Below are 226,557 nucleotides of genomic sequence, written 5' to 3'. Positions count from 1 at the left end.
CTTTCTCCTGTTCATCCGACCCAGGGGTCTTCCTAAGGTCATTTAGCAGCAAGGCCTCTATGAGGCGGTGGGTGTTTGCAGTTCTCCCCGTCTTCAGCTTTCTAGAGGCACACAGGGCTTTCAGTTCTTGGAATGAAGGCACACTGTATCGAGAGGGCAGAGAGCCACTGGCATCTCCTTTAGAAAAAATACTAAGTGTGGTGTGAGGTTGCAACTCCCTAACCTAGTGGGAACTAATCTCTCTGAGGTTGGAGAAAGGGTGTCCTAGACCCTTGACTTACCCAACCCAAAGTTCAGTAGAATTTACTTATTCTAAGCTAGTATTATATGTACCTAGTACCTAGTGGTTTTCGCTTAATCGATACAAAGATTTATCTGGTAGAACGATGCAGGCTTGAATCCCAACCGCTGCACAACAATCTGAGAAGTTGACCTGGTTAGTGCTGTCCACTAATTAAAGTGGGCACCTTGCACCAGTCCAAACAACCCTTATGGTGATTTAAGAGGTCAAAGATAACCTTAGAAAGCCATCCAAGTGGTAGCTGTGGAGAGCAGCCTTCAGGCTTACTCTTGAAGGAATGTTAAGGAGCTTGTTTTACCAGAATGCAACCCTATTGTATTGGTTAAATGAAAGGAGAACCACGCCGTAGTTATAAGAATATATATTTATTATTATAACACCCTAAATCCCTCACAGTATCTGTACACACAGATAAACACAAAGCAAGCAACACTGCAGCACAGAAACAATTGTAAGTAGCACTAATACACAGTGGGCTCCAGGGGGAAACCAAACCATATACTAAAATAGTGGTATAAGATTCATGACTTGAGTCAAGACAGTGTCTAGAGGATGTAGAATCGCTGGGACCCCAAGTAACCACCCAAGGTGAGTAAGTAGGGACCCCACAGAGGACGGGTGCAGTATGAGAACACGACCGCCTACTACGTACAATTCAAAGGGAGAGTCGCGGTTGCAGTTTTAAAGTTTAAGGACCCTTCCCAGTGGATTACGAGGAAACCCTTTGAAACATAAAAGGTTGGAGAGCCACTCCACCCATGGATAATGAAGTACCAGAGTTACCTATTCCAGGGCAGCCGGGTGCATAGGTCTGAAGTGGAATCGTAACCCGCCGTCGTTCTCAATGGGAGTCTTCAAAGAAATACCACTGCTGGAAAGACGTGTCCGGTGGAATCCGCAGGTGCATTCTTGATGGAAGGAACCAGAAAGCAGAGGGGACAGAGTCTGAATCACTCAGGAGTGACCAGGGGCTTGGAAGACGAATGCCCACCGATGTCTGTCGCTTCAGGTGTGAAGAAGGAGACCTTGACTCTACAGCTGCAGGGACCAGGAAATGTCAAAGATGACCAGGAGCCGGATACGAGCTGACCCACGAAGGATGTCGAATGCTTAGAAGTCTGTGTCTGGCGGGACCAACAAGCCTTGGTAACAGCAACCCACGAAGAAGGTCAAGAAAGGTTACGGTCTGCCCAAGCAAGGACCAGAGGACTCACCACAGCAAGGGAAGTCAGGGTGGCAGGGCAGGCCTGGAGCAACCAGAGGAGCCTAAGAAAATCAGGATTGTCCCTCAAATGAACCCACAGGCCGAAGACACAGGAGTCGTGAGGGGACCTCTAGCAGTTTCACCAAACAACAGCTTGCAGGGCACAGAGTGTGAGGAGGCCAAAGTCCTAGGTACAAAATGTGCACAGAGGTTGGGGCTATCAACAGCTCAATGCACAAAGTTGGGGGAACACTAACAAGCATATGCACTTGCAAATGTACGCAGTGCACAGGGGTTCTGGTTACGCGGTCCCCATGAGGGATACTAGCCTCAAACTTGGTGAGAGGGCAGCTCAACCTCAAGGAACATAGGAACCCACCTCCTGTGTTGCTGGGGCCTCTGGAGTGTGCAGGAGCGCAGGACCAGCAGACCGGTCAGTTGCATTACGGTGCCTACGAATGCAGGGGAGTGACTCCTTCACCCCAAGGGAGATACTTCAGTTGTCCTCGATGCTCCACAGGTCCTGCATGGAGCCTGTATGGTGCACGGGCGCAGACGATGATTTGAACGGAGAGGGAGACAAAGTCGGGCCCAGTCGAGCACGGTCAAAGGTCAGCGGTTTCTTGTTCAGAATTTTGTCCACATAGAATCTAGGGTCCTACAGTCAGGTAAGCCATTTTGTACCCACAGGAGAGGGTTGGACAGATTCAGGGGACCCTCCCAGGGTAGGGTCAGGACAGAGGGTCAGGACAGAGGGGTGGTTACACCCATGTCCTTTGTCCAGTTTCACACCAGAGCCAGAGCCAATGGCTCCCAGAACTGATTTGAGCTGGACTATGCACAGGGACACCAAATGTTCCCCTCGTGTAGACTTTCAAGCACTTTGGAAGTGCACCCACCCAGCTCCAATACATTAAATCCTGTCTGGGAGGTGGTCACACCTCCCTGTGACAGGATGCCTATTGCACTGCCTTCCCCTGCTCGAGCTTGGCTCAGCAGCAGGAGGGCAGAAATGTGTCTCTGGTCGGCAGCGACCATTTTGTGCTGTCCGGGTCGAGAAGCCTGGGACTGGGAAGGCCAGGGACACACAAAGCTTGCTTCAGAAGGGTGGAATTATACCTCCCACACCGATTACCAGTGTGGAGGTATGATTCCAAGGTGTTTGATACCAAACACAACATGTTTTGTTTCAGCCGTTTTCGAGATAGCATTTATGGCGAGGTTATAATGCACCTCTACCTGTATGTCCAGGTATGTCACAGACAACTCGGGAGAATGGTCTGCGAAGGCTGCAGAGGGGCTCTGCTCATGCAGTGGCACCCTCTCACGTAAAACCCAGCAGCCTGCCTTCAGGATTGTTAAGGCCATCTATAGGGATGACTTATAGGTTTTAAGTGTAGTGACCTATAGATATAGTCAACCCATATCTAATGTAAGTGGTGGCACCAGCTTACACAGGCTGCAATGGCAGACCTGCAGTTCCATTTTGCATGGCCTCTTATGGGTGGCATAATACATGCTTCAGCCCATGGGAGGCCTCTGGGATACCTATGCCCTTGGTATATGTGTACCATATACTAGGGATTTATAAGGGTACCTAATTACATATGAATACATTTTAGGGAGAAAGCAGATAGACTGGGGGCCTTATTAGCAGGATCACAGTCAGGCTTTTCAAAAACAGTGTAACATCCAGCAAAAAGTGGGGGTAATCATAAGAAGCAGTTTGGTATACACAATTTTCTTCAAAACATGAACAGTTTTCATACAGTCCCATTAATGATCCTAATTGATCTTTATCAATATGTGCAGGCAAATTAAAATCGCCTACATTAAATCAGATTTGGGGCAAATGCTGTCATAGGAGATGAGATGAGATGATAGATTTAGGGGAGATGAGATTTAGGGGAGAGCATGTGGCCTAGCAGCTAGGGCGGTCGATCTCAAAGCTGAGGAACCAGGTTCGAGTCTCAGCAGGGACGCTCCACATCCTGTGATTCTGGGCATGTAAAGCGCTTGGATACCTTCGGGTCTAGTTTGCGCTACATAAATCTCTCCCAAAAAAAAGATGTCTGATATATTTGACCTTACTCAACGAAATCTGACACTTTTCTTTTTTTATGGTAATGCCATACCCTTCTAAAGTACTCAAAACGTTGTCAAGAGTGGATAGATGCTCTTCTGCATTGTCAATGTAAATTAAAATGGCATCATAGTATGCTAGAACACTATATATATTATCTAAAATCTGAAATATCAATTTCTGAAAGATTGAAACAGGAAAGGTCAAATTAAATATGTAGAAATTGAAATGCACCAAACCAGGCATTAAAAGCAACCAATGGACAGGAGGTTTTGCACAACTCAACCTTGTGATATGCTGGCCTCAAATCTAGTGTGGAAATCACTTTGGTGCCTCCGATATGAGGCAACATCTATTGAATTTTTGGTAGAGGAAGAAGTCAATTTGGAGTTTCCTGATTTAGAGACCTCGTGTCAACACAAAGTTTCAAATTCCAAGAGTTCTTCTTAGTCAGCACTATCAGAGAAATCCAAAATTAATAATCAACCAATCCTATAATCCCTTCTTTGACCAAATTATCCAAGTGATTCTTTTTAATTTAAATCTGATCCTCAAAGGTACATTGACCACCTTGGATACCACTTGGAATCGCTTCCAGTTTCAAAATTATCTTGTGTTCAAAATCTTTAATGGACCCAAGTGATTCTTGAACACAGACTCATGTTTGCACAGTAACTCACCTATGGAACAAATTTTGGGATCAACTAGATCAACAAGAGAAATGGGATGCACAGTGCGAGGTCTCAGTACCATCCCAGAACTTCCTTCATCTTTTCATACCAAGATATTGTCAGCTCTGGAAGAACTGGATGACACTGATTGGCAGGAAGCACTTGCATCACCCAGAGAGGTATCGATCACATCCAAGCTGCGATTAGTACAGCTCAAAATACTCCACAGAATATACTATACTGGAACCACGCTGAATAACATAGGAAGAGCTCCTACCCAGTGGGGCGATTGGTACCTTCTACCACACACTCTGAGTGTCCCACCATACAGTCATACTGGGAATCTGTCATGAACACTATTACCAGAGTTAGCGGAAAACCAGTCCCTCCTGAACCCAAACGCTGCATTTTAAATATTTGGGAAGCAAAAGATCTTAGCTCCATAGCGCAGGTGTGGGCAACACTGGGGATGATGCTGGCTAAGAGGAACATTGCCCAACATTGGGGGGGGCGGCGACAGCACCTACTCACATGGATTGGTGTAAAAATATGGACAGGGCCATGACTGCAGAAAAAACTGTATATGTGAGGAGGTGTTGTCCAAAAAAATGGCTTAAACTGTGGGGTGGATGGAACACTTACAGAGGGCGACTATGTGACTTGCCAATGCTGCCTCCTGAACCGGAACGGTCTTAATGTTAAGAATGCTAAAGTGTGTGCTGCCGAGCGTGCAAGTACAATGTGTGTCTGTAGATACGACTTGTATTATTTGTGATGATACGTACTATGATGAACCTGAATGATGTAATTGTGCCATATATGTTTAATAAACCAAGAAAAAATATATTGTCACCTCTGTGTGCAACGTCAATCTTGGTGTGAATTGGCCTATCCTTATACTTATATTCTTCCTCAAAATATCCCATCATGTCTATCTCATAACCTCCATAAAGCCACAGTATGTCTATGTCCAGAGGTAGTAATTTGGCATAGCTCCACCCTTTTGCATATTAGGTTTCAGAAATTGTGGAAATGAGAGAACCAGAATATGCAGTGACTTCAATGTCCACCTTCCCAGTGGTCGCATTGCAAACAGGGTCACCATTTATAGTGTGCACATTATATGAGTTCACAATTTTAATCGAAAGAATAACTATCTACAACAGCAATTTCATCAAATTTAGCTTGTTCAGATTGCTGTTCATTGACAATGGGCATTGATGAAAACCTTAGTGAAACATCCAAGTTTTCTGCATTTCATGCATGTTTTACCAACAGCAGGACATGTTTGAGAGCTGTCTGACTTTTGGCTTAACAATTGAATGAAGCAAGTTTCTTGAGCAAGGGGATTACTTTTATTAGGTGGGGCCTCGACAGCGCTTGCGCTGTCTGTAAGACCTGTTGTATCTCTTCTATGACTTTTGGCACACACACTGATTGCCATTGGTTTTTGTCTGTGTCATTTAGAAATGCTGGCTTGTTATTGGTGCATTTGTTTAAATGTCCCTCCCTTGTGTGCTTAGCTCCGTCCCTGGCGATTTCACTAAGAGAACAATTTGTTTGGCCATCACACTTGTAGCGTGTGATGGCCTCTTCTCCCTCCTCCCGCCTGGCTATCCTAGTTGTATTTTTAGTGTATATTGCCCAAATTTAAGATGGCGGCCGCAGGTCATGCGCGATGATGTCATTAGCTTCATGCCAAGACGTCTAGTTTCTTTCACCGGCGCTCATCTTAAGCTTGATGTTATCATGCCAGCAGTGACTCGGAGACCGCATCTATTAATCATCACTCCTCTTCCTTCCCTGGAATCAGCTGGTGGAAGAGCTGGAGTGCCACACTGATCGCAGCACTTTGAGAGGTTTAAGCAAACCCTGAGAGGGTGGAAGAGCTTCCTCTCAGCTAGCACGCGAATGTAGGATATGTGGCAGCGGTGCGGGCAAAGCTTCAATCTCCTGAGTTACAGGAGCCATGCGACGAGGGTGAACTCCATCACACCAATGCATATGTGCTGGGCTTTCTGACCATTGCGTCTTTGCTGCCCAACTGCAGTCGATGTAGGTGTATGTTTTGCCGCAAGTACGTTGTATGAAGTTAGGGTCAACAGCCACTGTACCTCGGGCTCGTGATTGAACCGCCCGTGTTGTAGCACTGACCGCGGTTGATGTGGCTTTTAGTGCAGATGTCCCCAGCACTCCTTTCAGCTGTGACTCCAAGTCCGAGGGGCGCTCTAGCTTAGAGTGTTGATGAATTTATGTTGCATTCATTGAAATTTTTAACTATGCCGCTATTGTCTTCCTCGGGAAACGGCCACTACAACGCTGCCGTTTCAACGCATAACAGTAACCACAGTGGCGGCTGGTGACATTTGAAAATGGTAGGGCGTAAAAGTTTTGTATTAGTGCCCGGAGGCGAGGGAGTGTAGCGAGCAAGTCCAGCCACCATATGGTGGGGTTCGGGGAGATACGGGGAAAAAAAGAGCAGACAAATGGTGCATTTAAGCAAATTTAAGGAAGCAAGAGAGTTGATAAAGCAATTGTGAAAGTGTAGTTATGAAATAAAGAGATTTCATATGATAATGGTGTAGGTAGCTTAAAAAAAAGCACGCACCTTTAATTCCAGCCACGTGCACATCATGTTTTTCCACTTAAACAAGCCTGTTTTACTTTCAAGATGCCCGTGCGTTCCCTTGTGTGCAAGGAATGGGTGCTTCTTTCTCTCACATAGAATATAGATGGCATCACTCTAGTAGAGAGTGGTGGGTGAGAGGAGAGAGAATGTAGATCCAGGAAAGGGGAGCTGGGTGGACAGAGACTTAGCACCAGTGTTTCTTCAGGTCTCAGAGAGATTGCACAGGGGAGGGGGCAATATGAGGGGGTGAATGTTATGTGATTTATGTGCCACGTAAATCCCCCCCTAGATTATTTCATAAAGCCCTCTTCTTCCTGCCTCCAGCTCTGCTCCGTCGGAGCGGCCCATTTCCCTTACCATAAACGTATGGAGAGCCACCGGCTTCAATCTTTTTGTCTGGGGGTGGGGGAGATCTGAAATAAAAATGTCTGAACTCCTCTGTTGTAAACAGTGGCGTAACAATAACCCACGCAGCCCCCCTCAAGTTTCGTTACGCCATAGGTTGTATAGGGTACAGTGCCGTGCCACATTCACAGTATAGTAGAATCACACACACACGCACAAACCACAATGCATCTGTGTTGAGGACGCTAAAGAAAATTCCATAATGGCGGATGCTTACTATGGAAAACCTCTGTGAAGCCCTAATCTCCTATCTGGATATTATAAAACATGTTACCATAGAGTAAATGAAAGTAGAGCGGCAACACGCCCTCCCTTCCCAAACATTGGTCACGTTCGCGCTTAGTTTGTATAAATACATTTAAAGCACAAAGCCCGCATATTCAGAAACCCCCTTGGTTTTATGAAAGAGAGTCCATTTGGTGCAGTGTTAATAAATTAGGACTTTTCTCCAATAACAATGCCAACAATGTATTCTTTGTGAGGCCGCATCTGAATGTGTACAATGCAACCGCTAAAGATGCTGGGGGGGGGGGGGATCTGAAGGGTCTTTCATTAGTGACAGCGATTAGCACAGCGGCGGCCGGCATGCTCGAGGGGGGGGGTGGGGGGGGGTCGCGGGGGGGGGGGGAATAAACTAACAAATTGAAATCTAACATTAAACCTACCTGAGTGAGTACCGCACAGCCTCCTCTCCAGGCCGGTCACTGGTGAGTCCTTGTGTTCCTGCTGCAGGAAGCAGGCAGCTTCCTGCTTCCCTATCCCTCCCCTACGCAACGCACTATGCACACGCACCAATCTGAGCGCTGGTAGGCGCAGCAAGCGAGCGACCCGGCCGGGACATTTTCTCTGCATAGAGAAACACAGAGAGTGGGCGGTCCTGCTCGAGGGCAGGGGGGAAGTGGCTTTCCCACTATTGTGGGTATTGACTGTTTAGTCGGCTCAGGGCCGATGGCCAAACAGTCAATACCCACAACAGTGGGTAAGCCACTCCCCCCCTGCCCTCGAGCAGGACCGCCCACCCTCCCGCCCCCAACCAAGCACAGAGGCACTACACTTCTGCTTTCTCGCAATGTGAGAAGGCAGAAACATAAATGGTCGTTTTTATTACCATTTATGTTTCTGCCTTCTCGCACCGCGAGAAAGCAGTGGGGCAACGCTCGAAACGCCCTAATGGGGGAGCCGCCACTGAGTAACCACGCATGCATTACAACGCATGCGTGGTTACCACGATTGCCTTTACCACGCATACCTTTACTACGAGATACGTAGTAAAGGCATGTGTGCTAAAGGTAATATTAAAAAAGGAGGGTTGGGGGGGTCTCCCCCCCTCAAAAAACCCAAACTTGATTCCATCGATGTGGAGGCAATCGGCGTAGTACCGTCGTTAAAGGAAACGGAAAGACACTTCCGCTTCCTCTTTTCGACGTGCGACGCAGATCGGAAGAGATTCCAAGAGAACGTAGCGAGGTAAGGGGAAATTTAGTTTAAGGAATTAATGAGGGGGTGTAGGAACTGGGGTCACCAGTCCACCTGGGGGCAGCTTGGCACGAGCAGGTAGGCACCCGAAAGCTTAAGTGTAAAGTGACCATACAGGACACACATCCACTGAGACAGGAAACGCACGCAATGACTGACACCACATCAGTGAGTGTGAGTAAAAATCTAACAGCTTTTATCTAGATCAGAGTCAGGTATTCATCATAGCATTTCATTAGACCATTTCATTAGAAATAAACCTGGCATTCCATTAGGGCATTTCATTAGAGCACTAAACATAGCATTTCATTAGAGCGCTAAGCATGACACTCAATTAGAGCATTAAGCATGGCATTCAATGAGAGCACTAAGCATGGCATTCAATTAGAGCATTAAGCATGGCATTCAATTAGAGCATTAAGCATGGCATTCAATGAGAGCACTAAGCATGGCATTCAATGAGAGCACTAAGCATGGCATTCAATGAGAGCACTAAGCATGGCATTCAATGAGAGCATTAAGCATGGCATTCAATGAGAGCACTAAGCATGGCATTCAATTAGAGCATTAAGCATGGTATTCAATGAGAGCACTAAGCATGGCATTCAATGAGAGCACTAAGCATGGCATTCAATTAGAGCATTAAGCATGGCATTCAATGAAAGCACTAAGCATGGCATTCAATTAGAGCATTAAGCATGGCATTCAATGAGAGCACTAAGCATGGCATTCAATGAGAGCACTAAGCATGGCATTCAATGAGAGCACTAAGCATGGCATTCAATGAGAGCACTAAGCATGGCATTCAATGAGAGCACTAAGCATGGCATTCAATGAGAGCACTAAGCATGGCATTCAATGAAAGCACTAAGCATGGCATTCAATTAGAGCATTAAGCATGGCATTCAATGAGAGCACTAAGCATGGCATTCAATTAGAGCATTAAGCATGGCATTCAATTAGAGCACTAAGCATGGCATTCAATGAGAGCACTAAGCATGGCATTCAATGAGAGCACTAAGCATGGCATTCAATGAGAGCACTAAGCATGGCATTCAATGAGAGCACTAAGCATGGCATTCAATGAAAGCACTAAGCATGGCATTCAATTAGAGCATTAAGCATGGCATTCAATGAGAGCACTAAGCATGGCATTCAATGAGAGCACTAAGCATGGCATTCAATTAGAGCATTAAGCATGGCATTCAATTAGAGCACTAAGCATGGCATTCAATGAGAGCACTAAGCATGGCATTCAATGAGAGCACTAAGCATGGCATTCAATTAGAGCACTAAGCATGGCATTCAATGAGAGCACTAAGCATGGCATTCAATTAGAGCATTAAGCATGGCATTCAATTAGATTATTCAACCTGGCATTACATTAGAGCATCAAACCTCAAGGGTAACCAGGTCATTTAAGGCAGCTGTGGAGCATTAGCAAACAATATCCCCTGTGGCAAGAATCAAACATCAGAGCATGTCATTAAGCAGGAGTAAGCTTGACCTTTACGGCAAGTAATCAACAGTTCCTTAGGCAAGAATGGAACATCCGAGCATTTCGTGAGGTGAACGATCAGCCCTTCATCTAGTAGAAGTCAAGAGGGCCTTGGGCTGATTAATCCCAGTTCCTGGGGCAAGTAGGGGCCAACAGGGCCCAACGATAGTTTCCCCCGGGGGAGGGGCGAACTCAGGGCCTCTTCCCTGCCTTCCGCCTTCCTCACCGCGGGTTACCTGAGTCTTGGGCCTCCTCGGGGCCCTTGCGGCGGTCTTCGGCCGGGCTGAGAGGGGGCTTGGCAACAGGCTCTGAGGGGCTGCACAGGGAGCGAAGTGTTGCGGGGCCTCCGGCGGGTCTCAGGGCCGGCCGGTGAGCCCCGCGCTGACAGAAGGCCTGTCCCGGGCCCTCCGAGGGCTCCTGGGGCCCGGGGACCGGCGGTGATGGCCGCAGTGGAGGCGCGCCCGCCAACAGCAGCGTGGCCTGCGGGGGCACGGCCTCCCACACCAATCGGCAGGCGGCGGGGGCGGCGTTCAGCAGTCCGCCCCCGTCACGTGATATGAGGCAACGGCCTTCAGGCCTAGCGAGGCCTACTCTGAATTCCGGCGGCCCTCTCCTTGCTGAAGGCCGTCGCGGGGGCAAACAGACTCAGGACCCACTCCGGGTGGGGGGGGGGCCCCGGTCGCGACGGCAATGGCGGAGCCCTGAAGATGACGGCAGTGCCAGGCTGCGGCACTGAGTCGGCTACAGCACCTCAGGTGAGCAGGGCAGGCCACACACGACGGTGGCAAAACAGTGCAGGGGGGGGCCCCGGGGTGGAGTCAGGGAGCGCAGGGGTGATACAGCGCTGGTACCTGGTCGATTCCCCAGCAGTTCTGTGCGAATTTGTAAGGTTTTCTTTGGCGCTCGCTGGTTCCTGTGCCCTTAGGAGTTAGTTTCTTGAGAGGGGGGGGGGGTAGTTTGAGTTGTTGGCTGTAGGCAGGGGAGCCAGTCTCCGTAAGTTGTCCGTGGGTTTCCAGATCAGTGGGCTAGTTCAGTGTTCCTCACGCAACTTAGAAGGCAGCACCTAAGCCCTGTCACTGCCAGTGGTATAGGTCCTTGACTAGGCCCTACTGCCTAAGTCTCCTGCATAGGTTCCCCCAGGTCAGCATCGCCCCAACTGACTAAAAAGTTTCCCTCCTTTCCTTATGTATGCCCAGGTCAGGTGACCACTCTCTAAGGCGGCAAAAGCAGACCCCGCCCTTATTCTAGAAGGTTCCAGGAGCTTCCCTAGTCTAACTATGGGGGAAAAAGGCGGGCTGGTGTGGCAACAATTTTTGGGGTCCCAGCCAGCTCCTGGCAACTAGGGTGCTACTAAAAAGACCACTCCGCAGTAGCAGGGGCCTGTGGCAGCCATGTTGGAAGAAGAGAGCACCTGCACCTTAGCATTGATTAGCAATGGGAAGGCGCTCGGAGACCTAAGGCCAACGAAAAAGAGGGTGGAAAAATGAGGCAAGGGCAAAAACACAGGGGAAGACCACCCTAGGGATGACAGGTCTAACAGGGGGGACATGTAGCGAAGGGGTAAATATAAGGGTTTGTGGGTGGGGGAATCGCACAGGGAAACATTTTTAATGTTGAGGGGAAGGGAATGTATTAGAAGAAAAAGGGGCGGGGGGGTCGCACAGGGGTATTATTAAAAAAAAAAAAATGGAACGTTTACCACGAAAATGCCTTTACCGATATGCGTGGTAAAAGCATTTTCGTGGTAAATGTTATTCGTGGTAACGGCATTCGCGTTGTAACGCATGCGTAGTAAAGGCATACAACCGTTTTCCTCTTGCTTGTGTGGCGTTAAGTGATTCCTAATAATGAACATTGCAAAAACAACAGTTGATGGACAGAATGCAGAACAATGTCATACATTCACCCCAGTACAGAGACCTGGGCCTAAATCCATCGTTTTTTTGCTCACCATGCCATTCAAGTTTGGACCCAGCCATATGCAAATCAGTCTTGACCCTGTGCCCAATGGGAACAGTCCATGCCGAACTGCCAGGCCAGGTCCTCCCTGGACTGGAAAAAAGCATCCTAGGACCGGTTTTGGGGTTTCACCCCTCTTCAGCCAGGATAGCTTGATTCCAGTGGCATGGAGAGCACGGGACTCACATCTGAGCATACCCGTCCCACTCGGGTGACAAATGCAAAAAGAACTATTGATGGACAGAATGCAGAACAATGTCATACATTCACCCCAGTACAGAGATCTAGGCCTAAATCCATCGTTTTTTTGCTCACCATGCCGTTCCAGTTTGAACCCAGCCATATGCAAATCAGTCTTCGCCCTAAGTGGGATGGGTATTCCCAGACGTGGGACCCGTGCTCACTACGCCACTGGAGTCAAGCTATCCTGGCTGATGACGGCTGATAGCCAGAAACCGGTCCTAGGATGCTTGATTCCGGTCCAGGGAAGACATGGCTTGGCAGTTCGGGCTGGACTGTTCCCACTGGCGTAGCTAGGGGGGGGCGGTGGGGGCGGTCCGCCCCAGGCGGCACTATTTTCGGGGCGGCGGCCGCGCGGCAATGCAGAGGCCTTTATAATTTATTTGGTGACACTTACTGACACTACTGTCAGTCATTACAGTAGTGTCAGAGTCCCAAAATAAATTATAAAGGCTGCCGCAAAGGGCCAGCAGCGCATGCTGCTCCGTTTGAAGCACAAGTGCCCCTGATTGCAACTGCTTCCTGCAGTGCACGCATCACCACCTAGCGTGGTGGTGTGGTGCGCGACCGAACCGAGGTCAGAGGGGAAAGACTCCAATCAGCCAATGAGCTGTCTCAGCTCAGAGATCCAGCCGACGAGCCCTCCCCTTCGTAGTGTGCAGGCAATCGAACGGAGGCCAGGGCTGGCAGATTGGGCTACTTGTCGCACGCACAATTGGGCGATATTTTGCCCGATTTTGCGAGGAAAAATTGTGTTGGGCGGGCTACTGAGATTTGGGCGGATTCAAAGCTTTGTGCGGCGCCCGTGGCGCTGCAGCATATGGATACCTTGCATCCCACACCTCTTTCCTAAATTAGGTGCGTCTGTGGCTCTATGCCCTGCGGCCCCTGCCCACAAGTAACACCGCCAGGGCAATAAATCTATGGGGGCGGGAAGTTTCTTTCCATTTAGGGTCCTGCAAGATCTGCAGTGACCTTTGACCTGCCCCCCGTAATGTTCCGACCGGCCTTGGAGTTGTTTGACCAAATCCAGGGTCAGATCAGTTCAATGATGGGCGTGTCAGGCTCATTACGGCCCGCTTCCATTCGCATGCAGCAGCAACAGGTATGGTGACGTCGGAGGTTCCAGCTGTAGGGCTTAGTGTAGTTGGGAAAGAGGGCAGAGGGGTGATGAACACACTGGCCAATAAGAGGGATGACTGGGGCGTCAGAGGAGCAAAGGGAGTGGAACACGGGGCAGGAAGGGGTGATGAAAATACATGGCAAGGAGAGCGGTGAGAACAGAGGGGTGCAGGGGGCAGCGAGGAGTGGCAGATGAGCGCAGAGTGGGAAACCGGGGACAGGAAGGGGTGATGAAAACACAGAGCAAGGAGAGAGATGAGAGCAGAGGGGTGCAGGGGGCAGCGAGGAGTGGCAGATGAGCGCAGAGTGGAAAACTGGGGACAGGAAGGGGTGATGAAAACACAGAGCAAGGAGAGAGATGAGAGCAGAGGGGTGCAGGGGGCAGCGAGGAGTGGCAGATGAGCGCAGAGTGGAAAACCGGGGACAGGAAGGGGGTGATGAAAACACAGGGCAAGGAGAGAGATGAGAGCAGAGGGGTGCAGGGGGCAGCGAGGAGTGGCAGATGAGCGCAGAGTGGAAAACCGGGGACAGGAAGGGGGTGATGAAAACACAGGGCAAGGAGAGAGATGAGAGCAGAGGGGTGCAGGGGGCAGCGAGGAGTGGCAGGTGAGCGCAGAGTGGAAACCCGGGACAGGAAGGGGTGATGAAAACACAGGGCAAGGAGAGAGATGAGAGCAGAGGGGTGCAGGGGGCAGCGAGGAGTGGCAGATGAGCGCAGAGTGGAAAACCGGGGACAGGAAGGGGGTGATGAAAACACAGGGCAAGGAGAGAGATGAGAGCAGAGGGGTGCAGGGGGCAGCGAGAAGTGGCAGATGAGCGCAGAGTGGAAAACCGGGACAGGAAGGGGTGATGAAAACACAGGGCAAGGAGGGGGTGAGAACAGAGGGGTGCAGGGGGCAGCGAGGAGTGGCAGATGAGCGCAGAGTGGAAAACCGGGGACAGGAAGGGGTGATGAAAACACAGAGCAAGGAGAGAGATGAGAGCAGAGGGGTGCAGGGGGCAGCGAGGAGTGGCAGATGAGCGCAGAGTGGAAAACCGGGGACAGGAAGGGGGTGATGAAAACACAGGGCAAGGAGAGAGATGAGAGCAGAGGGGTGCAGGGGGCAGCGAGGAGTGGCAGATGAGCGCAGAGTGGAAAACCGGGGACAGGAAGGGGGTGATGAAAACACAGGGCAAGGAGAGAGATGAGAGCAGAGGGGTGCAGGGGGCAGCGAGGAGTGGCAGGTGAGCGCAGAGTGGAAACCCGGGACAGGAAGGGGTGATGAAAACACAGGGCAAGGAGAGAGATGAGAGCAGAGGGGTGCAGGGGGCAGCGAGAAGTGGCAGATGAGCGCAGAGTGGAAAACCGGGACAGGAAGGGGTGATGAAAACACAGGGCAAGGAGGGGGTGAGAACAGAGGGGTGCAGGGGGCAGCGAGGAGTGGCAGATGAGCGCAGAGTGGAAAACAGGAGTCAGGAAGGGGTGATGAAAACACAGGGCAAGGAGAGAGATGAGAGCAGAGGGGTGCAGGGGGCAGCGAGGAGTGGCAGATGAGCGCAGAGTGGAAAACCGGGACAGGAAGGGGTGATGAAAACACAGGGCAAGGAGAGAGATGAGAGCAGAGGGGTGCAGGGGGCAGCGAGGAGTGGCAGATGAGCGCAGAGTGGAAAACCGTGACAGGAAGGGGTGATGAAAACACAGGGCAAGGAGAGCGGTGAGAACAGGGGGATGCAGAGGGCAGTGCGGAGTGGCAGATGAGCGCAGAGTGGAAAACAGGAGTCAGGAAGTGGCGATGAAAACACTGGACAAGGAGAGAGATGAGAGCAGAGGGGTGCAGGGGGCAGCGAGGAGTGGCAGATGAGCGCAGAGTAGAAAACCAGGGACAGGAAGGGGTGATGAAAACACAGGGCAAGGAGGGGGTGAGAACAGAGGGTGTCAGATGTGTGCACTGGGAAGTGGAGCACAGGGGGCAAAAAAGGGCGAGATAACACCAGGCAAGGAAAAGGATGAGAACAGATGGTAATAGGCGGGGCGAGGAGTGGCAGATGAGCACACAGTGGAACACTGGGGGCAGGAAAGGGTGATGAAAACACAGTGCAAAAAGAGGGATGACTAGAGGGGTGAGGGGGCAGATGAGCACACAGAGTGGAACACAGGACGTTGTGATTAAAATACAGGGCAAGGAGGGTATAAGTACAGAAGGATGCTGGGGTGACAGATGTGTGCACATCAGTCACACTCAACAATAACATTGATGATTATGAAAAGCAGACTTAGGCACCCCACACGGTATGAAATACTCGTTTATTGGCAGGGCAGGCTCCTTTTAATGCACTCATGCCTCAGCAGCCTGCCTGGTTCTGTCACTGGTCAGCACCAGACAGATCAGGTTTTTTTTTAACAAATCCTGCTGGGCCCCCACAAACACATTGCTGCTACGCTGTCAGGGTCAAGGCAAAATCATATGAAATACTCGACTAGCTTCCTGTCACGGTGTTCGTGCAATTTGTCTGTGGTTTCGCAAGCAGTAGTAGTGATCACAAGAGTAAAATCATGTACAATGTGAGTAGATTGTGGGCATACGATCATTTTACAGTAGGATCAGGTGCTCTGCAGCAGTTCTTTTTATAGTTTGGCCTTGCTCAAATCAGTGTAATTTCTTTTGTTTTATCTGTTTCCATGTACTTAATTTCTTGATTTTGCCTTGTCACTCTTAGTGTCATACCATTAGTAGTTGAATGTCATTCATAAGTCCTCTGAAACTTTGAAAATGGCTCACCTAAGCACTCTTAAAACGTGGCAACTATGCAGTTTATTTTCCATATCGGATAGTGTCCTTCCATTTCTGATGCTTTGAAATAGTTTTAAGATCTTCAAAGAGTTTCTTGTTGCTGGAATGGCTGTAATTTCTGATGTTTATGTTTCCCTCATCTTCTTTACTTGATTTTTGTTCCTTAGAAAGTGTCACTCGTAGTCGTTTAATGTCACTCATAATTACACAAAAAATTTGAAAATGTCACACTTAAGCAATCTGAAACCTTGGCAGCTATGAATCGCCTGCAGGCACCTTCGTACCATTTTTCTTTGCCTTCGTACCATTTTTCTTTGATCAGGCCACAATACTTCATGTTACCTCGCACACAGAACCGTGCTAGCTGTGTGAAACAAGCATTGGAATTCAATTGTTCTCACATTTGTTGGAGGTGGTGCTATTGGCAATGTGAATGTCCAAGTGTAATTCGTCCATACTTCATTGTTGGTGTCTTTGTAGCTCCTAGCTTATTTGGCAGGTTTGTAATGCACGCAGACCTTCATTTGAGGTTGATGTTTTGTATTAAGCTTGGCACACTTTAAAAATCGTGTTCCTTTCACATTGTGGTGAGTTTGTGGGTTAAAACACCCTTTCCTGTAAGCAGAAGGGTCATAAGGTAGGTAGGTTCTTGCAACCACTGTGGCCGTTGTGATGGGCGCACTAATGGAGGAAAGGCTTCTCACCCCTAATTGGAGGGAAGTAGGCCTCTCACACCCATGGACCCCGTTGGCACTGCACCTACTGCATTTGTGATAGTATACGTCTTTAAGGCAGTAAACATTTACCTTTCCACTGGCTGAACAAGGATCCACCATAGTGATACCTTGCAAAGAACAGGAGATGGAGATTCTTCTGAGTCTTCAGAATGCACTTGCACTTTATCGGGTATTAGCTCATGGGAACATCAAGCAGCAAGCTCTGCACCCCATGCCATGGACTGCTCTCTTCAGATGAGTACCAAAAAGTACGTAACATATGTAATTTGCGTATATAAAGAGATGTTCAGCATTGCTCTTGGAGCATTCAAACAAATGTGAAAAAACATGGAGCATTGGCCTATATTGCCATTACTCGGAGGGGCCTGACATGAGTATGCAAAAGGAACTTCATGCTGAAGAGCACCTTTCCCAAGAAGAAAGTTTCCGTAGTTGCAGTCCTCAAAATTGGACCAAGAACAATTTTGGGCAGCTTTCTCCACACCATGCGATATCAAGTGAGTGACAGTTTTCCTGACAGACCAACTTTGATTTTAGTGTACAAAATATAGGTAATCTGATTAATGTGGGTACTAAACATATCCTTGAAATAGAAGTATATTGTTTTAATGTTGTAGACAGGCTACACGTAAGTTAATGGAGTGGCAACATTGGGCTATTTTAGGCTACTTTTTTGTTGCTTTTGGGCTTGAAAGTTGTGAAAAAATCTGGCAACACTGATGTAGGCGTGCAAGGGTCTGTATTGTTACAGCAGGCTTTGAATTTTTCTCTGATTATTGCAGCCCCGACGTACCGTGTTTGTTGTGGTTGCTTGTGGGTACGTCCCAGGGGTCAGTGGAGGACCAGAGCCAACCCGAGAGGAACTTCTACAGTGCATCACAGGTATCTCCACAGTTGTTTCTTTGGAACGTCTGAAGACAGGAAAGAAAGGAGAGGAGCAGACAGGTACGTCCACCCGGCAAGCGTGTTGAAAATTATGCAAATGGAAGTTTTGCCCCTCAATACCACACGTGATGGTTGGCGCCTGAAAGGATACAAGCATCCATTAACATGGGTCCCAGTATGCTATTTTCTAGTTTTCTTTACCATTAAAGCATTTTCGAGATTTACCATGATATGGATCGGTAATCCCACAAACATCCTTTTATTTATAAGACATGTCACAGTCATGAGTGTAAAATCTGAAAATTTTGGGGAAGCAACAGTGTGGAGATTTTAGTAGCAAAGCATTTATTGTGGCATTGATAATGCATTGTTGGAGAAAGCTAATGATACCTGGAATCTGAAAGCACAGATAAGGCATTAGTGGAGGAAGATCATGCGTACCTCAACACTGATAAGGCCCTTCTGTGGTAAGGCCATACTGCTGAGGTCCTGTAGCAATGAGGCGGTGCTGGTAAGGCAAGTTGGCGGGGCCTCGGATTCCCAAGGAATGAGAACACATCAGTTAAGAAGCAGGCACTGTTGATAGGCATGGATGCTTTGGTGGATGGTGATGCTGTAACCCTGCAGGGTCGTACCTTGTTGTTGCTATAGTGGCTTGCTGCTGTGGTGGGCCACCAGTGCGACTCTCAATTAATGCAGGCTGGTGCTAGGTTGGTGACAAGATAGTGAGATCTTAAAAATCTCCCTTGACTTGAATTGAACTTAGCTGTTGCACACACTCCAACTTAGATTGGCACCAAATAGTAGGCACTAGGAGTTTGGCAGAAACTCTCTGGCTGCAATGGTGTGGGTCTGACTGTTGAGACTGGTGTAACTCTGTTCTAAGGCCAGGCTTTATGTGTACCACCTCTCCCCCCACCTCCCCTCAGTAGTTCATGCTGTTCTGAGTTCGTCATTGCATTATTGTACCTCAAGTCAGAGCACATCGCGTTTGTGCATGTCCCCACTGCTTTAATGGGGGAACCATAATGTTTGGGCATTTAATGTCAGCTGTAGATGATGGATCCCTGAACAGTGTCACATATGTGCATGTTTGCATTGTGCTGAGGGAATTACCAGGTAATCGTTCACACAGCTCTCTGATGGATGTCACATGCAGTTTTTCGGAGTCCCCAGAGAGATCATGCAGTCTGTGTGTTCTCCTTTGTACTGCTGGTCACCGGTATATTCAACTGTGTAGCCTTGGACCGTGTCATGTATGTGCATGTAACTTGCATGATCAAGGTAAGTATTAGCGGCGATACTACGTGTCTCTCGGACCTCTTTCAAGTGCTCGCCTGCATTTTTCCCCAGCACCCCTCCTCCCCCTAGGGGCGGCAACCTGAGGATAGCCCCGGGCGCCACAAGCTCTAGCTACGCCTCTGACTGTTCCCATGAGGCACAGGGTCAGACTGATTTGCATATGGCCATGTCTGAACTGGGGTGGCGTAGTGGGCAAAAGAACGATGGATTTAACCCAGATCTCTTGACTGGGGGAGAATGTTTGCATTGTCAGCATTCCGTCCATCAATTGTTTGTTGTAACTCCTAATAATGAACAAGCATGCTAATATTTTGCTGGGGCCGGTCCTTGAGCGTACAAAGTGTGACAAAAACACGTGGCTGGTCTAGAAGCAAAAGAATCCGCAAATAATAAATCTGCTCCACTTTTGGGCTCCAGGCGTCGCGGCTTAGAACGATACTTTTGTCAATATTCCATTAGACTAGACGAGTATGTAATTAATAACACCTTGCACTAAGTTATAAACTAATTAAATATAACGATTTAATTTTACATGGATTTGAAAATAATACGCATGGACAGGTTAAACTGTCATGTCATTATTTAAAAAAATACGCTATTTACGCAATCACAATCGATATTTCTCTGTAAATGTAAGCATATTACAAGCATTCCGAGATGACGTCATTGCTTCCCTATGTCTGGGACGGGCCTCGTTGCTCTGTCTCTTGAACCAGAGGTGTGCAATCCGACTTCCAGCTCATGAACTGCTTCATTTCTTACATGAAACAACCAACGCCTTGCTCTAGGTTGGTACAGAGGTAGGGGTACCTGGAGGTCCTAAGGTAACAAGTGTGTCCCATCGAGGTGGGGCCGAATCCGCGCCTGTTTTGGCGAGTGCAGGAAGCGAGCCCTGCTCCGTAACTGCAGTTAGGATTGGGTCCACATCCACAGCATACTTAAGTGAGAAAAAAGCCTTTGCTCGGTGGGTCGAATGCACTAACTGGGAGAGACACGCTGACAACCGAAGATTCACTTAATTAATTATTTATGATTACATGCCTATTAAGTTCAGTTTTGTCATTGTAGTAGTATTATATATTTTCTTTGTGGTGCGGTTATTTTGCACAGGTTATGTTTCTGGGACACAGAAACACTGTTAAGCGAGAACGCGAAAACGATCATTTTGCCTCCAGTACATATTGGAGGATTTAAAAAATTCATACAAAAAGGTGAACATCTTCACTGGTTGAAGGTTTACTCGGATACTTCGATGTCTGACTTTTTGAGGGCACCACCCCCTTGCTGCAGCTGTATTTCTCAGCACTGTTCATTCTTTGGTTCCTGATATGCTCTGAGAGCACATATCACCTGCAGATACTTCTACAAAGCCACAACATTCCCCTGCATGGCTCTCTCCCATAGCACAGCCCTCTCTTCAGAGGGAAACAGAACACCATTATTGGCTAACGAGTGCTGATCCAAGCAGATGTTGGCATTTAGATTCCAAGCGCTATAAACAAAACACCGTGATCCAGCACTCCACATGGTCAGTTCAAGATACAGTGATATACAATAAAATGTGTCAATCCATTCAGCAGGTCTGGTTTCAGGTTTTCTTCTTTGAATTCGTCTTATAAAAAAACAGCGTAGCTAGGCTGTTTAGCCATAACCATTGACACGTTCCACCCTGAAGACGCCACCTTTTTTTTTTGTGTTGAAATTTTTTATTAAAAGACGCCACCTTTTTAGTTGGTCTTTCTTGCACAGTCGACCCAGTTTTTTCACTCCTCAAAGTCACTACCGCACTGTGCAGCTTATACATGTTCCGCTGGGTCTTGTCCATCTGTACAGCCTTATCAACGAGTCCTTACGCCTTCCTGAACTCCTCCTTGACCACAATGGACATGTGCCCAGTCACAAGTTCTTCAGTGCCTAGTATGATTTAAAAAGAAAGCCCACTGTGACACAAGAGGCGCCCACATTACCAATTTAGTAAAACATTCCCTTGCCTGTGATGGTGTAAAGTGAACCAGAGTTCAATGAGCGGGACTATCTCCTACTGACACCAACATGTGGCTATGAATTGCCCTCTTGCTTGCTGCTGTGCAGCACGGCTCCTCACCAGGATTGTGTACATGGTTACCTAGAATGTTTACACCTTACTTGCATTATCCTTTGCCTTCACCACACCTACAATACTTTACATCATCGTCTTCCTCATCACCGCTTTGCACGACATTTCTCTCTGCATTGTTAGAGTTTCTCTTCCCTTGGATCATTACTTACTCAATTTACTGCAAATAATTTGCTTCCTAGCTAGTTTTGGGCTCTATAAATACCTATACATACATAGATACATACCCACATACATACATACAAACAAGATGTGTTGAATCCTACCTACAATATCTGCTGCCATTGTAGAATGAGGTTCTTGGACAATAATAATTAAGGCTCTTTTTAAATGTGGATAAAAATGGAAATTGGGTGCTTTGTGAGTGATTCTAAATACACTTTGCCATGTCTGCCAGGCCAATAACTGTGTGGACTGAGAGGAAAGGGGTTAAAAAAGAAAGGAATTTTAGTAGAGAGGCTTACACAGCAGCAGATATACACAAGGCTGATACTGAAATGTGCATATGATCATATAAGTGCATTGATTTATCTTCTGCGGGTGCTCATATCACTGAAACCTGGCAGGCATTCAATAATTACTGCATATTTATTGGTTAAATAAATGTGGAAATATACCAGCTTCAGCTTTATTTTTTTCACAAAACCCATAATAAATATGGATTAAAAACAGATAAAGTTGACAAAAAATAAATATGGATAAATACAGATGAAAATGTCAAAAAAATAAATACCATAAAACCGGGAGCCCTAACAATAATCCTTGCTCAGATTAGGGGTTCTACAATATAATTTTCCATCAACACTCTAGTAAGTTATACGCTGAATAGATTTAATATTGCTTGAGCACTTCACCCCTCTGTGGATTGGGAGGGTTGTCTATAATTGTGATCGCCGACTCCTATGCTTTATAAGTCTTACATTACTATTATCATCACTGGGTCTGTCCCCGATCAGAGCTTATATCTGAACATGCACTCTTTCTCTTTACTCATGACCACGCAGTTTAATCGGCCATGACAGCTTGGGGTCTGCCTACCTGGCACGTCCACATAGTGTCTGATATGTCGGGCATTCGTAGGGTCCAAGAGCATGGCGCTTTGCTGGAGTATTGACATGGGTGGTGCATGTTTGTGGTGTCTTGTACTATGTAGTCTAACTTCACAAACCATCCTTTTTGTCTGAGAGATCTTTCTATGGTAGTCCCACCACAGTTGTTCTTGTACATAGTACCCATAAATTGTTCATAGTTGGTGTCCCAGGGAGTAGCACTTCAGTCATGATCCCAGACCTCTGCGTTTTGTTTGAAGGATTCCAGCTCTTCCTCTTCAAACTCAAGGGCATTTCCTGGTGTCATTGACCATCTCTCTTGCAGTATTCATTTCTGCACAGCTGGTCACATGCAGTGTCGTTTGTTCGGTTTCTCTAATGTGAGAGTGCTCAGTAAGGATGCTTGAGTGATCAGTTCTCAGGGATTGACTGTTCTGTTAAGAAGCAGGTTAGGGCACTCTCTAAGGAAGAAGACATGAAAGAGCTGACTAGATCTAAAAGCAACATCGGATTCCTCATTACCTCCTACGAAGGTCGGCAATGGCAAGCATACCTTGACGCTGCACTAAATAAGTCCATCTTAAGGCAAATTCTAACAGCAAGGCTCATGGTATTGCCGATAAAAGACATCAACAGGCAATGGAAAACACTAGAGACGATTACCAACTGCAGACTATGTAACCAGCATGTTGAATCTATGGTACATTTGGTCTGTATATGCAATTGCCTAACACATGCACGTCGCACTTTCTTAAGACCATTGTTTTTGAAATATGGGACACGTAACTGCAAGGATGCTATGACTCTCTTGTTTAGTCTGGAGCTACCTATGGAACTAGCTAGGTTTGCTAAATTTGTGCATAAGGTAAAAGTCTGTCTAAATAACGCATCTCGCAACCTAGAATGTTAAGACTGCACCTCGGGCATGTCTAGACTTGATTTGTATGTTGCGACAAGACGCACTTAACACTTATTTTACTTCTTAAATAGGTCTTTGAATGCTCTATCCACATGAATTTCTCTGTATCGTCACGCTCTTGCTCAGGGGGACAGATGCCCTGGTGCTATCTTAACTTGATATACGAGTTATTCTATTAATTTTTTTTTAAATTGACGATTTTCTTTTTTTTCTTTTAGAATTTACTGACTAGATTTGTAGTATTTAACTGTGTCTATTGTAGTAACTAAGTTTTTGTATATTGTATTGGAGATATTTTTGTAACAATTTTTGTTAATTGATACAATAATTTTTTTTTTACTTTACTTTACTTACTGTTCTGTTAAGGAGCTCAGTTACTCTTCGGCCACTGATCAGGCATTGGCTAGAAGGAGGGTAAGTCTGGACATGTTTTCTGCAGGGTTTAATTCTACCGTTGTTTGTGTATTATTCGAACCTGTGTTCTAGAAATGTCATGCTTCACCTCTAGAGATGGGGCATCTTCTTTGCCTTGGGATGCTAAGAGATGGTTAGCAGGGCTTAAGGATCTATCACAATTGTGAAGGGCTTTGCACATCGCCGCTGGTAAAGTTCCCGGGCCACCCAACAGATACACTTTTTGTGAGCAGAAGAGGGAGAAACATTAGGGTGAATTATAAAACATGCAAAATAAACAGAATCTGGATAGCTCAGCTGTGCCTTAGGTGGAAAGAGAAGCCCAAAACAGTGGTTTTTAGGGGCACTGTGGGGGTCTGGGCAACGTATTTACTTATCATCAGTGCTTTAAATGGAGAACAAGAAGTGTGGGTGCTCGCACTCCTCTGCTTTGTGGACTAGCGGGGGAGCCAACAGCAGGGAAGGGCAGGGCGAGGAGACAAGCATTCAGCGAGGCTGCTCGCCAATCCTCGTCTTCTAATCGCTTTATAATTAGATACATTATTTCTCTCAACAGTCCTTAAGCTTTTCCTCTTATTCTCCCTTTTATCTCCTAGGTATATATTTTCCTTTCCCTTTATGGTATTTTACCCCTCTTTATATTTCTCACCACTCTTTTCTTCCACCTCTTAATTGGCCCTCAACTCTCTTACCCTTTTCTTTCCCCATCTTCCTTAACCACTGTTACTTTTCCAGACGTAACCTTTCTGTAGTCCTATTCTACACATGTCCCCTCTGTTTTTCTTTCTTACATGTTAGAATCCTTCTCCAGCTTCTCGTTTCCCTTTATTTTCTTTCTGTTAATAGTTTCTCCTTTTGTATTTCTCTCTATCCTTCTTTATAATGACCTGAAAAATGCTACCCCCTCTTGTTCTTCCCCTCTTTCCTTCTTTTCCTTCACACCTCCTGTTCTACCTGGACTCCCGTTAATCTCTCATAGGAGTGCTGGCCCACACATCTGACTCAGCTGCAGAGAGCAAATAAAACCAAGGTGCTTGTCTAAATTATGAGTTTTTAAATATATTTTGTGGCTTTATGGCCAGTTTATTAATTTAATTACCATAATTTTGATTATTTTTGAGTGTGCCACAAGCTCATTACGTACTCCAGGTTTTTTCCGGAAGGTAGTAGTTGATGATCACCAGACCGTTTACATTTCATTATTTTAGTTTTTGTGATGCATTGGGTAGTCTAATAATGTGCTGCATGGCTTAACACTTACAAGGAACCAAAGGCGAGACCTATTGGCTATGCCAATGCTTGTTCAACTTCTTATCAGAGACAGTGAATTGACAATAACTTTTTGTTTTACTCAATCAGCACTCTTTGATTCAAATGAATTTTTGAATATACCCAATTCTTTAGAAGCCGTGATAAATCTCTCAATGCCCCTAGCAATTTCCAGCGTTGCTTCTAATGTAGGGTTCCTGCAGCATAATAGACGTTCTTGTGTTCTGTTGTCAAAACAGTTCACTGCAAATTAAATCTCTTAGATAATTATCCAAAATGCCATCAAATTCACTGGTTGACACCAAAATCCTTAATTGGGCCAAAAATTGATCAATCGATTGGGTTGTTATTGTCGTCATGTAAAAAGCGTGCGTCTTTCTACAAAAATGCTTTAATCATCTTTATAATAAGTTTCAGGTCTTTTGACAGTCTCAATAAACTCATGCCATACAGATGGTATTGGTGGTGGTTAATTGTTCTCTGCCCCACAGAACCTAAACAATTAATTAAAAAAATAGCACTTTTCCGCAAAGGATCACATATTATCCCATCCACTTCAAAGAAGTAACTATCAAAGGATCTGTACCATTGCTTTCATATAACTCCGGGTGTACCAGCCTCAGGTAAAAATGCATATGGAAGATTTGCATTTTACAGGTTGGACAAATGGTGTAATATATAGGTACATGAAACACAAATTTACGAGCCCAGGAAGAGGCAAAATGAAAATCTGGAGGTAGCTTGGATCCTTGAAAGGCAAATGCTACTTACCAGTAGCCATCTGTTCTTGGCATGTAGAACTGCAGATCTACACACTGTGCATAGATCGCCATCTGGTGTTGGGCCCGGATGTTTGCAGTTGTTTTTCCTCTTGGAAAGTCTTTGGAAGTCACGAGGTATGTGACTCCTCCCTTGGATCGTATTGCGCCTGGGCTTCGGCTCCATCCTCAGATTGTTTTTCGCCAGCAGGGAAATGATGGAGCGTAGTAATAAACAGTGAAGATGCCCATGTGTGCTGTATCTAAATAAGATAAACTGGAACAGATACAGGTAGCCGGGGAGGCGGGTGGGCGTGTGTAGATCTGCAGCTCTACATGCCAAGAACAGATGCATACTGGTAAGTAGCACTTGCCGTTCGAGGCATATGAGCTGCAGATTACGCACTTGTGCATAGATTGTATAGCAGTACCCATCCTTAGCGGCGACCACCAGTATCTGTTGCAGTGGTTTGAAATAATGTTTTGAGTACAGCCTGGCCCACACTAGCTTATTGCTTAGTTTGCACATCTACACAATAGTGTTTAGTGAAAGTGTGCGGTGTTGACCATGTAGCTGCTTTGCAGATATCATCTAAGGGGATGTTCCCTAAGAATGCCATGGAAGCCCCTATCTTACGTGTAGAGTGGGCTTTAGGGGGAACAGATAGCGTTTATTTTGCCTTGTGGTAGCAAATCTGAATGCATTTGACAATCCACCTAGCTATCCCAGATTTGGAGATGGGGTTGCCTTTATGTGGTGGTGAGAAGGAAACAAACAGTTGTTTTGTCTTACGAAAGGGATGTGTTCTCTCGATGTAGTAGAGTAAGGCTCGTTTGACATCTAATGTGTGGAGAGCTCTTTCTGCAACGGTTTGTTGTCGCGAGAAGAATACGGGTAGTTCCACAGATTGGTTTAGTTGAAAAGGAGAAATGACTTTAGGGAGGAATTTCGGATTAGTACGGAGAACCACTTTGTTATGGTGCATTTGCAGAAAAGGTTCTTGAATGGTGAGTGCTTGTATCTCGCTGACCCTTCTGAGAGAAGTGATGGCTACAAGAAAAGCAGTTTTCCATGTTAGGAATTGAAGTTCACATTTGTGTAGAGGTTCAAAGGGAGGCCCCATTAGTCTGGTGAGAACGATGTTTAGGTTCCATACTGGTGAAGGTGGCACTCTTGGGGGAATTATTCTTTTGAGGCCTTCCATGAAAGCTTTTATGGCAGGTACTCTAAAGAGAGATAGATGTTGCCTGTTTTGTAGATAAGCTGCTATGGCTGCAAGGTGCAGTCTAATAGACGTGTAGGCTAGATTGCATCTTTGCAGGTGTAGTAAATAGCCTATGATGTGTTGAATGGACACATCTAGGGAATTGAAGTTATTGTTGTGACAATAGATCACAAAACGTTTCCACGTGGCTGCGTAGCAAGCTCTAGTGGATGGTCGTATAGCTTCTTGAATGACTTTCATACAATCAGGGAAAGATTTAGGTAACCGAATTCTAAGATTTCAGAAGCCAGATCGCAAAGTTGAGCTGAGCTGGGTCCGGGTGCCTGATCTCTCCATGGTTCTGGGTTAAGAGGCATGGAGAGAGGTGTAATTTTTGGTGCGGTACTACAGATAGTTCCAGCAGTGTGGTGTACCATGGTTGTCTGGCCCAAGTTGGAGCTACTAGGATGAGAGTGAGGGAGTGTTGCTGTAGTTTGCGCACCACTAGTGGAATGAGTGGGAGAGGCGGAAAGGCGTACGCAAATCTGCCTGACTAGTTCATCCATATCGCATTGCCTTTGGACAATGGGTGTGGATACCTGGCGGCGAAGTTTGGGCATTTGGCGTTTTCGTGGGTGGCGAAGAGGTCTCTCTGTGGTTGCCCCCACATTTGAAAGTAGGGGTGAAGAACTTGTGGATAGAGTTCCCACTCGTGGATCTGTTGTGTTTGTCTGCCCAGCAGATCGGCCATAGTGTTTTGGACTCCTGGGACATGTTGGGCTAGGAGAAAGATGTTTTGGGGTATGGCCATCTCCATATGCTCTGTGCTAGCTGAGAGAGCTGCGGAGAGTGTGTGCCGCCTTGTTTTTGTATATAGTACATGGCTGTCATGTTATCCATGCGGACTAGGACGGCCTTGCCTGAGACATGTGTTTGAAAGGCCTCTAGGGCTAAGAATATGGCTAGCAACTCCAGATGGTTGATGTGGAGTAACTTTTGTTGAGGTGTCCACCTGCCCTGCATGGTGTAATGTAGTAGGTGAGCTCCCCAGCCGGAGAGCGATGCGTCCGCTGTCAGTGCTATCTGAGGAATCGGGTCCAGGAACGGTCGTCCTTTGGAAAGGTTTTTGGTGGTCCACCACTGCAGAGAGCGATGAGCACGACCGTCTACCAACACCAGATCTGTCAATTGACCCTGGGCCTGGTTCCATTGGCATGCTAAGCACTCTTGCAGAGGACGCATCTGGAGTCTTGCGTGAGGTACTATGAGTATGCAAGAGGCCATCATTCCTATAAGTTGCATGAACACTCGAGCTGGAAGAGAGTGTTCTGGTTGAAATTTGGTGCGTAGAGCCTGAATGCTTGCTATCCTGGCAGGACTGGGATAGGCTAGCGATTTTGAGGTGTCTATGGTGGCACCGAGGTATTGTTTTACATGGGACGGTTGCAGATGGGTCTTTGCATGGTTTACTGTGAAACCAAGTTCGTGAAGTAGTTGGATAGTGGCGTGAGTGTGTTGTACGCACTGGTTGTATGAGCTGGCTTTTATGAGCCAGTCGTCTAGGTATGGGAAGGCGTGGATGTGTTGTCTTCGCAGGTGTGCTGCCACTACCGCTAGGCACTTGGTAAATACCCTTGGTGCTGTGGTGACTCCGAATGGGAGCACTTTGAACTGATAGTGTTGACCGTCCACTACAGATCTGAGAAACTTCCTGTGAACAAGAATGTGGAAATAGGCGTCTTTGAGGTCTAGGGTGGCAAGGAAGTCGTTTTGGGAGAGCAGGGGAAGTACCTGCTGGAGTGTGACCATGTGGAAATGGTCTGAGTGTATATAGTGATTTAGGGATCTGAGGTCCAGTATGGGCCTTAGAGTGTCGTCCCTTTTTGGTATGAGAAAATAGAGGGAGTAAACTCCCATATTTTGTTGGTGGGTAAGAACTAGTTCTATCGCACTCTTCTGCAGGAGGGAGATTACCTCCTGCTTTAGAAGTGACAAATGTTCCTGTGACATTGGGCGCTGTTTGGGTGGAATGTTTGGGGGGGTAGATGTTAGTTCTAGGCAGTAGCCTGACCAAATTATTGGCGTTACCCATTTGTCTGAGGTGATGGTAGTCCAGACAGGAAGGAAATTGTGAAGTCTGCCCCCGACCGGAGTGGGATGGTCTGGGGGGAGTGGAGGGAAGTCATTGGGTAGGAGTGGAGGCAGAGCAGGAGGTGTTTGTCTTGCTTCTGCCTTTGTTATTGTTGCCCCTGTAGCCACCTCTTTGGTAACCCCTTATGAAGGTGGATTGGGTAGGGGTTTTATAGGGAGTAGAAGCAGTGTCAGAGGAGTAGCCTCTGGAGGTGCTTCGAAAGGGAGAGTGGCGAAAGGAGCACCTGGGGGGTGCGATTGTAAGGCTCCCATAGACTTCGCCGTATCTGTCTTTCTTCATTTTTTCTAGGGCCTCATCAACTTTTGGGCCGAACAGATGTTCCTGGTCAAAGGAGTGGATGAGAATGGAAGCTTGCACCTCTGGCTTGAAACATGAAATTCATAGCCAAGCATGCCGACGGATGAGGACGCTGGTGTTAAGTGCCCTAGAGGCGGTATCAGCTGCATCTAGGGCACAGCGAATGGAGGTGTTGGTGATGGTTTTACCCTCCTGGATTAGCTCGTTGGCTCTATTCCTGTATTTGTCAGTGAGGTGTTGCATTATGGCTTCTAGTTCATAATAATGTGCCCTGTCGTATCTTGCCAAAAGCGCTTGTGTGTTTGCAATGCGCCATATGTTGGCAGCCTGGGATGCAGTGCGTTACCCGATGCGTCCAAGAGTTTGGACTCCTTATCAGGTGGTGGTGCTTCGCCTGATGCCTGGGAGTTTACACGCTTTCTTGCAGTGGACACTACTAGGGAGTCTAGTGGTGCTGGCCCTCTGATGTAGGTGGGGTCGGTAGGGGCAGCCTTATATTTCTTGTCGATGCGAGGGTTGATGACCCTGGCCCTGACCGGGTCTTTAAAGACCTCCGGCGCATGCTTGATAACGCCTTTGAGCATGGGCAGGATGGAAGTGGCTCTGTGTGTTGTGTCGAAGGTATCTAGTAGGAAGTCCCCCTCCACGGGGTCAGTATGGAGATCCACACCATGGTAGTGTGCAGCCCTCTGGAGTAGTTGATTAAACCCCATTGTGTCTTCCGGAGGGGATGGTCTCGAAGGGTAGAGATCATCCTGAGGGACATTAGGGATGTCTGGAATATTATAGTCATCACATGGGTCTGGGGAGCCTGTAGGAGTGGGGTGCCCTGTGGGTTGGTCATGGGGCTCGTCCCCTGTGTCATCATAGACATCATCCTCATCATCATCAGCATCCGGAGAGGGTGTGGGAGAATGTGGTGGTGGTGGAGGAGAAGGAGGAGGTGGAGGAGCTGGAGGAGGAGGTGGAGGAGAGGGTGAAGGTATCCTCAGAGGGGAGGTAGCAAAGTCTTTCCTCTTTGGAGGTGGAGCTGGAGCAGGCTTGTCCAGCGGTCTCTTTTTGATGCAGAGCATCAAATGTCCAGTCTTAGGGTCCTTGACCAGTGTTTTTTGTAATGGATCAGGCCTAAACAATTCTTCAGTGAGTGGCCGATCCTTCGGCGCCGAAAGCTTCGGGCCGTAGGTCTTTTAGTCTTGGAGCCTGCATCAGTTCGTTGTTTTGAACTGTGCGGCTTCGGAATGGCTGGTTGTTTACTCAGCTCCGAGATGACTTTCGGCTTCGAGGTGTGGGCGTCGATGGCTTTGTGTTTTTTGCTCGGCTTCGGGGACGGTGTCAGTACCGAGGAGCTTGTGCTTGTTTTCCGCGCCGAGTGCTTCGGTGTGGAGCTCGGTGCCGAGGAGGAGGCCATTTTCTTTTTCGCCGCCGATGCAGAGGAGTGTTTCTCGGCACCGACGGTAGGCTGGCTCGAGCCCGAGCCGCCGGAAGGCTTTATAGGCTTCTGCACCGGGCCCGAAGGCGAGGTGTGGAAGCGATGTCCTTGGTCGTGCCTAGGCCCGAGGGTGAAGGCGTGACCGAAGCCTTTTTGGATGCCGTGGAGGGTGTGGGGTGGGGGTGGATGTTGGTACTCACGACCCTCTGTGCCGGAGTGCTGTCCTTCTGGAGCGTCAACGCCTTCTCCGAAGATGTCGTCTGGGATCGCTGTCGACGAGTGTGCCATGGTTCTTCTCGCCCTTCGGTCTCGAATGGTTTTCTTGGACCGCAAGTATTTGCACGCCGGACAGTCTGGAGTCTCGTGTTCAGGGGAGAGGCAGAGGTTGCATACCTCATGGAGATCGGTGTGGGGAAATTTGGACCCACATCGAGGACACTTTTTGAATGGAGTCCTTTCCATCAGCCAGGACCGAAGCTTGGGTAGGCCCGAAGGCCCTCGTCGACGACCGGAATCGAAGACTTGGAACGATAAGAGTCTCGTCGGTGTGGAGATCGCGATCGAAAACAATACCGCGAAAGGGGGGGGAAGGATTGCGCACCGATAGAAGAACTGGAATTGTTCGGAACCGGAGCGCGAAGATCACATCCGAGCCCGATGGCAGAAAAATACAATCTGAGGATGGAGCCGAAGCCCATGCGCAATACGATCCAAGGGAGGAGTCACATACCTCGTGACTTCCAAAGACTTTCCAAGAGGAAAAACAACTGCAAACATCCGGGCCCAACACCAGATGGCGATCTATGCACAGTGTGTAATCTGCAGCTCATATGCCTCGAACATATGTATTATCTGCTTGACTGGTTTAAAATAAAGGTAGTTGTAACACCTATATATACAAGAAACTAACCAATAGGCAAAGTATGAGATTTACTAATCTGGACGTAGTGAGACAGGCCAATGAGAGGGCTTGAAACAAACACCAGTCAAACAGCGGACCAGGAGGAGCCACACCATCAAGAGAGTTCAATCCACGAAACGCTTCCGCTGTCAAATGCTAAGTTCCTGAAACTTGATGTGCCCCAAAGTGAATCCTGTGATTCTGGTTATTAGCAATTCGCTCGAGCCATGGCCCGAAAGCCGAATTGAATTCTGAGGCTCTGTTGTTATGTTGAACGCGAGGCTGAAGCTGCACTTGAACTGCTACTTGTTACGAGGAAGCTCTTGAGACAGATAAAGCATAAAACCTAAACACGGCTATAAATGTTGAAATCATTCAGGGTAACCCACCCAAGTAAGTTTCACAAGACAGTACTTTTGGGTTAGGTAGTCCAATACCTGTAATGAAGAGGATCCGAAGTGGTGCATTGCTGTCTCCAGCTCGTCACCTAAATATGTTGTGTTGAAGGAGAACAGATAAGATCTTGATAACTTGAAATCCAGCTTTATTTTAGTCTGCAACAGCAAAACAATACACAATGCAACTCCAGAGGACATTCTAGTACCTGATCAATCGATCAGATATTATCTCAAACTCACTTCAGGAGATGCAACTGCATGAGAACATTTGATCATTTAAAGATACATAAACAATATTGGTGATTAGAAACAGCCCACAACAGTGCACTTTTACAAGCATTCTCCACGTGCATGTGTTTCTCTGTGCTTTTCTATTTCAGAAAATCAACAAAATAGAAGCCTTGTTAATGTGCAAAATATATTTGGATTAATGTCCATTCCTCTTGAGGAAGCCATGCTCGGGATGTTCCAGTCTTTGAACATTCCTGGCCCTTTGCTTGATTCTTTTCTAGGGACCATCCATTAGCTGAACTGTCTATGTTAATTTTCAGTATAAATCTCATGCCATCTCCTTAATTTCCTAAGCACACCCCCTTATTAATGTGCAGCAAAGCAGGTGTTTACTAGCATGTATCTAAATAGATGGACCTGGTGCATTTGAAAAGTGAATGGTTTACATGGATTTATCGTAATCCACCCCTATATTTTTTATTTCTCGCCATGCTGAGTCTGGGGCTTCTTTGCCTAAAACCCTATAAAATAAGGAATATTGTAAAAGGTACATTGAAAGGAGTATACAGTAACCTGTGGGGCAGTTGTCTGTTCCTCTAGATACCTGCAGCTGTCATTCACACTGGGCTACATGCAACACGCTACATTCCATGGAGGCTCTTCCTGTAGGACACATGGTTCAGTCCCGATCCCACACATCTGAAGACGGTCCCATGTTAAGTTCTTTCTTCCGACACAATGCATGGCTAAAATCAAGCCCCCCCCTAGTGACATTCAAAGGAGCCCTGTTGCAGAAGAGCCATGTCCCATTCATCCATTCAATGAGCCTCTTCCTGCAGGACATATGGTTCACATGTACCTTACTAGCGATAGCCTAAGGCGCACTCAACGAGAAGTCACTGTATGGACCAACCTTCTATGTGCATGTTCCCTGCGAATATGGAAACTGCTGAAATATTCCAGTGAGGGCCCCTCCCTCACCTTGCTTCCAGCTGAAAAAATGTAAACTAAGTGCTAGCCATTAGACTTGAATTCAGCACTAGAGTGACAAAGATAATCGGTTTATTCACAAAGCTTCTAAACACCCACAGCTACAAAACCCCTCAAAAGTCAGTGATTAGAGGGTATTCTGGTCATTCCTGCACTCCAGCGAAAACAAGGGAGACATATATCACAAGCGTAGTAAGTGAGAGTAGACAGATTACTTCTCAGTCTTAATTCATCAATACTTTTGAGGTCCAGCGGTGTAGGCCGGGTGAGAAGTGTCCATTCACTGGCAGTATGGGGATCTCCAACTTATTTCAGCTCCTCAGATTGGCCTGAAACCTTCACTGCTGAACTTCTCATCACATGTAGGCATGACAAGCAAGTCACCATCAGGAAGGAATATCTGGTGATCTGAACTGGCCCCATAAAGAACACAATATTGTCCGAAGGAGTGCACACTTGAGGTTCGATTCAAAAAAACCGACTAATAATGGATGTCCCAATACCAAATAATTTGCCACCAATGCCTGGCAACACCACAGTTGCAACTGAACCAATTCCATCAAGAAGATCAGAGAACCAGGAGGACTTGTTTCCAGCATTCGCCAGCTCACGGTTCAAACCTTCGATCTGGGACTGCAGGGACCTGGCCTTCTGCTCGAAGCCTTCCATCAACAATTTCTCTTGTTCCTGAAAGGCAGTGGGTTAAACATGATAAACAAGTCTGCTTTCAGATTTTAAAGGTGACATAATGGGGAGACCCAGATCACCTGCACAAATCCAGAAGTAGCATCACACAACAAAGAGCACTCAACATGGAAAGAGCAGGGAGACAGATGTACGTGGAAAAAGGAGCTACACATATACTTTACACTAGAAAAGGAGATTTATTGAAAAGTACAAGGTTACTTGAAGGCCACCATTCAGTAAAAGTAAATTGCAAAAGCATTAGAAGGATGCATGTTGAGGCCTGAAGTTTAAAACATGGATTTCAAGCCATTAGCATTAGAAAGATTTAAGGTTAGATGTGGTATTAGATGGGTTGCTGTCAGCCTAGATATCAGATGGATTGATAGTGAGTTCTGGCAGTATACGAATGGCTAGGGAGCCCAGGGTAGGGTATTAGAAGGGTGGCTGGTGAGCCCTGGCAGTAGCAGGAGTTCCGACAATGGTGTGGGAAGGGTTTATGGAGGGTTGTAGCATAAGAGGGATAGCTGAAGAGCCCTAGCATTGAAAGGGTGTATGGCGGGTACAGGTATCATAAAGATGGCAATTAACCAATAGCATTTAAAGCAAGTATAGTGAGCCCTGTGCATCAGAAATGTGACTGGTGAAGCCTGGATGCATGGTGAGTTCCATCATTAGAGGGTGAGTGAGCCCAGGGCAATGATTGGTTAGAATAGGTGCTACCTAGATCTGGTGGTGCTTGCAGTCACCGTGCCTAACAGAGTGGACTGGCCCATACCTTGAGTTTACTGGTCACCACCCTCTCATTCTCCGCCACTAGCTTCTTTCGGTCTTCTTCCATCTTAACCATCAGCTGCTGCACATGCTCCTCGTAGCTGCGCTTCTGGTCCTCCAATTTCTGCTGCAGCTCGGCCTGCCTGTCCTCCATCACCTGTCGCTCACGCTCGGCTGCCTCTGCCCGAAGCCGCTCCGCTGAGGGCGAAAAGGAGAAAAGTCAACAAGAAGCTAAAGAAAGCAGTCACATTGTCTACTATAAAAGATCTAGCCTGTGAATAAAAGTAGGTCTCCTTTAATGTTTATCATCAGTAGAGATACTTAAGATAAACTTGAGATAAAGCAGAGAAACATAAGAAAAGCACGACTTAGAAGACTACATGGCGCACTGTGGGTGTGCTGTAATAGCATCTGTTAGACCTGCTGGAGCCCTTGCCTGTAGTCGGCAGCAGTCCCGATTATAAACAATTCTTGGTTCATAGGTCCCTGTGAATGGCATCTCCCATACCAATGAATAGTGAGTGTGCTTGCCTGGGGGCCATGTTTGGTTTTCTTTATAGCCTAAAGGAAATCTATCTTTTCCCAAATTCACACCTCCTTTTGGGATTGACAGCTCTGCCTGCAGCTACAGTGATTCTTCAGAGCAGACAGAAAATAAGTGGCCCAGAAAATACAGAATCTCAGGACCGTGATGATTAAAGTCCCTTATCCCTTCCTCCATACTGATGGAATATCAGATCCTAAAAGACCCCATCACCTGCTTAGTCACCGAGGCTTCCCTACTGTCCATGGTCAATATGCTCAACCTCCATAGAGGTGTGGCGCAGCGGCCATGGCGGCTGACTCCGGGACACCGGGGCTCACGGTTCGATCCCCGGCAGCAGGTTGGCCCAGCACCCTGGGACTCTGGGCAACAGCTTGCTTAACCTTCCTGACGGCCCCCAGCGCCTTGACACCCTTAGGGGTAATTATTTGCGCTTTTACAAATACCGGTATTTCATATTCCATTTCCATATGGAGCCCCTTTGGGATTTACTCTCCGATAACATCAAATTCACCAATATGCTGACAATATATAACTCACATAGACCTATAGTCTAACTTCAAGGTATTCAGCTGACTTGTACGATGATTAGTCTTATGTTATATAATCATACCAACATTAAAGCGGGGATAGCAGGATACGTCTATGGACAGGACGGCACTGCCCCACTGTGTTGTCCAGTGGGTTCTAGAGAGGTTACAGACGTGGGGTATTTTCAGCGGCATCGCACATTCAGTAGATCGTGTGCGGGCTGGATACACGACAGCTTTTGACTTTCCTGAGTGCTACTGATCCCTCCGTTGAGATCCCACGTGGGTAGATAGGGTGTACATTGGTTGCAGTATTTATAGTAACTCGCGCTAGGGATTTTACATGTTACGTCTCACACTGATGTGTTCCTCTGGCAGTCGTTTGTGACTGTTTGTACAGATACTTAGTGATGTTCTTGGTAATTCATCTGCATAGAGTTGGCGGATCACAAACAAAACAGTTGCGATACCCTACACTTAGAATTCGGTGGAGATGCAGATACCCCGTTCCCTGGTTACAGAATAACATGAAAGAAATATATGAATTAATATAATCCTCTAACACAAGCTGTGCTACAAACTGTTGATAACGAGAGATATGATAGAATGCATTTGATATCACTCTGGGATAAATAACCCGACACCAACACCGCGTCGTCTGCACTTTTCCATTGTATAGTTTGCACCTTCTATGAATACATCTCATATGAAGAGCAATATAATTTCTATCAAAGAAGTAAATTATTGGGCCTTGTATGTTTATATAATATTACACTAATTTTCATACTATTCAACTGAATTCCTTGAAGTTAGACCATAGATGCTCTTGGAATGAGTCACACAGAAAACTGTTTTTTTATTATATATGATTATAAATACCTTGACTTGAAACGCCACTCTGCTTCAAGCATTTAGTGTCTCAAACACTTCCTGCCCTCATTCAGACCTGGCTGTCCAGCACCAACCAGAAGCTCAACCCAACCAAGCTAGGATTCCATTCATTTTCCTGGAACAGGGAACAGCTAGTTCATTCAATAACGTGGTGAATTCAAAGCCTACATTTCATCCAACACCAAGGCACTTGGATTCACCCTCCACCCCAACCTCACCTTGCAAGAACACATGCCAAGAAAGCAAGAACAGCCTGGTAACAGTTCTCGTTACTAAAGAAAGTGAAATTGTTCCTTTCATAAAGTTACTTCAGACCCACTGTTCAAGCCTTTGTACTTGTGCATGTGGATGGTAACAACACTCTTGTGCATGACCTCCTAAACTCCACCCTGGCATCCTTAAGGGGATCCTACATGGTGTAACACACCTTGTGCAGGTCATGAAGAAAGAGGACTCCATCACTTGACGCAGCTCCACTGGCTCATCTTGCCGGTTCGCATAATCTTCACAAACCCCCACCTCTAATTCTTTTTTTACTTTATTTTTAAGTCATCGTTAAATTTGAGATAACAAACAAAGCAAACAAACAGTTGCCGTCAAAATCATACAAAACTGAGCAACAATTTGATCATTTCATACTTGCAGATAGCTGCTACATACAGGAAAACTGCAGAACACAATACATATTTAGCTCATATGAACTTGTTTTCACGTCAATAAAAGATCCAATACAAACAGGACAAAATGACCTTTAGCCCTGATGTAGGAGGGAGTGTTGAGGCATAGATATGCAGGGCGCCATTGTGCGTCATTACAAAAGAGTAATACTTTTATCCAGTCTTTCACTGGCAGTCCATGTCTCCAATATATGTCAACTCATCTCTACGCGAGGAGGAGCCTCAACAGGAGGCGCACTGACAGAGTCCCACCTTTTGACAGCAGCCCTCTGCAGGGTGTAACGAGGGTCCTGTGGACCCCCAGACATCCCCTTGCAGGCGAGTGCAGTCACTGACTGCACCCGCCTGCTAGGGGATCTCTATTCCCTTTTAAAAGTGCAGGCGAGTTTCCGCCTGCACTGTGAAACACGCAGCAGCTTCAAAACAGCTGTATTTCATGTGAATCAGCATGAGTTTGCGGCTGCCCAGGGGGCAGCACATTCACCATAATGTGGCGCATTTTCCTAATCGCGCTGAGCGCACCTCTTTAATTGCAATCAAGGAAAACACACCGCATGTGTAATGTGGCCCCTGGGCTTTCACTGTCACGTGTTGAACTAAGTTCAGGCATCCGTGGGTGGGAAAGCCAAACCGTGTAGAATTAGGGCAAAGCCCTAGTTTGCGCAACACAGATGACAGAGTCGTAAATATCAGTGCTAAGTCTGTGAAGGGGGGTGGGAGTTAGTGCTAGAAATGTGGAGTATCGAACTTGCAAAGATATTTTCAGTGTCCAAGAGAGACAGATGTCTAGTGGTGAGGTTCCTCCTCTGTGTTTAAATGAGTCTAGTGTTAAGAACCACTCCTCTGGGAACAAGTTCTCAAGTGTTTGAAGGCAGAGAGAGTTTCACTGTAGTTGCACTTTTGGCTTGAAAGAAATAGGGATTTTCGGGTTGGCTCAGGTTTGGAACCATGGGGAAAACCTCTCAACTATTTTCATCATACTCAGTATGGAGCACCAGACACGTGAGGGAAGCGAAAATGGTGGAGAGTGGAGTCTTTCCTACCATGTCCAGTTCGATCTCCTCTGATGGCAGCTTGTTTTAGCAGCATATCCAGTAGTATAGGAAGCCTTTTTTTTTCCAGAGTTTTATATAGCGCAAACTTAACCTGAAGGTATCTGGTATCAGAGCGCTTTACACAAGCACCAGTTGCGTTACATGAGGACACATTAATTTTTGTTAGACACTGGGAGAGTAAATGATTTGCCCAGAATCACAGGATGTTGCGCATCCTTGCTGAGACTCAAACCCGGTTCCCAATATTTGAGGTCAACCGCCCTAGCCGTAAGGCCAACTACTGCCCCCATGCTTGCAATGTAGTGGCATCAAAGGGAGACTGCACGTGCTCTTGTATGTTTCAGTCAGTGAGTGGCTGTGCCTTTCACATGTCTCTGTAAAAGTGTGTTTTTGGGGGTTAATGCGTCTCTGGGTGACTGCCCTTCCACATTTGGATTGTTATATTTCATATCGGTACCCTAATATAGGTCCAGGAAACATCGTACACTTTCCCTACATCTGCGCCCGTATTTCATATGAACGAGCCTTATAAGGACATAACTCCAAATAAGGACAGAATGCCTTTTACGGCCATAATGCCTTATATGGACTAAATCTTTCACCTAGATCCATGCTGAGGGTGGGTTTTTCCCCAATCGATATTGCTAAAGACGTCATCCTTAGCGCATATGAATAATTGATGAGTACACTGTCCAGGGGGTACACTTCTCCTCTCCCATCTAGGCACAAGGTTTAATCCCCAACTTCATCCTCATACTGAACAATGGGGAACATGCGCACATAGACTGTATAAATACAGTACTTCTTGCTATCAGAGAGCAGGAGGGTGAGGAAATATGAATTTTATGATCAGTTATGTCCCCTATCTTAGACCCCAACGGCTCCATGTACATGCTACAAGTACATGTATGTTCCCTCCAGTTCCAGCTATGAAGACGCAAATACATGTGCGTCCACCGTTAACATGTCCTCTTTCAGATCCACCATGAATGGGTCAGATATTCCATTCCTAAGTATGATTGGCCACCGACTTTATATGGCATACTTTTCACGTTTTACAGTTCAGGCGAGTAGGCCCTGAATCCTGTCATCAAGCCTTTTTCTGCCTTCTGCCTCTGAAAAGCTCCAGCCTGAGTTTGCATCTGTATCCATGAACTTTGTCCTACTCCCTGTGCGGCTAACGGTGCCTGACGCGGCCTGTTGCCTGCCAAAAACTGTATTTCACCTTCAAGTTATCTGCTCCGCTCCTCATCCAATGCATTCCTGTCTAGTAGTTTAGGTAAACATCCTTCCAGTTACCGAGCAAAGGGCCCGTTCTCTCTGTCTTCATGCAAGTAATTCATAGCCCCTGTCACCATGGAAGGCCCATGCCCCTCGCATCTCATGTAGACACTTAGACGCTTGTACACGCACTAACCGTCAGTATAGAATAGATTCTGTCCGAAAGACCTTTCCTTTTGGATAATACAGTTCCTTAAACATAAGATATTAGATATGATTTGGGATTAGGTTGACCTGACCCCCCAGACTTCTGTCTCCTCCCGTAGGGCTAAATGTCACGTTCCCTTCACCCCCTAGTTACACGTCAATCACACGTCATGCGGCTGCGCGCGCATCTCTGCCAAGTATTTCTGCTGACATTGCAGGATTCTCTTCTGGATCCACCCACCTGTGACATCATTTCAAATGACGTTTCTAGTATACGCCTATTATAACGCCTTTTTCATTACGTATGTGTATTCTTATCTGTATTATCAGCTGTTACGCCTCCTGCATCTGTCTTACTGTAATGCATTTCATATATATACCATTACTTGTCAATAATGTATTGCCTATCCCTTCCTGAACCTTCGTGGTGATGGAATTCGATTGCCTGGTTCGAACCATAATTCCTTTGTAAGGAATAAAATCCTCTTTTAGAACCTCTAATACCACGGATTCTGCCTCTTATTTTACTGAGTTATTCTTAATGTATTTTACCGCATAAAAAATAGTACAGGTAATTTAAATATTTACCACATAAATTGGCGCCCGAATAGGGACACTTTCCCCATCTCACGCGCCGGAGGTGCGTTGCAGGCCCGGTCTCCTGCCACAGCTGGACGGACAACTACGCGTACCCGCAGGATTTCCTGTATCTCCCTCCTGCTAAGCGGGGGTGACTGAGGCTGCGATCAACACCCAGACGAGGCGGTGAGAAGTGCGAAGGATCCCGACCAGAGCCTAGCTGAGAGAGCAAGATCCGAGGTATACAGAGGCCCACCAGGTTCCGAAGTTCCGAGTCGAATCGAGTCCAGTCCGGTCCAGTCCAGTTCAGTTCCGAGGCCTTCCGTTCTGTGCGTCCCGGTGAGTACCGTTGCTGGGAAGGCATTTAGACGTGCACATTAGTTTGTGCCGGTCAAGACGGGTTTGGGTACACAGATCCGGTCTGCACTGTTTCAGCAGTGTATCTGTACTGTTTAGCAGTATATATAGTATATCTTGTGTATAATCCAGTATTATCTAGTATTAGTATTATGTCAGTAGCTAGTTTTCTTCTAATCATCATTGTTCGTTAAATGTTAAATGTTTTAATATGTTTTAAAAACTGTGGTATGAATGAATGTTCATTATTGTGTTTATTGTATTAATTGTGTTCAAGTCCAGGTATTAAGAGTTTGAGTAAGAATCAAGTAGCAAGGTTTAAAAATGCCGTTCTTTTCAAAATTAAGACAGATCAAAACTAGAAAAGGGGTACTCGAAGAAGCTGTTCCCATTCCACCTAGGGACACTCCAGGGTACTTTATGTACCATAAGCATGGCTTAGATGCCGTATTATATCTTGATTTATGGGTGGACTACACTAAGGATTTAGCAGAAAGTCAGAGATGGCCCGCAGCTGGGACATGGGATGCAGATTGCATCATGAGAGTAGAAGAAGAATTATGGAAAAAGAAAGCCAGACAGTCACAGAAAGATGCCATTGAATTATGGCGTAAAGAATCGCATAGACGCACAGAGAAAGCGCTCAGAAAAGAAGAGAAAAGTAGGGAGAATTCAAATAAAGCCCGAGAAAATATATTAATTGAGGAAGGTATCCGAGTAAAGTCAGAACAAGTAGACAGACAACGAAACACTCTTATGAATGGTATGTATCCTCTTCTGGCCGAGGGTTTACCTAAGGCCACCCCGGAAATACCGAAAGATCTACCACCTCCATTACTCCCGATTAAAGCACATCCCAAGACCGCAAAAGATATTTTCCTTTCTTCCTATTTAGACGATGTAGCTCCCGAGTATGTTAATGTTCCGCCACACACACCACCTGTCGATGGTGCTCAACCCCAAGATCATCCGCCCCCAACTCCGCAACAACAAACTCCTCCTCACATTCCAACCGTTTCATCTGTTTCTACCGCTTTTCCTGCATCTACAGTCTCTACCTCACATTCAACAAATCCTTTCGTGCCTAGCACCTCAGAAGGTGCGACAGGAGGTGCGGCACCAATTTTTTCCACGCCACCGCCAGGAAATAAACTGACTTTTAGAGATTTAGCATACCAACGTACACCCCAAACAGCAACTTCCGATATATTTAAGGAATCTCTTGCAGATTGTAGATATGATCCAGTGCCCGGTAAAAAGGACAGAATGTTGCTATCATCACTACGTATACGACGAGCTTCGAACTTTTTAACGATGCTACCAGGAATGGTTGCTCATCTAGACAATATATATCGCTTTGTCCAAACGGGGCAAGGCCCTGAAAGTATTGACGAGGCCATGGAATACCAGAAAGTGGATATACAGGGATTCTTGTTACGCTTCTTCATAAACTGCTTGATCAGAAACAGAGATAGGCCTGAGGTAGATCAGGATGAAATGCAAGTACTTACCAGATGGGGTCAGAATATATCAGAGGGAAAACATGATAAACAGAAGTGTATAGTAGCTATGTGCCGAAAGATCCGCAAAGAAGTAGAACGAATACACAAAGCCAGATTAGAGGCAGACAAAACTGAATCAGAGGGAGAGGAGGAGGAAGAATCAGAAATGCCCACAGGTCAATCAGAACTACAAAACAGAGAAACGATAGCTTATGTAGGTAGGGGAAGATCTTTTAACAATACCAGATACTTTAATGATCCAATACGTCCGATACGTCCAGAATGTAACAGAAATTTTCAAGCCCCTATGTTAAATACAAGGTCCCCTGATCACCTATTCCAGGCTGCTGATAAATTACTCCGAGACCGAAGGGGGTATCATATGCTCGATTCTATGGATGAACAAGAATTAGCCAGGTCGGCAGTACAGTGGGCTGACAGTTCTGAAAAATACAGTGATGATGCGCTAGCACACACGTTTTTGAATCTTACCCCAGACGAACAGCGTTTAGCTGGTATATACATGATACAACACCTCCTTATATTATATAAAAGCCAACACTCCGATCCTGGTCCCCTACCTGATATCCTGATAGAATTACTCACGAATAAATGGAGAGGTTCAGGTACTGACTTAATTAAAGAAACTCTAGAATATCGTCACCAGTACATTGTCTTCGTATACCCAGAACATGTTTCAGTTCCCACCATGGAAAGAAAAACGTATCACATAGAAAGACAGAATCCCTTACGCGAAGTGCACCCAGTCAAAGGTGACGACAATACTTTTAAACGCGTGTTTGTGTACACACCCATAACTAAAATAGAACTATTGGAAATGAAGAAAGTAGTACCTAGCCATGACAAAGATCCAGCAGGTTTCCACCGTGAGATAAAAGACATGTTACTCATGGGAGATTATACCTACCCTGACATTATGAAAATATTAAAAGTATTATTGCCTGCCGGTATTTACGAGAAACTCAAAGAAAAGGAATGGGAGGTGGGAGACCAAAAGATTGATTGGACAGTATTAGAAAACGAAGAAAAGGCCCGAACTGCAGGTTCAGGGCTTGGGGAAAAGACTACAGCATTACCCGGATTATTAGTGCAGGTACTGCCACGTTTATTAACTACGAAAAAGGAAGACTCGGGTGCAATTTCAGCCTGTAAACAAAAACAAGACGAAGACACTAGTGATTTTTATTCCCGATTTGAAAAATGTTTTGGTATTAATAGTGGCATAAAAGCAAATAGTGAGTCGTATCCACATCTGTTTGTGACAAAACTAGTAGAAAATTCCCTGCCCCAAGTTAAGAATAGAGTATTGAAATTCGAGAGTACCTGGCAAGGTAATACCCCGTCACAGATGTTACAAATGTTACAATATCACCATAATAGAATTAGAGAAGAACAAGAACATGAACAAAGACGTATGAAAGACACGAAAATGAAAATGCTTGTTGCTCAGTCAGTTCCAGCTGACGGTCATAAAAAGGGTATGACACAGTCCAGTGATTCGGCGGTTCCTGTAAAAGGGACATGCAACTATTGTAAACAGCCAGGTCATTATATACACAATTGTGCAGTTCTAAAACATAATATCTCTACGGGTAAAACCAAGGAGAGACCACGTCCACCTAGGCAGGATCAGATCCAACAACAAGTACCTCAGCATGTGCAACCTATGCCAGTTCCACAACAGACCGTAGCAGTATCACAGCCGCAGCCTATTGCTGCAACACAAACCACGACACAACAGATGTACCAGTATGCACAAGCTGACTATCCCGATTATCAGCGATACACATGAAATAGCCTAGAGAAGGAAGTTGGCTTACCCCTTATTGAGGTTCCTGTAGACCAAGAGGGACCTTATGTACATAGTCAAGTATTAGGGAAAGACAGAAAATTTCTAGTTGACACAGGGGCAAGCAGAACAACTATAAGTCACAACGAAGTTCCAGGGGCACCCCTCTCAGGCTCACAGAATATTTCCCTTGGATTCTCAGGAAAGCCTATTATTAATGAAGTATCGCTACCTCTTCCACTTACGGTTGGTCCATTGACACGAACTACAGATTTATTACTTACTAAATCATGTCCAGAAAACTTGTTAGGTATAAAGACACTGAAAGCTCTAGGAGCTATAATATGTTGTTCTCCGGAAGGAGTACGATTATTTTTGTGTGACTTTAAAGGTCACTACGTGTCCAGAGACATGGATCACCGGTTACAGAATTTACCTGCACATTTATGGGCACAAGGCCCCACTGATGTTGGTTGCATGCACATTACACCATATCGAGTCACACTCAAAACAGGAGTGGTACTACCACGAATGCGACAATACAAGTTACCTCCAGATGCTGTAGTGGCTTTGCTGCAAATCATTGACGAGCTCATTGCACAAGGAGTGGTTGTGGAAACCGACTCAAATGTATGTAATTCCCCGATAATTCCGATTCTTATACGAACTGATCCAAAAGCACCGCCAGTATATCGATTAGTTATTGATCTGCGCGAATTGAATAAATGCATAGTACCACAATACCCCGTGGTCCCAGACATCTCTTCATTACTAACAGCTATTGATTCAGAAGCAACGTTCTTTACTGTAATTGATCTCAAGAACGCCTTTTTTAGCGTCCCAATCGATCCGGAAAGTCAATATTTGTTCGGATTCAGTTTAAATGGACGTAGTTTTAAATTCGCACGCGCACCTCAAGGATTCACAGAAAGCCCCAGCATCTATAGCCAAGCACTGAAAAGACAACTTGACAGTATCCACATGCCAGTTAACACTGCCTTGCTTCAGTATGTCGATGATCTGCTGATCACCGCCCGAAGCGAATATGAATGTGAAAAAGCATCACTGACGGTTTTACAATTCCTAGCCGACAAGGGGCACAAAGTGTCTCCTTCAAAGCTGCAATTCTGTGTTCAGCAAGTTGTGTACCTTGGGCACTTGCTGTCCAAGGGGGGAAGACAGCTTACACCTGACCGCATTCAGTTAATTGTTAATATGCCGCCACCCAAGACACAAAAGGAGGTGCGGGCACCTCAACAATAATACATGGAATATCAGATTCACACACGAGCATAGCAAGATGAGAATAACATTCCTTGACATAGAATTGTACGTAGGAAACAATCAGATTAATAGCAGATTGTATCGCAAAGACACAGCGTGCAATGCAATATTACATGCCACCAGCGCGCACCCTAGGCACCAGATCAATGCGATACCCTATGGAGAATTTGTCAGAGCCAGACGCAACTGTAGTCTGGACGCTGAATTTACAAAATGTACTGAAGAAATGACTGAACGTTTTAAATCCAGGGGCTATAACACCAACATTCTTAAAAAAGCAAAGTCTAGGATCGTGAAGATTAAAAGAGAAACGACCCTCAGGGATATTAACAAAAGAAAGACAGATGACAACAAAGTAAGATTTATTACAAACTACAACGACATCTCGGATGTGCTAGTTAAAAGTCTCAATAAACACTGGCATATCCTTAAAAAAGACGATACCATGACAGGGGTCATTGGCAACAAACCAGAAATCACCTATAAAAAAGGGAACTCCCTTAGAGGTCTCCTTAGCCCCAGCTATCCAATAGCCACTACTGGTAAAAACTGGTTGACTACACATATGGAGGGCTTCCATAGATGTGGACACTGCTCAGCGTGTAAATGGGCGTACAACAAGAAATTGGAATTCATGGGTCCTAACGAGAAATGTTACAAGATTAGGACGAATATCAATTGCAACACAAATTTTGTTGTATATATTATTGAGTGCAGGTGCAATAAAAAATATGTGGGCAGCACGATACGCCCCCTACGTGTCAGGATAGGGGAACACATGAGGGCAGTGAAACAAGGTGATCAAAGATACCCCATTGCGACACACATCCTAGAATGCCACTCGCAGGAAGTACACAGGGACTTTACATTCTATGGTATAGAGCAAACCATGAGAAACCCTAGAGGGGGTAACAGAGAACTCATGCTTCGTAGAAATGAAGCTTCCTGGATACTGAAATTGCGTACGACTGAGTTGGGGATCAATGTTGATGATGAAATGCATTACTTTCTTGGCAAATGAAGTCAGACACTATATACGGCCATAGTATTGTATCATCTCCTGAGATGAATGGACAGTGTTTAAATACATAGGTGTTGTTCTTCTGAAAACATGTGGTTGTTGTGCAAATACGGTTTTATTGAAGAGACTATGAGAATTCGGCGAAGTATATGTTTCATGATGTCACTCACCCATTCACCATAAATCACCATTTATTATATGTGGTAAGCCATTATTAATTCTATATACATCACGGTATGTACAGTCTTTGAGTCTTGGAAATTCCTTAGATACTTGACAAACAATTTATCAGAATACTTCCGGTGCGCTTTATCTTCTTTAATTTTAATAGTTTCAGATTTCTATTTGGTTAAACAGATATATGTACATGTGGCCCTATCCTTACGCTTTATAATATCCACTCAGTCACTGCCTATATAGAGCAGTCGTGATTTCTGTTCACTTTGGGCCCTTTATAAAGTTTTCTTTTCCTTCACTATCTTGGACATGTCCTGATCCAAGATGGCTGCCAAATTTGCAAATCAATATGTGCTTAAAATACGCTCATAATAGATATACAATTATAATTAGATACTCTAAGTTTGGTCCTTCCTTATACGACGCAAACGCACAATGAAATATATTTTACCGATTTAATAAATCGGTTACTAATGTGATAACGTTACGCACATTTATATCGGGATTTGAATGTTGAAAAACATGGTTTTACCGCGTCTTATTTATTAGTATAGTACTAACATAGAATATGGAGAGATATCTTCTCACTCCATACTACCTAGACATAACCTTCTCAAATATGGCGCCTGTGGTTTTCGGTCGTTTGTCTTTCGCACCTGACACACTTCCGGTCACGTGACCTCCGACTCGTGCATATACTTGCCGAGCAAACGTACACCAACAACTCTAATTTGGAGCCAGACGCGGTTGGGGGAAGATACACTTCGTATACCCAGAGGTAAGAGGAGGACGTATAACGGAGCACGCGTTGTCTTTTTACCATAACCTTTTACTCTTTACCGAGAGTAAATACGTTTAAAGATAATAAGCCAGATAGAGAGGACACTAGGATATTTATCTGTTTCTAACGGGGATTCCTTTTTACTGAACATAGATAATATTGGATTGAAGCGATTAAGTATTTTAGTTTTCCTGTGGTCCCTCCTTTAGAACAAATGATTACATGGGCAGACCGAGAATATACTCCTGCATGCTGAGACCATATTTTATATTTACGGTAATAGCAAGTGATATTATGGGCAGACCAGTAGTATACTGTCTACATGTTAAGATCATACTGTGCATCTCTCGGGTTTTTAAGACTAGATGTTTTATATTGAACATAGACGATACGTATACGGGTCACGCATATATATGCATAGCTCACCTCGTGATTGCCGCAGAAACGAAATTTCTGACAAGATATACCAGTTCTGTTGCCCGTTGGCAATACTGAGACAATCTATCTCTTTGTTTCAGACGGGGTGCTCAAATTCCGAGCACAGCTGAGATTGGAAAGCAATTTTACCCTGAAGAAATTCTATAACCTCCCCCTCCCACGTCGTATGATTGTATGACCTGGAATTATCGTCATACTGGACGTATGTATATGAATGTGGACAAGAATTCGTCCACTACTCCAGCATTTTACAAAGTGTCCTTTTATATAGTTACTAATAGCGACATTTTTTCTTATCTTGATTACATTTATTACAGATTTTGCATTCAAAACAGTGTTCAGGTCAGTTGTTTTATTTGCCTCACCTGCTCCTTCCATTTAGCACACGATCTATTTCTATTCATAGTTCTTTATTTACGATAATAAGCCGGCGTACATATTGTGTTTTCTGACTTAATGGACTGTTCATACCGCATGCGATACCTGATTAATTTAGACTAGAATTAAGTTCCTGCACATATATGACTGTCTCACATATGTCACTCACACGCAAGTTCTGTAGAAGATCTGACAATCACCAACTGATATGATAAGGCTAGTACTCACCTTACCTCACGGTGTTTGATAGTACACTATAGCCTTTTGATACCACCTATGGATAAATCTACCCATAGTACTTACACCTACCCTGGGAGCACATTTGTTTACGTTGTTTACAAATGTTTGCATCTTGTAATAACATATAAACTAATGTGAAATACCATATCAATTTGTACCTAGCCGTGAACAAGTCGCATGTAAAAATCTACTAAAGGCGACGAAACACGTGTTGGCTTGGGAACCACTTTGAAGACTGTGAAATACATTCTGAGAAAAAGAATATTAAATCGAAGAAACATAAAAGAAAGAGACGAAGATCCACTTGTGTTACTTGTTTATGTACATTCTAACTGTTATGACCTTGATTTTTACGTGTGCTTGGGTACCCTCATTTTGAAGACAGCTTACACCTGACCGCATTCAGTTAATTGTTAATATGCCGCCACCCAAGACACAAAAGGAGGTGCGGGCATTCATAGGCCTCACTTCGTACTGTAGGCAGTGGATCCCTCAATATGCATTTCTAGCAAAACCACTCATTCAGTTGACAACCCAGGAGGCAGCAACATCGACTGTCCTCCCTTGGACTCAGGAACATACACAAGCTTTTGAAAGCTTAAAGAAAGCTTTATGTCAAGCACCTGTTTTAGCAACACCATGTTACAGTAAACCTTTTACACTTTTTGTTACAGAACGCGAAGGTACTGCCTTGTCAGTACTCACTCAGGAACAAGCAGGATCACACAAACCATGTGCTTATTTTTCTAGTACGTTAGATCCCGTAGCTCAGGCTCTTCCTGCGTGCCTGAAATCAGTGGCAGCAACAGCTTTAACAATCAGACAAAGCGATGCCATAGTATTAGGACACCAATTGACAGTACAAGTACCACACGCAGTAGAGGTTTTCTTGAACCGGACACAAACACAACACTTGACTATAGCAAGACTGACGGGCTACGAACTAACATTGTTCCAGCCACACATAGAAATCAGACGTTGTAGTACATTAAATCCTGCCACACTTTTGCCATTAAGTGGAACAGATCCATTGGCACATGATTGTATTGAAGTCATTACTATTACGACGAAACCCAGACAAGACTTGACAGATATTCCATTACCAGATCCAGACCTGACATTGTATGTAGATGGTTCATGCATGAGAACAAGTACAGGAGAGTTAGTGGCTGCTTATGCAGTCACAACAGACACTGAAGTTATTGAAACAAATTGTATTGATACCTTGTCAGCTCAAGCAGCAGAGCTCATCGCTCTGACACAAGCCTGAATTCAAGCCAAAAATAAGAAAGTCAACATATACACAGATTCACGTTATGCATTCGGAGTCGTCCATGACTTCGGCGTTCTTTGGCGCGAAAGAGGTTATTTAACTTCTCACGGTGCCCACATCCAACACGGACCCCTCATTCAAGCTCTATTAGATGCAATTCATTTACCTACTGCAATATCGATTATGAAGTGCAAGGCCCATACGAAAGTGACTGACATTATTTCTCAGGGTAACGACCTAGCTGACCGAACAGCTAAACAGACTGCTCAGAATCAGACTCATACAACTGACATGACAAAGACAATAGTTCCGACACCAACACACTGCATGACAGTTAAGGATCCCGCCCTTGATGTAATTGACATACAGACACATGCTACACCAGAGGAAATAAAGAAATGGACTGAATTAGGAGGGATCCAAACGGATCAAGGATGGATGACGAAGGGAAAATCTATATGGTTTCTCCCCGACTCCATGGTTCAAGTTATCATTAATACAATACATAGTCCAGCGCACCTAGGAGAAAAAGCTATGCTAGATAGTATTCAACACATTTGGTTCAACAAACACTTGCGAGCAGCAGCCAAACAGAAAGTACGTACCTGCATGATATGTTGTCAGTTCAATCCCGGTAAAAGCATTCCTGTAGAGCAAGGTGGATTCCAACCTCCCGATCACCCTTTTGAAGTCCTCCAGATGGATTATATCCAGATGGAACGATGTCGAGGATTCAAATATGTCCTCGTAGTTGTATGTGCTCTTTCCCGTTGGACAGAGGCTTATCCCGTCTCAGATTACACTGCCCCGACTACTGCCAAACAGTTAGTTCGAGAATTCTTCCCACGGTATGGTTTGCCCCGTGTCGTGTACTCAGATAACGGCCAGCCGTTCTCATCCGAGCTAATGAAACACGTTTCACTTCTGTTAGGCTATCAATGGAAATTCCACTGTGTCCGACATCCCGAGGCAGCAGGTCTCGTGGAACGCCATAATCAAACCTTGAAAATTAGACTGTCCAAAATCTGTAGAGAAAAAGGGGTCGACTGGATAGTAGCCTTACCAGTTGCGCTCTTTTACATGAGAATGGTAGCACATTCTCGAACAGGGCTATCCCCGTATGAGGTGGTCTTCGGTAGGCCACCGAATATGTGGGGGACGCCTATACCTCGTAAAATCACTGATGTTGATTGTAATATGCTGACAGATTACCTGGCTTCCTTGATGTCTGCACTACAATCTTGTCGTTCACAGGTAGCTGCAGCTTTTCCCGATTACACTGAGGTGAAGTCCCATGAAGTGGTCCCAGGTGACCTAGTGCTTGTGAGAAACTTCGACAGGAGGAGCCCGCTGGAGCCTCGCTGGCAGTCGCCGAAGCTCGTTCTTCTCACCACAAGGACAGCCGTGAAGATTGAGGGTCGCAAGGGGTGGCTACACTCGAGCCATATCAAAAAATTTCATGGACTACCATCAGACTTGAACTTTCAGCCCTGCATTCCCTCACCGACTGATTCAAAACTCCCCCTGGTTGAAAAGTCAGAAAAAGAGAACTATAAACTGAAACTAAGGTCTAGCAAGTCAGACAATTTGATTGTTTAAGTCCTCTCCAAGGTGAATCGGTTGAATTTGTCTCTGACATGTATCCTCTAGACCGAAATAGAAAGAGAAATAGACAGAAACAGCTCAAGAAACATGCGTACTGTAAATCACTTCGTAGTCACTGTATAGTGACATTATTAATTATGTTTTTTCTAAGTCTTCTGATTATTTTCGCAAGTATACTGTTACATATGTATTATCCTATTTCCAAGCGTGCTTTCAATGCTACTGCCGAACATTCTTTTAGCGAATTACCTCCGCATGAGTTGTCCTATAGATTTGCGCTGCGTAACAATACATTCATTAGTATGTTACATCATTCCCATCAGACCAGCAATGCTACAAATTGTTGGATATGTGGCCGACTCCCTCTTTATCAGAAATACAAGGGAGTTCTGCCCCTCTTTCCGTATCCATTCACACACAATGGCTCCTGTGGAGCATGGTTTAGTTTGATTAATTCCCTAGATTCAAATTCTGTAGTTTACCAGGACAACTGGGTATGGGGAAACCTGAACCTAGTTTTACTCAAAGTCTGCTACCCTAACAAGGAGGGACTTCCCAAAAGAACAGGAACTGATCTAGAAAATGAAGTATATGGATTAGGTAACTTTACACTTAACCTCATGATTCTGAATGTTGAATCCGAAGCTGTACCAATCTTGCCCGCTATGTCAGTATTTCCAGTTAAAGGTGAATTATGTGTAAGAAAGAATGGTTCAATACACATGGGCCATAGTAAATGTACCACTGTAATCGAATTCAGTGATCAAGGCAAGTCTACATTTAGAGCTTCTCGTCATTCCTACTTCATATGTGGCCAGACCGCATACATACGTTTACCTCTAGATTGGGATGGTACCTGTTACATTGCATTCCTTCTGCCACCTGTTTTCCTAGCCCCGCCTGATTACCATAGGAATACCCATTTAGTACACAACAGACATCAGAGAGATCTCCCAATTGTTGACTATACTGAAACGGCATGGGAGCAATACACAGATTTCAATAAAGGTTTCTTTCCCTACATAGGTACAGTCACTAATAGTAAACTGATACGTAGATTAACTAGAACCCTTGAAGCAGTAGTGAATGAAACGACTTCCGCCCTAGGTAACTTAACAGAGGAGCAGTCTGCGATGCGGATTGTTGTCCTTCAAAATCGTCTTGTCTTTGACGTCATCCTGGCCGATAGGGGCGGAGCTTGTAGGGTCATCGGATCAAGTTGCTGTGTTTTCATCCCAGAAAACGCGCCGTCAGTATATAAAGCCATAACTCGCCTTCATAAGATTGTAAGCCAGATACACCAGAGTCCAGGCACCTGGACTTGGTCCGGTTGGTTCTGGAGCGTGTTGTCAGCCTGGGGATGGAGGATTCTATCATTCCTAGGTATTGGCTTTCTCATACTATTCAGTTGCTGCTTATGTCTACAATGTGGGCCAGCGATTTGTGGTCTGTGTGCCACATCGTGTATTCCACATTCAAGTTTTCATTCAAGACCTCGTAAAAGGAAAGAAGAACAGATGATGTTATATGAACAGATTGATGGATTGATGAAGATCGATGTTTCATGAAGGGTCCGTAGGGGACAAGGAGGGAATGAGGAAATATGAATTTTATAATCAGTTATGTCCCCTATCTTAGACCCCAACGGCTCCATGTACATGCTACAAGTACATGTATGTTCCCTCCAGTTCCAGCTATGAAGACGCAAATACATGTGCGTCCACCGTTAGCATGTCCTCTTTCAGATCCACCATGAATGGGTCAGATATTCCATTCCTAAGTATGATTGGCCACCGACTTTATATGGCATACTTTTCACGTTTAACAGTTCAGGCGAGTAGGCCCTGAATCCTGTCATCAAGCCTTTTTCTGCCTTCTGCCTCTGAAAAGCTCCAGCCTGAGTTTGCATCTGTATCCATGAACTTTGTCCTACTCCCTGTGCGGCTAACGGTGCCTGATGCGGCCTGTTGCCTGTCAAAAACTGTATTTCACCTTCAAGTTCCTTCCAGTTACCGAGCAAAGGGCCCGGCCTCTCTGTCTTCATGCAAGTAATTCATAGCCCCTGTCACCATGGAAGGCCCATGCCCCTCGCATCTCATGTAGACACTTAGACGCTTGTACACGCACTAACCGTCAGTATAGAATAGATTCTGTCCGAAAGACCTTTCCTTTTGGATAATACAGTTCCTTAAACATAAGATATTAGATATGATTTGGGATTAGGTTGACCTGACCCCCCAGACTTCTGTCTCCTCACGTAGGGCTAAATGTCACGTTCCCTTCACCCCCTAGTTACACGTCAATCACACGTCATGCGGCTGCGCGCGCATCTCTGCCAAGTATTTCTGCTGACATTGCAGGATTCTCTTCTGGATCCACCCACCTGTGACATCATTTCAAATGACGTTTCTAGTATACGCCTATTATAACGCCTTTTTCATTACGTATGTGTATTCTTATCTGTATTATCAGCTGTTACGCCTCCTGCATCTGTCTTACTGTAATGCATTTCATATATATACCATTACTTGTCAATAATGTATTGCCTATCCCTTCCTGAACCTTCATGGTGATGGAATTCGATTGCCTGGTTCGAACCATAATTCCTTTGTAAGGAATAAAATCCTCTTTTAGAACCTCTAATACCACGGATTCTGCCTCTTATTTTACTGAGTTATTCTTATTGTATTTTACCGCATAAAAAATAGTACAGGTAATTTAAATATTTACTACAAGGGAACCCAGGCTTCACGGCCGACACACTGACCAGAGACGCTGCAGCTCCGGCATGCCATCGCTCCAGCCGACAGTGGTCTGACGATCCCTTAGGGGCCTCCAGCTCAAGTCCAGGACGAAGTCCCACACTTTCACTATTCAGGTAATGGGGTTTGACTAAAAGCCTAGCAGAATTCTTGGCTCTTAGGCTTAGGCTATATAGCACCTACAGACATGCTAGGTACACTCAGGTTCATCTAGACAGGTTCTTAGGAGTAAGCACTTTATTCTTATTGTAAGCACATTCGACTGTTTCTTCTATGTATCTCTCTGAGAGCAAAAACAAGCATGCACGAGTGACTGGGTGAAAAGTAACATAATGTTTCAACGAGTCTGAGGTTATTGTGTTCTGAAGTTGCCAAAAACAAATCTCTCCAATAACAGGGGATTCTAGTAGGCCCTGCAAGCTAGCCAAAATGAACCATAGGCTGATATATGCGGCGTAGGTGTACAGAGTTATTCTGCCACCAGACCCACAGTATATGTTATCCGTAATCGTCGTAGGTCCTGTATGACAGGGTATTATTAGGAAAACACTATAAGGCATCCAACGTGGTATTAAAGGTGCACTTACTCAAACAGTAGAATCTGAGTAGCCTAGTTGTGCTTGTGCTTATTCTCAGGGACCCTACTTACAAAACCCAAAGAAGTCTGGAGTAAGTGGGAAAAACTCCACCACGGCTGAGTAGGCGAAATATCCAATGTATTGGCTGTTTGTTAATCAAGCTTGAAAGGAAAATTTCCCAAAATTGTGCATAAAACCTTTGCATAAAACCTTTTTATAAACTCCTTAGACAGTCAGACTGTGTTCTAAAACACAATGGCTGACGAAGAAGTTTTAAACCGAGGACCTAATCAGGCTGTTGCACATGTGGATCAAGACCATAAAGCCATGGCCAACTTTCAAAAGCAGTCATTTCAATACCATGTCTGTTGAATTCTTATGGTCCCACCCTGTAAAATTGTAATTTTTTATATGATGCATTTTTATACATTAAAGTGAAAATACTTTTGTACAAACTGATCTCTGCGTATTGCCAGTGAGACACTGATAAATATTCAACACAGTTGACCTGTATAAAACAAATTAAGGTATTACTTTGGAGTGCCGGGATATGTATTCATTATAATGACCTAATCAGTCTGGTGAGGAATATGTAGATGCAATACAAATTGCGCCAAAACTTAAACAAACTCTGACAGTAAAACTACTCAAACATGGGTTACCACGCAGAGGAGGTGTAGTAATATTCGTGATAGAGGCACACGAAGATTTCAAAACAAAGGTATTCTACTATTGGGTTATATTCCCAGCAGCAGATGCTGAAACAAAAACTTTTCATGATTACTTACATGATGACATTCATGCAGTCTACACTCCTTTTGAGGAGACTGAAATTCCACTTACTTTCCAGGAACATATTTTCTGGTTTAATGGCGCCCTACCCCACATAAGAACAAGAGCAAGGCTTGGTCCTTTAGGAATTCCAGGAGCAACATGGCCGATATTAGCGACCTATGCACCACATCCAGACATTGACACGACGCCACAGAATGAATTACTTTTTCAACACAAGGAGTTGATAAAACTCTACAGAAATATGACACACTTTGTCTTGAGGACACTTGCGGTCCAACCTACAGAAATTACACAGACAGCAGCTCCTACGCAGAGCTCAGGGACTAAAATTACTCCACAAACATTACACACGGTAATGGGCAAAGTGCCCACAAAACATGAACAAATTCCTTTCTGGGTAGCTCAGCAGATAACCCAGTTAGAAGCAGTATTCCCAAATACAACACAATTTGAAAAACATAGGATGTTAACAATCTGTTTGCCCATGGGGATAACACGACAGTTAGAGGACTGCACCTCTTGAGGTAAAGTCTTTGCTGCCATATATACCAGAACTCATGGTATTACTTCACTGGCAGTAGTGCCTGATGTATTCAGACCGATACAAAACGACTATGGAGCAGAACCTGCCCTAAACCTAGGGATGAAGTTATTAAATAACTACGATCAGGTATCAGCCATAATACTAGCTAACATTAAAGGGGAAGCAGCATCAGTGGCAATCAGCCAACGACTAAGGGAGTTCTCTCCTTTAGAACAGGAGAATGAAGTACCCAAAATAATTGACACTGCGTACGCAGAATTAGGCAGGGATAGTTTGGGGGGGAAAGCTTTAAAACCTCAACCACAGGGCAGTCCTGAAAAGGATACTTTCAAACAGACACCGACTTCTTCTAAAAAGAAGTGGGATGATAAAAAAGAATACTCTAAAGAGAAAAGATCTCAATCCCGAGGTAGATCTCCTCAACAGGAGCACTCTGAAAAGAGGTATAACCTTAGGAATAGGGATAATATTAAGAAACATGACTGGTATCAGGATACTGATACACATTCCTCTCGTTCCTTTCAGGGCTCGAAGAAAGGTTCCAAAAGAGAAGGACGGTCAGAACACAGAGAGGAGCGCACACAGTCCAGAGACAAGCAGCGCACTCAAGACTATGCTTCTAAAAAAGAAGATAAGCAAAATTCAAAACCTCAATTTAAGAAAAAGAAAGTTGCTGGTCTGAAAATCACACATGCCTAGAATTCTGAGCAAAAGATACACAATTGATGGACGGAATGCAGAACAAATCAAAACATTCATCCCCAGTCAAGAGATCTGGGTTAAATCCATCATTCATTTGCTCACCATGCCACCCCAGTTTAGACATGGCCATGTGCAAATCAGTCTTGACCCTGTGCCTCATGTGAAACAGTCCAGCCCGAACTGCCAAGCCAGGTCCTCCGTGGACCGGAAACAAGCATCCTAGGACCGGTTTCGGGGTTTCACCCCTCTTCAGCCAGTATAGCTTGATTCCAGTGGCAAAGTGAGCAAGGGACCCATGTCTGGGCATACCCTGCCAACTTATGGTGAACAAAGCATTCTGAGGACACAACTTCTGAACGGGGAATGGGCTCTGACAATGCTAGTATGGCACAGGATGGATGTGCATCTGCTTCGATGGAGTGTATGCAGATGGCAGCTGTCATCCGTGTTACTCACCCGGATAATGACCAATAACATGTCTTCTACCAGAGTACGGGTCATCCACTGGACAGAGTTCTTCATTTTCTTTTGCTCTTAATGTAGAGACGGTGGAGGCAATTATAGGACCCAGAGAGATCAGAGTTTGGTGAATTTCCTTCATCACATTCCTGTAAAGTTCCTTCTGCCAGTCGTGTAACAGCTTCAACTCCTCTCCAGAGAAACACGCAGAAGCACAGAATGTAACCTCATGAGGCTACTGCAGAGACATCCCTCCCCGGGCTGCGGCGGGCGCTTCCTCCTCCAACCCTAGAACAGTGCTATTAAAACGTTGGGGTGTCCACGGCCATGGGCGGTGTGGGGCAGAGAGTCCAGGCGAGTCCAAGCCTTGCACCAAAACAAAAAAACTACAAGCTGTCTCGTTCTCCCACACATTTACTACCACAATGAAATTTACAGAGGCCTGCCAAAGAGCCTGACTCCAAAGACTAAAAAACCAAGCAGCCAAGATGTCCCTCGATTTACAGAGAATTGAACAGACTAAACTGAGCTTAAAAGATGAGGATTACGTTTAGGGTACTGTGTATCATTTAGCCCATGGTCTACTGTAACAAAGGTCCATCATATTTGCAGAAATTGGCCCCACATTACAGCTCCTCTTGGAACTTAGTGACGGCCATGCACAGCTCTGACTCCTCTTCCAAATATGAAAAGTGATCTCTGGTTGTGATCCTAAACTCAGAGCAGAAGCGGACCATCTCATATTTAGAAAACTGCAGAATATTGAACTTTACAAGATAGCTAACACCTAAGTCCAGAGCTGCTATTGAAGAATGTCCGAAGAGAAGCACCTTCCCCGAGTGGATTCCTGCTACCCACAAATCATGAACTCAGCATTATGATCTATCCTCATTTGTTTATTCACTGTAGTGCCACAAGGTTACTGAAAATAAATAAATAAATGGCTCTAGAAGTAAGAGGAGTGTTGTATGCTAAGAGGCCGACTACCAGAAGCCTGCAATGAGTGGTGAAGGTGGATTTGTGGTACCCTAATAGTGAGTATTTCTAATATCTGTACAAGAAAGTGGAATGTTGTATGCCATGGCTCTGACTGAGACACCCGATGTCTGTAAAGGGTGGTGGAAGGGGATCCTGAAGGTCGTGAAGGTAAGAGAGGACACCATTGAGACATATTTCAATGAGATGGAAGAAGCAGTAGAGAAGATGGCGGAGGAGGCTCCTGAATGAGCCAACCCTACTGAGGACTAGAACTTTAACCACAATGGATTGGGGCAATGAACTGATGAGACGAGGAGGATTTTGTAAATGTTGCATTAGGTTGCGGGGTCAGAAATGGCGGTCACGGTAATGAAGATTGGGAGCCGCATCTTCCTGCAGACATGAAGGTTTACTGGGATATGTAAAATGACACAAGTGGTCCATTGGTACTTCCTTCCTGTTCTGTTAGTGAACCTAGAATGATCTGGAATGGAGGAATCATTCCAGGAATGATGGATTTCCACCTACTTGGACGATAATTCAGTCTGGAATACGCAGAGCTGAGACATATGGACCTCGTGTAAACAGCAGGCCTACTAGCAGGTCATTTTGGAGGCTCTGCCTGCCATTTTGTCCACTTCTGTGACCTCTCACCTTCTATTGCCTTGTCACTCTCCGTCAGGGCATTGTCAGCTTGTAGGATCGATGTAGCCATGGACTCCTGGCCCTTCAAGAAGCGCTTTAGCTCATCATCTGCCTACAAAACAAATCAATGACAGGAGAAATCATATCAGTGTAAAGCTGCAGCAAGTCATCGGCGAGCGATGTGGTAGAAGACGCCAAGGGAACCCAGAGCTCACCTGCACATCTACAACATTCCGAACACCAGTGCTACTCACATACATTAATCTTTGCTTCGCTGCTGGAGAGTTGTAGAGAACTGTCAAATGCTAGTCTAATATTTTATTGGCACACTACTGCAGGGTTATTTTTCCCATCACAGGCTGTTAAGGAGCCTGTTTCTTTGTACAGAGTAATGCACGATTGGGTTTTCATTTCAGTCAAGTCAAGTTTCTTCATTTGCATAGTTACTAAAAACCATTGCAGTGAGATACAGGAAGCCATTTAAAATCATGAATGTACATCAGTGAGCAACATTCCCTCAGACAGCTGTAGCAGCTAGACAAACAAACTAGATGGCCACATAAAACGTGTTTAAAAATGCAAGGCAAATCAGTCAAAGTTAGTTGGCTGAGTAACAGCATCTTGAGTAACAGCATCTAGTGTCAGCCACTCATTGCACAGTGAGTTGAAATGCAAAATGCGAAGTGTGTGGGAGCTAAGAGTACTAAAGTGCCAATGTGCAGCCTCCTTACACACGATCATACGGCAATGTAAATATATAAAGGAGGGACAGTACAAAGCCATCAATATTTGCTTTGGTAATCAGTTCAAGCTCAAATGTCCATCTTACTCTGGATTAGTAGGTGCACCAGCTCCCACAAAAAATTATGAGGTATTACGGAGAATGGTGTGCTAGATGCTGCAACTATTGCTAAAACTATGTGCTATTACTGCTGCATTTAACTTGCTGCTACAATTTTCTTAATCACTGTGTTTTAAATGTGTTAGAAGCTGAGAATTGTTAGATTGAAAACTTTATTAAGAGTCAGACAATTGGTTAAGGTGGTGTACTTCAGTCTGTTAGAGCGGGTCACCAACGGATGCCATTTTTGTAAGCGTTCTAGTCTGATGATTCAGGAGAAAACCCTCCCTATTTTAGGCCAACACAAGTGCCAAAGGCAAGCCAGTCTGCGCCCGTCCGCACACCGGCCATGCACAGCGCCAAGCATGGTGCTGGTTTGGCGCAAACCCATAGAACCCAGGTCCTCGGTAAGCCGGTTCCTAACACTATAACTATAACTTCATTAGGTGACACCAATATTTTGATTTCTAAAAGTAGGGAGGATGGTGTTACCAGTCTTAAGTGTGGATTACTTAATGTCAGATCACTGGTGAAACACTATGCTTAAATACATCTGCTATTACAATCGAATGATGGGATGCTGTGTTCCTAATGGAAACTTGGACCGCCCTTGACTCGGATGTCAAACTGGGAACTATAAGGTGTTTCATAAACCTCTGGCTTAGAAGAGGGGACGAGGGGGGAATGGGTCTGATTTTTAAAGAGAAATGGGACTTTGCTCCACTTAACATGGGCGAAATAGTGGTCCCTGAAAGTTTGGGCTTTTCTCTTGAAGACAGCAAAGGCCAACTATTCACAGGCATTTTATGCTATCGTCCTCCAGGCCTATCCAGCCCCTACTTAACAATCTCTGATTCATATCTTTAGCAATATGATCCTGGCTCATTCTAGATTTATAATTCTTGGTGATTTCAACCTATAATCTGTGGGAGAACAGGGACTGGCACAAAAAACACCTCCTTTGTTCATGTGAGAATTTAGGATTACAACAATTGGTGCCAGACCTGAGGCCACCAAGCTGGACGTATTTTAAATCTCATTTTTTCCACCCAGAATCTCACCTCCATAGAGAATATTATTCCTCTGTATTGGACAGATCACTTTTTGGTGAATTTCTTCCAACAAAACAAAGAATAATCGGTCCTGCAAAAAATACACCCTGATCCCAGACGCTGTGGCAGAGCACGGAACAAACTTCTTAAATTATCCAAGGAGAAACCTTTGTTTAATACTTCTTTCTCGATTGATGCAAATACGGCAGTGGAAGAAAACTACCTAGAATTTGAAAACAATATTAGAGCCACCCTAGATTAGGTTGTCACTATTACAGACCTCACAGAGACCCTCAGCTCCTTGGTACAGGGCAGAGTTTAAAGAGTTGAAAATGTTCTGTAAAATAGCAGAGAGGAAATGGTGGAAGCTTTATGAGGGAAAGGATAAATTAGCTATAAACGATGCCATACGAAAGTATGAGACATAGCACCAGAGTTTAAGCGAAATACTACTCCAGCGCTATTTTGGCCGCACCCAACAGCGTTAGAAATGTATTCAAAATAATGCAAGAACTGTCCAAACCGGAGTGTCTAAAAAATCATGTTCCTGCTGCTCATGATCTTTGTGATGATTTGGCAACATTTTTCGAGGAGAAAAATCACTAAAATAATAGATGGGCTTGTGACCAATTCACCAACCCAGACCTTCCGGGGTGGCCACGACATCCTACCCAAGCATCACACTCGTGATACTGCTCAGCTGGGGCAGATAAATGTATTAGAACATTTTGAGAACTTAACAGAGGACAACTTTTGAGATTTGGCCATGACCATATCATGAGGATCTCCTCAGGATCCTTCCCCTCGTCGGAACTGGAAGGAACTGGTGGGTGAACTCTTCCCACCGCTATGGCAAATTTGTTGCCAATCCTTGAACAGCGGGGTGGTTTCAGCACCTTGGAAAAGAGCAATAGTCACTCCGTTCTTGAAAAAGCCATCCCTAGATCCCATGTCTTTAAATAATTACAGGCCAATATCCCTTTTACCATATCCTGTGAAATTCCTGGAATGCTTTGTTAGTAAACACTCTCTCACTATCTAGAGGCCAACCAAATTTTGGAGGACGAGTAATATGGGCTCCAGTTCAGGACATGGAACTAAAACTGTGCTGCTCACAGTCATGGATTAACGTAGAATGCGAGCAGATAAGGGTCGTACAGTGGTACTGATCTTATTCTATCTGTCTGCCTCTTTTGATAAGGTCAACCATGGCATTCTCCTGAACAGGCTTTCCTTAATTGGAGTCGGGGGCACGGTGGCAAAGTGGCAAAGTGGCTGCATTCTGATCGGTCTGACAGACAGCAGGCTGCGTCTCGAGGTAATCTACCATTACTTCGCGGCCACTACTACGACTTACCATTACTACGCATTTTTTACTTAGCAGGATCTTTTACTTCTCATGCTTTAAGTGTGCATGCTTCTACTTCGCATATACTGTTACTTCCAAAAGTAAATTACTTTGCTGACTATTCACATTGTTGTTTGGAAAAGAAGGCACATCCGTTTCCAAACTACGACGTGTAGCTCTGACGACGCCTGAAGCAGGAAGAGAGAGGAAGCAAGGTGAAGCGAGGGACCATGAGGATAGAGAGGTAAGTGGGGCAGTGTCGGTTTTGGGGTCGTGCAGGGGGTTGTCTTTTAGGTTTTAGGGTTGTGTTTATGTAGTGTAGATTAGTGTATTTGGGTTTAGGGTAGTGTTGTGGTGTTTTTGTAGTGTAGGGTAGTGTTTTAGGGTTTAGGGAAGTGGCGGGGTGTGCAGGATAGTGTTTGAGTGTAGTGTGCGGCATGGGGAAAGGGGGAGCGTCGTGGAGAGGGTAGTCATTTGGGGTTTAGCATAGTGTTTGTTTAGTGTAGGGCAGTGTTTTAGGGTTTAGGGTAGTGGTGTGGTGTTTGCGTAGTGTAGCGTAGTGTTTAAGGGTTAAGGATAGTGTCTGGGGGTCATGCAGGGTAGTGTAAGATTGTAGGGACAGGACTGCGGGAAGGGGTAGGACGTGTAGGGGGTAATGTTTTAGAGTTTAGGGTAGTGTAGTGGTTTTGGGTAGTGTAGGGTAATGTAGTGTATGAGGGTAAGGGTAAAAGTCAAAAATGCGTAGAAGTTGTATACTTAGTAATATACTGCAAAGTAAATGCATATTTAGTACTTTTAAATGTATTTGCAAACTAAAAGCACGCACAGTTAAATTATGCATAGTAATGGTATTTGTGATGTAAAAACATCGTAGTAAAAACTTGCGAAGTAATGGTCTGCTAAGTAACATCATATATTCGTGTCTCGTCCCCTATTCTGTTCTGAGTACAGGGCCATTAAACATGGTGTCTCACAAGGGTCATCAATTAGTCCCACACTTTCAATATCTCATCTCGCTCATTAAACCATATTTGTTTAACGATGCTGATGGCACCTAATTTATCTCATTACTGGAAGGAGATCAATCTCTGCCACTAGATACCTTCCATGAGCGCATGCAGGGGATTACAGTTTAGCTTAAGTCTAATACATTGCAGTTCAACAGAGACAAGACAGAGATTTTATGCAGTACAGTGTCCTGACCCCCTTCCACCCAACCTCTAGCACGTGTGCTCAGACAAGAATCTGGTGCCCTCAGAGATGTTCCGAAACTTGGGTGTAACGTTAGATAGGAAGCTCAGTTTAGGAGCTCATGTCAACAAGATAGCGGTAAACTACTTTTCCATAATCAGAGTACTTCGTAAGACTCTCCCATGGCTTACTGTTTCATCTAGAGCACTGGTGGGACACAGTGCAATTTTGAGTAGATTGGATTATTGCAATGCGCTGCTGCTAGGAGCCCCAAAGTACCTAATGAAGCGACTTCAGAGAGTGCAAGTCGTGTCCGCCAAATTGGCCTTAAATAGGCTGAGAAATTCCTCTGCATCCCAGTCTTTGAAAGAGTTACATTGGCTGCCATCAATGCAAAGAGTTATGTTTGAATCTCTCTGCATTGTCTTTAAAGTCCTCCATGGAACTGGAGCAATTCCCCTGCAAAATGGCACATCCTCAACAGGAGCTTACGCTTGTCTTCAGCCAAGATGGCCAGTGTGACCAGATTTGGAAAAACCAGACGAGGGCGGTGAGCGTTCATGATCGAAGCAGCTCGACTATGGAATAAACTCCCAGCTGCCCAGAGACTTTCTGCTCATTTAATATACTTTTCAGAAAGGGCTTAAAATATGGCTTTTTTCCAGTGCGGTTCTAGACTTTAACCTAGTCCGATAATTGCAGAACACTGGCTCACTGTATGGCATTGCGCCCCCCGTCTCATCGACGAGTAACACAGCACCAGGATACCTGCTAGATGGCAGTGCGCTTTACAAGTAGTTTAAATAAATAAATTTAATCTAAAACAGGCTAAAACAATGGGTCACAGTTCTAAGGTGAATGAGCAATGCAGGCAGATCAAAAAGCTTGGCTAGAAGTTATGTTATGTTAATTAAATGTATAAAAGCGCACGATTACCCTAGGGTGTCCTGGCGCTGAGTTCAGTTTAAGCAATGGTCAGTGGGGATTCAACGACTAAAGAGCCAGGTTTTCAGACCTTTTCTAAAAGAGAGAAGGTCTCTGGCATTTCTCAGAAAAAATAGAAGCTCGTTCCAAGCTTTGGACGCGCAGGTAATAAAGCTCCTGCCTCCCCAGCTGGATTTCCTAACAATGGGGATCTGAGCATTTTTTGCTCCTTTAGACCTCAGGGTCCTGGTCGGGACACACCATTTAAATTTTTGCCTCAAATGGTCAGGGCCGGTACCGTTGAGAGCCTTAAATGCTACGCATAAGGCCTTAAAACTAACCCTTTGCTTCACCAGTGTAGCCGGGTTAACTCTTTCTTTCCCGAAACAAATTTCGGTATGCCTGTCTAAAGCCTGGCGGCTACATTCTGAGCTATCTGAAGCCTATTAAGATGTTGATTTTGGGCATTCAGATAAATGCCGTTACAGTTATCTAAGCGTGACATAACAAGGACTGTGACTACTGTCCTAAAATCCGTTTGGGAAAGAAAGGGTTTAATCTTCCTCAAAATTCACAGGATCAAAAAGCAGGAGGAAACTACTGAGCTTATGTGATCATTGAACGTCAGTCTATTGTCCACAATGACCCCTAAGCTTTTTGCTTTCAGATTTGGAATGGGCTGATTTCCCAACTCTGAGGGCCACCACTCCGGGGTCCAACTATGAGGGTTATTACCAAATACAATCACCTCAGTCTTGTTTGAGTTCAGCTTTAAACAATTTAGAGCCATCCAACCTACTATTGCTTGCATACAATCATGGAAGCGAGCTCCAGCCTCCTTTTCATGCCCATTTTTATGTTTAAAACGTTTTTATTGAAACAAAACAAACCATGGGGGAGGGGGATAGGAGGTTAGGGTACAAAATGATCTGTGTATCGTCTGCATATGAGGTTAACTGAAAACCAAAAGATCTAATCAGTGCAGCGAACGGTATCACATAAATATTAAAAAGGGTGGGGCTGAGCGAGGACCCTTGAGGGACCCGCACGGGAGGCTAAACGGCATCGATTTGTGATTATCCAGGTCAACAGGTTGAGTTCTATCGGCTAGGAAGGATTGAAGGAGTTTCCAAGCAACCCCACAAACCCCAACTCCAGACAACCGATCCATCAACACCCTATGATGGACCGTGTCGAAGGCTGCCGACAAATCCAAAATTATCAAAACAGCCTTCCCACCACAATCCAGAGCCTCCCTTATCTCTTCACATGATTTAATTAGAGCAAGTTCCGTACAGTGATTTGCCCTAAAGCCATATTGAGTCTTGTCAAAAACGTTGTTATTATAATAAGAGCTAAGTTGAATGTTCATGGCTTTCTCAATAATTTTAGCGGGCAACGGAAGCCGAGAAATAGGTCGATAGCTGGCAGGATCAAGCGGGTCGAAGGTGTTTTTTCTTTAGAAGAGGTAAAATAGATGCCTTTTTCCAATCGATCGGAAAGATCCCAGTAGAAAAAATGCTATTAATCAATGGGCTTAAAACGGAACAAATAATTTCTGGAAGCAATTTAAGTATTGAAACTGGGCAGGGGTCACTGGGGGAGCCTGATCGAGCAGAGCTAAGGAGTTTAACAGTATCTTCCAGCTTGAGAGGTAAAAACTGGTCGAAAACTAATCTGGAATCGGGTTCTTTTTGGATAGAATTCCCTGGAAGTAAACCTACTTCGTACGATTCCGGGGAAAAGGTGGAAAAGATACCTTCAACCTATTGAAGAAAAAAGGTGGCCAGAGTTTCAGACAATGATGTAAATATGACGCAGGAGGATGTTACAGAAATGCTTACAATCAACGTACGTGACATGTTCCAGACCGAAAGACTGTTCCAAAGTCACAGACTGTGTCTAGCTTCTGTGGTCATGCTGTGCGATGTAGTACTGGAGAGGCAGTCCAGCAACTACCCTAGGGGTTGGGGGAGACCGTGGAGTTTGAAACAGTGCAGGCCTGTGTTGGTATTTTCTTTTCCCCCTCTACCAGATACTTTAGAAGTCGACAGTTCAGCTGCAGATCCCCGGTTGCAAAGCAGGTCAGCAAGGCTTGTCTTTGTGTGCGGATTCCTCTTTGATTGAATGGAACTTTAATCAGCAGTCTCCTTTCCCCCTGCAGATCCCTGAAAGAGCATTATACATACAGTAGATCTTCCATTCTGTTGCCCCACAGATGGCAAGCGGTCATTGTAGGCTGCCACTGCCAAGGAGGTAGGTGCAATGCTGAAGGGAGCAGCCCCAAGTGGTGTTTCAGAAATGTCTCTTTGGTAGCTCTTGGACACCCCAAGTTGAAGTATTATGGGGGCGCGAGTGTTCTGTAATTATCTAGGGACATCCAGGCATGGGTCCTGCCTGCAAATATGGCCTTGTCTCCATTAGCGAGAGAAGCCTTGTCGATTTCCATGTCAGCTTTTTGAAAGCTGTGTGGCCAATGGGAGTCTCCCAGAGCGGAGTTAGCCCAGTTACTGCCAGAGATTCCTGGAGGTAGGCTCTGGTGGGCGAGGTGTACTGCAGCTCCTACCATAGGTAGTAATTCAAGGAGCTGGAGTCTGCCTTAGTGATTTTGTTCCAGCTGATTATCCCATGCCTGGCCAAGGGCTGTTTTTGCAGGCCTAACTGCAGCCTGATCTGTGCTGGTGATCGGTAGCTTGGAAGGTTGAAGATGATTTAATACGCTTTTGCCACTGTGCTGTCCAAAGGTTTGGCATCTTGCCTCTCAAATGTTCACTGCCATATTTTATAGTTGGTAGTAACTTGGCTTGCATTACCCGAAGGAGGGAGACAGTGTGGTTCCAGCCAGTTTCAACTTGAGATTTTTCAACATCACTGCCAGTGCTAGACCCTTCCTTTTAATGAACTCTTTCTGACACGCACTCAGGCCCTCCTTTTCAACGATTACACCTAGATATTTATACTCCGCTGCAGCCTCGATCAATGAGCTAGCCCAGTACCAGGCCAGTGTGCTTTTTTTGTTGTCGTCAATTGTTATTGTTCTAGTTTTGCTGAGGTAGATATTCAACCCATTCTCAGCAGAGTATTCTTGCATTATGGTGAGACGGCGTTGCAACCCCACCTGAATGTGGCTCACTAGTACCACATCATCAGCATACAAGAAGCCAGACAGTATAAATGTTACACCTCAAGCGGGATGTGCAGTCATATGGAGCAGATACACACAACTCACTCACCCATAATGCTCTATTAGGCTTGCTGCAACGCTAGGTAGAGGTAGCGCCTTCTGTGTGTAATGACCAGGCTCTCAGAGAACGGTAGCGGAAACTTGATTTTGCCGCCCTCGTTTTAGGAGAAGAGTATAAAAGGCAGGCTCAACCTAATACCAGTGCTTGGCTTACTGTTCCTGTATGGAGTTGGACGTTCCTTGTGCGATTGAGTTGTTTCCCTTTCCCGAATGACTTCGCAGTTGGATGTCAATTCACTGTTCGGTGTCTGAGCCAACGAACGCCTCAACACTTTCCCCCCTGTTCAGTGGGACATTTCGGAAACCCCACCACCAAAGTACAGAGTCGGCTGACTCACATCTCATTTCTCGTCGGACGCTCATGAAGGAAGAGCTGTCCGAGAGCCACAGTGTTTGTTTTACTTCTCCTTATGTTATAAAGCTCCGTAACCACGTTCCCACTATGAAGCAACTCACAGCTGTGACTGAGGGAAGTTGCACTTTGTAACCTAACTGGAGGGAAATCACGTATCAGGTCAGTGCACAGATGAAGACGTCTTTCTTTCCTCATTTTACTTTTATTTTTTATCAAATCTGGTAAACTTAATCTACAGAGAAAAAAATGGTTCTTTAATGCCTGATTTAACTCTGGAAACTTCCAGCTTCTAGGAGAAAGCTTGAATAGCGACTGTTTGGTAATACACAGAGAACGTGTAGGGGGAGGAAAGAAAATGAGAAATTAGATTCAAACTGCGCATAATATTGGTGACCTACTAAACGTTGTTTGTTTGTTCTTCTCCTTCTTTTATTATTTTCTGTTTGTACAGATTTCAGTTCCATGTAGTGTCCAGTCCTCGCCTTGAAGATAGTATTGCAGTCTCCTCTTCCTTCTGGTGGTCCTTAATATGTTCCCCTTCTCTCCTGGGAGGGAGTAGCCTATGTTTGAGTTTAATATATATACTCAGTGAGGCACTACCTTTTGGGGGATTGGGAGTCCAGCTTCGCTCCAATAGATTTGGGCTTCTCAGATTAGTGAAACTCTTAGTCGGACAATAAAGCCCTGTGAGAAAGTGGCTCTGTATATACTGTTCCTTAATAGGTACAGGGTGTACAGAGTCCACAGTCCCCAAGGGTTTGACAAAGGCTAAAGTTAGATATAACCTTACTCTCTAAAGTGGTAGCTTGGTCGAGCAGTAAGGCAGTTTCAGAGGACAGTGTAAAGCATTTGTTGTACCCACTCAGTCAGCAAATGGTCTCACACACTCAATAACTGAACTGTAGGCCAATGGTTTATATATAAAAAAATATATGCTTGTATTATTTTAGAACCAACAATTGGATTTAAAATATACTTTCTCAGAATGAGATGTTTTATACAAATACTTTTGCAATATGCAATTGACTTTTGTAAACAGTTACAAGTGGTTGCAATAGGCAACTCTATTTTAAACACAACAATGCATTGAGCTCAATGGCAATTTCAAGTTATTTGCAACAGATTATTTTTAGGTTACTTTTGGAATTTTAGGACTGGATCCTAGATTCAGTCCTGGGTCAGTACTTAGAATCAAGTGATGAAAGTCAACTTAATTACTGTAATGATTTTTAAACAATATTTAGCTATTTTAAAAGTTGACACTTAGAAAATATTTAAAAGAAAACAGTCAATGATTCCCTATGGAAGAATATTCAAGTTGCAGGTATAGTATGTTCTCGTTTCTTTTGTAATCCAGTACTGGGTGCCTGGACTCAGTACTGGGACCTTTATCCAAAACAGGTAAGTAATTACGTTTTCAGATATTATGCGATTTTTAAAGAATATATAAAGATTGCAGAAATGGACACGTAGAAGAAATTTCACAGAAAAACAGTCAATGATTTCCTACGGAAGAAAATTGGGTTACGGGTAAGTACAGTTGTAAGTATTTTTCAGAGTCAGTGCTGGGCACGAAGATCCAGCACTGGGAGCTCATCTAAGAGCAGGTGAGTAATTTCGTTTTCGTTATTCGGCTGATTTTTGGTGAATATTTTAAGATTTGAAAAGTCCACACTTAAAAGAAATTTCAGGAAAAAGCCAGTCAATGTTACCCTATGAGGAAAATAGAGTTATCGGTTTAAGGGTAAGTACTCGCCTGGCAGAGTTGAGGTTCTGGGCATAGACTCTGGGGTCCCCCAGGGTCAGGTAGGTACAGTTGGTTCCCCCTCAGCGACTCTAGGGCGGCCGGGTGCAGAGAGAGTTAGGCCCAATGTTATCCTATGAGGGATAGGGGGGCCTTGGTTGGTGGCTGCTGACTGGCAAGCCACGCGGCTGTGGGAGCTGGGCTCCTGGTCACTTACTCAGGGCAAGTGGGGAAGTAGGTAGGTGTGGAGGTTGCACTGCCAGGGCTACTCTGGCAGCTGGGTGCAGGGTGCTTTTGAGCCTTCGGGCGCTCAATGGATTTCAATGGGAAATCTCCGGTTTAGAAAAAGACTGCAGGCTCGGGGACGAGGATTCTTCAGGTGCCACCACCACTTCGAGAGGTAAGTTGGGTAGTTGGAGGATAGGTAGGTAACCCGGGACTGGGCACAGGGGGCCGCGGGGCGCCGCGTGCAGGGGTGCCTTTTGGTGTCGGGAAATCTTACCCTCTGTTGATCGCGGTAGGGGGGGCACCTTGTTCTGAGGCTGCAGGCTTCTTCAGGAGTGTCGAGGGAGGTCCTTGGGTGCAGGACTCGGGGTCACAGTCGTCCTCGTGGTCTTTGTTCACTCCGGCACTGGCCAGGCTTGGCGGGTGCAGAGTGTGCTGGGTTCGCGGTTCCGGGCTGCTGCCAGGGATTAGAGGTAGGTTTTGAGTAGAGCCTCTACTCATGGGAGTCCCAGGGGATTAGAGCCAAAAGGTAGCCAGGTCCTCCAGGGTTTGTGAGGTTGCTGGCCACAAGAGATGCCGGGTTGGAGCAGGAGCAGGTTCGAGGGTCGACAGGCCGGTAGGGCTGGGGCCAAAGCAGTTGGTGTCTTCCTCTTCTTAGCAGCTGCAGGGCAGGTCTTCTTTCTTCTTGCTCTTCTTTGAAATTTGGAATCTGGAATCTAGGGAAGGAAGGTTCAGGGTGCCCCTAAATTGAATATGCTACTTACCAGTATGCATCTGTTCTTGGCATGTAGGGCTGCTGACATTCATATCTGTGCATAGATCGCCGCCTAGTGTTGGGTCCGGATGTTTGCACGTTGTTGTCCTGGAAGACTCTTCGAAGTATCACGAGATAGGTGACTCCTCCCCTGGACCACAGTGCGCATGGGCATCCTCTCCATCCTTAGATTGTTTTTCGCCATTGTGGCAGTGATGGAGTAGATACAGTAAGTGATGACCATGCTATACAGTAATTCTGAGAGCTGCAGCTGCTACAGGCGCCGGGGAGAAGGGTGGGCGATATGAATGTCAGCAGCCCTACATGCCAAGAACAGATGCATACTGGTAAGTAGCATATTCAGTTCGAGGCATGTGGGCTGCTGAATTCATATCTGTGCATAGAATACATAGCAGTACCTCCGATTAGCGGCGGCTACCCGTGCCAGCTGCAGCGGTCTGAAAAAGAGTTTTGAGAACAGCCTGTCCTACAGCTGCCTGCTGTTTTGAGTGTACATCTACACAGTAGTGTTTGGTAAATGTATGTATAGTGGACCATGTGGCTGCTCTACATATTTCCTGTAAAGGAATGTTTCCCAGGAAAGCCATGGACGCCCCTAACTTTCGTGTTGAGTGGGCTCGTGGGGGAATCGTTAATGTGCGTTTAGCTTTTTGATAGCAAATTTGAATACATTTAACGATCCATCTGGCTATACCTGCTTTGGAAATGGCGTTGCCCTTGTGTTGTGGAGAAAAGGCAACGAAAAGTTGTTTTGTCTTCCTAAAGACCTTAGTTCTGTCTATATAGTACATGAGAGCTCTCTTTACATCTAGTGTATGGAGCATTCTCTCTGCGACATTCTGTGGATTTTGAAAGAAAACAGGCAGTTCAATAGTTTGATTCATGTGGAACTGCGATATCACTTTGGGCATGAATTTGGGGTTGGTACGTAGTACAACCCTGTTTGCGTGAACCTGTATGAATGGCTCTTGAATGGTTAGTGCCTGGAGTTCACTAACTCTTCTTAACGAAGTGATTGCCACTAGGAAAGCTACTTTCCAGGTGAGGAATTGAATCTCACATGAATGGAGAGGTTCGAAGGGTGGACCCATCAGTCTGGTGAGGACCAAATTGAGGTTCCACACCGGTGCTGGTGGATGTCTTGGAGGAATTACTCGTTTGAGTCCCTCCAAGAAGGCTTTGATGGCAGGCACTCTGAATAAAGAGAGGTGCTGCCTGTTTTGGAGATAGGCTGCTATTGCGGTTAAATGGATACGTAGTGAGGTGTATGCCAGATTGCATCGGTATAGGTGTAAGAGGTAACAGATGATGTTTTGAATGGATGCGTGCAGCGGGTTAATGTCATTGTTGTTACAATAAATGACAAACCTCTTCCATTTAGCCGCATAGCAAGCTCTGGTAGTGGGTCTCCTGGCCTCCTTGATTATATCCATACAGTCAGGTGGCAGGTTTAGGTAGCCAAACTCTAAGACTTCAGGAGCCAGATTGCCAGGTTCAGCTGTTGCGGATCTGGGTGCTGAATTTCGCCATGGTTCTGCGTTAAAAGTGCGGGTTTGATCCGCAGCCTCTGATGCGGTACCACGGAAAGTTCGAGAAAGGTGGTGTACCATGGTTGGCGCGCCCATGTGGGAGCAACTAGGATGAGTGTCAGCGAGTGTTGTCGCAGTTTGCGTGCCACTAGCGGTATTAATGGCGCTGGGGGAAAAGCGTACGCAAATCTGCCGGACCAGTTCATCCATATCGCATTGCCCTGTGACTGAGGATGTGGGAACCTGGCGGCAAAGCTTTGGCATTTTTGCGTTTTCGTTTGTGGCGAATAGGTCTATCTCCGGATGACCCCACTGTTGGAAGTACGGTTGGAGTATTGATGGGTGTAGCTCCCACTCGTGCATCTGGTGGCTGTGTCTGCTGAGCAGATCCGCCATCTGGTTGTCCTTGCCGGGGAGGTGTTCCGCCATGAGGAATATGTTCCTCTGAATGGCCCACTTCCACATGCTCTGAGCCAGATGAGACAACTGTGGAGAGTGTGTTCCTCCCTGCTTCTGTATGTAGTACATGGCAGTCATGTTGTCCGTCCGGATCAACACGACTTTGTTGCACAAGTGTACCTTGAATGCCTTCATGGCTAGGAAGATTGCCATCATTTCCAGAACGTTGATGTGCATCTTCTTTTGTTGGGTTGACCATAGTCCCTGCACTGTGAAAGAGAGTACATGAGCTCCCCAACCTTGTTGAGAGGCGTCCGCTGTTAGCATGATTTGTGGAACAGGCTCTTGGAACGGTCGGCCCTTGCAAAGGTTTTGTGGATTCCACCAATGCAGAGAGTTGTATGCCCGACCGCTCACCAACACTAGGTCTTTTAATTGCCCGTGAGCCTGATTCCATTGACGTGCCAAGCACTCTTGAAGTGGGCGCATATGTAGTCTCGCGTGCGGGACTATGAAAATGCAGGAGGCCATCATGCCTATCAACTGCATGAACACTCGCGCAGGAAGGGAGTGTTGAGGTTTGAACTTTGAGATCAGCAGTTGCATGCTGTTGATCCTCACTAAATTTGGCTGAGCTGTGGCTGCCAGAGTGTTTATGGTTGCGCCCAGGTACTGTCGTACGTGTGCGGGTTGGAGATGTGATTTCGGGTAATTTAGTGAGAATCCCAGACTGTGAAGAAGGTGAATGGTGAGGGATATGTGGCTGGCACATTGCTGGGCTGACTTTGCCTGAACAAGCCAGTCGTCCAGGTAAGGGTAGACGTGAATGTGTTGTCTCCGTGGATGTGCAGCCACCGTAGCTAGGCACTTGGTGAAAACCCTGGGTGCTGTTGTCACTCCGAAGGGGAGAACTTTGAATTGAGAGCGATGTTCCTGAATTGTGAACCTGAGATATTTCCTGTGTGATGGGTGTATGGGTATGTGGAAATACGCATCTTTGAGGTCTAGTGTGGCTAGGAAGTCTCCCTGGCTGAGCAGCGGGAGAACCTGCTGTAGGGTGAGCATATGGAAATGCTCTGAGAGAATGTATTGGTTGAGGGGTCTCAGGTCTAGTATAGGTCTGAGCGACCCATCCTTTTTTGGGATTAAGAAGTACAGAGAGTACACCCCTGTCCCCTGCTGGTCGGTGGGCACGACCTCTATTGCACCTTTTTGCAGCATACTTAGCACTTCCTGCTGCAATAATGCCAAGTGCTCTACGGACATAGGACGGTGCTTTGGCGGTATGTTGGGTGGAGTGGAGGTTAATTCGAGGCAGTAACCGTGCTGGATAATGTCCCTGACCCACCTGTCTGTGGTGATGGTTTTCCACGTGGACAGGAACCGCTGGAGTCTCCCCCTGACAGGTGTTATGTGGTCGGGGGGAAGGGAGAGGGCGTCACTGTTTGGTTTTGGGTGAGGACCTGGTGTTGCCGTAACCACGTCCTCTGCCCTTGGTGCTGGAGCCACGATATCCGCCTCTGTTGGTTTTATCGTAGGTACTCTGTGTGCCCCCTTTGGTGTATTGCTGCTGTGACCCCTGGCCTCTAGTTGCTCCTCTATTCTGGGGGCGACGAAAGGAGCCACTACGAAACTGCTACGTCTGCAGAGCCCCCATTGATTTCGCAGTGTCAGTGTCTTTCTTAATTTTCTCGAGGGCAGTGTCAACTTCAGGGCCGAATAAGTAATCAGGGTTGACTGGTTGATTTAAGATGTTGTTCTGAATCTCCGGCTTGAAGCCTGAGATTCTCAACCACGCGTGTCGTCTCAACATGACGCTTGTGTTGATTGCCCGTGCCGCTGTGTCGGCAGCATCCAGGGTGCACTTGATGGATGCATTGGTAAGGAGTTGTCCCTCTCTGATGAGGAGCTCCACTGCCTCTTTGTATTTATCTGGCAAATGTTGGAGTAGTGTTTCCAGTGTGTCGTAGTGGGAACGATCAGAACGGGCCAGGAGTGCCTGTGTGTTGGCAATGCGCCAGATGTTTGCTGCTTGCGCTGCAATCCTTTTGCCTGATGTCTCCAGCACTTTGGACTCCTTGTCTGGGGGAGGGGCATCACTTGTTGTCTGCGAATGGGCTCGTTTCCGAGCGTTAGCAACTACCATGGAGTCCAAAGGTAACTGACCCCTAATGTACATAGGGTCTCCGGGTGCAGGCTTGGATTTTTTTTAAATCCTGGGGTTTAGCACCCGTGCCCTGGTCGTTTAAATAAAAAATGTCTTTTGCAGGTTTGAGAACTCCTTTCAACATGGGCAGAGTTTTGACAGTTCTTTCAGGAGAAGCGAAAGTGTCCACCAAGAAGTCTTCTTCGACAGTGTCAGAATGGAGTTCTACTCCATGATTGGCAGCAGCCCGTTCTATGAGGGCATTGAAGGCAGCAGTGTCCTCTGTGGGAGATGTCTTTGTGCTGTAAAGCTGCGTGTCATGAGTATGTGGCGTGGTACCTTGGTCTGTAGGGTCATCCCATGCCTGATCTGGGTCTTGCAGGTGCTCATCAGGATCGACATCCCCAGGGTAGGTGGTATCATCTCCCATATAGTCCTCTACTGTGTCTGTCTCTGAAGGCGTAGGAGAAAAGGACTGGGGATGCTGATGGGAGGGTTGTAAGCGTTCATGAAGAACTGGTTCCGACCCCGCTGGCAATTTATGCTTGAGAGGGATTCTGTAGGAGTCCAATCCCCTCTCTGGCATGATTTTCCGCTTGCGGAGCATCAGTTTACCAGTGTTGGCGTCGATGAATTGTGGCTGTGAAGGCTCAGAATCTGTGTGTCCAGTAGACGGGGACTGTGTCTGGCGGACACGTGTTCGGATCTCAAACATCTTCGGCGCCGTGGACGGCGGCAAGCCAAAAGTGATGTTGGTCGGCGCCGAGGGTGCTTTCGGAGCCTTGTGCGTGTCGGGGACCGACGTAGATCGGAGGGCTGCCCGTTCCCTGATGCGTTGCAACGATGCCGCGACTTGTTGCGTGGAGAACGCAGAAGGCTCTTTGGGACCGGTCGGCACCTTGGAGGTAGGCGTCGACTGTTTTGGAGCCATGGGGTCATCGATCCGAAGAGAGGTATCGACGGTCGTTGGAGTCGACGACTTGGCGTGCGCCGCTGTTTTCGACGTCGACGCAGATGGGGCGGCCACTTTGACTGTGGTGGTCGGGGCCGACGGCTTTGGTGCCAGAGGCCGAGGCGCTTTGTGGGGACCGAGGGCCTTTTTCTTCAGCTCGGCACCGATATCCGCTGCAGTGAGTTCGGCGCCGAAATCCCTTTTACTGCGTTCGGGGCCGACGGCCTTTGCTGGCGTCGAAGGAGTGGTGGGCTTCGAGGCCTTCGAGCCGGATACAGCCAGTTTCACTTTTGATTTCGGTGGAACTGGTGCGACGATTGGTTTCGGTTTCGCTGAAGGGAATCCAGTCGTTTTCGTTAATAATGGCTCGTGCGGAATGTTCGAGGCCGGGCGTGAAGGCGGGGCCGAAGAACCTTGAGATTGATCTCGGGTAAGGCCCGGAGGCGATCCCTCGACCTGAGCCTTATGATGACACACTTTGTCGGCCTCCGTATCGACGGGTGGGCCTGGCTCCTCGCTAGAGCTATCTTCTTCGGCCCCAAAGGCCTCATCGTAGTCTCCTACCTCGTCGATGACTTCTTCCCTTTGAAAAAGCACCTCATCGTCGTCTTCCGAGCGGGAATCGTGTTCGGAAGCGGGGCTGGAGTCTACTTCTTCCACGCTCTCGGCGTCCTCGTCTTCGGTGCTGAAGATGTTAGCCGGGGCAGGCGCCGATTGCTGCGCTTCTAATCTCGCCGCCCGTCGATTCCGGAGAGTCTTCTTCGATCGGAATCGGGCACAGGCCATACATTTCGACTCATCGTGATCCGGTGAGAGACATTTGTTGCATACCGGGTGGACGTCGATGTGTGGGTATTTTGCGTGGCATAAAGGACACCGTTTGAATGGAGTCCTCGATTCCATTGTCAATGGAAGTTCGATGGTCGGACGAAACGGATCCGAAAATCTGGAAGAAGGTTCTAAAGTAGTAAAGAAACTATTCGATACCGAACGGGAACAGTACCGACGAAAACTAAAGGCCTTTTGGCCTTAAACTGAATTTTCCCATCTTGAGCTAAGATAAGCACATCCGAACCCAATGGCGGAAAAAAACAATCTAAGGATGGAGAGGATGCCCATGCGCACTGTGGTCCAGGGGAGGAGTCACCTATCTCGTGATACTTCGAAGACTCTTCCAGGACAACAACGTGCAAACATCCGGACCCAACACTAGGCGGCGATCTATGCACAGATATGAATTCAGCAGCCCACATGCCTCGAACACTAGATTTAGGGGCGTTACAGGTAGGTGAAGGGCATGGACCAATGGGTCCCTGTCCCGGGGTGGGTACACCCCCTATCCTGCCTCTCTCCTGTGGGAGGAGGGCAGTAGCCTAGTCCTGATAGGGTAGGGCTTCCCATCTTCAAGATGGCGAGAGCCCAGAGATGTGCTTCACCTCGCCTCCCCCACCAGAGGGGTGGGGTTGGCAGGCTGGCACATCCCCTGTCCTTATTTGGGGTTTCCGGCCACAGCTTCCCGCCAGAGTGGGGGGTTTGCAGTGGCCTGGGGAAGCTCACAGAGGCGGCATGCCCTTGAAGCTTCCCCCTGCCCATCCTGGGGGAGGAGATTTAGCACCTCGCCCAGGATGTGCATTGTTGCAGGCCCAGGAGAGCAGGAGCTCTCCCACCCAGGGGTCCAGCAACATGTCTGCTGTGTGGCAGCCTAGGCAGCCTCAGAGCAGACGTGGATTTTAGGTTAGGTTCAAGGGGGCATCTCTAAGATGCCCTCTGGGGTGCTTGGTACATTAAATCCCACACTTGCATGAGTGTGGGTTTAATGTGCTGAGAAGTTTGATACCAAACTTCTCAGTCTTCAGTGTTGCCATTATGGTGCTGTGGAGTTCGTGTTTGACGAGCTCTCAGCACCATGTACTAAATGGCAGCACTGCACTTACAGTGCTCAGGAATGGACCTGGGTACTGTAGGGGCACAGGGCTCCTGCTCGTGTGCCCACACCATTGGCACAAGGCACCCAGCTAGAGGGGTGGCTGATGTATGCCATGGCAGTGTAGGTGATGGGCATGGCACACAGGGATGTGTGTCATGTCGACCTTGTTTTTGTCTTGCACCCAAACACTCAGCCTGCAAAGGCAGTGTGTGTGTGTGTAAGGGTACAGGGCCTCTAAGGGTGGCACAGTGAGTGCTGCAGCCCTTAGAGGCCTTCCCTGGTCACAAGGCCCTGGGTGCCTAGGGTACCATTTACCAGGGGCTGACATGTGGCCAGGGGTTGCCAATTTGGGTTTTGTTTGTTTTAGGGAAGGAACATAGGCCCTGGGCACCTGATTGGCAGGAGTCCAGGGCACACTCAGTCAAATTACATTCAGCAATTCAGCAAAAAGTGGGGGCATACCTTGCAAGAAAGATGGCACTTTCTCACAAGCCCCCAAGCCTTGCAGCATGAGAGTTGCAGGTGTTAAACCTCTGCAGCAAGTCTGCCAGAAAGAGGTCGAATAGGGTGGGCGTGTGAACACGGCACTGCTTCAGCCCTTTGCTTGGTGGTATTCGGCTAGAGAGGTGTGTACCCTCGCTTCACCTGAACCCAAGTGTCGGTGTGAAGAAGTAAGAGCAAATCCAGCTGAGCCTCGGGGATGTTCCAAAGAGACCGCTTGTGCCACAGTTTGTCTCGATCCATATGATTCTCATTCCAGGGTTGGTACATGAGCGAATTTGACTTAAAGATTTAGGGACAGATGTTTGAAGATCCTGGTCACTAAAAAAGATCCCAAATTGCAACTATACTTTTTATGACCAATATCTCATTTTGAGAGCCGATCTACATAATAATAAGTCACTTTGCAAAATACCAATTGGAGGGGGTCACGGAGAACCTGCCTAATTATAGTCGGGTTAGCGACTTTTGCCATTTGGCACAGTGATAAGGGGTGGGAGCCCTTCAGGCACAGCAGACCACCATCCCCAAGACTGGGTTTCAAAAAATGTTATTCCATAAAAGAAATAGGCTTCTCCGAAAAAAAAACTTGTACATTTTGATACGCTTTAAAGAGAGTTGCCAATCATTGCCTGGACAATTTCTTAATCCCCCAGAAGCTGCCATCCCAGTCCCCTAAGGGGAAGGGGGTCCAAACTTGGCAGCTGGTAACTTAGCAATGGTTTGCAACCTGAATTAGCGTCACAAACCATTGACATAAGGTACTGAAGCACAATTTGGAAAGGGCGGTGGAAACACAGCCCTTCAAAACTGCAATTCAGTAACCATTTTCATTGCCAGTTTTGTAGTTGGTAAACTTCTACAAAATCCGAAAATAAAATGTTACATAAAACATGTAACATATATGCAGTTGCAAATGCTCTGATTTAGCAAATCGACTGCAAACATGTTGAGTATGCCTGGCCCTAGTTAGCATACAGTTTCCTTTTGTAGATTTGATTTTAAATTTGTAGATTTCCTGGATTAAATTTAATTATATACAAGCTGCCCCGTAGAGAATTGGTTAGGCTGGTGAGTCTTTGTGTTTGTTTTTTTCGGAAAAACTTGTGGCATTGTAGGGTTTGTCGTCATGTATTATTTGTCATACGGTTTTTTATTACAGCTGAGTTTTCATTACACACTGTGTTACCTGTATGCCTTTTCTCTGTGCCTGATTGTATCTCATCACTGCAGCCTGCTGGTCAGTCATGAACTGCTGGTACCCCCCCTTCTTGGAGTACTTCCCTGCTGATATTCCCGCCTCCACCGGTTGGAAGAACTCTTGGATCAATGCCTGGCACCGGGCGGATGACTCGCGCTCATTTCTCCGTAGAAATTGCTCTTTTTTCATTTCCAGGTCACTCTGTAATGGAAAATAACACATGGACAGAATTACCAGTGGGACTAAGTGCTAGGATACTGGCTAATGAAGAGAGAAAATAGAGGTGACCCCAATGCAGTGTCAAAAACAACAGGGGTGTCTACTTGTAGGTGCTCGGCAATCAGATGACTTGCGAGGAAACCACCCCATTCTAGACCAATGATGCTTCTGAAAGACCCTCACTATTGAGGAAGATGCAGGCCCTTGACAGACAGTGCCTGACTTATGACCAACTCTAGTTTCAAAAGGCCTTCCAGGTTCACCCTCCGCCCCCTCAGATCTGGAAACCTCTGTGTTAGCCTCCAGGGCTTTCCGGGCTTCGGCCAGGCCTCACCTAGATCACTCTAAGTGATGCACAGGAGATCCTTTCCAAGTCAAATTAAACAGTTAATTAAAAAGGTCAACTTATTGTTTTTATGTCTTTTCCAATGCTGTGCTTAACACGTAAAGCGATCTTGTTTTCAACTGTCTCGTCCATTTTCTACAATCCCAGCATGAAGTAAGCCCTGTGGTTCTTCTGATGTATGATTAAGGGATGTGCGTAAAAAAGGGACTGCTTACTTAAAGGGCACATATCATTAGTCAGAAGTCTTATCTCACAAGACCAATACTTTATAAGTTAATCACCAAGTTTAATGAGACACATAATAAATAAAATTATAAAGTAATTATGCAAGTTGACAAGAGAGTCATCACATATTCTTTCTGCTGTATTAGAACACCGGGATGTAGGGAGCCCCGTTGTAGGCACGTGGGCATCAGGGAGCTAACAACAGCTGGTGTGAACGTTCTGCTCCCCCATCCCAATGTTTGTCTTTTTGTTCATCTCCATTTCATTCATATCACTCCATTCTCAGTGGGTCAATAGTTCTAATAGCCTTATAGCCCTTCTGTCGTGTATGAATAGCCTCCTCATCTGCTGAAATATCTTCCTTTTTCTGTTATATAATGTACAGGTTAGGTGCTCTTTACATCATGCTGTAGTTCTGACCTCTACTTAGGTGCCCAATGCTGAGTGCACATGTGCTCGCATGCATGGATATTTAAAGGTGTTCTTGCTTTAGCAATACACACCAAGGGAGTGGCTGATTTATGGAGCTGCCCTGCACTGTCAGGTTTTAGGCACTTTATAGTTGATTCTACAGGCGCGGTTTGGGGTATCACAGAGACCTAACTCCAGCATCGCCATGATGGTGCATCCTGGAGAAATCGCTGAAAAGTCTGCCCTAAGATCAATATTAATGTTTTTTTTATTTCATAGTCTGAGAACCTTTTTTAAGAAGTATGACAACTCTGATTGATTGAACAGTTTAAAACAATTTTCACAGACTCAAAGCACTTTAAATATATAACGAACCCATGGAAGCCTACATGATGTATTTGGGGGAGGGGAGGGCACCTCCTCCAGCTCTGATGCACTTGTAGCATCATGGGCCAGATTTCGTTTCTACATACTAAGACTGCTGCACATGTTAAAATGCAGCTTTTTGGTGCTGTCCAGCTGATTCAAAACCATCCATCCTTCCACCCAAAGGGGCCCATCACCCTTCTGCAGCCTGACCACAAATCAAACTCACAAGAGAACCTGGCTCTGTCACGTCTAGACTATTGGACCACGGTAAACATCAGTGCTATGAAGATTCGAAGCATCAGGCAATTTGGAACCAAGCGGCAGGACTCCGACTTCAACTTCATCAGCAGGAATGCCTTAAATATGATAGACGGGCACTCTAATTCCAGTAGACCAAATGATGAATCCAACCGTTCTGTTTACAGTTTCAGTCTAATTAGGAAAAAGGACCGAAGTCCCTAGAATCTTGGCCCTCCACTCTATCCCCAGTCTAAACCTCAGATCCAATGATACCAGCCTGACCAGCCCACCCATGAGCGAGCCCTCAAGGAGCTCAGCTGTGGAATCCATTTGGTGTAATTTCCACTAGACCCCATGTACTCTGGACCACTACCCTCTTTTGCTGGGACCCCAATGTTTGTCTTCCCTCTGTTCCCACGTACTGATGACAAACAGGCGCTCTGAGCTACATCGCCTCTATGCCCAGCAGCAACCTCGCAGAATGAATATGAACCGATTTCCAAGTCTTTTTGTGATGCAAAGTGGCCTCTGCTGACATGCTAGTGACATAAATAAATACTACTAGATTTCACCACGTGCCTGTACTGTGCATTGGGTAGTACTGCAAAATCCCAAATGCAGTCTTCCATAGGGCTGATCCTATCATAGCATAGGGCGATATAGCATGATATTCATATTGCCTGGTTTGCTTTTGCTTTGCTCTGTAAGAATCTGAAAGAAATGTGTCCATGTTCAATGACTGTACCATAAGCTGGCCTTGGAACTCCCGATTGTCGTCTTTAAATGAGCGGTCCATGAATATCTGGATGGCGCCTTTCTCACAAACGGCGTGCACGTCCAGGAACTCCTTCAGCGTCTCAGTGGGAAACACTACCCGCTGGTTCATCTCCTTCTCGTAGTGTGCCACTGCTTCCATGACAGCCGCGGAGTTCTCAATCTGTGCCAAAGCCAGCACCGCATTCTCCATGCAGGGCACTGCACCACTCCGGATAGCATCGACATACGTCACCGCCAGATTCCCCAGAACTAAAATAGAAGGATAAATCTTATTTCAAATATTAACTTACACACTAGGTAAGCCAACTGGAATTAGGTGATTATGCAGCGCAAAATACACTTAATAATTAGACATTTACTGCATAATTCATGATCTGCTTAATGGAAGATGTAAAATATATTTCCACAAACAAAGTTTTAAAAAAAAATTTACAATGATTTTTTTTCTTTAATTTTCAGATGTAAGACACACAAGTATCATGTAATAATGACAGACGTGCAACATAAGTAACAATGTATCATCACATCTGGCCTGCAAAAGTGACGACACACCGTGAAGCATGAGTTTAATGACATTAACTTTGTGCTACTCTAGCTACAGGAACACACTTAGGGCCCAATTCCGATGTCGTTCGGAAGGCCTCTGAATCGGATTTGGCTTTCCCGGATCCGATTCGTAGCCTTTGTTTACGACCAAATCGTACACAGGTCCGAGCGACCAAGTACGATGCGAAGATCGCATACACGTCAACCCGAATCTGTCCGTACAACTCATTCGTAGCCTAATCGTGCTGCACTATTGTGAGAAGTTGGCCTGGTATATGCTATCCACTAGTTATAGTGGGCACCTTACACCAGTCCAAACAACCCCTTATTGATGACAGGTTAAAGACAACCTTTATTGAAAGCTATCCTAGTGGTAGCTATGGAGAGCAGTCTTCAGGTTAAGTCTTGAAGGAATGTAAAGCAGCTTGTTTTACCAGTCTATAATCTCTTGAGTGGTTAAATGAAAGGAGATCACACCAGGTATATATATAAATATATGTATTTATTCCTAAACACACCCTACTAGTCTCTTTATGAGGCTAGAGTTAAAAGCACATATGTTAACACTTCAAATATCACAGTAAATTAGCACAATATACGATAGGCCCTAGAGGCAAACCAAACCAAATATTAAGAAAGTGGTATAAGAACCACGTCTTAACTAGACACAAGGCCTAGAGCCTGTAGAATCTCTGGGACCCCAAGGAACCCAAGGTAGTGACACAGGGGATCCACGGGGGATGTGTGCAGTGTGAAAACACAGCCGTTAGCTTCTATGGGCAAAGTCACAGTTAGAATTTTAAAGTTTAAGGACACTTAGGAGTGGACTGGGAACAAACCCTTTTGGACTTAGATGGTTCTAGGGCCAACACCCACGGGAGTACCGGAGTACTCGTGTTACCTCACCCAGCCGGGTGCTTAATTGTCAAATGGTGTCGGGTCGCGTCGTCGTTTTCAATGGCAGGAGACTGAAAAGTGCTGATGCCGGGAAAAGGAGAAGTGCCCGAAGAGATCCAAGCCTGGATTGAAGATGTGAAGAACCTGAAAGCAGAGGGGACAGAGTCTGGGTCACTTGCCAGTGACCAGAGGCACGACAGACGAATGCCCACCGATGTCGGGTGCTTCAGGTTCGAACAGGGGAAGCCTGACTCTTCAGCCACGAGGACCAGGAGGCGTAGAGGATGACCAGGAGCTGGATTAGAGCTGTCCCACAAAGGGACTCTGGAAACCCACCTCCTGTGTTGCAAATTCTTCGGTGTCCGGCGGGATCTTCGGAGATGCAGACTAGACAGATGCGTCTTTGGTGCCTGCCAAGTAGGGTAGTAACTCCTTTACTCCAAGGGAGATTCTTCAGTCATCTACTCGTGTAGATCGTCAAAGTTCTGGGATTTCTGTAGCAAAGTTTTGTCCAGGTGTAATCTAAAATCCTGTAGCCAGGGGTTCCTTTCTTATACCCAAGGAAGGGGTTAGACATACTCTGGGGACCCACCAATGGAAGGATCAGGAAAGAGGGGTGGCAATACCCATTTCCTTTGTCCAGTTTCGAGCTAGAGCAGGGGCTGGGAGCCCCTGCAACCGGTTTGAGCTGGACTATGCACAGGGACACCAAATGTCCCCCAGGGCAGACTTCAAAGCACTCCTGGAGTGCTCCCACCCAGCCCTAATCCACTAAGGCCTGTCTGGGAGGTGGTAACACCTCCCTGTGACAGGAAAACTATTGTCCAGGCCTCCCCTGCCGGGGTTTCGGTCAGCAGCAGGAGGCCAGACCCGTGTCTGTGGCTGGCAGCATCCATTTTTTGATGCCAGCGCTCTGTTAGCTGATACCGGGTATACGGGTGCTGTCATGTCTCTCCCTCTAGAAGGGTGGTATCATACTCCCACACCAGTTACTGGTGTGGGGGTATGATTCCAAGGTGTTTGACACCAAATACGACATGTTTCCGTGCAGCCAGTCCGATGTTAGCATTTACCGTTTGGTTATAATGCACTTAAGAGTATACGGTCAGGCTGCATCACAGACAACCCCGGAGAAGAGATTCCGAAGGCTGCAGAGGGGCTCTGCTTATGCATGGGCACCCTTTCACACAAAACCAAGCACCCTGCCTTCAGGATTGATAAGGCCTGCTATAGGGGTGACTATGTGCAGTGATAGGGTGAGATATAGTGAACCTATATCTCAGTAAGGGGTGCATGCACCACCTTACCCAGGCTGCAGTAGCAGACCTGTGGTGTCATTTTGGAGGGATTCCCAGGGGTGGCATAATATATGCTGCAGCCCCTGGTAGGCCTCTGGGGTACCTATGCCCTGGGTACATAGTATACCATATACTAGGGACTTATAAGGGTACCCCAGAATCCAATCTGTGGTGTACCTAAGGTACAGGGAACCAATTTAGAGAGGAAGCAGCTATGCTGGGGTCCTGAATAGCAGGGCCCCAGCCAGACTTAAGTCGAAGAACAGTGAAACATCAGCCTCGATCGCAGCGAGACAAAAAGCCCGTCAGAATCGTACTTCGGGGGGCCGTAGCAGGCCCCCCTTCATCCAGGACCCTCTGAATCTGTCACGGGGTGTGCCCATGGGTCCCCCCGATCCAGGCATGCACAGTGTGGCGGGCACCTTGGGTGCCCGCCACAGAGTGTACGCTTTTCCCCACCTACCCCTTTTTGCTATGGGGGCCTCTGTACTAGTCTGTACACAGGCTCCCATAGTGTTCAATGGGAGTCCGAGCGAACCGAGTCCGTAAACATACGGCTGCATCGTACTCGCTCGTTCGGACTCCCGGAGCACGGTTTGCTTGGAAAGCCCTCTGAATCTGAGCCGTATGGAGGGCTTTCCTAGCGAGATCAGAAACGGGCCCTTAGATGTATCCTTTCAACAGAAGCCTGTCTAGAACAGGAATCCATTCTAAAATAAATGGTCGATGAGAAATTTAAGAACAGCTTCATGAAATGCCTGCCTTTAGCTTCATCAGACAAAACATGATGGGAGAAATGCTTGCAATTTGTCTAACCACTGCCAATCGCTCGGGGAAGCATTCCAGCCCATCGTTCTTTTGCCCACCATGCCATCTCAGTTTGGACCCACCCATATGGAAATCATTCTTTATCCTTCTCCAGTAGGAACAGTGTTATATCCTGCTTATTTAATTATATGTATCTCACCAGTTTACCGATCTCCCTGCTGCTCAGCCAGTGTGAGTGTTGAGAGTGGAGAGTGAAATGTTGTTGCGTCTGTGATGCTTGGAGTGTGTGGTGTCTGTGTGGATGAGTGGGGACAGTTGGAAGATGGGCTGAGCAGCAGGCAGGCTGCTCCTGGTGGGCTGTACTATAAGGATTACCAGGCTGAAGGGCAGATGTACATTAAAACCTACTTATTGTGCTGGAATGCCATCCTGCAACATGAACTTAATGAAGAAACACTTATAATACAACTCGGCTACGTCTGGCAAGACACAACATATTTTTGGCGATGACCTGGACCAAGAAACACGCATACTACTGGATTTAACGGACTGGTCTATGGTATGGACAAGGAGAAACTTAAGAAACCTATACCAACTAAGGAAGAAGCTTCAACACTGAAGCACACATTTGGTCTTACTTTACCTGGCTGTACTTGGCTTACTAAAGAAGATACAAACGTGAAGGAACACAAAGAAACTACAGAAAAGCAAACAGCGCCATATACATTTCTAAGACTAAAAGCTCACAGAATAGCTCAAGAGTCCACAAGAAACCAAGAAGCTGTTCAACCGTAAGCAAAGATGTTCAAGTGAAAAAGGATCAACATGCCTTGCAGTCCCACCAGTCTCCTCCACATCGGAGAGCCCCAGTCAAGGCGTGTTGCACTTACTTACATCTTCTGGACAAGGTACTTTCATGGCAGGCGACACTGCTGGTGAATGCTTACTACAATAAGATTTCAGCCACAAGATACCACAAGATTCAGCTTGCCAATTTTAGTGCTTTTCTCACGGCCTTGTGAAAGTGTCTACCACCACGATGCATCAGAGAATAAAGAAACGAGTGGCTGCACAGAAGCGGAATATGGATGCAATTTACATTGCCTTGAGGCAAGCTAGACTCAGAGCGAAGACATCAAAGGGGCCACACAGGACTAAAATGGGCGTGTTCAAGTAAACATGAATTATTACAGTTTTAAACATATTGCAGCATCCGTACAATGACCGTTAGGCACGACGGTCTGTGACATTTCAATGACTGTGGAGACACGAGGAGAATGCAAGCACTACGATGAAGTGTCCTTGGTTAGACGAGTTTGGTCCGTTGTTTTATTTTAAATTGAGACCGGTCTGGAGTGGGGGCCGTTTGGAGCACATGCAGTATATTCAAAAGGAGTTACGAGTCTGGTACAGCTCGCGCAATCTGAGCTGCACCTTTGGAGTCAAGCGGAGACACTTCTTCGATGTATTGTTTCCTAAGCAGTTCTGCGAGATGGTATGGGACGCTTTGATGCACGGAGGAGCCAAGACCCATCCAGCACAGCGTCAAGTATGTGCCGCCATCTTTGTCTGTAAAGGTTATTCTTCAATGGGTTGTTGTTCTTCGCGGGAAAAGTCTGCCGGCGTCTTCAAGGGTTTGCTGTCAGCGACGGTTCTTTCCATTACAAAGATGAGTTGGTACTTTTACAAACACTGGGGACAGTTGCTCCCCAACACACGGTGGCCAGTGGATGCTGCTGAGAGTCGGGTGGTGAGTTGGAGTTTCTTTGTTATACTGCCCTTTTGGCTGCCATCTGGAGTGCAGCATTGCAAATTTCTGAATCAAAATTGGCAGTTCAGCCGCATTCCCAGATGTGTTCAGTGAATTTAAAGAACCTGCTTCGCGTGTCTGCATGTTTTCGGTGACACGCACACCCTGTCATCCACAAGAGGGAAGTTTGTCTGCTGAGAAACTCTAGCGTGTGGCACAGGATAGCGGTGACAGGCACACCATAGATATTGAATGCCTCTGTTTTTTTAATGGGTTTTTCACTCACAAGGCTACTGGTTACTGGTCTGTGAATATTGAGCAGGATCTAAATTGGGGTTTTTGCATAATTTAACATAGGTTTCGGTGATATTCACACTACAACATGTTTTTCTTGCCTAATTTTAAAGACATGTACATTTTACATCATGTACATTTATGGACATTACACGTGGGCATGTGCCAAGTTCATGAGGGTTATTTACGGCATACTTTTGCATGCCTATTGTTGCGAAAAGATGCTGTGAATTGTTATCTCTACTGTGTCCAGTTGTGTTCACTTTAGTATAGTGTTAGTGTGTTTTTTGGTCACACATTTATGGCTTATGGTTGCCATTTACTTTGCATTCTTGGGTACCATTACATAAGGGAGGTCCTAGTCTTTTAGTGGGTGGTGGCCACACACCTCTCTTGGTTTGTTCTTAAACTCCCTTACATGAGGGATGGGTATGGAGTTTTCTTACATTTTTACACTACACACTCCCTTACATTGGGAGGTTCTTGTCTCTTGGTAGATGGTTTCCCACCTCTCTGTTTCTTAGTTACTACTTTAATTGTGGGTTTTGTTAACGGTGTGTAAGTCGCCATGCGCTACACGTCTTGTCGGTTCGATGTGTAAGTCACCATGCGCTACACATCGTGTCTGTTCGGTGTGTAAGTCGCCATGCGCTACACGTCTTGTCTATACGGTGTGTAAGTCACCAGGTGCTACACGTATACATTGGTTTCTCACCCTTACGCCAGGGGTATGTTATGGGTTTCTTTGTCCCATTTTCAGAGTGTACATCAGGTTAGGAATCCGGTTTACAATTTTGGTTCCCTTGTTGTTGGGATCGTAGTCTCGGCGTGCGGTCCACCCTTTGCTCCATGTTACATTTTGTTCTAAACTGTTTTATTGGGGATGTTGGGTTATATTGCTTGATAATCTATTTTAAAGCTTGTCAATTATTTTACCCTTCCTTTGAGGTTACTTAAGTGTTCAGAGTCTCTCGTGATGTACTTAGATTTGCATCCCTGAGTTTTGAACTACTTTCTGCTTTTGTACATTCCTGTGTATAGTCCCTCCCATGTTGTATTGTTCTTTTCATAAAAAAGGAGGGGATATGTTATATTCTGCTTATCTAATTATATGTATCCCACCAGTTTACCTATCTCCCTGCTGCTCAGCCAGTGTGTGTTGAGAGTGGAGAGTGGAATGTTGTGTCTGTGATGCTTAGAGTGTGTGGTGCCTGTGGGATGAGTGGTGACAGGTGGAAGATGGGCTGAGCAGCAGGCAGCCTGCTCCTGGTGGGGCTGTAGTATAAGGATTACCAGGCTGAAGGGCAGATGTTCGTGGAAACCTACTTATTGTGCTGGAATGCCATCCTGCAACATGAACTTAATGAAGAAACACTTATAATACAACTCGGCTACGTCTGGTAAGATACAACAAACAGTCCAGCTCAAACTGCTAGGCCAGTCCCCCATGAACCAGAACACCAACAACACTCGGCGTGGGTCCCTTGTCCCTATGCCACTGGCACCAAGCTGCACCTATCATTGCGCAGCCAGTCTTCGGTTGCTTTTGCTCTAGCTTGGAAAGGACCCCAGCTTAGCAGAATAGCCTTCAGAACCTGTTACAGTGAATCAATGGCAAAGAAGTTATATTGAATGGTCAATATTGGAAGAAATAAGATTGAGACAAATTCATCATGATGATTAATTGAATGCAGATTTGTAAATATGGATGTCATTTTTTTAAAGTGCTGCCACCCTGTTGGCCCACAACAGTGCAGGATACCGATTATTGCAATGATGTTTTATTCATGGTTATCAAAATGCAATAAAATACGATGTAAAAAAATAAAAAGGTTTTATGGAAAGACGTTGGCAAGTTTCTATGTGTGGGTGTGACAAACAAAGACCAGATGAAGACAGAACACTGGATCTACCCATGTATCTGAAGTCATGGTCACATCATCGATGCAGCGGGAAGTTCTAAATCGTCACCCTGATCCGACTATACCATGCAAAGTCAAATATAAAATCCAAAGAGGAGGAGTGAGCTCCTTATGAAAAGAGAAAAAAGCAGTTGAGCAATTTTGATAAGCAGGGTACATCAGTTCACTAGGGATAAAAAAGTAACAGATCATCTATAATGTATAACTTCCGGAACTATGCCCATATGCATATAAAGCAATAAAAGGGCTGTACTTTGCATCCTCCCTACAGACTACATTGCTTTGCAAATAGTATGATTCATTTTTATTATTATTGATTCCTTGTTCAGCATATAAGTCCAAACCCAAACAGCGTCCTTGCCCAACTCAATACAGCTCTAAACTATTCACAGAACAGGTCGACACAAGGAAAAGGTTGGAAAGTTTGGAAAGTATGAAACGTCCCTTGAAGGTTGTCGCAGGGGATGGAGGCCTACAATAGGCAGAAAGGCTGCACACCCCTACAGCATTTGTGAAACTAAACAAGAAGAGACTTCACTCCCCTGGATAATCTATACCTTTTAGCTCCAGAGCTCAAAATGTCCAAGTTTTACTACGTACAAACACTGGACGTTTTACCCCTCATTCTGTAAATAAATTATGATCTAAAGTCCACTAACTTGGCTTCCGATGAGTAGCTGTGTGCCAGCTCTTTGTGTAAAAGACATTTTTGGAACACAGCTGTGAGGCTGTGCTGACCCATTAATCTAGGACTGACTCAATGGCGCTCTATGTTTAGCTATCCCATCAGCTCTTGCAAATAGGACACGGAGAACGCTTTCAGTAGCGATGCCAGCAGGCTGCTTCGTAGTTGGTATTTACAGCTTCTTCTACCCTAACCATCAAGTTAGCTGTCTACCATCTCCTCACTGCACCGAAACCACCCATCACATCATCCAACTGTAATACTTCACTGTATTCAGCCCACTCCACTGAACCCCACACACAGCAAAACTGTGAGACCTGCCTCTTTGCTCATATTCAAGATCACCCTTATATTGCCCCTTATATGGCTCAAGAGTCAACTCTGCAGACCTAAAAAAAAAACAGTCCTAACTCTTTCTCACCACCTGTCTAGACTGTGCCTCACCTTAGCCCTCTCCACTGTAAACCTATCAATGGGGGGGAAGGGTATGAAACATCAGATGTATGGACTGCCTCTGTCATCGCCCTCGCTGTCCATCATCACTCGCCGCCACCTCTATTTCCGTTTACCCATACTGCCCATGACCTTGTACAGACTTCTCGTCCGAGCAGCTCCACTCTGTATTAATACAAAAGCTATCCTACCTTTGCACTCATTCACTGGGCATACTCACACTTTCCAGTGACCACATGGCCGCCCTTGATGGTCTTTACTTTGCAATTCTCGAAGATGTACCGACAGAATTTCTTTGCCTGGGCCACAAAGTCGGGCTCTAGTTCATGCTCCTGAAGCTCCTCGATATGATGAAGGCCGCTCTTGGAGGCCGGGCGGTCGAAGACAAAGCACTTACGAGCAGGAAAGAAAAGACGAATGCATTCCCTGGGGAGGTTATACAGAGACACCTTTGGGCTGCTACCTGAGAGGTAAGAAGGACAAAGAGAAGAGACTGTCACCAGTAGCTCACAGAGGGATACTTCCAAGACCAAACAAATACTAAACAAACCATTCACTGTACAAGAATGTACAGTGGGGGGGTGGGTAAGGGCACTCTCACTTTTATCCTTTGATCCTGTCCACATATCGCCTCCTTTTGGAGAGACCCAAAAGAACACTACGGGGAATGCCCAAATGACCCTCCCATACCTGGGCATAGAAACATCTAGAATATATAAACAACTGGTATAGAGGGATAAATCTCTCTTTCATTTTTGCACAAGAGTTTATTAATTACCTTGGCAACACACTAGTTCTTATGGCAAATTCGATAATTATTTTTTAAGCACAAATATCCATCGGTGAGCATCAAAATGAATGAAACACAAAAAACTGGGCACAATCATTACAAATATACAAAAAATAAATTACAAAACAATCCATATATACATAATCATATATACAACAACAACATCAAAAATATTTTCCCCTAAAATATTTCCGAAAAATGTACACTTCTCAATCCTAGTGGTACATTCGAAGATAGTCCTATTGGCAAAAAGGTAATAGCCCTCTATCTTAATTTGGTATGCCAAAAAACTAATGTTTTAAATCAAATAATAGGTGGACTCCTCCTTCGTCTATGTGTTGACGCGTTCGTGTTTCAGCCTCCACTTTCTTATCGGCTTCCTCAGGACGGGGGTACAATCTGTATATTAATCCAGACTAGTCATACTTCAGAGCAAGTGGGCTTCTACTTTGGCCCTCTTCATCGTTATCGTGATCCTGGCCTTTTGGAGAGAGGTGCAAGAGACAGTTAGGAAGGCAACTGGGTTCGATGTGGCAGCGTGCGCTGAGAGGATCTAATGTGGCTGCACTTCAGAGGCAGATTGCCCGTTATATACTAAGAAAGTCAGCATAATATGCCACTTGCAACAAAATTATGTATTTTATCTAGATGGGGGGATCAACAAATCTGCCTTCTAGGGAGGCCTGGTGACAGACATTATGGTGGATTTTTGAAAAGGAGGCAATAGCATATATTTCTCTCTTATCAATCCAGAGATCCCTTGAGGACTCCGCATAATATAATGTATGTACACCTTCTGCATACAGCTAATATACTTAGGGCATATGTTATATATTATCACCTAGATGGGAAAGATTTAATACATGGACTTTGCAAAGGAGACAATGCTGCTAGGCTGACCTAGTTACAACAGGGTGCAATAGTGTAGTGGGTGGGGGCAGGGAGGATAATGTTGGTGGATTCTTATTTAATCATTTATTTTAAGAAGGTAATGCCAACCTATTTTTTGTAAATGTAAATAACTATTTATTGAAACTTACAAATACAAATGAAGGTTGGAAAAATGTATGTTTCGATTTTGCGAACCAAACAAGTTTGTAAAGTTTTCAAAATGAGCTTTTCCAATTTTTGAGGTAAACTTTTCAAAATCAGTTTTTCTTTCAAATGGGAGCCTAAAGCTATTCTAACTTCAACCATGTGTCAATGAGCTGAATACTGCATGTTCAAAGAGCTACATACATGTGTGTATGCACACAAACCTTTCTTGAGCTGCAAGGCACTCTCCAGGTACTCGTCCTCTGTGACTATGTACCTAGTATCGAGGTGTTAGTTTCTGCATGTTCAAAGACCTACATACATATGTGAACATACACAAACCTTTCTTGAGCAGCATGGCATTCTCCAGGTACTCGTCCTCTGTGATTGGATGCCCATTTAACTTGAGCTCCAGGGTGAAGTCACGCACGGTCCAGATAAAGGTGGGGAAGTAGCTCATAAATTCACCCGTTTCATCAATGTCATCACGGCTGGCGGGAGCAGACTTCACCTTAATACGCTCGGTTAACTCAGTCACATAGCTGTGGGTTACGGCTTAGGAAAAATGTATAATTCAGAAGTCAACAATGACGAAAGAAGGAAATTAAAGGAAAATGATGAGGTAGTAGTCTTTTCTTCCCCAAAAACAATCCTTGGGGGAAAAAAATAGAAAGCGTACATCTCACATTTCCTTTCCAAGAAATATTGTTAAGTTATTAACCCAAGTCCAATAACTAACTTGACTTCAACAAAACTCATCTCATAAAAAAACAATATTTACTTCAAGAACAGGGTGTTAATCTCAATAGAAACAAGCATTGGCACAGCCAATAGGTCTCGCTTTTGGGACCTTATAAGTATTTAGTTATTCAACTGTTGCATGGCTAAACACTTATAAGGTCCCAAAGGCGAGACCTATTGGATATGCCAATGCTTGTCTGTATAAGCCCTGATGGTGGGTCGCCTGGGGTGCCCCTGCACAATCTCCATAGACCACAACCTTTTTTGAGAAAAAACACATTGGACGCAATTGCTGAAAAATGATACGTCTGTGAGACGGATTGCCTCGACAATGTAGTATTTCAACGCTGCCCATAAAAATGCTTAGTTTTTATTTTGCGCTGCTGTGCTATCTGTAAAAGAAGAAAAAAAATACAAACGCTAAATAGCTCTGCGTGAGCTATTTGAATTTGTTAATGTTTTTTGAAGCTGGGTTAAAGTAAATAAAAAAATTAGCTATGGAATGCCAGCGCTGGCTATCATAGCGCTTTTTGTTGTAAGGCAGGGGAAAGGGGGCAAAAAAAGGACGCGAGTGGGGGTGGGAGGGACAACAACAATGAAGAAGGAGGCGGGAAGGATAGGGAAAACAACAAGGATGGGAGAGGGGGTGGGAGGGATTAACAGAAGTAGCTGGAGCCTGCAAACACATACACCCTTACGGAGTGCCTGATTTAAAGAGAATAACAAGATGACGCAACATTACGCACAAAGCTGTCCACTTTGTAACTGGGGGACCAGGTTCTAGTCTCGGTGAAGGCGCTATATCCTGTGATTCTGGGTACATCACCTAATCTTCCTGTGCGTAAAAAAATAGGGGGAAAATGTATGTGACCTTGTGTAATGTAACCAGCGCTCAAGTAAAGCATTCCAATACATTAGGGTCGAGCTTATGCTATTAAAAAAAATGCAAAAGAGGCAGGCGAAAAGACCCCTTGGGCGATGACAGCCATACCTACATTCAATCTAAAATGAAAGTTACATAATCACTGGTTATCCCGAAAATCTGGAATGGATTCAGAAACTAAGAACCCTTGTGATTATATTCAGTGGTGTTCCTTTCGTGCTCTCTGTGCACTGCGAGGTTGGTGCGCGAGCTGGAAATTGAAAAGGACTCCTCTGGCTCGCCCTCAGCCGAGTCTGAATAAACAGTGTGGGTGGTGACCATTCTGTGAGGCCCTGTTAAGGATGCAATCACTTTCTTACCCAGTGCAGAGCAGTAAATCATGCGATGCACGCCTGATTGCTGCGCGCGGAGCCCATCTGTAATGGCGGCTCGCGCTGCGCCGAAGAAATCACTTTCTGGGCTTTCTCAAGCGAGAAGAGAAATCATCCATTTACCCTGCCCCTGAGTGTTTAATTAATGTAGCAAGTTCGGTGACTCCCGGGGCTCTTGTCAGATGATCTTGGGAAGGCCTGTGAAAAGTATGCGAGGAATGCAGGGATGTGGGAAGAAAAGACTCGAGTTCACGCCACAAAAAGCTTTCAGTGGGGCACAATCACCGACTGTCGCAGAAAGCGCCAGAAAAATCACAAGCGGGATATTGACTACCAGATAGCTTACAAAATGCGCATGGTTTGTAATTCAAACTGTTCATTTCTCATTGCTGCTGCCAGTAGAATGTAAACAGCCAAGCCAGCAGCACGCTTGGCAACATTATCCAGCCCAGCAGAAAAAAAAGGAAAGCATTTAGCCATTCCTCAAAAAGTAAAAAACCAAGCCCGGCGGAGCGTGGCACGCACGCTTGGCGGGGGACCGCATTCCAGGCGGGGGAGCGGACCCTTTGAAGTGCGCTGCCAAAGCGGATTGCATGGCGGCACGATGCGCGTGATTGTGCGCGTGCTAGCCATGCAATCCGCTTTTCGGAGCACTTTGAAATGCCCCTTTACAATAGTCTCGCTTTGCTATCGCTTACCCGATAGCAAGGCGAGACCTAAAAATGATGTAGCACCTTTACTCAATGTTAAGGCGGATTTCCTTGTGGAAAGGATGGTTAAAAATACCCCCACATCCGTGTCCTAAGTGCACACTAGAAGTGGGAAATGAGAGCTCAACGCTGCAACTTGCTTCCATGAGTGAAACACTCCCAGTGACTGTCAACGTTATGCTCAGTCCCAAAGGTGCTGAGAGAGGAATCAACATCTCTCTGTGAAATGTGGAAATTCTTTGACCTTCTTTTCAGCATGTGAAATAGAGAACAACATGTGAAAGGCCCAGAGCAAAAGGATTATGGAGCCGTCACTCAGAGGGGATAAGAGGAGAACATTTGCCCAGATCATCTCTGGAAACCTTCACCACTAGTTTTACAAAGTCAAACCAAGGTCACTCACAAAATCTTTCAGTGCCTCTGATTTTCAATCTAAATCCAGACTTACAAGTGCTCACATGGCGTTTCGATTGTGTCAGCCCAGCTGTGGAAATGTGCCTAAAAGTGGGCACACTGGTGCAGGGTCACCCTCTTGTCCACGGGTCCAGAGACCAACAAAATAGAGATCAGCACTGGAGTTGGAATAAATAAGTTTATTAATCACTCTTTAGCAGGACCATGTCCATACAGCACTCTCAAGTGTTGTAGGAGGTAGTACACTGAAGTCACAGAACACAGGTCTTTTATACAAGTTTTCTGCAATGTAAGCATGTGAACAGAAATAGGAAGAACACGTTTTAGGAATAGCTATCAGCAAACAAGGGCAGATGAATAATCATGTGGTCAGCAAAGTGGAAGGGGGAGCAGGAATGCTTATGACAGCAGTAAATGGTCGAAAGTTAACATCGGAGACCAGGTGCACTGACAACTATAAACCCTCAGCACGTACATTGCTTTAGCTGAGTCAGGAAGTCAACAAAAATAGATAACACAAGCAGAGTGAAAAGACGAAAGAATTACGAAGGAAACTTAAATGGACACCATAGCCAAAATGGCTGTTGCTTGTGCTAAGTAAAATATTACACGTTTTCCACACTGCAACTTGTGCACGTTGCCTTCTTCTGAGGAACATCTTGCTGTGGTGTGCTTTATGCGAAGTGTGGTGTAGAGGTCGGTTTAGATCTTGTAAAAACACCTGGTGACCAGAGAAACGAATACCACAGCATAAACGCGGAGGTTGCAACCAACATAGATTCCTGGGTATAGACAGACACAGGGTCAGATACACATGACGGAAGCTATGTGTGACCTTCACACTGCATCTGCAGTGGATTCCCAATCTCTTTGCAAACAACAGCAGGTCTGTTAATATAGTGCTGCTCTGGTGGTGGGTCTACGGGAAACACTAAGGATGAGCTCTAAATGAATGCCAAACAAAGCCTGTGCAATGGGGAGAAAAGTATGGTGTTGGCACGTGTTAATGAAGAAAAATTATCAATTTGAAGCACAAAAGGCAAACTGCCAAGTGAAAAGCGATAGCTCATTTAAAACGCTTTTTGAGGGGTGTTTGCCTACAACAGAAAATGATGGAGAAGTCTTGGGGTCATTGGAATATAATGGGTAGAATTCCATAAATACAAATGTTTGGGGTGTCGAACGTATTGTGGGGGTGGCGAAGACGTCCCATTGACCTTTATGAGATGGAGTTTGAAGCAACGTTTTGCAATAATTAGACAATGTCAACACTTTGCCACAGAATAGTTACTCTAGGCTTATTTACAAATAATGAATTTGGTAAAAGTGGTCACAATGTGTGCTCAGTTTCATTGTATGCATTGGTATTTTTTTTAAACCATACTATATACTAATAGGTAGGTTAGCAAATACTAAACCTTAGTAAGTCATAAGGCCGCCTTCCTCATGAATATCAATAAAGTAGGTCACATATTGCATTGCAGGGATGGTGTCCTACTGGGGTCAGCAGACCATTACGGTTAGTGATTGCCTTTAAATAAAGCAATATTTTTTTTTTCAAAATGCAGCATTCCTTAAAGGATGCATTTAAAAAATGGAAAGCTTCACACACCTTTTTTACTAATCAAGCAGTGGCCACAGTGACCACTGCAGATTTCTAAAAAATGGGAAGGAGAACCTTATGGACCTCTTCCCGTTTGTGAACACCATCTACTTCGAGGTAACCTATCAATGGTTTTCAACCACAATTGCAGTTGAAAACCATTGCTACATAAAGAGTCATAAATTGGAAGGGACGCCATAAATAAGCCCATTCGGAAACGTATTTTGGGATATGATAATGTGCTACCATATTCATAAATATCCAACAGGTTATGTGCAGTCACAAAGGCTCCAATTTTTCAAACCAGACCCTTTGCGACCTCAAAATAGACTTGTACATAAGGCTCTGGGCCTCAAATATCTAGAGATTTGTCATTTATAAAACAAGACTAACTCTGATACAGTCCAACAAAAACAGAGGGGAGAACAGCAAGGGGGACTCATAGAATAAAGGTGAAATACCTCCCATGGATGTCCCAGGAAAGAGACATGGAAGAGAGTAACCCATAGTTACAGATGCAAGTAGACCTATTTCTAATCTATTTCTTGATGTAGAAGAAATAAAAGGAAAGAGATATAAGATAGATGAAATCAAGCAGGCGATGAAGGTGCTGGCCACCTGTAAGGCTCCCGGATCGGACGGCCTTCCACTGGAGTTTTATCGCACCTTTGTGCCCCAACTGGTACCTCAATTGGTCACTCAGTTTCAAGCAGCCCTCGATGACGGCGCCCTGCTACAATCCATGTGCGAGTCAGTTATAGTGTCTCTCCTCAAGCCGGACAGGGATCCCCACCACCTGGGCTCATACCGGCCCATATCCCTATTACCCACGGACTATAAAATCTACGGGAAGATTCTGGAGGATAGATATGCCACGGTCCTCCCAAGATTGATTCACCCGGATCAGAATGGGTTCGTGCCCGGCAGGACCACCTCCTCTAATATACGGCGACTGTTCCATGTCCAGGATCAGATACGAGATGGCTTCCCTCAAGCAGCGTGCTTGGTCCTGGACCTGGAGAAAGCATTTGACACCCTCTCATGGCAGTATCTACTCCAGGTCCTGCGGTACATGGGAGTGGGACTTCGTCTCCAGGCATACACCAAGCTAATATACTCCATGCCCACATCTAGAGCGCGATTAGGGCTCCTCATATCAGCCCCATTCCCGGTACGTCGAGGTACTCGGCAGGGATGCCCACTCTCCCCCCTACTCTTCGCCATGGCGATGGAACCTATGGTGATCCACCTTTGCGCCGCCGGTGAGAGTTGGGGAATCCCAATTGCTGACTCCACTCATGTGGTATTGATGTACGCGGATGACGTGCTCATCTTTGTCCACAATATTGCGGCGGACCTCTCCCCTATATTACGAATACTGCAGGACACTGAGGAGGTAGCGGGACTCAAAGTAAATTGGTCCAAATCGACTATATATCCCCTGGTACAAGCCATGCCCCAAAGCCCACTGAGACTGGGTAACGTCGACATCTCCTGGAGCCCCCAGGCGGTCCGATACCTGGAAGTCCGGCTATATCACACACCTCAGGACATTTACGAGGGCAATTACCGCAGGGCGATGGCTGGCATCAGATCCTCCATACACTTCTGGAAAGATATCCGACTAGCTGTCACGAGGAAAATAGCAGTCGCTAAGATGATCCTCATTCCGCGGCTATTATATTACTTCTCTAATCTTCCGGTGGTCCCCCCACGTTCCTTTTTTAGCGAGCTTGACACCCTCCTCGGGACCCTCATATAGGGATCTGGACGCAAACGTACTGCCCTTGCCAAGCTGCAGCTGCCCCTCGATCAGGGTTGGCGAGCTGCCCCATCCTTAGAGGCTTACTTTCTAGCCACCCAACTGCAATGGGTGTTGCGTTGGACAGCAGGCCGGGCACAGGGGGACCTGGTCACAATAGCCGGACAAATCCAGATCCCAGGCATTAACCAACTGCTAATGCCAGGGGCGACGCCACCCCAGACCAAGCCACTCTAGGTGATGATAGCACACGCCTGTCTGCAACGCATCCACAGAATAGACCGCGCGTCACCCCCGTACTCCCCTCTCCTGCCGCTGGTGGGGTTCCCCAAGGGAAGGGCGTACTACACGGAGCGGCTACTCCACACGTGGACTGAACACTCATTGATAGACGCGGGCACACTATATCTCAACGGCCAACTACAGACCTTCGAAACACTCATGGAAAACTTCGACCTCCTTAGAGGACAATTCCTTTTATATAGACAGTTCTTAGAAGACTGTCGCAAAATATGGCGAACAATAGATACCGAACCTACCACACACCCGGTCATTCACGTGTTACTACGGATGGGCCCCGGGCGCCATTTAGTTACTTGAATATATAAAGCCATACGGACCCTTAAGCAACCCACCCTTGCACCCCTCCGGGATAAATGGGAAACGGACTTCCGCAGGCCACTTCATGATAAGGAATGGGCTCATGCTCTGGAATTTACAATAAAAGTGTCCTGTAACTATCGCTTTAAAAACATTCAGTTGCACATATTGCATCGGGTATACCATACTCCCGAAAAGCTACGGAGGTACTTTCCCAATAGCTCCTTCACCTGCCCCAGATGTCCAGAGCCCAATGCCTCATTTCAGCACATGCTATGGGATTGTCCAACGGCCGTAGCTACTGGGACACAGTTCACACCACTCTCAGGGCAGTCATGGGAATCCCAGACCTGTACATATGGGAGGCTAGTGCCCTTGGAATCTGCAAACACCGTGTAGTGGTCAAGTCCACTCAGTTGAGATGATCTAAGGAGGTTTATTAGAAGATGGTACAAGATCACAGGAAGATTAGAACAGGACCAGATCAGGACCAGATCAGGATCAGTTCAGGTCCAGTGGGAGACCCCACCAGGAGCAGCCAGCAGGCAGCTCAGCCCAGTCAACTGTCCCTTCTCTGACAGACTCCCCAACATTCTGACAGCATCATCACATTAACATTCCACTTGTGATAGAATAGCATTGGATTAACATTAGCAGGATATAACATATCCCCCTTTCTTATACGGGGAAACAAAAAGCTAGAAACAGAAGAGAAGAAACTAAGAAAGTGAAAGCAAAAAGAACAACAATGAAAGAACAACCATCAAGAGAAGATCAATGAGAGACCAACCAGGAAATCAAGAAAGAGAAGAAAGGAAATCACACATAGAAACCACCCTCCCTTCTATACACAACAGAAAAGAAGAAAAATCAACAGCGTCAGAGAGAGAAGAAAAAGAAACACAAAAGACTGCCCCAAAGCACACCCACTGGCCAGAATAGGAATGAATGGAAGATGAAAATGGAAAACTAACAGAACACAGGGACTACAGGCTGCAACGAACGTAGAGAAAAGAAAACATGACAGAAAAGCAAAGTAAAGCCCAGAATCCACACAAGACATCAGAGGAGAACATCACCAAGAAACAGAGAAGAAAGAAAACAAGGAAAATGAGGAAAAGTATAAGGGTAATCCTCACCTAAAAGAAACACCATCATCAATCCAAAATTTAAAATATAATGTAAAGACAACAGTGCATAATAATAATTCTTAACTATATGTGAGGTTCGGGAGGACTATAACCCGAAAACACGCCCTAGAGATATAAGGCAAAACAACAGTAACAGATGGGGCTAAGAGCCCTATGAACATAGTCCTTGTAAAGTTGACATGATGTCAAAAAAAAACAAATATGGGTAGGAACCCATATGGTAAAAACAGTAAGTGTTTGAGTAAGAACCCGCACTAATGCAATAGGACTGTAACCTTTGCATGGGTACACCCTGTAGACGGGTACATTTGAAACCGTAGCGGTAGAAACCCGCAAATTGACTAATGCAAAAGACTGTAACTGTCGCATAGACACACCCTGTAGACAGGTACATTAGAAAGCGTACGGGTAAGAACCCGCAAATTGATTAATGCGAAAGGACTGTAACCTTTGCATAGACGCTCCCTGTAGACAGGTACATTAGAAAGCGTACGGGTAAGAACCCGCAAATTGATTAATGCGAAAGGACTGTAACATTTGCATAGACGCACCCTGTAGACAGGTACATTAGAAAGCGTACGGGTAAGAACCTGCAAATTGATTACACCGCAAAAACATGAAGGTGGAAATGCGCTTTGCGTCCTTGGTGCTCCTACTAGCTAAGAGATGCATAACGATGCATTGGAAAGCACCAGGGACCCCCCCGCCCTTTAGCGGCATGGGTGGGAGCTGTCAAGAAGTGGTGCAGAGCAGAAGAGGTAGCGCTATGTACAGAGGAGGTTAAGGGAACTCGCAAGCATTCAGTTTCCATGCCATGGGCTATGATGCTCCATTCCTTTACGCAGGAAACTCTGGCGACGCCGGAGTCTCTAACTACCAGCTCTCCCAGGGCACACAGGATGCCTGCGGCAGCTCAAGGTACCTCTCAGAGTGGCCAGATGCCTGGCGGGTCACAACTGGCAGCCATGAGTGGGCCATAGCTGCACTCCGCACAAATGAACCCTGACATTCCCCCCCCCCCCCCTCACCTGTGCATGTTTACCTAGCCACCATATCATACTGCAACAATCAGGACACAGTGTATCCCAGTTCTGTCTCCCGGGTTTGTTTAAGTTCATGTTAATACTGGCACATAACAACCCTTACGATATAGTGCTAACAGAGAGAGCACGGCTCACATCCCAACACACAACATAGGCAGCCTTGCATGAATGCGGATACTGCCTCCCTACTTGCTCCTTAGAACTATCACCAATCTGAGACTGTACGAGAGGCTACAGACCACGCAGATATTTAGCCTCATGTCAAAGAGTAACATGTATGTGATATATCTTTTTATGGCAATGCCACCAAAACTGATGGGATGTACTAAATTACAGAAAATGCCAATAAAAATGTTTAAATTTTTTTTTTTTTTTTTTTTTAAGTGATCGAAGATAGAGAGAAAGATTGAGCAATAGTTGAGTAAGAAATAAAAAGGTCAATAGGTGAGAATACAATAGATAGGTAACGGGGAGGAAATTTAAAAGAAACACTGATAGACATGAGAGCTATTCAACAATGGATTTAAAATATAATTGTTTTAATAATGTTATTCTAATTTGATAAGGTTTCTTTATGTACTAAACTGCATTGCTTCACTAAGAATTTGTTTCCTGGTTATCTAGGAATGCTTTTATTAAATTTATTTGGGTTTTTGAAGTGTGAATGTAGAGCTGGTGAATGTACAGTATTTGATTTACATATTTTGTATGTGTAAAATTGATTTTTTGTATTATTTAATTTCTTTTGTTAGCCCCCCCCCCCTCACTACGCAAGAGAAACATTGCAGTCTTGTGTTCTTTATATTGGTTTGTGTCCTGATGAAGATGGAAGTTACAGTAGGGGGTTCCACTAAAAGGACGCCAATGTCTTTTTATGTAATCGCCTACAGCTGCTACCCACAAGAGGAGGAAAATATTCAGTCTACCTCCATGATGTTTAGACTCTGCGTCTCCAGCTGAGGCCATGTATCAATGAAGTACAAAACGTTTTTGGGTTGACTTCATTCTGTGGGATTGGGGGCGAACTAGAATTTGTTATATAATGCATTGCGAGTTTACTGTGGATTTTCATATAATTTTCAACTGATTTATCTATGAATGATTTTGTAACAAATACATTTTCATATTGATGAAGTAATGGATTTGATGGTGATTTGACTTGTTAGGGCTGGGAACAGTGTTTTTTGGGGGGGGGGGGTTATTGCTTAGTGGGTACTATTCTGCCCCTGAATTCCCACACCCAGCGCTGTTTGTAGTTTCCCGAAAGGATACTGCAGCTGCTCCAGGGCTCGCTGGTCGATGGTGCCCATGCTGTTGTAGACGAAGGCGCTGCTCAGCAACACGGACAGGGCAAAGATCCACGAGTCGTTCTTGGAATCACCCTTCAGAGTAAAAGAGAACATTCAATACCCTCCTTGGAAATCAACATAGCCCTTTTATTCTGAATAATTACTATCAAACAGACAAGTCTACCTACCTTAGAACAAGTGGAGAAAGGAGGGGTAAAAACTCTACTTCTGTGTAGTGTATGACAATATAGGTGGCAACACCATCCAGAGAGAGTGGATTGTGTAATACGCTCGAATGGAATTCCATGGTGTTAATTACTATAGCAACGCCTCTGCCCTGGCATAGCCCAGGCTCAGAAGGATTCGTTTTCCATCTTTATCCACTCACTTGGTAGACTGTTTTCCTCACTACTCATCTGTTTAATCTACACATAACTCTCAGACACATATGTTGCAATAATAAGTATTTCATTATGTCTCTAAATTCAATGCAGAGACAAACAAAATAAACACAGCTGAACTAGACAAATCAACACGTGCAACTCACGTGCAACTCATGGGGAGGCATAACAACACGTGCAACAATCAGACAATGTTTAATGTATTCTTTTTTTCTAAATACCATTTCATCACCATGATACTTTAACGGTGTATCATTGGAGGAGTGGCTCAGCTGCCTAAGATGATGGAATTGTCTTCCAACGCAAAGCAAGTCACGGACGATGGACTACACCACAAGGAAGTTTCATCAAGAAACGCCAGTGGGAGACGAAGTAGAGGAAGACGTTCAGGCATGAACATGTGGATGGAGGCGGATGGCCACTGAACACAGTGAGGTGAGCTGCTGTGACAGCCCTTCAAGGGAGGTGGATTGAGGCAGGAGCAGTGGAGGTAGAATGGGTGGGCGATGCCGCGTAGACATCTCACTGCGAGTAGAGAAGAAATGCGCAGCAGGAGGGTTACTGCAAGAAGGCCGATGATGTGGAGAAAACTGAAAGATTTAGATATCAACAATTACACCACAGGGCAATATATCAAAGAAACAGGCAAGTAGCCACCATGGACTTAACTAAGTTTGCAAAACTGGTTAAACCAACAGAGGACACTGACGAGGAAGTATCATACATTTATAAACTCTTAACAGACATTATACTCCTCTAATTGGAGATAAATATAACAGTAAGAAAGAGAATTGGTTTAGAATACAACAAAAGGTGAACAGACAGACTATTAGTGAGACACAAGATTCAATAAATTAATATTACATAGAGAAACCAGGAAGAAGAAAAAAATTGATACCGAACTTTTGCAACCTACTGGAAAATATTTTAGCTGCAGTCAAATAGATCGGGGTTCTTCAAAGTCTGGTCCTGGAGGGCCGGATCCATACCAGATTTTTATCATATCCCCATTTAGATAAATGTAGTTACCTTAAAAATCTGGCATGGATCTGGCCTTCCAGGACAGACTTTGGAGAACCCTGAACTAGATGATGTGTTTCCAGAATCCAGGAGACCCAAAATTATTGGATCTGGGTATGAAACCGACCATATGGGAAACAAATCACTAGAAAGGATTGGTCAATACTTTCTCAACTGTCTGTGTCTTCAAATATAGTGATTACATGTCTATGAAAGCAAACAACAGCCCCCACAATGGATTTATGGTTCCTTAAAATTTGGGATATGATGGTAATAAAGAGGTTAAGTTGACATTTGATTAAAGACGGACAACTTCGTATCATCATAGCATCGAGTACAAATTTATATAGATAAAGACCGCCAGGAGAGGACATGTTGTCCACTAATGAAACTTTAAATCTGTTTGACCAAAAGAAGCACTTGCCTTAGTGTGTACTCAACCAAAAGTGAAAAGGGACAAGAGCAGAATAAAGGGCAGGGTGGGGTGTGTGATAGGCAGCATAAGAGTTTAGAAACATATGAAAGAATGTCTAGTTATGATTCAAGTTAGTTACTGAATTACTGAGTTACCGTTAATAAAAAAAGTACGTGAACAAACAAGCTAACATTTAAAAGTCAGCTGTACAAGTTCCACAACTTTACCTGGGTTGTTAGTGTCCTTTTCCTTTGCTATGCAGCAACTTACTTTTAAAGAAATCGGTCACAAAACTTTAAATATCACAAAGAGCTAGACTCATTCACTAGTAGACTATTTTAAAGGACGTGAAGTTTATTGGTTATCAAGTAAATACAGCATTGATTGCAACAAAACGCTATTGATGAGTCTCCATATGGAACTAAATAAATTTTATTTTAGATTGAACCAATGTCCAATATCTTGGCTACAACCCCAGATCATTCAAAAACTCTCAATTTTCAGCAATATATGCCCATCTATATGTAATAATCTCTCTCTGTCGAACAGTGTCAGTCCACTCCCAAAAATATCAACTATAATTTCTTGAAAACTGTCAAATTAGTTCACACAAAACGAAGTAAAGAGACTTCTTTGTGTGAAGTTGTACTTTCATGACAAGTTTGGTGTAATTCTGTTTGGTCCTTTTTTCTGTATCGGAGAGAAAGAATCCTATGCGAGTTAAAAGAGGTGAATGTCACTTTTTTAGCCCCTCAACACCTATTTTGGCCCCCATTTGCAATACCAGATCCAAATCGGATAACATTTTCTTAATGTAAAGTGTTGTGCTCCACCCCTTCCCCCAACAACACTCACCTTTTCGACGTCACCGAGGCCTTCTGTGTCCAGAAGAACAAGAGTGTGTTTGGGTTTTAGAGGGTGTGGGACACACCACATCCAGATCCCTTTTGTCTCAGATTGGATGGTGGATCCCAGAGAGAATCCTGCAAAGAATGAACACGTCATGAGCTACAATGACAATCCCTCTGTCACAGGGAGAGAACAAGACAGCAACACTCTGTAGCCCTCCATGACTTTGAGGAGTGAGTTCTCCCAATGTATTCCAAGCATCCCTCAAAGGGAAATATCTGTTGGACAAATATTGCCAAAGGCAGAGTCACTGTAATAGCCAATCCCAAGGCATGCAGTGAAGAACTTTATCTCAGAAAGACAAACACTTTTATTATGCTGTATAAACAGAGAACAAACATCACACCATAAAACGTATCATGGCAGATTCAATTACCAAATCTAAAGCAAAGCATTGGGTGGTTTGAGTAAACTTTGGAGACCTACTATGACATGTTTAATATGTGTGTATGAATACAAAAATGCCAATTTAACTGACCTTTGGCTCTTCTTTAACAATCCTCCCCAAATGATCCTGCAGTTTGGGGGCTCAGTGATAACATAACTAGCCTGAGACCCACAGCTCAGATTAGTGAACTTCTATTCCTTTTTCAAGGCCATGTGTGAGCCAAAGAGGTGTGTGTGGGGGAGAAATGGGCTTTCAGCAGCCTTGCCCTTTCCAAGCGCTGACTTGCGAAATGACTGCCCAAGCCTGGCATACAATGCTGTCCACAGTAGTCTTGGAGGAGGAGAGGGGTTTCTTCTCATGCACCCCAAAACATGAAGAGAAGGTGTAGAAAAAACCAAAGGAGAGCAAATCTGTTTACGAGAGCTCAGCAGGAAGCCCTGATTAGTGTTTGGGGAACAAATCTGTTCGAAGCCCTAGGTCCAGGAAAGATATAATCAAATCTCATAGTACACTTGGATCTAAAAAAACAATCATCGAAACAAAATAATATAACTGTCCATTCTTTATCCTCCATTTCTGGGTTATTGTTGGAGCACGTTGGCCTCTGAATACTCATGATTGCAGTCCACTTCCTGCTCATTGGTAGATTATGTTGGACTCTGAATATTCTAGATTTCAGTCTTTCTGTAAGAAATGGTTTGTAAAAATTCATAATACCAGTCACTCCAAGTCTCTCTGGGGACTGCACCGCCTGTCCATGAATTTTATAGTAAAATTATATTTTGTGCCAAGATCAGAGAACACAAGATGTTTATCCATAGAATCAACATGAGAAGACAAAGGATAAAACAAACAGCTTCACAGAGGTCAGATGGAGTCTGAGCGAGCCACGGCAGCTTCTCACCTGCTGCCTAAACACTGCTACACTCCCCACCCACTGGCAAAGGAAGTGGTTTCTTAACAGATTACAATAAATATGAATACAATTATGGCACGGCAAGGTGATTAGATCTCTTGGAGAGACCAGGAGATAGGCAGCAATTCACACTGTTGTCTCAACAGGTGTCAGGTGCCCCGCAAACGCGCACACAGAAACACCGGGAGACTCACTTCCGGTTGGAGGGTGAGTCCCGGTCTAGTGGTTGCGGCGCACGAGAGGTCGGAGAAACACTTCCGGGGGAAACGCTTAAACTGCGCGTTTCCCGCCGGCTCCGTGCTTCGGATTCAACCGAATCCCCCTGAGAAGTGAACGCCGAGTTCCGAGTCGAGACGCGACTCCAGTAACCTGGTTCCAGTGCAGTTGGAGGCGTGTAAGTGCATCCTTCTCACCGCGCTGGAGCGCCCCCGCCTTAGAGGCTGCCTGAATCCCAGAGCGCAGGCGTGCTCATGGGATATTTGTTTCACGTTGTTGGATACCTTTTGTTCGTTTAGCGCAGGAGCGCTTAGGGAGCATTTAAGTCTACATAGCGCAGGAGCGCTTGAGGGATACTTTCGTTTGTTAGCGCAGGAGCGCTTGAGGGATACTTTCGTTTGTTAGCGCAGGAGCGCTTGGGGGTTTTGCTTCAATCCTACAACGCAGAAGCGTTGGTGGGATACTCTTGGTTTTTGCTTCATTCAGCGTGGGTGCGCTTAAGTGGTACTGAAGAGTCCATAGCGCAGGAGCGCTACTGTGACAAAGTACCCATTTCATTCTGGAACTGTGTTCTAGCACCTACGTTGCCATTGTTATAGCTTGCCCCCTTAGTTTGCCACTTTCTTGCGCAAGAACACCTTTGCGCATGGTTTGACTTTTCTTTTGACACACAGGCGCAGGTGCGCTTTACTTTGATTTACGGAAGGAGTAGTGTCCAGGAGCTCATCGCCAGGAGCAGCGCTGATTCTGGGTGCCCTGGTCCGAAGAAGCATCGGTGAGTCCCCGGAACGACCTTCTTTCTGTGTGTGGGTTAGCGTGGGTGCTGTAGAACAGGGGTTGGGATTCCTTATTGATCTAGTCCTTCCTGTCTTCCATAGGGCCCCAGGATACTCCTACACCAAGCCGCTACGTCCTTTCTGGCTCCCTTCCCTGCGTCCATCTCATCCCCGTTGGTTCCTACTATTCACGAGGGTCAGGTGGGTACAGGGACGGGTGCTCTTGTCGTCTCTGCGGAATCACCTCGCAAGCAAAAGGTGAGTCTTGTGAGGTACACGGCAACAGGGAGCCTTAAGTAGATCAATAGACCAAGTGAGGCAGCCTGGATTAGCAAGATCAGCTGTAACCAGAGCACAAGTGTGAGGATCCATTGCAGGGGGGGTGTGTGAGGACCTCTTGCAGGAGGTGCGTGTGAGGATCTCTTGCAGGAGGCGTGTGTGATGATCTCTTGCAGGGGTACTTGTGAGGATCCATTGCAGGAGGCGCATGTGAGGATCTCTTGCAGGAGGCGCGTGTGAGGATCCATTGCAGGAGGCGCGTGTGAGGATCTCTTGCAGGAGGTGCATGTGAAGATCCATTGCAGGAGGCACGTGTGAGGATCCATTGCAGGAGGTGCATGTGAGGATCTCTTGCAGGGGGTACTTGTGAGGATCCATTGCAGGAGGCGCATGTGAGGATCTCTTGCAGGAGGCGCGTGTGAGGATCCATTGCAGGAGGCGCGTGTGAGGATCTCTTGCAGGAGGTGCATGTGAAGATCCATTGCAGGAGGCACGTGTGAGGATCCATTGCAGGAGGTGCATGTGAGGATCTCTTGCAGGGGGTACTTGTGAGGATCCATTGCAGGAGGCGCATGTGAGGATCTCTTGCAGGAGGCGCGTGTGAGGATCCATTGCAGGAGGCACGTGTGAGGATCTCTTGCAGGAGGTGCATGTGAAGATCCATTGCAGGAGGCACGTGTGAGGATCCATTGCAGGAGGTGCATGTGAGGATCTCTTGCAGGGTGTACTTGTGAGGATCCATTGCAAGAGGCGCATGTAAGGATCCATTGCAGGAGGCGTGTGTGAGGATCTCTTGCAGGAGGCGCGTGTGAGGATCCATTGCAGGAGGCGCGTGTGAGGATCCATTGCAGGAGGCGCATGTGAGGATCTCTTGCAGGAGGCGCATGTGAGGATCTCTTGCAGGAGGCGCGTGTGAGGATCCATTGCAGGAGGCGCGTGTGAGGATCTCTTGTAGGAGGCGCGTGTGAGGATCTCTTGCAGGGGGTACTTGTGAGGATCCATTGCAAGAGGCGCATGTAAGGATCCATTGCAGGAGGCGTGTGTGAGGATCTCTTGCAGGAGGCGCGTGTGAGGATCTCTTGCAGGGGGTGCATGTGTGGATCCATTGCAGGAGGCGTGTGTGAGGATCTCTTGCAGGAGGCACGTGTGAGGATCTCTTGCAGGAGGCGTGTGTGATGATCTCTTGCAGAAGGCGTGTGTGAGGATCTCTTGCAGGGGATGCACGCAATACACACTCTTTGCAAAGTAAAGGCTTGGAAGAAGAGTTGAAGACCACCCCTAGCTGGTGGACCTTCTCCCTGTGCGAGAGACAGCGTGCCCATGGCTGGCACCGTATCACAACGGATGACAGAAATTAGTCTTTGGCAGGGTACAAAGGTGCTTCGAGGACGGTTACTTTTTTCACATATTCCAAGAGGATTTTGAAAAGGCATACAAACCATCAAGCAAGGATTCAGAGTATACTGCATTAGGATTAAATATGTTGAGACCCAGCCTCAATACTACGGCTGTTTAAACAGCACTGATATGCAGAAAGCGTGGAAAAACTTATCAGGACAAGAATGGAATAAAGAGTATTGAATGCAGTTAAAGTCCAGAATTATAAAAATCAGGCTTAAGTCAGGTTTGACATGTAAACTTTTGATTAGTGGGAGGGAGGGAGGGATGGAGCAGATATTGAGGACTCTGACTCTCTACTCCATGTTTCATAACAATGCCCTGTTTTCAGATAGATTTAACTCATGTACATTGAGATATGGAACATTTCATAAAGAAAATACCATTGTGAACAATCCACTAGGAACAACCATTAAAAACTGACATTTAACTCAACCTACGACGGACTACAGAAGGAAAACTTCTTTAACACATTCCATAATGTCCTAATCCCTTTAAGTGCCGGCGTGCACTTTTTATTTTCCACTGCTAATGAAAAACACTTTTCCAATTGTATTCTTATTTTCGGTATAGTGACATGAAAATAAAATTTGTTATAACTACTTTTCCTCTTATGGACTTTTCATAGTGATATTTTTTACAGATGTTTTTTCATAGTGATCAAATCCCATAGATTAACTCTGCAGAAAGTGTCTTCTGATTATGCTCTTTACAGACGAAGGAGCCCCTCTCTCTAAAACTCTTAAAGGACTGCTTAGATACTGGAGTCGTCTCAGGATTACTGTGAACATAAACATTAGGGCTCCTTTACTCAAAGCCGCTTGCCACCCAAATTCAACCTAGATCCATAAATGGCTTGTTTTACATATCTAAAATGATGTCTTCTATTCACAAACTGTGAATTTACACTTTCAAAGTGATCTACTCACTTGTAGAATCTCACCCGTATCTTGCAGTTTTACATGTGAGATCATCTATCCTCAGGGTAAGAGAGGGCGGTCAGGGGAAGTATGCCCTGCAAAGTAGGCAAACAACCAAAAACGTGAAAAAAAAATCTGAAATCATACATTTGCAAGGTGTATTCCCACCGTATTTACTGTTTGTGATGTATTCTATTTATGGGCATAGTCAATTAATGGGAGTGGACATGGAACACACTCAACATCCGTGGCGCTGCAGGCCCTGCTTAATAATTACTTAATGAATAAACGGGGCCAAGATTGCATCTCCTGCCTTGTCTCAGGTGCAATGATTGAAATGGTGAAGAAAGTGAAACCTTGCTTGGTCGAACAGCTGGTGCATGTGCTTATTGACAAAGCAGACATTGTATTCACCTGCCCTTGGTACACACAGCACGGACCAGATGCTTGGCTACAGCTTTAGTTTAAGAGAACTCTTGCTACTAGGTCACCACGCATTGGGTTGGTTGTCGCCTTCTATTGACAGTGCCCTGAAGAAGTCCTATGTTTAAAGGGACAAAAGGCGTCGGCTGATGGTTTGTTTCATGAACTGAATATAGAAGAAAACACTATATATCCTGTAGTCACAGCCATTTCCTTCACTGAATTAAGATTCTACAATATCCATGGACAATTGTGTATGGCCTGGTTTGACTAGCAGCGGCGCAGTTCCAATCTCGTTTCTTTGTATTCAGTCACCTTGTGAGGGGTGGTACTTCTGGACAGGGGGCACTTTTGGATTGCTGCACACAAGGATTGTTCTTGAATTTAAATGGTATTGGTAACTTACGGTACAGGTGCTGCACATGTTGTTTTGAGGTCCACTGTTCAATTCTCGAGTTATTGTATTCACCTGTTTACAACCTCCGGCCTGACCCTGAAGAGAGAGCAAGCGCGACTGTCGCTCACTCCTGGGTTTACTCAACCACATATTGTCTATAGAGGTATTTTAATATGTGTGTCGTCAATCTCCTAAACAGCCATCAGAAAAGTCATAATTATGCAGCCAGAGTGCTCTTGGGAGTAAGAACACATCCTTATGATTTTAACAATCTTTCCTCGTGGCGCTGCTATATTTTCCCCACTTTCCTCCCTACTGTTTATTCTTTTCTGTAGACTTAGAACGAGGTTCTGTGCTCTGTATGTTGATCTTATTGTTCCTTATAAAGTTCACTAATACCACTTTGTGCAGACGGTAAATAATATTAAAAAATGAATTCAACTCCTAAGGAGCTGTATAGGCTGTATGCGAGGACCCGATCAGTCTTCACATACCTTTATGTAAAGATGTCTTCATTACACAAGACCAGCTTGCCCAAGCAGGCCCCCACTGGTGACAGAGAAGAGGAGACATTAGTTGAAAGTTGTGGACTGCCCATCCTTCACAGCCAAAGATGACAAGCCTCAGAAACTCATCTACCTCCCTATGGTTAACTGGGTGATGTCTTATTGATGGACCATAAGAGCCTTGTTAACTCTGCTGAAGAACTACATCACTGGAGCAGAGATTCAGCATAGGGAGAAATATTTACAACAAGGAGAAAAAAATGTACATTTAAAAAGTTATTTTCAAAGAACATTCAAACAGGTGTAAATCTTGTTCCAGTTACTTATGCACACATTCTCTCTCATGCGAGTTACTAGGAATATATAAAAACTATTTAAGAAACCCTCTTGGGAAACGGAAATTTTCACAGCTATCTGTGTAGTTTCCAACAGCTTCTTACTCCTGAAACTATCTACAAATTCCAGAAAAAAAGCGTAGGAAAAAAAACGTTGGGAATTGACCTGCAAAGGATAAATAGTGGTTCTCCAATAAATAAAATGTCTTGGCTAATGAGAAAAAGAGATAGCGCCAAGCCATCCGGTCTTATTACATGTGTCGCACAGGTGGTCGAAGGACTCTGATGACTTGTGAGAGGTTACTGCATGCTGGAGTGTCCATACAATGATTGGGCGAGTGCCCCAACAGGTGGTCCAATTGGTGTTTGACGTCATGCGTGAAGCTCCAAGGTATGTTCAGAATCATGCACACGCAAGCGGCATCAAGGCGTGCTGACATTGAGAAGTGGGACAAGGAGAAAGAGGTATCTAATACTTTCTCTCCAATGTGCCTAGTGGTGCGACCAACACCCCCAGTTGGTCTAATCCTAATGCCATCACTGGTTTTAGATGAGATTACATCTAAAGAAGGTAATGAGGACAGGATTGGGGACTTTTTGGGACAAATATCCTCATAACTCAAGCAAGAGACCACATCAGAAGCATTAAGAGAGATAAATACCTACAACTCCCCTCATTGCCATCATTTTGTCGGAAACAAATAGGGTGTGGTTGACAAGAAGTACCAGTACCCTGTTAACTCCTTTCCTGTCCACGATTAATTAACTGGCATGCAAGAATTTAGAACAAAGTCCTCATAAAACAGGGATTTCATGTGTCCAACGAGTGCTCGGTCTTCCTGTCCAGAAGATAAACTCAGTCCTCAAACGTTAAAGTGTTATTCACCACCATAGTCTCCCCTTTCTGGGATGAAAGAGTAAAGTCATCATCAATTGTACTTGTCCCTAACCTGATGCAGCAGTCAAAAATGTGGAGTTAATGACGGATTCTATAGAAACAAGCGCCAACAGTGTGCAAACGTTCCACCAGCTGTGACTGCTCGCCCACATCGTTTCTCATCTTGGTTCCATTCATCAGTACAAAAGCCTTTATTTAGCCGCAGCTTCCATCGTGGTCATTCACACCCAATGCCACAGCCACATTTATAGTGCGTCTCAAAGGGTAGCAATGCAGAGCAGTCCAAGGCGTACTCAAGGGAGGTGGTGTGAACTAGTAATCGCCAATCTCAGATACAACCAATAACACTCAATAAATGATTGTTCACTCAGTGCTTTTTCTTTTGAAAAAGGAAAAGGTACATTTATGCAGCAATTTACAAATATACACGAGCGGGTGCAAAGGCTGTAGGATGACATTGCATTCTTACCCCTCCCATTGGGAGATCTAGACCAACAAGTCATATGGCAGAACATTTACTTGTATTAGAAATGCAATGATGGAATATCAGTTTGAATGAGCGCACACTTAATATGGGAAATAAAGTATTTTTACTTGGCATACGAGTGGTTGTCAGTGTCACTACTTCATTTAAGCATTCACAAGGAAAGAATCTATGCATGTCTGCGTGATTTGGGTCATCAAAATTACTTTAGCGTGAAATACTACAATTTAGGTGACATAATTATGATCACAACCTTTATGTAATTATAGTTCTCACCCTTAGAGAATGTTTCTTAATATGAAAACTCATATTAACCGTTTTCAGGTCACAACTGGTTGCAGCCCTCCCCTTCACCCCCTCCCCCTCCCCCTGCCCCTCCCCCAGGGGGTACCCCCTTCCCCAGCAATTAAAAAAACGCTGCAACCTAGAGAGCCTGATAACATTTGAAGCCCTTGAGGGGTTTTCGTTTGAATGTCCCAGCCAACTTAGGGTGGGGTCTATGTAGGGGGGGAGTCTGTGCTGCTTCTGCAGCTCCCTCACATCATTCTCACTCCTTTGGTGGTGACCCAGCTCTTCTGGGGGCACTACGGAACCAAAACAAGGGATTTTTTGTAAAGGAATGTGGCCAGGCCCCACAAGACATTATGGGGTGCTCCTCGCAAGTAAGATGAATTTTTAAGCAGCATCTTTCCTGCTGTGCTGGGTAGAGCTGTGTTACTTTCCTTTGTTTTTCCATTAATGTTTGTTGGTTTTTGGCACCTCTGCGCTTTAACTTTTGCTCGGGGTGCCCGGTCCCACCCGGACACCCCGCAGCCTCTCTCCACATCCGAGAGTAGCTCAGGGAGACCATCCCTGGTCACTGTTGCTGGCTCCCACACTGCCAGCACCCCCTGGTCACTGCTGCTGGCTCCCACACAGCCAGCACCCCCTGGTCACTGCTGCTGGCTCCCACACTGCCAGCACTTTCACGTGCTGTGGCGGTAATCAGCTCTTTACTTTTGTCTGCCCGCTCCTGGGGCTGACGCTTGTGGTGCCGCGGCATTCCGGGCCACTGGGGGAGTGTGACGGCACTCGCCCTTCCTTGCTTCAGGCATCAGGCCCCGGGATGGGGTCCTGGGCCCCCTCTCGACTTTGCAGGGGCGCGACGGCGCTCCCTGCCTCCTTCCCTTGTCGGGTCCAGGGATGGGGTCCCGGGCCCATCTGCCTTTTCATGGGGAGTGGGACGGCGCTCGCCGGGTTTTGCTTTGCTCGCCTGGACCCAGGCATGGGGTCTTGGGCTCTATGCATCTTTGCAGGGAGATCAATTGTGCTCCCCGATTTCCCTTCTCCTTCTCGATTGCCAGGGATGGCACGTGCAGTCCATTTTACCATGAGTTTCCTGTGGATGAGCCACGGTTTATGAGGCTCTCCCACAGTAAAATCCCAAAAACCAGATGAGCAAAAAAGATTAAAATCAGGGCCGATGGGATGGTCAGAGCCACCTTCTCACATTGGTTTACCAGTAGGGCCCGCCTCGCGTCGGCTGGCTGGGAGCACACGGGTTCTATTTAAGTCTATAGCCAAAGATGCTTGTGCGAAGTCAAGATGTTTTTTGGTCTCCAGATTCAAATGGCATCAACATAACCCGGCGCCAAGGCCTTTGGCTGGTGGCATCCACGTCTAGAATAAGCAGAGGGAATGGGTTAGCATTCAAAATGGAGCCTGCGAAATGGCAACAGCCTTTCAAAGAGACTCCAAGCTTCAGCTTTTAAAATGAAGTAAAGGTCTTACAACCTGGGTTCTCTCACGGCAGCTCTGCGGTTCCATAAAGCTGGGCTTTCAATCGGTCTCCATTCAGCGTCAGGGCGCGGCAATGTTTGTGCGCGTTCGAATGAGCACTACCATAACGCTGGCCACTTCTGCTACGCTTTAGAGACACATGACCCAGCATTTCCCTCCTCGCTCCCACTAATCAAGATCTTCCAGAGTGACCTTTTTACACCAATAACGAACCTCTCCATTACAAGGGTTTACTTGCCTGAATGTTTGGTGCCAATGGTGGCATGTGGCCTGACATATAAACAACAAACATAAGCTAACTTCAAACACTGGGCAAAGATAGAGAAAGGTGATCTTGAACAAGAGCTAACTTTGTCCTGGCTTAAACAGCAGCCTGGAATGTATCCATTCTTCAGGATAAGGAGACATCATTTGTCTCCCTCTTTGCTGCTCTGTGACACATTTCAGAGGGAGCTGAGGCACGTGAAATTGTTACTTTATGTGGATACATTGGTGCGATTGCTTCACATACAATTACAAAGTATCCTGTACTCTCTGACACCTGGAATTGTGGGTGGGTGAGAAAGATGGCAGCTGTCAAGTGTTTGTTTTCAGTTGTTAAAAGCTGGAAAAAAGTGACAGAAGTTACAGTGGAAAAAATAAAATGAAAGGGTAATTCTCTATTTTTTTTATTATTGGTGTTGTTGAAAGTGCAACACAATATGTTGTGTGGTAAGAGCCCACACAAATAATGCACAATAATGCATGGCTGGGGCGTGGACAAAAAGGGCCTTAATTGTCATGTATGAAGCATGTTATCGAAAATAAAATAAAACGGTCCATGATCTTCGACTGCCTGTGCATTGTAACCATTATCTGTATATTTTATGGACTTTGTTCGAGACACTCGTTCAGGACATCAGCGGCTAGCGACGCTACCGTCAGCTACTCCATGTGAACATTTCCATTAGGAATTGAAATGAAAGGAAAGTAGATAACCTGCCTCTCCATGAAGTGCAACATGGCACGCTAGCGATGAATAAACTAAAGTGATATCTAGCGTGCCCCAGTCTGGTCCGCTTCAGCTTTAGCATGAACTTCACAAACTGGCGCTAATGTTATGTTATGTTATATTGATTTCTATATCGCACTAATCACCCAAGAGGGTATCCGTGCGCTTGACTGTAGAACCCATAGAGTGCCCTCGTGTCTGTGAACGGACTCACGTTCACCAGCTCACCTAGGAGGTGTATGAAAGTCTCACAGCAGAGCTTGGGCCTTGCATATGGACCATGTTGATGACCACTTCCCTGCCCCGTTCACTCACCTGACCTCTTTCCTGCCAGCTTGTTCATGAGGTAGGACTTGCCCGTGCGGTAAAGTCCCACGATGGCCACCACCACCACTGGCTGGCGAATGTCAGTGAGGATCTGAAGGGCCTCCTGCCGCACCTTCAGCTCCCCCTCTCGGGTGTTCTCGATGAGGCACACTGGAGCAGGCATTGAAATCTCCGGCATGGTGCCTCCTCAGACAAGGTCAGTCGGTGGCAGACAAGGTCAGTCGGTGGCAGAAGGTCAATGATGAGACCTGTGGAGCAAGAAAAGAATTTATCCATCAGCTCTGACTTATACTTCCAGTATCATTGAAGGTGGGAGAGAGGACTATATAACCGAGGTCAGGAGCAGCAACGGTGGTCAAAAGTGCCAGTCAGTGTCTTTCTATACATGAACTGCAACTGGCAATGCCCAAAACCCATCTCCATTAGTGTCCTGATTGCTTTGTCCGAGCAAAACTCTCAACCGGATAGGATCTGTGACATGAATGGACTTGCCTTGGTGCTAGTGAGATGTGCCCGGTATACAGCATGGTATGCAACCGTGGCCATGAGCACTCTTTGAGCCGCAGTGGCTGCCAGCCAGGTCTCACCACACCTACTTTGGAGGGGGAGAAGGCGGCTCAGACACATGGCCCTTGGAAGAACAGCAGGACCTGTTAGGACAGTTATCACAACCTGCAGCCAAGTGCGAGAATGCCAACTTACGCTCACTCACACACACACTCACACACACACTCACACACACACGTCAGCCCTGTGAGAAATCTCAGCAATCACCCATTACTCTTATGATGCCAAATTACCAAAATTAAACATGATGCCAGTTTCAGTAATGAAGACTAATTAAGGGCAAAGATCCTACTGCAGGCAAGGACGTAGTTTGGTCATTAAGATGGGGGGGGGGGGCAGGGTTAGCTTCAGATCTCCCGACATTCATGCTGGCATATAATGTTAAAATACATTATACTACAAGCAGGGAGCATGAAAGAAGGAGTGGAAAAGAAGAAAAATGTAGAATGGTAGCAATACTAAGTGGGAGAAACAATTTTTGTAAAATAATCAAAATATTTTATGAAGATATAGCGAGAGAGGGGGAGAGAGAGAGAGAAAGAAAGAGAGAGAGAGAGAGAGGGAGTGTTTTTGTCAGTGTGTGCATGCAAAAATACAGACTGAAATCTGACAGACACCTAAACATACCCGAGTGAAAGCACCCGTACCCAACTATTGATCAGAAGATACATTTATGAGGGCGTGGTAACACCCTAAACACCCCAGCCTGAAGCTACGCCCCTGACCGCAGGAGCACAAGAACAATGAACTAAGAGAGAGCGCGGCTGCTTGTACTGCTGTTCGCGTCCTGTAGCGTCTAGTGCTATTTTCTTAGCACAAATTGCATCCTCAGGCCCATTTTGGACGCGAGGGAGCGTTTTGCACTCAGAAAATAGCACTAAATGCAGGATTATGTCTCTCACATAATCACGCATAACTAAGAGTAATTGTGCAATAATTACAAGTAATTACGCTAGAAAGAATTATGCCAGTTACCCCCACCCCTAATATACACGCCCCAATTCCTTTCAGCTGCTGCTCGTGAATGACTTCAGGGTTCCTTTGTGAAATATACAAATCCTCTGCACACGTTCAAAAGTAAATACATAAAGTTACATAAAATATCACAATGATGCATGTCTTTATATTTTCAGATGTCTTTATTTCAAGATCTTTAAGCCTTCTTAGCCAACACGTGTTTCGTAGCTGTTCCAGGGATTACCCCACGACTTCTTCAGGGCTGAGGTCAGTTTCAAGTAGTCTCTTAGTTCCGGGGATAATTCAAACCCAGAGGGGGTTCCTATAAGTTCTGCTCCTGGAGTTGTAGATTAGTTAGTCTTGTGTCTTCCCTCTCCTACCACCCGTGCCCTCCATATGGCTCTTCCCTCTATTCTCCCACTTTCCCCTACTCTTCCTCCTCTAAACCACACTATTACTCCAAACTCTGATGGTACTTGTCCCCACACCCCTCTCGACCTCTCCTCTTCTCCTCAATTCCCTTCTCAAGCCTCTACATCTAATCAATCACTCTCTCCTGAATCCCCCCATGACATCTCCAACTCACTCTACATCTCCCCAAATCTCACGCTCTTTAATAACTCAATTCCCACGCCCTCTAATAACCTATTCCCTCCAACTCCCAACTCCACTTCTCCAACTCCCAACCCCACTTCCTTCCCCTGCCATGCCCCCCAGTCCCCCCTCATGGCCCTTCACTCTATTACACCCCCTTCTCCGACTCTTCCCTCTCGAAACTACACTCCTTCCCAAACTCTGATGTTACTTCTCCCCACACTCATCTTGACCTCTCCCCTTCTCCTCAATCCCTTTCTCCTACCTCTTTCAGTGCCCCGTCCACCTCCACGCCCCCCTCCATCCCTCAACATGAGTTCCCTTCTCTCCCCTACACCTGACCCCTCTCCCTCCCTGAACACTAACTCCCCTTCACCAACCAATACTGAAAATACACCCTTCGCCACCCCTGCCCCTACCGTATCCCCGCTCACCCTTCTTACCCAAACACTTATCAACATTGACCGAAATATTTCTACCTTAGTGACCGAACTATCTCTACTTAGAGAGGATTACAAACAACTCAAATGCCTCAACCTCAGGACCCCCTCCCCCCCCACTTTTCTTCTACTTCTCCCTACTCTGGTTTACAAAAGTTCCCTAATCCCAAACACTGGAGAACTACTCGCCTCCGCTGCCGTACTCATAGGCCTCATCGCACATTGAACGATCTCTCTGACCTCTCTGCCCTTTGCAACTCCTACCTTCCTATAACATCGCCTAAGGATCTCCCCCTCCTCACTCTTTCATTCCAGTCATTCTGGGGACTATCAGAATCCCCCTCTCTCCCAGCTCCCACAGACCCCCCCACAATGTACCACCATCCACTCACACTCTCCCCCCAAAAGTAACCCTTATCCTCCAACCTGTATGCTTGTTAACTGCCGTTCGGCGGTTTGCCATGCATCCAAAATCTCTGAAACCATCCGGAGTGAAGCTATTGACATCACCGTCCTCACTGAAACATGGCTCAACGATCACTCAACACCCCTCCGTGACCTACTCTGCCCCCCTGGTTACTCTATCATCAGAAAGGACAGACCAGTGGGGAAAGGAGGTGGAATAGCTATAATCTTTAAAAACCAACTCCAACTCTCTCTTGCCAAGAATACTGACTACTCAACTTTCGAATACCTCGGTGCCGAACTTAAAGTTCAAGGTGCTCCCCCGATTCACCTACACAGTATCAACCACCCTCCTGGTGACACTCCTCACTTTGTAGACAAATTATCCGACCTTCTTACTCAATCCTCTCTCTCCAACTCCAAAAATCTCATCCTTGGAGATCTCAACCTCCACTGGAACGTACCAGAGAACCCCTCAATTAACCTTCTCTCTAATCTTCTAGAGATTAACAACCTCAAACAACTCTGCCTTTCCCCAACTCACTCTAAAGGCGCCATTCTTGATGTCATAATCTCTAACAATCACTTGGCCTCCCTTTCCAACATCATCCCTATTGACTGGTCAGATCACCACCTAATTCTGTTCACAATCTCCCCCTCGGCCCCGATCCTCCCATCTAAAAACACCAAAACTGTGAAAGTAACTAGAAACTTTAATCTTATCCCCCCCAGGAGTATTAGAGTCCAAACTCCAAGCACAACTTCGTCTCACCCCTCTTTCTCTTAATGCCAATGAGCTCACCGAGCATTTCAATAAATCGGTCTAGAAGGTTTTAGATCAAATTGCCCCGCCTAAACTTAAAACTCAAAAAAACATCCCTTCCAAATCTTGGTTCAACTCTGACCTCAACAAAGAAAGACGTGCTCTTAGAATGACTGAAAGAACCTGGAGACTACACCCTTCTCCCTCCCATCTCGCCCTCCTCAGAGCTGCCAGATCTTCCTACAAGAAACACATTTTAGTGAAAAGGCATCTTTTTTTCGTTTGCAACTCTCTAGTGCCAAAAATAAGCCCGGAGAACTGTTCAACATTGTTAAAAAACAAACTTCCACTACCCCCCCTTAAGCTTACGGCCTCCACTATCAAATGTGAAGAAATTGCTAACTTCTTCTCTGGAAAAAATTGCCAAGATAGATCAATCTTTCTTTCACATTCAGATCCCTCTCAACCGTCAAGGTACCCCTGACGCTACTCCTGTACCTCCCTCCTTATTTATCCTGCCCCCTGTTTCCTCCCCACACCTTCCTACCGCAATCGCACCTGAAACGAACCCCACTCACCAACAACTTAAAAACAAAGCCTCGTGGCATAATTTCCACCCTGTCTCCGAACTTGAAGTCTCTAATATCTTGTCTAAACTAAAACCGTCATCTCACACAAAAGACCCTCTCCCTTCTAACCTTGTCCAAGATCTTAAACATGTCATTGTCCCATACTGGACCAATATTATCAACTCCTCCCTTTCCTCGGGGTGTGTCCCTGTCTTCCTCCAACTCGGACAAATCACTGCCATTCTCAAAAACTCTAAAGCCGATCCGGATGACCCTAACAACCTCCGCCCTATCTTTAACCTTCCCCTCCTTACCAAAGCCATTGAAAAATGTGCCCTACTCCCACTTGATAAACACATTGACACTTTCAACCTTCTTGACCCTTTACAATCCGGCTTCCTTAAAGGTTGTAGCACTGAAACCGCATTGCTAAAAATCATTGATGATATCCACCACGCCCTGGATAAGGTCGAGTCCTGCCTACTCAATCTCCTCGACCTCTCTGCTGAATTTGATACAGTCAACCACACAATCTTACTTAACACACTCAAATGTCGGTTCGGCCTTAATGGCCCTGTCCTTAACTGGTTCACTTCCTACTTTCAACATAGAACTCAACAAATCAAAATCCAAGATTGTCTCTCTAACCCCACTCATGTCTCTCTTGGTGTCCCCCAACGTTCTATTCTCTCTCCAGCTCTTTTCAACCTCTATATGGAATCCCTCACTGTCATACTAAAACAAGCCGGAATTAACTACCACCTATATGCCGATGACACCCAACTATACTATAAAATTAAATCCCATTCTGATGTCTTGCACCTAAACAACACCCTGACCAAGTTCCAATCCTGGTTCCACTCCAACCATCTCAAACTCAACCCTCATAAAACTGAAATTATTCTTTTCTCTCCTAAAAACAACTCACTCCCTATCCAATCTTGGATCTCTAACCTTAATGCCCTCAACTGCCCACTCTCCTTATCCAAATCAGTTACATCTCTGGGCATAACCTTTGACAATAAGCTTACTCTCAATAACCATATAAAAAAAACTTGGCTAAAGGAGGACTTTTCACGCTCCGCCAACTCACAAAAATAAAACCCTTCATCCCTGCTGAAGATTTCAAATCAGTAGTCCAATCTCTTGTCCTCTCGAAAACGGACTACGGCAACGCTATCCTCTCCGGAGCCCCCAAAGTCCACCTTGCCCCCCTCAAAACTAAAGTCAAACAACAATCCCCTTGGGAGTAAATATTAAGCAACCAACACTATTAATCACAATCACATTCCAAAGTACTCATTCACAAGAGTGGGCCAACCCAAGGACACAGGTTACATGGACTCAAGAACCAATCAGTGCAAAATTATATAGTCGTAATATTATGAATTACTACAATTTATTATACATTCATACATATAATATCAAATCACAAAATTAAAAATCATACATTTCAAAAACAATATTCGGAGATCTCATTCAAATTTTAAAAACAAAATGGTCATAATGATCCATACAATATTAAAAATTACAACAGTAAGTGGGACAAAAAGACAGCAAGAAATGTAATTTAAAATCAAGAAGACATCACGAAAGTCAAAGCGACAGATAAATAAAATGTAAATGCACACTACTCAGACAGCAGATTCCTGTTAGATATTAATCGTAGAGTGTTGTATTTGTCCTTGATCCGTGATGTATTCAAACACAAGGCATCAAAGCTATACTCAACCTTGCGGCCAGGCTTATAACAGACAGTAGGCGTTTTGACCGCATCTCTCCTGCCCTTAAAGTCCTTAAATGGCTTCCTCTCGAAGGCAGATCCGCCTACAACATTGCCTGCATTACACACAAAGCCCTTCATCTAAAGTCCCCGATCTGCCTCTCAAGTAAACTCAAAATAGCGGGCTGCTCCCGTCCGATGAGAAGCACCAACACTCTCCTCCTTGTCCCCCCTCTGCTAAAAAAGAAAGCCTCACAATCTTGTTCCTTCTCTGGTAATGCTCCCAACATCTGGGAGCATTACCAGATTTGCGCTGTAACCCCTCATACTTCAGCTTCAAACGACCTCAAACTTCACCTGCTTAACAAATATTGGGGCCCTTAAATCTTCTCTCTTCTCACGTGCTTTACCCTCTCCTTTCTCCCTCCCACCTATCTACCCTGCCACCCCCTTTGACTTTTCTTGCTCTTCTTCCCTACCCTTTCTCCCCCTCCTCCTCTTCCCTACCCCATCCCTCCTTTCCTTCACCCCTCCTTTCACACCTAACCTACTCCCTACATACCCTGACCACTGAGCTGACCTCCTGTTGCTGTAGAAAACGTGTATATTCCTGTCACTTTTGTTTGCAATCTAATGCTTCCATCAATTATTTACCAATGCAAACTATATTTTCATTGTCAATATTTACAAATGGCAACGGTGGTTCAATTGGTAGCACATCCGTTCTCTTTGTGCATTACATATGACATAAAGGTATTGGTGCCCCTCGAGATTAAGATAGCTGCACCCCACTGCCTAAGGTGCCAAGACACCGGAGCCCAATTGGACCCAGTGAGAACATGAAAACAAGACCATAAACCTCGGCACTCTATGTACAGTCCACTATTGATTCATAAAGTTGTTCAAAATGTTAGCTCCAAATATCAACAACACATAGGTATACTTTTTGCTGAGACCATTTAATATAAGTAGAAAGCAAAGTCCAAAGTCACAGAGTTAAAAACAGTAGCAACATAGTCAGGATTAGGCAGCTTGATGTGATAATCCATACGTTGAACTGGCAGCCGACACGTGTTTGGTTTCTTTAAACTTTTTCAAGGCTGCAAATGATATCACAATAGAAGGAATTTTCAAAAATTTGTATCTTAAAAGTTCTCTTGAAGAAAACATCTCATAAAGGAAACAGGAAAGAATATACTAAATTTTAGATTTCCACGGCTATTGGCTTTGTCAATGCTTGTTAGCAGCATCAAACTAGTCAAATAGGTGAGTAACAACAATAATTTTATAGTAAATAATTAACATTGAAAAATGTTTAATTGTGAAACTAAGAGATTGCGAATGAATCAATCTTAAGGTCCTTGTGGGGGGATGGGGTCGACTTTGGGGTGCCTCAGACACTCCCAAGCTCTCCTTCAAGGTGCTTACCTTCTGCCCCAACATATTAAACACTCTGTGTGTCTTACGTCATCTCTTTCCTCTTCAGCCTCATCTGTTGAGTTTCCTTCTACGCCTCTCTCTCATAATCTCTACCACTTCTCCACCGGCCCCCAAACACACAAATACTGCATTTGCTTTTATTCAGCACTAACCTTATTTCGACAGCTCTGTATCTCCTTCACACGCTTTTCCATAGAATCACAGTTGTTATATGTGTGGCCATCTCACTGCAGAGAGAGGTCAAGGATTGGATGTGCCTGTACGCTGAATGACTATGGCCCACTGACAGCAGTGTGAGAAACTCTTGCTCTTTTCAGCCTCAGGTCACGAGCCTTTAGTCGTGCCCCATCATAAACACCCACCCACAACCTGCACTGTACAAAAGACATATGTTGTATGAAAAAAACTACCATACTACAAGATATGAAAAAGCATTCACTCTTAAGGGCTGCAGAGTGTAGTAAACCGTGAAATATAAGCAGAGGCCGCATCACTGGCATGGAATACCCTAAGAGGGTTTACAGTCACTGTTGGGAAGTCGACCAATGCTTTTGCCTGTAAAGTTAATGATATGAATAGAGGGCCCGACAGGGACCAGTTTCAACATCAGTTTTTAGGTCGAGCCTGAGCCAGCGTGCAAGCGCTGCTCTGGCGAAGATCTGTTGTACTTCAGAACGGGAGAGAAGCCCCTCCCAGTCCCCTGCCCAAATTTGTCATTGGCTTGTGTCTTCGTCCTTCGTAAATGCTGTCTTCTGATTCCTAAATAGGCTTGTTAGTCCCTCCTTAGTACGGCCATGTCATCATTTGCATCCTCCCTGGCCCCTTTACTTGGTTGTTACACAGGGCATGTATTATTTTCTTTATCGAGTTTATCCATTAGGCGCAACGACGTGCTTCGCTTACATTTAGCAGCTCATGCCCGCTTTCACTTTTGAAACAGCCGGGATAATGGCGGCCGTAATCTCATAGGTCTAACATTTTTTTGTAAGAGAAATCTCTTGGCTTTGGCCTGCTAATTGTAAGCGAAGCACGTTAAATTCAATAGCTTGCATAGTCTATCCGCTTACCATCTTTATGTTAGGTTGGACTTGTTCTATATACTTTTCGAAAGTCTTGCGCTTACTTTATTGCAGTTATGCTGTATTTCATTCACCAGCTATGTCGACGCTTGCGAAAGGCAGACTGGCTGTGACGTAGGGAGGACGTCAAAGGGTTTCGCACAAAATATTTTTTAGGGTTGACATCCATAGGGAAGGCCTGCAAAAGTGTTTTTAGTGGTCGGGCAGACTTCACCTGCTGAGCCGAGACAGGTCCGCAACGTGCAGAGTGACACTCCGATAGTAAAGCTAGCCTCCTCGCTCTCTACACCATCTGGTTGTTTCAAGCCAACATGCCAGGCCTCATTGAGTGCTGCGAGCAGTACTTCGGTACGACAGACCTGTATCGGGTGTTGGGATTGAAGGGGAAGACGTCCTACGAAGGCAAGATACGACACGGCTACCATCGCGTCTCTCTGAAGGTGCACCCCGACCGAATCCCCAAGGAAGAGAAGGGTGAGGCCACACCTAAGTTCCAGGTATGGCGTTTGATAGTTGTGAGGCAGCACAGATCATAGAGTACCCCCGCAGCGTGAACCGTGAATATTAGCCATGGTGCCCCGTAAATAGGAAGTAATCGTACTTTACGGATCATCCATGTTGGTTAATGTTTATTATTTATTGCTGAAATGGATTGGAAAAGGTTGGGGCATTCCTCCAGAGTGGTTAACTTGCAATTCTTAAGAGCGTCCTAATCAGACCTCCCCCCAGGATATTGCGGCATTGATGGGCAAATTTTGCGGCACCAAAGTAGAAATTTGGCACCATACAATTGTTTTTTGTTGGATTTTTGCAGCACTTTGTTGTTCCATATCTGGTTGTCCTGTCCCTTAAAAACACTGATTATCCACCCAATGTACTTAATACCTCCAACACAGCACTTCTCATTAAGAAATGAGCAGGAAAGCTGACTTGAAAACCAATGAGTACTGAAGCGGCCAGTGAGGAAGCGATGATGCTCAAAAAGTAGGACAATAGCAAACCTCCTCGTTGTCACCCTTGCCCTTCCCTTTTGAACACGTGTGCACACTTGAATTATGAGTCAGTGACGGCCCAGCTCCAGATCTTATGCTCGCCAGTCTGCAGGATAAATCCACCATCTCCTCTCTGGCTACCTCTGCAAGCTTTTAAGGTCTCGCCTGACCCAGCGCATGCGCTGGTCTGGCGAGACATTTAGTAGGTGGGTTTTGAAAGTGCTACCCACATTTTTGTGCTGGCTATAAGCTTGAGTGCATGATGGCGTGCACGCGCACAGCTGCTCCCCGCATTCCCCCCTCCCTTCTCACCCAGCCATCTGCCTTTCCTGTGCCAGTCTTCAGCACCATCTCCGCCCCTCCCCCCGCTGCTGCGCGCATTGCAATCGCAATCACTTTCGTTTTGAGAGTGATCGCGATGACTACCCGTACATACATTCTGAACTAGCTGCACATCACCTACGCACCCAGACAGTCCTACGACTGAAAATCTATTTAAACCCACTCACCGACCCCCAGCTTTCTCTAACATACACCTCATTCTCTTGTCTCGCCAACTATTGCTAGTAATCCCCCCCTCCCCCAAACCATCCGATCTCGACAACCCATACCCCACGGAACCTTCTTCCTGCAAGACCACCACCTCGTTGAACCCTGCTCCGGCCCCTAAAGCCAGACCCCAACCCTCAGCACCAGACACCTCCGTGTGCTTCTTCTTTCTCTGCTACGGAGTTTCGCAGCTAATCACAAGGGTAGGCGGCCCAGCCACGACTCTGAAACACCAGAGAAATACAGGGCTAACACAAGCCGGGTTAGATACCGGCCTCCTATGCTCCTTTCGCCCTCAGTCCTAAGCCAGCACGGTGCTCTGCTGTCGCCCACCCTACAAACCTACAGCTCGCCTCTTACACTCCTTACCTGTCTATGTTAGAAACAGACCTCCTAAGCCACTTTCAACCTCCAGCAGCCCCGGCCCCAGTACCCACCAGCCTTCTCCGTTTCGCTCCTCACACAGCCACCATTTTGTTCCCATAATTTCACCCCCAGTGTTGCCAGGTCTGGATGCAAAAACAAGGGCAAACTGCGAGAGGGAAAAAGCACGAAAGAAGCAAGCCCACGTGAAAGTAAGCCCACCCCTACATATCGACAGTAACTGTCGACAAAAGAGAACATTGTGACTCATCGCTCCCATTGTTAGTGAACCAACGTGAATGTTCGTCCGCTCTAATCGATGTATGTACTTTTCAACTTCATACAGCCTGTGATTTTTTTTCTTGGTTTCAGGGTCTTTCCATTCCCCGCCTGCATTTGACGTGCTCTTTCAGCTGTATTTGGCCTCCCGCTTCATTGCCACTTTCTGTATCAGGTTTCTATGACCTTTGGCCCTTTTTCGCTCTACTGTTGATATGTCATAAATGCCCATCCTTGACCTCTCTGTGTTCTATCACCCCTGTGCGTTTTTCAAGCCCTCTATTTTTTGCTACCTCTGTTGGTTATTTTCTGCTCTTCCATTTTTTTACCTTGCCTGCGTGGGTAGGACAGTTACAGTCACTTTTTATACCAAAGGGGTTCCACGTACTATAAAGTTTTACTTTTCCCTCAACTCATTTGGATACATTTGTTCAATTAACTTCACTCGAAGTACATTTCCCCGTTTAACACTCGTAGGATTTTCTGCTCTCCAATCCAGAACAAGCATTGGCATAGCCAATAGGTCTCGCTTTTGGGACCTTATAAGTATTTAGTAATGCAGCACAATATCCTTGGTGCAACAACATCAACTGTTACATGGCTAAACACTTATAAAGTCCCAAAAGCGAGACCTATTGGCTATGCCAATGCTTGTTATTCACTTCCCTCTGAGGTTTGGGTTTTTTAAATAATCATTTTTCTCCCTCTTCCCTATCGCCCTTGAACCACCCTCCACCCCCCCTTACCCCTTTGCACCCTGGCTCTAGTTCACATATAAGCACGTGGTGATGAGGTTCAGTTGAAAGCACAACCATCTTTATTATTCTTTGCCTACTTTTAAGGCACACAGACAAAATAAAGGATTGAAACTAATCGAAAACACAAACATCAGTACATAAATATAATTCTCTGCACATTTTTTCCAGGGCTCACTGTGAACCTGCCATGCACACTCCTTGAGAGGTGCTTTGAAATATGAAACATTTAAACAAGAATATTTTCAAATCGGGCATCGGCTTCATTTTGGTCTGTTACAAACACAGACACAGCGCTTTTCAACACAAACCTATAGTTAGGTTAAATTAGTTCAGTTTACGTCTGGTATGTCGGCGACTGTGCAGCTAAGGAGAATAAATTATACAAAGCGCCTTGAGGGCGTCCTTCCTCTCTTCTCGGAGCAGTTCCCATAAGGCGGCCAGGAGAAGCCAGGTGTCTCTCCCTGGGAAACGGGACGTTTACCTCTGCTCTTCCTATGACTGCCCGGGTAGGAAGAGGCGAATGCATGTTGAGAAAAGAGAAATTAACAAGCATTGAAAATGCAATAGGTCTCGCCTTTGATTTAGTTAAATCCATTTGCTTTGCTAATGGTATTGTATAGCAAAGCAAATGGCTTTAACTTAATGAAAGGCGAGACCTAATGTTAGTGTCAGTCATGTCAGTCAGTGTCAGTCAGTCAGTCAGTTTCAGTCAGTGTCAGTCAGTGTCAGTGGGCACCGCGCTCCAAATGAAAGTAATAAAAATAAGTAAATAAACGGAGCACGGTGTCCCTGAAGTGGGCACCGCGCTCCATATTAATCTATGTAATGATGTATTTTGTGTAATGTTGGTTTGGCATCTGCACTGTGTTGTCACTATTCCCAATGCTCTTCGCTTAACAAGTGACCGACGTGAGTTATTTGTAGGTACAGTTTTGCCTAAATAGTTAATGAAATAACTCAATAAAATGTTATTTTTGCACTTACACCAGGCATTCCTATTGCTTCTTTAATTACTTTGGCTCCTTCTTTTAACTATGGAAAGCCACTAGGAAACATGAAAACACAGCACACTAGGTCGTAACCCGAATAAAAGGCGTGGTACTCTGGAGACCATAACATCCTCATCGTGGAATATTTATTGGAGGGGGTGGGGAGTGTATGAGTGCATACCTGAAAGAAGAAACGTAAACCATTCAAAAAGGCACAGGGCTTCTGGGAGCATGGCTTGTGATTCGGGCTCATGCGTGCAATGGCGCGCATTATTTTATGACTCCAACACATGTTACCCTGGCGACGCTCTGCCAAGGTGTGAGCGGTGCCATTGGTGGGGCCCTTTGCACAAGTGGTCTGGTCTATGCAAAAGCTAAGAGCATGTCTAACAGGCTCTTGAATCTAGAAGGACGGTAGGGCTGGGCGCAGTCATTCACATACAAGTGCCTCTGGGGAGTGATCCTGCCCCAGCCACTCCAGCCTGTTAATGCTTCTGATAGCTGTGAGAGAGTGGCTCTGTATATACTGTTCCCTAATAGGTACAGGGTGTACAGAGTCCACAGTCCCCCAGGGGCTGATAGAGGTTAAAGTTAGGTATGACCTTACTCTCTAAAGTGGTAGCTTGGTCGAGCAGTAAGGCAGTACCAGAGGACAGTGTAAAGCATTTGTTGTACACACTCAGTTAGCAAATGGTCTCACACACTCAATAACTGAACTCTAGGCCAATGGTTTATATATATAAAATATATGCTTGTTTTATTTTTAGAACCACAAGGGAATAAAAATATACTTTCTCAGAATGAGAGGTTGAATATAAATACTTTTGCAATAAGCAATGGATTTTTGTAAATAGTCACAGTTGGTTGCAATAAACAATCCTATTTCCTAAACATAACAATGCATTGAGCTCAATGGTAAATTCAGGTTATTTGTAATAAATTACTTTTCAGATTACTTTTGGAATTCCAGGTCTGGCTCCTAGATCCAGCCCTGGGACAATATTCAGAATCAAGTGGTGAAAGTCGACTTAATTACTGTACTGATTTTTAAATAATATTTAGCTATTTCAAAAGTTGACACTTAGAAAATATTTCAAAGAAAACATTCAATGGATCTCTATGGCAAGAAATTCAAGTTGCAGGTAGAGTACTTTATCGTTACTTTTGCAATCCAGGTCTGAGTACCTAGACTCAGCACTGGGGTCTTTATCAGAAACAGGTAAGTAATTACGTTTGCAGAAATTGTACGATTTTAAAAGAATATTTCAAGATTGCAGAAATCAACACTTGGAAGAAATTTCACAGAAAAGCAGTCAATGGTTTCCTATGGAAGAAAAGGGAGTTAAAGGTAAGTGTAGTTGTGGGTACTTTTCAGAGTCAGTGCTGGGCACCAAGATCCAGCACTGGGAGGTCACCTAAGAGCAGGTGAGTAAATTCGTTTTTGGTACTCGGCTGATTTTTGGTGAATATTTTGAGTTTTGAAAAGTTCACACTTAGAAGAATTTCCAAGAAAAAGTCAGCCAATGTTACCCTATGAGGAAAATGAAGATCGCGGTTTAAGGGTAAGTTCTCGACTGGCAGAGTTGAAGTTCTGGGCATAGACTCAGGGGTCTCCCAGTGTCAGGTAGGTACAGTCAGTTCACCCTCAGCGGTTTCAGGACGGCCGGGTGCAGAGAGAGTTAGGCCCAATGTTAGCCTATGAGGAATAGGGGGGCCTGGTTTGGTGGCTGCTGACTAGCAGGCCACGCGGCTGTGGGAGCTGGGCTCCTGGTCACCCACTCAGGGCAAGTGGGGAAGTAGGCTAGTGTAGAAATTGCACTGCCAGGGCCACTCGGGCGGCTGGGTGCAGGGTGCTTTTGAGCCGTCGGGCGCTCAATGGAAATCAATGGGAATGTTCCGGGTTGGAAAAAGGCTGCAAGCTCGGGGACGAGGATGCTTCAGGTGCTACCACCACTTCGAGAGGTCAGTTGGGTAGTTGTAGGTTAGGTGGGTACCCCGGGATTGGGCACAGGGGGCCGCAGGGCGCCGGGTGCAGGGGTGCCTTTTGATGTCGGAAATCTTACCCTCTTGTTGATCGCGGTTGGGGTGGCACTCTGTTCTGAGGCTGCAGGCTTCTCCCGGAATGTCGAGGGGGGTCCTTGGGAGCCGGACTCGGGGTCACAGTCGCCGTGGGGTCGTCCTCAGGGTCTTTGTCCACTCCGGCACTGGCCAGGCTTGGCTGGTGCAGAGTGTGCTGGGTTCGCGGTTCCGGGCTGCTGCCAGGGGTAAGAAGTAGGTTTCTGAGTAGAGCCTCTACTCATGGGAGTCCCAGGGGCTTAGAGCCAAAAGGTAGCCAGGTCCTCCGGGGTTTGGTGAGGTTGCTGGCCACGGGAGATGCCGCGCTGGTGCAGGTCCGGGAGTCGACAGGCCGGTAGGGCTGGGGCCAAAGCAGTTGGTGTCTTCTTCCCTTTTTAGCAGCTGCAGGGCAGGTCTTTGTTCTTCTTGCTCTTCTTGTAGTTTTTCGAATCTGGAATCTGGGGAAGGAAGGTTCAGGGTGCCCCTAAATACTAGATTTAGGGGCGTTATAGGTAGGTGAAGGCCAGGGACCAATGAGTCCTTGTCCTGGGGTGGGTACACCCCCTATCCTGCCTCTCTCCTGTGGGAGGGGGGCAGTAGCCTAATCCTGATAGGGTAGGGCCTCCCATCTTCAAGATGGCGAGAGCCCGGAGATGTGTTTCACCTCGCCTCCCCCACCTGAGGGGTGGGGTGGGCAGGCTGGCACATCCCCTGTCCTTGTATGGGGTTTCCGGCCAAGCTTCCCGCCAGAGTGGGGGGTTGCAGTGGCCTGGGGAAACTCCAAATGGCGGCATGCCTTTGAAGCTTCCCTTTTGCTCATCCTGGGGGAGGAGATTTCTCACCTCACCCAGGATGTGCATTGTTGCAGGCCCGGGAGAGCAGGGGCTCTCCCACCCAGGGGTCCAGCAAAGTGTCTGCTGTGTGGCAGCCTGGGCAGCCTCAGAGCAGACGTGGATTGTAGGTCAGCTGTAAGGGGGCATCTCTAAGATGCCCTCTGGGGTGCTTAGTACATTAAATCCCACACTGGCATCAGTGTGGGTTTAATGTGCTGAGAAGTTTGATACCAAACTTCCCAGTCTTCAGTGTTGCCATTATGGTGCTGTGGAGCTCGTGTTTGACGAGCTCTCAGCACCATGTACTCTTAAATGGCAGCACTGCACTTACAGTGCCCAGGAATGGACCCGGGTACTGTAGGGGCACAGGGCCCCTGCTCCTGTGCCCACACCATAGGCGTAAGGCACCCAGCTAGAGGGGTGACTGATATATGCCTTGGCAGTGTAGGTGATGGGCATGGCACACAGAGATGTGTGCCATGTCGACTCTTTGTTTTGTCCTGCACCCAGACAATCAGCCTGCAAAGGCAGTGTGTGTGTGTAAGGGTACAGGGCGTCTAAGGGTGGCACAACGAGTGCTGCAGCACCTAGAGGCCTTCCCTGGCCACAAGGCCCTGGGTACCTAGGGTACCATTTACCAGGGGCTGACATGTGGCTAGGGTTTGCCAATTTGGAGTTTGTGTGTTTTAAGGAAGGAACATAGGCCCTGGGCACCTGATTGGCAGGAGTCCAGGGTACACTTAATCAAAGTACATTCAGCAATTTAGCAAAAAGTGGGGGCATACCATGTAAGAAAGATGGCACTTTCTCACAATAGCCATAAATGCTAGTCTGACTCTGGGGTCCAGAAGATCCACTGAGAAAGCTGCCACTACAACCCGCCCACGCTGACCCATTAGCCATGCTTTCCAGGCTTGAGACCCCACTGAAGTCACAGGTGCACCCAGAGCACCCCTCAGCCATGTCTTCCAGGTACGAGACCCCACTGAAGTCACGGGTGCACCCTGAAAGGCGCCGCATCACCCCTCCCTCGCTTACCCCTCGGCCATGCCTTCCAGGCCTGAGACCCCACTGAAGTCACGGGTGCACCCTGAAATCCGCCGCATCACTCCCCCCACCACACACACACACTGACTCATCAGCCATGACTTCCAGGCCAGTCCACTGAAGTCACAGGTGCACCCTGAAATACTCATCACCCCTCCCTCGCTGACGCCTCAGCCATGCCTTCCAGGCCCAGTCCACTGAAGTTACAGGTGCACCATGAAAGCTGCCACTTCACCCCTCCCCCACATTGACCCCTCGGCCATGCCTTCCAGGTCCGAGACCCCACTGAAGTCACGGGTGCATCCTGAAATCCACCTCATCACCCCTCCCCCACACTGACCCCTCAACAATGCCGTCCAGGTCCGAGACCCCACTGAAGTCACGGGTGTGCCCCGAAAGCTGCCACTACACACCTCCTGTGCTGACCCCTCAGCCATGCCTTCCAGGCCACAGACCCCACTGAAGTCACGGGTGCACCTTTAAAGGTGCCACTTCACCCCTCCCCCACACTGACCCCTCAGCCGTGCCTTCCAGGCCCGAGACCCCACTGAAGTCACTCGCGCTCCAATACCTTTGGGTCCAGTTTGCATGACCCCCCCCCCTCCCCCAGATTCAATGCGATGAGGTGCCTGGAAATCTTTCCTCGACCACTATGTAGCGTTGCGCTCTAGTGGTTAGCGCCAGAGCACGCTGAGAAGGGGGCGTGGCTTAGAGCACGGCGCGCAGGTAGGAAGAGCGCGAAGGCTGAGGGAGACGGGAGTGTTCCCGGCGCTCGGTTCCCACAAGCTGAATAAAGGAAACTTGCACACAAGTAAGAAGGTGTCCAGAGTTATTGTGAGAAAGGCATCATTACAACAGGTGTCAAGTGTTATTGAGATAAAGGCATCGTTACAATGGCGACGAGGTCGGGATGAGACCGGCATAGAACCCAGGCACCTTGGAAAGGAACCGAGCGTGGCAGAGGCACCCAGTCCCCCCGAATCAGGGACAACAGCCAGGAGTCACCAGCAGCTCGGAAGCGCAGAGCACGACAGCCACGGCAAACTGGGTGGCCAGAGGCGCGAGGAGGCCACAAGCACAGGAGGCCTGACCGGGTAAGGAGACGCAGCACACTGACAGGCACAAGGCGCGCCTAGAGAGAGGGCCACACCTGGGGAGGAGCATCACCGGGCTGCACAGATGCCAGCGGCACCGCGGTGCCCGAGCGACTTAGCGGGAGAAGCGACGCCACAGCACAAGGGGGCCCCAGCAGCTACCCAGTACCCACGGGGGAAGACAGAGACAGACCTGGTGACCCCAGGGCCATCGCAGAGGGCGCAAGACAGCCTTTCGGCCACGCAAGAGAGCGACCAGAGAGGGAGACATACGCCAGGGAGTCCTCCAGGGGAAGACGACAGGGGCAGCCCACGGCGGCGAGAGGGGCAGGATGTGCGCGCAAACAACGTCGCTCACCAACTTAGTACCATTCCTGCCGAAAAGAGGAGACCCGGCGATGCCCTGGGAAGACTGGAAACGGTACTTCCTGAACTACATTGAGGCCCTGGAAGAAGAGAGCGAAGGGGAGTTCTCAAGTGCTAGGAAAAAGAAGATACTCCTACACAATCTAGGCCCGGAGGGCATCAGGGTATATGACAGTTTGGTGAAAGAGACCAGACCAGCAGCGGACACGGAAGTGTTTCAACACGCGCTGGAAGACTTAGACGCTCACTACAGGCCGGTGGTGTGCACGGCCATCGACAGATGCAACTTCTTCCAGAGAAAACAGATCAAGGGAGAACCAATGGATGAGTACGTCGCGGCGCTACAGAAGATGGCCGTAATATGCAAATTTGGCGCGCTTCACGACGAACTTATTAGAGATCAGATTATCATGCACACCACCAACACGGCCATACAGGAGAAACTGTGGGTCAATGGGGATGCCCCGCTGAAGGAAGTGGTAGCGCTAGTGAAGAAGGCTGAACTATCTAAACGATGTGCAGAAGCGGCCAAAAGAGAAGGCAACGACCGCAGGCCAGTCTGCAGAGTAATAGAAGGGGACAGACCAGACGCTTCGAAACAGCAGGCTTCAAGCGGCAGGTGGCAGCAAAGGAGGTTACCGCAAAGAACCATGAAGCACCAGAAGCCACCGGAAGGGTGGAAGAAGGGGTGCTACAGGTGTGGCAGCCAATCACACCAAGGCAACGACAAGGTCTGCCCCGCGTTTCGAGCCAAGTGCGCATACTGCAAAATAATGGGGCACTACGAGAAGGTGTGTAGGCGAAAACTCGGTAGGGGAAACGTGAAGTACTTAGCACAAGACCCAGAGGGGGATGAAGAGCCCCAAGTTGAAGAGGACGAAGAAGACGAAGTCTTATGCATCGACGATCAAGTGCTGGCGGTGAATTGCACAAGGACCAAGAAACCAGCACTACAGATGACGATCGGCAGACTCGGGCTCCCCGTACACGATCATCCAGAGGGCAGTGTGGGAAAACGAATTTAGTTCCAAAGTCGGGGACGAATTACTACCCACCGACATCCATCCGGTCACGTTCACCGGAGAGCCAATACCCATGGTGGGTTATAGCAAGTTGATGTTCGAGTTCAGAGGGCGCAGAGCAGAAGGGAAGCTATACGTGGCAGAGAAAGGACCCACCGTACTGGGGTGGAAGGACCAAGGGAACTTGGGAATACAGCTCAACCCAGGAGGCCCCAAACAAGTGTTGCTAATAGATACCAAGCCACCGCGAGGTGAAGGCAAGTGGATGGAGGCGTACCCCGAGGTGTTCAAAGGGACCATAGGGAAGATGACAAAATTTACACACAAGATACGACTCAAGGAGGGAGCCAAACCAGTGAGTCACAGAGCCCGCAATATTCCTTTCAGATGCCGGGAGGCAGTTCAGGAAGAATTGAGGCGGTTAGAAGCAAACGGAGTCATAGAGGCGATAGAGAGCGCTGAGTGGCTGGCGCCATTGGTGGTAGCCCAGAAACCTAATGGGAAGGTGAGACTATGCGTGGACCTGAGGGAGCTCAACAAGAACATTCTAGTGGACAAGTTCCCTCTACCCAGGATAAATGAGATGTTGGCGATGACCAAGGGAGTCAAGTGGTTCTCCACCATAGATCTCACCTCTGCGTATCACCAAATCGCATTGCATGCCACCTGCAATCATCTGACGTCATTCATCACGCCATTCGGGTGCTACAAATTTCTCCGGATACCTTTCGGCCTTGCATCCGCAGCGGCGGTTTTCCAAAAACTGATGCACAGGTTGTTCCAAAAAGTGGAAGGGGTCCAATACTTCCAGGATGACATCCTAGTGATGGGGAAATCCCAGGAAGATCACGACAAGAAACTGCACACGGTGCTGGCGATCCTTGCCCAAAATGGCCTCACAGCGGAATGGCAGAAATGCAGGTTCGGAGTCAACTCAGTGACCTACTTGGGCCACGAGATCAGAGGAAGGGGCATAGAACCGAAAAGAGCAAACACAGCAGCCATAAAGGACGCACCCACTCCGACGAGGAAAGAAGATGTTCGCTCCTTCTTGGGCATGGCTGAATTTTACAGTAAGTTCATCCCGCACTTCGCGGCCAAGACGCACAACATGCGGCAACTCCTGAAGGAAAAAACGGCATTCAAGTGGACACAGGAGGAGCAATGCGAATTCGAGAACGTAAAGAAAGACATCTGCACAGCCGTTCCCTTGGAAGGGTTCGATCGAGAATCATTGACCATACGGACCACGGATGCCAGCGACAAGGGTCTAGGGGCGGTCCTTATACAGAAGGCTCGAAGTGGAGAGGTCACCACCGTCAGCTTTGCTTCAAGAGCTCTAGTGGCGAACGAGGAAAAATTCAGCATCATAGAGAAAGAGATGCTAGCGACGGTGTGGGCGATGGAACGGTTCAGGCAGTACTTGTGGGGGGCGAAATTCCTGCTCCGCACCGACCACAAGCCCCTGGTGAAAGGGTTGACCTCGAGTGGGCACGCGCATGCGACGACTCGTATCGCAAGGATGAGCTTGAGACTGCTGGACTACGTGTACGATGTGGAGTACATCCCCGGATCAAGAAACAAGGTGGCGGATTTCTTGAGCAGGGCAGCGGCCATGGAACCCGCGGGAGATAGAGAACCTTCGGAATGGGAAGAGTACGTGGTCGCAGCTACGCAGGACCATGAAGGGGCGGTCAGCATCCAGGAATGGGAAGAGGCGTACACAGCGGACGAAACCCTGAACACAGTGAAGGGCTACGTGACACATGGGTGGCCTGACAAAAAGCACCTAGATAGTGAGCTGAGAAAGTACTGGGAAGTCCGAGAAGAGATGTTCATTGGAGACAATCCTGTGTTTCTATTGAGAGGGGACAAGTTGGTCCCTCCGATCTCCATGGTGAGCCATCTCTTATCCATCCTACAAGAGGGACATCTAGGGATCTTGAAAACAAAGGCAAGAGCGAAGCAGGCGTACTGGTGGCCAGCCATAGATGCTCAAGTGGAAAGACATGTCAGGACATGTGAACAATGCAACAGGGCAGATAAGACACAAACCCTACTGCGCCCACCATTGGGAGAGTTCACAGGGGAGTCGAGTCCCTGGGAAATGCTGTCAGTGGACATCCTAGGCCCAGTCCTGAACGCGGAGGGAGTACCCAAGTACCTCATTGTGGCAGTGGACAGATACTCGAAATGGCCATAGGTGGATGTCTGTGAAAGCGCTGACACAGAGACGGTGTTAGCATTTCTCACAGCCACGTTTCTGAGGGAAGGAATACCCAAGGTAATAACGTGTGACAATGGCCCACAATTTGTTTCAGAGAAATGGAACGCTTTCATGTCCAGGAATGGAATCGAGGTCAAACACACCCCAATCTACCACCCAGCGGGAAATGGGCTGGCCGAAAGATTTAATCGAGTAATAATGGGATCCATACAAGCGGCTATCAGTGCAGGGTTGCAGTGGGAGAAGGAACTCCATTGCATGCTCTGGGCGTACCGCATCACTCCGACCAGCACGGGGTACAGCCCGTTCAAGATATTGAGAGGACATGAACCCTTTACAAAGGACAATGTCGCTTGGAAGTACCTTATGGTACAGAGTAAATGGTCGCCAGCAGTAGTGAGGCGCAACCTGGACAAGGCACAGGCGATATATACGGAGTACTATAACAAGCGACGGAATACAAAAGGGGTGACCCTGGAGAAAGGAGAGTGGGTGAGAGTAAAACAGGCCACGCTGAAAAGAAAGGGAGAGAGTAGATTCAGCCCGCCGCTGCAGGTCATAGAAAAGTACACCAGGTCGGCCTTATTGAGCGACGGAAAGGTATGGTCGCAGGACAGAATGGCAAAATGCAATAGAATAGTGAAATGGGAAGTACCGGAGGACAGAAGAACACAGGGCCCCACAAAGGAAGAGGCACCGGAAAGGGAAGAGTGTGAAGCCGAGGAAGAACCAAGCCTAAAGTCGCCCGGGAAAAGGGGGGAGAACCAGAGACTGAGGGCGTTGGAAAAGAACTTAAAGGAGCGCTTCACGGAGGATGAGATTCTGGAGCAAGTAGAAGAGGAACAAGGAGAAGGGGCAACCGGGGGGAATCCCCGGCTAGAAAGGAACAGGTGGCTCCAGAGAAAAGACAGAACTATACAAGATCGGGCAGAGAGGTCAAGATGCCAAGAAGGTTTGAGGACTATGAAATGCAAACCAAGTAAGACTGGATCATAAGGGCGGGGCCTCCAAGGTTGTTGTTGTTAAAGACATTAAAAGGGGGAGATATGTAGCGTTGCGCTCTAGTGGTTAGCGCCAGAGCACGCTGGGAAGGGGGCGTGGCTTAGAGCGCGGCGCACAGGCAGAAAGAGCGCGAAGGCTGAGGGAGACGGGAGTGTTCCCGGCGCTCGGTTCCCACAAGCTGAATAAAGGAAACTTGCACACAAGTAAGAAGGTGTCCAGAGTTATTGTGAGAAGGGCATCATTACAACAGGTGTCAAGTGTTATTGAGATAAAGGCATCGTTAAACACAATATGTTTCTAATGGCAATTGATTCCTTCAGTTTAACGTCCCAACCTCACTTAATCTCTAACCTGGGGGTGTTTGCTCGAAAGCCTCGCATTCAAGTGACTCTTTACAGTGGCCACTGCTATTGGCCATGCCTTCAGGGTCAGACTCAACGCCAACAAGCACTGGCACAGCCAAGGATGAACATTTAACCAAAAAAAGTAACGAGGGAGACGGATCCAAAACAAGAGAGACGCGCGCAAGATGTACACCAGAGCTGTGCACGCCGCACCAGAGCTGTGCACGCCGAAGCCCTGAACAACCAAAAATAAGTAAATAAATGGAGCGCGGTGTCCCTGAAGCGGGCACCGCGTTCCAAATTAAGGTAATAAAAAATAAGTAAATAAACGTAGCGCAGTGTCCCTGAAGTGGGCACTGCGCTCCAAATGAAAGTAATAACAAGAGACGAGCCCCCCCTCCGCTGCTAGACAACCTGTGATGCTGGGGCAATCCCAGCGCGGCCCGCGGTGACGTAGGAGCCCACAGCAGATGAAGCTCCCGGTGGTGATCTCTTGTCTTTATGGGTCCATATGTTTGAAACACATGGTCCCATAAAGATAAGAAACCTTTCACAGCGCAGGGAAGGCAGACTAGCCCGTCCAAATGGGACGGCTCAAAAAGCCCAGCCCGTCCAAATGGGACGGCTCAAAAAGCCCAAAGTAAACGTCACAAACAGCTCTTTTCCAATGGCTGCCCACCGTTTAGCATAAACGGTGACCCCAGCCAATTGAAAAGAGGGGCGGGGCTTAAACCCCTTTACAGAAAATACCCAAAAATGTTAAATCTCGCCAGCCAAGCCCGAGACCTGAAAACTGCTCTGGGGGCAACACCAGGGATTCCTTGAGAACACGCAGCCATGTAATGACGAGCCGCATATCAAAGTGTCACTTAATGACAACACCGGAGCAAGAGAATAACAAAAGGCAGGGTCGGGACGAAACGCTGCTGGTTCCATTTTTCGTGCAAGTTTGTTTAAATACGCGGGCACAGCGGGACTTTAATATAGCGGCAAGTTTGCAAAATGCTGTTGGGTCTGCAGGCAGGCAACTAGAGCCAAATTTCGGGGGGGGGGGGGGGGGCTGAAAAAGATTTCGGGGGGGGCTAAGTCTTCCAGCCATAGGCAGAGTGGCTGTAAGAAGGGGAGAAAACGCAACAAAAGCCTCATTAACGAGTAAATGGTCTTTTAAAGACCTGTGAAGTACTCGGGTCCGGCTGCAATTAGACAGACGCCAGCCCGCGAGGCTGTCTCAGCCGGGCTGACACACATGAGGAGGGGGGGGGGGGCTGAAACCCGGTGAGCCCAATGGGTGTTGCGCGCCTGGGTCTGCCAAACGAGGGTGAACTGTTGGTTCTGTATTTGATGAAAGACACCATTTGCAAATCGGTCTGAGCAGAACTGAAATCCACAGACAAACAAGCATTTGCAATACAACAGGTCTCACTTTTACGCGATTTTAAGTTACTGGCATTGTAAATGACAATGCGTTTTATGTAGGTTTCAAAAACCAAAACATAAATAAAAGGCTTTATCATTTACAATGCCTATAGCTGAAACTCGCGTAAATGCGAGACCTGTTGCATTGCAAATGCTTGTTAGTTACTGCAGGGTCTGAGTTCCGACAGTACCCGCCCCTCCTAAAGCCCTGTCTGGGCTCTCTGGATAGACACTCACCTGCTCTTCCACGGAGGGGCTGTCCTGCTGTCTCAGCCTTCGGGGTCTCTCTACTTGAACTGTCCTGGCACCTCTGTGTGTAACGTCTGCTGATCGTCTTTTCTGTGCCTCTGTGTACCTTGAACGCTCGCTCGCACTCACTCACTCCCCCCACTCCCCCTTACCCTGCACGTCTGCCCGTTTTCTCTTCTCGGCAACCTCTTCTTTTCCAGGAAATGACAACACACATCGAAAGTGAAAGCAGCAAGTTCAGCGGACCGCCTACTCCCTAGGGGCACGAAACGTGAAGGGTGGGGCAGCCCTGCGCGCCTCGCTGTATCCTCGCTCCCTGACGGAGGCCCGGGATCTGCAGCCCCCCCTCTTCCACAGGACAAGAGGCCCGGAATCTCCAGCGCGCACCAGGTGGTTTCCCCGTGTGACTCATCCAGCGGTTGAAGAGAAGGTCAGGCCAGCTCAGCCTTTCATCCTGCAAAACTTTGGCAGCGGGGACTTAGCGGGTAGAAGCCCAACTCCAGGCCCCCATATGTGTCCTGCCCCCTCCAGAGCGCACTGAACTGTCACGTGGGACGAGATCGGCATTCTAATCATGGCGCCCCCACTTCATTGTGTGTGATCTCAGTGGTCATCGGTGCATGGTGCCCGCACCCCGAGGATTTGAAACAGGAAAACTCCGGTAACGAAGCGCTCTGGCCACGACCCTCCTAAACATTGGTCTCAGCTGATTATAGAAGTGGGGTACAGGCCGTTTAACCTGCAGCCTAGGCAGCAACTTCACTCTGGCTCACCGTGGTAAGGTCATGTGGGTGGGGTGTCATGAGTGGGCCACCAAACCCCCTCGCTAATTGGATACAGGAGAGGGTGGGATATCATGTACCGTGCTCTCAAGGATGTGTGGAACCCCAAAGGTTATGTAGGGCAGTTCAAAACACTGGGGTCTCCCCTTCATGGCTGCCTAAGTAGATTCTCCCTCCCCCTTTAGGACTGATTGTGAAGTGCGCATGTCTAGCTTCTGACCCATGTCCCCAGAATGGAGCAGGGAGGGTCTTTTACTCCTCCCTAGCTCCGGGCCAGACCAGTTCCAGGTGGGCACTGGGCAGCCGGAGGCCTGATAGGAGCAACGCACGGACAGTGAAGTGACCGAAGACATGGCACACCTAGTACAAGGAGATGGGATTCAGGCGCCCTGACCACATGGATAACTCACTGTCCTGCAGGAGAGAGGAGACCTCACTGTCTCAGAGGGGAGACCTCACTGTCCCGCTGGGGAGAGGGGAGACCTCACTGTCCCGCTGGGGAGAGGGGAGACCTCACTGTCCCGCTGGGGAGAGGGGAGACCTCACTGTCCCGCTGGGGAGAGGGGAGACCCCACTGTCCAGCTGGGCAGAGGGAAGACCTCACTGTCCCGCTGGGGAGAGGGGAGACCTCACTGTCTCGCTGGAGGGGAGACCTCACCCGCTGGGGAGAGGGGACACCTCACTGTCCCGCTGAGGGGAGACCTCTCTGTCCCGCTGGGGAGAGGGGAGACCCCACTGTCTCGCTGAGGAGAGGGGAGACCTCACTGTCCCGCTGGGGAGAGGGGACACCTCACCCGCTGGGGAGAGGGGACACCTCACTGTCCCGCTGGGGAGAGGGCAGACCTCACTGTCCCGCTGGGGAGAGGGCAGACCTCACTGTCCCGCTGGGGAGAGGGCAGACCTCACTGTCCCGCTGGGGAGAGGGCAGACCTCACTGTCCCGCTGGGGAGAGGGCAGACCTCACTGTCCCGCTGGGGAGAGGGCAGACCTCACTGTCCCGCTGGGGAGAGGGGAGACCCCACTGTCCAGCTGGGCAGAGGGAAGACCTCACTGTCCCGCTGGGGAGAGGGGAGACCTCACTGTCCGGATGGGCAGAGGGGAGATCTCGCTGGGGAGAGGGGAGACCTCTCTGTCTCGCTGGGGAGAGGGGAGACCTCTCTGTCTCGCTGGGGAGAGGGGAGACCTCACTGTCCCGCTGGGGAGAGGGGAGACCCCACTGTCCAGCTGGGCAGAGGGAAGACCTCACTGTCCCGCTGGGGAGAGGGGAGACCTCACTGTCCGGATGGGGAGAGGGGAGATCTCGCTGGGGAGAGGGGAGACCTCTCTGTCTCGCTGGGGAGAGGGGAGACCTCACTGTCCCGCTGGGGAGAGGGCAGACCTCACTGTCCCGCTGGGGAGAGGGCAGACCTCACTGTCCCGCTGGGGAGAGGGCAGACCTCACTGTCCCGCTGGGGAGAGGGCAGACCTCACTGTCCCGCTGGGGAGAGGGCAGACCTCACTGTCCCGCTGGGGAGAGGGGAGACCCCACTGTCCCGCTGGGGAGAGGGGAGACCCCACTGTCCAGCTGGGCAGAGGGAAGACCTCACTGTCCCGCTGGAGAGAGGGCAGACCTCACTGTCCCGCTGGAGAGAGGGCAGACCTCACTGTCCCGCTGGAGAGAGGGCAGACCTCACTGTCCCGCTGGAGAGAGGGCAGACCTCACTGTCCTGCTGGGGAGAGGGGACACCTCACCCACTGGGTAGAGGGGACACCTCACTGTCCCGCTGAGGGGAGACCTCTCTGTCTCGCTGGGGAGAGGGGAGACCTCTCTGTCCCGCTGGGGAGAGGGGAGACCCCACTGTCCCGCTGGGGAGAGGGGAGACCCCACTGTCCCGCTGGGGAGAGGGGAGACCCCACTGTCCCGCTGGGGAGAGGGGACACCTCACCCGCTGGGGAGAGGGGAGACCTCACTGTCTCGCTGGAGAGGGGAGACCTCACTGTCCCGCTGGGGAGAGGGGAGACCCCACTGTCCCGCTGGGGAGAGGGGACACCTCACTGACCTGCTGGGGAGAGCTCACTGTCCCGCTGGAGAGGGCAGACCTCACTGTCCCGCTGGGGAGAGGGGAGACCCCACTGTCCCGCTGGGGAGAGGGCAGACCTCACTGTCCCGCTGGGGAGAGGGCAGACCTCACTGTCCCGCTGGGGAGAGGGCAGACCTCACTGTCCCGCTGGGGAGAGGGCAGACCTCACTGTCCCGCTGGGGAGAGGGCAGACCTCACTGTCCCGCTGGGGAGAGGGCAGACCTCACTGTCCCGCTGGGGAGAGGGCAGACCTCACTGTCCCGCTGGGGAGAGGGGAGACCTCACTGTCCCGCTGGGGAGAGGGGAGACCCCACTGTCCAGCTGGGCAGAGGGAAGACCTCACTGTCCCGCTGGAGAGAGGGCAGACCTCACTGTCCCACTGGAGAGAGGGCAGACCTCACTGTCCCGCTGGAGAGAGGGCAGACCTCACTGTCCCGCTGGGGAGAGGGGACACCTCACTGTCCTGCTGGGGAGAGGGGACACCTCACCCACTGGGTAGAGGGGACACCTCACTGTCCCGCTGAGGGGAGACCTCTCTGTCTCGCTGGGGAGAGGGCAGACCTCTCTGTCTCGCTGGGGAGAGGGGAGACCTCACTGTCCCGCTGGGGAGAGGGGAGACCCCACTGTCCCGCTGGGGAGAGGGGAGACCCCACTGTCCCACTGGGGAGAGGGGAGACCCCACTGTCCCGCTGGGGAGAGGGGACACCTCACCCGCTGGGGAGAGGGGAGACCTCACTGTCCCGCTGGGGAGAGGGGAGACTTCACTGTCCCGCTGGGGAGGGGAGACCTCACTGTCCCGCTGGGGAGAGGGGAGACCTCACTGTCCCGCTGGGGAGAGGGGAGACCCCACTGTCCCGCTGGGGAGAGGGGACACCTCACTGACCTGCTGGGGAGAGCTCACTGTCCCGCTGGAGAGGGCAGACCTCACTGTCCCGCTGGGGAGAGGGGAGACCCCACTGTCCCGCTGGGGAGAGGGGAGACCTCACTGTACCGCTGGGGAGAAGGGACACCTCACGGTCCCGCTGGGGAGAAGGGACACCTCACGGTCCCGCTGGGGAGAAGGGACTGTCCCGCTGGGGAGAGGGGAGACCTCACTGTCCCGCTGGGGAGAGGTGAGACTTCACTGTCCCGCTGGGGAGAGGGGAGACCTCACTGTCCCGCTGGGGAGAGGAGACCCCGCTGTGGGGAGGAGACACCGTTGTGGTGAGGAGACCCCACTGCCCTGCAAGAGAGAGGAGACCCCACTGTCCAGCTGGGGAGAGGAGACCCCGCTGGAGAGAGAAGACCCCACTGTCCAGCTGGGGAGGGGAGACCTCACTGTCCCACAGGGGAGACCTCACTGTCCCGCTGGGGAGAGGGGAGACCTCACTGTCCGGATGCGGAGAGGGGAGATCTCGCTGGGGAGAGGGGAGACCTCTCTGTCTCGCTGGGGAGAGGGGAGACCTCTCTGTCTCGCTGGGGAGAGGGGAGACCTCACTGTCCCGCTGGGGAGAGGGGAGACCTCACTGTCCCGCTGGGGAGAGGGCAGACCTCACTGTCCCGCTGGGGAGAGGGGAGACCTCACTGTCCCGCTGGGGAGAGGGGAGACCCCACTGTCCCGCTGGGGAGAGGGGACACCTCACTGACCTGCTGGGGAGAGCTCACTGTCCCGCTGGAGAGGGCAGACCTCACTGTCCCGCTGGGGAGTGGGGAGACCCCACTGTCCCGCTGGGGAGAGGGGAGACCTCACTGTCCCGCTGGGGAGAAGGGACACCTCACGGTCCCGCTGGGGAGAAGGGACACCTCACGGTCCCGCTGGGGAGAAGGGACTGTCCCGCTGGGGAGAGGTGAGACCTCACTGTCCCGCTGGGGAGAGGTGAGACTTCACTGTCCCGCTGGGGAGAGGGGAGACCTCACTGTCCCGCTGGGGAGAGGAGACCCCGCTGTGGGGAGGAGACACCGTTGTGGTGAGGAGACCCCACTGCCCTGCAAGAGAGAGGAGACACCACTGTCCAGCTGGGGAGAGGAGACCCCGCTGGAGAGAGAAGACCCCACTGTCCAGCTGGGGAGGGGAGACCTCACTGTCCCGCTGGGGAGACCTCACTGTCCCGCTGGGGAGAGGGGAGACCTCACTGTCCGGATGGGGAGAGGGGAGATCTCGCTGGGGAGAGGGGAGACCTCTCTGTCTCGCTGGGGAGAGGGGAGACCTCTCTGTCTCGCTGGGGAGAGGGGAGACCTCACTGTCCCGCTGGGGAGAGGGGAGACCTCACTGTCCCGCTGGGGAGAGGGCAGACCTCACTGTCCCGCTGGGGAGAGGGGAGACCTCACTGTCCCGCTGGGGAGAGGGGAGACCTCACTGTCCCGCTGGGGAGAGGGGAGACCTCGCTGAGGAGGGGCGAGACCTCACTGTCTCGCTGAGGAGGGGAGACCCCACTGTCCTGCAGGAGAGAGGAGACCTCACTGTCCCGCTGAGGAGGGGGGAGACCTCACTGTCCCGCTGAGGAGGGGGGGGGAGACCTCACTGTCCCGCTGAGGAGGGGGGGGAGACCTCACTGTCCCGCTGAGGAGGGGGGGAGACCTCACTGTCCAGCTGGGGAGAGGAGACCCCGCTGGAGAGGGGAGACCCCACTGTACTGCAGGAGAGAGGAGACCCCAGTGTCCAGCTGGGGAGAGGAGACCCCACTGTCCTGCAGGAGAGAGGCTACCCCACTGTCCTGCAGGAGAGAGGATACCCCACTGTCCTGCAGGAGAGGGCAGACCTTACTGTCCTGCAGGAGAGAGCAGACCCCGCTGGGGAGAGGGGAGACCTCACTGTCCCGCTGGAGAGGAGACCCCACTGTCCAGCTGGGGAGAGGGGAGACCCCACTGTCCAGCTGGGGAGAGGGGAGACCCCACTGTCCAGCTGGGGAGAGGGGAGACCTCACTGTCCAGCTGGGGAGAGGGGAGACCTCACTGTCCCGCTGGAGAGGGCTGACCTCACTGTCCCGCTGAGGAGGGGGGAGACCCCACTGTCTCGCTGAGGAGGGTGGGAGACCCCACTGTCTCGCTGAGGAGACGGGAGACCCCGCTGTCCCGCTGGGGAGACGGGAGACCTCACTGTCCCACTGGGGAGACGGGAGACCTCACTGTCCTGCTGGGGGGAGGAGACCCTGCTGGGGGGAGGAGACCCCACTCGGGGGAGGAGACCCCGCTGTCCCGCTGGTGAGAGGAGACCTCACTGTCCCGCTGGTGAGAGGAGACCCCGCTGTCCCGCAGGAGAGAGGAGACCCCGCTGTCCCGCAGGAGAGAGGAGACCCCACTGTCCCGCAGGAGAGAGGAGACCCCGCTGTCCCGCAGGAGAGAGGAGACCCCGCTGTCCCGCAGGAGAGAGGAGACCCCGCTGTCCCGCAGGAGAGAGGAGACCCCGCTGTCCCGCTGGAGAGAGGAGACCCCACTGTCCCGCTGGAGGGAGGAGACCCCACTGTCCAGCTGGAGGGAGGAGACCCCACTGTCCAGCTGGAGGGAGGAAACCCCACTGTCCAGCTGGGGAGAAGAGACCCCACTGTCCAGCTGGGGAGAGGAGACCCCACTGTCCCGCTGGGGAGAGGAGACCCCACTGTCCCGCTGGGGAGAGGAGACCCAACTGTCCCGCTGGGGAGAGGAGACCCCACTGTCCCGCTGGGGAGAGGAGACCCCACTGTTCTACAGGGGAGAGGAGACCCGGCTGGAGAGAGGAGACCCCACTGTCCCACAGGGGAGAGGAGACGCCGCTGCCCTCCTGTAGAGAAGAGACCCCACTGCTGAGAGGTGACCCCATTGTCCAGCTGGGGAGAGAAGACCCCACTGTCCTGCAGGGGAGAGGAGACCCCACTGTCCAGCTGGGGAGAGGAGACCCCGCTGGAGAGAGGAGACCCCACTGTCCTGCAGGGGAGAGGAGACCCCACTGTCCTGCAGGGGAGAGGAGACCCCACTGTCCTGCAGGGGAGAGGAGACCCCACTGTCCAGCTGGGGAGAGGAGACCCCACTGTCCAGCTGGGGAGAGGAGACCCCACTGTCCAGCTGGGGAGAGGAGACCCTGCTGGAAAGAGGAGACCCCACTGTCCTGCAGGGGAGAGGAGACCCCACTGTCCTGCAGGGGAGAGGAGACCCCACTGTCCTGCAGGGGAGAGGAGACCCCACTGTCCAGCTGGGGAGAGGAGACCCCACTGTCCAGCTGGGGAGAGGAGACCCCACTGTCCAGCTGGGGAGAGGAGACCCCACTGTCCAGCTGGGGAGAGGAGACCCCACTGTCCAGCTGGGGAGAGGAGACCCCACTGTCCAGCTGGGGAGAGGAGACCCCACTGTCCAGCTGGGGAGAGGAGACCCCACTGTTCAGCTGGGGAGAGGAGACCCCGCTGGAGAGAGGAGACCCCACTGTCCTGCAGGAGAGAGGAGACCCCACTGTCCTGCAGGAGAGAGGAGACCCCACTGTCCTGCAGGAGAGAGGAGACCCCACTGTCCTGCAGAAGAGAGGAGACCCCACTGTCCCGCTGGAGAGGGGAGACCCCACTGTCCCGCTGGGGAGAGGGGAGACCCCACTGTCCCGCTGGGGAGAGGGGAGACCTCACTGTCCCGCTGGGGAGAGGGGAGACCTCACTGTCCCGCTGGGGAGAGGGGAGACCTCACTGTCCAGCTGGGGAGAGGGGAGACCCCACTGTCCAGCTGGGGAGAGGGGAGACCCCACTGTCCAGCTGGGGAGAGGGGAGACCCCACTGTCCAGCTGGGGAGAGGGGAGACCCCACTGTCCAGCTGGGGAGAGGGGAGACCCCACTGTCCAGCTGGGGAGAGGGAAGACCTCACTGTCCCGCTGGAGAGGGCTGACCTCACTGTCCCGCTGAGGAGGGTGGGAGACCCCACTGTCCCGCTGGGGAGACGGGAGACCTCACTGTCCCACTGGGGAGACGGGAGACCTCACTGTCCTGCTGGGGGGAGGAGACCCCACTCGGGGGAGGAGACCCCGCTGTCCCGCTGGTGAGAGGAGACCCCGCTGTCCCGCTGGTGAGAGGAGACCCCGCTGTCCCGCAGGAGAGAGGAGACCCCGCTGTCCTGCTGGAGAGAGGAGACCCCACTGTCCCGCTGGAGGGAGGAGACCCCACTGTCCCGCTGGAGGGAGGAGACCCCACTGTCCAGCTGGAGGGAGGAGACCCCACTGTCCCGCTGGAGGGAGGAAACCCCACTGTCCAGCTGGGGAGAAGAGACCCCACTGTCCAGCTGGGGAGAGGAGACCCCGCTGGAGACAGGAGACCCCACTGTCCCACTGGGGAGAGGAGACCCAACTGTCCCGCTGGGGAGAGGAGACCCCACTGTCCCGCTGGGGAGAGGAGACCCCACTGTTCTACAGGGGAGAGGAGACCCGGCTGGAGAGAGGAGACCCCACTGTCCCACAGGGGAGAGGAGACGCCGCTGCCCTCCTGTAGAGAAGAGACCCCACTGCTGAGAGGAGACCCCATTGTCCAGCTGGGGAGAGAAGACCCCACTGTCCTGCAGGGGAGAGGAGACCCCACTGTCCTGCAGGGGAGAGGAGACCCCACTGTCCAGCTGGGGAGAAGAGACCCCGCTGGAGAGAGGAGACCCCACTGTCCTGCAGGGGAGAGGAGACCCCACTCTCCAGCTGGGGAGAGGAGACCCCACTGTCCAGCTGGGGAGAGGAGACCCCACTGTCCAGCTGGGGAGAGGAGACCCCACTGTCCTGCAGGGGAGAGGAGACCCCACTGTCCAGCTGGGGAGAGGAGACCCTGCTAGAAAGAGGAGACCCCACTGTCCTGCAGGGGAGAGGAGACCCCACTGTCCTGCAGGGGAGAGGAGACCCCACTGTCCTGCAGGGGAGAGGAGACCCCACTGTCCAGCTGGGGAGAGGAGACCCCACTGTCCAGCTGGGGAGAGGAGAACCGACTGTCCTGCAGGAGAGAGGAGACCCCACTGTCCAGCTGGGGAGAGGAGACACCACTGTCCAGCTGGGGAGAGGAGACCCCACTGTCCAGCTGGGGAGAGGAGACCCCACTGTCCAGCTGGGGAGAGGAGACCCCGCTGGAGAGAGGAGACCCCACTGTCCTGCAGGAGAGAGGAGACCCCACTGTCCTGCAGGAGAGAGGAGACCCCACTGTCCTGCAGGAGAGAGGAGACCCCACTGTCCTGCAGAAGAGAGGAGACCCCACTGTCCCGCTGGAGAGAGGAGACCCCACTGTCCCGCTGGAGAGAGGAGACCCCACTGTCCCGCTGGAGAGAGGAGACCCCACTGTCCCGCTGGAGAGAGGAGACCCCACTGTCCAGCTGGGGAGAGGAGACCCCACTGTCCAGCTGGGGAGAGGAGACCCCACTGTCCAGCTGGGGAGAGGAGACCCCACTGTCCTGCAGGGGAGAGGAGACCCCACTGTTCAGCTGGGGAGAGGAGACCCCGCTGGAGAGAGGAGACCCCACTGTCGTGCAGGAGAGAGGAGACCCCACTGTCGTGCAGGAGAGAGGAGATCCCGCTGTCCAGCTGGGGAGAGGAGACCCCGCTGTCCAGCTGGGGAGAGGAGACCCCGCTGTCCAGCTGGGGAGAGGAGACTCCGCTGTCCAGCTGGGGAGAGGAGACTCCACTGGAGAAAGGATCTCTCTCCAGCGGAGATCCAAACTTGGTTCAACGCTAACCACTTAGAACTCAATCCAGATAAAACAGAACTAATCCTATTCTCTCCAAAAAGTAACCATCATACAATCCAAGAGTGGCTCAATAATCTGATCACCCTAAACTGCCCCATTGTCCTATCCGACTCAGTTAAATCTCTAGGCATCACCCTTGACAAGAACTTATCTTTGGAGGCCCACATCAAAAACTCTGCAAAAAGTGCTCTTTTCTCTCTAAAACACCTCAGAAATTGAAACCTTTTCTTCCCCATGATGACCTCAAGACTGTAGTCCAATCCCTAGTTCTCTCTAAAATAGACCACGGGAACGCCATCCTTACAGGGACTCCAAAAGCTCACCTAGCCCCTCTAAGGGCAGTGTTGAACATGGCCGCTCGACTCGTATCTGTAGTAAAAAGATTTGAACACATCACTCCAGCTCTCAACTCTCTCAACTGGCTTCCCATGGAAGGGAGGTGTAATTACAAACTGGCCTGCTTCACGCACAAAACCCTTCACTCTCCGGCCCCTAACTACTTGAACAACAAACTGGTAAGAGCAGGTCAATCCAGATCGCTGAGAAGCTCCAACTCACTCCTTCTTATTCCTCCGAAACTGAAAAACAAAACCACACAATACCGATTGTTCTCTGGCAACGCTCCCAGGATGTGGAACGCTCTCCCTAGAGTCCTCAGATGCAACCCCTCCTTCTCCGGTTTCAAAAGGGACCTGAAAATCCATCTCCTTAACAAATACTTTCTTGACCAACGTCAACTAACCTAGACTTCAATATCTGAGTTTACTCATCTCTCTAGACATTCAAGGATAGTTGGTGACCGGACTGTGTTAACCACCTTGTCTTCCATGCTGTATTTTTTTTTATCCCTGGTTTTGCTTCCTTACTGCCTGCCTACTATGTAATGCAATTTCCGTCTGTTTTTCTTTACAGTATGTATGTAAAGCGCTCTGATACCTACGGGTCAAGCTGGCGCTATTTAAAACTTTTAAAATAAAATAAGGAGTCTCCACTGTCCAGCTGGGGAGAGGAGACCCCACTGTCCAGCGGGGGAGAGGAGACCCCACTGTCCTGCAGGAGAGAGGCGACCCCACTGTCCAGCTGGGGAGAGGAGACCCCACTGTCCAGCTGGGGAGAGGAGACCCCACTGTCCAGCTGGGGAGAGGAGACCCCACTGTCCAGCTGGGGAGAGGAGACCCCACTTTCCAGCTGGGGAGAGCAGACCCCACTGTCGTGCAGGAGAGAGCAGACCCCACTGTCCTGCAGGAGAGAGCAGACCCCACTGTCCTGCAGGGGAGAGCAGACCCCACTGTCCCGCATGGGAGAGCAGACCCCACTTTCCTGCTGGGGCGAGCACACACTACTGTCCCGCTGGAGAGACGAGACCCCACTGTCCAGCCGGGGAGAGGAGACCCCACTGTCCTGCAGGAGAGAGGAGACCCCACTGACCTGCAGGAGAGAGGCGACTCCAATGTCCAGCTATGGAGAGGAGACCTCACTGTCCTGCAGGAGAGAGGAGACCCCACTGTCCAGCTGGGGAGAGGAGACCCCACTGTCCTGCAGGAGAGAGGAGACTCCACTGTCCTGCAGGAGAGAGGAGACTCCACTGTCCTGCAGGAGAGAGGCGACCCCACTGTCCAGCTGGGGAGAGGAGACCCCGCTGGTGAGAGGAGACCCCACTGTCCTGCAGGAGAGAGGAGACTCCACTGTCCTGCAGGAGAGAGCAGACCCCACTGTCCCGCAGGAGAGAGCAGACCCCACTGTCCTGCAGGGGAGAGCAGACCCCACTGTCCTGCAGGGGAGAGCAGACCCCACTGTCCTGCAGGGGAGAGCAGACCCCACTGTCCCGCATGGGAGAGCAGACCCCACTTTCCTGCTGGGGCGAGCACACACTACTGTCCCGCTGGAGAGACGAGACCCCACTGTCCAGCCGGGGAGAGGAGACCCCACTGTCCTGCAGGAGAGAGGAGACCCCACTGTCCTGCAGGAGAGAGGCGACTCCAATGTCCAGCTATGGAGAGGAGACCTCACTGTCCTGCAGGAGAGAGGAGACCTCACTGTCCAGCTGGGGAGAGGAGACCCCACTGTCCTGCAGGGGAGAGGAGACCCCACTGTCCTGCAGGGGAAGAGGAGACCCCACTGTCCCGCAGGACAGAGCAGACCCCACTGTCCCGCAGGACAGAGCAGACCCCACTGTCCCGCAGGACAGAGCAGACCCCACTGTCCCGCAGGACAGAGCAGACCCCACTGTCCCGCAGGGGAGAGCAGACCCCACTGTCCCGCAGGGGAGAGCAGACCCCACTGTCCCGCAGGGGAGAGAAGACCCCACTGTCCAGCAGGGGAGAGGAGACCCCACTGTCCCGCTGGGGAGAGCACACACCACTGTCCTGCTGGGGAGAGCACACACTACTGTCCCGCTGGAGAGACGAGACCCCACTGTCCTGCGGAAATGAGAAGATTCAGCCATTCCTGCACTGTTTTGGGGTCAGACATTTCTAAGGCTCGTGAGAGCATTGCTGACTTTGAGGGTGGTCTCATGTGTAAGGCTCAGCCCCCTCCCACCCCCGCACTCTCAGCTCGATACCAGCTGGCAGTCTACGGCTCACTGTTGTTTCCTGGCAGTCTCTTGCTATGCGCTGTTTTAGGTGACCGTACCCAGCCTCTCTCAGAACTTGGGTTTGTGTCAACTTCGTGCTGTCTCCGCTCTGCCGGCAGTCACATGGCGCCTTTAAAGTGCCTGGCAGTCTCTCACCTTCTATAATGCTCGGAAAGAGCCCGTCGAAGACGCTTCCACTTTCAGTTTCACTCTGAGTCCGTAGGGCGGAGACAAGGAGGGACTGAGTGCAGAGTCCAAGAGCGCCCAAAGTGCTCACTCTGCGGCAGAGTAACCCTCACTCCCCAGCAGTCACCTCGGGAGGGGCCGAGCTCTCACTCACCAGCACGAGCAGTCACCTCGGAAGGTCCCAGGCTGAGCCCTCACTCCCCAGCAGTCTCTTCGGGAGGGCCGAGCTCTCACTCACCAGCAGTCACCTCGGTCTGCAGACCCCAGGTCAGTTGTATTTTTTCTGTCTCCTACACCCCAGCCCTTGTACCCATCATTACTCGAGTGGTTGGGGCTTCGGGCTCAGGGGGGTGATGTGGGGAGGGGCGCTACATTTTCTTTAATAGAGCGCACTGCCGTCATTAAAAAAAAAAAATTGTTTTCGTCACTTTCCGTGTTTGCTAATACAAAGCGAGAGGAAGGGGGGGGGGGGGTGGTCTAATGTTACCCCAGAGGAGCTGTAATTAATGGCTGCCAAGTGGCCCCTCTCATTCGTCGCGGTTCGGTGAGTCTTGCTGCTTGACCAATACCTGCGATGTTAAAAGCGAAACTACGAGACCCAGCATGCACTTTTCCTGTGGCTTAAAAGCCTGGTCTCGTTTAAGTGGCAGACGTGACATGGGGACATTTGGAGGGTATTCTCACCCCAAGAGTTTTAAATGGGGAGAGGGTGGCTATTCCGGGAAGTCAGCGGACTAGGAGCATAGCTGTGTGGGGGGGGGGGGGGATGGGGATGGGCGGGGGACACAGCATACTAGTTCAAAACGCTCCTTTCCCACGTTACTATGGAGCAGTTGACCCTATGGGTCTGCTTTGCATTCTGGTACTTGCAGTCTTACCTTCCACCAGCTGTGGCTCTCAACAGTTGTAAGATGCGCAGCCTCTAAGTGGCCGGGCTGGCTACAAACGGAGTGCACAAGGACGGAAGGCGTTGGAGAGGGATGATGTGAGAGAGAGAGAGACCTCCCCATGGAGGTGACGTCACCTCAAGGCCCACGACAGCACTCCCTGAGGGACCAGGAGCACAACTTTAAGCCACCCGCAAGGTTGGTTTTAAATACAGCGGCAAGAAGCTCTGAGAGTAAGGAACTTGATAAAGAAAAGTAAACCTAACCTACGCCCCTCAGCTGGGGTCTTTAAGGGAAGCCTTTTCTTGGAGCAGTCAAAGGTTTACTGGGCCTGTTCTCCAGGACAAGGTGACTTACCCCTTCTGTCCCAGGGACACACACCGTTGCATTCCCTCTGAACTGGCCAGACACTCTCTTGTAGCGCTTGCCACACTCGGGGCAGCAGCTCCAGGTGTCTGTGCTCGCCCCAGGCCCTTATAGGGCCTTTGAGCGGGCGAAATACGCTTTTGTGCTCGATTTGAACGAGGCCCCCTCCTACCCACCCCCATGTCAAAGTCTGCTATAAGGAGCTATAATAAACAAGCATTGGCATAGCCAGTAGGTCTCGCTTTTGGGACCTTAGAAGTGTTTAGCTATGCAACAGTTGCATAACTAAATGCTTATAAGGTCCCAAAAGCGAGAACTATTGGCTATGCCAATGCTTGTTTCTGTTTATTAGTGCTCTATAGTAATGGCGGCGCACGGGTGCTACCATTACTACATAGAAGTAATAAACTGGAGAAAAAAAATGGCTCACGGAGAACATTGAAAGTGATCGCGTTCGCGATCAAACATCAAAGCGGCCATGCTGCCGCGAAAGTGAGGCCCGCGCACATGCACTGTAGCTCTAGGCTACAGTGGTAGCACTTTTTTGAGCCCTCACAAAAAGTCTCGCCAGACACAGCGCATGCGCTGGGTCAGGCGAGAACTAAAAACCGTTGTTTAAAATAAGTCAGGTCAGAGACGTTACTTTACGACAGTCAATCAGCGTAACCTGTTGGTCCAGGAGAGCAACTTGGGGAATAAACCTCCGCATTATTTATTCTGGAATTTGCCTCATGGGTCAGGAGGTTGGCTATTTAACTGAGAGTGGATTTGCTCCCCCTACACATCATCTCTGTTATCTGGGATAAAGTCCAGAAAAAGGAGAGAATGTGAGAGTTTTGCCAACTACAAATTCAAGATCTCAACCGTGTACTTTTTGTTTGTCCTGTGTTACCGACTGGAGGTCGTCACTTTTAAGGCCCCTGTTTCTCAAACATAATATATGTTCTGCTTTGGAGGCTCTCAAGTCTATAATGTCTCGCTCCAACGAAATATTTCGTAGTAAGATGTATCAGTCCTTCCAATATTATTCTAACATGTGATCCTGGGTGCATTTTTGTCTCGTTTGTGTTGTATAATATAATTGTCTCCTTTTTAGACCAGTGGTTGTTAGTTATGTATGGATTCCCTTATAATTAGGGCTCCCGATTTTATGGTATTTATTTTTCTACATTTCCGTCTGTGTTTATCCATATTTATTTTTTGCTAATTTTTTTTGCATTTATCCATTTTTATTTTGTTTTCTGTGTAAATGAAGCTGCACGGGGTATTTTTCCACAATTATTTGACTGATAAATGTATACTCGCATTTGAATGTCCAAAAGACTTCAGCAGTATACAGCGCAATAGCGTTATCTGAAAACACTTGCATTGTAGCATCAATAACTGTAGATCTGCATTTAATTAGGAAATCTGTTGTCTTTTTTCATCTCCCCTACCTCTCAATCTGTACTCCTACTGACCTGTCACTCATGATTGACTATAGAAAAAATCATCCAAAGAAGACCTAGTTTGCGTATTTTTCTGTATTTAAAATTAAATTCAGATAGGAAAATAAATAGTTTTCTGTCTGTATTTATCTGTAAAAATCAGTGAAAACGGAAAACAGGGAGCCCTACTTATAATGTTGCATCAGTAAGACTCTAAACTTGTAATATCTGTACCTTTTTATGCTGCTCGGTGTGTGATATTGGTAAGAGTGGGGGTATGAGCGCATGCTCCTCCTTTCCAAAAGGTCTGTTCTGCTCAGTAGGGTAATTCCTTATTATGACACAACACAGTAATCCAGGTTGGTTTGAGTGAAAATATATATTTATATTTACATTCACCACTTGATTCGATCCATTTCACTCTTTTTTAACTTTCCACACTAAGAGTTTTTTTTAAAGGAGAACAGCCGACGCGTGTTTCGCCCTATATGGCAAGTTGAGCCAGGGATTTCTCAAGGCTGTGAGTAAAGAAAAGGAGGGGTCAATACTGAAAAGTCACAAAACAAGAAGCTCCCAAAGAGAAGGACACCGACAAAGTGTTAAAGTGAAAAATAGATGAAAAATAGAATTTAAAATATATTTTATTGAATTCATACCTAAAATATCTAAGAGAATCTGAAAAGAGTTTCCTTGGACAAAACATATGTGAAAAGAGTGTAAAAGAACAGATCAGGAGTAGTTTATACATGCATTTGCTTTTAGAGAGAAAATAGAAAGGAAAACGAGTGTAGGTGCTGGCACAGGCGTATTGGCAACATTGACTGTCAACGGGGCGTTACGGTGTCAAAGGTCTAAAAGTAATAATGGTAATGCAGTGGTATAGGCCCTATTCTGTTAATCTCATTAATGGTGTGATCTGCAGGAGGTCTTCACATTCAGTATTAAATGAGTTCATGCAAGGTCAAGGCATGCTTTATACGAATGTTGCCTAAGTCGGGTGATAAATATACAGTACCTAGTCATTCTATTCAAGCGTCAGATAGAGGCCACGGCTCCGGAAAAATTACAACTTTGGGAGGAAAACTTGCGTACAGCCTCAAACAACATGCTACGGCAGCTAATAGACATAGCCCAAGAGGAATTTGACAAAAACAAACTGGAAGTTGACGCCCTTTCGAAAAGAATCGAGGAGGCAAACTGGGGTGAAATCACAATAAGAAATTATGTAATTCTAAATAAACTCTTGCATGAACATGAAGAGGACATAATACAAAGAAAAAATCGGAAATTCCGACGAGACTTGACTGATAACCAATCGGGCAGAGTTTACACATTCGCCCAAAAATATGATAACATCACCACAACAACTTCATCGACCAACCCAAACATCTCAACGGACACTCCCTTATCTTCTGAAGCAGAATCTGTGGAACACCTAGCAACTACCAGCAATACCCGTCCGAAGGGAATTTTTCGTGAGGAAGTCCAACGACATCGCCTGCGCACCGCCCAAGACAATCGCACCAGACCACCCAACCCCTCGACACCAAAATCAAGTGGCGTTGGTGTACAGACAAGAGCAAGAAAAAAGTAATTACACAACACACGAGTCACATTCAGAAATACTGCCCAACAATCTGGTGATCAATCTCTCCTGAACCATACTTACTGAGACTCATAACCAAATCCTCAATAAAGTTTTATCATTTTGCCCTACAGGACACTGGGATCTCGTCCAAACTAAGGTTGATCTTTTCAAGTTTACGAGGATATTAAAGCTGCATTCTTTCTTCTCAGACAACCCCTCGCGGCCTGCTTCAATAGTAAGTGACCAACAAAGGAGTGCCCTCACTGCACAAGATCTAGAAAACCTCAATCTATTGACAAACTTATCTAGAGATGATGTACCAGATAACTTGGAATCCCTGACAACTACTGCTGAGGAATTGGGAAAAGATATCTTTCACTCCAGACCAAAACCTCTCAAAAAGAAATCCACATTTTCACCAGCTCTACCGTCTAGTAACTCTATAGACCTGTTTTTCAAAGCAGTGAACAAAGATCTGGATAAAGAATTTCCAAAAATTGCAATCCAAACAGAAATATGCATCGAAAAATATAACGAACAAAGAAAGAAAAGCCCTGACTGAACTAAGAAATGATCCCAACCTAACCATCAAGGAAGCGGACAAAGGAGGGAACGTTGTTGTATTAGATACTTCAGACTACTTGGCAGAGGCCCAGAGACAACTAGGAGACACAACCTGCTATCAGAAACTTGATCATAACCCCACAAAATAAATCCAAGAAGAACTTCTTCAACTCCTAAATGCCTATATAATAAAGAGGTTTTAACCTTGGAGGAAAAACAACTCTTGTACATAAAAAGATCAGGTTACTCCAACTCTCTACCTTCTACCGAAGGTACATAAACCAGGAAGAATACCTAAAGGCAGACCAATCATCGCAGGAATTGACTCCATTTGTTCGATGTGGGTGCTTTCATCAACACAGAGCTACAACCCCTCATGCAGGACCTTCCCTCCTTCATTAAAGACACCAAAGATGTCCTGCAAAAAACTAGAGAACATAGTCTGGCAAGATGACTATGTACTGTCCTCAATTGATGTCACTAGTCTTTATACCTCAATCAAACACACAGAAGTACTTGCAGCAATTAGAAAATCTCTACAGATCAGTCCATCTTACAGCCAGAAATAATATGATACTGGGCATGCTTGACTTTTGCCGATTTAACAATTACTTTCTTTTCAATGGCAACTTTTTTAGACAACTCCAGGGTACTGCCATGGGGGCAAAATTTGCACCTCTGTATGCCTGCCTCCTGATGGGTGAGGTGGAGACACATTGGCTATGGGGAGAAAGATCAGATGATCTCACCAGTAATATTATAATGTGGTGAAGGTATATTGATGATATCCTGCTTGTCTGGCAAGGACCAGAAGAACTTCTGAACTGTTCATCGACTCCCTCACCCCCAACAGATGGGGAATTGACATCACATATACTATCTCAAAAACCGAAATTGAATATTTAGATTTAACAATCTACATTGAGAACAATAAATTGCACACTAAAATACACAGAAAATCAACCTCTGCAAATTCCATTTTACATGCATCCAGCAGTCGTCCAAACAACATTAACATTCCAGCAGGAGAATACCGTTGAGCGTGCATGAATTGTAGCTCAAACGAAGAATACACGGTAAACTCCAATGAAATAACCCAGCGTCTGAAACAACGAGGATCTAAAACACAAGTCCTTAAGGCTCAGAAACTGTTTGCTGCTACTGAACGACATCTGCTGCTGCACAACAATCGTACCAGAGATTGAAAATCAGTGCTCCGATTCACCACACAATACAACAATGGACATCAATATATCAGAAAAACTCTCAATAAAAACTGGCACCTTTTGAAAGAAAATACAACAATATCAAATGTGCTTCATGACACGCCCCAGCTCAGTGTTTCTAGAAGCAAACATTTGAGGGACATAGCTCAACTATGGGGGGCTGCCCACCCACCCAAGGTGGAAGAATGGGAGAAATATCTCGATTGGTCTATGTTTAGAGAAAAGACAGTGTATCTGGCACGAGGGTGCCCTAGGAAGTGGTCGCTTATTTGGAACCCGTGGAATGCTTTTAGAGGAGAGCTATGCACACCACCTCGAAATGTAGACCATGATGACCCTACTCAGCCGTGATGTTCCACCCATATATGCTGTCTGTATATCCTTCCATTCATACATGATGTAAAGTGTATACTGCTTGGCTCCTCTGTAATGTACCAATCTTCAGTTGTTTGTTTAATAAAAAGAATGGTTAAAAAAATAAAAATTTGAGGGACATCTTATGTCCATCCTTTTTGGGAATCAAACCAGAACCTACTAACTTTCTTCAACAACCTAAAGGCTTCTATACCTGCTCGAACTGTTCAATATGCCAACTGGGCAAATCAAGAACCATGGAAGTCATAATCAATGGCCATTTGCACAAAATAAACGATTTTATCAATTGTGAAAGCACCAATGTCATCTATCTTATTTCTTGCTCTTGTGACCAACACTACATTGGGAGCACTGTTCGGCGTTTGAAAATCCGTATTCAAGAACACTACCAAAATTATTAACAAATCAGATACTAGGCAACCACTGGTGGAACACTTTGTAACACATCACTGCCATCAGCGAACCTTCTCCTTTGTAGGTCTAAAAAAACTGAAACAACACAAACGAGGCAGAAATCTAGAACTTCGTCTCCGCAAAGAGGAACGTGCTCTAATCCTAGGCCTGGAAACAGTGGAAAAGGGCCTCAAAGAACATGAGTGGCATCACTGGCTTTAAATGAACCACCAAACTAGCCAGAGACTGCCTAATAACATGCTGTCATAGAGGAGAAGTGTTGATCAACATACAATGTGTTAATGAATCATAAGACGTGTACAATCTGTTAAATTCATTCTTACACCCTGACTAACTGCACACCAATACCTGGTAAGCCTCATATCACCGTTTCATCAAAAATTTAAAAAAACTCCTCATCTGGAGTGATTAGCTTGGTTTATTTCTCATTGATCCCCACGGATTCTTTATCCTTGTACTTACAAAACCAGTCTTTGGCTTGCAGAAAACCTTGCTTGCATCACCTATCCTACTCTGTCCCTTCCGGTTCTACTTATTGTTTAGGTACAGTTACGAAAATATGTTTAAAGTTAATAGACTATAGCAACACCGGCTTTTCTTGACCTCTAACTCTGAGTGTGTCTGAATTATACCGACCGCTCCTTTTCGACGGTTTCAGACGTCGCCCCTCATCATTTGTTTTATCAAAAAATGTTACTTTTTTTTCTTCTATACCCTCATTCACTTTAGCCATTCCAATATAGCGTAGTCTCGATTCTTAAATAACTTTTTGTAGTTTCTGACTTTCTTTATTCCCAATGTGTTTACACTCCCTCTGTACGCTGTTCCTCCGAGGTCTAGGTATTTCCTTTCACACTAGAAATAAAGAAATAGCTGCACTATATTACAAACGTTACACTTCGTTACTTATTGTCAACCTCGCTTTTCCATAACGTGTTCCACGTTACTTGACTCTGTAAACTCCCCTTATCTGTAGCTTTTTGTATCCATTCCAATATGGCAGCGGTTATTGCTTCCTTAAGATTGCTCTGTTACTCCTGATCAGTGCTACCATTGACGCACACAAGGTCCTAATGTAAAAGGCTCTCTCCGCGCATTGTTCGCGTACTTTTTTTCTTATAAGAAACACGTACCGAACATAATAAATTGCGCCATGCCGAATATGTTCACTTTTAATTCTTTTTTTCACTCGTAACCAAACTTCCAGTTACTACGTGAATACACTTCGGGGTAAATCTTGCACTCTTATTACTTAAGATGGTGCTTCCCATTTACCGTTGTGCTATCGCCGCAGAGTTCATCCGTACGGTTTTATCCTGGGACCTCAGGAGAGACCTCTCTTGAACTTTTCAAGTAAGTGATCACTGCACCCCTGTTTGGTCTCTTATCGCTCTCTCTCGATTCGAGTCTTGCCATGTGAGCGTTTATATAAGGTTCTGTTTGCATCAATTGACCTCTGACGTAGTTACTTGATGGCTCCTGTTCCCTTCCTCGTTATTGACACTATCTTTACAACCTATGCTTGCGGGAATTAGTTGTATCAGAGAAAGTGGCATACGTTTTATCAGTTTACTGTAAACCCGCAGTTCTGATAACCTACCTGCATAACATCTGCGCTGTCTAAAATGACGCACTTATTCGTGAATTATCAGTCCACTAGTTGATAATGTTTTCCTGTCACGCATGTGGCGCCCTTGTTAACATTTTCGTACACACTTTTGAAAACCTTACCAACATTAAATCAAATGGGATCTGCAAGACCTTGCAGCCCTGACAATGCATCTAAATACTTCTTGCGCAACCTAAAACACGTACTCATTCGTTAGTCCATCCTGGTATTTTTTCCTTCACTTTTTCTTTGCATGTCAAGCCTGTGTTTAGAGTAACACACAGATACATATTTGTACTAACATCATTTTCCTTAATCAAAGTGTAATGTTATCTTGCAATTGGTAATGCTCGTCATAAATATGTTCCGCGGTATATGGATTACTAAAAATGATTTGGCATTGTTAATGAAGCTGCGACAACCTGTAGCTGAAGACCCGGAACCTTATGTAAAAAAAAATGTTTTTTCAGAATTGAAGGTTTTTAATATGTCACTTCAAGAAAATTGGAAATGTACTGAATATTCGTCTGACCTTATGACGCTTGAATAGAATGACTGCATTACCATTAGTACTTTTAGACCTTTGACACCGTAACGCCCCGTTGACACTCCTAATGTTGCCAATACGCCTGTGCCAGCACCTACACTCACGTTTTTCTTTCTCTTTTCTCTCTAAAAGCAAATGCATGTATGAACAACCTCTGATCTGTTATTTTACACACTTTTCACATATGTTTTGTCCAAGGAAACTCTTTTCAGATTCTCTAAGATATTTTAGGTATGAATTCAATAAAAAATATTTTAAATTCTATTTTTCACTTCAACACTTTGTCGGTGTCCTTCTCTTTGGGAGCCCCTTGTTTTGTTACTTTTCAGTATTGACCCCTCCTTTTCTTTACTCACAGCCTTGAGAAAGCCCTGGCTCAACTTGCCATATAGGGTCAAAACACGCGTCGGCTGTTCTCCTTTTCGAAAAACTCTTTGTGTGAAAAGTTAAAAAAGAGTGAAATGGATCGAATCAAGTGGTGAATGTAAATATATGTTTTCACTCAAACCCACCTGGATTACTGTGTTCTCATAATAAGGAATTACCCTACTGAGCAGAACAGATCTTTTGGAATGGAGGAGCATGTGCTCATACCCCCACTCTTACCTGTTAATATGAGGCTGGAAAGGTCCAGAGCTTTGAGTGAAGTTCCTCTAGCATCTTAGGGTATATCCAGAAGCAGCATCTCTGGACCGTTAGTTTTTTCCTTAAATCTTATACTATGTGTGATATTACTTTTTAAAGTCCGTGCTGTTCAATGAACAATACATTTAGCCTATTTTCTAGATCAATTTTTTTTCCAGATGCTTTGAGAGTTGTTCTTTCCATTGTTCATTATATGTCTTGAATTGGAGGCCTTTAAATGATTAAGTTTCCATTTGTTGAAATGCTTGTGTTTAGTTCTCCGATTGCTGTTTTTCTCCTTTCTTTTTAATCGCTGTTTAAGTGGACCTCCGTTGGAGTTCTGTATCATAATAAACTTGAAGCGTGGGTCGATGAACAACAGACCTTGTCCGGCCTGCAGGCAGGCTTCATAAATGGAGTCGGTACAGCTGTCCAGGCCATGAGATTATATTTAACTTACATCATTAACATAAAGTCAGACGTGTTCTTAACCTTCATCGATATAAAGTCTGCTTTCATTGAGGAGTTCTTGGGCTGGGAGCTGGCTGCCGGCCTGGAGGGGCTAGCGCTGGGCAGACCAGCAGCAGCGGTGTACCCTCCATATGAGAGAAGGAGCCAACTAAGCTCACGCTAGCCGGGAAGCAATCTCTTCTAGCTTTGTGGGGCCAACAGAATATTCCCACCAAGATGCATGGCTTCACAGGCTATGGTGGTTACCTTGCTTGGAGAAAGTATCAAAAGTGGCCCAAGCCAGTCCTTGGGGTGAAAACTGTTCCCTCTGCGGGGCTGAACCTTTGGATCTTTAAAGGCCAGACTTTTACAAAAGACTGCATTTTTAGGTCTCGCCTTGGCGAGACTTATTGAGAGGGCTCCAAAAAGTGCTACCAGACCAGCCTAGAGCTACAGTGCATGGGCGCGCGCGCCGCGCTTTACCGCGTTTACTTTCACTTTCACGGCCGCTTGGCATAGCCAATAGGTCTCGCTTTTGGGACCTGATAAGTATTTAGTTATGCAACTGCTGCATAGCTAAACAATTATAAGGTCCCAACGGCGAGACCTATTGGCTATGCCAATGCTTGTTTTAATTGTCACCATTACACTTGGGTCTTGTACTCCAATGGCAGGTTTGAGATCGAATTGGGCCAGCACGATACTGATGTAACCATACATCTAAAACCTGTTCTTTTTTGGCAAGTGTTTTGACAAATATGCCAGAGACCACATACTTCCATTCGGATCTGGACATCTTTTTTTTTTTTCTTTTCTTTTTTTTTTTTTTTTTATTAAATAAAAAAAAAAAAATTAGGCCCCGTATATCCGGGTGCCAACGTATCCACGCAGCCAACGGTTCAAGGGCGAGGGCGAACAACAGAGGCAACAGGGGGCAGCCCTGCCGAGTACCCCTACCAAGCTGAAACGGAGTAGATGCCCGACCATTCACCACAACATTCGCTAGTGGCCCCTCGTACAGCAACCGGACCCAACTCACAAACCCGCGACCGAAACCAAACTTGGCCAGCACGTCCCATAAATATGCCCACTCCACCGTGTCAAAGGCCATCGTGGCATCAAGAGATGCCACGACAGCCGGTTCACGCAGCGTGCCCGCCCTGGCGATGACGCCATGAAGACGCCTAAGGTTCAATGCTGTGTTTCGGTGCGGGATAAAGCCAGATTGATCCGGGTGGACCAGATCGCCAAGTACCCTAATCAGACGGGTAGCCAGGAGTTTGGCCAGAATTTTCGGCTCGGCGTTGAGGAGTGAAATGGGCCGATAGGAGGCGCATCTATCTCGGGGTTTACCCTCTTTGTGTATGACCACGATCGACGCCAGGCGCTGATCCAACGGAAGGATCCCATCTCCCCGCGCCTCCAAAAACATGGCGCGCAGGTGAGGGGCGACCCTATCCGGGAACAGTTTGTACAGATCGATCGGCAGTCCGTTCGGTCCAGAGGCCTTACCCGAATTCAACGCGCGAATCGCCCCCGCCACCTCGTCAACCGTGATGTCGCCATCCAAATCGTCCCTATCTATGTCAGAGAGGCAGGGCAACTCGATATCACGGAGGAGATCAGACGAGTCTTCGGGCGGCCTGTCCGACACAGAGGAATAAACCCTATGAAAATACTCCGCGAAACACTCCACAATCCCTTCAGGTTCCACAATCGCCTCTCCCCCCTCTCCAATCAATTCTGGCACCACTCTATTGACCCGTTCCTTCCTGTCCAGCCACGCCAGGAGTTTCCCTGCCTTATCTCCAACATCATACAGACGGCCCTGTTGTTCCCTGCTGAGGGTCTTGGCGGCGTCCGTCACCAGGTCCCTATACTCCGCCTGCTTCAAGCAAAGCTCATGCAATGAGGACTCTGTGACCTCCTCCTCCATATCCCCCTCAAGGGCCGCAATCTCCTCCTCCACTTGCCGCACTGCGCAATCCCTCCGATTCTTGGCAGTCACCACCAGGGAGAGGGCCTCCCCCCGAAGCACGGTCTTAAAAGCTTCCCACAGCGAGATCGCCGAGTCCACGGTTCCCAGATTGTCCTTAAAGTAATTATCTACCTTCTTTACCAGGGCGCTGCGCATCTTGGGGTCTCGGAAATACCATGGGTTAATGGGGGCCACCCTCCCTCCTCCCTCCCGACCGAGATCCAGCCGGATCCACACTGGCGAGTGATCAGAGATACCACGTGCCATGTGCCTCGCCTCGGATATCAACGAGGCATGTGCGGCCAGAGTGAGCAGGTAGTCAATCCTGGAGAGGCTACCATGCGCACCGGAGTGAAACGTGTATTGACTCTGTGTGGGGTGCCGGAGCCTCCAGCAGTCTATCAGGCCAAACGTGTCTAGGAGGTCTGGAAGCCATTTCTGAGCCCCCCCTGTGTCCCTGGGCGGGTATCTATCCAGCAGTCCGGAACCCACAGCGTTGAAATCCCCTCCCACTACCAGCATGCCCCCCGGGAGAGTCAGCAAAGCCCTGCCCAATTCAGCAAATGTGGCGGCCTGCAGGGCCGGCGGGACATAAACCGAAACCAAAACCAAAGTCCTTCCTTCCCACCGCCCCGCCACCGCCACAAACCTCCCCCTATCGTCAACAATGGTGGAGTCCACCTCAAAAGGCAGCGATGCTCTAACGAGGATGCCCACACCCCTGGACCCAGAAGAGAATCCCGAGTGTGCAATGAATTTATACCCCTTCCTATTCAGGGCATAGCACGTATTGCCTATGAGATGCGTCTCCTGCAGCAGTACAACGTCTGGCATTGAGCGTTTCAGAAATTGCAAAACAATCCCCCTCTTAATGCGATCCCCCAAACCATTAACATTCCAGCTTATAACACTTAGGCCTCTACCCCCCATCCTCAAACGGAAAGAGGCCCACCCCACACCCGAGGCGCCACCATGGAACAGCCCTGAGGATAATCATCATGCCTTGCAGAAATAAACCCCCCAACAACAAACTCAAACTCCCCATAACTCCCCCCACCCTGCACCCCTGCTGCAGCTTAAAAAGCCCCCCCAACTTGCAGTGTGCCTGTCGCCCTACAAAAACAAAAATCTACAAAAAGTACCCTAAGGGAGGAAAAGAGCACCCCTCGTCCTCCCGCAACCCTCCACAGTTACTGCACTCTGTTCAAATCTTCAAATATGGTCAAATCAAGTCAGGCCGGCTTTGAGGTATCAGCCCTGTCCATCCCGGCCACTGTCTCCATGCTCAGCTGTGTCGTCCCCGGTCCGTCGCCGGGGCAAAGCGTCCAGCCATTCGTCGGCCATAACAGGAGAGTCAAAAAAGAATGTCCGATCTTCATGCACCACCCGTAGTCTGGCGGGGAAAAGCATGGCATACTTTAGGTCCCGCTCCCGAAGTCTTCGCTTCACCCCCAGGAAGCTCTGTCTCTGTCTCTGCACCTGCTGGGTGAAGTCCGGATAAAAATTCACCGACGCATTCTGGAAGGGAACTGGGCCCGTCACCCTCGAAGCTTGCAGGATAGCGTCCCGATCTCGAAAATGAAAGAGCCGGGCGACAATCGGCCGCGGCGGGGCACCCGCCTTGGGCCGTCCGCCCGGCACCCTATGGGCCCTTTCCACCGCAAAAAACTTCCCAAGGCCCTTAGGCTTCAGATGATTGAGGACCAAATCTTCCACAAGCAGGTCCACCGAAGCCTCATCCGAGGACTCCGGGACCCCGATGACGCGCACGTTGTTGCGCCTGGACCGGCTCTGGACATCTTAACTAGCAAAGGAGTCCACTGGGTACAACATGTAGAGCTCATCCTGAAATTCATGAAAAACATGGGCTGTCCTGAATTTTGGACGATCCCTTCCATTAATAAATGGATCGTATTGTACGCAGACGACACCCAACTCATCCTCTTTCTATTAATCCAACACAACATCTTCAAACACAACTTTCTGGATGGAATGGAAGCAGTCGCCAGGTGGAGGAAGAACAGCTGCCTACAACTCAACATGGACGAAACCGAGGTGCTCATCATGGACCCACACCCCGACGCCTGGAACAACACTTGGTGGCCTCCTGCCCTCAGGAACCGTCCCTCCCCCACAGACCACACTCGCAATCTCAGTATCATCCTGGACTCCAAACTAAAAATGGATCGCCAGATGAACACTGCCACCTCTTCCTGCTACCACACCCTCTGCCTGCTCCGAAAGACCTTCAACTGGATTCCCCTCGAACACAGGAAAACAAGGCAACGCACTCTACACCGGAATCAACAAGAACCTCACCCGCAAACTCCAGAACGCCGGCGCTAGACTAGTCCTCAACCTACTGTGCCACTGCCACACCAGCCAACACCTACGGACACTACACTGGCTCCCCGTTGAGAAGAGAATCACCTTTAAACTTCTCACCCATTCCCACAAAGCCCTCCACAACACTGGACCCGCCTACATGAACCACCGCCTTGCGTTCCACGCACCCTTTTCGTGTGAGTAGCTGCACTTTACAAACCCATTGATTGATTGAAACGTTATTGGAAAAGCAAAGAGGCTTCAATTAAACATTCAGCAAGGCAAGGAGTCTGATGTCTTCCTACCTTTATTCAAATGTTCCTGGGATGTTGCTTCCATCTAGACTTGATCCGACTAGAAGCTAAGAGAAGACTGTCATGTGTAACCTGGATACGCAACCTGTCTTAGGTACATTAAGACATGGAGTGGAAATAAGGACCCTACCCATTTCCGTTCCTGCAATTAGGTGGACAAAAGACTTTGAAACGTTTTATGCCACTTTACAGGGAAGTAGATTCTCTGTCCTTGTTTCCGAATTACAAACTAAGGCATTGTAACGAGGCAATGATTTTGTGTCTTAGGACAGATCTACAATGTATATTTTTGACGACAGCACCATTTATTGTCTCAGCATGGAGCCTTAGGAGACTCGACTTTCTGCAAATGTTGTGATTATATATTTCTTGTTAATGACTTGTGTGATTAACTTATCATTGTGATACTTCACTCTGCAGAATATCGATTCATTTTTGATACACAGCGTAGCAATGTATGGTTATTTTCCTATCTGCTAATTGAGGGTTTAGAATGGATTCATATTGTAAATTACCAATTGCAATTTTTTTATTGATTTATTTTTATCAAAATATTTGTGTGTAGCTAGTGATTTTAGTACACTAGTAGCTACTTATTTTAATTGTATGCCTTTTTAAAGCTGAAACAATTGCTTTTTGATAAAGACTGAGTATGCTAACGATTACAGAATGTAGTATAAATTAATCTGATAAAGTGCTGGCATTGTCCATGACTGGTCTAGATACTCTGCTGGTAAGTGTTGGTGCTTTGTAACTATAGGATTAGCGATCCTCCTGAGACATTAGTATAAATACTAGTGTACTAACACTTATCAGCAGAATTGCTATACTTCTAGTAACAAAGTGTCAGTGCTTCCCAACAGAGTAAGTGTAATGGTGATGGACGGCACTGCTCATTTCTGAAAGCGCTGGTGTAAGTGTAATGGACAATGCCGGTACCCTCCCAGCAAGTCTACCAGATGTTCATTGTTACAGCACCATAACTTCTCAGGTGGACTCTTAAATAGTCGGAACCAGCACCGTTTAGCATGTCTATCAGACGTTTATTGCTACTGATACAGCACCAGCACTACTGTGGGGGGCGACTTAGAGTCGGTACCAGCACCCCTCAACGTGTCAACCTGACGTTTATTGCTACAGCACCAGCAATACTGTGGGGGGGCTTCTAATTGTCTGTACCAGTGATCCAGCGGTAATTACCTGGTAATTTCCCTATTCAAAACCACATCACCTATGGTTTACCGCTGTAAAGGGTGAAAAATGATGGATCTTTTGATGACTGTGTTTCACCAAACAGGAGACTTTACATATAAATAAAAATTAAATGCAAACAATATCAGAGGCAATAATGAGAGTGGTGAGTTATTTTAAAGGGTTTTATTTAAGTCAAAAATTAAGGTTCTCTGATTCTTTATTCATTAGTCAAATATCAATCAGGTTACAGAATTGAAAAATAGGAAAAATAGCATTAATACAGAACATATTACAGTCTGCATATAAGCATCACGTATAGGAAGGGAAATGTGGCGCAAATTGTCAGTCAAAACTCTTAAAGAGTTTCTAAGGAAAAGAGTAAGTCTTACAAGGTTAATCAATAATTAATAATGGCAAAAATATCCCATAAAGAGAAATAAATGCAGTTTAGCACCTAAAATCTAAATCTGTTCTGATCCTTTCAGCTCTTTCCCTCTGCCTCTGCTTCGCTGTGCTAGTCTGTGTCTCTGTCTCAAGCTGCACCATAGCCCCCACAGAATGCAGCCCCTCCCTGTCTCTGTGTCCAGCACAGAAACTGGGCCTGGAGAGAGGCAAAAAGCAAGGCAAAAAAGGAGGCACTCCTCCCACTTGTAAGCCATATTTCAAGTAAAAGTTCACGTGCTCAGTCCTCATAGCTGGTCCAATCAGAACTTCAAGACATATCATCTCCCCATGGGCTGACTGGATACGTCATTAATCAGGCTTGTTCCTGTTCAAATTTCAGTCTTGTGATTTATGAAAAAAAAGTGTGTTCTTCTCTGCACGTTTAAACAGGCTACAAAAATATGCAACATTTTGAAGGTCGGAGGAAGCGGTAGGCAGATTTTTTTTTTTATCGGAGCCCGTTCATTGAAAGTTGCTAGGGAAAAAGTAGCACATTCCAAACTGTTTCAGTTTAGTCCACTAAAGCAAACTAAAATCACGTGGTTTTCTACACTGTGAAACACAATTCAGCACATTTCTACTCTTGCAAAAATACATGATGCCATTTTAAAAGTACCAATACATTTTCTAAATTAATGTGCATTCTATAGTGAGATTACATATGGATTAATCACATATAAGCATGGCTGTTCAACTAATTAAGCATGTTTTCACACAAAAGCACCTCCAAACTAAAGCCCGATGTTTTCAACTTGCTTTTCCACAATCTGCGTGCCATTTTAGAACTCATGTCTGCAGCTTTCTGTCATATAATAATGCATACATTTTATAGGTGAAATCTAAGCTCCATCAATTCACCCTTTTTGATAAATATCAAATCATTGTACCTCACATGATTTCGAAATGTATCACACTAATTTAATTTCACGTTACATTTTTTTTTTTTTTAAACACAATATTAGTTGAGTCAAATATATGTTTTTCTCTACCTAAAATATTACTACTCATCTTTAGTACACAAGCTTTTCACTTTTTATTTTCACTTTGATCAGATTCAGATGTTTCAGCTATGGGTGCAAATGATTTTTCAAGGGACCACTGCAAACTTTGTGGTTTCCCTTTCAGCCAGCTTTTTCCTACCTCCACTCATAGGCCCACAGCACTAATTTCTTCTTCAGAGGCTGCATCTGACTCTTTCACCCTTTGGATACTGCTTTCATCTGAGTCAGTTTCCACTTTTTGCTTTTCCAGTGACACCTCAGTTTTTTCTAGTGCTGCTTCAAACTCTGTGTGTTCCCTTACAGCTTGACTGACCTTCTTCTGTGGACTTTTGACCACTGCTGGCATTTTTTCTTGAAGAGGAGCTGTTTTATCAGGGGGACACAGGACCATACACCCAATTTGGAAGGCCACCACATTTCACAACAGTCTTTGCCAGGATCATTTGGAACAGGCCTTTCAATTTCACAGCATCTCTCAGATCAAAGTTTTGACACCATTCATTATGTAGATCTTGTGTAGCAGCTGCAATCTGGTGAGAAACTGCACGCTCCACATTAGTCAGACCTTCACAGCAATGGCTAGTCTGTTCATCTGTGTTTTTCACAAGTGCATTTGCATGTAAATACTCAAGCAACTTTGGTGACGCTGAAACACAGTCTTTCGCAAAGTGTAGCTCTGTGCTGCCTTTATGTTGCTTTATTATGTTTGAAACTTCAGGCAGATAGCTACAATCCACTTCTTGTCCAGTCTGTGGATTTGCACTCATCATCTTTGAGACCTCATTATGATCTGATTTCAGAGAAACTGGCAATCTATATCTGGGCATCAGCTTTTGCAATAACACATTTGAGACTAACAGGATACAATATTGTGCAACTGAATTAGCATTTCTCTTTCCCAGGACAACAGTTACTCCCAATTGAGAAATTATATTGCATGTTATGGTAAGGGCAATCCATCTCGAATTTTGGGCTGAGGTAACTGCTGACAGCCATGAACCTTTGACAACATAATATATAGGAAGCACCGCATGTGCTGCTCTTAATGTGTCATTGTTACCTTTCAAATATGGGCCATCTACAAAATGGTTGGGCTGAATCAGACGTTCATCATTAAAGTCTAACTTTGGTTCAGGCAGAAATTCATGACATTTAAACATTTAGGTTCAGTTTGATCACAAACAATTTCATTTGCTGGCAGTAAGCTAAATACATTTGAATTTAGACATTTCTTGGTCACAGTATTTCCCCAAAACAACTCCACAAAGGAAGCAACCATTACAATAATTGGAAATGCCATTATTATAAACTCACTCTTTTTATGACTGACATCTACCACAGCTACTAAATTAAGGCAGCTGGGCATTTCTGTGACGTCGGGGTCAAGGGTCATTGGGAAATACGTCACAGACCTTTGAACGCATTCATGTTTTTGAACAGGCACTGAGAGAGCGCAGCCCTCCCTCTCACTGCACATCGGTGTGTTTTCTTTTAAATAAACTTGCATTCCTAGTGCCGGGGCGCGACACCTTTTCACTTTCAACTCTAGGAATGTTTTTGTGCAATTGTTGTCCAATGAAAGCGGATCAGACACATCCTTGTGTGTCGGCCTCAGTAAAGGCTTAGCCACTAGGGAAAGGTTTAGTAACCACTCTCTACAGCAGCTAACCATTCCCAAAAACTTCCTGACTTCTTTCTGAATTTAAGGTGGATTCATCTGGTAAATTATTTCCACTCTCTCTGGTGACACCTTTCTAGCTCCCTTTCCAATTATGTGTCCCAGCCATTCATTCTCTTTCTGACAGTACTCCTCACTAGCTTCATGCAATGGCACTGTGACATGAACTTGTCAAAAATCAATAACAGTAAGCCACTCTTCAGCACATGGAATGTGAAAAAATACATTGGCTGGATTCGGTACCACAGGACAACATGGAAAAATTATGCTATTAATCTCCTGCTCTAATCTGTTCTTTTCATTTAGTTTCTGCGAACCTGTGATCAGAAAGTTACATAAACTTCCAATCAATTGCATCAAAAATCCTTTAATTGGTAAAATTCCTGCAACTGATGCTGTTCTTGAATACATGTCATCTAATTTGAATAAGACATGCTCTGCACATTTTATTAATCTGACATCCTTCTCGGTGAACGCTCTTATTTCTGTTTTTATTATTGCTTTCAAATCAGAAGGTAATTTTTCAACTGTCTTTTCTGAAAACCATGCCACAGCTGTCTCTTGTTGGGCCATTTTAAAATGTACATCCTCATCAGGAATCTGAAAATTAACATTATCTGGTGTACAGTAATCTGTGCTGTTTAATTTGCAAAACAATTGTTTTTCTATCAGGCCTTGTTTCTGGAAATTATTCACATTTGCTCTGGACAACTTATTTAAATTAATTTGAGCTTTTTCCATATTTTGTGGGACCATTTGGGCTTGAAAAATTCCTGCCATTGGTACCTGTTTCTGAACTGACATTTGCATTTGTTTAGCTGGCACCTCTTGCACCTGGATTTCTCTCTGTTTTTTCACATTTCCTTCTGCTACATCATGTTTAAATTTAAATTTCTTCTTCCAGTGCTCAAATCTGTCACAAAGATGGCAAAAGGACACTTTTTCCAGCAGTACAACATCCATACCTGAATTTGCACAAACCAAACCACCTTTATTTCCATCCTGTGGAACACCAAATCTTCCTTGAGCACTTTTTACCTCAGCTTGTGAAACATCACCCTGTACCACAATTTTATTCTCTGCAAACAGCTTATTCTGTAAACGTTTCTGTGCAAACCTTCTCTGTACCATCATAGGTTTTTCTTCAAACTCTTTTGGCTTCATTCCCTGTCCAGCACAATAGTAACCTTCATCCTTCAGATGCCATTCTATCAGCTTTTGCTGTATGTGCACACTGATCTGATCAGAAGATATTAAACCAATAACCAACTGAGTCACAAAGAATATTATGCTAGTGGCATCAGGACATTCTCTACCACTGTGTTACTGAAACATTAAACACACACTTTCACATAACTCATTAACCAATTTTAGCTCCTGTTTTGTTCTTTTAATCTGTACCCAATTAGCATATTTTGCTGGCACTCTGCCCTTCAGAAAAGTAATCACTGCTTCATTTTTCTCAGCAAGAGAAACTGATGGTGCATTCATGCAAACATTTTTCACTGTCTCCCCACCTGGCCTTTGCACCATAACTTTAGATTCAAACCATAATTCAGTTTGCATGGCAGTGTCAGAATTCGTTTCCAAATTATTACATAACTCCTTTAAAATTTCGAGAAATCCATCAATTTGTGGGTACCACAGCATGAGTTTGTCTCTCAATTTCGGGAATGTGTTCAGAAATTCTGCAAGCTCACCTTTGTTCCGTGGCACATGAACATGCACTTCTCCCACCATTTCTCTCAATGAGCAAGCAAAAGCTTCTCCCTCATTCTGCTTATTATTTTCCTCAACTAAATCTGGTGGTTTCTTTTTTTTATCCAGTTTCCTTGCTAGGTCTGGTGGTTTCTTTTTCTTCTCATGTTTTCTTGTGCACTTGTCTCCTAATTTCTCAAACCTATTGCATTAAAAATATATATTTCGTTTCTGCAATGTGCAATTGCATTTCTGAAGAACACATTGTCTCATTTGCCTCTTCATTCATGTGTACCCTGAAGCTTTTCTGAAACGGAAAACTTCCTGAAACAATAATTTCATATTTTTGAGCCAAATCGGTCAGTCTACCATGTGTAGTTACTGCACATGTATTTATTTCCTTACTCAGGGAAATTAATTATTTTTCCTGACACTGGTTCACATTTTCATGATTTAAATAGCAAGGACTGTTAATTTCTCCATGCTCAAATGTTGAATTTAAAACACTAAGCTGTTTCTCTTTTTCGGGGTCTGGGTTAATTTGTTCCCCCATGCTTTCTATCTTTTTAATTACTGCTGCTTCCTCAAAGCAGGTTTGAAAAATCCCATCTCCAAATATATTTATTTTATCCTGGGCTGTGGGTGCTGTAAACACAATTTTTCCCCATCTTTCAATGCTTGGACTGTCAGGGGTATTTTCTGTGAATTCTGAGTTTCCAAAATAAACCCTGACATATTTACTCCTTCTACAGCTGTTTGAATCTTTTGAGTAGGGACCATATTAATTGGGACAGTCCTAATTTGTCTAGGCACTGTCTGTGCATCTGCAGCTTGTAGTTTTTGCACCGAATCAGTCACATTTAAAGCAGTAACACCTGGAGGTATCACTGTCAGTGCTGAATCAACAGGTAGTGGGTCCATCTGAAATGTCTGCACATTTCTCTCATTCCGTATTTCTCTCTGTTTAACAGAAGCAGTAGCCACTGTAGTACTTACTAGTACACTATTTTCAGTATTTTTAATGGGAAGCACATAAAGTGGCAGCCACTCAGTTAACAATGCATCCATTATTTAATCCCCTGAATCATTATTTATGTGAAGGTTTTTATCATCATTAATTCCCTTCTCCTGCATCTGGTGCTTTACCTTTTTATCCTCACTTGCTTTGTTTGTCTCTTGCTGCTTTTTCCCACATGCTTAAGGCCTCAAATTGTACAGCTTTAGATGGTGTCTTTCTTTCACATATCACTTCCCTTAATTTGTCAATAACTTGCAATTCAAAAGTACCATCTTTTGGAAATCTCAAAGGACCCTCTTGTTCAGTAATCTTGCACCATTGGTGAACCCACATACATGAATTTTGTCCCAAATTTGTAGACATAAAATGCACAGGTGTTCCTTCAGGAGCATCACCAACAAAAAACAAATGTTTCACTTTACCTCCAAACAGCTTCTTTAAACCTTTAAACAATTCAATTTCTGTAATATTTTAATGCAATTTATTTTCTCCATTCCTGCCACAATTGACAGTTTCAGTCTGTTTAACTCCTGCTACTGACAGGGCTCACTACACACCCACTGTCTCGTCCAGTGCCAGTGTGGCCCTTTGGGACATCAGTTTTCCTCCTGCTACTAGCCCTCCCTTTACAAAATCTTACGACAATCTTTTTCTTACGTTCTCTTTTACTCAAAATCTGTTAGTAACAACATAAAAACACCACCATTGTCTGTTTCGTTAACCAAAGTATAGTTAATGACCTTTTTCACAAGAATTCCGTCTTTCCCGAGAGCAGCGCTTACCTCTGCCCTACTACAGAATCGTTACTTCCGTTGATAAAGTAGCACATCCCTCTACCTTACTCTTCTAACAAGCATTAGCTAACCGTTTCTCCAGAGTTAAGACACATAGTTGGAGACCCAATGCTCCTGAGAAATAAAACTAGAGTTTCACAATTAACCCGAATGCCTTTACATTCAAGAAAAATGTAGTACATTCACACAGAATCCTGTCTTTCCAGAGAACAGTGAACAGTCTGTCCTACTACAGAATTATGACATACGTTAACAAAGCAGCGCTTCCCTCTACTTTGTCCTTCTAGCAAGCTCAGAGAATACCTATTACCTTTCCAGTGATAAGCGCTATCGGAATGCCATTTGGATCCCTGGTACCGAAGACCAAAATTTCACAGGTAACCTTCGCTATCATACACACTTCTCTCACACAGAAAATGTCTCTAATGGCAACACACGGCGATGTCACCGAATCAAACCCAGACAATGCGTCGTGCAACTTTAATCGTTCCACGTTTTCCCTGTGTACCTACAGGGCAACAACAATTCCGTCTTTCCCGAGAACAGCGCTTACCTCTGCTCTACTACGGAACCGTTACAAACTTCCGACTTCCTACATCCCAGAAGCCTTGCAAACAACATGAAACGCGACGCGACTCATCATAGAATGTTAGTACATAAACCAATAATCAATAAATCTGTCCTATGAAATTACCAATTCAATCAATAAAACAAAATAAAAAACCAAGTCAAAATGAGCAAACTTGCATCCACAGTCAAAACCCTTACTATTTTTCAACACCTCAAAAACATACCTGCAGGCACATTAACATTTCACAACCCTATTAATACTCACACCACTCCAGCAATCTCCTTCTTGCATCATCCTTTCCGGTACTGCTTTGCCAGTCCTCATGTTCTGAGCACAGGAATCAGGAATCAGGACTTTATCTAACTTGGGCAATTATTTTCTAGCGCTAGGCATTAAACTAACTATGCTCCTTTTGGTGATGGCACTAACCATAACTCTGCTACAAAAAACTGATCCAGCGGTAATTACCTGGTAATTTCCCTATTCAAAACCACATCACCTATGGTTTACCGCTGTAAAGGGTGAAAAATGATGGATCTTTTGATGACCGTGTTTCACCAAACAGGAGACTTTACATATATATAAAAAATTAAATGCAAACAATATTAGAGGCAATAATGAGAGTGGTGAGTTATTTTAAAGGGTTTTATTTAAGTCAAAAGTTAAGGTTCTCTGATTCTTTATTCATTAGTCAAATATCAATCAGGTTACAGAATTGAAAAATAGGAAAAATAGCATTAATACAGAACGTTCGAGGCATGTGGGCTGCTGAATTCATATCTGTGCATAGATCGCCGCCTAGTGTTGGGTCCGGATGTTTGCACGTTGTTGTCCTGGAAGAGTCTTCGAAGTATCCTTGGATAGGTGACTCCTCCCCTGGACTACAGTGCGCATGGGCATCCCCTCCATCCTCAGATTGTTTTTTTCCGCCATTGGGTTCGGATGTGCTATCTTAGCTCAAGTTAGGAAAAACTTTTGTCGAGGCCACAAGGCCTTTAGTTCGCGTCGGTACTGTTTATCGATCGGGTTTCGATACTATCTGTTAGTTTACTGACTTTCAGCACCGACTTTGTTCGCATTTACCTGTCCATCGACTACTTCGACGATGGAATCGAGGACACCATTCAAAAGGTGTCCGGTATGTAATGCGAAGTACCCACACATCGACGTCCATCCGGTGTGCAACAAATGCCTTTCGCCGGACCACGACGAATCGACATGCATGGCCTGTGCCCGATTCCGTTCCAAGAAGACTCTGCGGAATCGTCGAGCGGCGAGGCTCGAGGCGCAGCACGCGGCACCGGCCCCAGCTGACATCTTCGACGAAGCCGACGACGTCGAAGAAGTAGAAGTCTTACCCTCCGGTCCCGTTTCCGACCACGACCCCGGATCGGACGAGACCGACGAGTCACTCTTCCACAGAGGTGAAGACGACACCGAGGTAGGAGACGACGAGGAGGCCTTAGGGGCCGAAGAGAGTAGCGCCGATGATGAACAAGGCCTACCTGTTCAAACCGAAAACTCACCAGTGCCACAGACTATGGCTCCGGTCGAGGGATCGCCTTCGGGCCTTACCCGAGACCTATCACACAGTCCTTCGGCCCCGCCCTCGGGCCCGGCCTCGGATGTTCAGCGGCAGCCATTACCGCTTAAATCAGCTGGTTTCCCTTCCACGAAACCGAAACCGAAAGCTGCTCAAGCTCCTACGAAATCGAAACTGAAAGTGGCGCAAGTCGGATCGAAGCCTTCAACACCTTCGACGCCAGCGCACCGTGTCGGCACCGACCGCACCAAGAGAGACTTCGGTGCCGAACTCGAAAGGGGCGACGTGGGAGTCGACAAACGGAAGAAGGTCATCGGCGCCGACAAACCTGCTCGGTTACCGGCTTCGACGCCGCCGACACCGAGGGCCGTACCGCCTGCTACGCCTCGCATCACTCCCTCGACGACACCAAAACCTCACGTGTCGAAGACGTCGACGGTGGTCTCCGCACCTCGACTCGATGCACCACTGGCGCCGAAGATATCTACAGCCGCGACCCAGACCGGGGCCACGTCCTCTAAGGCGCCCCGAGTACGACCTGGTGCACAGCCAGGCTGCAAAACCACGGCTGCCCTCCAGGACCCGTCGGGTTCCGGTTCGATCGGGGCTCCAGCGGTTTCGTCGGTGCCGACCAACATTACCTTCGGCTTGCCTCCATCCACAATCCCGAAGGTGTTTCAACTCAGGACACGGGTCACCAAGACTACGGTTACACCTGTTGAGACGCCTCCGTCACACGTCATCGACGCCAACACTGGCAGGATGATTCTCCACGACCGAAGGATAACTTCGGAACCGCCATTGGAACCTTTCAGGATCCCGCTAAAGAGGAAGCTGCCGGTGGACTCAGAACCTCTCCTGTATGAACCTTTCCATTCACCCTACCAGGATCCACACCAGGCCTCCCCCACACGCTCCGACACGGATGCATTGGGGGACTACATGGATGAACAAGTCCCCTACCATGTGGACACGGACCCTGATGACCAGCAGGACCCTGACCAAACTTGGGGCGACCCTGCAGACCCCAGTGCACCTCTGGATGCACAGGACCCACAGCTATATGGGGCAAAAACATCACCCACAGAGGATACTGCAGCGTTCAACGCTCTAATTGAACGTGCAGCAAACAACCACGATGTGCAGCTTCACTCTGATATCATCGAAGATGACTTTCTAATGGACACCTTTGCATCCTCAGAAAGACATGTAAAAACTCTGCCAATGTTGAAGGGAGTCCTCAAGCCAGCCACTGACATTTTCAAGGAACCCACCAGGGCACGAGTGATAAACCCCAGGATCGACAAAAAATACAGATCAGCACCTGGGGATCCTACTTACATCAGAGGCCAATTACCACTCGACTCCATCGTTGTGGCGAATGCCCGCAAGAGGGCACACTCGCAGACAACGGGTGACGCTCCTCCCCCGGACAAAGAGTCCAAGGTGCTAGAGACCTCCGGCAAGCGAGTTGCCGCACAAGCTGCAAACATATGGCGCATAGCTAACACTCAAGCGCTCCTCGCTCGCTACGATAGAGCGCACTATGACACGCTGGAACAACTTCTTCAACACCTCCCTGACCCCTACAAAGAAGGTGCAGAAATCCTTATCAGAGAGGGACAGCTACTCACAAATGCTGCCATCAAATGTGCACTAGACGCTGCAGACACGGCTGCCAGAGCCATCAACACTAGCGTCATCCTACGACGTCACGCCTGGCTACGTATCTCAGGATTCAAGCCTGAGGTACAAAACAATATACTTAACCAGCCCGTCAACCCCGACTATTTGTTCGGGCCTGAGGTTGACACCACCCTCGAGAAGATAAAAAAGGACACGGACACTGCAAAGTCCATGGGCGCCCTACAAACTAGTCCTTTCGGAGCGGCTCCTTTCGTCGCCCCGGAAACAAGGGAGCAGGCAGAGGACAGGGGTCACAACAAACATATAACAAGGGCAATACGCAGACCACCTACGATAAGAACACCCGAGGTGGCTATCGTGGCTCCAGTACCAAGGGCAGAGGACGTGGCTACGGCAACACCAGGTCCTCCCCCAAGAACAAGCAGTGACGCCCTCTCCCTTCCTCCCGACCACATAACACCTGTCGGGGGAAGGCTACAACGGTTCCTGTCCATGTGGAACTCCATCACCACGGACAGGTGGGTCAAAGATATTATAAAATACGGTTACTGTCTGGAGTTGACCTCCACTCCACCCACAATACCACCAAGAAACCGTCCTATGTCCTCAGAGCACTTAACGCTCTTACAGCAAGAGGTAGAAAGTATGCTTCTAAAAGGCGCTATCGAGGTCGTACCCATCCACGAGCAGGGCACGGGGGTTTACTCCCTCTACTTCTTAATCCCAAAAAAGGACGGGTCGCTCAGGCCTATATTAGACCTGAGACCCCTGAACCAGTACATTCTTTCAGAGCACTTTCACATGCTCACTCTACAGCAAGTTCTTCCGCTTCTCAAGCAGGGAGACTTCCTAGCATCACTGGACCTCAAGGATGCGTATTTTCACATACCCATCCACCCCTCACACAAAAGGTACCTCAGGTTCACTGTTCAGGGGCAGCACTATCAGTTCAAAGTCCTTCCCTTCGGCGTGACAACAGCGCCCAGGGTTTTCACGAAGTGCCTAGCTACGGTGGCAGCACATTTACGGAGACAGCATATACACGTCTACCCCTACCTAGACGACTGGCTCGTTCAAGCGAGGTCAGCCCAGCAATGTGCAAGCCACGTGTCCCGTACCATTCACCTTCTTCACAGTCTGGGATTCTCACTAAATTACCCAAAGTCCCATCTCCAGCCCGCACACGTACAACAGTACCTAGGTGCGACTATAGACACTCTGGCGGCCACAGCTCAGCCAAATTTAGTGAGGATCAACAGCATACAACTGCTGATCTCCAAGTTCAAACCCAATCACTCACTTCCAGCGCGAGTGTTTATGCAGTTGATAGGCATGATGGCCTCCTGCATCTTCATAGTCCCGCACGCGAGGTTACATATGCGCCCACTTCAGGAGTGCCTAGCACGTCAGTGGAATCAGGCTCAAGGACAGTTGAAAGACCTAGTGTTGGTGAGCGGTCGGGCGTACAACTCTCTGCATTGGTGGAATCCACAAAACCTTTGCAAGGGCCGACCGTTCCAAGAGCCTGTCCCACAGATAGTACTGACAGCGGACGCGTCTCTCCAGGGTTGGGGAGCTCATGTACTCCACTACACAGTGCAGGGACTATGGACGACACAACAGAAGAAGATGCACATCAACCTTCTGGAACTGATGGCAATCTTCCTGGCCATGAAGGCTTTCAAAGTACACCTGTGCAACAAGGTCGTGTTGATCCGGACGGACAACATGACCGCAATGTACTACATACAGAAGCAGGGAGGAACACACTCTCCACAGTTGTCTCATCTGGCTCAGAGCATGTGGAAGTGGGCCATTCAGAGGAACATGTTCCTCATGGCAGAACACCTCCCTGGCAAGGACAACCAGATGGCGGATCTGCTCAGCAGACACAGCCACCAGATGCACGAGTGGGAGTTACACCCATCGGTACTCAAACCGTACTTCCAGCAGTGGGGTCACCCAGAGATAGACCTATTCGCGACAAGCGAAAACGCAAAATGCCAAAGCTTCGCCGCCAGATTCCCACATCCGCAGTCGCAGGGCAATGCGATATGGATGAACTGGTCAGGCAGATTTGCGTACGCTTTTCCCCCAGCACCGTTGATACCGCTGGTGGCTCGCAAACTCCGACAACACTCCCTGACACTCGTCCTAGTTGCTCCCACGTGGGCACGCCAGCCGTGGTACACCACCTTCCTCGAACTTTCCGTGGTGCCGCATCAAAGGCTGCGGATCAAACCCGCGCATTTGACGCAGAACCATGGAGAGATTCAGCACCCAGATCCGCAACAGCTGAACCTGGCGATCTGGCTCCTGAAGTCCTAGAGTTTGGCTATCTCAACCTGCCACCTGACTGTATGGACATCATCAAGGAGGCCAGGAGACCCACTACCAGAGCTTGCTATGCAGCCAAATGGAAACGGTTCGTCATTTATTGCGGTAATAATGACGTTAACCCGCTGGACGCATCCATCCAAAACATCATCTGTTACCTCTTACACCTATACCGATGCAATCTGGCGTACACCTCTATACGTGTCCATTTGACCGCGATCTCAGCCTATCTGCAAACCAGGCAGCACCTCTCTCTATTCAGAGTACCTGCCATCAAAGCATTCTTGGAAGGGCTCAAACGAGTCATTCCACCTAGTCACCCACCGGCTCCAATGTGGAACCTCAACTTGGTCCTCACACGCCTGATGGGTCCACCTTTTGAACCTCTACACTCATGCGAGATTCAATTCCTTACCTGGAAAGTGGCCTTCCTTGTAGCGATCACTTCCCTACGAAGAGTTAGTGAACTCCAGGCACTAACCATTCAAGAGCCATTTATACAGGTTCACGCCAACAGGGTCGTGCTACGTACCGACCCCAAATTCATGCCCAAAGTAATATCGCAGTTCCACATGAATCAAACTATTGAACTGCCCGTTTTCTTCCAAAACCCACAAACTGTTGCAGAAAGGGCACTACATACACTAGATGTACGGAGGGCCCTCATGTACTACATCGACAGGACTAAACCCTTCAGGAAGACAAAACAACTGTTCGTTGCCTTTGCCCCACAACACAAAGGTAACGCCATCTCCAAAGCAGGGATAGCCAGATGGATAGTTAAGTGTATTCAAATCTGTTATCAAAAGGCAAAACGCACATTAACTATTCCACCACGAGCCCACTCAACCCGCAAGTTGGGGGCTTCAATGGCCTTCCTAGGAAATATTCCCCTGCATGATATATGCAGAGCAGCCACATGGTCCACTACACACACATTTACAAAACACTATTGCGTAGATGTGCAGTCAAAACAGCAGGCAGCTGTAGGACAGGCTGTTCTCAAAACACTTTTTCAGACCGCTGCAGCTGGCACGGGTAGCCGCCGCCAATAGAGGGCACTGCTATGTATTCTATGCACAGATATGAATTCAGCAGCCCACATGCCTCGAACTGAATATGCTACTTACCAGTATGCATCTGTTCTTGGCATGTAGGGCTGCTGACATTCATATCGCCCTCCCTCCTCCCCGGCGCCTGTCGCAGCTGCAGCTCTCAGAATTACTGCAAGCATGGTCATCACTTTCTGTATCTACTCCATCACTGCCACAATGGCGAAAAACAATCTGAGGATGGAGGGGATGCCCATGCGCACTGTAGTCCAGGGGAGGAGTCACCTATCCAAGGATACTTCGAAGACTCTTCCAGGACAACAACGTGCAAACATCCGGACCCAACACTAGGCGGCGATCTATGCACAGATATGAATGTCAGCAGCCCTACATGCCAAGAACAGATGCATACTGGTAAGTAGCATATTCAATATTAAGGTCTGCATATAAGCATCACATATAGGAAGGGAAATGTGGCGCAAATTGTCAGTCAAAACTCTTAAAGAGTTTTTAAGAAAAAGAGTAAGTCTTACAAGGTTAATCAATAATTAATAATGGCAAAAATATCCCATAAAGAGAAATAAATGCAGTTTAGCACCTAAAATCTAAATCTGTTCTGATCCTTTCAGCTCTTTCCCTCTGCCTCTGCTTCGCTGTGCTAGTCTGTGTCTCTGTCTCAAGCTGCACCATAGCCCCCACAGAATGCAGCCCCTCCCTGTCTCTGTGTCCAGCACAGAAACTGGGCCTGGAGAGAGGCAAAAAGCAAGGCAAAAAAGGAGGCACTCCTCCCACTTGTAAGCCATATTTCAAGTAAAAGTTCACGTGCTCAGTCCTCATAGCTGGTCCAATCAGAACTTCAAGACATATCATCTCCCCATGGGCTGACTGGATACGTCATTAATCAGGCTTGTTCCTGTTCAAATTTCAGTCTTGTGATTTATGAAAAAAAAAGTGTTCTTCTCTCCACGTTTAAACAGGCTACAAAAATATGCAACATTTTGAAGGTCAGAGGAAGCGGTAGGCAGGTTTTTTTTTATCAGAGCCCGTTCATTGAAAGTTGCTAGGGAAAAAGTAGCACATTCCAAACTGTTTCAGTTTAGTCCACTAAAGCAAACTAAAATCACGTGGTTTTCTACACTGTGAAACACAATTCAGCACATTTCAACTCTTGCAAAAAATACATGATGCCATTTTAAAAGTACAAATACATTTTCTAAATTAATGTGCATTCCATTGTGAGATTACATATGGAATAATCACATATAAGCATGGCTGTTCAACTAATTAAGCATGTTTTCACATAAAAGCACCTCCAAACTGAAGCCCGATGTTTTCAACTTGCTTTTCCACAATCTGTGTGCCATTTTAGAACTCATGTCTGCAGCTTTCTGTCATATAATAATGCATACATTTTATAGGTGAAATCTAAGCTCCATCACCAGCACCCCTCAACGTGTCAACCAGACATTTATTGCTACAGCACCAGGACTACTGTGGGGGCTTCTAATAGTCAGTACCAGTACCCCTCGGCGTGTCTACCTGGCATTTATTATTACAGCACCAGCACTTCTCAGGTGGACTCATAATAGTTGGTACCAGCACCCCTCAGCGTGTCAGCAGACATTTATTGTTACAGCACCAGCACTACTGTGGGGGGCTTCTTACAGTCATTACCAGCAGACCTCAGTGTGTCTATCAGATATTTGTTACAGCACCAGCACTATTTTGGGGGGCTTCTTATAGTCGGTACCAGCACCCCTCAGCGTGTCTATTAGATGTTTATTGCTACAGCACCAGGACCACTGTGGGGGGCTTCTAATAGTCTGTACCAGTACCCCTTGGCGTGTCTACCTGGCATTTATTATTACAGCGCCATAACTTCTCAGGTGGACGCTTATTAGTTGGTACCGGCACCCCTCAGCGTGTCTACCAGACATTTATTGTTACATCACTTCTCAGACGGATTCGTAATGGGTGGTACCAGCATTCCTCAGCACGTCTACCAGCCATTTATTGTTACAGCACAACCACTTCTCAGGTCAACTCGTAATAGGCGGTACCAGCACCCCTTAGCGTATCTACCAGACGTTTATTGTTACAGCACCATAACGTCCCATGTGGACTCGTAGTAGGTGGTACCAGCCCGCGTGCGCATGTCTTCCAGAAGTTTGCTGTTGCAGCACTTCTCAGGAGGCCTGCTATATTCAATAGGTGGTACCAGCATCTTTCAGCACACTTGCTGTACCTGCAGAGAGACAGCACCTGCACTTCTAGTTCTAAGCAGAGTGGCTATGGCAGTACATTTTTCACAGCTTAGATGCTATAGCTGTGATGGACAAGCAGGCCTCAGTACAGCTACCACCAATAGGACCCCTCGGTGGAGGGCTGTGCATTTCATGTTGATGACACTCTGACAGGACATCATCCTGAGCACTCTGATAGGTCACATTTCCATTCACACCTACACCACACAGGAGGGATACAGAGTGGGTGTAGCCAGAGAGAAGGATCCTTCTGGTCCTGATGAAGGCCCGTGATGCAATATCAGAGGGCGGAACGAAGCGGGTTGGATTAGAGAGATGGAGGTGTCCTGATACCATTCCTTGCCCCTCTTTGTTTTTAACCTTCCATGAGCGAGGATGAATGTTAAATAAAATTAAACCCAGTGACTACACTCTATACCATTTGAACCTGCTGTGACACTTCTTGCAGCCCGTTAAACTGCTCAAATTGAAAGCATGGGTGAGCCCTCAAGAAGGAGCACCCCTATGGTAAAGAATGCCACCATGTTTGGGGGAGGGACTAGCATCTTTTTTGACATAAACGATCAAAGTCTGTTGTAATGGACATAACACGCCAATGGCTAGAGCAAAGGCTTTCAGTCAGAACATCCCAGTCCTTGCTGTGCAGATTTCCACACAATCATTCCCAATGTAAATACACACAGACCCACAAACCTACTCCCAAAAATGATAAGATCGGAAAAGGTCAAACGCTTCTATACTTCTGAAGAAAGAAAGGGATGGGGGGAGGGGTGTATTGTTTTCATGTCTTGGCTTCTTTGTGGCATTTGGTTTGTTTGTTCACCTTGATTACCATAGTCTTCAGTCAAACACAATAAACCTTCCTGCTCCAGAGCATGTGATCAGCCAGTGCAGCAGTGGAGGGTTCAAGATCCTGAGGTGCAGCACTTACTGTAAACGACTTTGTGGAGCACAGACTTGTGGAGGGGACATGAAAGGATCTTCAATATTCTTCGTCTATCACATGTCTTGTGTTGAAGAACCCCCATTAGGTCTTTGAAGATGTTTCTGCAATGAACCTGCAGCTTTCTGCAACCGGTGAGTAAAAGACAGCCGGAGACAGACCCCGTTCCGAAGCTTTAAGAGGTGTGCCCAACATCCCACAACAGAAACAACACCGCTTCACCACCCTACAGGCACAGGCTTTACTCCCTGATCTACTCTCACTGCCTTCTTGGGCATCTTTATGTATGAGTGCCAGCCCTCCATGGACACCCAGTGTTCCTACCACCAGGTCGCCATTCACCCTATGCTTAAATACTTGGGTATCTCTTGCTTGTCCATCCATTGGGCCCACTCCGCTCTATCTCCTTGTGCACCTCCAGTGGACACTAATGACCTTAAATTTAATGTCCGATAAAGTGAATCATGACTGGGGGAATTTCACATCTGCAATGCACTTTTTGGAAAGCAAATCTAAAACATTTGCCCATTTTTTTGAGTGTTACTGAGATAGGCACATTGCAAAATTAGTGTATAAACATGCACAAAGTTGTGAGTATTCACATACCTCCTACAAGTAGCTTCCCGCCCTGGAAACGCATTTACTTTGTTCTGGTGGAAAGGAGGAGAAAGGACTATGCAGTGATGGGAAGAGAGTTGGAGCATAGTGGAAGGTGGCACACCCAGGGGTAACAAATATTTCAATAAGATAAAAAAAACAAGAACGGGCGACTTTGTTCAAATGCACTCCTATGCATTAATTACCAGTGCACAATTTTCCACAATTCAAAATTTTCCAGTGGGAATTTTGAAAGTTTAAATGCTTTTGTAAATGTGTGAGGAAATATCTGACCATTGGGGGTTTCCCGCTGTGTTCCTGGGATCCATGTCAATCTGACATTTTCCGCAAACTTAAAAGAAGTCCTACAGCAGTACAATTTTAAACTTGTTCTTGGTGAATTGAGTCCCATGTTATCAGTATAACCACTGAATGGGGGTGTGCAAGCGACTGAAGGCTTGGCTAAAGTCCTTATAAATCGTTCTACCTTGCCATTCATCTGAGGGTGATTTTTATGTGCTTGGTTTTTAAGGAACAGAAGTACTCAGCTATTTCTTTTCCCTGCAAAGGGAATGTCAATTCACTACTCCTGAATGCGTTCATTCGTTGCCAGTGTTTTGTCCAGGTTCATGATCACATGCTCTGCTTTGGTGGACTCTACCATCTCCACCTTGGGATACTTTGAGCAGTCCTCTATTGCAACTAGCATGTGGCGCCCAGCCAGGAGGGAGCCGAAATCTATGCTGCCCCATACCCAGGAATGACAAGGAGTTTGCTCGAAGATATGTGATGGTGGCACATAAGGGCTTGTGGTCTGGCATTGTAAGTATGCTCTGAGTGATTCTTCCAGCAGTTGTTCTACATCCTGGGACCATACCTTGGAGCGCAGCAATTAATTTGCCCTTACTACCCCCTGATGCCCCACAGGGGCTATCTGCACAGCTTGTTGGATGATGGAGAGAGGTATGATTAATCTCGTACCCCCGCCCGATGAGCTACCCTTCTAAGGGGACTGTCCGTTCTTGTTGAATGCAGTGAAAAGATTTAAGTCGAGACTGTGTGTCCAGCATGCAAATGCACATAGTTTTTTAGATCGCTACAAATTGTTCCTGGTGCATTGCAGTTATGACTAGTTGGAGACACTTGTCTGCTGAAGTCTCTCTAGTTATGTCTTCTAGTGAAAGATTTCGGTCTTGACCTGTTAAGGACCGGGTATATATACTCCACAGTTTCTCAGGCTTCTTCTGTCTCTTGTGTGGTTGAGATCCTCGGGTGCCATGATAGAATATTCGGCAGGGTTCCTTAAGTCTGGGTGGTATATCACTGATAAAGAACTCTCCTAGTGTTGGAGTGTCTATTTCTCGATCCTTGGTGGTGGCTTCACATAGCGTAATAAGGGGCTTGTTGTCTATGGCCATTGATAGGGGATTGTCGTACAAGTGGAGATTAAAGTGTCTTCACCCCCATGGTAAGATCTTCCTTCTCTGTGTGGGAGTAGCGTTGCTCCTTAGGGGTTGTGGCTGCGTGTGCGTAAATGAGAGCTACCCGTTCGCCACAGGGTTGTTGTTGGGAGAGGTCCGCTCTGAGCCCAGCAGGGCTGATGTCACCTGCAAGTTTTGTGTTCTCCCTTGACTCGTAGTATTTTAGTATGGTTTCTTCTGACAGTGCTTCCTTGGTGGATTTGAAGGTGGCTTGTTCTTCTTCCCACTACCATGAGGCTGTGTACTTCCCCTGAGAGGTGCTGTAAGGGTCATGACAGTAGTCGCAAACATCCCACAATAGTTCATCATCCCTAAAAAACTGTTTAAGGCTGTTGTTGAAGGCAGAGGGACTGTGTTCTTATTGTCTTTGTCTGGGTCTGGTGCTACGCCTTGGTCAAAGACCTTCTAGCCAAAGAACCCCCTTTCATGATGGAGGAATTCACACTTTTTTCAGTTCAGCGTAGGCCACATTGGTCAATGCGCCTCAGAAGATCCTGAGGTGTGCTTGGTGTTCTCCCAAAATTTTGTTGCTGGCATTTCATATGTCACTCTCCAGCCCTGCAATTACCTCATGGATGACACACTTCTGCAGCATAGGAAATGCTGGAAATTCAGCCTCTTGTAGCAGTATGGAAAAAAAAATGGTTTGAGAATGTGATAAGTTTACAACTGGGGGTCTAGGAAGAGCTGGTGGTAACCTGACGTGAGGTCTACTTTCGAGAACCACCTTGAACCTCTGACTGCTATGGCCAAATTGTCTTCCATGGGAGCCAGGTGGCGTTCTGCAAGCACATTCAGGCGATTCTCTGTTGTCGAAGGGTGATGGGTTCAATAGACCTCTATAGGTGTCATTTTACAATCTTGTCTCTTAGTCGTTGATGCCTTTAAATAGGTATCTATACCTCTTGATGATGAGACTGTCTAGATTGTGTGAGTGCACTCTGAACGGAAACTGGATAAGTCGTAATTAGACTGTATTTTTACAGCTTAACCACGCCCCTTCTCCCCTTCTTCTTCCGAGATGCAAATCTTGGTGGTTACCCAGTGTTTGGCATGAGTTAACTGCAAGCAAAACATCCTACATAGTGGCTGTGGCTCTGTGCTCCTCTATGCAAAGTATTTTACTTTTGCTTATCCCAGTACTGGTAGAGATATCAAAAGTTCATAGTGGCTTTTGGCCATGATGTTAATCGTGACTCTCCACGATGCTCATCGTGACTCCACTATATTTAGGGTTTGCGATGGCACATTGGCCATTGTTGATTTGACATTTTGGCAGTGCCAACAAACCTTTGCTTTTTTGTTCCATGGTGTAGACCAAATGTATGGCTTTGTCCTGATCATCCTCATCCATGGCTTTGTTGAGTTCTCATGCGTGTGTTGTGTCCACAGTATTGACTGTCCTTTTGTTCAAATTTTTTCTTCTTATCTTCATGTTCATAGAGCAGCAGACCTTAGGAAAGTGGTAGCGCTTCCAGCAGTGTACGTATTGTTTTTCTTTAGCTGGGCAATCTCTACTGTGTGGGTAGCCCCTTCACAATACCAGCAGTTTTTTAGGTCTCGCCTGACCCAGCGCATGAGCTGGTCTGGCGAGACTTATTGAGAGGGCTCCAAAAAGTGCTACCAGGCCAGCTTGGAGCTACAGTGCGCGGGTGCACGTGCTGCGCTTTACCACGATTACCTTCACTTTAGCAGCCGCACGGCCGCTTTGATGTTTGATCGTGATCGCGGTCACTTTTACTTTCGCGGCCGCACAGCCACTTTGCATAGCCAATAGATCTCGCTTTTGGGACCTTATCAGTATTTAGTTATGCAACTGTTGCATGGCTAAACACTTATAAGGTCCCAAAGGCGAGACCTATTGGCTATGCCAATGCTTGTCTCCTTTGCTTCAGGCACTATTACTATGGGACAGGTTAGCCAACTTGTAACTACGTTCACTTTCTCTGCCGTTATGGGTTTCGTCAGGGTCGTTTCCATGCGTGAGGCTCTCGCTGCTGATAGTTTTAGCGACCTTCCTACTGTGAGAATGTCAGCAAGTGACTTTCCAGATTTTCACACTACTTGGAAAAGGTGCAGCCTTCGTTGAACTGCACTTGTATTTCTTGTTGAACTTTTGCAGCAAGGATGGGACTTGTAGTGAATTTTCATACCCAGGTGTGATTGCATCTTAAAATCTAACGAGTGTGCCACATTGTGTCCCGCATCATGTCATGGTATTCTCATATACCCGGAAAAGGAGGAAATGTAAGCAAAACACAGGGTTTTTACAACATGCTCTCACCCACTAATAGTGGCATGCTTCATCACAGGACTGCTACAACATCTCTGCGTAGATCAACACCTGGTATGGAGCAAAGGGATGGGGAAGACAATATAAACAAAAATATTGGTATCCAAGCAACAGAACAACAAGACAATGACAGTAGACAAAACTATCTCAGGGATGCCCTAAACTGACTTTATTCTTGGACTCCTCAGATAGGATTAACAAGCATTGGCATAGCCAATAGGTCTCGCCTTTGGGACCTTATAAGTGTTTAGCCATGCAACAGTTAATGTTGTTGCACCAAGGATATTGTGCTGGATAACTAAACACCTATAAGGTCCCAAAGGCGAGACCTATTGGCTATGCCAATGCTTGTTCCTTTTGACACATACATAATGTGGTAATTGTACAGAAAAAAATCCATTTTTTTGTGAATATATAATATTTCAAATAGCATGGTAAGCAACTGTGAAAATGATCCTTTGACTACTTGTAAATGTATTTGCATATTTTAAATGTATTTCCAGTACTTGCCTTGGCAACTCTTGGTGTTACCTGCTCACCTGTGCTGTATGTCCAGCAGAATATACTTATCACAATATAAACTAGTTATTTTCTAATCATTTTCAAATAGTGGCTTTCTATGAGGATCAAGCCCAGACATCTGGTGCATTGTTCTCTCCTCCGGTCATTATCCTCCCTGCACATTACCCACACGCGTAGGCATGTCAGCAAGCAGGATAATGAAACACGCATTGGTAAATGCATTAGGTTTCACCCATGTGATTGATTAATTCGTTTTCCCCCCAAGTTTTAACTTGCTGAGCAGTTGCGCAATATAAGTAAAAAAAAGTGTTATGACTTGTTTCCTGAGAGAGGCAATATATTGTGCGGTAACTGATGGTATTCTAAAGGGGGTGGGTAAAACAAAGAGCAGGGAGAAGTACATGGTGGGTTAAACGCTCGGTGAGGAGTGATGGGTTAACATGCCGTGCCTGTAACTTACAAATGCCTGTAAAGGCGAAAAAAAAGCCACCTCCAAAAGAAAGAAAACCCAGCAAGGGAGCGACCTCTGTAACCTGACCAGATGAGGTAACCCAAGACACCCAGTTAAGAACGCTGTGTGCCAGCACCAGAAGTAATGCCATAGCATAGAAAGGCTCAATACCTACATAAAGACCATGAGCACCATGCCTCATGAGTGCTTAGAAACCTCAGCAGCACATTGTAACCAGCCGGGGTCAAGCCTGGCTGCAACACAGTGTAGCACCAAGCGGGAGAATCAACGCAAGGCAGCGCTCCCCTGGCAAGAAACAGCATCCTGAGCCAATACGGCTAGCGCGCAAGCACTATAATGTTCAGTGATCCTCGTGCAGTTTAAGGGTGAATAAAGCAGCACCCATTCAAAAAGCTGCACTTTTGCAGCCGCTCCACGAAAGTACAGTATGCAAATGTGGCAAAAGCGGAACTCCCGCTCACACACTGAAAAGTTCAGGGAACATCGCACACAGTAAGGCTGAATAAAGCAGCACCCATACAAAACGCGGCACCTTTCTAGCCGCTCCACGAAAGTACATTATGCAAATTCGGCAAACGTGGCCCCCGCATCCGTGCACACAGAAGCAAATAGAGGCCGCACCATCGCAGCCACTCAAAAGTAAGCAATAGGAAATGCTTTAAAAAACAATGCAGCCAAAGTGGCATCCCCGCAGCTGCCTACCCGTGCACAGAGAAGCAAATGCGAGAGTCAGCCCCACCGCAGCGGCTCAAAGTGAAGCAATAGAAATGCTTCATAAGATCAGTGCGGCAAATGGAGTGACCACGCAGCCGTGACAACCCAACTACCGAAAAGCACATAAAGGCAACATGGGAGAAGCGGTGCCCTTGCAGCCACCCGCAAGTCCCAAATAAACAGCAGTGCCCACCAAGCGAAATATATTAGTTCAGTTGGCATGTACACATATCTTAAGAGTGGACGCATCATGAGGGGCCAATGCAGTGCCACACCAAGTACAAGGAAAGGGCACAAGAAAACGAGCACTGTGCAAACAACAATTGACAGAGTGCATAAATGGGCATCTGAGACAGAAATAGTGAAAAAAACACAACAAGCGATCTTCACTTTTTAAGCACTGCATTCGTGGCGGCATCTACCTTGCAGGAGCGAGCAGAGGCCGTATGTTTGTAATTAACGTGGCCACGCCACTGCTCACTCCCGCAAAGTGGATGCCGCCACAAGCACGAATGCAGTGCTTGAAAAGTGAAGACCGATGGCTAAAGGCCCTCCTAGCGCAGCGCAGCGCATGCACGCTGCCTAGGCGAGACCTAAAAAATATTCACAATGGGGATGACTCAAAGGGTAATTAGTGCCCCTTCATACCTCCTTACTGCTATTTTTTCGATATGTTTTGGCCGTTATCCATCACTTTCACAGTGTCGTTCGGCCTTCCTCAAAAATAGCGATCCCACTTACTTCATTTCCCCTTAAGATTAAATACATTTTTAGAATATATTTATTCAAGTTATAACACAATTGGTCTTCCTCCCTACAAAACGATGCCTGCTTTCTGTTAGTCTGTGCAGGTTTTTGAAGGGATCCATATATTGCACATATGGTCTCTCTCGTAGCCCATATCTGCTCATCCTCATTAATTAACCACCACCACTCATAAGCAACACCTAGAAGTTTAGTGCAATTAAAAGAAAGGCGAGGACACAAAATCTGTCACTTTACAATCAAATTCAAGTGAATTTGAATGCACTAAGTGCTCGGGCTGAATAGCTTGATGTGACCTGACAGCACGTGGATGTGTTAGTGTGTGTGTGTGTGTTTTTTTTATTCCATGCTACAGAGTGTGACTACAGGGAGATGCTCCCGCTTGCACTCCAGTTTCAGTGACACGCATGGTGAAACTTGGTAAGCAACAGATTTTGTGCCCTCACCTTTCTTTCAATGTAGTATCCTATTAAGAAAAATTAGAATACAGAGGAGAAGCAAAGAAATGAAAGAGGAACTATAATAGGAGAACATTTAAAACTGAAGGTCTGGTCAACCAGCCCTGACAATGAAGCGCACTCCTTTTCAGGTTAGTGTATGTATTTAATCAGAAAATGTCGTCATTCACAGGGCAGGAGCGCCAATGACTGATGTGGGCTGAACCATTACCTTGTCCATTGTTATACTCTGGTTCAAGGCCTTTAACTACCAGTATAGACCTCAGCAGAGGGCTATAATGAGCCAGGAGTGACTAAAGAAAATATAGCACTTGATGTGAGGACACATAGCAGATATGTTACTGAGTGCACCCCTGCCCTACCAGCCTTTTATAGATAGTCACTTATTAAATAAAACACAGCTTGTATTATTAGAACGACTAGTAAGACTCATTTGTCTGCATAACAGACAATTAATAAAATTATACACAGATTGCTTCTTGGAGCATTGCATGTAAGTGTTCTCATCCTTGGACTGAATTAACTATTTTTCAAGACATGGAAACAAACATATAAGCAAGAGATCTGAACTAGGTTATTGACATCTAGCAACGCGCCCTCACAAAAGGCCCCAGGTCTGCAGAGTTTCTAGAAGTTCAAAGGGACACGGTTAATCTCACTTGGGTTGTGATGTAGATCTCTGTCTTTAATCTTTAGTAGTTAATGTGAGATGGAAAAGCAGTGTTCTAGGCCTTCTCCAGAATTGTCCCTTAGAAATGTTCACACTCGCTTTACTATCATGCCTGACTTGTTTTCAGCCAGACCCAACTACTCTACACCACTAACCTTGTCCTTATATTTGAGAGGCTCCTATCACAATAAAATACATTCTGTTGAATACTTCCCTGCTCCTTTCAGATAGGCTGACGCTTTTTTATAAAAAAATATTACCACTTGTGAGAATTTAGAAATCATGACAAGATCATTGCAACATAATCCAGATTTCTATTTGATCAGAAGTTTTATCTTAAATTAACTAAAATTGGGTTCGTGCTTCACGAGAAGGAGTGGGAGAGGGCTCTGGAGTACCCCAAGAAGGTATCTAGAAAAGCACGCTTTAAAAACATTCAATACTACATACTCCATAGAGCTTACTTAACACCAGCGCGCCTCCAACGTTACTACCCTGACACACAGTTCCTTTGTCCCAGATGCAGCGCACAGGACGCAGATTTCCGACACATGTTTTGGAGTTGCTCCATCATTCGAGCGTTCTGGCAGCGCATTCACGCTGCTCTAAGTGACCTTACAGGGATTACTTCTATGAACACGTGGGAGGCCAGCGCCCTAGGGATCTTCCGAGTACGCAAGCAACATAAGGTGCAGACTCGTTTTCTCTCCCTCGCGATGTACTGGCATTCCCCCACCAGCCCCCTACTGTCAGCTTGGGTGGGAGCGACACATAAATGGGCGGCGGCAGAGGAGGAGACCTTGCGGGAGGAGGAGGTGAGAGGGGTCCGCAAGAACCCTATATCAATGGAATGGGCCATGTTACTATTTCGATTCAAGCAATGGACCCCTGGCCAGGACCCTACAGATGACACATTCACACTATTGGCCCCGATAGAGCAGTCTCACATAGCCTGATAGTGCACACTATTACCGCTGCCGGTCGACCCTAAGTGGAGGTCTAAGCGCGATTCTTCGAGGCGTTACACACATACGACAGCTTGTACACTCGGTTACGCGGTCCGGAGGTGAATTTCCATGCCCTTCCCCTAGTTTAAACCTGTGTTACTCCCCTGTTCACATGACATATTATTCATTCGTATCCTTGGGATACACACACGGGCTCGTACTTGATTATATAATTTTTCTGATGAATCTACGTCAGGATATACAGATGGTGTGTGATACCGCATACTGTACTTTATGCCATAATTGCTGGAAAGTTGTGAATGATGTACGGTATATTAAATCTGAAAATGTCAATAGAAATATGTTACAAAAAAAAAGTAAGGTGCCTCAGTGCACCTGTCTGCTTTCTTTCTCCTGTCTTATTTGCTTGTCCCCTCCTTGTTTCTTGACCCGGCCTCATGAAAGTTACAAATGTGAAGGTTCTAAACTTCTGTTTTCTCACTGGTTCTCTTATTCCATTTCTTTTGACTCAGGTTCATCTCACTGATGTAAAATGGCCTCCAAGATGCACATGGATGCGCCCATCTGTCTCATCGACAACAATGCCGATTGCCAGTTACAGGTGAACCCGCGAGCTCTAGATATTCTCAATGGCATTACCCAGCCTGTGGTGGTGGTGGCCATTGTGGGGCTCTACCGCACAGGCAAGTCCTACCTCATGAACAAGCTTGCAGGACAGCAGAAAGGTGAGGTCTCTACTGCATGTTGCTGTAAACACCCCAATCGAGCCCCAGGTCACATCTTGCTTGAGGTTGTGTCTTCCTTCCTTACACAAGCCTGCTGTGTGTTTTCTAGGATTTGCACTCGGATCCACCATCCAGTCTCACACCAAAGGGATCTGGATGTGGTGTGCTCCTCACCCACAGAAACCCAACCACACCTTGGTGCTGCTCGACACCGAGGGGCTGGGAGACGTGGAGAAGGTAAGATTGGGAGAATGTGACAAGAACATGGGGTTGTAGCCATCACTTGCAGGCCTAGATGTGTCCTCCAGTTTGAGAGAAGTTATAAGGATAGACGTATAATAATTAACGGTTAAAAGTTGGCCAAACTTTCCTCGCCTACCCAACTCATAAAAATGGTTTGTCAATTTTCAAGGGTGATTCGAAGAATGACTCCTGGGTCTTCGCACTGGCCGTCCTGCTGAGCAGCATCTTCGTCTACAACAGCATGGGCACCATCAACCAGTACGCACTGGAGCAGCTGCAGTATCCTTATATCAGTGCACGCTCTGGGGACCGGGCGAGGGAGCACGGGGTGAGAAACTGATGCCTTTCTGGGTCGGGCCAGTCACTGCATGTTTTGTAATCACATTGTATCTGGTCCTCCTCTCCATTTGCAAAGGAGAGGAGTTCCCGAAGGTGGAATGATAAACCTGTTTTTTTATCCAGTCTTGGATCCCATGACCTTAAGTAGCAGTTCTCTAGCAGACTGGTACAAGTTATGAGATCATGAGAAACAGAGAAATTCAGAGGAAGCAGCCTTCAATTTTATATCCAAACAAGGACAAAGCCTCTATAAGCATGTCATTTTTTTGAAAATTCACACTTATGGTGCACAGTATTGTTCCCCGTCTCTACTGTGAGGCAAGAGCTTTCGATTAATACATTAACAATGTCAAGAAAAGCTTGCACTGCAGATAACGCGATGAAGCTAAACCTCATCACTTTTTCAGGGGTGTTGCCAGCTTTGTCGTGTGTTTCTTTTATACTTTCCTTCCTTCTCTGACAAGTTTTGCGTTAGAGCTCACAGGCTTCATGTATGTGACGAGCAAGGGGAAGTCTTGCCCTCATCCATTTAATTCTTTCATGTGTGTATTACCAACTCCATATCCACAGACCTCATTACATAGAGCACTACAAACTCTTTGCACTTCATTTTATAGCGCCATGACTAACCTTGCGTCAAGGCGCACAGACCTCATTAAAACGTATGCCCCAGGGTTCTTCCACTGCGATTCCCTTCTTTACTGAAGCTCTCCATTGCCCCCCCCCCCAGCTAGGTGCACGCTAAATATGTCCGACTCCGTACAGTCCTTAACACTGTGACCAGCTTTGTGTCCGAGCTCACAGACCTCATTAAAGTTAAGTCCACTGGGAGCTCAGATCAAGCAGATGATGACTTTGAGGATGAGTGTCAGTTTGCCCGTTTCTTCCCAAACTTCGTCTGGGTGGTGCGAGACTTCACATTGGAGCTGAAGATTGATGGACGGGACGTGACGGAAAAGGAGTATTTGGAGAACTCTCTGGCACTGAAGAAAGGTAACCCAAAACATTATTAAAGGGTGATATGTGGGATGAAGTGAGAGGAGAACTAAGTTACATAAGAATTGGATCGTTTCAGAAAGGGACACTTTGTGCTACTGCAAACTATATACCTCTGTGCTTTCCACCATAGTAGGTACACCCTGCTTAGTCATCCCCTCATGATATGATCCTGACTGCAATCATTTGAAATGTGAAATGGTTCTCTCGTCATTTCTGTTATTCGGATTGGAAATTAAATTTTATCTTTTGATTGACTTCCTTAGACAATTATGAAGGAAGGTAGGATCCTTCTGGCATGGTTACCCCGACTTCTTGCCTGGTGTTAAGCTGTTTCTGACTAGTCTGACTGGGATCCTGCTAACCCGGACCCCAGTGTAGGAAGCTGGCCCTGTATATACTATATCAAAATGAGGTATAGTGTGCACAGAGTCCAGTGGAACCCCAAAGGTAGGCAGAGGTAAAGTTAGATAGCCCCTCACTCTCCATTTGTGGTAGTGTGGTCGAGCAGTAGAGCTTTATCAGAGGACAGTGTTAAGCATTTGTTGTACACACTCAGTCAGCAAATGAATTTTCACAATCGAAGACTGAACTTCAGACCAATTGTTTTTGTATAAAAATATTCTTTTAGTTAGTTTATATTCTAGAACCAAGCAAGCCTGGCACAGGTAAGTGATAAATACTTTGCAGTAAATATACAGTTGTGACACAGTTTGGATTGCAATTGTAAATGCACTTTGTTTTGACATACAGTATTGTTTCTGAGAAATGCAATGCTTTGTAAATACAGTACATATACTTTGTATAGGATTTTCAGTAAAATTACTAGTAAGTTACTTTTGAGGTTACTTTTCTTACAGTGTAGTATACCTGGATACTACACTGGGACATTTCCTGTAAACAGGTAAGTAAAACCGTTTTTGTCAGTTAGTGCAATTTTAAAGAATTTCAAACTCAACACAGAACTTTTTCCAAGAAAAACAGTTAATGTTATCCTATGGAGGAAAATAGTGTTATCGGTTTTAGGGTAAGTATTCAGTAGTGGGAGTTGAGGTTCTCGGGGTAGACTCAGGGGTCCTCCAGGGTCAGAGATGCACTCTCGTTACACCCTCAGTGGCACTAGGGCGGCCGGGTGCAGAGTGCTGAGGCCCGATGTTATCCAATGGGGGATAGAGAGCCTCCGGTTGGTGGCTGCTGACAAGCAGGCCACTTGGTTGTGGGAGCAAAGCTTCTGGACTTCAGCTCAGGGCAAATGGGGAAACAAAGTAGCACCAAAGGTGCACCCTCAGCGGCACTAGGGCGGCCGGGTGCAGAGTGCTGTTTGGACGTCGGAACCCTGTTATTTGCAATGGGGAACCTCCGGTTTGCAAAGGCCCTACAGGCTCAGGGACAATGGTCTTCTGGGTGCAACCACCACTTTGGTGGGATGGTGGGGGTTGGTTAGGCACCGTAGGTTGGACCACCCAAGGCGGTGGGGTGTCGGATGCAGGGGTGTCTTTTAGGGTTGGATCTTCTTACCACCCCCTGGTTGCGGTTGAAGGGGACCTTCTGGATTTAGACTGCAGGCGTCAGCTGGACGGTTGAGGCAGGTCAGGGGTCAACGGATCTCTGGTCAGGATCACCAGGGGGACTTACTCATGGTGTTTTCCCACTCAAGCTCAGGCCGTGGACTGCAGGTGTAGAGTGGTGCAGATTTGCGCTGTCCGGCCTGAGCCAGAGGTTGCATATGAACAAATACGCTGTTCACGGGATACATAGTCTTTGTGATTGAAGGCAGGCCGGTCCTCTGGGGTTTTTGAGATTGCTTGCTGCAGGACACACCAGGATTTCGCAGGAGCAGGTTCGAGGTGGAGACAGGCCTGTAGGGCTGGAACCAAGTCAGTGGGCATCTTCCTCTTGTTAGCTTCGGCACGGCTGTTCAGTCCTTCTTCTTCTTTTCTTGTAGTTTCTTATGGTCTGAGGAAGCAAGGTTCAAGGGTGCCCCTAAATACTAGATTTAGGGGGGGTACAGGTAGGTAAAAGGTTGGGACCAACGGGTCCCTTCCCTGGGGTGGGTACAACCCCTATTATGCCAGCCTGCTGTGGGAGGGGACTTAAGCCTTTCCCTGGTTGGCCGAGTACCCCCATCTGCAGAATGGCGGGACTGAGAGTTGTGCTTCACCTCGCTTTCCCCACCTGACTGGTGGAGTATTCAGAGGTGGGCACACCTCTCTTCCTCACTTGTTTTTCCCACCGGTTCTCCTGCCCAAAGTGGGGGTCAGAACCAGTGGGGACCAGTTGCTGAAAGCCAGTGGTCTGGGGAGGCTCACAAAGGTGGCAAGCCTTTGAAGCTTCCCCTTCGTGGACTCTGTCCATCCTGGGGGAGGAGGCTTGGCAACTCGTCCCAGGATGTGCATTGTTTAAGGCCCCAGAGAACAGCAGGCTCTCGACCCAGGGGTACAGAAATATGTCTGGTGATGGCAGCTGAAAGCAGCCACTCAGCCTGGACACAAGTGGTAGCTTAGTTTTCAGGCGGCATCTCTAAGATGCCCTCTGTGTGCATTTTTCATTAAATCCCACTCTGGCATCAGTATGGGTTTAATGTGCTGAGAAGTTTGATACCAAACTTTTCAGTTTTCAGTGTAGCCATTATGGTGCTGCGGAGTTCGTAATGACAAACCCCTAGAACCATATACTCTTAATGGCAGCACTGCACTTACAATGTCTAAGAATGGACTTAGACACTGTAGGGGTACAGGGCTCATGCACCTGTACCATCACCACTGGTATAGTGCGCCCAGCTAGAGGGGTGACTGATCTATGCCAGGGCAGTGGGATTTAGGCATAGCACATGGGGATTAACATGGAAGGGTGTGTGAGGCTTCTCTGGGCACAATGTTTTTGGCGTAGTGTTGCGCGTTTGGAGGGAAAACGTCAGTCATTCAGTTACGCATGTCATGGATTGTTTGCTATAATGTTTGATTCACATACAGTGGTCTGAAAACACTTACTAATGTCAATCTTTTAACGTTTCAAGTGAACCCCTGATGAAGGGCGACTGACAGCCCGAAATGCATTGGGTTAATGAGATCCACTATCAAGGATGTTTTATTTATATACCATGCTCCAGAAAAAAGCCTGGATAGGCAGATCTGTTGCAGAAGAAACGCTTTTATACATCCACTGCCTCACATGTTTAGATGAACCTCGGCACTCAAATCAATTCAATATTGTATGATAACTTTTTTTCTTATGCTTATGACTTGGAACACAACAGCAAACAATGATTTTTTTTTTTTAATTTGCTGTACAATTTAATTCACATATGGAATATACAACTTAGACCATATATTTAGAAGTAATGGCACTATATTCCCATATTGTAAGTCTTGGCTAAATAATCTTCTCATCGGTCATCAAACCAGCAACTGACATGTGTTTCGTTATAAATAACTTTTTCAAGACTTCAATATATGGTAGATGACTCTCAAAGCTTGATCCATGAGAGTTCTAATCTTCTTAAAGCAACAATAAGATTATATTCAGACTTGTATTTTGGTCCAAAATAAAATTATGCCCCAACGTTCTCAAATTAGTCCAATATTATTCATATTTTAGTAGGCAAAAGGCGTAGGGCTATGATATGCCCCCAACAGTGCGCAATCCACCGCGTGCCGTAACAAATCCAATTTAGTCAGCAAATCGACATGTGACAGGAATAAAATTTGGTGAAGATAATTGACCGATTGGAATATATGGAATAAAATATAACGAAACCTTGATTAATTGTGGAGTACTTTGGTGAATATAGTATTGAGTTTGCTGTGCGTCCGGACGGAGTGGAATGTTGCTCCAATTTTCTGATGTGTACACAGGGATGTGTACCATGTCGACTCTTCACTTTGTTCTGCACCAAAACAAGCAGCCTGCAAAGGCAGTGTGTGAGTGTGAAGGTACAGGACCTCTAAGGGTGGCACAAATAGTGCTGCAGTTTGGTGACTGAAATGAGCCATTTAGATATTGCCGTTGCTATTGGAAATTTATGCAAAGAGTGAAGGCACTTCTTATTGGTTTTAAATGAGTTTTTAGTAAATAATTCACCCAGACTTAATTAATTAATGGAGGGTGTGATAATTGTATGTGTTTTAAGATCTATTTTAGTGTATTTAAGGTTATGTAATTTTAGATGTATTTTAACAAATATATGTACTGTTTGAGGACCATCGGTCCAAATAAACGTAAATTGACCAGAAAAAAAAGAAAAGTGCTGCAGCCCTTAGAGGCCTTTTCTAGTCACAGTGCCCTGGGTACCTGTGGTGCCATTTACCAGGAGCTGACCTGTGCCAGAGATGCCAATTGGGTTTAGGCTTCAATGCAGTTTTAGGGAAAGCTATGTTCTTTCCCTAAAACTATGCCCTGAGTACCTGGTTAGCAGGAGCCCATGGCACATTGTCAAAGCACATCAGTAATTCAGCTAAAAGTGGGGGCAACCATACAGAAAGAGGGCACTTCCACACACCCAGTCTCTGTGCTTTCTCCCATAAATTGGACATGGTGAGTACTTGGGTACACTCCAGATTGGCTATTGGGGTACCCTTGTAAGTCCCTAGTATATGGTACTAAATTACCCAGGGAAAATGTACACCAGTGGTCTACAGCATGTATTATGCCACCCACGAGAGACCACTCAAATTGTGACTACAGGCCTGCCACTGCAGCCTATGTAAGCTGGTGCTAGCACCTCTTATGGCAGATATCATTTCCCTTGTATCTGAGGTCACTGCACTTTAAACCTATAATTCCCCCCTGAGGCAGGCCTTTCAATTCTGAAGGCAGGGGGCTCGGTTCTAAGTTTGAGGGTACCCCTGCATGAGCAGGAAACCCCTACAACGTTCGGAGGCCATTCTTCCGTGTTGTACGTGCATCAGCCATTTCGATATATAGAGTGGCCATGTGTCATTACGCGATGACCATCTCTAAACTGGCTGTCAAAAACCCTGTCATGTTTGGTATCCAACATGTTGAAACCATACCTCCACACAGTAAACGGTGTGGGAGGTATGATTCCATGCACTGTAAAGCTCCTCCGGGAGGACCTCAGTGCTCCTGGTACCAGTCTTCTAGAACCAAACAGCAAACTATGGCTGCTGCCGACCAGATATGATTCTGACCTCCTGCTGCTGACCCAAGCCTTAGCAGAGAAAGGCAGGACAATAGGTTTCCTGTCACAAAGAGGTGGGACCCCCTCACAGACAGGACTTAGTGTATTGGGACAGAGTGGAGGCGCTTGCCAGCGCCACTAAAACTGCCTGAAGGGCACATTTGGTGCCCTCCTTGCATACTCCAGCTCAAACCAGTTCAGGGATCTATTGGCTCCTGCTCTGGCGCGAAACTGGACAAAGGACATGGGAGTATCCTCCCCACTGTAAACCCCTCCTCTGGGAGGGACCCCTGAATTGTTCCAACCCCCTTCCTAGGGTACTTAAGGGATTACCTGTGGGTGGGTCCCTACATTCGTTGTGGAACAAGATCCAGAACCAACACCACTTCGACCATCTGGGCACTCTGGACATCATTGGACTTCGCGTTTGGGAACCGAGACTGCAACTGGGAAGACTCCTGCTGCTTCTGGTCTCGTCGTCCTGCAAGTCTGCTGCAACATCTGTGCCTGTGCTCCATACAGGTTCTTCACAAGACCTGTGGACATCCAAGACACCTGAAAGCATCTCCCTTGGAGTGAAGGAGTCACTTCCCTCATCTGTAGGCACCACAGCTGGCTGGTCTGCTGTTTCTGAACTCCTACGGACTCCGAAAGGTTCAGCAAAACAGGCTGTGGTTCTGCATTTTCCTCAAGAACTTCACTGTCTTCACAGCAAGTTTGGAGCTAGTATCCCTTGTCGGAACCGGCTGAAGCAGTACCCCTGTGCACCGCGTCGGCTTGCCGTTGCTAAGGCTTATTGATTCTCTCCTCCAGAGATCTTCTGCTCCGAAAAGCTCCAGCCTCAAGCATCTCCTGCAGCCAAGATTTTCACCTTCACCACATCCTTTGCACCGTGGGCTGTCATCCTTTGGTGAGCTGCTCGAGGTCCTCGTGCGACTCCTGTGCATCTGGCCTGTGGGTCCTCTTGAGGGTCTTCTTCGGCTCCAGTGGACTCCTCTGCTTGCTCGGGACCTTCTCTGACATACCCACTTGTGGTGAGTCACTTGGACCTTGCTGGTCCCGACACTGCACCTTTTTCAACAACTGGGTCTCTTGCCACTGCCAAGGCTTGTTGGTGCCCCACCGGACACTGACCCCATGGCTCTCTACATCCAACGTGGAACAGCTCATGAACAGCTTCTGTTCTTCCTCCGCATCGCCTGGTCCATACAGCTGCAACTACATGGGCACTGTCAACTCTCCCGCATTCCAGACATCGGTGAGCACTCGTCTTTCGTGTCTCCTGGTCACTCCTGAGTGGCATAGTCTATGTCTCTTCTGCTTGCAGGTACGTCTTATCTCAAATAAATGTTTGGGTTCCACTGGACACTTTCACCTTCTTTGCTAGCGGCATCTTCCTGAAATCCTCCATTGTGGTCTATGGCGGGTTCCGACGTCACTTTGCACCTATGCACCCCGCTTCCCTGGTGTAGGTATCCTGGTTCCTGGGGTATCCACGGGTGGGGTGACTCTCCAAATTTCCATCTTCCACGGGGTTTCTTCAGGGTCCACTGGGAAGTGTTTTTCTTTAAAATAGCAACCCCAACTTACTTATAGATTTCTATTGAGTATGCGGTTGTGTTCCCACACTGCACACGGCCTCCGTGGGGTTCCTAGATACTCACCTTGGTTGGTCCCTTGGGTGGCCAATTCTTCTATGTCTTCTGGGTCCACTCTTGATTTAAGTTGTGGTTTGCATTCCACTATTTTAGTATATAGTTTGGTCATCCCCTGGAGATCACTGTATATTCTGTGCTATTTATGTATTCTATTGGCAAGTATTGTGTGTATTGTATTTATATCTCTGGGTAGGAGATAATGCATTGTGTTAGTGAGCGTTAATGATATATATATATATATATATTTTTTTTATTTTTTTTTATAACTACACTGTGTGGTTCTTTTTCACTTAACTCATACCATAAGATTAAGTGATGGTAAAACAAGCTGCTTTACACTTCTTCTGTAGAAGGCTGCTCTCCACAGTTCCACAGTTACCACTTGCAGAGCTTTCTAAGGTTGTCTAAGACACTAAAATCACCACAAGGGTTGTCTGGATTAGTGCAGAGTGCTACACTTACGTAAGTGAGCACCATATACTAAGGCAGCCTCCTACAAATACCATCTATGTGTCATAACTATCTGCCAAGACTGTGCCCCCACAGTTTCTGCAGAAACCCTTTATCTCTGGTCCTATGTCAGACCTGAAATGGGCATGTCTTTCTGCATGAAAGACCCCTGCTCCTCTGTCCTTTAATTTCTGTATTCTCGCTTTCAGATCTCCTGGAGCAACCATTAAACAGTGTGTCCCCCCCCCCCCATTACAGAACTTTCTCTTGTGCTAGTCCGCAGTCCTTGTAGACCCTGCAGCTCGTTATTCACACTCCTTTCTTTTCATTCCTCCAGGCTGTGGTAAGAAAGTGGTGGAATATAACCTTCCCCGTGAATGCATACGGAACTTCTTCCCTTCTCGAAATTGCTTCGTCTTTGTCCGCCCTGCATCTGGGCAGGACATTAATGTCATGGAGTCTCTTCCAGAGAGTGCGCTGGATCCACAGTTCGTTCAGCAGACGCGCAAGTTCTGTGACTATGTCTTTCAGACTGCTGAGGTGAAGAGGGTGAAAGGCGGTTACCAACTCAACGGCAGAAGTAAGTTAACGAAAGCAGGAAAATGATATAATCAATTAGAGTTTAATGAAACAGACCTGCTCATTGATGCAAACAAAGACTTGGTTTGAATCTTCATTGTAATTTGTGTTCTACAAATAGAGAGTGGGCTTCCTGCTCAGCCACTGGATTTAGACTCCACTCTTGTTTGTAAGGTGAACCATGGACGGTGATGAGGTCCTTAGTTGTACGGGCCGTCCACTGATCACACCAGTAGACGAGGTCTATGCTAGCAAAAGACCTGCTGTGTAAATTTGCCAGTCTTGTTTCTCTTTTCAGTGTTCAGCTCCTTAGTCAAGACCTATGTGGAGACCATCCTCAGCGGGGCGATTCCGTGCCTGGAGAACGCTGTCCTTTCGCTGGCCACTATTGAGAACGAGGCGGCCGTCAAAGAAGCAGTGGGGCACTACGCTTCCCAGATGCAACAGCTTGTGAAGTTTCCGGCAGAAGTCCAAGAGCTCTCACATCTGCATGGAAAGTGTGAAGCTGAAGCCCTCCAGGTCTACATGAAACGGTCCTTCAAAGATGAAAACGGGCAGTACCAGAAGCGGCTTATGGTGACGTTCTCAGCCAATACCTTGGGGGGATTTATGCATTGTTGTTGAGCCTCTTTAAGCAATGATCGGCCTGTTTCTGAATTTGCAACTACTAATCCTGGACAGTGAGGGAAAGATAATTCTGTAAAAGAGCATGCAGGCTAAAATTGGTTTTCAAAGTTTGCAGCATTTTTAAAGACCTATTTACTGGATAACATAGTAATTGTACTCTAAATTTGTGTCAACATCACCCAAAAATGGCCATAAATAGAAAATGCAGGAGGTAAATGTTCCTTGAAAAGACGGTTTGAAGATAAGCGGTAGCTCAGTGCCCCCTTCCTTATTTTTGCAGTGTGTCCCTTATTTTGTTGTTTTTGTTTATTTAGGTAGTTAATAAGCGTGATATAAACGTATTGGGGCTCAGTACAGAGAGCAAAACTGTGACAACAAACAAGGAACATTAAAATACTATGTTAAAGAAGGCAGACTGATGGGATATATTTAGGCAACAGAGTGGGAGATGACTGGAGGAAAGGAGAACTAGAAATCCGGTTCATACATTTTTATCAATTCAGTTTATCTTAACACCGGCTTCTACAGAAGTAGGTCAAGGTCTATTATACTAAAATACAGTAGGGTAAATATCTAATATTACAAATTTTTTTAGAAAAGTTCATATCAAAGTTTAAAACAAAATCAAAACACAATGACAAATATTAACCCTTTTAGAGCTATAGCTATATATACATATATATATAAAAGCACCTCCTTAACTAGTTAAATGGCGTTTTCTGCAAATAAAGCTTTAATGAAGGGAATCGGACCCTGCTTTTTAGGTCTCACCTACGCAGCGCGCATCCGCTGCATAGGAGAGACCTTTAGTAATAGGTTCGCTTTTTCGCCCAAAAACATGCACGGGTTGCATTGCATTCAATGGCAACGCGTGCACATTTGGCGATTCCCTTGCGGGAGCGAGCTTTCAAAACCATCTGTTTGTAATTAACAGATGGTTCCTACTCGCTCCCGCAAGGGAAACAGGAGCAGGCCCCCTCCTCTCTCCCCTCCCCCTGCTGCCTACTCCTGTCCTGGTGTTTTTTTTACCTTCAGCGCGAGGCGCTCACTTGTTTCTTTTTTAAATCGGGTTACCAGTTCATTGACTTTCTGTGTACAGAATAAAACCGTACAAAGGAATCCTTCCCTATGGTCATTAACTAACTGTGCAAAGTCAAGGCGAAGGTGGCAGCTTTCAGATATCCGCCTTCATCCGATTTCCTTCCACTCTCGGCCTGCAGAACAAAGCCTGTCTGACAATAGCTCTGCTGCCGCCTTCTTTCTCGAGATTAAACTCCAATGGTAAAGCGAGTATGCAAATATCCCGCACGCCACCCCCCTTTCAAAAGCGCCTCTAGGCCGGCTATCTTCCCCCTGTCTGCTTCACTCACGCAGACTCGCCCCCTGGCTGACTGGGCGCTCAGCCTCCATTTCAGAACCCTTTACGGAACTGACGTGCTGGACCCGAGCCTGCCACTGGCTCCAAAAGGAGAGCCCGTTTAGTCATAATTAACTATTCTCGTCGTATTCCCCAAGGTATGGTAATTGTGCTAAAAGCCAACAAGTGAGCCATTCATTGCGGCTCTCTTCAACTTTTCTTCCCCCAGCCTCCCCGCGTTTCGTCCTTTCTACCTTTCTCCCTGGTAACATTTGGGGGAATGTAATGAGGCGAGCAGCACAGTCGCCAAACAAATAGGAGGAAGGGAGGGCGTTCAAAAGGCAGATGCTGTTGTTTGATATTGGGCAACATTGTGCTACTCGGTGAGGGCAGGAACAAGAGCCTGCATGGATGGCTGCGCACGTGAAGCTGCAACATTCACACACTAAAGTGTGGCAATCATCACCAAGGATGATCTTTGAATTTTCATGATCAAGCGCAAGTGAGTTTCCGAAATACAAACATTAGACGTTCCGTTTTACTTGTGAATTCAGGGTTGGTCTCATTACAAATTACATACAATTTAGTGGATAGTAAGGAACCTGGGCCATGAGAAATGCAGCGTCTTCAACCCATCTCCAGAATGGGGTTTAGGGAGATAGCACTTCTAGGGTCGCCAGCATGTCACTTTCTCACCTTACAAATATTCAATTCCTCTGTTCCATAGCTAGTGTATGCCACCTGCACTCCCACTTCTTGTATGGATAAAGCACAGCAAAACCTTTTGACAGGTTTAAAGGGGAAATATTGCAAACACTGTAAGCAATATGAAGTACTGCACGACCTTTAGTAATGAACAAGCATTAGCATAGCCAATAGGTCTCGCCTTTGGAAACTTATAAGTGTTTAGCCATGCAACACTTGATGTTGTTGCACCAAGGATATTGTGCTGGATAACTATACACTTATAAGGTCCCAAAGGCAAGACCTATTGGCTATGCCAATGCTCGTTTCAAAAAGCTGCCACCAAGCAAAGCATGCAGAATATTTTGAAGATTTTATTTATATAACAGTCAGGGCTCGTCCTTATTTCCAAGAGTCCTCCACAGTCCATAAATCTCATGCAGAGACCCCACCTGTCTACAATTCATCATCCATATACAATTGCAGCTACTTTGGCTGTGTGGCTGCGGCTTCTGGGGTTGTCCGGATACCTCTTAGCATGAGACAGTACAGGTTGCTCTGGTCTACACTGTCTCCAGAGGGAGAGGTGTCTGGCCTGTGATCCTTCGTACGGCTTCCAAAGTTACCTCACCACACAACTTCTCTTCACCGCTTTACTCATTGGCCAGGCAGGCGTTTCGGTTTCTTACGAGAAGGTGTCTGGCCTGTCTCCTTAGTACCTCACGGCACAATTCCCCTTCACCGCTTTGCTCGTTGGCCAGGTAGGCTTTTGCCCGTCTCTGTAGAAAAAGTTAAGATATGGTTTGGTTTCTTACAATGCCTGTGAGGTGTTAAGTGCTTATTTGGATCCATGTTAAAACAGCCAAGAAAATTGCAAAAGCCCATTAAAATAACAAAATTAACTTAATTTGTTATGCAATTTTAGAAAATTGCTTTTTCAATGTTTTTTTTCCTTTAAAGCAACAAACCACTGTAAAAGATGGGTAAGTCCTGCCTCTGTGTACGGATTAAGGGTGACTGACTAATAGTGGCAGATGGGAGTACAACTTCTGTATAATATTGTAAATAGTAGCTTAGAAATCAAATGCATGATTAAAAAGGGTGGGTGTGGATTACATTTACTTTATTAATGAATAATATTCACAATCTGGTTTGTCGATATCGCAAAATCTCAAACAGCCCCCTAAGCCTGTATTTTGTGATGATATGATATTTTTCTAATAAATGGAATAAACATCCAAGCTCCACCTATGAAGCAGATGAACCTCTTATTCCGTTCTTCTGGCAAATCTGTAAGGGTAAGATAGGGCTGAGAAGGCAGAATAAAGGCCTCAGATGGAGGTGATGGGGGTGGACTAACGTACATTCCCCAAGTAAAATCTTTAAAAAACAAAAGTTTCTAAAACAATAGATACTTTGTAAATCTTTATGAATCTTATGAAATGTCCCAACAATTAAGACTACCTGCACTTTTGTTAATGTCTTCTAACAGAAAACTTTGTTTATTTGTATAACACTACAATCATTTATTAACACCAGTGCTATTTTTAGTTTCCTTAATTTTATGTTATTTTTCTGGCACATTATAACTGGCGAACTCTTCTGCTTCATATGTATTTACAAATGTTTTCATCAGGAGATAGTTGTCTGACTTGGCTTTATTTGCCTTCTTCAGTGTGAAATGGCAGATCACTATGGGAACCTTTTAATGCAGAATGAAGATATCTCCTTACAAAAATGCCGCTCCCTGCTCCGGGACTTCTCCGTTACTCTCGAGACCAAACTGAGTGGTGGTGCTTATGCCCAGCCTGGTGGGTACGAGATCTACATCTGTGACCGAGACCAGGTGGTAATGCAGTTCCAAGCCAGCCCCAACAAGGGTGTGAAGGTGAGTCAAGCCTTAGAGAATACATCAGGTTTCTTAAGAGGTGAGAGAGACAAGTGGTTTTGTCTCCAAATGAAGATACATTTTAGTGTAAGAGCAACTGAAGTACCTAGTGTGTAAAAAGCCAGAACAAGCAGGCGATCATCGATGAACTGATGTCTGCTTTTTACAATGGAACCCTGGGAGTGGTGGCATAGGCAGAAGCGAGCTTTGATGAACTGATATCTGCTAGATATTACAGCACATCTAGGAGGGTGAATGGGGAGTAGCGAGGATCCATTTACTAATGCCTGCTAGCTATTATGGCATCTCTAGGAGGGTGGCATGGTCAAACGCGAGCATCAATGAACTAATGTCAGCTAGCTACTACAGCACATCTAGGAAGGTGGCATTGGCAGAAGTGAGCATCAATGAACTCAAGTCAAATCTGGGTCCCCATCTGATCCAGTAAGGCCTACTCTCTTCCGAGATCAGGCTTTCATGGGGCGTACAGCCGTATGCTCCTTGGTCAACCTTTCCTTGGAAACGGGAACTGTTCCATCTAAGTGGAAACAAGCTGTGGTGTCCCCGATTATCAAAAAGCCCACCCTGGACCCTTCTAAGCCTGAAAGTTATCGCCCCATTTCGTTGTTGCCCTGGCCAGCCAAGATCACGGAGGCCCATGTGAACCTGGCCCTGTCTGAACATTTGACTCGGACCAATGCCCTCGACCCCTCACAAAACGGATTCCGTGCTGGGCACAGTACGGAAACTGCGTTACTTGTGATGGTGGAACATCTCCGGGCAATGTTGGATGCTGGTCAAACGGCGGCGCTTATTTTGTTAGATCTTAGCGCCGCCTTTGATACGGTAGATCACAGCATCCTCCTGCGTCGGCTCGAGGAGACTGGCATTGGCGGTCGGGTGTTGCAATGGTTCCGCTCCTTTTTAGAGGACCGTTCCTTCTGTGTTGCCATCCCTCCCTTCAAGTCCAACTACCAACCACTGGCCATGGGGGTTCCGCAAGGGTCCTCGCTGAGTCCCACGTTGTTCAATCTTTACGTGAGACCGCTGGCAGATGTCGCTAGGCAGTGGGGCCTTACTTTAGTCTCATATGCTGACGACACTCAGCTGGCGGTTACTCTCAGCGGGGATGCGGAGATTGAGGCCCCCAGGTTTCAGTCTGGACTGAAGGCGGTGGCTAGCTGGCTGACAGGCAACTGCCTTCAGCTTAATGCTAGTAAAACAGAGGTGATGGTCGTCGGGAAGGGTGTGGAGCTGTGGGGCGACCACTGGTGGCCTCCAGAGTTGGGACCTACTCCGATCCCGGTATCGGAAGTGAAAAATCTGGGGGTATGGCTGGATGCGGGCCTCTCCTTTGTTGGCCACACTAAAAAAACCGCGGCCTGTTGTTTCGGTCTTCTGAGGGGTTTGAGACCTGTTCTCAAGTTCTTTGATGCCCCGACCAGGCAACTGGTGATCCAGGCTACCATCATCTCTCGCCTGGATTACGCCAGTTCTCTCCTGGCTGGGGCTAATCAGTCTGAACTGACCCGTCTACAACGGGTTCAGAATGCTGCGGCAAGGGCGATCGTGGGCCTGCCCAGATTCTGCTCGGTGACAGGTGTCCTTCGCTCCCTACACTGGCTTCCGGTCAGGAAACGCATCCTCTTCAAGGTACTGTGTCTTGCTTTTAAAATCTTGCGAGGCACAGGTCCGGAGATCTTGTCGAGTTGTCTGTCGTTCTATGTTCCTACCCGCAGCCTTCGCTCTCAGGGTCTGGCCCTTGCGGTGGTTCCCAGATTTAGGCTTAGCCGCATGGGAGGCCGCTCGTTTAGGGTCATGGCTGCGTCAGCATGGAACTCCCTGCCTGTTGAGATCCGCATGTTGGAGGACCTTTTGACCTTTCGGAGGGCTATAAAAACCTTCTTGTTTTAGCCCTCTTTTAGTATTTATTTTTAGCTTGTGGTTATGTTACGTGCTTCCTTGTCTCTGCGCCAGGACGCTCCTTGGCTGGAGTATCTGTGCGCATAATAAATAACCGTAACAACAACTAATGTCCACTAGCTACTACACCACCTCTAGGAGGGTGGCATTAGCAGAAGTGAGCATCCATGAACTAATACCTGCTAGTTACTATGGCACCCCTTGGAGGATGGCATGAGCAGAAGTGAGCATCAATGAACCAATGTCTGCTAGTTACTATGGCACCCCTCGGAGGATGGCATGAGCAGAAGTGAGCATCAATGAACTGATGTCCACTAGCTACTATGACACCTCTAGGAGGGTGGCATGGGCAGAAGCGAGCATCCATGAACTAATATCTGCTAGTTACTATGGCACCCCATGGAGGATGGCATGAGCAGAAGTGAGCATCAATGAACCAATGTCCGCTAGTTACTATGGCACCCCTCAGAGGATGGCATGAGCAGAAGCGAGCATCAGTGAACTGATGTCCACTAGCTACTACGGCACCTCTAGGAGGGTGGAATGGGCAGAAGCGAGCATCCATGAACTAATATCTGCTAGTTACTATGGCACCCCTTGGAGGATGGCATGAGCAGAAATGAGCATCAATGAACCAATGTCCGCTAGTTACTATGGCACCCCTCGGAGGATGGCATGAGCAGAAGTGAGCATCAATGAACCAATGTCCGCTAGTTACTATGGCACCCCTCGGAGGATGGCATGAGCAGAAGTGAGCATCAATGAACCAATGTCTGCTAGTTACTATGGCACCCCTCGGAGGATGGCATGAGCAGAAGCGAGCATCAATGAACTGATGTCCACTAGCTACTACGGCACCTCTAGGAGGGTGGCATGGGCAGAAGCGAGCATCCATGAACCAATGTCCGCTAGCTACTATGCACCTCTAGGAGGGTGGCATGGGAAGAAGCTAACATCAATGAACTAATGTCCACTAGCTACTATGGAACCTCTAGTAGGGTGGCATGGGTAGAAGCGAGCATCATTGAACATTGATCTGCTAGTTACTATGGCATCCGTCAGAGGGTAGCATGGGCAGGGGTGAGCACCAATGAACTAATGTCCGCTAGCTACTATGGCACCTCTAGGAGGGTGGCATGGGTAAAAGCGAGCATCAATGAACTAATGTCTGCTAGTTCCTATTGAATCCCTAGGTGGTTGGCATGGGCAGAATTTAGTATCCATGAACTAATGTCTGCTAGCTACTACGGCACCTCTAAGAGGGTGGCGTGAGCAGAAGCGAGCATCAGTGAACTACTGTCCGCTAGTTACTATGGCACTCTCGGAGGTTGGCATGGGCAGAAGCGAGCATCGATGAACTAATGTCTGCTAGCTACTGTGGCACCTCTAGGAGAGTGACTTGGGCAGAAGTGAGCATCCATGAGCTAATGTCTGCTAGCTATTACGCCACCTCTAGGAGGGTGGCATGGGCAGAAGTGAGCATCCATGAACTAATGTATGCTAGCTATTACGGTATTAGAGGGTGGCATGGGCAAAAACTAGCATCAATGAACTAATGTCCGCTAGTTACTATGGCACCCCTCGGAGGGTGGCATGGGCACATTGATGTGTGGATTCTGTCTGCAGCCATTGAAAAATGTTTTTTGTTAATCTGCTGCCCTCTTCGCAAATGTGCCTTTTGTTTTACTTCTATGGAAAAGTTTATGTAGTGAATGGGTTTTGTTCTAGTATATTTTAGTCTTTTATGAGGGGTTCGTCATATCACCCTCCTTATCCTCAATGCAGTGCCATCGTTCTTCTTTTCTATTTCCACATTTAACCCAGTTGAAGACATTTTTGTCCAGTTGTGTTACTCTCAGTCCAAGGAAGAATTGCATTTTGAAACCATCTTCCTATGTTTTGCTTAATTTATTGTTTGTTTCTATTTTTTTTAAGGAACACACATTTTTAGCCATGTAAAGGTACAGATGCCTTAACTACAGTCTGCCCTTAAAAATACATTATCCTTCATGCTGGCATATTTGTCAGAATTTCACTTCTGGTTGGACACACAGGCCTCCACCGGACATGCACCATTCCACATTTCTTTGCAGAAGCAGCTGATTGTTCCCTGGGGTTGCACTGCATTGTTACTTGTCTTTCTTTTCATCTTTAACAAGACCACAACATAGGTCTATCATCTCTTTTCAGTGTCTGATTTTTCACCACCAACATTTCACGACAACATCTAAATGTTATACAGAAAGTCAAACTTGCTGATGCCTTGGAATGTTTGTGACTACGTCCAAGAGGCTCCACTTAGACAATCTTCGACTGTAAGGAAGCGCCTTGCATGCATTATTTGATGGTTCCAAACTTTCTTAAAGGAGCACCACTCCATCCAACACAGGAAGACAATACGATCTCACCCTCCTTATGTATCGTTACGAACATAAAGTGTTGCCCTTGAATAGTTTCATTATGGTTAATGCTAATGGCTACCACCCTGAAGGCTGTCTGTGTTTTCCATCCTTCTAGGTCAAGGAGAATATGCTGAACTCTCATTTCTGCTTACTTTCCTAATTTGTGCCTCTACAGTCAGTGACTCGAGATATGTTTCTTACCCAGCCAGTGCTCACAGCATGTGTGAGCTGCAAGGACAACATCTTTGTGGGACAAACCCAATTCTTCTTTGATATGCTCAAAAGGTGTGATCTTCTATAGAGCCAGATATGACTGACATTCACAATATATTTTACGATCTAGCCTTTAGGCCTTGCAGGCTTGGTCCCGATCAAACTGCTTCTGTTCAAAGGCCCACTATTGGGTAAATTTTCTTTCACCGGTCCTTTGAGAGCAAGAAGGTTCCTCCCCTCTAACCCACATTGCACCCACCAAAGGTCAGGTACCAGTATTACTTTTCAAACTTTATTTCGTCTTATAAGCCATAAAAGCACCTGGAATAAAACATACATAAAACATTGCAGTATAAATGTACAAAATTAAATACAATAATATTAACAGTGAACAGCGTAAGAATTTAATGCAAATCCTTTGGAGGTGCTTAATACCTCCCTAGGCTTAAATTAGTTAACATAATTGCAAATCCAGCTATCCTGAATCTAAGCGAATGGAGCTTTCTAGGCAATAAAATAGGTTATTCACCTGCTAAAAGGTTAAAAGAATATAAAACTCTAATCTTAATCCTGTTATACAACAAGTATTACCCTTCCTATTCTCCAACGATTGTACAGCTGGAATGTTACTGTTCGCCACGTATACAACGTTTTTCTTTTAAGGGATGCTTAACTTGTACCTTATTCTCCACACACTCATCAGAAAACGAGAGATAGCAAAGATTGATAACCTGCATGTGTTGTATCGTAGAGTCCTTCCTTATGTTCCCTAACTCCCAGTTTCTGAGAGAGTAGAATAATCCAACACCTCCTTTGCAACACATGGATTGGGAGAAAAAGTTAATGTGCTCAATGGTTTCTTTTTGATCCCCACAGGCCGGGCAATGCAACTCCTTCGCCAATAGTACACCCTCCCACTTTGCCGTAGAAGCCCGGACAAGTAAAGTATTACTCTGCAGCTAACTTTACCTTCCTGGGGAAGAGCTTTAACTGGTGGAGTTACTGAATTTGATTTCAAAATCTATTTATTTAAATTATATGCTTTGTATAAGTTCTCTCAATCCCAAAGAAAGGGTGTGTTTGTTTGTATTCCCCCTAATTTAAACATTCTGGTGATAATAGCTAATGACCTTAGGAGTTCAAGAGTTTCCAGTCAGGATTATAAGAACTTTTTTCTCGTTAAAGTGCAACAGGTTAGATGAGCCAAAATTTCCAGCACAAACTTTATGGCACCTGGCAATTAGCGGTTACATTTCACCACCTATAAATCCAATAATAAAGCTTACAGGATTGTCAATTTAACTGGCCACTTGTAATCAAGCTCTTTATGATCTTTTGCTTTATTGATCTCTCTATTTCCCGCTCCCCTACATCTAATTTGCCATCTTTGGTCTCTGTATGGTGCTCAGGCACACAGAATGACAGTCATTCTTGAACAAACCTCACCTTTTAGTTTGAGATTTCCATGATCCTTTAATTTTCACTTTTGTACATCTTCTTGTGCGTAGTCGCAGAATGTGCATACTTTGGATGAGTTGTAAGAGCCTCTTCCTTTCAGCTCTCATTAATAGAATGCCCCTCTGTTTGGAGAAAAGCCTTTTGACACCAGCAGATTGAAACAATTCCCCACATATGCTTTGTAGCAGAAATGATGTTTATTCTCTTTTGAAGACTGGAGCCATCAAATCTGCTCCAATCCTCTTTTTGTTCCAGTTATATTACATTTTTCCATCAGTTCGGCCTGTGTAATTATCCATCAGTTATTCAATCTGTATCTCTCCAGCTCCTTCAGGGAAACCATAAATATGCAGTTTGTTCTGTTTGTATCTTTCTTCAGCATCTTCAACCTTAATCTCAAAGCATTTAGTTTCCTTTTCTGTTAACATCACATCTTTTTCCCATCTTGAAAATTACACTTTGTTTGTCGGACCCTGATATTTGCTTCAGTAACCCTGAAGGATATGTAGTGTAGTTCTAAGCTAATGAGGCCTAACCTTAGCACATCATAGGTTGTATTGTAATTAAATATGATTGACTAATAGTAGGAGAGGGGGAATACTACTGACTACATACAGTCACTCATAGTAGGGCCTGATTATTTATTACTTTTACTTTTTATTGTCCTTGCTTTAGCATTCCAATGAACCATATTCTAGGATGCCTTCTATGTTTATGAGACCTCTGGGATTGTTGATGGGATCCTGGCTACACCAGGCCCTTTGCCCCATAGTCTAAATAGGTCCAAGACACCCACTCAACTATCATGCTACAGACCTACAGTTTGTGGTGAAGTGGCATGGTTGTGAGACCTGCAGGGATAACCAACCAAGTGAAACTTTTGTTTTTTTTATCTATAGGATCATGCTTCAGGCAGAAGTGATGATGCTCACATATGCTTACGGCAGGATAAATTATCAATTTGAGAAGGGCAAGTAAAAGATGCTACATCAGGCAACCATTCTCCAGTCTGACAGGTCTTATATCGATAGCTTGTGGAATTCCTATCATGTGGGCCCACTGTTCTTAGAATATGAAGTAGCATAACATCAGTTTGGGTTTATGCCACTGTCTAGGGCCAACCTGTGGCACTTGTACTAATGAATAAGGAGTGAGGGCATAAGGCTTCATCCGTTAGCTAAAATACTTAAAAGAAATAATGCAAAAATCTTTTGAAATCTTGAGTTTTAATCCTTTTTTGTGATGATTGTTGAGATTGCTGATGATATTAAAAAAGTAAATATGAAGTTAATAGAATTGACATATATTTTTTTAATCAAAATCTTTACTGTTGATTAATTTTCTTGCCTGATGTTGAGTGAGCTAAGTTTGAGCTCAATAACCCTGTTACATATGGGGTGGGGTTTCTGGTGTGGCAAGAAAGAATAGAGTAAAGGCAGGAAATGGCATACTTTGTGGTGATGTACTTGACAAGGTTTGTGACGAACATTAAAAATGCATTCTTTATAGTATATGCTTAGATATATTTTAGGATCATTGATGTTCATTCATAAGCTCCTACTGAACATTCCTTTTCATTTAAAGTGTCTGTTTTCAGAAAGTTTGAGAACTGAAGATCTAAATAAGGTGATACAGAACTAGTTAGAATTGGTCCATTGGATCTGTTCTCATGACTGCTCAGCAGGGCTGACTCTCTAGCTCTCTCTGTGTCACATGAAGCTTCAGGAGTGACTGATGTACAGGCACCCGTACTCTGACATATCTGGCTTTTTCTACAGGCTCAGGAGGCACTGGATGAATTCCTGGTCAGTAAGAGAGGAGAAGCCGAAGCCATACTGAAAGCAGATAAAAGCCTTAGTGAAACTCAGAAAAAACTTGCTGGTAAGTTGTTGAGGTGGGAAAAAGAATGAAACGGATGAACTTATATCTGACTTTTTAGCAAGATGAATGAATGTCTGCAGCACAGAACTGTAGATCTCATCTCAAAATATGCCAAATTCGAGTCTGCTGATTTTAGAGATGCTGATACATCTTTAGCACGCAAAATATGAACAAATATTAGCAAAATACAACACTCTTAATCTCACATTCAATCAATCAAAAGCATTTGTTAAGCATGCGGCTGCCTCATCAGAACAGTCATGGCTCTCAAAGTGAAGACCGAAATCACACTGCATCATCCGGAAAACGAATCTGTATCAAACAACAAGGTTTTTATCGCTCTTTTAAAGATGGCTGTCGACTCAGCCCTACGCAGCTTAAGTCATTCCAAAGCTTGGTGTGAGTACCATGAAGGCTCTGCCTCCACAGAGGGCCTTAAAGAATGTAGGAATACGCATCAAACAAAGATTATTATACTTCAGTACTCTCTCATTTGTAGAGGCCCGATCTGTTCCTCCGGTAAAGAGGGCCCAATCCTGTGATTGCCCTGAAAGCCAGTGTGAGGGCTTTAAATTTAATTTTCTTTATCACTGGGAACCAGTGTTGCTGTTTCAGATGGGGGGGGAAGACATGCTGACGGACATTGTGGTCTTTCTGCACTCTTTCCTATCCGCTCGGGCGTGCTGCCTTAATCCTTCCATGTATATTTTCTGATGGCCATTTCCTATATATTGCGTCCTCAAAGAGGTGGCGGGAATCTTGAATACACGCTCAAATGTGCTTATTAATCTGAAAAACAGAGGTGGTGAATGCTGCTGGGTCCATGAATCCTCTGCTAAACCTGGTGTCACCTCAATGAAAGAGTTTACCAGGGCAATATATTTCTGAAGCGGGAAGATCCCGGGGGGACACCTTGGGGCAAGACTGAGGACAGAAAGAGTGAAATGGTATAGCACCTGACTGGCACTGAGAGGCCAAGAATGACTGATGCGGAGCCAGAGCAAACTGTTTGCTCCCATTTCTTCCAGTCAGGATGGTGTGATTAAAATGTTGAAGACTGCAGAAGATATAAATATATGGAACAACACTGTCGTGATCATGTTCCAACCAAATTGTATCTCCCTCTCAAACCGACTCTTCACCACTTAATGTGGATCTTTTTCATTTTAGATTTAAATGTCGTGACCCCACTCAGGACCCAAATAATGTTTTATTAGTCCTTGGCCATCAAACTGTTTTGTTAAAAATGTAGGGTGCAGTGCATCTGAGGTAACTCTGGCTCCTTTGTCTAAACCCTATTACTGGTGAGGAGTCTGTAACTTGAATAAACAGTAGGCTAATGTAGGAAATTGGGCTACTGGTTGACGGGGGTGAAACTCTACTCAAGCAGAAACCACACGCCTTGTCAAGGTGAGGAACAAGCAAGCCCCCGATTAACCTTTGCTCAACCCTCTGGAAGCTTGGCACAGAGGATAGAGGCCTACCGTAGAGGCGACGTGTAAGGTATTTATGCCGCACACAAACAATAATAAAGTGAAACCATAACTCAAGGAAAGTCTCACACCAATTTAGAAACGTAGAGCACAATTTAATAAATAAAACAAGAGCAAAACAACAAACTTCCAATCAGTAGAACTGGAGATATGCAAGTTTAAAGATTTCAGTGAAAACAGCACCAAAAAGCACAAAGTGCCAAATATGGATATCTGGTTGCATCGGAGCGAGACAAAGTCACAATTTCAGACTTCCAAGGGTCCAGGACTAGGATGGCACCACTTGGCATGGTAGGACTCACAGATGGCAGAGTCCAGATGCTGGGTTAAAGGTGGTTGGAGCCTTTGAAATCACCCTGGGATCCTGGGTTTAACAGAATCAGGTCAAGTCCTCGCCCAGGTAAGAGAGCAGCAGGTCAACACAGCCGGCTGCAATCCAGCAGAGTGGCAGTCCTTTCAGCAGCACAGTATGCCTTCTTCCTGGAAGAGTCCCAACAGTTTCAGAAGTGTACTGAAGAGTGTGTGTCTGAGGTCTAATATTTATACCTGGTTTCCAATTTGAAGTGGAGGATGCTTCTAGAGGTTTCCATCCCCTTATGGTGTCAGGCACCCCTGTCCTGGCCCCAGTTTGTCTGTGGTCATAAGAGACTGGTGACAAACCCTTTATGAGGATACTCAGGCATAGCCGTTGTGACGTGCAAGTATGGTGGGTGACAGCTCGTCCCACTCGCTAAGTCGGAGTGGCCATTTTGCCAACATTTGTCTTTCATTTGTCTCACTGTCTGGGAGCAATAAACAAAGCAAAACTGCCAGCTACACCTAGTCATGTGACCCAGCATCAGGTTGCTGTGACCAAATGTTAAGGACTAGAAAATGGCAACTTTCTAAAAGTGGCATTTTCAGGATTGTCATTAAAAATCTGACATTACCATTAAAAAGGGCTTTACTTACAATACTTTAGACACCAAACTCGACTTGTGTACCTGCTCCCAATTGGAAGTTACAACTTTTTAAAGGTAAGAAGGTAACTCCTATGTTATCCTATGGACAGGTAAGCCTTTAAGTAGTGAAAAACGACTTTAGGAATTTTTCACTATTAGGACATGTAAAACCTAAAAGTACATGTCCTACATTTTGAATACACTAGACACTGCCTTCTAGACTGTACAGTGTTTAGCCTTAGGCTGACGTATATGTATTAAAAGGGATGTTTTTGGCCTGGCAAAAAGTTATTTTGCCAGGTCAAAATGGCAGTTTAAAACTACGCACACAGCCTGCAATGGCAGGTCTGAGACATAATTAAAGGGCTTCTTAAGATGGTGGCCCAATCAGTGCTGCAGGCCCACTCGTAGCACTTAATTTACAGGTCCTGGGTACAGGCAGTACCACTTTACTAGGGGCTTTCAGGTAAATTAAATGTGCCAAATGGGTGGAAGCCAATTCTACCATGTTTTAAGGAGAGAGCACAAGCACTTTACCACTGGTGAACAGTGGTAAAGTGTGCAGAGTCCTACAAGCCAAGAAAAACAACAGGAGGGTGAAGGCAAAACTTATGGGGATGACCTTGCAGAAACGGCCATGTCCAACCGCAAGCTATTCTATTTCCAATTTACAACTTTACTTCTGTGTTGCAAAGTTTCTGAATGTAAAATTTGACTACTCTATGCAAATAATTCTAGCAATTTTGTGTATTATACATCCTTTTCTGACCTTTCTGGTGTTGAGAATATTTAAGAAATTTGCTTTCACCAGTCTCTTCTCTTTCTTTACCATTTCATTACTAGATGAGAAGGAGAAGGTGGCTCTGATCGAGCAGGAGAAGAAGGTGGCAGAGGAGAAGAATTTGCAGGCGGAGCAGCTGCTGAGGGACCAGGAGCGCAGCCACCAGGAGAACGTGGCACAGCTGCAGCGTAAAATGGAGGAGGAGGCGGAGAACATCAAGAAGGAAGCGGAGAAGGCACTAGAGAGTAAACTAAAGCTCCACGAGGAGATGCTGGAGAAGGGCTTCCAAGAAAAGGCCAAGATGATGGAGAGTGAACTTTCCGACCTGAGGAATGAGGTCAGCGAAGCCAAGAACAAGAATTTTATTGTGGATATCATCCGAGGCGTCGGGGAAGGGCTCTCACATGCTGCTAATATATGCGACATATTGAAAAGTCGAAAAGGTTCGTCCTCCAGAAGCAGCCATTCTTCTGGGAAGGCAAAGTAGGAGGGTCATTGGGACCGGTCAAAAAGAAAGGTGCTACCCTTTACTTTCTCACCTTCACTGGTGGAAAGTGTCTTGCATGTTTCTCAAAGTAAATCTTGCCAAGAGTCTAACTTGTCTGTGCCACACAGGAACTTCCCAGAGACTGCGATGGGTGACTGCGCTTTCCAGCACAGCTTCTTGATGTAGGAGGGGAACCTTCCAGAAGCGAGTTGAGTGGTGTCTAGAGGAGCTTTCTCTTTGACACTGCACCACGAGGCACAATGATTACTTTCCCCCAGATATTACGCTTTTTCTGTCTTGAAATTTATTTAGTATCACTGTGGAAAAATAAATGTTACTTAAAAAGAGACTCTCCTCAAGTAGACCTCCTCCTGGAGTTTCCTGTTTCCTGAAGTTTGGTTACTGCTTGTATGTGGCTTTGCACAGGTATTTACGCTTGTGCACACGTATACTCTCGCCCATTCTCTGTGGTTTGTGAACAGGAAGTAAGTCCTTGCTGAATCCCGCACCGGGTCTTTAGGCCTCATGATTTAGGGATCGAACTATCTCAAATTGTGTTTCTGCCTCTTTGAGCCCGAAGTTACGTTTGGAGCGGAGTTCAAAGTGCCTTCAGCTCCTGTATTTAAGCAGGCAGTTACCACCAGGTATTACCTGGTCGTAACTACCTTTTCATAACATTTGTCTGGGGTAATTGCATGTGTAAATACTGTTCGTGCATGCCATTCTCCATTATTTTGCACCGAGTGTAGATCTGGTGGAAATGTTGTATGTGCCATGGTTATGTTCCCTCTTTTGTTCGTAAATAGGTGCTACTGACCCTGCAAGAGTTGTCAACAGGAGAATTTATGCGCATTTAGAGCTCAATTGATCAGAAATTCTGAAAGAAGCCAATGTTAAAATGACTCTTGACCCACATGCTATTGCAATTCTTCAAGTAATGTGTATATGCATCTCTCCTTCGCTGCAATGCATTCATTTGTGTATATTTACAGCAGTGTTCATTTGTTTAGGCATGTACAGTGTATTGTGTATATGAAAATCCAATAAATATTGTTTATTGAATTTATGGTGCAAATCTTGGTACCCCTCTCTGTCTTCTAGATTTATTAGCACATTCGTTCTAGTGTATGAGTCATAGTGTAAGGAGGAACATTTGATTGGCCACAGAGCTGATGACTTGTAAGACTGATCAATCCGATGTCTAGGCTGCCTAAAGCAAGGACATGGATTTGAACGTCTCCTCCTCTCCAGACCTCCAGTACCTCAAACTCGGCCTGCACCTCATCCAGACCTGGAGGTCCAGCACCTACCTGTAACTGGAGCCCACCAAGGGAGGATTCAGAGGCAGACATGGTTTACATCATTGGGGTATTCATGCCGGGGCAAAGGGGTCATACTAAGGGCCCGCTCCATATCCCAGCAGGTCAGCCATGTTGGAACAGGCTGAAATCTGTACCATTGCAGGCAGGTCATGGGCTAAGATACAGTATTATCGCAGCAATGAAAGACACCACCTGGAATAGAGAACAATGACAAATCAATGGGATAAATGTTTAGCTTGCAGTGGACTGGCTAAGTAAGTCTCCCTTGAAGGATGTTGATTTCCTCATTTTATTAATTGTGATTTCTTTATTCAGAAGCCAGAAAGGCTACCAGATGTATCTGAAGCACACTCGTTCACCCCGGGGGAAGGGCAGGGTGGGGATGTTTTGTGCTATTTACAGATAATGGATTTTTATTGTGGCTCATATCTGTGGCACTCATTTTATCAACCTTTGAAGGATGAAAGGTATAGAGGATCTGTCAGGATTTAACCCTATGATCATGCAGTCAAACCCATATCCCTGTCATGAATGTGTTAGTCCAGCTGCCGCTAGACCCAGCAGTCAGGCAGTTTTGCCTTCAAACCGACACCAGATGTTCACTATCCAGTGGTCGACCAGAGAGGGCCTTTCTTTGAGCCTTGTTGGTGTGCTTCCACTCGAGGACTTCCTGCGAGGCTCAGTCTGGAGTGAGCTAAGTGCTACTGAGGGCCGGGGGCGTGACTCCAGGGCTACACTCTCTCATTGGTGCATATATTTACAACTTTCAGCACTTCACAAAGGTTTTCCTGGGAATAAGTGAAAACCTTCAATAACCTCTTGTTTCCACAGGTACTTTACACATCCAAAAATATACACACATGTATTTTGCATATAGAAGTAGAAATAGGCTCGCTTTTTTTCTAAACAAGGGAACATTTTTCCCAGAATGGGGAAGGTTTGAAAGGAAACTTTTGAATGTCCAGATATGTGTGTAACACTCATTATATCCCGAATTAGTGGACCTGTGGGAGTAGTTGGAAGAATGACGCACACTGAGCTTCTCTCAGATGTATCTGCTGATCATACACTTCTGCATAGAACAAGAGCGGGTCACTCTTCTGGGTTTGGCAGCACCCTCTGTATCATTGCTTGCCACAGGATCTACATCGGCCACCTTCGGGTGTGCAACCCCCATGCACCTCTTGTGGTTGCCAAGACCCCAAGCTCCTCTCTGTAGAGGAGGTGAGGCCATTCTGTCTGCCCATATACAGATGTGCTATGGGGGTTTTACTAGATAGACTTGTAGGATGAAAACCCTAATGTAGCCGAGTCCTCAGACGGGCTTCAACCTTTATTGACATCAACCTCCGAGTAGGTGGTATTTGGCGGGTAACTTCTTCCCTGTTGATGTCCGGGTCCTCACTCCTGGAGCACCAGTACTTCTAGTCAGACCAGGGGAATTTCTCTCTGCAGCATGGGCAATGCTGAAACCGCATCCGTTCTGTTAGCAATCCACCCTTCTCCAGGGGAAAGTCATTGAGCTGGTGTTGGAGGTGTCAAAGCCGCGATAATCTCGGTGACAGGAAGGCGATGAATTTACATCTTTTTAATGTGCAAGTAGTATTGAAAATAGGACCGGAAACAGTGGAGGAGATGTTAAAAAATTGCCTTAACCCTGGAACTCTAGTCACGCATGTCTGAACCCGACAGTGGAAAAAACAATCTGACATGGAGTCAGTGCCCATGGGCAATGCCAACCTAAGGAGCCAAAATATACCTTGTGACTTGAAAGACTTCTTAGACGAAAAACAACTTGCACATGTCTGTCGGGACCCCTTTCAGAGGGCCACTGGCCACAACCCTGTGGACTTTACTACACTTGATTCAGTGGCATCTGTGGTGGAGCACTCACCGTCCCCTCGTGGGGATGTTGATACAGATCAGTGAACACAATTCATAATTCCAACTGCAGATAGTACAAGCAATTAATTAATGTCCAGCCAAATATTTGCTTTTGTAAGAAAAGGTAGCACTCTACACGTGAAGGAGTGCGGCATTCAGAAGCAAAAGCACACTCCTCTTTGACGTCTGGGTTTTAGTAGTTGTCGGGCACATCCAAGTCCCACCCTTGTTTGTGTAACATATTCAGGGCTAGTCTCCATTCACTGATCCGGTAAAGCAAACTATTCGGCCATACTTTTGATTCTTCAGGATTTCAGTCAAAAGTGTCGATGGTGCCGCAGCACCTCCAGAAGTGAATCCCTAGGGGCCCTAAACTCCAGCGTGGCAGTGTTGAGGGGTTCAGTGAGTGCCCTCCGGCGCTCCCCAGTTTACATCCTGCACGGTGAAGTGAGGCCGCTCACAATGGATGCATTAGAAACAGCTGACACCGGCTCTTCCGGTCAAGCAGCGTTGCCGGTGGTTTCCAGTGATTAGAGCTGCTCTCACTCACAGGACACAAAAGGTAAGCTGCTTTTCCCCTAACAAAGAGGGCAGGAGTTCTGCGGCTCCTGACTGGAGTTCCGATGAGGGTGCGACATCATCGGCAGCATCTTACAATCCTCGAGGAAACAGTCAGGTGCAGTTAGTGGGCTAGACCCACTGGTCACTGCAGTAATCCTCTCATCCGGGCGACAACCAAAACATTTGGCCATAGTGACCAGCACCCCCTTCTGGAATACAGGGTTGCTGTGTGCTTACTATTTGGCACAGACTCTTTGGTGTGATTACCCGTAACAGGACGGGCAAAAGTCTCACACACTGGCCCAAGTAAGTTCTCTGATGAACCCTTCTGGCATTAGGGGTGTCACTGTGGCACGTCGGTGCAGGCCTGGTGCTTCCTGCATGGCACATTCCCCACAGCTGACATTATGGTGGCCCTCCCCTGGCATTCTGGAAGTCATCGGACTGATACTGCAATAACCCGATCGATGCACTGCCGCTCTCCTCACACCTCTCCCAGGGGTTTCTCTCGACAAGGCTTCCTACAGTATCTCGCTCCCTCAACGCTCTCCTCTTCCTCACAGGGCAAGCTCGTCTTGGCAGGCAATGGTGCTCCAGGCCAGGTGGTCTTGGTTTCCCTGGGTGATGTCCCCGCATCCAGCAGGGAGACTAGCAGGCCTGGGCTCCCAGTCCTGGTCACAGGCAGAGATCTTGTGGAGCTTCCTCTTTTCACACAGCCCATCTGGCTGCTTGGCAGATACCAATTTTTGGGACCTCCCCTTTTCCAGGGACCAAATGTAATTTAGGGTCTGGGTCTTTGAAGCTTTATGGGCATTCTTCTTTTCATCTTCCTTCATGAAAGAGGTCTGTCACAACAGGCACGACTCCCAATGGGATTGTCCACAACATAATTCAAGGGAGTGACCAGAGTTTACACCTGAATCTCAGCCTCAGTGATATGTTCATCAAAGGGTTAATCCCAGACCGTCAGTCAAACTCTTTATGAGCCCCATCAGCCCCATCTCCCTTCTTGAGATGCATCCAGGCCCCTTCCCTGTGATCTTTCACTGAATTAAAGAGCAGACTTTTGAAACAATAGTCTTGTCCTTTTCTCTCTAGTGTGTCCTCACCCAGCTCACAGGAATGTAACAATCCACAAATCTGTCTGGGGCAAGTCCTCTCCTTGCAGGCCTGGCTTAAAAAATAGAACAGAAGGTGCTCCACGCAAGGTACACTTGCAGCCACATTTACTCTGTGTACACACCCGCACCTCTATGCATTGTGACCTTATGTGTACACATGCTTTCAGCACAGGCACTCAGTCTGCATCCACTGTTCAGCACGTAAGCGTTTCTATCTAACCAAGGTGGGTTATTTCAACACACAGCCAGCACACACCCTCACTATGTGCGTGCTACACACTATACATCACTCTTCATGTATGGTATTCCATGCAAGCACACATACGTTCAGCACATTTTATCCACACATACGCTACACAGCACTAAATCTCTCACGTAAAGAATTCCTCTCAGGCATACATACACCCAGTACTTGAGTGAAACAAGCATGTACTGCACAGTACTGCACCATCCTTGTACTGTACCCTTCACAGGCACACGTACAACTAATGCAGAGTTAATACTCCTGCACTGCACCCCACATCTTACCTGATGTAGTCCAAGGATGAGTTGAGCACACAGCAGCTGAACTTTTTGAAAGGTGGGTGAGCTTGTAG

General features: G+C 46.7%; 2 protein-coding genes across 6 annotated transcripts; one reads left to right on the top strand and one right to left on the bottom strand.

Annotated features, from left to right (window-relative positions):
• Nucleotides 1-32,319: 32,319 nt before the first annotated feature.
• On the bottom strand, nucleotides 32,320-153,090 carry LOC146808801 (guanylate-binding protein 3-like). 3 transcript variants are annotated; one of them, XM_085615628.1, is made up of 11 exons: nucleotides 152,961-153,090; nucleotides 116,615-116,874; nucleotides 105,540-105,667; nucleotides 102,832-102,941; nucleotides 92,624-92,823; nucleotides 90,677-90,919; nucleotides 81,812-82,092; nucleotides 79,245-79,457; nucleotides 58,912-59,014; nucleotides 34,874-35,067; nucleotides 32,320-34,098 (listed from the first exon to the last, which is right to left on the bottom strand). In XM_085615628.1, the coding sequence occupies exons 2-11, from the start codon at nucleotides 116,802-116,804 to the stop codon at nucleotides 33,880-33,882; spliced, it is 1,881 nt and encodes a 626-aa protein (XP_085471754.1). In that variant the 5' UTR covers nucleotides 116,805-116,874; nucleotides 152,961-153,090; the 3' UTR covers nucleotides 32,320-33,879. The 3 variants fall into 3 exon arrangements, with proteins under 3 accessions (XP_085471754.1, XP_085471753.1, XP_085471752.1); XM_085615627.1 differs by lacking the exon at nucleotides 152,961-153,090 and adding an exon at nucleotides 140,901-141,086; XM_085615626.1 differs by lacking the exon at nucleotides 152,961-153,090 and adding an exon at nucleotides 140,737-140,946.
• On the top strand, nucleotides 140,996-222,148 carry LOC146808800 (guanylate-binding protein 3-like). Of its 3 annotated transcripts, none has more exons than XM_085615624.1 (10): nucleotides 140,996-141,178; nucleotides 195,321-195,533; nucleotides 195,643-195,770; nucleotides 195,946-196,055; nucleotides 196,900-197,108; nucleotides 204,697-204,939; nucleotides 205,237-205,514; nucleotides 209,282-209,494; nucleotides 217,269-217,371; nucleotides 220,649-222,148. In XM_085615624.1, the coding sequence occupies exons 2-10, from the start codon at nucleotides 195,341-195,343 to the stop codon at nucleotides 221,071-221,073; spliced, it is 1,902 nt and encodes a 633-aa protein (XP_085471750.1). In that variant the 5' UTR covers nucleotides 140,996-141,178; nucleotides 195,321-195,340; the 3' UTR covers nucleotides 221,074-222,148. The 3 variants fall into 3 exon arrangements, with proteins under 3 accessions (XP_085471750.1, XP_085471748.1, XP_085471751.1); XM_085615622.1 differs by lacking the exon at nucleotides 140,996-141,178 and adding an exon at nucleotides 153,013-153,257; XM_085615625.1 differs by lacking the exon at nucleotides 140,996-141,178 and adding an exon at nucleotides 185,813-186,002.
• The last annotated feature ends 4,409 nt before the right edge of the window (nucleotides 222,149-226,557 follow it).

Source organism: Triturus cristatus, chromosome 7 (genome assembly GCF_964204655.1).
Source record: "Triturus cristatus chromosome 7, aTriCri1.1, whole genome shotgun sequence".
NCBI lineage: Eukaryota > Metazoa > Chordata > Amphibia > Caudata > Salamandridae > Triturus > Triturus cristatus.
This window is presented reverse-complemented; position numbering and strand designations above follow the sequence as displayed.

Excerpts from the sequence above, each read along its gene's own strand:
- LOC146808801 (XM_085615628.1), bottom strand. The coding sequence starts at position 116,804 with ATGCCGGAGATTTCAATGCCTGCTCCAGTGTGCCTCATCGAGAACACC. Across the intron at positions 102,942-105,539 it reads GCCTCGGTGACGTCGAAAAG|GGTGATTCCAAGAACGACTC; the intron begins GTGAGTGTTGTT and ends TTTACTCTGAAG. Across the intron at positions 59,015-79,244 it reads CACAGAGAAAAGGCATACAG|GCAGATGATGAGCTAAAGCG; the intron begins GTAACACAGTGT and ends TTTGTTTTGTAG.
- LOC146808800 (XM_085615624.1), top strand. The coding sequence starts at position 195,341 with ATGGCCTCCAAGATGCACATGGATGCGCCCATCTGTCTCATCGACAAC. Across the intron at positions 195,534-195,642 it reads GCTTGCAGGACAGCAGAAAG|GATTTGCACTCGGATCCACC; the intron begins GTGAGGTCTCTA and ends TGTGTTTTCTAG. Across the intron at positions 197,109-204,696 it reads CTCTCTGGCACTGAAGAAAG|GCTGTGGTAAGAAAGTGGTG; the intron begins GTAACCCAAAAC and ends TCATTCCTCCAG.